At 35.6% G+C, this 288,358-nt stretch overlaps 6 protein-coding genes across 7 annotated transcripts; 2 read left to right on the top strand and 4 right to left on the bottom strand.

The window, feature by feature from the left end:
- Positions 1 to 83,655: 83,655 nt before the first annotated feature.
- Positions 83,656 to 111,255, bottom strand: LOC129753932 (uncharacterized). Its single transcript, XM_055749785.1, has 6 exons — positions 110,920 to 111,255; positions 105,740 to 105,759; positions 84,725 to 84,952; positions 84,196 to 84,463; positions 84,010 to 84,147; positions 83,656 to 83,949 (listed from the first exon to the last, which is right to left on the bottom strand). The coding sequence occupies exons 1-6, from the start codon at positions 111,253 to 111,255 to the stop codon at positions 83,656 to 83,658; spliced, it is 1,284 nt and encodes a 427-aa protein (XP_055605760.1).
- LOC129754971 (interference hedgehog-like) lies at positions 90,759 to 140,655 on the top strand. Its single transcript, XM_055751245.1, has 8 exons — positions 90,759 to 91,033; positions 112,304 to 112,932; positions 112,999 to 113,171; positions 113,228 to 113,401; positions 117,160 to 117,989; positions 118,558 to 119,373; positions 128,196 to 128,356; positions 138,610 to 140,655. The coding sequence occupies exons 2-8, from the start codon at positions 112,315 to 112,317 to the stop codon at positions 139,468 to 139,470; spliced, it is 3,633 nt and encodes a 1,210-aa protein (XP_055607220.1). The 5' UTR covers positions 90,759 to 91,033; positions 112,304 to 112,314; the 3' UTR covers positions 139,471 to 140,655.
- Positions 117,922 to 118,489, bottom strand: LOC129754970 (selenoprotein H-like). Its single transcript, XM_055751243.1, has one exon. It carries the CDS (start codon positions 118,477 to 118,479, stop codon positions 118,000 to 118,002), a length of 480 nt encoding a protein of 159 aa, XP_055607218.1. The 5' UTR covers positions 118,480 to 118,489; the 3' UTR covers positions 117,922 to 117,999.
- A 13,444-nt stretch (positions 140,656 to 154,099) lies between the features above and the next one.
- On the bottom strand, positions 154,100 to 287,832 carry LOC129755748 (uncharacterized protein DDB_G0284459-like). Of its 2 annotated transcripts, none has more exons than XM_055752377.1 (5): positions 287,744 to 287,832; positions 286,253 to 286,434; positions 188,172 to 188,572; positions 154,900 to 156,780; positions 154,100 to 154,834 (listed from the first exon to the last, which is right to left on the bottom strand). In XM_055752377.1, exons 2-4 carry the CDS (start codon positions 286,253 to 286,255, stop codon positions 154,962 to 154,964), a joined length of 2,223 nt encoding a protein of 740 aa, XP_055608352.1. In that variant the 5' UTR covers positions 286,256 to 286,434; positions 287,744 to 287,832; the 3' UTR covers positions 154,100 to 154,834; positions 154,900 to 154,961. The 2 variants fall into 2 exon arrangements, with proteins under 2 accessions (XP_055608352.1, XP_055608351.1); XM_055752376.1 differs by having other exon boundaries at positions 287,628 to 287,823.
- LOC129755751 (carbonic anhydrase 2-like) lies at positions 238,592 to 263,486 on the top strand. Its single transcript, XM_055752379.1, has 7 exons — positions 238,592 to 239,366; positions 244,430 to 244,539; positions 244,793 to 244,883; positions 245,026 to 245,179; positions 262,266 to 262,371; positions 262,441 to 262,689; positions 262,798 to 263,486. Exons 1-7 carry the CDS (start codon positions 239,300 to 239,302, stop codon positions 262,957 to 262,959), a joined length of 939 nt encoding a protein of 312 aa, XP_055608354.1. The 5' UTR covers positions 238,592 to 239,299; the 3' UTR covers positions 262,960 to 263,486.
- LOC129755750 (uncharacterized) lies at positions 271,021 to 276,380 on the bottom strand. Its single transcript, XM_055752378.1, has 3 exons — positions 275,480 to 276,380; positions 271,313 to 272,021; positions 271,021 to 271,238 (listed from the first exon to the last, which is right to left on the bottom strand). The coding sequence occupies exons 1-3, from the start codon at positions 276,302 to 276,304 to the stop codon at positions 271,156 to 271,158; spliced, it is 1,617 nt and encodes a 538-aa protein (XP_055608353.1). The 5' UTR covers positions 276,305 to 276,380; the 3' UTR covers positions 271,021 to 271,155.
- Positions 287,833 to 288,358: the final 526 nt, after the last annotated feature.

Below are 288,358 nucleotides of genomic sequence, written 5' to 3'. Positions count from 1 at the left end.
TAACGGAGGCTCCTGAGTACATTTCTCTCTCCTCAATGGTCGATCTCTGTTTTTGATATCCAGATACATTATTTTTGGAATGGAAATCGAGCAACGGCATTGAAGAGCGCTCAGGTGTTCTCGACACCTTTCTATGGCGACCGTCAAAATCGGATTCACAGTCATAATAGTCATAAAAGCATGGCATATTGGGGTAGACTGAGTCGATTTGGAGTCATTTTCAAATTTCTCAAACCCTCTGGTTCTAATACCAACTTATAAATTCCCTCTAGGAAGTTCAATAAATTTATGGACTTCGACAAAGTTGTTCTGGAGACAATTTTCTTGAGAGAATTCGAAAATTCACAAAATTCATAAGCTCAGTTTAACAGAATAAACAAAAAGAGTGTTGATTTTTCAGAATTTGACAATTTTGACAATTTTGACAATTTTGACAATTTTGACAATTTTGACAATTTTGACAATTTTGACAATTTTGACAATTTTGACAATTTTGACAATTTTGACAATTTTGACAATTTTGACAATTTTGACAATTTTGACAATTTTGACAATTTTGACAATTTTGACAATTTTGACAATTTTGACAATTTTGACAATTTTGACAATTTTGACAATTTTGACAATTGATACAATTCCCATAATTTTTCTAAAAAGATCTAGAGGGTTTTTATTGGATGCAATATTGTGTGCAGGAAGGTGTTTGGGATTGATTGAGAATAATTTTTTTTTAGAATTTGCAAATCTGAAGATATAACAGCGATTTTCCAAAAACTGCTTTTTTAAAGATTAATTTGAGATGTTTGTTTGATATCTCACTTATACATTGAAATATCGTGATAAAAATACCATGGACTTATTTCTTTTAATCTCTAGTATATATTTTTTGAAAACATCGCTGGAAAATATCCTCGCGTTTTCGAGTTATTTGGATCTTGATTATTGTTTCTTTAAAACAACACTATGCATTAATATACTGAGTCGATTTGGGTTAATTTTTGAATTTCTCAAACCCTAGGGTCTGAAAAGCATCGTCTTGGTCCAAAACGCATCCATGATTTTTTGTAGAATTTTTAAGTAACGTTTTCATGAGTAAATTTGAACTTTTAGGTTTGTATGGGAAAATTGAATATTTTGTACTGCAGAATCAACTTCATTTTTGTTTCTTCTATAGAACCGAGCCAGCTGACAGTTTTTGTGGCAATTTATAAAATCTCTCAAGGAAATTTTCCACTGAACAACTTGATGATGTAACTGTTTAAATTGTTTCCTCATAGAAAAACTTACATTTAAACGGATTACATTCACTCCATCACACCCATGGTAGATTATCAACATACATACAGTTCAAATATCCTCTAATCCATTCGGAAACTCGAGACGGCTCCCAGCCGTCCAAAGGTCTCCCTCACTTGTTTTGCTTGTTCGGGACGAAAGGTTTCAAGCGAAGTCTTCAAAGGGGAATTCACTCTGATTATTTTGTAATTTCACGAGGAAAATTCCAACAATAATTTTGAATAAATAGAATATCATGTTGATCCAATTGGAGCGGAACACCGATTGAAATCGTTATCTTTGCTCCAGAATCTACACCAATCAATCGTAGCCTCTGGCAGAAATTCCGCTAATCTAACTACCACTATTTTTTCAACCTGTCTGTTCAAAGAAACAGGTGATCATTCAGGTACAAATCGTGCAGGCTATGATTAATGAGTTTAAAAGAAAACGACATGCTCGCGGATCCTGTCCCTCGATCTTCGCATGTTTGATGCTGTTTGATAAAAATTGCGATCACTCACTGGTGTCGTCGTACTCCGGATTTGTGCCGAGGCGGATTTTGGAGTCAGATTTAAATTCCTTGAGACCTCAGAAACCGTAAAACCGACCGGGCTCAACCGGAGTCATTGAAGCACAAATCTGAGGGAAGTCCGAAAGAAGTTCAGAGACGCAGGGGACTTGAAGAGAGATGGAAGACTAATCGAACTGCATTCTTGGCCGCCGGTTTGTTTCTTTCTTTCTTGTAGTGTTTTTTTATGCTTCACCTCCTTCTTCATGCTAACTAAGAGGAGATTGCACATACACAAACAGTCGCACACAAATCGAATATTGATCGTCTTATTCGAAACCCCCGTACCATATGTATGAGCACAGGTATGCGATCTCGGGAACGATCTTGACTGAACCGCCTCTTTTTTTTTTGCTTGACTTCTTTCTTGTTTCAGCAGGGTAAGTGAACTCGCAAATGGACCTTTTATTGCCATGTAAAATCGAGTTCAGTTGCAGTTAGCGGCACTGCTAAGTTATGGAAAGGGAATTCGAAGGAAAAACAGTCCCATGAAAAGAGGAAATGAAAAGTGCGAACCTCAGAAAGCTTGAACTTCCAAAGAAGTGTCTGGATTTTCCGGCCGAACAGGACAGGTGATAACGACGACGACGACGCATTTTCATTATCCAGGCGTTGCACTGGAATGTGCCTCGGTTATTTCTGGTCCGAACCATATCTAATCTAAGTTTCAAAACAGCCACCTTTTTATGTTTTTTCCCTCTTAGACACGGTCGAGTTGAGTCTCTGAAGGAGGTGGGACATAAAAGTTTCGAAGTCCGCTCTTTGTTGAGATAAGTCCTTTGGACGATGCGACACATTTGACGGGTTTTGAACCAGACAAAAAATATTGTACAACTGCTTTGTTCTCTACCTGATCCAAATGGTGGTGATTTGTTTACCTGAAATGTTCTGACGGTCCTCAGGAGCTTTCAGAAGGTGTAACTTTTCGATAGACTATTCTCGACCACGCGAAGCCACTTGCGTTAAGATCATTGAATTAGATTTGGAAGCAGAGCCACCGTCAAACACACGGCCAATTCTGATGACATTTGGATGCTACTCGAATCAGATTTCTGAATCTAAATATTGACTCAATGATCAACTTTCCCAAAGACCACGAGTAATTTTGAATAATGAAAAAATGTTATGGAAGTTTTCTTTTTTATATTTTTAAAAAATCTGCAAAAAACGGAAATTTTCACGAAATTTTGAAGAAAAATTAAATTTATAATTTTTTTTAAAACCGTTAGTCAAATCAATTCGCAGACTTCAACAAAGTTTTTGAATGAACTAAAATTTTTAATATTCAATATTCAATAACTTTCTTTAATGATGACAGAAGAAGTAGTAATCTTATTGGTGGAATTTCTATAAATTGTAGAAATCAATTTTTGGAAAGAGTTTGTATCTCCGATACAAGAATATCTTGGCAATATCCGAGTCCTTGATTGAATGAAGGGGTAGTAAATTGATTGAAAATCAGTTTTTGGTTTTCATGTAGGTTTATTGATTTATCAGTTATGAAAGAACCGTTTTTACTATAAACTGATCAATTTAAAAAAAATCTACACACCAGATCACCGAAACTAGAAGTGATATACGAAATCTGTAAAAGGTTTTGTATTCAAGACGACAAAATCTTACAAAATCAGTTATTGAAACATAGGCACCAAAAAGCTGTTAACCTGCGTAATCGTTACAAGCCTTTTGGGTTTAACCCTTCATTTCATGATTTTTTATTTTTTCTCGAAAAAATTCTCAATAGTGCGCAATGATGAATACATGAAGGGAAAAATAAGGAAAAAATATTATTTTTACATATTTCGGTTATTTAGCAAAAATATTAATTGTTGCAAATTTGCAACAACATGAAACGGTTACACCTTTTTTTTCTTCACACTCGACAACTGGAAATAAATGCTTATTCCTAATTTCTTTTGCACTAATCATAGTTTTCGCACAGGAACTTCGCAAATCTAGATTTCTGGACACCGGAAAGTTAAGAATTTATCTGGGAGTAGTTATGTATGTTGGTTTTCCACCATGGGTGCACGGATTCACCGCAGTTTCTGCCTAAGTATGTGCTCACATGCATTCTTTGACCGACCCCATGGCTTCGTATGTAGGTATATTTTGGAAGAACGAGTGAATCAGGTTACTTAGAGGTATTCCGGCATCCGTGCATATACCTGGCCAGCTGGCAGCTGGTTAAACATTCATATAATCAGTTATAAGAGGAAACACATCTTACCTGTCGGCTTCTTATGGGATTCGAACCCAAAAGTTGTCTCGCCGATACCGGGAATCGAACCCAGCCTGGCACATCGGAACCAGACTCGCACCAGCTTATCCACTAGACTACAAAGACTCTCGAGAAATTAGCTAGGAGTAGTTATGCGATAATATACCACCTACTGAGGAAATTATTCCTTACGTTTGCTTGAAGGTGCTAAAAAAACGAACACACACATATAGTATCTCAGTGAAACTTCATGTTTCTTTGAAGAGATCTAATTTACTCAACTCTAAGGCGTACATCTTTCAAGGATTTTATGGCTAGCATCTTACCACCAGACCACGGAAAGAGCACTATATGTGCCGTGATCGGGATTCGATCTCATGGACTCTGGCTTGGATGGCTGGAACGCTATCCTCTAGGCCACGACCGGCGGCAAAATGGAAAGCTTCTTACCTATACAACTTTTCTGAACATAACCTTGAACAAATCAACACAAATCAATTCCGAAAACGTATTTAAATTGGTTCTGATAAAGATTCTTAATCTTAAATCATACCATAACTATATGCCAGTTTTAATAAACAAACTTGATATTGAAGAGCAAAGTCTCAATTTAGTTTTGAAGGAATGATCCAATTACAAATTACATTAAACTATTAAATATCATTTGTGAGCAAAATTAAAAGAACAATAAAGATTTTTTCGGAATGAGCATTAGAATTTGGAACATGATTCTAAAATTAGAATTCAAACTTGAAATCAGTTTAAGAATAAAAAAGAAATAAAAATAAAACTAAATTCGAGAACAAAAAGTTTCAATTTAAAATCAACTTCCAGAGCTTCCAGGAAAAGGTTGATTAGTATAAATAAAGAGCATTTTTCGTCGATTGATAATAAGAAACGGCTCATACTTTAGTAAAAAATAATGAGCATTGTAATTTTCAATCAAATCATTCATTCATCTCTAAGAAAAAAAAAAGCAAAACAATACTTCAAACCTCGTTTATCGAATGTTGGCAGATAGTACTGAATTTTCAAGTGGAAAAATAAAAAAGCGTATTCGTTGTTTGTTTTTAGATTTTTAAACTCTCTGGATAAAGCCCCGTACTTGAGTTTGAATCACGTTGAATAATATAGAACTTTTGAAAATTGGTGTATGCTTATTTTGCAAGTTATGAAGGCATCCGACATTTTTTTTTATTCAAAATATGTATTTGTTATACCAATGGGCCGCGGGAAAAAAAATCAAAATAATGTGTTTTACATACGCTGAATTACAAATCCTAAATAAGTTAATTATTCGGACCCGTCCTAGTTTAAAGTTTGATAAATTTTGAACTTTTTATAATATTTTTCTAGTTTTGATAACGGTTTAGAGCAAAACTTTTATTTTTTTCACCTCGGGGGCCCTCTTTATTCAGGGGGGGGGGGGGGGGGGGGGCAATTTTTCTCATCCCCCCCTCTTAATACGGCCTGAACATGATAATAAATCATAAATAACGAAAACATTGTCATCGAGAAACAAATACACTGTTTAACGATGCAAGTTTCGAAAACACACTATGGAACCCATATAACTAGCTAGGGTACTACCGTTGCATGGTGTTGCATATTTGCAACAGTTATTGAAAACCCATTATATCCGAGAAAAAACAAAAAAAAAAATCTCAAATTTTGTTTATTATGTAAATTACTTTAGTGAGAATACGAAAATATTTTTTTTGAGTCGAAAAAAAATTCTCAATATGAATTACACTAGGCCAAAAATTTGAAAAATTAGGCTCTTTCCACATTCCATATTTTTCAGATTCAAGTGGGTTTTTTTGGTTCCTATAAACACTAAAAATATTTTTTTTTAATTGAACGTGATCTTGAAATTATAAATATTATTCCCATCGAAAAAAAAATTTACTTTTTAGCTAAATGTGAAGTTTAGAACAGTTTTAATTAATTGTTGCATATTTGTAACTTTATGAAACGAAGGGTTAATCACAGAATAACAGATATTGTCGAGACATCAGAATTTCGCTGAGTCACGTCGATAAGAAACCCAAGCAACCAAAAGTCGCGTTTTTACTTAAAGATGGAACTCCGAAGTTCACATTTGGCTGAAAAAATGTTTTACGGGAACTTCAGGTGACACTTGTCGCGTAAAATTTACTCAGGAACTTCCATCGCCCTTTGAAAGGTTAAACTATCGATAACGGAACTTCTAAGCGCTTTTAATGGAACTTCTTTCAAGAAGGTCGATAACGTTCGCGTAACATTCCAAAACGCACCAATAAGATACTTGAAGGTGTTTTAAATAACCTATATGGGAAATCTAAGCGACATGTCAAAAATGTTTTTCAAGAAGGTCGATAACGTTCGCGTAACATTCTAAAACGCACCATTAAGATACTTGAAGGTGTTTTAAAGAACCTATATGGGATTTCTAAGCGACATGTCAAAAATGTCTGTCAATTTCTTGTCATGGTATTTGTTTTGTTTATATCTGTACTGATATTTACAAATGGAATTCAAGATTTTTTTCGAATTTTTCTTATAAATGTTAAGATATTCGAATAAATTTTTGATGATGCGAATTTTTGTTATGATTCATATTGTGTACTGAAAGTCCTTTGAACGAAATAAGGTACCTTCTATTGACCAACCCACTCAATCATCCCAAATGACATGAAGTTTAAATACTAATCATTACAGTGGCAATTAACTGTTGCTGGATTGGTCGAGAGGCTGGTGAGTTTCATTGCAACCTAGAGAGCAGCGGTTCAATTCTCTAGGCGTGTAAGCTGCTTTTGTAATCAAAACAGTATAATTAAAATCAATGAGATAGACCATGATATACCGGCAACCTAGCAATCTGACATGTGGTTGTCAGAGCAACCTGTCAATCGGATTTTTTTTTTCAGCGCGTAGAAGTTTCTTGACATTCTCTTAGAAGCTGAATAGCGTTCTCTACAGCCACCTAAACGAACTTGAAAGTAGCTTTAAGAACTTAAATTTTGGGCTGATTAGCATTCTCTTCAGACACAAACGAGAGCTGATTAAGCTTCTATGGAACCTTTTTAAGGGAATTCTGGTTGCTTGGGAATCTATAATTGTTCACCCAGTCTTTATTATAAAACTTTCCTGTTTTATGTCATTAATCATTCGATCATAATATATGTATGTATGTATGTATGGTTCCCCCATCGGTAGCAAGGTCCAGCCTATGTCTGTGTAGCTTGGCCTTCGAATTGCTTCTAGGGCTTCCACGGCCGATGGTTCGTCGAAGGAAGGCATCCAACCTTCAGAGACCTACAATGGTTGGCAATCCACTCCGCTTGCAATAGTCTCTTCAGATTAACCCCAGATGCATTCTCTCTGAATTATTTAGCGCATTTAGTTATTTATACAACTAAACACATCTTACCTGTCGGCAACTTATGGGATTCGAACCCAAAAGTTTTCTTGCCGATACCGGGAATCGAACCCAGTACGCCTGGGTTACCAGACTCGCGCCAGCCTATCCACTAGACCACATCAGCGCTCATTAATCATTCGATCATAATATATGATCAAAAATTCGATCCAAACTGTCGACTTATAAGAAGGTAGTGACTGCTAATCGCAATGAAAAGCAAAACCTTACGGCAAAAACAAGATCACGGAAGCTGTATACGACGTTGTTGACAAAGTTTGATGGCGTAGTAATGGACGACGAAACCCAAGCCAAGGCAGACTTCAGACCAGACAGCTTCCGGGACAAGCGTTTTGTACAGCAACCTGATGGGGGAAGGTGGCAAACATTTTCAAGCATATTAAACTATCAAAGTTTTCCAAGAAATATCTCGTTTGGGAAGCTATCTGTACCTGAGGCTTGTAAAGTGACACTTTCGTTGCAGCCGGGACCGTCAACCAGGAAATTTACGTGAAAGAATGTCTTAAAAAGCGTTTGCTGGCTTTCCTGAAGGAACATGACTTGTCTGTGCTGTCGGATTTGGCATGGTCATTTGTCCTGTAGACACTGTAAGTCTAAAACTCATAGTTTCAGCAGAAATCACCCAAGTAACCGTTAAGCCGTAAAAATGGCTTTACTTCAGCTCAATAGTCGAATAAAATACAGTGGATGAATCTAAATGGAAACAATTGTATCATTAGACTGTGTCGATTTGGGGTAATTTTTGAATTTTTCAACCCTGGGGTCTAAAAAGTTTCGTTTTGGTTCTAAACTCATCCATGATTTATGCAGAATTGTTAAGTAACGATAACATGAGTAAATCTGAACTTTTAGGTTTGTATGGAAAAATAGAATATTTTATACTGAAAGATCAATTTCGTTTTTGTATTTATTTTTCTGTAGAACCAAACCTGATTACGGATTATCTCCCAATTTATAAATTCTAAAAAGATTAATTTCCGCCTAACACACGGTGTGTTTATAGAAGATTTTTTTTTGTTTCGATTATAGTCGTTTTACCATCTTTATGGCATTCACGACTTTATCAACGTTGCAATTGGCGGATCGTTATTGAAAAACTTATCCGGTACAACTGCGTTCGATGTTTACTCTCGGGCTCGAACTCGCGGACATCGGCTCAGGAGACAACAGACTTGCCAACTGAGCTATATCACAAGCCCAAAGTTTATAGAAGATGTTTAAAAGAAAAAGAAATGGGAAATTTAGCCTTTTCTGAATCATTTTCAGGCAAAATTAAAATATTTGGTCGGTGAGTCCCCATACTTTTTATTTTTTTGAAGATTTGTAGCCCATATTTCGGAATTTTTATCTGTAAGATTAATCCAGTGCAATGGAATAGTAACTTTTTTCATTGAAAATATTTTTTTTTTAATTTTTTTTCAAGTTTTTGTCATTTTGAAACAATAAATAAATGTCAACGCCTGGAAAGATAAGCGATTTGGATTTTCTAAAAAACTTATTTTTATATTTTATTTAAAATTTTATAATTTGGAATATCCTTGTTATAATTGGTGTTATCCAAATGTAACATGAATGTATATTCATATAAGTATATTTTGAAAAACTAGTTCTGGTTAAAAAAAAATTAATGATACATGAATAAAAACAGTCCAACACCATTCGATTGGTTCTTAAAAATCTTTTCTTTTTTTTCAAAATTGTTCTTTGAAAAAATTCCACAACATTTGCATTCTCTGATGCATATGGATACGCGCTTTAGAAAACAAAAATAAAATTTTTGATGATACCACTCATTTATGGCATTTTTGAATTTTGTTCACCTCAGATTAAACTTAAACATATCCAAGCAGACCAGTTTATAAAAAATATTAAATATAAATTTTAGTGCAAAGTTAAATTACTTGAACTGAAATCCGTTTATCTTCCGCTACATAACATATATTTTAAATTTCTTTTTCTCATGTTGAAGGTGAATAAATTTTTTTATCATTCATTTGAACTTCATTTTTGCTTTAGAATTGAAGTACTGTTGATATTTGGAATGATGGAATGATAAAAAAAGATTTTTTTTCAATAGAATTTCAATTTCATCGACAGTTTTAGACCAGACGTATGCGTTTTATTTTTTTTGTTTTTATGGATTTCTATTGTTTATTCAAACCAATGATTTCTGTAGTTTTTACCATAATTGGTATAAAATTGTAGAAGTTATGATTGTTTTACTGTGACATTAATGCTTCATAAAGGTTAAATTTAATAATAAAGAAGAGCTTCAGGGTACAGTAGAATAACTAAAATAAGTAAGGGATGAACAAAATATGATTAATTTTACGCGATCCAGGCTAGCTTGCTATCGATCATTTGCAATTCATTTTTGTCAACTATACTGCTGATTTTTGTAAAGATCGACAAAAAGATTGAAATGCATTTTTTTAGAAAAAAATTCAAATTAATCAGAGACTAGATTCATCCATTAAATAAAATTATTTAAAATAAAAACTATAAAGTTCAATTCCAAACAAAGAATTCAAGAGACAATTTAAATAATACAGTGATTTGGAAAATACAGTAATACTCTTTGAATAAAATGGAAGAATCACAGAGGACAGTAGGGTTACAAAAAATGGGCTAGAGAGTGCTTAAAATAAAAAAGTTGAAGGAAACTCCAGGCTTATGATGATCATTGTATCAAACGACAGTAACAAGTAAAATTTAAACTAGATTCAACTGCTGTAGCGATAAGCATTGAGTCTGAAGTGCAAATGGAATATTGAGACATTTATATCAGGAGAAGTATAAAAGCTTATTTTTCATCAAAAATTGTTTTTAACGGATCGTTTACACATTCCCGCTTTTTGTCCAAACTACTCTTCGGTGGTAAATTGAATCGAACTTTGCTTTCCGACGAAAACATGGGCTGGAATGGACACTTAAAGACTCTGTGGAAGTTCCGGAACAACCGTGGCTTAAAACCCAAAACAAAACAATTCAAAACAAATCTTTGAGCTTCCCGGTTTCACTCAAATCACCTCAGAATGGTCTACCTGGTTGGGAATGATCGATTTACATTCCAAGTTGGCCACTTTACTCAAAATGAGCGATGACTTTTGCCGGTTGTTCCGAACTTTTTTTAAACGATTTCTTTTTTTGCACGAACACAATAATCGTTTAAAAAAAGAATCCAGTGTACTTTTGATTACTGATTTTCTTAATTTTTGAAGTTTCTACTTCAGATCGCATCACGATAAGCGTTATCACAAAAAAGTAATAGCGCTTCCTAGTGTTAACTGATGTTCTTAATCATTGAGCTTTTTTTATAAAATTTCCTCCAGTGTTGCCACAATCAGAAAATCTAAAGACAATGGATTCGAATGGATTCATATATGGATTCATATTATTCCAGATAATTCTAATTATTTTAGATAATTTGAACCTTTAAGACTGCTGACAGGATTTGCCAGCCAATATCTAAATTTTAGGATTAAAAGATACTTTTTAAGCATTTTTTCCGTTTAAACAGCTCTGTAACTAGTTTGAAAAATAGTTGAAGATTTTTCAAAGTTTTTGATGACATTATTGAGTTATATGTTCAATTTAAGAGTATTGAAAGTTATAATTAAGATAATTAGCACCTCTGAAATTATAAAAAAACACTTAAAATATATTTATTTTTTGAAGAATACAAATAGAAAATTAAAAAAAAAACTTTGCATGGGGGGTCACCGACAAAATATTTTAATTTTTGGTGAAAGTGAACCAGAAAAAGCTCTACTTTCAGCCAAGCAAAAATTAGCGTTACTGTATTTTTTTTTCTTCAAGTCCTTCTACGAAACACACCGTGAACAACTTTATCGAATGCTGTGACTTTGTTTCTTATTAGGCACAACAGTTATCAGCAATTGGATAGCAAACAATCAATTAAACTAATGTTGGCACATAAATCATAAGTAAGTTAGGATCCACTTGGATCAACAAAAAACATAAGGTTGATTTTTCAGAACAAAATATTAAATTTTCCGATACAAATATAAAAGATCAAGTTTAGTCATTTATGAATGAGTTTTTAACCAATACGAAGCTTCCTAGTCCCCAGGGTTTGAAAAATTCAAAAAAGACCCCAAATCGACTCAGTCTTATGAAACATGATTTTTTTATCTTATACTTTAATATGCTGATAAATAATCCCCCAAACTGTAAATTCTAGACCTTGTTGCCCATATTTTTTTAAATAAAAATTCGCAATGACAATCCTAAATTGAAATCGTTCTTTGCAAGTTCTATAAAGAGAACTTTGGAATTGTGATATTAAATCAATGTTTGATATTCTTTTTCTAAAAAAACTCATTTCATAAGGAATTAAAAAATTAAAAAAGCTTTATTGAATTAAAAAAAAAAAATTTTAACTCGGGTTGAAAACAGAAGACAAGTTTGTCGGAAAATGGTAGGGTCAACTTGGGTGATTATAATCAAAATTACTCTGATTTCTTGTTAGGTAACAACTTTAAGTGTTGGAAATATTTCGAGAGGATTCTAAACACTGCGTCTAGACGATCTTTTAAAATGGGGTATTTTAGTTTTGACATTTCATATGGTATGTATGTAGAACGGCTCATTCAAGATGCCGTTCAAATAACTATACAATGCCTTAAAACAAGTGTTCATAACTACTATTATTTTACTAAAGTTTGAAATTTTGAAAAATATGATGTAATTATGGACAATCCTCTGGGAATCTGTGTGATCAATTTTAGCAAAAAATTATTACATTGGAAATTGCATCTTTTACTGAATTTGCAACAGTTGAAATCAAGATTTTAATTGAATGTACTGTGACGAGAGAATTATAAGATTGAATGCACTTCAGAAAAATTTGAAATTTCCGTAAACATGAATTTTGGGTTCTTTGGGCTGATTGTTTTTTTCTCATTATTTAACAAACCATTGTTACTTTTTGTTAACATGATTTAAAACCAACCATCAATAATATGTTTGAATGTATGGAAGTGTCGTCAACTTCAGCTTTTCTACACTCATCTTTCGAAACGGTGCTAAAAACCTAAAAATAGAATCGAGTTCGTCAAAATGTTCAATGATATGAATGTGAAGAAACATCCAAATCAATGAAATAAGTTGAAAATTTCCGTTCATCAAAGCCTGGAAAACCTTGTATTTATGACTGGGAGTACCTACCAGGGAAAAACCGGGAATTTCAAAATGAAAATGTTGTGGTCACCCTGTTAAAGGCTGAAGACACATGAATTAGTGCATTTTGGAGGGTTTCTTTCAGGCAGATTGCTGATTGAAAATTTAATCACGATATTTTTTTAGCGTTTTTTCAGCAAGAATGTATTTGTAAGGTTTGCAATCAATAGGTTACAACTCTTACTCGAAATTTAATGCGCAAGCCAATTCTGGATTTTCCTCCTGATAGGTTGCTAATGGCAAAAGTTTAACCATGCGATCGCATTAACACTCTCCCGCCAATGAAACATTGAAAATTACCGTATTTTTTCGAACACCCCGCTGAAGAACAAACAAAACAAATTCATGGGTACACGAAAAACCTTCACTTCACCTGCTTATACCTGTTCACAATTACCATCTTTCCCAAAAACTTTAAGCACATCTTACTTGCCATAGAATTTATTCCTGACACTAGAATCACTTCTTTACTGTTGAAATAATCTCAAGTTTCTGAGCACAGTTTCCTACGATACCCAAATTTGCAGTATATCTTATCGAAGCCTGCTGCTAGATGTAGTGCTCTAACAAAGTCTTCGTCCAGCCGCAAAGTAGGCCTGGGCCATTTTATGGATAGAGTTCTCTTTAAGTGCGATATTTCCACGATGCACGAGGCCTTCCGCATGGTTCGATGTTCTCTTCACTTATCGATGGCTATCATCCTACCTTTTCATATGCATTCCATCGGGTCGTATCTTGTAGTGTATTTTTTTGTTTGCTGTTTCTGTGTTAAACTTAACCATGTTCCTCTTTTCTCCCCCACAAACCTGGATTGTTTTACCCTCGAAACTGCACCTTGCCTGGCACTAAACTCTTGAAAAAGTAAAAAAAACAACAGGGTTACGGTTGCCGCCCTTCGCCAAGCTTCCATCGCGATCGGAATCCCAGGCCGGGATCAGGAACAGCCACAAGTAAAAACAAAACAACAAAAGTCGTTTTTGTGGTCGTTGGCCATGAGATGGGTAGGTTTTCTGGCTGGGCGCGATTGTAAGTTGTAATGGGAAAAAGTAAAGATCGGAAAGTTCCCGCGAGGAGGGGGCGGATATCAAGTTTAATGAGCTAAGAAAACAGTTGTAGAGGTATGCCGGGCGCGATTCGACAACGACGTCCGACGAAGACGACCGTGACCAAGAGTTCAGGAATGTGAACTATATGGGGGTTTGGGATCAGCCAGCACTCCTATGGGTCAAACCAATGTAGTGAAGCAATTTTTGCGCTCCAAGGATCCATCCCACCTGGTGGTAGGAATAATTTTTGTCCCTTGTCGAAAACTTTACGGGCAAATTTGTCGACGCGCAAGCAGGCCATGAGAAAACAAACAAACACACCTTCCTTGCTAATGGCGCCACCATTCTGCGACGGCTTTGCTTTTCACAAAAGCAAATCAATGGTTCCTTGGATCGAGAAGTGAACATACTTAGTTAGAAATAGCCATCGTTTGAATATGAATATGTGAATGAATGGAGGTCGTCCCGTCGTCGGGGCCCCAAAATTTATTTCGCAAGCATCCGCTCGACGAGAAGTGACGCGCCTAACGATCGATCGATACATTGGCGGCGGCGTCTTCGTTTCGTTGATGGCACCGGAAACAAACGTCTCGCGATCACACCGCTCGCTTTGGGCGTGAGTAGGAATTAGAATTTTCCTCAATCAAGAGGCCGTCTCAACCACTATTGACACGCGTCTGTCCGCGGTTTCGGTCATAAAATTATCCAATGGCAGTCAGGCAGTGTGTTAGATGACGTTCGTGTTCAGGCGTCGGAGGAAGTGGAGGAAAGATTCCCGGATATTTTCTGCTTTTCCACTGACACCGGCAAACTCGTAAAACCCCACGCGTCACTGACGGGACAGTTACCTAATCCATGACATTCCGATGGGCAAATTTTACAAGGAAAATATGACGGGAGATTTCAATCAAGCTCGGTTATTGTTGAAAAAAAAATTAATAAAACAATCCGAGTTAAAATATGTGATATAAAAAACTTTGAAATGAGTCAATAGTCAAAAGTCCAAAGTTTGAAATCAAAATTTTATAGTAAAAGGCTAGTTTCTGTCGAAATTTTATAGTTGAAAGTTTGACCTTTACTAATGAGTTAAAAATCGAAGGAATAAAGCCGAAAGTAGAAAGTCAAAATTCACAATCATAAGTTGATAATCGAAAGTCAAAAATTTAAAATCGAAAGACGAAAGACGAAAGACGAAAGACGAAAGACGAAAGACGAAAGACGAAAGACGAAAGACGAAAGACGAAAGACGAAAGACGAAAGACGAAAGACGAAAGACGAAAGACGAAAGACGAAAGACGAAAGACGAAAGACGAAAGACGAAAGACGAAAGACGAAAGACGAAAGACGAAAGACGAAAGACGAAAGACGAAAGACGAAAGACGAAAGACGAAAGACGAAAGACGAAAGACGAAAGACGAAAGACGAAAGACGAAAGACGAAAGACGAAAGACGAAAGACGAAAGACAAAAGTCGGAAGGCGTTGGTCGAAAGTGGAAAGTCGAAAGTCGAAAGTCGAAAGTAGAAAGCCGAAAGTCGAATGTCGAAAATCGAAAATCGGAAATCGAAAATCGAAAATCGAAAATCAAAAATCGAAAATCAAAAATCGAAAATCGAAAATCGAAAATCGAAAATCGAAAATCGAAAATCGAAAATCGAAAATCGAAAATTGAAAATCGAAAATCGAAAATCGAAAATCGAAAATCGAAAATCGAAAATCGAAAATCGAAAATCGAAAATCGAAAATCGAAAATCGAAAATCTAAAATCGAAAATCGAAAATCGAAAATCGAAAATCGAAAATCGAAAATCGAAAATCGAAAATCGAAAATCGAAAATCGAAAATCGAAAATCGAAAATCTAAAATCTAAAATCTAAAATCTAAAATCGAAAATCGAAAATCGAAAATCGAAAATCTAAAATCGAAAATCGAAAATTGAAAATCGAAAATCTAAAATCGAAAATCGAAAATTGAAAGTCAAAATGCGAAAATCGGAAATCGAAAATTGAAAGTTGAAAGTTGACAGACGAAAATCAAAAGGTGAAAATCGAAATTCGGAAGTTATAAATCAAAAATTGGAAGCCGAAAGTTGCAAATCACATGTCAAAAGTCGACAGTCGAAAATCTAAAGTTGAAAGACTTAAGCCGAAAATCGAAAGTCGGAAGACAGTCGAAAATTAACAGTTGAAAGTTGAAAGTCAAAATACGACAGTTGAAAGTCGAAAATTGAAAGGCAAAAGTCGAAAGTGGAAAGTGAAATGTCGAAAGTCGAAAGTTGAAAGTTGGGAGCCGAAAGTTGAAAGACGAAAACCGAGAGTCGGAAGTCGAAAATCGATAGTAGAAAGTCGATAATTGAAAGTCGAAAGTCTATACATAGAAGAAAGTTTAAAGTTGAAAGTCAAACTTTAGGAAAGGTCAACAGTCGAAAGTCGAAAAACAAAATTCGAAAGTCGAAAGTCGATAGTACAAAGTCAAAAGTCGAAAGACGAAAGTCGGAAGTCAAAAGTCGAAAGTCGACATTTGAAAGTCGAAAATCGACGGTTGAATCGATAGTCGATAGTTGAAAGTCGTAAGTCTTTAGTTGAAAGCCGATGGTTGAAAATCAAAAGGGGAAAGTAGAAAGTCGAAAGTTGAAAGTCGAATATCGAGAGTAAAAGTCTAAGTCGAAAGTTGATAGTCGATTGTTGAAAATCAAAAGTCGGAAGTGGCAAATCAAAAGACGAAAGTTGAAAAATGAAAATCGAAAGTCGATTTTCATAAGGTCGAAAGTCGATAGGCGAAAATCTTAAATCGAACATCGGAAGTCGTAAGACAAAAGTAGAAAATCTAGAGCTGAAAGTCAAAAGCCAAAAATCGATAGTCAAAAGTCGAATATCGTAAGTCGATAGTTGAAAATTGAAAGTCGAAAATCAAAAAACGAAAGTGAAAATACGAAAAACGAAAGTCAGATATCGTAAGTCGAAAGTTGAAAATAGAAAATGGAAATTTGAAAAACGAAAGTCAAAAGAGGAATCCTTAAAGTCGAATGAGGAATCCTGAATGTCGAAAGTCGAAGGTCCAAGATCGAAAGTCTAAAATCGGAGGTCGAATGTCGAAAGCCGAAAGTCGAGAGTTGAAAATCAAAATTCGAAAGTCGAAAATCAAAAGTCGAAAATCAAAAGTCGAAAGTCGAAATTCGAGAGTAAAGTTCATAGTCGAAAGTCGAAAGACGAAAATCGAATGTTGAATGTCGAAAGTCTAAAGACGAAAGTCGACAGTTCAAAGTTAAAAGTCGAAAGTCTCAAAAATTGAATGTCGAAATTCGAAAGTCCAAAGACAAAAGTCGAAAGACGAAAATCGAAAAAGGAAAGATGAAAGTCGTAAATCGTTAGTCAAAAGTCGATAGTCCAAAGAAAAAATCATAAGACGAAAGTCGAAAGATGAAAGTCGAAAGGCGAAAATCAAAAGTCGATAGTTAAAAATCGAAAAATTGAAAAGTCACAAGTCGAAAGTCAAAAGTTGAAAGTCAAATGTCGAATGCCGAAAGTCGAAAATCAAAAATCAAAATTCGAAATTCGAAAATTGAAAGTGGAAAGTCGAAAGTCTACAGTTGAAAGTCGAAAGTTGAAAGTAAAAAGTCGAAAGTTGATAGTAAAACATCGAAAGTGGAAAATCGAATGCTGAAGTTGAAAATAGAAAGTTGAAAATCGAAAGTCAAAAGTCGATAGGGAAGAATCGAAAAATTGAAAATTGAAAATCCAAAATCGAACCTCCAAAGTCGAAAGTTGAAAATCAAATGTCGAAGAGTGAAAGCCGATAGTCAAAATTCGAAAGTAGAACGTCGAAAGTCGATAGTCGAAAGTTGAAAGTTGAAAGTTGAAACGCGAATGTCGAAAATCGAAAATCTAAAATTGAAAATCGAAAATCGAACAGTAGAAAAGTAGAAAATCAAAAGGCAAAGGATTAAAGTCGAAAGTCGAAGATTAAATTCGCTTATTTTAAATCGAAAATTTGAGTCTATAACCAAATATGGAAAATAAAAAAAGGAAATCGATGCTGAAAATATCTTGTCGAAAGTTGCAAAAATCAAATCTTAAATTGTTTGAATCCAAAAATGGTAGAATCGTTTTCATTTATTTTTGAAACTTTTTTTTCATCAACTTTTTGTTTTATTTTAAAAATTTCCGTAAGCTAGATCGAATCCGTTTTTCCGTATATTAAAAGTTTAATAAAATATCGTTCAACGAAACGTTTTAGCCCCTTTTTTGACACAAATAATCGTCAATCTGATTTTAATGATCCTGCGGGAACACACTGATTCCATTGAGCCGGTGCCATGAGGTTCAGGAATTCCGTGCCGAATTCCCAGAAATCGCATCAATGGGGCGCTCCATTTAATCCGAAACTTACGAGGCACCAGCAGAAGAACGAAGAAAAAAGATTATCTCCAGACGGTGTTCGATAGCGATTTGCCTAATTTGGTTTCCACCCTTGTTCAGATGGAGGGGGTAAATAAAAAGAAAAAAAAAGCATAAGAATAATTTGAAATTAGAAGTGGAAAAATCTGACAAGTCATCGTTTGACTGCTCAGCTGGATGGCAGCTCGCGGCGAACGTTTAAGGCAGTGAGCGAGAGATCCGGTTCACATTTCGGGTTGATCACGATCTTTCAAGTGTGTTCAAGTTTACCTTCTTGTTGGAGCCTAAACGGTTTGGATTGACGATATTTTTTGGTGATGAACAACTACACATTTTTGAGAGATTAAGAGTTCTTGAAAACTTTTGTTAAAACATTCTTGGGTGCCTCGAATAAGTGTCCCATGAGCACGAACCAAAACGGTGAGACCGTAATAAAAAAAAAGAAATGATCAAGAGTTGGCAAACCGTCCGGCATTCTTGGCACGTAATGTGAGCTTAATGTGGTTGGCGCATACGAAATGAAGTTCGCACAAGCCCCGTTTGATGACTCACACTCGCAAGTCGGTTGGTTGGTTCAAAAAGCATCAGATTTCCAGGCCCACCTTCTTCGGTTCTTTCGTTTGTTTAGTCTCCCGGTTTTATGGTTCTCGAAAAGCTCCCAATCTCGGAAACCGCAATCGCACTCGTGCCTCCTACCAGAAATTGCGCGTAATCTGCGACTCTGTGTCAAATTCATCCCCCCTTGCTGGAGGATTCTGGAAGTTGCGATATTTGTTGCGGCAGATTGCCATAAAATTTTAATTTATGCCAAAAGAATATCACGGGACCGGGTGCTGCTTAAATGTGCAGTTCCAATCGCTGTTTCAATCGTGTCACACCTCTCCCCCACCGTTAGGGGAATGATGTTCTGCGCGAATCATTTACTGGATTATGTTATTTTCGTGGTTTTTATTCCTTCTTTTGGGTCCATTTGATTTGCTGCTTCGTTGCAACTTATCGAGAGAAAAATTGATATCAAGATAAGTTGCCCGTCTATTGATCCTGCCGCCGAGTGTCGTTCGTTTGAAAATATAAACAAAATCAAAGGAAATCAGATTTAACAATGAATTTAAAAATAAAATCAAATATGGCATGAATATCAATGTATATAAAAAACAATTTCTTTTTGTTTATTTGTCTTCAATAGGCTCAGACGCCTTAAGACCTAGAGAGACAAAATTTGGCATGGGTACTGTTTTGTACGATTTTAATGGTATAATTCAACGGATTGAAATGAAAATTTGCACTTGAGAATTTAAATAAAAAATGATCAATTGATCAATTATTTAACTTTGAGTTAGGGTTCGGTAAATTGGATCGTCCATAATTATTGTTCGCTGTTTTTTGCGATATTGAGGTTGTTATATATCGGATTGAGATGAAATTTTACACATGAAAGTTTTTAAGGATGAAAAATTGCATTAAATTTGCCAATTTCAGATTAGCGATTGTCTTTATTTGTTTATTAATTGATTGTATTGTGAATTTTTTGATGATCTTTTAAAGTTGAACTACACAAAAAACCATCCCAACTTACCCCGGTGTACCTTATTCAAAATGATTTAAGATTATTTGTTTATCTAAAGATGTTTTAACACTTAAAAGCTGGTCCTCCAAACGTTAACAGTTGTAAGGTTGTAACATTCAATTTCCTGAGCCGAATTTCACCAAATGGGAAATTATAGTTCAAATTTGTTGACCATTTATCGACTATACATTTCAGAATTTGTAGAAAAAGTAGATGCATCTGGTTTTTGAAAATTGACACTACTTGGCCCTCGACACTTCTGTTGCCACTTTGATAGAAGCGCGCTCCCTGCATAAGCCAGGGCAGTTGTTCAACCATTGTTTGTTTTCGATGCAAAAAAAATGATTTATTGTCGTTATTTCTCTCATAACTCTTAAAGGAGCTGATGGCATGAAAAGCTGATAACACTTTAATGTGTTTTGTTGTGCTATTTTGTGATCTCCGTTGAAAAATGACAGAGTTATGTAGCTTTTGGATATGATTTTATTTTATTTCCAAAAAATAAAACCAGACCTAACTCAAAAAAGTTTTTTTAAGCTTAAAAAATTCATGTTTTTGTATGTTGATAAAATACATAAACCATATTTCAAATTATGGGGAAGATCTAAAAAACCTCGGCGCAAATTGGTGGATAATATTTAAAACTCCACCGTTCTCAATCATTTTTTTTTATTAAAACAATTGATTTTTCGAAATAACTGACTCAATAAAAATCCAACAAAAATTTTATCCAACATTATTATTTGACATTTAACATCTACTGTTCTGACTAATTTTTGTTTACATCTTATGAATCATAGGAAAATAATATTTCTTTATTTTTTTTATTTACAGGTACGATTACATTTCACAACCGCATCGTGTCGTAAGTAAGGTTCCAAGAACATTTTGGGCTGTTTACATATTTGAAATGATATTCTAGAAAATCAATGATTAATGAATACCCTCTAAAGGATTTCAACTTCAAACTTTATATTGGTTTTATCATACCAGTGGTAGGCAACTTTAAGAGCCAGAAGTGCAGAGCAGAGTTGCAATGCAATGTTCGTCTAAAACTTCTTAATTTTTCCATTCCCAATTTCGATGAAAAATCCAAAATAAGACAAGTTCAAAGTCTCCAGCAGCTGTAGTTTTTGAAAACCAAGGATTGATTCAAAAGAGAACTTTAAAAATTTATTTAACTTTTTTTCTGCATACTGTTAAATTTTATTCTATTTTTCAAAGTGACACCTTGTGAATCTCGTTTCCAAAAACTGGAATATGATTGTTTTGAATCGCGCGTATGTTAATCTCAAAATTTCATCCATCCAAACATTTGTGTTTAATATCTCAGCTAGTATACTTTTTTGTAGTATTTTTACCCCTAAACATATGCAGTACCCCCTTTCTTTTTCTCATAACAGCCTATTGACAGAAAATGTAAACTTGAGTTCTAACAAAACCAAAAATTATTTGATATTTCTATGTGATATGGTAAAATTTATCAAAAACTTTAAATTATCATACATTCTCATGAAATTTTGCTTTAAAAACAAAGTTTGTAGTTAGTTACCCCCTTTTCTAAGTAGGGTGAAAATCGAATGTTTTTAGAAAATTAAAAATTAGGTGAGAATGAGAATACTTAACCCTTGAGGATACTACATTCCTCAGATAGATCTTGAAACTGAAATATCATGCATAGATCAAATGTTTTAGAAAAAATTGCCAAATAGAACAAAACAACAAACCTGTTATCTCAAAAAATTGTTTTTTTTTTAGTTATTGCTCTTTGTTTGATAAATCTAACAAAATATGACTTGATGATCTTTTTTATCACTTTAAAATGTTTCTCATATGAAAATCTATATACATAAAAAGCAATTATCTGTATGTTTGTTTGTTTGTTTGTCCTCTATAGACTCAGCCGTCTTAAGAGCTAGAGAGCTGAAATTTGGCATGGATACTCATTAGGTCCAGGAAGGATAAAAAATGTTTTCAGATTTTTGGATGACCCCTTCTGAAGGGGGTCGTCCATACAACACAAATATGGTTTTCGCGATATTGACGTTATTTTTTGTCGGATCGTGTTGAAAATTTGCACTTGAGTACAGTATTGTTCCGATTTTGTCAGCCCCATCTCGAATTTAGGGCGGACAAAACAGGGTACCTGACAAAATCGGGAAATTTTTTTTTCATGAAAATAATTCCAATTTTGTTTTGATGATTGTCCGTTTACTTTTTATTTCAATATTTTATGTCAATACCGTAATAAGGGGTGACATTGACCCCTTTTCTTTATTTTTTACCCTTCTTACAAAGAAGGGTTTACATGTCGCTTGAAAACCCAACATTCGATCCGAGGCTCGGAGGGCCAATTGTCATATACCATTCGACTCAGTTCGTCGAGATCGGAACATATCTGTATGTGTGTATGTGTGTGTGTATGTTACAAAATAATGTCACACACGTTTCTCGGTGACCGCTTGACCGATTTGAGTTCTTGAGGCGTAAAATGAAAGTTCTTACAAATAGCAAAATGGAGGACCTGTTCAAGAACTCAACCCTCAGTGATTGTTTACAAACACCCTTCATACAATGGATTGTTTACATGCCATTTGAAAAACCGTTGGTGCGGAGCTGCAGGATTGATATGCAATTGCAAAACAGCTGAGCCAAATAATAACAATTTTTAAACGTTTCGGCCTACTGGACAACTTCAGCCATCTTAAAAAAAACTATATTCAGGTAAAAAATAAATGAAATTTTAAATTAACACACTTAATTTACACAATATTTCTTAAAATCACTCCACTTTTATGCACTTACAAATTGTATCCCCGCGTGCTTCCGTTACGGCTGCTTTATTTGATTTGAATCCAAAATTTTAACCGCTTCTAACAGCTGGTGTCCAGCGTTCTCGGTGTCAGTGTCATCGTCGTCGTGATGTCAGCTGGAACCCTCGTATTTGAGGTCGTGGTGATTAATTAACAGTTTTTATTTGAAGAAACCAAAAACTTTCCTCTACGGAGACAACATGGCTGTTTGATGAAGAACTCATCTCCAGTTCTTTAACACGTTTAGAATGTTTTGTTTTCTCTGGGATAGCATTCGAAAAAAAATCGAATCATAGGGCCAACCCGAGAAAAATTGCCCCGGGCCCCCGATAGCTTAAGAGGGGGGGGGGGAGAGCGGGGGGGCGGTATTGTCTACCGGGTAAAAAAAAAACCATTTTCACGATTTTTTTCTAGAGCTATCGTTCAAACAAATGTATTCAAATTTTTTGCATTATACAAAGCATTGTTAAAAGAACATTTAGTAATTTTTTCGTAGAAAAATATTGAAAAATGAGCCGGTGACGGAGTACTTTCGAGGATGCCTTTTAGAAAACAGGATTTGCGGTGGACACTGTATCTCAGCACAGAATCATCTGATGTCAAAAAATCAGAGCAAAATATTTTTAATAGATATTTTTCTGGGCCCCAACGTTTTTATTTAATTTTAAAAAAAATTATGAAATATTAGTGGCTGTTTGAAGTAAAAACTACGATTTTTCACGAAAAAATCCGCAATATTTTATCTGTAGAATCTCCCCAAAGTAAAAAAAAAGAAAAACGTTGGGGTCTGGTATTTTATATGTAGAAAATATGTTCCAAATTTGAAAAGAATCGGATCAGTAGTTTTCAAATGACGATGTCCACGGACTTTAAAAATGTGCTTTCGAGAAAAACGCGTTTGAAGTTTCTGCTCTTGCTTTCTTGCAGTATTAGATAGGAGGAGATATAGACCTATAATTTCTGCAGTTTTGCTTCAATTGACTTGAAAATTTGACACAACATTCTTGAAATGTTTTACAATAAGAAAATAAAAAAATAAAAAATCGATTTTTTTAAAAGTGTTAGACCCCCCCCCCCCCCCCTTAATCCAACCCTGCTTAAAATACCAAGTGGTTAATGGGTGGTCCTCTACGAGGGTCAGGACAACCCCCAAAAAACATACAGTGTTAAATGACTGGGAATTTTAGTTCAAAAGCAGAAAATTTCAACTAAATTTAAAGGCTGACAAAATCGGGATAAAATGCTGACAAAATCGGGGATAGACAAAATCGGGGGTAGACAAAATCGGGAGCTGACAAAATCGGAACAATACTGTATTTTGATAGACGAGAAATCGATTGCAGTTATCAAATTTAGGGTTAGCGGTCGGCAACAGGGGTCGTCCATATCCACTGATTAATGTTTTTGCGATATTGGCGTTATTATAGTTCGTATTGTGATGAAAATTTGCACATGAGTGTTTTGAGGGACGAACAATCGATTACAGTTATCAAATTTAGGGTCAGGGGTCGGCCAAAGGGGTCGTCCATATTGACTGATTAATGTTTTTGCGATTTTGACGTTATTCTACATTGGATTGAGATGAAAATTTCCGCATAGGAGTTTTGAGGGACACTCTGTTGCTTTCAGGTTTCAAATCTTGACTCAGGGGTCGGCAAAAGGGGTTATTATCTGTTCACTGATTTTACGATATTCTCTTGATTGAGCATAGAATTGTAATGAAAATTGACACATGGAAGTTTAACAGAAAAGATAATTGATTTCAGGTGTCAAGTTTTGAATCGTGGTCAAAAAAAGGCCGTCCATGTCAGTTGCTCACTGTTTTCGCGATATTGTCGTGATCATGCATCGGATTGAGATGAAAATGTTCAGATGAGGGTTATAAACTATGAGCAATTGACTCCAGGTAGCATGTTCCGTGTCAAGGGTCGGCGAAAAGGGCGTCTATATTCACTGTTCACTGTTTTCAAATTCCTGACGTTATTTTACACATAATTTGAAAAGAAAAAATGGCACAAGGGAGTTTTGAGGAACGTAAAGTTGGTTTAAATTATCGAATTTCGGGCCATGGGACAGAAAAATAGGGTTTTATTGGAAGTTCAATGTTTTGTGCAATAACTTTGTTGGAAGCAGTTAATTGATACCAATTAAAGTGTGAAGGTCAAGCAAAAGAGTCGTGCACATAAAGAAATAGTACATGTTTCTGCCATAATGTCTAGATTTTGCAACCGATCGAGAAGAAAACACTCTCACATAAATTTTAATAAAAAGCCAATCAACCGTTTAATTTGAATTTCAAGTAATAGTAATAGTAGCAAATTTAAACACTGTTGAATTTTTCCCCCAAAATTGTCGAAAGAATGTTTCGAATTCATTTTCTAAACTCATTTTGACGTGTCAAGATTTAAAGCGAAACGAAGTTCGTACGGGATCAGCTAGTATTAATATAAAAATATTGATTCCAATTTGTCAATCATTAGAGTTTACTTTGAACTTTTTAAAGTTATATTTAGCCTAACACTTTCAAAAAATCGATTTTTTTATTTTTTTATTTTCTTATTGTAAAACATTTCAAGAATGTTGTGTCAAATTTTCAAGTAAATTGAAGCAAAACTGTAGAAATTATAGGCCTTTATCTCCTCCTATCCAATACTGCAAGAAAGCAAGAGCAGAAACTTCAAACGCGTTTTTCTGGAAAGCACATTTTTAAAGTCCGTGGACATCGTCATTTGAAAACTACTTATCCGATTCTTTTCAAATTTGGAACATATTTTCTAAATATAAAAAACCAGACCCCAACGTTTTTCTTTTTCTTTTTTTTACTTTGGGGAGATTTTACAGATAAAAAATGGAGGATTTTTTCGTGAAAAATCGTAGTTTTTACTTCAAACAGCCACAAAAATTTCATAAAAATTTTTTTAAGTTAAATAAAAACGTTGGGGTCCAGAAAAACATCTATTAAAAATATTTTGCTCTGATTTTTTTACTTCAGATGATTCTGTGCTGAGATACAGTGTTCACCGCAAATCCTGTTTTCTAAAAGGCATCCTCGAAAGTGCTCCGTCACCGGCTCATTTTTCAATATTTTTCTACGAAAAAATTACTAAATGTTCTTTTAACAATGCTTTGTATAATGCAAAAAATTTGAATACATTTGTTTGAACGATAGTCGTATGCACACCTTCATTGGAAAGAACTGAAAAAATGCAAATTTCAAGTACATCATCATGTTCTGCGTTCTGTTTGACATAAAATTTCGCATTTGCAGGCGTATTTGACCAGCGATCATAAAAAAAAGAATTAAAAAGGTGTTTCAGAATTTTAACATCGATTTTCTTAAAACATGCCAAGTGGTTCTTACGACCTAATCTAAACAAACTCTAAAGTTTATCCAAAAATATCCTACGTAAGTCACTCACGTTCACTCATAATTCATCGCCAATCATTATTTTCCCATAAGCACTCACCACACTCTAAAATGGGGCAACCATTTATGACCAACTTTTTAATCAATTAATACACTGTTATAAAAAACCATTTGCCTTTTGGTTAATATCTGTTCTGAATAATATTTAAATTATTTTACTTAATCTGTTTCAATTCAGTTTTTAATAAATCTTTTTAGATGATAAAATTCTCAATAAGTTTATTTAAGATCATAATTTATATCAAACAAGGTGACCCGGTAAACTTCGTTTTACCCATTACTTCATAAATCGTTGGAAAAAGTTTCCAGTTCTTTAACTTCTTCGTGCTCGTGAATCAGTTTTCATGAAAATCGTCTTCAAGTTGTTCGAGTTTTGTCCCGTTTCTAGTTGATTTTGTATAGGAGCCCCCCCTTCCATAAAAAGTAATAATCTCAAAACTATTATACAAACCATCTCTGCCCCGAAAAACCCTCGTATACCAAATTTGACTTCATTTCGACCTACCATTCATACGTGTGGTGTTACAAAGAAAACGCCTTCATTTTTATATATGAGGCCCTCAGAGCCAAAGGGGTATAAGTGACAAAATGGTCGATTTTGCCAAACGATTCTTCATATTTCAAACTATATTTGGTGATTTTTCGAGTTTTATCTACATACTTTTATGTTCGAGAGCGAAATACAAATTTTCGAAAAATATATGGAAAATAGCAAACACAACAACTTTAAAGCGTGTTTTCTCGAAATAAACTTTTATGCACTTATACTAAGGTTGCCAGATTGCCCGGTTTTATCCGGGTTTGCCCGGATATTTAATACGTAATCTAGGCATAGTCCGGCCCGGCCCGGTTGCCCGGATTTCATTGAAAATTCCCCCACTTTTGCCCGGATTTTTTTCACTTTATTTGGCAAATTAAAAAAAAAAAATCAACAAACACCTCCAAAACGATTTTTTTGAGCAAGTTTTATAAAAATAATCATGAAAGGTTTTTTGGAAGCCTAAAAGACGGCTCAAAATCAATCGATAATTTTTGATAAAAGAAATATTTTTTTTCATATTTTTTTCTTGATTTTTGTTGAGGAATTTCTGAGTTTTCACAAAATTTGCCCGGATATTGCCCGGATTTATGGCCATCAACTTGAAATCGAATGCCCGGATTTTGCCAGGTTTTTATAAAAAAATGCCTGGTTTGTCCGGCCCGGATACGTGCTGAAAAAATTCTGGCAATCTTAACTTATACCCCTTTGGCTCCAAGGGCCTCATATATGATCTTTTTTTTCTGACGCATCTACCACAGGTGCGATTTTACGTCGTTCAACGAAAGTCCACTATTCCTTTAAGAAAATGCACCATCAACGTTCCACAGGTAACCTCAAATAGGCCCTTTTCCATCATGATGCAGAAAAAAATTCTCATCCATCAGAGTATGATTTTCTGTGTCTTTTTTTATGTTTTCAAATGCGGCAACACGGAATGAATGTTTATTTCCTCCTCTATGCTTAACTCCTGCCTACACACGCGCTTGCACAAGTTCCATTTTTTTTGCTGCTCCTGTCTTTTTGTATTCGCTTGCACTCGATGATTTAAATTTGAAAGCATCGGTTGTAAGCTGAGAAAAAAAAACAGAAAAAGTTCAAACATAACCTGATACAGTTCTAGGAATTCCGCCTAATGATGAATTGCACTCGGAAGAACACAAAAGAAATGGAGAGTCCCTCAACGAAAGAGAAAAGGTTGCCCCTCTTTTTCCATTGGCAGGCGAACCTGAGAAAAAATGGTGTTCCCTCAGGTGAATCAGAGCATATTTGCTTCTGTTTTTATTTTTATTTTTTGTAAAAGTTGGAGTTGGTAGCAAACTGAAATAGAACGAATGACTGCCTTCGACATCCCGAACAAATGAACCATTCATGGGAAAAACATGTTGAGGTCATCGTTTGTGTCAAATTTTCCGGAGGCATTTCACCGAAATGGGTTATTGCAATCTACATTTGCAGTTTGATAGCATAGAGGTAAAGCCTTGAGAATTTTCTAAAATGTAAACAATTTTTGTTTCAAATTGAAAAGAAACTTAACTCAAACTTAACCTTTTATGTAAATCGAAACAAAATCAGAAAGATACTTTAAAGAACAGTGTTGTTAACATTCCAACATAAAAAGTTCTTAACCAAAAGATGCTTTTAATCGGATTATTTCACCTCGTTTTAGTATGTTAAAGGACCAAACAGTCCAAAGTGAGATCATGATGTCCAACACTGTTTTCGCTTTTTGTTTTTGATGTGTTGTTGCGAAATAGCTCACTTTTTTTACGATTCCTGGAGTGATCGTCAGCGACCGCAAAAAGGAAATAAAATGAGAGGGTACAAGGGGTACAAGAGATCGCCGCCGACAGGAATTTGAATGTTCCATTGTTCGGGATCTCGTTTTTTACGACTCGGAAAGAAAATAATAAAAATGTGTTTGGTCAGGTTTTTGTTATGGTTGTTCTTCGAAACGGATTTATGGGTAACAGTTTCATAAATTCTGTGAATGACGATCGTACAGAGTATTTAGAGGTGATTTTTTATGTGAAAAAGCTCCTATCGATAAGTTAGGTTTTTATGTACGAATCTTAAACATATAATAAAGTGTGATTTCTTGCGACCTCGTGCTTGACGCTCAAGAGTTTTTTCTTAATTTTCCTTTTATTAGAAAGAAATCTGTATTGAAAAGATTTCGAATCGAAAATGGATTAAGAGCTTTCCGTTAAATGGTGACAAGACTACTTTTAAAAAGTTCATCTATCCATTCAGAGTGTCTAAAGAAAGTCACTTCGGGTTTCATATTTTGATCTTTCTTCAGATATGTTTCGTACTTACAGGAAGTTCAGTTTTCAACCTAAAGATCAGAGCTTTTGGCATTAGCGAGAGTTTGACGTGTCTTTGTTATTTTCTGCAAATAATATTTTTTTTTTGTATGATTTTTGTGTAATTTTGGTGTTATTTTAAGATCATTTTGTGATCACTGTTTTTAGCCTTTTTGTTCATTTTGCTATTGTTTTGGTTTCACTTTTGTATTTTTTTTACTTTTAATTTTTATTTAGCTTTAAAGACATTTATCTGTAAATTTTGTTTTATTCTGCTCTGCATGTAGTTTAATTTCTGTATCTTTTCGAAAAAAAATGTGCCATTAAAATGTTCAATCATTTATGTGCCATTTGTTAGTCATTCTGATAGCATTAACAAGCACAAAATGCTATTAAATATTGTTCAAATTTTGGGAAATTTTTTAATAATTAGAATACATTTAGGTATGATTTGAGTGCCACTTTTGTGTCAATTTGGATCACATGTTTGGATGATTTTTGGAGTCAATGTTGAAATATTTTATTATTGTTGTTGTTGAATTCACGTTTAGTGTAAATTTGGCATGAATTTTACATGTTTGCTATTTTGTTCACATTTTATCACAATTTTAATATAATTCTGGTGTAATAATAAATGGAATTGTGATTAAAGTAACCAAATTTGGTTTTTTAATGTAATTGTTTGTGTCATTTTGAAATCTTTATGCTGAGTGTTTGTGTTATTTTTGGTGTAAGTTTTTAATTATTTCCAGTATAAGTCATTTCTATTGTCATTTTGGTGGTGATTTCGTTATATTTCGAGTCATTTTGTGGTCATTTTATCGTGTTTGCTGTTTTTTTTAAAAGTGTAATTTGTTGTTCTGCCCACGTTTTGGTACGTCTTTTTTGGAATTCTTTAATATAACTTTAAGTGCCCATGTGGATCAGATGTTGTCCTTCCTATTATCATTTTTGGAGACTCATCGTAACATTATTTCATCAAAGCTTCTGCATGATTTCAGATTTTTTTGTTATTTTTATTGTCATGTATGAAATGTCGGAAAAACCTTAGTTGTCAAAAATGGCAGAATTTTCAAAACTGTCAAAATTATAAAAACTTACAAAAATTGGCATTTATGTCAAATTTGTCAAATTTGTCAATTTTGTCAATTTTGTCAATTTTGTCAATTTTGTCAATTTTGTCAATTTTGTCAATTTTGTCAATTTTGTCAATTTTGTCAATTTTGTCAATTTTGTCAATTTTGTCAATTTTGTCAATTTTGTCAATTTTGTCAATTTTGTCAATTTTGTCAATTTTGTCAATTTTGTCAATTTTGTCAATTTTGTCAATTTTGTCAATTTTGTCAATTTTGTCAATTTTGTCAATTTTGTCAATTTTGTCAATTTTGTCAATTTGTCAATTTTGTCAATTTTGTCAATTTTGTCAATTTTGTCAATTTTGTCAATTTTGTCAATTTTGTCAATTTTGTCAATTTTGTCAATTTTGTCAATTTTGTCAATTTTGTCAATTTTGTCAATTTTGTCAATTTTGTCAATTTTGTCAATTTTGTCAATTTTGTCAATTTTGTCAATTTGTCAATTTTGTCAATTTTGTCAATTTTGTCAATTTTGTCAATTTTGTCAATTTTGTCAATTTTGTCAATTTTGTCAATTTTGTCAATTTTGTCAATTTTGTCAATTTTGTCAATTTTGTCAATTTTGTCAATTTTGTCAATTTTGTCAATTTTGTCAATTTTGTCAATTTTGTCAATTTTGTCAATTTTGTCAATTTTGTCAATTTTGTCAATTTTGTCAATTTTGTCAATTTTGTCAATTTTGTCAATTTTGTCAATTTTGTCAATTTTGTCAATTTTGTCAATTTTGTCAATTTTGTCAATTTTGTCAATTTTGTCAATTTTGTCAATTTTGTCAATTTTGTCAATTTTGTCAATTTTGTCAATTTTGTCAATTTTGTCAATTTTGTCAATTTTGTCAATTTTGTCAATTTTGTAAATTTTGTAAATTTTGTCAATTTTGTCAATTTTGTCAATTTTGTCAATTTTGTCAATTTTGTCAATTTTGTCAATTTTGTCAATTTTGTCAATTTTGTCAATTTTGTCAATTTTGTCAATTTTGTCAATTTTGTCAATTTTGTCAATTTTGTCAATTTTGTCAATTTTGTCAATTTTGTCAATTTTGTCAATTTTGTCAATTTTGTCAATTTTGTCAATTTTGTCAATTTTGTCAATTTTGTCAATTTTGTCAATTTTGTCAATTTTGTCAATTTTGTCAATTTTGTCAATTTTGTCAATTTTGTCAATTTTGTCAATTTTGTCAATTTTGTCAATTTTGTCAATTTTGTCAATTTTGTCAATTTGGTCAATTTTGTCAATTTTGTCAATTTTGTCAATTTTGTCAATTTTGTCAATTTTGTCAATTTTGTCAATTTTGTCAATTTTGTCAATTTTGTCAATTTTGTCAATTTTGTCAATTTAGTCAATTTTGTCAATTTTGTCAATTTTGTCAACTTTGACAATTTAAACAATTTTGACAATTTTGACAATTTTGACAATTTTGACAATTTTGACAATTTTGACAATTTTGACAATTTTGACAATTCTGATTTTTGTGATAATTTGAAATCATTTCCTGGGAAATATGTTTGATAAAGTTGGCTTCTATTCAAGGGATATAGATGTAGAATTTTTTTCAGACTTACAAGGCTTCGAAGCATATACAATTAATTCATCAAATTAATTATCAATTCACCGCTAAACGTATCATTAATTCTTGGTTATGACTTCCTTTGTCATCATTTTTCTCTCGAAAATTACACCCAAAAATCAAAACATCCTCATATTTTGTTTTCCTAAACCAATGGGAAGGAGAAAAAAAAACACTCTCGTCTTGTTTCGTGCGTTTGTGTGGAAAGTTGCGTGGGGGCCTCCTATCCAAAAATATAAAATTTATCGACACCGGTGCCCCGTTTTGACAGGTCGGTTTCAAAACATTTCAACTGTGTTCTAGTTTTTCGCACCCCAAAACGTGCAAGACACCACGAAGAAAAACGAGACACAGACAAGTGGATGTGAAAAATTGAATCCATATCCAGGAAACCGAAAAATGGGAGAAGAAAAATGGACATCGGATTAGAAAAAAGAAATATCTGCATATCCGCATCGCATGATGGCTTAAGTTGTGCGTAACATAAGCAACTTTATGCTTATGCTAGCATGTTTTTTTTCCTCTAGCCTACTCCTATGCTTACTTTCTGGTCTATGTGGGTGGATTTATGACACTTTTGTGTCCGGTTTCTCTGAAAGAAGGAGAAAGACGGAGGAAAAAAAATGTTGTGTTTGGCAGAAAGTTTCAAACGTGTGTTTATGGAAAATTAGTTCGACAAGCAATAAATTTGCGCCATTCGTTTAGGATTTACATTTAGGGCTGTCTGTAAGCTTCAATTGCTGGATCTCATCTTGAAGGTACAAAAATTGTTCGTTAACAAATCTAATCTTAACAAAATAAACTCTAAATTGAAGTCTTCTTCTTCCAGTGGTGCTACTGATTGAGTTAAACACGCACAGAGATAATTTGAGAAGTAAACAAAAACATTCGTTCTTGAGACCGCAGAAAACGTCTCTGTCAATAAACGCTTGAAATACTGTTTGTTTGTGTTACTTCTTGATCTTCCAGCTCTGCCAGAAGATCTCTATTTGGATTTATTTTTTCGATGATAACCAGCCAAAAACGTACAAACTATCCAACAGTACTTTGATCCAGGATTTGGAAGCATGCTAATGAGTTTTGCTAATAGAATTTTAAATTTGGAATGATTAATTGACATCGATGTGCTAAAAACCAGCCATTTCTAAAGCTGAAAAATAAACTCAATTATCAGAATACTCAATCTGACAAAGACACTGATGAACACACAAATTGACAAAATTGACAAAATTGACAAAATTGATAAAATTGACAAAATTTACAAAATTGACAAAAATGACAAAATTGACAAAATTGACAAACTGACTACATTGTCAAAATTTCAAGGTTATTTTAGGTCTTTGGAATTAATTCTTATCAAAGTTCAACCAATACTCATTGATTTTGACTAGAAAATTTTGAACATAAATAAACCTATGTTGTGTCATTTTTTTTGAGGAATCAAATGAAGGCTGTTTGAGCCAACGCACGCATGGGAAAATGGATTTATGATCGTTTTACCCCCAATTTTCCAACATTTTTTATAGAGTTCAGAAAAAGCTGTTTGGATTGGAACATTTTGGAGCAAATGAGACTTATCTTATGTGATTTTTCAGATATTTTTTAATAAATTATGAAATCTAAATACTTTTTAGATAATCGAATGAAAATTATAGGGGAAACGAGAGTAAAATCAGCCATAACTCCATTATACGAAGCATGTTGTAACTTCAACAGCTTGCGTTTGATTTATCCGGCGTCCGAAAGACACCTCCTGCCAAATTTCACGCAAATCAGCTCAGTAGTTTCCGAGTCTATAGGGTACAGACCAGCGATGGAAATGAAATGAATATGATGCGATAAAGGTTTTATCCTGAACTGTACACTTAGCGATCTGTACAAGGAGCGAACAAACTTGGTTCCTCTCAATCCATAACAAAATGTTGGTACGGTTGTCACTCGGAGATAACGAATACATTGTTAGACAACATATAGCTCTGACCAGTGAGTAACTTTCTTTGCTCGATGTGTGCTCAAATCGCAAGCTGAAATGCTGCACGGAGAATGAGTGTCGATAACATTTTTGACTTGTGACAGTCGAAGATTCTGTTGGTCCTCTGACTGTCGGAATGACATTTTTGAATTTTTGATTCCGTGACTGTCATGGAAAAATTTAAAAAATGTCATGATGCGACACATGAATAGAAATCTCTTGACCTGTACATGATGGGAATTGATAGGAAAAGTGGTTCGGGGCCATCTTGTCCTGGCCACGGCCAATCTGGCCAGTTCCGGAATCTGAAAAATTAAAATGATCAGATTTTAGCTTGCGACACATGAATAGAAAGCTCTTGATCTGTACATGATGGGAATTGATAGGAAAAGTGGTTTGGGGCCATCTGGTCCTGGCCACGGCCAATCTGGCCGGTTCCGGAATCCGAAAAATCAAAATCAGATTTTCACTTGCGACACATGAATAGAAATGGAACAATGATTAGGGGAGAATGAGGATACTTGATCCCTGGGGATACTTGATTCCTTAGCTATATCTCGAAACTGGAATGTCTTACAAAGATCAAATGTTCTAGAAAAATGTGCCAAAATGAGTAAAATAACAAAGTTTGTAGTTTAAAAATTTTTAACAAAATAATTGTTTGAGTAATTGAACTTTGTTTGAAAAATTTCACAAAATGTTACTTGAAGATCTTTTTTCATCACTTTAAAATGTTCATTACATGAGAAAATTATGAAAAAAATATTTGTTCCAATGTATCAATCGTTCGAGCGTAAAATGAACTTCATAATGCCATATTTTCAAAGCAATGGAAAACCCTCAACTTTTTTCAGAAAAAGTTTTCTAAAATGTTGATTATGGGTATAATTGATCCCCTAGAGTTGGGTACAATTGATCCCCCTTCCAAACGGCATATTCTTCTTCTGAAAATTGATCGTTATGATTGCTGAACACTAAATTACTAATATTTATCCAAATACTAATATTTATCAAACAATTGTCTGAAGAAAAGAGCAAAAATAATTAATTTTCTCTAATTGAGACAACGTTATAGAATTTTCTTCTTATGTCTGCTATATGTTGTGAAATGAGAACAAACATGACCAAAATAGTCAATTAACATTCTATCTTGGGGTTTTGTTTGATTTTTATACAAGGATTAAGGCTTCCTGAATAAAAGATCAAGTCTTCTTCAATAAGGGATCAAGTCTCCCCTAACTTCAGAAAAATCGCAATTTTTTTACTCCCACGAAAATGCTTCTCGTTCATCAAGGGGTTCAAGTATCGTTCAAATTTTTGGAGCATAGAAACTTGAAGTTACAAGCTGTCAGAAAATGTCAAAGACGGCGAGTTTCTAAATTTCTCCAAAAAGATATGGTGAAAATAAGAAAAGGGGATCAAGTATCCCCACTCTCCCCTATATGGAAAGTTAAAATTGAAACATCAAATGTTTTATTACATGTTCATTGTGTTTTAATAAACTAAATATATTTTGGAAAAAAAATTACTATTGCAAACCTTATCGAAAATTTCGCTTTTTAAAATACACTTTTTTATATCCTTTTATGTAAAACGCCTTCATGTAGGCAACGAAATTCAATTTCTTGAATTTTTCGAATCAATTATTTGTGCACCTTTTAAACTTGGAAAAGGACGAAATTCAATAGAATTATGCATTCTTATTGTAATTTGGGAACCAGAAACTTTTCTCAAAGGGTAACAGCATTCTAAATTTGAGCGAAAAACACGTGGTCTGGCAGGCATTCTGCCTCAATTTGGAATTATTTTAGTTTAAATTTGGGGGAAGTTAATAAAATACATTGAAACATACATTGAAATATTTATAAAAAACGCTAATCTGTAGTTTCATTAGACTTCGCAGGCAGGTTTACCATATATTACCATATATATATTAACCATGCAAAACTCAAGAGCTTTCTATTCATGTGTCGCAAGATAAAATCTGATCATTAAGATTTTTTGGATACCGGAACGCGCCACATTGGCCGTGGCCAGGACCAGATGGCCCTGAACCACTATTCCTATCAATTCCCATCATGTACAGGTCAAGAGCTTTCAATTGATGTGTCGCAAGTTAAATTTGATCATTTTGATTTTTCGGATTCCGGAACCGGCAAGATTGGTAGTGGCCAGGACCAGATGGCTCCGAACCACTTTTCCCATAAATTCCCATCATGTACAGGGCAAGAGCTTTCTATTAATGTGTCGCAAGTTAAAATCTGATCATTTTGACAGTCGTTTTCGTACTGATAAATGTCGCTCTAGGCATCCCTGCTTATTAGTAAGAAAATCATTATCTTTGACGAAACGATTATGATAGGATGGCTTCTGTTCGTCAGATGTACATTTTCCGATAAACTCTTTATACCCAGTTGTGCACTTTGAGATCCACATCTTGTGGTCAGCGCACACTACAAGAGAAATATGGTAAGAAGGAGAGCGTAAAGTCTGAACCAACACGGATAGTATTTAGATGGTGCTCTTTTGAGATACTCGTAACTCGTATCTCACAGAGGTCTGTTTGCAATTGTGAGAGGAGTATGTGAGTGTCGTCGACAGGCAACGATGTCAATACATCGTAGACGAGGTTTGTATGTATTCAATTATCGCTAGAAGCGATTTTCTTCCATCGCTGGTACAGACAGACAGATGGAAATTCTATTTTAAATGTATAGATAAATCCATTACTTTTTAAATTATTTTTGATCATTTCAGACCAGAAAAATCAATATTTTTTCAGTTCCGCCAAATTCACGCCAGAATTTAATTCGATCGTAATAAAATAAAAGATTGGACCTACTCATATCAACACAAAAAACCCTTGACAAAATATAGCGCAATTAGACACACCCACCCTACCCACCCTAAAACATTTTGGTCAGTTTTGTCATTTATGTGATTTTTGTAATTTTTGTAATTTTTTGCAATTTTTGTCATTTTTGTATTTTTCGTAATTTTTCTCATTTTGATAGTTTTTTAATTTCTGTATTTTTTGTTATTCTTGTTATTCATTATTTATGTTGAAAATTTTGTATTTTTTGTAAATTATGTAATTTTTGTAATTTCTGTAATTTAAGTAAATTTTGTAATTTTTGTAATATTTGTAATTTTTTGTAAATTTTGTAATTTTTGTAATTTTTTGTCATTTATGTCATTTTTGGCCATTTTGGTAATATTTGTCATATTTGTCATTTTTGTCATTTTTGTCATTTTTGTCATTTTTGTCATTTTTGTAATTTTTGTCATTTTTGTCATTTTTGTCATTTTTGTCATTTCTGTCATTTTTGTCATTTTCGTCATTTTTGTCATTTTTGTCATTTTTGTCATTTTTGTCATTTTTGTCATTTTTGTCGTTTTTGTCATTTTTGTCATTTTTGTCATTTTTGTCATTTTTATCATTTTTGTCGTTTTTGTCATTTTTGTCATTTTTGTCATTTTTGTCATTTTTGTCATTTTTGTCATTTTTGTCATTTTTGTCATTTTTGTCATTTTTGTCATTTTTGTCATTTTTGTCATTTTTGTCATTTTTGTCATTTTTGTCATTTTTGTCATTTTTGTCATTTTTGTAATTTTTGTAATTTTTGTAATTTTTGTAATTTTTGATATTTTTGTAATTTTTGTAATTTTTGTAATTTTTGTAATTTTTGTAATTTTTGTAATTTTTGTAATTTTTGTAATTTTTGTAATTTTTGTCTTTTTTGTCTTTTTTGTCATTTTTGCCATTTTTGTCATTTTTGTCATTTTTGTCATTTTTGTCATTTTTGTCATTTTTGTCATTTTTGTCATTTTTGTCATTTTTGTCATTTTTGTCATTTTTGTCATTTTTGTCATTTTTGTCATTTTTGTCATTTTTGTCATTTTTGTCATTTTTGTCATTTTTGTCATTTTTGTCATTTTTGTCATTTTTGTCATTTTTGTCATTTTTGTCATTTTTGTCATTTTTGTCATTTTTGTCATTTTTGTCATTTTTGTCATTTTTGTCATTTTTGTCATTTTTGTCATTTTTGTCATTTTTGTCATTTTTGTCATTTTTGTCATTTTTGTCATTTTTGTCATTTTTGTCATTTTTGTCATTTTTGTCATTTTTGTCATTTTTGTCATTTTTGTCATTTTTGTCATTTTTGTCATTTTTGTCATTTTTGTCATTTTTGTCATTTTTGTCATTTTTGTCATTTTTGTCATTTTTGTCATTTTTGTCATTTTTGTCATTTTTGTCATTTTTGTCATTTTTGTCATTTTTGTCATTTTTGTCATTTTTGTCATTTTTGTCATTTTTGTCATTTTTGTCATTTTTGTCAGTTTTGTCATTTTTGTCATTTTTGTCATTTTTGTCATTTTTGTCATTTTTGTCATTTTTGTCATTTTTGTCATTTTTGTCATTTTTGTCATTTTTGTCATTTTTGTCATTTTTGTCATTTTTGTCATTTTTGTCATTTTTGTCATTTTTGTCATTTTTGTCATTTTTGTCATTTTTGTCATTTTTGTCATTTTTGTCATTTTTGTCATTTTTGTCATTTTTGTCATTTTTGTCATTTTTGTCATTTTTGTCATTTTTGTCATTTTTGTCATTTTTGTCATTTTTGTCATTTTTGTCATTTTTGTCATTTTTGTCATTTTTGTCATTTTTGTCATTTTTGTCATTTTTGTCATTTTTGTCATTTTTGTCATTTTTGTCATTTTTGTCATTTTTGTCATTTTTGTCATTTTTGTCATTTTTGTCATTTTTGTCATTTTTGTCATTTTTGTCATTTTTGTCATTTTTGTCATTTTTGTCATTTTTGTCATTTTTGTCATTTTTGTCATTTTTGTCATTTTTGTCATTTTTGTCATTTTTGTCATTTTTGTCATTTTTGTCATTTTTGTCATTTTTGTCATTTTTGTCATTTTTGTCATTTTTGTCATTTTTGTCATTTTTGTCATTTTTGTCATTTGTGTCATTTGTGTCATTTTTGTCATTTTTGTCATTTTTGTCATTTTTGTCATTTTTGTCATTTTTGTCATTTTTGTCATTTTTGTCATTTTTGTCATTTTTGTCATTTTTGTCATTTTTGTCATTTTTGTCATTTTTGTCATTTTTGTCATTTTTGTCATTTTTGTCATTTTTGTCATTTTTGTCATTTTTGTCATTTTTGTCATTTTTGTCATTTTTGTCATTTTTGTCATTTTTGTCATTTTTGTCATTTTTGTCATTTTTGTCATTTTTGTCATTTTTGTCATTTTTGTCATTTTTGTCATTTTTGTCATTTTTGTCATTTTTGTCATTTTTGTCATTTTTGTCATTTTTGTCATTTTTGTCATTTTTGTCATTTTTGTCATTTTTGTCATTTTTGTCATTTTTGTCATTTTTGTCATTTTTGTCATTTTTGTCATTTTTGTCATTTTTGTCATTTTTGTCATTTTTGTCATTTTTGTCATTTTTGTCATTTTTGTCATTTTTGTCATTTTTGTCATTTTTGTCATTTTTGTCATTTTTGTCATTTTTGTCATTTTTGTCATTTTTGTCATTTTTGTCATTTTTGTCATTTTTGTCATTTTTGTCATTTTTGTCATTTTTGTCATTTTTGTCATTTTTGTCATTTTTGTCATTTTTGTCATTTTTGTCATTTTTGTCATTTTTGTCATTTTTGTCATTTTTGTCATTTTTGTCATTTTTGTCATTTTTGTCATTTTTGTCATTTTTGTCATTTTTGTCATTTTTGTCATTTTTGTCATTTGTGTCATTTGTGTCATTTGTGTCATTTGTGTCATTTTTGTCATTTTTGTCATTTTTGTCATTTTTGTCATTTTTGTCATTTTTGTCATTTTTGTCATTTTTGTCATTTTTGTCATTTTTGTCATTTTTGTAATTTTTGTAATTTTTGTCATTTTTGTCATTTTTGTCATTTTTGTCATTTTTGTCATTTTTGTCATTTTTGTCATTTTTGTCATTTTTGTCATTTTTGTCATTTTTGTCATTTTTGTCATTTTTGTCATTTTTGTCATTTTTGTCATTTTTGTCATTTTTGTCATTTTTGTCATTTTTGTCATTTTTGTCATTTTTGTCATTTTTGTCATTTTTGTCATTTTTGTCATTTTTTGTCATTTTTGTCATTTTTGTCATTTTTGTCATTTTTGTCATTTTTGTCATTTTTGTCATTTTTGTCATTTTTGTCATTTTTGTCATTTTTGTCATTTTTGTCATTTTTGTCATTTTTGTCATTTTTGTCATTTTTGTCATTTTTGTCATTTTTGTCATTTTTGTCATTTTTGTCATTTTTGTCATTTTTGTCATTTTTGTCATTTTTGTCATTTTTGTCATTTTTGTCATTTTTGTCATTTTTGTCATTTTTGTCATTTTTGTCATTTTTGTCATTTTTGTCATTTTTGTCATTTTTGTCATTTTTGTCAGTTTTGTCATTTTTGTCATTTTTGTCATTTTTGTCATTTTTGTCATTTTTGTCATTTTTGTCATTTTTGTCATTTTTGTCATTTTTGTCATTTTTGTCATTTTTGTCATTTTTGTCATTTTTGTCATTTTTGTCATTTTTGTCATTTTTGTCATTTTTGTCATTTTTGTCATTTTTGTCATTTTTGTCATTTTTGTCATTTTTGTCATTTTTGTCATTTTTGTCATTTTTGTCATTTTTGTCATTTTTGTCATTTTTGTCATTTTTGTCATTTTTGTCATTTTTGTCATTTTTGTCATTTTTGTCATTTTTGTCATTTTTGTCATTTTTGTCATTTTTGTCATTTTTGTCATTTTTGTCATTTTTGTCATTTTTGTCATTTTTGTCATTTTTGTCATTTTTGTCATTTTTGTCATTTTTGTCATTTTTGTCATTTTTGTCATTTTTGTCATTTTTGTCATTTTTGTCATTTTTGTCATTTTTGTCATTTTTGTCATTTTTGTCATTTTTGTCATTTCTGTCATTTTTGTCATTTTTGTAATTTTTGTCATTTTTGTCATTTTTGTCATTTTTGTCATTTTTGTCATTTTTGTCATTTTTGTCATTTTTGTCATTTTTGTCATTTTTGTCATTTTTGTCATTTTTGTCATTTTTGTCATTTTTGTCATTTTTGTCATTTTTGTCATTTTTGTCATTTTTGTCATTTTTGTCATTTTTGTCATTTTTGTCATTTTTGTCATTTTTGTCATTTTTGTCATTTTTGTCATTTTTGTCATTTTTGTCATTTTTGTCATTTGTGTCATTTGTGTCATTTTTGTCATTTTTGTCATTTTTGTCATTTTTGTCATTTTTGTCATTTTTGTCATTTTTGTCATTTTTGTCATTTTTGTCATTTTTGTCATTTTTGTCATTTTTGTCATTTTTGTCATTTTTGTCATTTTTGTCATTTTTGTCATTTTTGTCATTTTTGTCATTTTTGTCATTTTTGTCATTTTTGTCATTTGTGTCATTTGTGTCATTTTTGTCATTTTTGTCATTTTTGTCATTTTTGTCATTTTTGTCATTTTTGTCATTTTTGTCATTTTTGTCATTTTTGTCATTTTTGTCATTTTTGTCATTTTTGTCATTTTTGTCATTTTTGTCATTTTTGTCATTTTTGTCATTTTTGTCATTTTTGTCATTTTTGTCATTTTTGTCATTTTTGTCATTTTTGTCATTTTTGTCATTTTTGTCATTTTTGTCATTTTTGTCATTTTTGTCATTTTTGTCATTTTTGTCATTTTTGTCATTTTTGTCATTTTTGTCATTTTTGTCATTTTTGTCATTTTTGTCATTTTTGTCGTTTTTGTCGTTTTTGTCATTTTTGTCAATTTTTCATTTTTGTCATTTTTGTCAATTTTGTCATTTTTTGTCATTTTTTGTCATTTTTGTCTTCAAAATTTTTGTTTTTTTTTTGCTTTATTTTATGACTTTTAAAGAACGTAAATACATATTTATGGTGTTTGTCTAAATTATTTTGGTTTTCTATGTAAAAATTCGATGTTTGATTGATTGAACCTCAAACCTACTATTGCTGCATGCAATTAATCTCAATAGCGAAAAATTTGCAATGCAACCGTAATAATGCACATGAGGGCAAAATCTCAAATTGCACCACGACGACGACGGTCAAATTTCATCAATCATTGACGACGCGACGCCCTCGGAAGTGGGTTGGTTGAATTGAGACCGATGTTATGAACATTTATTTACTGTTTGCGAGGGGGTTGCCCACATGCCATTGATGATGCAATTCGGAATCGGTCGTTGGGATTGGGACCACAACAAGAAACCACACACAGACTTGTTAGATGAGTTAGATGATTTTCCGAGCTTAGACACTACCGCATGCAGTTTGAAGCCGAAAGCAGAGATTTACAGTTTCAAGTCTGTGAAGTTGTTGGGGGGACGCATCAAAAAGACGCACGATTGACGCCATGTCGTCGTCGGCGTCGTCCTCGTCTCAAGTGGTTGCACTTATTTTCGTTTGATGGGAATTAGATGGGTGGGATGGGAGAAGTGCATATTTACATGTATGTAATGTGCTCTTAATAAAGAAGAAAACACAAAACCCGAAGCTGTTGAGGTGATCTATTCTACTTATGTGCGCTTTATGAGTTTCATCGGTTGGTTTTTCTTCGTTTTTTTCTGGGCTTAATTTCCCGAAGATGGAGGGAAAATTATCAGAAGGAAAATTTATTACCATGATAATTGAATTTTAAATAGGGTAGCAGCAGTTCTTTTTTAATCTTCGTGGGAGGTCCATCAACAAAATTAATTGATATTAATTGTGTCCAAGTACCTACAATTTCAATTCCAAATTTTTTGGGACAGTTTACATGACTCCGAGCAGTTTTGTAACCTGATGTTGTAACATCAACAATCAGGGCTCTTATCAGACGTCAAACCTGAAGTGGGTCATCAATCATCAGACCTGTCCAATCCGTAAATCTCTTCCAGTGGGGCAGGAAATGATATCAGGGGGCGCCGGCTTTTTTCCTCAGAATATTTGGATCCGCAGTCCCGCAGGAACTGATAAGAACACGCACTAACTCGTTCAGTTCATGGTGTTCATAATGAGTCAAATATTTCCAACCAACTTTCCTCCACCTTCAAGCTTCTTCTAAAAAAACACTAATTGGTTATTGTCAAGCCAGGTTGTCGAACATTATCGCGATGCGTTATCTTCGGGAAGGGTAATTTGGATTTTTTTCCTCAACCAAATATTTATAGACACACTGTGCGTATCGATAAGTCCGGACATCAAACAAACGAGCCGATAACCAATTTGGGTTCTTCAAACTTTGAAAAAAAAAATTGAAAACGAAAAAATATATCAATAAACAAACAGTTGTCTCGTCGACTGGAAGTTGCTTGGACTTTTCCTCTCAAAACTCAACCATAAATCAACACTTATGGTGTTCCAAATCTTAAGCCAAGTGCCGTTAAATGATATCAGTTTTCCATTTTTCCCTCCCAAAGCATGACTGAATAAATCAATTAGGAGAACATTTTAGCACCGGACAACAACAACCAATTCAACCAAACGACTGACTGGCTGACCGGGGAAAGGAAAACATGTAAACAACCACAATTTTTTCTTCTCAGTTTTATTTGTATCATTTTTTGGTGGGTCATTTCGCGAGCTACTGCTGGTATAAATCATTCGAATGCGACCATTAATTGTTAGCGGCTGCCGGCCGCCGCCGCGAAGCATCTTTTGAAAGTTGTTTTGGTTTCGTTTTCGTCAGGCCATTCTTTAAACAAAACCAATGAAAAAAAAAAAACAAAGTTTTGACTGCGAAAACAGGAAAGCAAAAACCGAAATTTAAATTAAAATTTATTGTAAAAAAATCCAACGGTTGAAGTTTATTATCACAAAATCTCTAATAATAAAAAAAAAAAAACATAATAACCTTGTATGGAAAATTAAGTTGAAATTATAAAAATCTTCATGAGACTCCATAAAGATGGTGTGGAGATGAGATATAGAATGTACTGAATAAAAATAAAAGTTTAAAAAAAAATTTAAAAAAAAATTGGCAACGCTGAAATTTAAGCTTCAAAGTGTAAACGAAAACACAAATAAGTTATTGGTATAATCTAGTGAGAGATGGACGTGTTAACGCGAGATTCAGATCAATTGTCAGTTCACGACAAGGTTGGTCATTTTTGACATTTTTGACATTTTTGACATTTTTGACATTTTTGACATTTTTGACATTTTTGACATTTTTGACATTTTTGATATTTTTGACATTTTTGACATTTTTGTCATTTCTGACATTTTTTGACATTTTTGACATTTTTGACATTTTTGATATTTTAGAAATTTTAGAAATTTTTGACATTTTTGACTTTTTTTAACTTTGACATTTTTGACTATTTTGACACTTTCAACATTTTTGACATTTTTTGACATTTATTCAGTAACCCTCTCGAGCTAACCCTTTTCTTCAACCCATACGTGTGTAAGCCCTACGCAGAGATGCCAGGCTTCCTGATTAATCGGGATTTGTCCTGATTTTCGAGAGATCGTCCTGATTTACAAAAAACATCTTACTTATCAGTCAAAATATGAGAACTTCGAAAAAAAATCTGTAAAAAAATAGCTGAAAACGTTAAACCGATAGTAATCGTTTTCGTAAATGTAGGCCAGACGAAAAGCTTTTCACGTCTGTTGCATAAATTTAGGCCTTTTGAGCACATGTTTTTTATCTTTCTTTATGCAATATTTGCAGAGTTGCATATGTTGCATGAATTCCTGTCCTGAAAAATCCTCATTTTTTTCGCGGTGTTTTGATTTTTTACAAAACCACCTGGCACCCCTGGCCCTTAGACTGTTTAGAGGTTTCAGTGGTGCAATAGCCATGAGCTAGATGTAGAGGTGTGGATGAACTCGGTTTGCCGTGGTATAGGTGATCGAAAAAACGTAAACATTGTGTGTATTACAGTGATGACGTCATAACATCATCGGGACTGCAGTGCGTAATACAGTTCACTAGAAAAGTTGTCAAATTAACATGATTAAAGTACTATAATACTAATAATAATAGTTCAAATACCTCGCTGTTTCCACCGTACGCAGGATTTAGATTTGGAATGACTTCTTCCGGCCAATCAGAGTTGGTTTTCAACGGATCGCTTATCGCCTCACAAATCATCAGTTTGGTCTGGTAGCCCTTGGTCCTTGACGTTAGTGCTGTTCTGTAGAGACTCGATTGAACTATTGTTTCCCACCCTGGACAAGTTTGCATTTCTCTGTAGAAGTTCTTTTCTTTTCTGCTTCCGGTTCCTCACTTTAGCTCTGATGGATCGAGCAGACTCAGTTGGAGGGCAACGAATGGATGGCAAAGCTGAGAGAAAAAACGAAACATAAAGAATATTGCGATAATGGCCTAAGTCAGAAATACTTACCAGATTTTATAAGAGCCCTCCTTGCGTTTTCCATATAAACATTGACAAACTCCGTCAATTCGAAATGCTGGGAGCACACGTATATGCCGGATCCATCTATACGGCCACAGAACGCGAGCCATTTTTTGCGTACCGCGGGTTCCTTCGTTAGCTGATGAAAACTCACTGCTCTATTTTACTTCTTAGCGTCGACCTGCGAAATTTTTGCGGAAAAAACCAAGAGGAGAAAGAAGTAAAAGAAGAGTTCATTTTAGTAGGAAGAAAAAAAGCGCTTGGTTGAGAGTTCGGAAGAGGAAAATAAATTAGTAGAATGAAAATTTAAAAAGAAAGTTTGAAAGTTGATAGATAGGCAGATTGAAAAGTGAAGGTTTAGTGGCCGCTGATAGAGAGCTCGCATCGAGGTGCGTAGATATATCCGGAAGGTACTCAATCCACCGGTCTGCAATATTTGTACGAACCGTAAGTTCAGATTGATTTATTACTTTTGATTAAATATGTATTGTAACACTAAACTTAAAATTATAGGGCAAAATAGGCTTGCAGAGTCGGGCCAGTATAGATTCCTTTGTGGATCCGACCGAACAGTTTCGGTAAAGTTGTATTTTTCATATGAAAGCGGCATCGCACTTAACCTATATTTTCCCATAGGCATTCCAATCTGCAATTAGCAGTAGCACAGAGTTGTGCTTAGGTTAGTGAGGAGGTCAGCCAAAGTACAGGCCGGTTGACTGAATGTGAGTAGTCGTATAGTTTGCAGAAAGAATTTTGGTTTATTTCCTCTTCCACCTTTTAGATTTGAAGTTTGTTCATAATAAAGAAGTTACTGTCAAATATAGTTCGCCCCGGCGGTTTTGACTCTCGCTAACAAGTATGTATGAGTTTTCAGAATTATGAAAACATAAAAAAAATTGTAAAGAACACTATATAAGGATTACACCTATAAGGAATCATGTGTTGATCGATAACATGAAGAAATTTAATGATTGAGAATATCACAAAGAAGCTTCAGGATTTTTTTAAATAGAGAATTCCACAAAAACTTTTTAATTTGCGATTTTTTTCAATTAGGGCCCACAGAGCCAAAAGTGTAAAAGAGCAAATGATCATTGAGTTAATAATACGGAACAATTTTTCATGTTTCAAACTATATTTCGTGATTTCTTCAGATTTTTAGAAATTTATGGTATGAACTTTATGTGCGGAAGAAAAATACAAATTATTTAAAAACTTATGGAAAATTGCCAAACACAATAGCTTTATAGCGTTTTTCTCGAAATTTGCTCTTATGCACTCATACACCTTTCTGGCATCAATACAGTAGTTAAAGTTTGTAAAAATTCTCTAAAAATTATAATAGAGAAGAAAGAACAGTTTAAACCTTCTAAGAACTCTTAAAAACGAATAAAAATGAATAAAAACAAAAAAAACGAGCACACAAAATACTGTAAGGCATTTATTGGAAAAAGTATCAAATATCAGACTTCAGAAGCACTACCGAAAATTTTTTAATCGCCATAAAATACCGATTTTCATACCGATTTTTCGGATTTCCATACCGAAAAAAGATTTTTTTGGGTTCAAAAATACCGATTTAAATGTGGCATCACTGCTCATGGGTGCAATAGAGCTATCGTTTTTTATATCTACACGCTAGAAATTATTAACCTATTCATGATTAAAAATACTCCATGTTGATATTCTATTGTTAGCACTGTGATTTTCTTACGTAACTTACCAGTTAAATTCGGACGTTATAAAGTTAATCGCTGTTCTATTTTTTATGCTAATCGAAAGCATTTGTGACCGCGGTTTTGGATTCAGTGAAGATTAGTGAAACTATCCAGCTGGTTCTGTAATAATCGCCTCCGCAAATTCCGTACACCAACCGTTGTTTACCATTGTTATTATCGCTGAGTCACTACTCGAATCGCCAAACATCGTATTCGAGCAGTTCCATCGCAGATTCCTTCGTAAGCACTTCATCGCCATCTACCTCTGGAAAACTCAACTACGTTATCGTCGCCACCTACCTGTTCAGTTGAGTAACTTGAAATACAGTAGATATCGGATTTTGTTGCCACCATGAAACCTCGCTGCGGAAAGTGCGATAAAGATATTTTGAATATCGAACCCGCGCAATGTTCCTGCTGTGAGAAATATTTTCACGTGCAACAAGAGTGCTGTGACGCGAACCGTAGCAGCATACAACAGCTGTTCAGCACTAATAAAGCACTTTGGCTCTGTGTTGACTGCAGAAAGCTGTTTGCTAACCGAACATTGCATGCCTTCCTAGAAGATACCATTCGACGGCCGCCTGACGAGATTTGTGAGCTTCGTAAGAAAGTTGAAGAATTGACCGATCTAGTAGCTGGATTGCAGAAACAAGTTGGAGCAAATCACGAAGCGATAATGGCCAAACTTGATCGTCCACCGAAAGTAGCTTGGCCACAACTTCCTGAAGGAACTCCTACTAATTCTGACAAACGCAGCCGTTCCATACGTTCTCGCAAAAGACGTTGTAGTCCCAATGGAGAGCCGGTCGAAGTTGAGATCGTTCCGCGTTCTTCAATTTCCAACGGAACAAGTGATATCGACCTTAGTGATCTACTGCTGACATGTCCCATCGCTGCTGCAGTACCACCCCCTCGATTTTGGGTATACCTAAGTGGTTTTAACCCAAAAATTACCAATGATGATGTGGTGAAAATTGTCAAACGATGCTTGAACACTACAAACGACATTGAGGCTTTTCGACTCGTTCCAAAAAACTTCGACGATTCAAATTATTCGTTTGTTTGTCTTACATTTCGGTCGATCAACACGGATTTTTTCCTGGGCGTTCGATAAACACGAACCTATTGGAGTTTACTTCATTATGCATCCGCACTATGGAAAAAGGGGGTCAAGTTGATACAGTGTACACTGATCTCAAAGTCGCATTCGATAGAATTGACCACCGTTTGCTCCTAGCGAAACTTCAATATCTTGGGCTTGATGAAGGCCTTGGTCGTTGGTTCGAATCATTCCTGATTGATCGTTCTCTCACTGTTCGGCTGGGCAATGAAGAGTCTTTCGTGTTCCAGAATAACTCCGGAGTGCCCCAAGGAAGCAATATCGGACCGCTCCTGTTCTGCATTTATTTCAACGACGTCACATATTCTCTTCCATCGGGCTGCAGAATGCGTTACGCTGATGACCTGAAAATTTATCGAAAGATTGAAAGCTTTAGCGATTGCTTGGAGTTGCAGCACTTGTTGAGCAAATTCATGGTGTGGTGCGATCTGAATTGCTTAACAGTCAGTGTGGAGAAATGTAACGGAGATTTGGAATTACACACTCCAAGGTTCCCCACTTGAACGAGTTCCTGTAATAAAGGATCTAGGTGTAATACTGGACTCCAAAATGACATTTGAACATCACTTGAGCCATGTAGTAGCTAAGGCGAACCGGAATTTGGGTTTTATTTTGCGAACTACCAGAGAATTTACCAAATTACGCTGCCTACGGACTTTGTATTGTGCCTTGGTTCGCCCGCATCTTGAGTCAGCAGCAGTCATCTGGAGCCCTAGTCACGCCAACTGGATTCACAGAATCGAATCCGTTCAATCTAAGTTTACCCGCTCAGTACTACGGCTTCGCCCGTGGCTAATTCCGGAACAATCTCCCTCATATACGCAACGATGCTCTTGGTTGGAACTGGATACCCTTGCTGATCGACGAGAATACATGAAAGCGGCCTTCGTTGGAAAATTGCTGCTCGGAAGCATTGATGCACCAAACATTCTTGAGAGGATCGACTTCAACGTGATGCCTAGACAACTAAGAAGTCGCGAATTCCTTCGGCTTGGTTTTCATCGTACACTTTACGGCCAGAACGAGCCTATCCGTGCAATGTGTGTAGTGTTTAATGATAAATTTAGCGAATTTAATTTTAATATGACCCCGGATCTGTTTGTGAACCGCTTACGGGCTTCAATGTTAAGATGATATCGTTTTATTGTAGTACTTGATGTTAGATCTTATCGTTACTTTTATTTTCTGATCCACTATATTTAATGTGTTATGTAAAATCCCTAAAACTAGTTTTAAATATCCTGACAAACTATTGTATCGTTCATGTATTGTATTTGCTACATTCATCGATGGGTTTTTATGCCTTGTGCTTTTCCCATCCCATCCATTTAGACTAGTCGTTCGATGGATTAAAAATAAATAAACAAATAAACAAATAACAATTTTTTGACGTTTTCCCGGGAAATGCCATTTTATGAGTTCTACATGAGAAGGCATGAAATGACTTCTAGGGGAGGAGTTTGAATATTTGTGGTTATTTTTCTACTGAAAGGGATCCTGGAGGAGAAGTTGAAAAATGGTTATTTTAAAAGCGAAATTCAAATGAGCTGTTTTTTGAGATTCATGAATAAAAAACAGAATTTTTCAATTGAGTGTTCTTGTTTATTTATAATTCGCAAAAACTTTCAAATTAGATCGAATTATTGAAATTGCCTCCTACCTTTAAGCAAACACCAGCAGCAGCTGTATCAGCTACCAGGTGAGAAGTAATGTTCCTCCGCGAGCGCTACCGAAACCTGATAAGAAAACGAGTTCTTACGGGATGGCCAATAACATTATCACTAGACTGCTTTTTCAAACTTTCCGGCCCATTCCAGCTCCTTCCGGATGGTGTGAAAAACGATTCCTTTTGTACTTCCATTAGCTGCGGCTGCAAACGATGGACCAGTGAGTGAGGCCTCGTCCTTCTCAAGGTTGTTGGAGTATCAAACGGAATTGAACCAAAGTCATCCAATCGGTACCCTGATTTTTTTTTCGTTTATGATGTTGGGATCGACAAATAATTGAAATAAATCACTTACCTTTCTCCATCCCCTACAAATCCGAAGTTTCCCCGATTTCCACGATTTTTCAGAAAACTGGATGCAGTTCCGCAGAAGAAAAAAAATTGCTTCGTGGGCGTCTGGCTGCAATTTGAACCTCTTTCAAAATGTCGATATAGGGAACAACAAATTATTCAACCATTTTTTGGTTTATACTCGAAAATTACCAAAATGGTTAACTTTCTAAAAAAATTGTTGAAAAATAGCCAAATTGGCGGTTTTGATGTAAACATCGTAAAATGGTTATTTAAGAACCATAAATGGTTGTAAACAAACGAGCGTGTAGTGCCATCTACAATCCTCAATTCGCTAGTTGCCCTATTATGCCCACCACTGAAACCTGCGTTGATTCCTTTATTTAAAAAAAATGTTGTATCTTAAAATCTTTTTTTTTCTTTTTCCTTCCAGGTATGAATTAAAGACCTCTTTTGTAGCGAACGTAAGTAAACTCTGAATATTCGTCTTGAAAGGAATGTTTGAAGAAGATTTTTTTTAAATTCATTAATAATTTAAAAAAAAACCAGCCACCTAAATCTTATTCACGAAATCACGAGAGTCATTCAGGCTACCCTTCATGGATCATAGTTACGCTCACTTTTATCGGTGTTTTCAAAATCAACTGTGCACTCAAAATAACTGCAACGATAGAGAGAAAAAAAAATGCAACAGGAAGACGCCATTCGCAAAAATTATTTACATAGCCGCAATTCGTCGTACCCAATTGGCGAAAGTGCAGCTATCATCTGTCTTCGAGGAACCAAATCAAACGCTGCAAACCAAATAGCGTGGCAAGAAGGTTTAATTTTTTTTAATTCTTTTTAAATAATGATATTGTAAAATTATAAACTACTTATATTTTTCCTTAATTTTGTTTTCAAATTAAAGTGAGACATTCTCAGATTCTCAACGTTGTTGTTTGGATTATTTGAAATTTAAGCCACTCTAGCTCTTGCTCAGATGAACAAATATTTCTCATGCATCAACCAGAAGCACCAGAATAATGTCAAAATAAAGATATAACAAAAATTGCAGTGGCAAGCATAATTTTCGCGGTCAAATGCAACCGTTGGGATCGGACTTTTGGGTCGAAAATGTTGAATGTTCGTTTAAAAGAGACATAGCGATATAGAAGTTTTCGACCTCAAACGACATTCGGTCTTTCGACAAAACCCTTGAAAATCTCAAGTAGGAAGAACGATCAGTTTCACACTCCGTTAGAATCATCATCAGCTACGACGAACGAAGATAAGTAAGGAAGCAAAAAAAATGTGAACCAAGTACTGAAAGTGAATAAGTGACTTGACTGTCGTTTGGCAGCAACTTAAGCGCGTGAAATTATGCCAACCTTCTGCTTCTCAACAACCACCCACTAGTGTTTGATTTTTCGCGAGAAGAGGAGGTGACAAATTTCGTAACATTTTTACGCCGCGTAAGCATAAACATGTGAGTCAGAAACTTTTTCAGAATTGAATGCTGGGTCAAAAATTATCGATTTAAGTCATCTTCTTTCTATTTCATCTATTTTTTTTAAACTAATCATTGAAATTTTTAGAATTTCGGAATTTTCTAAAGTGTCCTTAATTTTGGTAATTTTGTTGAGTTTCATTTTCCAATTTCGACGTTTTTGACAACTTTGACAATTTTGACAATTTTGACAATTTTGACAATTTTGACAATTTTGACAATTTTGACAATTTGGACAATTTGGACAATTTTGAAAATTTTGACAATTTTGACAATTTTGACAATTTTTACAATTTTGACAATTTTGACAATTTTGACAATTTTGTCAATTTTGTCAATTTTGACAATTTTGACAATTTTGACAATTTTGACAATTTTGACAATTTTGACAATTTTGACAATTTTGACAATTTTGACAATTGTCACCATTTTCATCTGGAAATTATCGAAATGAAACAAACAAAATTTCCACTCGCCAGCCGATTCTTATTTCTGTACAGGAAATTGCTTCCAGACTTGTGTGAAAACAGTGGAATTGCACTTCCTTCCTAATTCAGGTGACAACTGTAGCGGCGAGGCATGGCATCATGTGGATTTCAGTAAGACATTCCTGCTCGGTACTTCGAGACGACAGAAATTTTACTTCGAAGAAAAGAGGGGGTGTAGATCGTCTAGTCTGCTGATAGAAACTAGCTAACTTATGTGAGGTGAAATGGGGAAAAACTGAATCCAACTTTATGATGCAATAAAAATAGTCGCGAGACCAAACCCAGGTTATAAAATCAGTAAGTAAGGAGGTTAGTTCTAGCAAATGTATGTATGTAAGAATGCATATATTTTAACGAAACGCCCTCTCCAGGTTTGATCTGGTGGTCGGAGTATTTTGTTTTTTTTTCGAGTCTGCTGTTCTCAGATTTGCGTGTGTAGGTATATGAGTTTGTTTATTTTTTCATTTCTAATTTCGTTTGCATGAATGAATGGAGAATCGCGTGGATGGAACTCTTGCAAAAACTAAACGTATGAGAGTCAAAAGTTTATCTATGGCACAGAGAGAGAGAGCATTAACGTGATTGGAAAGTAAACTAACTATTTGGCTGCGGTTTATTTCCTAAGCACATACTCTCCTAGAAGACTCATACGGCTTCCGCTCGCTGGATTTGTCCGGGGGATTTAACGGCCCTGGCCTGATCTAGCTTGACTTATAGCTATGTTTGGCCCGGGTGGGCTGCTTCGCATGATTGAAGATTATTTTTGCATTAAGCAGCAAGAGTATGAGGGAGATCATTGAGTGCCCACGATGACGGTGATCGTAAATCTGGGGAATCAATAATTTTTACTCACGCTGATGATGCAATTATTTAGGGACTTGATCGGATTATTAATTATTGCTAAGCACTATAAATAGATTTACTGCCTAATTATCGATAAACCTTGATCTTAAAAAAATAAACACTTGCCACAAACAAAATATAAAACAATATCAATACTGCTACAATTGATCAAAATTGTCAAAATTGTCAAAATGGTCAAAATTGTCAAAATTGTCAAAATTGTCAAAATTGTCAAAATTGTTGAAAACAGTGTGCTGGTCTTCCCGTTGAAATAATTCAAAAACTCGGAATTCAAAAGTCGGATTGAATGACTTGTACATTATTCTGAAATTAAAACTTAAACATTTTAACATGCTTCAAGCACATGTCTGCATTATTGATGAAGGCAGTACGTGACGAATTGTCGAAAGCCTTTTCAAGTTTTTTCATGTTCCATTTGTCAAATATTTTCTACAGTTTTTTTTTGTCATTTCCATTGTTGTCAGTTCAGCAAGTACTCCAACTTAGTTTGTCCAGTAGCTGTCCAGCTCAATGACGCAGACAAAAACTCAGGAAGGAAAAAAATAACATCCTGACCAACTACAGAAGAAGTAAACAACAACAACAACGAGACAGACAATCGGTCAAAGGTGTGCTCTTAACGCCACCATCATTCGTCGTGGTCGTCGTCGCACATTTTGTGTCTTGTTAATGCGAAAATTTTCTCACGAATTTCGCAAGAACCGTGATGGCGAGGACACGGTAAAAATGCCCATGGATCCAGACATATTTCAGGTTCTGGTTAGTTCTGTTTAAATTCGGTTGGTACTTGTTATCTGGTTTGGTGGAGTCTTTTGTTTGTTTGGTTCCCCTTTTTCTTGTTTTTTTTTTGGGACTTCACAACATGGTACGGAAGCTCATTTTGAAACCCGAGGAACCACAATGGAATGTCTGCTACGAGATGGTGCAGCACTAAATGAATGACCAGGCACAAGACCGAGGATAATAGGTGTGCCGAGCTGTCCCTGATGAAATTCGATCTGTCGCGTTTTTAGAGCTGAATATCGATCAATTCTCCTTTTTACTGGAAAAAATCGGCTTATTTTTTGGAAGAAATCGTGAGAATTGAAGTTTAATTTCAAAATTCACATTCGTAGCTACAGACTCACATTTCAGACTCAAATAAAGGCTCTAATTCCTTATTCAATAATTATCTCTGATTTCTCATCTCTCATCTCTCATCTCTCATCTCTCATCTCTCATCTCTTATCTCTTATCTCACATCTCTCATCTCTCATCTCTCATCTCTCATCTCTCATCTCTCATCTCTCATCTCTCATCTCTCATCTCTCATCTCTCATCTCTCATCTCTCATCTCTCATCTCTCATCTCTCATCTCTCATCTCTCATCTCTCATCTCTCATCTCTCATCTCTCATCTCTCATCTCTCATTTCTCATCTCTCATCTCTCATCTCTCATCTCTCATCTCTCATCTCTCATCTCTCATCTCTCATCTCTCATCTCTCATCTCTCATCTCTCATCTCTCATCTCTCATCTCTCATCTCTCATCTCTCATCTCTCATCTCTCATCTCTCATCTCTCATCTCTCATCTCTCATCTCTCATCTCTCATCTCTCATCTCTCATCTCTCATCTCTCATCTCTCATCTCTCATCTCTCATCTCTCATCTCTCATCTCTCATCTCTCATCTCTCATTGCTCATCTCTCATTGCTCATCTCTCATTGCTCATCTCTCATCTCTCATCTCTCATCTCTCATCTCTCATCTCTCATCTCTCATCTCTCATCTCTCATCTCTCATCTCTCATCTCTCATCTCTCATCTCTCATCTCTCATCTCTCATCTCTCATCTCTCATCTCTCATCTCTCATCTCTCATCTCTCATCTCTCATCTCTCATCTCTCATCTCTCATCTCTCATCTCTCATCTCTCATCTCTCATCTCTCATCTCTCATCTCTCATCTCTCATCTCTCATCTCTCATCTCTCATCTCTCATCTCTCATCTCTCATCTCTCATCTCTCATCTCTCATCTCTCATCTCTCATCTCTCATCTCTCATCTCTCATCTCTCATCTCTCATCTCTCATCTCTCATCTCTCATCTCTCATTGCTCATCTCTCATTGCTCATCTCTCATTGCTCATCTCTCATCTCTCATCTCTCATCTCTCATCTCTCATCTCTCATCTCTCATCTCTCATCTCTCATCTCTCATCTCTCATCTCTCATCTCTCATCTCTCATCTCTCATCTCTCATCTCTCATCTCTCATCTCTCATCTCTCATCTCTCATCTCTCATCTCTCATCTCTCATCTCTCATCTCTCATCTCTCATCTCTCATCTCTCATCTCTCATCTCTCATCTCTCATCTCTCATCTCTCATCTCTCATCTCTCATCTCTCATCTCTCATCTCTCATCTCTCATCTCTCATCTCTCATCTCTCATCTCTCATCTCTCATCTCTCATCTCTCATCTCTCATCTCTCATCTCTCATCTCTCATTTCTCATCTCTCATCTCTCATCTCTCATCTCTCATCTCTCATCTCTCATCTCTCATCTCTCATCTCTCATGTCTCATCTCTCATCTCTCATCTCTCATCTCTCATCTCTCATCTCTCATCTCTCATCTCTCATCTCTCATCTCTCATCTCTCATCTTTCATCTTTCATCTTTCATCTCTCATCTCTCATCTCTAATCGCTCATCTCTCATCTCTCATTGCTCATCGCTAATCACTCATCGCCCATCACTCATCTCTCATCTCTCATCTCTCATCTCTCATCTCTCATCTCCCATCTTCATCTCTCATCTCTAATGTCTATTCTTTATCTATTTCTATTATTTTCTATTTTGTTTGTTTAGAGAAGGTTTTAACCAACATGGTCATTCTTCCTCTTGTAAAAATTCTATATCTTATCGTCCATATCTTGTATCCCTTATCACGTTGCTAAGCAGTTTATGTTTACAAAAACTTTTACAAATTAATAGTAAGATTTGCATCGTTTCCAATGTTGTTTGACTCATTCTTCGGAGTTGATTTTTTTCATTGCTGTCTTTCACACACTTGAGTGGCACATCACACAATTGCAAAAACTAAATTACCTTCGCAATTGTGATATTTCCTGAAGGGAAATTTTTCCTCGGCAATTGGAAGCAAATTATACGAAATGCGCCCTCGGTGTAAACCAATATTGCTGCCTTTTACCGGCGTGTTGATCGCCGCAAAAGTGCTTCCCTAATCATGTGATGAAAGGTAATCTCCATCAGTGGTTCTCCCATTTCAGTTTATCCGTAAGGTACCTGACCGGATTGTGAAAGGTGTCCCGGAGTGGAAAACCCTTCAGGGCCTCCGGGAAAGCGAAGTGATCTCAGGAAATTACGATCGGAGACGACGAAAACATGTAGGATTGCTTTCAGCATTCAGCATCGTCGTCGCCGCAGCACAAATCTCCCACGAGTTTGATGTCGACTTTTACTTACATATCACTCTGTTCTCTGGCCAAGTCCGCGCACTGATGATGACGGGTCCGGATAATGAAGAATCCCACTCACTTCCACTCTTGACTCAGTCCATTTGCTTGAGATTCTTCGTTCAATTTGATACCTGACTTGAGCTCCATCCGGTTGACCACGCGCTCATATTTTCAACATCAACTCAAAACCTACTTCGATCAATGATCTTTGAGGTGCCAAACTAGAATAACGACACCACAACCTCAAAAAATGCAAACAGAGTGCACATGGCCAACTACTTTTGCAAAAAACTAAAGCAATCTGGTGGGATGGAAAATGTTTTAGCATATTTCGATCGTAACTTTCCGATGTCCGTCACCATCAGTGACTTCCTCTTGTGGTACACGCGCCGCATTCCATTGGACCGCGTCGATTTCTGGCCCACCAGGTGTCACCTTCTGCGGAACGATGCAAAGATGACCATCGTAAACGAATATGCATGCGATTAAGACCTGTCGCTCCATGGCTTTCTTCGGTTGGAAGCTTCTAATGACAGTTTAGACAGGTGTGAAGCGAAGAAAAATTTCCCAATCAATCAATATTACCCTATTGAATTTTTAGTTTCCCTAAACTGAATTTGCCAAGCGATACAATATTTTCAAGAATTTTGACAATTTTGACAATTTTGTCAATTTTGACAATTTTGACAATTTTGTCAATTTTGACAATTTTGACAATTTTGACAATTTTGACAATTTTGACAATTTTGACAATTTTGACAATTTTGACAATTTTGACAATTTTGACAATTTTGACAATTTTGACAATTTTGACAATTTTGACAATTTTGACAATTTTGACAATTTTGACAATTTTGACAATTTTGACAATTTTGACAATTTTGACAATTTTGACAATTTTGACAATTTTGACAATTTTGACAATTTTGACAATTTTGACAATTTTGACAATTTTGACAATTTTGACAATTTTGACAATTTTGACAATTTTGACAATTTTGACAATTTTGACAATTTTGACAATTTCGACAATTTTGACAATTTTGACAATTTTGACAATTTTGACAATTTTGACAATTTTGACAATTTTGACAATTTTGACAATTTTGACAATTTTGACAATTTTGACAATTTTGACAATTTTGACAATTTTGACAATTTTGACAATTTTGACAATTTTGACAATTTTGACAATTTTGACAATTTTGACAATTTTGACAATTTTGACAATTTTGACAATTTTGTTAATTTTGACAATTTCGACAATTTTGACAATTTTGACAATTTTGACAATTTTGACAATTTTGACAATTTTGACAATTTTGACAATTTTGACAATTTTGACAATTTTGACAATTTTGACAATTTTGACAATTTTGACAATTTTGACAATTTTGACAATTTTGACAATTTTGACAATTTTGACAATTTTGACAATTTTGACAATTTTGACAATTTTGACAATTTTGACAATTTTGACAATTTTGACAATTTTGACAATTTTGACAATTTTGACAATTTTGACAATTTTGACAATTTTGACAATTTTGACAATTTTGACAATTTTGACAATTTTGACAATTTTGACAATTTTGACAATTTTGACAATTTTGACAATTTTGACAATTTTGACAATTTTGACAATTTTGACAATTTTGATAATTTTGACAATTTTGACAATTTTGACAATTTTGACAATTTTGACAATTTTGACAATTTTGACAATTTTGACAATTTTGACAATTTTGACAATTTCGACAATTTTGACAATTTTTACAATTTTGACAATTTTGACAATTTTGACAATTTTGACAATTTTGACAATTTTGACAATTTTGACAATTTTGACAATTTTGACAATTTTGACAATTTTGACAATTTTGACAATTTTGACAATTTTGACAATTTTGACAATTTTGACAATTTTGACAATTTTGACAATTTTGACAATTTTGACAATTTTGACAATTTTGACAATTTTGACAATTTTGACAATTTTGACAATTTTGACAATTTTGTTAATTTTGACAATTTTGACAATTTTGACAATTTTGACAATTTTGACAATTTTGACAATTTTGACAATTTTGACAATTTTGACAATTTTGACAATTTTGACAATTTTGACAATTTTGACAATTTTGACAATTTTTACAATTTTGACAATTTTGACAATTTTGACAATTTTGACAATTTTGACAATTTTGACAATTTTGACAATTTTGACAATTTTGACAATTTTGACAATTTTGACAATTTTGACAATTTTGACAATTTTGACAATTTTGACAATTTTGACAATTTTGACAATTTTGACAATTTTGACAATTTTGACAATTTTGACAATTTTGACAATTTTGACAATTTTGACAATTTTGACAATTTTGACAATTTTGACAATTTTGACAATTTTGACAATTTTGACAATTTTGACAATTTTGACAATTTTGACAATTTTGACAATTTTGACAATTTTGACAATTTTGACAATTTTGACAATTTTGACAATTTTGACAATTTTGACAATTTTGACAATTTTGACAATTTTGACAATTTTGACAATTTTGACAATTTTGACAATTTTGACAATTTTGACAATTTTGACAATTTTGACAATTTTGACAATTTTGACAATTTTGACAATTTTGACAATTTTGACAATTTTGACCATTTTGTCAATTTTGACCATTTTGACAATTTTGACAATTTTGACAATTTTGACAATTTTGACAATTTTGACAATTTTGACAATTTTGACAATTTTGACAATTTTGACAATTTTGACAATTTTGACAATTTTGACAATTTTGACAATTTTGACAATTTTGACAATTTTGACAATTTTGACAATTTTGACAATTTTGACAATTTTGACAATTTTGACAATTTTGACAATTTTGACAATTTTGACAATTTTGACAATTTTGACAATTTTGACAATTTTGACAATTTTGACAATTTTGACAATTTTGACAATTTTGACAATTTTGACAATTTCGACAATTTTGACAATTTTGACAAACTATTTTTTATATGTTCTATAAAACCACGAAGTGCTTGATTTCAAAGTTAGGTGATAGCTTTCGATGAAGATGTCAAAACAGGACACGCTCAGGCTAGATTGCACACATTTGGATTGGAACTCCCATTTTTACACATTTTTGATATGTTATGTGTATCATTTTTTGCGCTAAATAAAAAATATATAAAATTTGAGGAATACTTCAATTCACCGGAAGTGGAACTAGTAGAAGGGTCCAACTAGTAAGAGAAAAGATTTGATGCATGACGCCATCATGCATCCAAAATGGCGGTTTCCGCTTTTCTTTTCAAAGCTTTAAATTATCTTATTTTAATCGCTGCTGAGATATTTTCTTATTTAATTTTTGGCATTTCGGCGAGTTGTGAAAATTCAAAGTAGAATATTTAGAAAGAATATGAAAGTATTATAGGTGGAAAGACAAAGCTGAAGCGCTTTGGGTAGAAGAAATAGAATAGTTGGTGAAAATGTGAGCAGGGCTTTTGTTTTGAGAACAGCTTTTGAACTACTTGCGTGATTCTTTGCCGCTCGCCGTTTCAAGCGAAACCCATCGCATTCCTTCCTTGAAGAAATCCGTCGCATTCCTTCCCACATTTTCATCGCTTCCTATCAACATTGAAACGGCGAGCGGCAAAGAATCACGCAAGTAGTTCAAAAGCTGTTCACAAAACAAAAGCCCTGCTCACATTTTCACCAACTATGTATTCAATTTCTTTTACCCAAAGCGCTCTAGCTTTGATCTTTCCACCTATAATACTTTCATATTCTTTCTAAATCTTTTACCTTGAATTTTCACAACTCGCCGAAATGCTAAAAATTAAATAAGGAAGCTTTAAATTACTGACAAGCTCATAAAATATCAACAATATGGGTATTGGTTGAAAGGGTTAAACTAGAAAAAGTCGAATTTCTCTTTATGACGTCATCTTGAAATCAAAGATGGCGGCTTCCACTTAGCTTGAGAATGTTGTAGATGACTGAAAATCGCATGAAATTTAAATGAGGTTTTCGACCATTCTATGGAGTCAGCTAGCAAAATTTGACTTCTACTCGTTTAGCCCTTTCACCCAATATCCATATTGTGGAAGTTTCATGCGATTTTTAATCATTAATAGCGTTTTAAAGTTCAGCGGAAGCCGCCATCTTGGATTTCCAGACGGCACCAGACAACTAATATGAACTTCAACTCATGGTTTAACTCCACCGGACATTCACAACTAATCCTTTATTGGTTTCATTTAAAAGTCTGTCCTCATATACTGTAGTTAACAACTCAGAAATGAAGAACTTATCTTACGCTTGTAATTGATTGGCTTTCGAGAGAAACGTCCAATTTTAGCTATTAATATGGCATTTATAAATACCTTTATAATTTACCATTTTCCTGACCACGATAAAGCTATTAAGAATTGACTTGACTAAAGTCATGTTGGTTGCAAAATCGAAGAGCACATAATGACGCCCTGTTGATTGATTCACTATTTCAAGTATTTAAAAATATATGTTTAGGCCTATTTTCAATCAATTCCATTATTTTTGCGATTTTATTATGTCATGTTTTACAATTATATTTATTGTTTTATAAAAGCTCTATAAAAGCTTTGTTGATCAAAGTTTTACTGCAGAATGATTTCATCGAAGATTAAAAAGTTAGTTATGATGACATTCTAGAACAGGGCCGTTAGCTTCATTAGAGTTTTGTTGATGTATAGAATGCTTTTTAGCTTTTTAGGGAACATCCATAAATGACGTAGCATTTGAGGGGGAGAGGGGAAGTTTGACTTTGTGTGACGATGTGTAGGGGTTCAAGTAAAGCTACGTAGCTTTAATTAAATATAGAAAAAAAAAACAAAATTAAGCAAAATTATGCCTAATTCAATCCAGTCTGAACATCTAGCTTTTGACTCCTACTGCCCGACTGTTTTCAGGCGTATCAAGGAGCGTACATGCAAGAAATGCAATTTATATTTTGCTTCAAATGTACTCCAAAAGGAGCATAGCAAAATCCACAAGGCCCCAGCCTCGGATAGAAAGATTCGTCCAAAGCGAATTGTAGGCAAAAGAGGACAAGAGGTGCTGATCATCACTCCGGAGGTCGATAGAGAGTGAGTGGAGGCAGCTGACATCGCAGATGCAATTATTCCAGCCGAACAGATGATGGAGGAAAGCTGCCCAACGATTTCATTGGAATCCCGAATGGAGATAATTTGGACCGACGCAACTGATTGAATACTTACTAGCTATCCTGTTTGTTGAAAGGTAGCTTGATTTTTTTTGACTGATTGATATGCTTTTTTTAAACATCCATTTATAACTTCTTTCCCTTTTTTTGTTATTTTTTGTATTATTCTTGCAAAATTCTGATAAAATTAAAGGTAAAAATTAAAAACCGACTTTTAAAAAAAGGGGGGGGGGGTGGTTATTAAAGCTACGTTATTATCTAGGGGGGTCTATGACTTTGTGACGAAATGCTACGAGGGGGGAGGGGGGGTATAAAAACTCAAAAAATAAAGCTACGTCATTTATGGATGTTCCCTTATGAAGATTAATGCTATAGCTCTAACGAAATATGGGATGAATAAACCCAAGAGGCTTAAAATCCCAAATAAAACAACAAAACAAACAAAGCTCTAACGAAATGGTGCTGACCATAATAAAGCTAAAATTGTTACTTAGAAATTTTCACAATTTTGTCAATTTTGTTAATTATGAATATTGATAAAAAGATTTAAATCACCACCAACACACATAATCCAAACTTTTTTCTTTCTTATCTTTACAGGTAAACACAATAATGGACTAATTTTCTGCATAAGTAAGGGATCAAATTTCGAATTTAATAGGAATGGTTATTTTGTGTTTTTGCTCAAACATTCGAACTGTTTTTTTCAATCATCGAAAGCGTTTTGGCATAAATTATCAATTTTCAGAGAATGCTGAAAAAACTTTCAAAAAATTACACACTTCAAATGATCGGGATAGAACTGGAAGAAAATTCTCATACAAAAAGTACTGTAGCTAGTTTTAAGTTTCATTGAAAATTGGATTTCGTACAATGTTTTGCAGTCGCAGTTATCCGTACAAAGGTTGACTGAAAAGAGGTTAGCGTGTAGAACTCCGACAGATTTTACACTGATTTGACAGGTCGCACGAATGTACAAGTTCGTACAAATGTGCGAAATAACTGTTAAAAATTACGGTTTCCTAACGGCATCCGAAACAGCAGCAAACGATTTCTACTGCCACGAGTAGAACCAAAACATTGTTTGTTTTGGTTCCTCTGGCTATGTCCAATTCGCAATCGAGAACAATAGATCAATGGAATATGAGTAGTGGACAGCGACAAATAGCGAACGCTAATGTTTAAGGAGCGGTGGTTGTTTAAGGACTTGACGAACCAACCTGAATAAAGATAACTCTATTCCACCACTGAAACCTGCGTTTAAACTCGAATTGAAATTTATTGCTCTTTCAGACTTATTATGGATTTTATCAACTCTTCCTGAAGAAGAAGAAGCACTACCGCAAACGTCAAACATGGAAACCGAACTTTGAAACTGAAATATATTTTCAGAACACTTTCATGCGTTTTCTACTAGGATAAACATCATGTTTCAGAATCAATCATGATATTTCAGCAACATTTCAAATCATTTAAAATGATTACTGCACATGGTAACGTTCTGATTGGAACATTGTTTACCTTTTTAAAGAACTTTGGTGAACTTGATTTAAAACTTTAATCAGAAGGAAGAAGAAGAAATAATGCAGAGCTTATTTCGAATTGTTTTTTTCTCCATATTTCTATACATAAAGTCTGCTTCATTTAATATTGGAACACAAACAATTGCGTTTAGTTCAGTCATTTATTAACGAATTCATAATTTGTTTTTCTTTTTAACGAATAGTCACCGTTGGTAAATTATTTATATGCTAGTTTAATGGCAATGCGGTGAACGTTAGATGATAAATTCTTGATAGAAGAATTAAAGATCGGAAAGAAATGACGGATAGATAAAGCAGACGCTTAGTAGAAGAAAATTTACAGGTGTTGAAATTGAGCCAAGAGCATATTTTATGGAAAGTTTCAAAGGTGCGTTCTAGACCCTTTGTCCCACATCAGTTGAATGGCTGAGAGAAGTAACAGCGAGAGGCGCAATTACGTTCACCCATACATCCAACCCGATGGATTGGTAAAGCACGTGCTTCCCAATCGGACAAAAAGTCTAGAACGCATGGCTCTGGTGAAGCTTTCCTATTGCTGAACCAGTTCAAGCGATGTGTTGTCTGTTTTTCGGATTCCGTTTTTATCGGCAGCGCTACTTATTGTTTTCACGCAAGTACCGTAAACGTCCCTACTTTTGACAACTTTTTTTTTATTTTTTTTTTTTTATTTTTTTTTTTTTTTATTTTTTTTCCGGAATCCGATCTTTAATTCTTCTATCAAGAATTTATCATCTAACGTTCACCGCATTGCCATTAAACTAGCATATAAATAATTTGTTTTTCATACAAATGTAGCATTTTCTTTACTCTTTCATAAAAAAAAATTAAAAAAATTATTCATTGCTGTTTCGAAGAAATTCTCAAACTTTTCCCGTAATACGGCACATTAGGCGGCGCACACCCTTTTCGTCCACCGTTTTGGCGATTTGATTCCACCAGTTCTTCATTTGAGTCATGTTCCTAACAAGTTTTCCCTTTGCCTTAAGCCTCCGCTTCGTGATTGCCCAGTATTTCTCTATCGGCCGGAACTGGGGGCAGTTTGGGGGGTTGAAGTCCTTCGGTATTACGCTGACTCCGTTCGTTGCGTACCATTCCATAACCGTTTTGCTGTAATGGCAGCTTGCGAGGTCCGGCCAAAACATTACTGGACGGTCGTGGGCACGAATAAACGGCAGAATCCGTTTCTGTAGGCACTCTTTTTTGTAGACTTCTGATGTCATTGTCTTGACAGTGAGAAAGACTTTGGTTTTCTGTCCACAACTGCATACCCCCTGCCAAATCATGTACTTGCGGGCGAATTTATCCGCAAACACGAACTTAAATTTTGCAGGTACATCCCCCCGAGCCGTCGCCAAATAAAATTTTTGACCTGGGATTTGCCCAAAGTCTGCCTTCACGTAAGTCTCATCGTCCATCAGAATACATCCGTCAAACTTGGTCAGCACTTGGTCGTACAGCTTTCGAGCACGGATTCTGGCCACATTGTTCTGCTTCAGCGTCCGATTTAGCTGTTTGCTGGCTCGGAATGACCTTATTCCTTCCCGGAGACGAATTCGTCGCACCGTACTGTGAGCGGCCTGGAACTTATTGGCCAAATCGCGGTCTGAAAGATTGGGATTCCTCTTGACGGCCTTGATGACTTTCCCACGCAGTTTCCGGTCGACAGTTCCACTCCGACGCTTCGAATGCGGCTTCCGAGCCGTCGTCAATGTTTCCTTGTACTGCTTGATAACACGCCATACGCTATTTCTGGGCATTTTAAGCTGTTTAGCAAGCTTCGATGCCGACAACAATGGATTTTCAAGAAAACTGTGCACAATTTGATCTCTCCGTTCAGCTTCCATGGCGGTTGTTTACAAAATGCTATCGTTTGGTGTTATGACATAAATACATGGTGAAAGGTAATGAATTTCCCGACACGTGGGTGAAAAAAGTTTCCAAATCCGTCCACTAGGAGCGCCACAATGAGCAAAAGAATTTGTTCCAATATTAAATGAAGCAGACTTTAGAACTTAACTTACACAAATGTGGCATCGAACCATGCTGTTGTATGATGCTCTATTTGACTGTACTTATTTGTATCCATTACGATGAATTTTCTACTTTTCGAAATATAATATATGTATTCATTGGAAAAGTAAAAGTTTGAATTTCAAAAAGCTCAACATCCACTAATTTTTTCAAAACTAGCGTAAAGGAATGTTGTGTAGGATTTAAATAGTCGTTATTTCTCTATTCATATTCCAAAAACGTTGTAAAATTTATAAAAGGTGAGTTTTGAAATTTTTCTCATTAAAGTATTTAAAAAAACAGACCCATATGCAAAATCAGGAACAAATAGTGTAATGTTGGGTACGCTGATACATTTTTCCTCATATGTTAACATTAGGAACAATTAGTGCCCTATTAGGAACATCGACACACTTTATAAAACATGATATTTTTCGCAAATAAAGGCTTGAAATGATTATTTCAGACCAAATCAGAGTTCAGAAAAATATTTGGAACTTAGTTATCAAAAAATTGTATATCTAAGTATTAATGATTCGGCGTAATAATATCAAATCTTAAAACCTCTGACAAAATATAGCGAAATTAGGCTCACTTACCCTAGTATTTTTTTTAATCATGTTTATTAAAAAATTGTTCTATGAAAAAAGATCCTGAAACCGCGATTAAATATTTAATTGTTAAGTAAAAACCAATAACTTCAAACAGCTTTGTTGCAAATCGCCAGTCGACTAAATCAAACAATTATTGTGCATCGTTTGGGAACTGACAACACAAATTTTTCCGACAATCTAGTACAAACATATTTTTTCTTCGTCGGAAGTTGGAAGTCCAACTTTAGTGCTAGCGCGATAGAAATACAGAATAGAAACTAAACTTGAAATAGTAAATTTGAATGAATTGAGTCAACACAAACATTCAACATTATCACTTAATATACAGTACAACGAATGTTTCAAATAAGTCATAGATGTTTTAATGTAACCGACTCTTATCGATGTCTAGTAATTTACTAATCTCGCCGAGAAGTCGATTTATTCATTTAAATTCAAATAATAATTTAGCGCATCTAAAAAAAACGATTTACATATCATCTGATGTTTTGCTTTAGTGTTTCTCGGCTACACTGACGAAAATGCAACCCATCAGCAGAGGTGTCAAATTACGGTTGTCAAATTTCGGGTCTAACCACCTTTGCGTAAATCCAATTTTTCTCTGAATATGCAATAACAATAGTTCGCAAATTCCACCAGTTTTTTTTGTTACCTTCCTTGACTGTGTATGTTCACCTTTTTTTGTGCTTTTGGAATAGACCATGGTGATCCATAAAACTTATGTTGTCTTTCGCTGTCGGTTGACAGCACAGTCGATGTAAGTGAAGTGAAGTGAAAAGTAAGAAAGTTTTTGCTATTGGGAAGATGTGAAAGTGAAATAGTGGTGTAATTCCTCAGAAATATTCTGAATTCGCCTTTTCCTCAAATTCTTTTTGGACATCGGGGGATTGATTTGTTGTTTTTTCTTTGCTTTCGCAAAAGAAGTCAAAATTTAGACTATTTCCGACAATTTGTTAGGGTGGTTCTTTAAAAATAAAAATTGAAACTCGTGTTTAAGACGTACCTACATTACAATTTGAAATTTTATGGGAAAATTATTTGATCCAAACGGTCCCTCCAAAATGACCCACATTTAAAGACTGATCCCAAATGGCTCAACTGCAGAACGGCTTGACGAAATTAGCATGTCAGCAGATGTCAAAAAGAACCAAATTTTATGGTGCGTGATGTGTGTTTCTTCGATTTTTTTTGCTTGTATCTTAGAAGCAGGGGAAAGACCCCCGAAAAGTTACTGCCGGCAGATATTGGCCATTAGGTAGTTGGGATTTTCTGTGCTCCTATTAGTCGTGTGCTTCTCGTTTTTCCTATCTGTTTTCTGGCGCTCATTATGGCGTGTTTGTTTGTATAGCAAATACGCGCGAGGGGCCAGTGTGCTATGTGGATTAATTTTTATGGAAATGATAATGTCGTCGCCCTTCGTTTTTTTTTAATCCGGCTTAAGTTGCCGGTTTGAGATTTTTTTTTTCGAGTTGTCTCGGGACGTCGAATGTTGAGATAGTTTTGTCTTTTATCACTGTTGGATGCTCAGAATGAAAAGAAGGGGGAAGGAAAAATATTGATAAATAAATACAAGCAAACTCTTCCAAGAAGAGGTAGCCAAGCTTCGACCTGCTTGTAGATCCAAGATTGAAATTCAATCACCCTAGATCTGAACCGATGTCGATCAAATCGATCGCGACACCAGCACGTGGTTCCACCATCAGCTCATAGAAAAACCGCCTCTGCCTTCATTGACATTTCCTTCCCATTGATCGAGGCCAGTTCGAAGAACTGGCACGTAGGTCGAAATTGCAAGATCAAAGCAAATTTCCGCCTCCCAGAAGTAGTAGCAGTAGAAGTACGCAAAATTGCATATGGGCATCAACATCAGCTTGAACTCCTCTGTGTGTCCATATTTATCTCGAGCGCGTGGCTAGCTCTCTCATCTATTTGAATGATCAAAGGGAGCAGCATCAATCGAAACATCGGACACAAAGTTGTGCCTCGGGAGCTCAAACTGAACTGCAATTATCATATCGGGAGTTGAAGCCGAATGATTCGAATGACTTACTCATTGTTGTGATAGGTGAACTATGAACTTTTTTTAAATTTAGAATTCAGATCTTAAATTTAGATTTAGTGTTTTATTTTCAAGTCCTCAATGGTGGGAACTTATCTCGCACCTGTCTTACTCATAGTCTCAAAATAATGGAACCTCAGATAAGCAAAAGAAAATTCTCAGGACAATACCGACTAATTAATTTACTTGCCATTTTAGCCACCAGATTTTATCGCACCTTTTTGGTCTCTCATCCCAAAGTTCTTCTCTCCATATAAATTGTATGGAGGAAAAAGCTTTATAGTAGCAGTAAATTCACAATTGGTTTTTTTTTGTTTCCATCCAAGCTGATATGTCTAATCACTCAACCATTCTCGCCAATTGCCCGGATCGTAAAACGATCCACTAGGAAGGTTTCCTACTTTGCATTCTTCTCGTAGGGAAGTAAAAAAATAATTTCGCTAAACCGACTTAAGGAATTTTCTAAAACGTCCCAAACAGCATAAAAAAAAAACAAGCTCGTTGAGTCACTGTTTCGATTTCGGAACAATCACCTTACGGAAGATTCCTGTGGATCAACCAACAACCTGTTCTCGTCCCTCTTCGGTGTTTTGGGTTTAAGAAAATGATAATAAAATTTTATTGGTTATAAACTTCATTGGCAGCAAACTAACGGCTTTCGGATTTGCCAGAGCGAAAAGGTGAGTGAGTGAGATGGACCGAGTGAGCTTAAGTGGAAGCTTACTGTCTTAAGAGATATTTTTAGATTCACTGGTGGAAATAATAGTGATTTTTTTCTCAATAATATTTTATTGCGATAATCGCTTCCAAGGTGACTCAAAACATCCGATTTAGTTTTGAACTTTTTCTGAGATCTGCCAGTTGTGCGAAGCAGCGAAAAAAATGAAACAAAACTGAGAGAAGAATGAAACATAAATGCGAAAAAAGAAACAAAGATGTGACAGAAAAGAGTTAAAAAATGATTTAGAAGTAAAAAAATAAGATTTAAATTACTCAAACATGAGACAAAAATTGGAGGAATAAACAAAACTAGGTAGAAATCGATAAATTTTTCAACAAAATTGAAACAAAAACAAAACGAAAATGAGACAAAAATTATCCAAATAAGAGATAAAAATGAGACAAAAATAAGACAAAAATGAGACAAAAATAACACAAAAATGGAACAAAAATGAAACAAAAATGAGACAAAAATGAGATAAAAATGCGACAAAAATGAGACAAAAAATTAAACAAAAATTAGACAAAAATGAAACAAAAAAAACGAGACAAAAATTAGACAAAAATGAGACAAAATTGATACAAAAATGAGACAAAAGTGAGACAAAAATGAAACAAATATGAGAAAAAAATTAAACAAAAATTAAACCAAAATGAAACAAAAATGAGACAAAAAAAAGAAAAAAATATGACAAATATAAAAAAAATGGGAACAAAAATAAGAGAAAATTGAGACAAATATGAGACAAAAAATGGGACAAAAATGAGACAAAAATGAGACAAAAATGAGAAAAAAATGAGACTAAAATGAGACAAAAATGAAACAAAAATGAGACAAAAATGAGACAAAAATGAGACAAAAATGACACTAAAATGAGACAAATATGAGACAAGAATGAGATCAAACTGAGACAAATATGATACAAAAATAAGACTAAAACGGCACAAAAATGAAACAAAAATGAGACAAAAATGAGTCAAAAATGAGATAAAAATGCGACAAAAATGAGACAAAAATGAGACAAAAATTAGACGAAAATGAAACAAAAATAAGACAAAAACGAGACAAAAATAAGACAAAAATAAGACAAAAATAAGACAAAAATGAGACAAAAGTGAGACAAAAAGGAAACAAATTTGAGAAAAAAATTAAACAAAAATGAGACAAAAAAGAGAAAAAGGGACAAATATGAAAGAAAATTGAAACAAAAATAAGAGAAACTTGAGACAAAAAATAGGACAAAAATGAGACAAAACTGAGACAAAAATGAGACAAAAATCAGACAAAAATGAGACAAAAATGAGACAAAAATGAGACAAAAATGAGACAAAAATAAGACAAAAATGAGAAAAAATTGAGACTAAAATGAGACAAAAATGAAACAAAAATGAGAAAAAAATGAGGCAAAAATAAGACAAAAATGAGACAAAATGAGACAAAAATGAGACAAAAATGAGACAAAAATGAGACAAAAATGCGACAAAAATGCGACAAAAATGAGCCAAAAATGTCACCAAAACGAGACAAAAAAAAACAAAAGTGAGACAAAAATTAAAAAAAAAAATGAGACAAAAATGAGACATAAATGAAACAAAAATAAGAGAAAATTGAGACAAAAATGTCACCAAAACGAGACATAAGTGATACAAAAATAGAGAAAAATTAGACAAAAGTAAGACAAAAATTAATTAAAAAATGAGACAAAAATGAGACAAAATTGTGACATAAATGAGACAAAAATTACCCTAAAAGGAGACAAAAATGAGACAAAACTGAGACAAATACGATACAAAAAAAAGACAAAAATGGCACAAAAATGAAACAAAAGTGAGTCAGAAATGAGAAAAAAATCAGACAAAAATGAGACAAAAATGAGACAAAAATTGAGACAAAAATGAGATAGAAATGAGACAAAAATGCAACAATAATGAGACAAAAATGAGATCAAAATGAGACAAAAATTAGACAAAATTAGACAAAATTGAAACAAAAATGAGACAAAAATGAGACAAACATGAGACAAAAAAAAAGACAAACATAAGACAGAAATGAAACAAAACGAAGATAACAATAAGACTAAACTAAGACAAAAATTAGATAAAAATTAGACAAAACGAACCAAAAATAGTACAAAATGAGACAAAACGAGAAAGAAAACAATAAAAGGGAAAAAATGAAAACAAGACAAAATGTGAAAATTTAAGGCACGAGTAAGACATCAATATGAAAACATATAACAAAAAAAACGAAACAAAAATGAGTCAGGAAGGGGACGAAAATGAAACAAAAGTTAGAATAAATTAAGACTAGAAAAAGTTATAACAATGGTTAAGGAAATAACCAAAATAAGACAAAAAAGCGAAAAAAAAAAGAAAAAGAAAATCGAACTAAATTAGAACTAATTTGAGAAAAAAAATTCAGAGTAAGTTCAAAATGGATCAAAAATTGGCCAAAAATGTGACAAAATAGATACAAAAATGACAAAAAGAACAAAAAAATGAATAAAATTGTAAAATAAAGACAAACGGGAGAAAAAAAAAATGAGACATTTGCAATTATTGAAAACATGATTAAAAACGAGATAAGATGAAAAAAATGAAGTAAGCAGACAATAATGACAAAAATGACAAAGAAAAAAATGAAGTAAGCAGACAATGTGACAAAAATGAGAAAAATATAAGACACGTACAAGACAAAAATGAAAGAAAAATGGGACAAAAAAAAATAAAATGAAACAAAAATGAGACAAAAAAAAAGACAAAAATGAGACAAAAATGTCGCAAAGGTGAGACAAAAATAAGATAAAAATGAGACAAAAACGAGGCAAAAATGAAAAAAATGAGACAAAAATGAGACAAAAATGAGACAAAAATAAGACAAAAAAGAGACAAAAAATTAAATAAAAATAAGACCAAAATGTCGCAAAAGTGAGACAAAAATAAGATAAAAGTGAGACAAAAATAAGACAAAAATGAGACAAAAATGAGATAAAAATGAGGTAAAAATGGGACAAAAATGCGACAAAAATGCGACAAAAATGCGACAAAAATGAGACAAAAATGAGACAAAAATGAGACAAATATGAGACAAAAATGAGACAGAAATAAAAACAAAAATGAGACAAAAATAAAACAAATAGAGGAAAAAATGAGACAAAAATGAGACAATAATGAGACAAAAATAAGACAAAAATGAGACAAAAATGAGACAAAAATGAGACAAAAAAGAGACAAAAAATTAAATAAAAATAAGACCAAAATGTCGCAAAAGTGAGACAAAAATAAGATAAAAGTGAGACAAAAATAAGACAAAAATGAGACAAAAATGAGACAAAAATGAGATAAAAATGAGGTAAAAATGGGACAAAAATGCGACAAAAATGCGACAAAAATGCGACAAAAATGAGACAAAAATGAGACAAAAATGAGACAAATATGAGACAAAAATGAGACAGAAATAAAAACAAAAATGAGACAAAAATAAAACAAATAGAGGAAAAAATGAGACAAAAATGAGACAATAATGATACAAAAATGAAATAAAAATAAAACAAAAATGAGACAAAAATGAGACAAATATAAGACAAAAATGAAACAAAACTGGGACAAAAATGAGACAAAAATGAGACCAAAATGATACAAAAATGAGACAAAAATGAGACAAAAATGAGACAAAAATGAGTCAAAATTGAGACAAAAATTAGACAAAATAAGACAAAAATTAGGCAAACTGAGACAAAAATGAAACAAAAATGAGACAAAAGGGACACAAAAATGAAACAAAATTATTCAAAAATGAGACAAAAAAGAAACATATTCGAGACAAAAATGAGCCAAAAATAAGACAAAAATGAGACATAAATGAGACAAAAATGAGACATACATGAGAACATGAGACATAAATGAGAACATGAGACAAAAATGAGAGACAAAAATGACACAAAAATGAGAAAAAATTTGACAAATATGACAAAAATGACAAAAATTACAAAAATGACAAAAATTACCAAAATGACAAAAATGACAAAAATGACAAAAATGACAAAAATGACAAAAATGACAAAAATGACAAAAATGACAAAAATGACAAAAATGACAAAAATGACAAAAATGACAAAAATGACAAAAATGACAAAAATGACAAAAATGACAAAAATGACAAAAATGACAAAAATGACAAAAATGACAAAAATGACAAAAATGACAAAAATGACAAAAATGACAAAAATGACAAAAATGACAAAAATGACAAAAATGACAAAAATGACAAAAATGACAAAAATGACAAAAATGACAAAAATGACAAAAATGACAAAAATGACAAAAATGACAAAAATGACAAAAATGACAAAAATGACAAAAATGACAAAAATGACAAAAATGACAAAAATGACAAAAATGACAAAAATGACAAAAATGACAAAAATGACAAAAATGACAAAAATGACAAAAATGACAAAAATGACAAAAATGACAAAAATGACAAAAATGACAAAAATGACAAAAAGGACAAAAATGACAAAAATGACAAAAATGACAAAAATGACAAAAATGACAAAAATGACAAAAAGGACAAAAATGACAAAAATGACAAAAATGACAAAAATGACAAAAATGACAAAAATGACAAAAATGACAAAAATGACAAAAATGACAAAAATGACAAAAATGACAAAAATGACAAAAATGACAAAAATGACAAAAATGACAAAAATGACAAAAATGACAAAAATGACAAAAATGACAAAAATGACAAAAATGACAAAAATGACAAAAATGACAAAAATGACAAAAATGACAAAAATGACAAAAATGACAAAAATGACAAAAATGACAAAAATGATAAAAATGACAAAAATGACAAAAATGACAAAAATGACAAAAATGAGACAAAAATGACAAAAATGACAAAAATGACAAAAATGACAAAAATGACAAAAATGACAAAAATGACAAAAATGACAAAAATGATAAAAATGACAAAAATGACAAAAATGACAAAAATGACAAAAATGACAAAAATGACAAAAATGACAAAAATGACAAAAATGACAAAAATGACAAAAATGACAAAAATGACAAAAATGACAAAAATGACAAAAATGACAAAATTGACAAAAATGACAAAAATGACAAAAATGACAAAAATGACAAAAATGACAAAAATGACAAAAATGACAAAAATGACAAAAATGACAAAAATGACAAAAATGACAAAAATGACAAAAATGACAAAAATGACAAAAATGACAAAAATGACAAAAATGACAAAAATGACAAAAATGACAAAAATGACAAAAATGACAAAAATGACAAAAATGACAAAAATGAGACAAAAATGACAAAAATGACAAAAATGACAAAAATGACAAAAATGACAAAAATGACAAAAATGACAAAAATGACAAAAATGACAAAAATGACAAAAATGACAAAAATGACAAAAATGACAAAAATGACAAAAATGACAAAAATGACAAAAATGACAAAAATGGCAAAAATGACAAAAATGACAAAAATGACAAAAATGACAAAAATGACAAAAATGACAAAAATGACAAAAATGACAAAAATGACAAAAATGACAAAAATGACAAAAATGACAAAAATGACAAAAATGACAAAAAGGACAAAAATGACAAAAATGACAAAAATGACAAAAATGACAAAAATGACAAAAATGACAAAAATGACAAAAATGACAAAATTGACAAAAATGACAAAAATGACAAAAAAGACAAAAATGACAAAAATGACAAAAATGACAAAAATGACAAAAATGACAAAAATGACAAAAATGACAAAAATGACAAAAATTACAAAAATTACAAAAATGACAAAAATGACAAAAATGACAAAAATTACCAAAATTACCAAAATTACCAAAATTACAAAAATTACAAAAATTACAAAAATGACAAAAATGACAAAAAATTACAAAAATTACAAAAATTACAAAAATTACAAAAATATCAAAAATTACAAAAATTACAAAAATTACAAAAATTACAAAAATTACAAAAATTACAAAAATTACAAAAATTACAAAAATTACAAAAATTACAAAAATTACAAAAATTACAAAAATTACAAAAATTACAAAAATTACAAAAATTACAAAAATTACAAAAATTACAAAAATAACAAATATACAAAAATTACAAAAAAAATACAAAAATTACTAAAATTTTAAAAATTGGTTTATTTCTCGATTCAAAAAATTTAAAAATGACAAAAATGTCCATAACAATAACTAAAGGCGGGAATTTTCAATGAAATAATTTTTGGCTGGTTCATTAAGTTTCCTAGTTATGAAAATTATTGTGCAACTGTGGTTAGACAGAAGCCTACATTGCTCTACAATATTGTAGAACCTAATAATTCATGAAACTTTGTCGAAGTCAAACATCTATCTCTTGAAATAAAAGTTGTATCGCAATTTGTTTTCATAATGTGGTCCTTTAAGAAACAGTATTCTCATTATATCTTTCCAGGGTGATATGTTATCAAAAATATTTGTTTGGCAAGATTTAAGATAATTATCATGCGCATCTTTTGTGGAAAACGGATTTCCAAAATTTGATTATTTGGTATTATAGCCTATGAAAAAATATTCTGGTTCAGTGGGTTAAAGTTTTAAGACATTGATCTTGAATTTTGCTCAAATTTTAAAATACTTATCTAAACACCTGATCGTCAGTGGCCTTATAACTGGCCTGTAGTACAATATCTTTGAATACCTATCCTACAGCCAGCCTGCATCTCTAGGAAGCTTGGGGGGTCTTGTTAAATTTTATTCCTCAACAAGCGCGCATAACTTAAAAAATTTCTCTCCTATTTTGACCATATGGAGATCGTGGCCCCTCTCCAGAGCCCTATCTTTTCGTGATCAATAACTGAGGAAAGAAGATGCCGAAGAAGACAAGCGAACAAGCATAATTCCGGGCAGTTTAAGCTGGCGCTCAAGATATTTACTTTTAAATTTGTGTAAAGCATGTTAACGGTGTTTCTTTCACCTTCCTCCCTCCCGCAAACTCCTCCTCCCTTGAACTTGTAAGCACAACAAAAACAGAAAACGAGCTCGCGGTTGATTGATCTTTCGAGGAGCGGCGACCGCATGGCAATTTCGCCAGCATGACTAAGCGCCTCTCTTGGGGCCGCCAGCCGCCAAGCCGAGAGATGAGAGCTAATCGATCCTGCAGATATGGACTCAGACGAATGATGGAGATGGGCCTTCCTTCTTTTCGACGGACGGGGCTTAATAAGGTCAATCTTAAAAGAGCGAACAGAAAACCGCCAAACGATGATGACGATTATCATCACCAGCAAAACAGCCAGCCAAGGTGAAAATCCGTTATGGCCGCCGAGACACACTCTCGTTTGGATCAAGCCAACAGCCTCCGGGGTCTCTCTGATTCGGAAGGGTGAAAGCCAATAATGCAGGCCAACTAAAAACGGAGCAAAAAAAACAAACACAAACAATGACCACTTCCATCGACAATTACCGTAAAAGGATCTCGCATCATTATCGCCACCGATTCCGAGACCCGGATCTAGGTTCCCCGATGGCTCCTGATATGGATCAAGAAGAAAACCGGTTCCCCATCCCCATTTATTGGATTCCCGCTCCAGAAGATGGAACATCGAGTTCTGCTTTTTGCTACTAAATGGAGCATTTTTCCACGAGCGGACCATCTTCCCCCCTTCTCCGGATTGGAAATGGGCATGAAGTCCGGATTGCTATGGCCATTTTGGGTCGGGTGACTTACTCCTTGCCTGCTCTCTGCTGTTAGTAGTCTGGCTGAATAAGGTGCATGGCGCCCAAGAAGGTCAAATCGGTCGCGGGCAAGTTCCAGTGCTGGAGCAGTTGTTTTTTTTTCTATCTATCTTCTCCTAATGTGGACGGAACGTTTACCCGGTCCAGTCTTTGTTTTGAAAATTGCTTCCACCCTAAAAAGGGTTTATTTTTCTCAAATCAAAGCAAATGAAACAAAAATTTCACAAAATCTATTCTACTTCGAGTGCAGCTTCATCCAAATTTTGATTCTGATTCCTAAAACTAAAAATTCGAATATTGATATGAAAATGCAGAACCAATTCCGATTAGATGGAGCCGAAAGGCTCCGAAACGTTCCGGCCTTCCTTCAGCCTCTTCAGACGATTTGATTCCCCCTCTCTCGGTTTAAAAGTTTACGATTCGAAATGAAATGATGTTAATTACTTTTGCAGTTTCGTATCTTGGCGACATGGCGAGAAGTGCAGCAAAACAGCAACAAAAAAAGTGTCACTGATGGATGGTCCATTTGCACGGACTGCACTCGTTTAAGTGTTGTTGCCGTTTTTTTCCTCATCGGTCCCTTCTTCATTTTTTTTTGTACTTTATATTGCACAATTTAACATTGCTCTCCACTTCTTTTAAGCATCGGAGCCAGAGATTGTGGGCGGTCACTTTTCCGCGAGTGATTTCGCAGATTTAACATGTCCCCACCCCGTGTCGTAAGATTTGAAAAAAGAGGCTGAGAACGATGATTGGATGCTGCCTGGAACATATAGCCTTACATTAGCTGGATGACAGATTCTATAAATAATTTGAAAGTTGTAGTACAGGATTCAGCATGCCTAATGGGAATATATAATTCAATTAACGACGCGTCCGAAAGAATGGAGTACCGTGTTCGAGAAATATAATTTTAAAAATAACATAAGCCAAAAGAAGAAAATCTCATTTTATAGCAATTTTTTTTTTCGGTGAAGAACCAAGCCAGATTGAATTAAACTGCACCTTTTTAACAAATGTTTTATTAATTTTTCTTCAAGAGTTTTGACAAGCTAGCAGGAATCATGTCCTCGGGAACCTGCACCTAAACGTTTTACGCTTCATACTATGCAATGATCTTTTTCGACCATTAAAGGGTGCTCGGGTCAAAAAGCGGTCAACTTAAATTCGCCGTATTTTTTCTAATCATTCATAGAAAATCTGAACGCCCCTCATTTTGCAGGTGTGGGTTAGGGTGTGTTTAAATTGATGCTTCTAAATATTTGGCTTTCGACATTAGGTCTTTAGTTTTCAAAACAGCGCCCAAGAAAGAGATGCTACGAATCAGATCTTTGTACATGCGTCATCAGAAGCCAAACTAAACACACGCAGAAATAGCTGCATCCTTGAATATGGCGAAATTAACTGTCACCAAAGTAATAAAAGTGTTCGGGGAACGTATTTTGACAACTAGGAAGCCGGGATCTGGAGGAAATCGAAATCCGAGACCCGCAGTGACGAACAGAAGAGAGCGAAACTCCAATCTCTTCGTTCGACATGTCGTCAATAAGTCGGAAACATCCTCTACAACCCTGCATGAAGCTTAAAAACGATCCGTACTATCTACTTATAAGAAGGTAGTGACTGCTAATAGCAATGAAAAGCTAAACCTTACGGCAAAAACAAGATCTCGAAAGCTGTATACGACATTGTTGACGAAGTTTGATTGCGTGGTAATGGACGGCGAAACTCATGCCAAAGCAGACTTCAGACAGCTTCCGGAACAAGAGTTTTATACAGCAACCGGAAGGGGAAAGGTGGCAGACATTTTCAAGCATGTTAAACTATCAAAGTTTGCCAAGAAATATCTCGTTTGGGAAGCTATTGTAGGATACAGAGGAACTATATCGGAACTGAATAAAAAAAAATAATGGTTTAACATTTTGATGAATAATGTCATCAAATTGATTATTATTTGTTCAGTGTGTAAAAGGCCTTTTTAGAAAGAGTAAAAAGATAAAAAAGAAAAAGAAAGATGAAAAACGAATGTTCGTGAGAGATTCAGTCGATTAACGCATTTTGGCGGTAACGGTTGCATTTAAGTGAAGTTTTTAAAATAACTGTCCGAAAGCGGATCAAAGAATCCGACAATGGCACATTCGGTAGGACGCAGCTTCCGGATTAGGTAAGCATTTCCCGGATTGAAAGGAAAACTTGGATAGACGGGCAAAGTGAATGTGAAGAACAAATTGAAATCCAAGTAGTTTTACTTACGGATAAAAAAAAATAGAAAGTGCACGTAAATTTTGATGGATAGGAAAGAAATCTTAGAAGCTCATCCCTCAATAGAAAGAAACAGTAAATTATATTAAATGAAAGAAATGTTTATTTCAAAACCAGGACTTCGATGGGAAGGCGAAGATCCTAATGAATGATGAATAAAAATAAAAAGACAATTAAATAGTTATGAAACTTCGATGGGAAGGCGAAGTTTCTAAATGAAAAATAATTTCACTTAAAAAAAAAAGAAATATGAAAAATAAAATTGAAAAAAAAAGATTGAACGGACTTCGATGGGAAGGCGAAGTTCATATTAAACAATATTTGACTTCGATGGGAAGGCGAAGTTGAAAAATTTTTCACTGTAGAATTTCGATGAGAAGGCGAAGTTCTAAAAAATGATAAATGAATAAATAAATGCGAATTAAAAAAAAGGAAGGAAAGCTTCTAAGGTTTCTAACAACTATTCAGAAAAAAAATCAATCTTTGGTTAAAAAATGGTACTGTACATACAAAAATTGAATAAAAAGTAAAGGAATTCAAGAAATAGGCTTCAATGGAGAAATTTAATTGATTTTGAAACAGGAATGGTAAAATGCTACGAAAGAAAAAAAAAATAAAAAGGGACAAAATAACAGAAAAACGGAAGCGTTTGAAAAACCACTAATACGATGATTTGATAGTCGGTATTTATTTAGTCTAAAGTTTCAAAATTTGGGCTGCCAGAAGGAGATTAGAAAGAGGAATTTAGGAAGTATAAAAGGAAACGAAAACAAATGAAAGAAAGAATTTATCAAGCAAAAAAAGAATGAATTGAAGACAATGAAGATAAGGGCAAACGAGAAATTGAAAGCTTAGGAAAAAAAAACTAAAAAAAGAAATTTAAAATTATTTTAAATAAAAAAAAATCATGCAATGGAAAAATTCTGGACAAAATAATAGAAACTTAATTGAGTTGAAATTTAAAAAATTGAGGCTTCAAGAAAATGATTGGAAGAACAAATAATGAAGACATGATATCGTTAAATACTGCATCCACATTCTAGAGTTTAATGATTGCGGTATGAATCAATGATGAAGATGATATGGCAAAAAAACTTATAACAAAATATTCGTGAAGGCTTAGAAAAATTTGAAAAAAAAAATTCAATTAATATAAGAAATTGTTAAAATAAAATGAAAGAAACTCCAATTTAAAAAAAAAACTAAAATGCTTGTTAAGTATAAAAAATAGCTCTAAGTCATAAAAGCAAATGGAAACAAATTGAGAAATATTACGAGGATCAAGAAAATAAAACGAATGAATTGAAGATGTTGAAGGCAATATCAAAAGTAAAAGGGGAAAATAAACAAAAACAAAAAAAAATAAATGAAAAAAATGTGTGCTTCAAAGAGAAATTTTATTGATTTCAAATCTTAAAAAGAAAAGGTGCTACGAAAACAGTTGTTACAAAAAAAAATAATTTAGTAACATAGTTACATAAAAAAAACGAAGATTATAACGAAGATTTCATAATATTTATTGATTGAGTTAAGTTTGTTAAATTCAGGCAACAAGATGGAGATTGCAACAGAAATAATTAGGAATGAATGAATGATGGAGATGATATGGCAAAAAGTAACAAAAATTGCGCAGGTTTTAGAAATTTCGATCTGAAAAAAAGTGAATTTTAAAGAAAAATTCAACTGATAGCTTAATAAAAACAAAACTCTGAAAAAATTGATTTTTTTCTTAACGTTAAAATTTTTTTTATAAATTTCAAATCCCGTGAAGGATACGTTCTATGAAAAAAAAAGGTTGAAAAAAATAGAAATAGAAACTCAATTGAGATGAAATTTTAAAATTTAGGCTTCAAGAAGAAGATTGGAAAAAGAAATAGATTCGATGTCGTAAAATTCATATGGCAATTACAAAAACGTTTCATGAAGGTTTTAAATTATGAAAGCAAATGAAAAAAATATGAGAAATATATAACGAGGAACAAATTATAAAAAGCTAAACGAGTGATTTGAGGACGATGAAGGCAATGTTAAAAGAGAAATGGAAAGGTTATCAAGAATACAAATTTTTTTTTTGAGATTTAAAAATAAATGGAATTTGAACTTACAAAAAAAAAGTTGTTTAGGAGTCACTTCCTCAAAACAAAAATTGGGTAAAAATAATAATTTATTACTTGTATAATTTCGATGGGTAGACGAAGCTCTAAAAAAATTTTTAACTTTATGATTAGGAATCAGAAACGAACAATAGATAAAGGCGAGAAGTAAACACAGAATGTATATTTGCCTAGTATATAGAAGTTTATTATTAGAATTTAAAAAAAAGTGGAAACAAAATTTAAGAGATTCATCACATTCACAATATGACATAAAAATATTTATGGTGTATGTACGGCAATGTTAAATTCATATAGTGAAGATTCAATATTTCTGATATCGTTCTAGAAAATTCTTAAAAACAATTTTTAAACTTACTGAACACTATGTTTATTTTTTTAAACATAAACTCATATAAAAAAATTTCAAAATTCTTATAAGCAGTCTTAATATCATCAAAGTCGAAGAGAAGGGGCGAAGGAGATTGTAGGATACAGAGGAACTATATCGGAATTGAATAAAAAAAAATAATGGTTTAACATTTTGATGAATAATGTCATCAAATTGATTATTATTTGTTCAGTGTGTAAAAGGCCTTTTTAGAAAGAGTAAAAAAGATAAAAAAAAAGAAAGACGAAAAACGAATGTTCGTGAGAGATTCAGTGGATTAACGCATTTTGGCGGTAACGGTTGCATTTAAGTGAAGTTTTTAAAATAACTGTCCGAAAGCGAATCAAAGAATCCGACAGCTATCTGTACCTGATGCTTGTAAGCGACATTTTCCTTGCAGCCGGGACCATTAGCTAAGAAATTCACGTAAAAGAGTGTCTTCAAAAGCGTTTGCTGCCTATCCTGAAGAAACATGACTTTGCTGTGTAATTTTGGCCGGATTTGACATCCTGCCATTATAAAAAAGGCCATGGAGTGGTATGCCCCTAACAACATACAGATTGTGCCCAAGAATAGGAGCCCTCCCAAAACGCCAGAACTTTTCCCAATCGAATAATATTGGACGATATTTGAGAAACTTAATTGAGTATTTTTTTCCGTGTTTTATACAGACTGAACTTCAAAAGGAAATATACTTTGATTTTTTTTTTAATAAACAAAAATCGATTTACACGCAATTTATTTTGATCATTTTTTAATCCAAACACCATTTAGGCAAAAAGAAGGTAAAAATATTTACTTTAAAATGGAATTAGGGCAAAATTAGTGACTACATCAAGCAAAAATTACATCAATAGAGACGTCTAAAATTTCAACCAACAGATTAAATCTCGCGTGAGCTTTCATTACGTCGTATGAAACAAATGTTAACAAAGAGTTTTAAAAGCCGGACTTGATTCTGCGTTCCCTGCGTTTAACTTTATTTTGGGAGATCTTACGGATAAACAAACTACATCACCTTGTGGAGAATAACAATTATCAGCAATCTTGCTCGAATAATTGCTCCTAGTGGAGTTTGAACATCCGTTACTTCGCCAGAAATCTCGTGAGAAAATAAATTTGTCAGCAAAAAAGTAGCGGACTAATTAGCGATTAGCGTTTTAACACCAGACACCTGAAAAAAGCTTGTATCAGCATTTTTTCTTGACTGATTGCTTTTGGTGGAGTTTGTTTATCAGCTAGCATAAAATTTTGGTGAAAAAATATATGAAAACGAAAATTATTTAACAAAAACGGAACAGGCAAATTAGATTTCCATTGCAGACAAAACTGGACTCTTTTGAAAATTACACCTATACTTCCGTGTTTGTGTCAATACATAAAATATCGGCGCCTGGAAGAAATGGTAATCATAAATGGGTGACGATCAGTACATTCAATAATGCTGATGGTTCGTCAAGCTTCCGCTAATGAAGTTCAACTAAGAAAAACGTCCAAAATGCGTCGATGACTCGTAAATTCTTTTAAGTTTTTTTTTAAGATGTTTGTTCACTAGATCACAACTTTTGTTGACGGTAAGCTCCCGATACAAGCGTCTAAGTATTATTGGACAACTGTTCAGCCCACTGTAAAAATGAAGATCCTCAAACTGTCGATAATTCAATTTGAACATCTTTGTTGCCCATGGATCATACGTTATTTAGATGATCTAGTTATTGGTAGAAACTGATGCAAAATTTTATGAATCGTCCTGGAGAACATACTAATTTTGACGTAGTTTTAATGACTTTTGCAGCCGTTTTCTGTGAATTCTTAGGATGTTTCATACGACGTAATGAAAGCTCACGCGAGATCCATTTGCCAATTCTGTATATTTCATACTTTTACTGCATACGAGCCCATATATGTCCCCTAAGTTGTTTCACCTTTTCTGGCATAATTCAGTACTGTAAAAGAATTCCAACAATTTTCATGCATCAAAAATTCAATTAGCAACTAAGCAACCATAAACACTATTTAAAGAAAAAAACTATTGAAAAAAAAACTGTCAATAGTAGAGAAAAAATACAGTTCATCCCATGGCACCAGACTGAGTTAATTTTGAACCTTTTTTTCAATTTCTCAAGTCCTGAGTTCTGTAAAGTTTCGTTTTGGTTTAAAACACATCCATTCTTGTTTTGCAGAATTAAAATGTTGTTCTGAAAAACAAACATAATCTGCTTTGTACTCTGGAACCGAGCTGGCTAAACGATTTTGTGCAAATTAAAAAAAAAATCTTTAAATGAAATTTTCTGCTGGACGACTTATCGAAATTTTTGAAACATTCAAATTTCAGTTGATTTTAAATTGAATTGAGAATTTGATATAAGTTTTTTTATTAATACATAAAAATGTTGAAACACATTCTAAATATATTGTGAATTTTACGATGCAAATACAGATGAAATATTTAAAAAACCTATTGAAAAAATTGACTATTCAAAAAAGGTTATAAAATTTTGAATGAAAAAAATTATATGTACTGTTATATTCACGAATATTAAGACCCTTTAAGTGCTCATAAATATAAATTTGAAATTATATTAAAAAGAATTATCTATTTGAACAAAAAGCTAAAAAAAGGCGAAACTTACTCTAAAATTAAATTTAAAAAAGGATTATGAAATTTTAAATAATACTCTTTAGAATAAGACGAAATTTAAACGTAGACGAAAACACGTTTCGCATGCATAAATTGGTCTTCAAAACAAATAATTGAGTCACGGATATTCGCGTCAACGGATATTATGAGGGCTGATCGTGGTCGGTGCCAATAATGAATAAAATCAATTTATACCTAATAAATTTTGTGTGTATTGGGCAACATTTCACACTCGTACCTGCCATATTCCCCAATATTGCGGGTTACTTACAGGCTTTCACAACTTTACTATGCAGCTCTTACTTCCTCGATTGCTCGTTCACATCGTCGGATGACCAGCCGAATTCTTCTGGGCGCCTGATGACCGCGGACGACAAACACGGGCCACCAGGATTTTGACACAGGTGCGGCGATCTGACGCAGCCTGAAGCGGCCGGAATTCGATGCTTTTCCACTGGGATTTTCGCAGCTGGTGCTTCGATTGGACGTGCTTGGATTCGGCCCTGAACCACCGAGAGTTTTCACCACTGATGCTGCGATCGGATGCCTCGAATTCAGCGGCTATTCCACCGGGATATTCGCCACTGGTGAGGCGATCGGATTCGGCACCTGTCTAACGGGATTTTGCCTCTGATTCGACAATCGGATGCCTCGGATTCGGCGGCTGTTTCACCGCGATTTTCGCCCCTGGTGCGGTGATACGGCGCAGCCTGAAGCGGCCGGAGTTCGGTGCTAATCCACCGAGATTTTTCGCCACTGATGCGGCGATCGGATCCCTTGGATTAAGCGGCTGTTCCCCGGATTTTCCCCACTGGTGCAGCGATCGAATGTAGCAATCTTATACAGCCAAATTCGGCACCAGTTCACCGGGGTTTTGCCATTGGTTCGGCGATCCCTCGCATTCGGCGGCTGAACCGCCGAGATTTTCGCCATTGATGCGGTGATCGGATACACTTGGATTTAGTGACTGTTCCCCGGGATTTTCGCCACTGGGATGGCGATCTGATTCGGGGGCTGATCCACCGGATATTCGCCACTGGTGCGGCAATCGGACGCGCTCGGATTCGGCACCCGGAGCTGCGGCTGATTGGAAGAGCCGAGTTGATGTTTGCCGACTCTGGGAAAGTCTCCGACGAAACCAGAGAGATGTGGGCGTTAAAATAAAAATAAAAAAGGCCGCCTTAGCGACCTTTTCTCGGTACTTTTTCTTCGCCTCGAACTCTTCTCAGGTTGAATTTTCCGGCTGAATCTGCCCTTTTGCAGACACAGAGCCTAATTTGTTGTCGGATGCATGGTCAGGTGCGAAGATGCGCGTGGTGCGGTCTGGCTGTTTGCCGAGTTAAGGCTTTATTTTTCGGAGCTTTATGGCACGCTTCTCAGCCTCTCACTCGCGAATTTTTCCCCCGAATTCCTCCTCCTGGCCGACCTGAGTGTTGAAATACCCGATAACGATCTTGATATCATGTTTTGGGCAGCAATCGTATTCAAGTTCCAGCTGCGCGTAGAATTCGTCTTTGTCGTCACCGGCGCTTCCGAGGTGCACGTTGTACACGTTGATGGTGCTGATGTTGAAGAAGCGGCCCTTGATTCTCAACCAACTCAAATTAGTGGAAATGCTGAATAAAACCCATTTAAAACAAATTTGTAACAAAACATACCCTTTCATTCCATTTCCATCTTTTACTTCAATCAATTGCTTAGTTTTTCGGTCTAAACCTATTTTTTTTTAATTTTCCATTTTCCATGCTTGAAAAGGCTTTTAAGAGGTGCATAAATCGGGATCATTGGGACAAAACCAAACTTTTTTCTTGGATGTCAGTTTAAATTGAGATCCAGTACCTTCAATAGTCAATCGCTAAAACATTTTGAAATATCTGAATTGTTATGCTGACTAAATGATGGTCTTTTTCGTCTATCGAAACTTGAGACATTTTGCGCAGCGTCGATCACATACAATCCAAACTCAAAGTCGGTAGCGATCGGTTTTAATCTGTTCAACCTAAATTTCTTTTCCAATTACTTCTCACACATTTCCCTTCCTTTGTTTTCAGCAGTCTATCACCGCCGATTTTTTCCGAATAAAACAAATAAATTGTGCTAAATGTTCGCTTTTGATCTTCTCAGCCAGCAGACAAGAGCACCAATCCCACACTAATTAGTAGCTCCAAATTCCCGGACAAGTTCAAAGACGTAAATCTTTCCCATACTCATTCTCTAATTTGCCTACTGACGAAAACGACTATGAACGAACATGACAACATCCAACCAACAACAAAACAACAACCAGGGGCCTAAACTATGCCACTGTTCGAGAGTCAAGAGATCTAAAGAAATCCAAAAAAAGCAATTCTAGACGAAGGGTAGAGTAGGTGGGCAAACTATTTTGGAAACAAATTTTGAACGCGTAGCGCACAAAAGTATCGTGGCGCGTCGCGCCATACGCCTGGAAGAGTCAAGTGCGTTGAACTTTTTTCGGGTTGGACCGGCCGGCACAGCACCACTATTTGACTTTTCATGAGATCATGTGTGTGCTTCTTTTCTTGGAGATGGTGACGGGGTAAGGGGGGATGATTGTTAGCAGAAGATACACACAGCAGCACACATTTGGTGTCTTTGTTTTACCTTCCTCCCGGTATTTAACCGCAGCACAGCATCCGAAGTCAAACATCGAGGATGCAGTTTCAATATTGAACGTAAATAGTGCTGCTGTCATGTTGTTACTGTTGCGAAGGAAACAAGCCTAGGAAAGGGGGGATGATCATTGCGAGCTATTGAAAAAGCCTGCCGGGTATAAATCGGAACAGAGCGCAGGTTCCTCCCGGATGATTGCTTACCGGTTCAGGAATGTTTGGTCGCCTAAGGTAGGAGGAACAAACAGGGATTATGCAAATTTTTGCGTATTTCTTCGTTTCAGCTCTGCGCGAAACATGTACATACCTGTAACTTTTGCCTCACTAGTTGCGGAGATAAAACGAATATGTGGCACGGCAGTTGCCTTTTAGCACGATACGCTGCTACCTGTAACTACTTATTTTGTAGCGGTTCCTCACGATAGGATTACCCGGGCTAAGCTAAGCTAAGCTGCTTCCAGGTCGTTGCGGGAAGCTAGTCACTTTACGATCTTCCAGTCAATATTTGCCAGTGACAAACTGTTATTGATATCGTTATTGGCTGCCTGTTAGGTGCTGCTGTTTGGAATTGCTAAAACCGCTTTCCGTTACAAAGTTTCAAATAACCTGGCCGAGTTCGATTAAAACAACAGGTTGTCTGCACGTGGTAGCGTGAGAAGAAGAAACTTTCCTGTAAAACAGGAGTTCATCTTATGAGAAAGCTGGACTCTGAAATAATGTCAACAAAGGCATGAAATTTTAAGATATTTAATGCACCCATTTGGGCATGATTTAGTGCTGAAACTTAAAATATCAGAATTCAATTTTTGTGATTGCATTATGTCTTATTTTTTTAGAACTGGAGACAGTTTAAGAAAATCATTTGGTACACCCTACAAAACAAACGTAAAATTTTACACAACTCGAACATTTTTAAGAGAATTGCTTTGATATTTCGAAATACTTACTCCTTCCACGTACCTGGCTTTTTAACAGATCACTCGCAAAGTAGGTAAAAAAAGTGCCGAAGAGTGAGGAAAAATAAACAATAAGGCTAGGCAAAATATTAGAAAAAAATATCGCAGTAGCTCAGATAAAGAGAGCGTAAAAGAAAAGAGAGAAATACGAAATAAAAGAGAAAAAAGTTTTTGGACTCTTTCATAAAATGGAAGGAAAATAAAGAAAGATCTTTCAAGCCCTAGAAAAAGAAAGTGAGAAAAAAAATTACAAAATATAAAACAAAATGCACAAAAGAAGGACAAATAGAAGGAAATAAGAAATGGAAACAAAACAAGAGGAATACAACAAGAAAACTTATTATTTAAAAAAACAGTTGTTTAGAACAAATACAAGAAGAATAATTCATAAAAGGGGAGAGAGACAAAAATTGTATACTTTTGGAAGAGATTGAAAAAAAAAATGCAAGTGTTCTGGAAAATATAGAATAGAAAAAAAAGTAGAAATGATCAAAAAGAAACATCGAAGCCAAGAAGGAAAGAAAAGAAAAATAAATATAAACAGTCGAAAATAAGACAAAGAAAGAATGAAACTGACAAAAAAATTTGAGATCGATAAATTGTTTCTCATAACAAAATATGACAAAAAAGTAAAAAATTATTATGAAAAAGACAAAAAATACTGTAAATGCTTTGGAAGCTAACATTAACAAAAACTAATAAAAACTTAAACAAAACTACACAAAACAACAAAAAAATGATAAAAAAAAAATTTAAAATATTAAAAAATGAAAAAATAGCCAACAAATGACACAAAATGACAGATTAATAATCATAAAAATAACAAAAAATCAAAAAAAATCAAAAAAGAATGCCAAAGAATGACAAAAAAATAATGGAAAATGACAAAAACGTCAAAAAACTGAAAATAAGTTAAAAAAAATTACAAAAATAGTGACAAAAATGACAAAAACGACCAAAAATGACTTAAAATTGATTTTAAACAAAATTGATTTAAAGTAACAAAAAAGGCAAAAAATTATCAAAAAATTTCAAAAAAGACCAAACAAGACAAAACCACAAAGATGACAAAAATACAGAAAATTTCAAAAAATAACACTAAAAAATTATAAAAAAAAATACAAAGAATTACTGGAAAATTACAAAAAAAGAAAACTGGTTTAAAAACATCATAAAACAGAAAGATCATGACAAAAAAAAATTACTAATACTGACAAAAAAAACAAAAACTTCAAAAGAAATGACAAAAAATTGCGAAAATGTCAACAAAGGCAAAAAATTACAAAAGATGACAAGAAATGGCAAAAAGGCAGAAAATGACAATAAAAAACAAAAAATTACCAAACATAACCAAAAATGACAATAAATGACAAAAATAACAAAAACTGTCAAAAAATAACAAAAACTGACAAAAAATTACCACAAATGACCAAAATTGACAAAAAATAACAAAAAACGAAATGAAAATGACAACAAATAACACAAAAATCACAAAAAAAATGACACATAAAGACAAAATACAAACAAAAAATGACAGCAAATGAGAAAAGGATGGAAAAGGATAGAAAAAAATAAAAAAGTACTGATAAAAATCATAAAAAATGACAAAAAATGACGGAAATCGGCAACAAATAAATTAAAGTAACAATAGGTCAAAAAATGACAAAAGAGTGAAAAATTGAAAAGAAACGAAAAAAAAGTTACAAAAGACTATAAGAATTACAAATAAATTTAAACAAATGTTTAAAAAAGGAAAAAAAAAAAGACATAAGCCTTCCAAAAAAGACAAAATAAAAATTACAAAAAATGACAAAAAATGGCAAAAAATACCAAAATTCACAAAAACTGACAAAAGTGACAAGGAATGACGAAAAATGACAAGACCGCAAAAACCGACCAGAACGTAAAAAAAATGACTATGAATGAAAAAAACAATAACAACAACAAAAAAAAATTAAAAAAAATGACCATAATGACAAAAATGATACAAAATGACAAAGAATGATAAATAAAATATACAAAAAAATTACAAAAAATGACAAGAATGAAAAAAAAGCTACAAAATGAGAAAAAATGATCCATAAAATATATTAAAAAATTACAAAAAATGACAAAAAAAATGACAAAAAAAAAACGAAAAAGACATAACATTACAAAAAAAAACAGAAAAATGACAAAAAACGACAAAAATTCCAAAAAAATTAAAAAAAAAAAAAACTACAAAAAATGACCAAAACGTCAAAAAATGACAATTATTGAAAAACCTTTACAACATCAAAATTACACAAAATGTTAAAAAAACGACAAAAATGACGAGAACGATACTAAATGACAAAAAATAATGAATAAAATATACAAAAAAAATTACAAAAAAATGACAAAAAATATCAAAAAGAACGTAAATTACACAAAAAAAAGAAAAAATAACAAAAAATCCAGAAAATACCAAAAAATGAAAAGAAAATTATAAAGTGGAAAATAAATTTAAAAAAAATTGCATTGAAAGACAAAAAGCTTCAAAAACGACAAAAATTACAAAAATTACAAAAAGACATATAATGACAAAAAAATGACAGAGAAATTGAAAAAAAAAACAAAAAATGACAGAAAAAAAACAAAGAATGACAAAAAATTTCAAAAAAGAGAACAAAAACGACAAAACCACATTAAATGACATAAAAATACAAAAACTAAAAAAAAAAATATCACAAAAAATACAAAGAATTTCTGAAAAATTACGAAATAGACAACAAATTAAAAAAACATGATAAAACAGACAGATGATGAAAAAAATGATAAAAACTGACAATAAAAAACAAAAAAAAATATGTTAAAAAATTTAAGAAAATGTACAAAATTTCACAAAAATTGCAAAAAATTAAACAAAATCTCTAAAACACACGACAAAAAAAAACAAATCCGACAATAAATGACAAAAAAGACATAAAATACCAATACTGGCAAAAAATACAAAAATTATATTCTTAGAATAACAAAAGATTACAAAAAAAAATTAACAATTTAAAAATTTTACAAAATTTTACAAAAAATTAAAAAAATAAGACAAAAACATATTAACAACAACATTAAAATTTAAATAAATTTAAAAATATATAATAGATTACAAAAAAAAAATGAATAATTTCATAAAATGACAAAAAATAAATCAAACAATTAAAAAAAAAACAAGAAATGACAAAAAAATGGATTAAATTTAAAAAAGAAAAGAAAGACAAAAAATGACATTATTGACGAAATAAATTGCAAAAAATGCAAATAAGCCAAAAAAATCATAAAAAATGTCAAAAAAATGCTAAAAAATAACAAAAAGAAGACAAAAAAAAAGTCAAAACATGACAAAGACAAAATGACGAATAGTTACAAAATATGAAATAAAATGACAAAACATTATAAAAAAAGGTCAAAAACTGACAAGAAATGTTTAAAATATTTAAAATCTTATAAATTAAACAAAAATGACAAAAAAGTACAAAAAAGGCAAAAAATGACAAAAAATCCTAAAAACTTTAAAAAAAAATTACAAACCAATTCAAAAATTTGTAACAAAAAAAAATTACAGAAATTATTTCAAAATTTAAAAAAAACATAAAACAACAAATCCAATAAAAAAACTAAAAAACATCATAAATATTTCGAAAAATTTCAAAAATTCAAAAATTACAAAATGGCAGAGAATTACAATTAAACAAGCGAAAAATATCAAAAAGTGACAAATTTTACAGCTTATTTCACAAGACAGAAAAACGCAAATAATATTATAGTAGGAAAATAATGACTGTACAATATATAAAAAAGTAAGACAGAATGATTAAAAAAAAATTAATTTAATAAATGAAAAATTTTAGAAGAATTCCGATTCTACATCTGGATCCTTGGTACAGATGCAGATGGAAAAAAATGATGGATCCAATATTCTTCTTGATGAATTCAAAAAATTAAAAAACTATTCTAAGCTATCAGTCAATTTCACTTCGTGTTCATACCTCCACTTCTCGAAATTAATTTTTTTTTCTCTTCCTTACAGATGGATGGCTGACTTTTTATGTTATTTACCGTAAGCCTCAACAGCGAAATTCAACAAAAGCAACAGGTAAGCATGGCGAATTAAATTAAGTACACTTTAAATGTATGAACTTTGAAAATACAACTCAAATTAGTAGCGCACATTAAAATTCAAAAACTAATTAATGAAGTCCCCTTTGCAACGTTGTAACGTTGCCACGTTTCCTGACAAAATTGTATCAATCCGACTAAGAATACCGATTTTTTGTCACTTAAATTCCAAACCCAAAAATCACACGAAAAAATGAGAAGTGACTCACCGAGTCGTACGTTTTGCAAACCCGTTCGTTCGTTCCTTTCGCCCTCGTGTATGTCGGTGATACGGGCCAAAAAGAAAACCTGTTCCCGCACCCGTTTGCCACTCTCAACTATTCTGGCATCCGTTCAAGGTATTTTAACGTCCGGCAAAACGCCACCATGAATCGCCCAACGCAGGTTACATTTTGGGGTCTGTTTTGATCTTGGTTGAATCAAATTTATGAAATTTCTTTTAAACTTTTTTGAACTTTGATGCTATATGAAGTCAATTTTTCGAAAAATTTTTTTTTAGGAAAACAAGCAAATTTCTTCCAGTGTGATAAACGAAAGATCTTCGGATTTAAAGAAATATTTCCATCGGGCAAAGTGACCGAGCATTAAAGACTAATGGGCAAAATATCAGCTTTTGTTGCGATGTTGTCATTTTAGGCGGGAGCTAATTTCCGCGAATTTGTGAAGCGAAGGAGCGGAATCCTTCTTCCATATGATAATAATTTATGGAAATTTGATACCCGCGCATGCCGTCGTCGTCGTGGCTCAAGCTGAGCTGTGGAGGGAAGCTGCATCGAAGCGATTGGATAGTTGATGTTGTTTGAGTTGTTTTTTTTTGTTTTTTCGATCGACTGTTTTTTATTTCTTTGTCTCTCTCTTCATGAAATTGGTCGAATTTCCAGTTCTGACTGTGCAGCAGCGACAATGTGGAAATAAATTTTCTCTCCGTCTCTTTCCTGTCTGTCTGTCTGTCCCCAAGAAAGCCCCCGAAGCTGTCCGCCGAAAGTTTGTGTATAAACTTCTGGGGGTCATAAAAACCGGTTAGACATTTTTGCACAAATACCTGATGAGCTTGGAAGTAGATTGGCCCTTTCGATGCCGAAGAATCAACAGTCGTTAGGCGACCTGAACTCCTAAACTAATTCTTACATTTGAAACAGAGTTTAATGGATAAGAACTCATTGAGTCTTAGAAACATTTATTTTATGAGCAGCAGACCTAAAACTTTTGCCACTGGGACCGAAAGGGTTCTGACCTGATAGATTTCGCACAAAAGGACTCCGGGAGGCCTTTTACTGGGTCCATAAATTCCATCGTCCCTGGATCGTCGTCGACGTTGACTCGAATTTGTTGGCTGGAGGCCGTTTCACCACAATGATGCGAAACAACCTGTACCCCTGAAGAGTCCCCCCTGCAGGCAGGGTGCTGCTGCTACACCTCTCCCCCTTCCCTAGGGAATGATCATCAGAGTGCCTCAGATTTCGTGTTTGCCGATCGCCTTTTTTTCTCTCTCAAATTCCTTCTTCCTCCTGCGCCGGCTGCTCCCTCTAAACGGTTCCGGCAACTCGGAACAACAGGCAAGTGGCTGTCAATTTAATTTGATTTATTGCAGTCGTGTGATGGGATTTCGGGCAGCGACCATGCTGTGGACTCTTCTCCCTCGGGGGCCAAGTCAGCCGCGTCGATCGATCGATTTCGAATCGATCGGGGCAGGTTGATTCGATAACCAAGCTGCTGTTACTCCTGGTTGGCTCTGAAGAATGGCCCCGAAGGTCTTAACGGGTTTTGAAAGAACACAAATCGATTGCTGATACCATGTAGTTTAAACTTGCTTTAGTTTTAATTACAAATTGAAATTCTTGAAGCAATCAACCGAGCACGAGAGCCAGATGAAATGGAGAAAGGATCCCAGAATTTTAAATTGAAACATAACTAAATTTTCAATGAGAACATAACATTAACAAATTTCAGAGTACCAATAGCTTTTTTTTTAAGTCGTGCCTACGTTCATTTCTTAAAACAACCAACACACTTTGGAGAAAAACACACAAAAATAGATAAAGGTGTTCATCAGAAAGGTATATCAATAATTAATTCAAAATTTACTAAATTTGCAGAATCTCAGACTTCTTTAAGAATTTCTTCAAAAACTTTAAACTTCATCGGTAAATTATGAGCTGTCTGATCCAAGTTACAATTTTGGTGTTTTTTAAAAGATAAACGTTGAGTTCCCTCAGGAAACTCGTTGAGTTCCCTTAGGAAATTCGTTGAGTTCCCTCAGGAAACTCGTTGAGTTCCCTCAGGAAACTCGTTGAGTTCCCTCAGGATACTCGTTAAGTTCCCTCAGGAAACTCGTTAAGTTCCCTCAGGAAACTCGTTAAGTTCCCTCAGGAAACTCGTTGAGTTCCCTCAGGAAACTCGTTGAGTTCCTTCAGGAAACTCGTTGAGTTCCCTCAGGAAACTCGTTGAGTTCCCTCAGGAAACTCGTTGAGTTCCCTCAGGAAACTCGTTGAGTTCCCTCAGGAAACTCGTTGAGTTCCCTCAGGAAACTCGTTGAGTTCCCTCAGGAAACTCGTTGAGTTCCCTCAGGAAACTCGTTGAGTTCCCTCAGGAAACTCGTTGAGTTCCCTCAGGAAACTCGTTGAGTTCCCTCAGGAAACTCGTTGAGTTCCCTCAGGAAACTCGTTGAGTTCCCTCAGGAAACTCGTTGAGTTCCCTCAGGAAACTCGTTGAGTTCCCTCAGGAAACTCGTTGAGTTCCCTCAGGAAACTCGTTGAGTTCCCTCGGGAAACTCGTTGAGTTCCCTCAGGAAACTCGTTGAGTTCCCTCAGGAAACTCGTTGAGTTCCCTCAGGAAACTCGTTGAGTTCCCTCAGGAAACTCGTTGAGTTCCCTCAGGAAACTCGTTGAGTTCCCTCAGGAAACTCGTTGAGTTCCCTCAGGAAACTCGTTGAGTTCCCTCAGGAAACTCGTTGAGTTCCCTCAGGAAACTCGTTGAATTCCCTCAGGAAACTCGTTGAGTTCCCTCAGGAAACTCGTTGAGTTCCCTCAGGAAACTCGTTGAGTTCCCTCAGGAAACTCGTTGAGTTCCCTCAGGAAACTCGTTGAGTTCCCTCAGGAAACTCGTTGAGTTCCCTCAGGAAACTCGTTGAGTTCCCTCAGGAAACTCGTTGAGTTCCCTCAGGAAACTCGTTGAGTTCCCTCAGGAAACTCGTTGAGTTCCCTCAGGAAACTCGTTGAGTTCCCTCAGGAAACTCGTTGAGTTCCCTCAGGAAACTCGTTGAGTTCCCTCAGGAAACTCGTTGAGTTCCCTCAGGAAACTCGTTGAGTTCCCTCAGGAAACTCGTTGAGTTCCCTCAGGAAACTCGTTGAGTTCCCTCAGGAAACTCGTTGAGTTCCCTCAGGAAACTCGTTGAGTTCCCTCAGGAAACTCGTTGAGTTCCCTCAGGAAACTCGTTGAGTTCCCTCAGGAAACTCGTTGAGTTCCCTCAGGAAACTCGTTGAGTTCCCTCAGGAAACTCGTTGAGTTCCCTCAGGAAACTCGTTGAGTTCCCTCAGGAAACTCGTTGAGTTCCTTCAGGAAACTCGTTGAGATTTCCCTCAGAAACTCGTTGAGTTTCCTAATTGACCAATGATTATCCTCAGGAAACTCGTTGAGTTCCCTCAGGAAACTCGTTGAGTTCCCTCAGGAAACTCGTTGAGTTCCCTCAGGAAACTCGTTGAGTTCCCTCAGGAAACTCGTTGAGTTCCCTCAGGAAACTCGTTGAGTTCCCTCAGGAAACTCGTTGAGTTCCCTCAGGAAACTCGTTGAGTTCCCTCAGGAAACTCGTTGAGTTCCCTCAGGAAACTCGTTGAGTTCCCTCAGGAAACTCGTTGAGTTCCCTCAGGAAACTCGTTGAGTTCCCTCAGGAAACTCGTTGAGTTCCCTCAGGAAACTCGTTGAGTTCCCTCAGGAAACTCGTTGAGTTCCCTCAGGAAACTCGTTGAGTTCCCTCAGGAAACTCGTTGAGTTCCCTCAGGAAACTCGTTGAGTTCCCTCAGGAAACTCGTTGAGTTCCCTCAGGAAACTCGTTGAGTTCCCTCAGGAAACTCGTTGAGTTCCCTCAGGAAACTCGTTGAGTTCCCTCAGGAAACTCGTTGAGTTCCCTCAGGAAACTCGTTGAGTTCCCTCAGGAAACTCGTTGAGTTCCCTCAGGAAACTCGTTGATTTCCCTCAGGAAACTCGTTGATTTCCCTCAGGAAACTCGTTGAGTTCCCTCAGGAAACTCGTTGAGTTCCCTTAGGAAACTCGTTGACTTCCCTCAGGAAACTCGTTGACTTCCCTCAGGAAACTCATTGAGTTCCCTCAGGAAACTCGTTTAATTCCCTCAGGAAACTCGTTTAATTCCCTCAAGAAACACATCTGAGTTTTCTCAGGAAACTCGACAAAGTTCCTTCAGGAAACTCGACAAAGTTTCTTCAGGAAACTTGACTGAGTCTCCTCAGAAAACTCGACTGAGTGTCTTCAGGAAACTCGACAAAAATTGCCTCAGGAACAAGAAGGAAACTCAGAAAGTCTTCTTGTAAATTTAACTCATCTCCACAGGAAACTCGATGAGTCTTGAAGAGTCTCTACAGTAAATTTGGAAAGTCTCCTTTGGAAATTCAACAAGTCTCCGTTGGAATTAGTTCTTGAGGAAACTCATTAGTTCCTCAAGCTCAGGAACTAATAAGTTCCCTCAAGCTAATGAGTGCCTCCAGGAACTAATGAGTTTCCTAATGAGCTAATGAGTTTCCTCAGGCTGGACCTAATGAGTTCCCTCAGAAACTAATGACTTCCTTCGGAACTAATGAGTTCCATAAAGCTAATGAGTTCCATTAGGAACTATTGAGTTCCATCAATGAATAATGTTTCCCTCAGGAACTAGTGAGTTCCCTAAGGTACTAACGAGTTCGCTCAGGAACTAATAAGTTCCCTCAGGAACTAATAAGTTCCCTCAGGAACTTTTAAATTCTCTCAGGAACTTATGACTTCCTTCAGGAACTAATGAGTTTCCTATGTAAGTAATGAGTTCTCTCATGAACTCATGCGTCTGGAACTAATGAGTTCCCTCAGAAACTAATGAGTTTTCCCTCAGGAACTAATGATTTCCTTTAGAAACTTTAAAGTTCCCTAAACAACTTATGAATTCCCCTAGGCACTATTGAGTTCCTACCTACCTACCTAAGGGTCCACTATTGAGTTCCATCAGGAATTAATAAGTTCCCTCAGGAACTTATGAGTTCCCTTCAGAATTTTTAGATTCCTTCAGGAACTAATGAATTTCCTCAGAAACTAATCACCTTCCCCAAGAACTAATGAGTTCCCATTAGGAACTTATCAATTCCCTTAAAGATTTCATGGGTTCCCCAAGAAATTAACAAGTTTTCTCAGGAACTGATGTAATCTCTTAGTATCTGATGAATTTCTTTAGCAACTGATGAATCCCGACATAAAAAAAAATCTTACAAATTATTCCAATCACCAATACCACCTCGTCGAGCAGGCGTTAACTAGTACTTCACAACTGTCAGTTACTAGTTAATAGCGTAAAAAAATAAATATTCACGGCATGCTTGTTTTGTATTTTCCCATCGCCACACTGATAGCAACGCAGAAGCCTGAAAAGTAGGTACTCTCCATAAAATATGACGCGTGACGAGTTCAGCCAAAAGAAAGACACTTAAAAAAAGAAAGAGAATTAAAAAAAACGATTCCCAGATTGCAAGGCGACTAGGCGACGAAAAAAATCATACCAAACAAACCCAAAAACAGTGAATCTTTTTTCCGCTCGTTAACTTCCTGCGAGCTAATTTATGTTCTGGTGGATTGGATTGGACTCGTGCCCTCTCTGCTGATATCATCTATTGGCCGGTTTTGAAAATTTCTCTAATGAACGAGCTATAAAGAGTGCTAGTGAATTTAATTTGAAAAAATAAGTCAAACTTCAACCAGATGACACACAAAAAGAGAACCCGCCAATCGTCCGTCATTCGCGAGCAAATGTAAACAACCTCTAAAATTTGACTTAATTTTATTTTTATTTATCTCTATCGTAGTCGGCCAGGCTTTGAGAGAAAATTCGCGTCTAGCGAGATTGCTCTTATTGTGTGTTTTACTTCCGTTGTCTTCGGCCGAATAAGTGACTTTTTAGTGTTATGAATATTATTGCTGCCGTTATCATTAATCTGGTATTGTGTGTCGGTTGTTAGTTTTTTTATACGAGTGCTGTGAATTAATGCTTCTTGATTAGTGTGAATAACTGTCAAAATAGGTGGCTACTATCGCAATTGACGGCGGGGGAACTCAGATTAAGGAACAATTAGTTGCCGAGCAGAAGTGTTCAGTAAGCTGTGTTTTTTTGTTGTTGTTCAGTTTTATAAGGTCGTTAAAACATCAACATAAATTATGTTTTGTTCGTTGTAATTGTGTAATAAAAATTAAATACTCAATTCTGTTTCAAACCTGAATTCTCTGTGAACTACTTTATTGCTATATTTCAACAGCAATCACAGCATTTGATTGCCTTTCCAAAACTCCCTATTTGGCTTAGGTACTTTCAAGTTTTTTCCTGAGGAGACGCAACGAGATTTTTGAGATTTCATCAAGTTTTCTGACGAGACTTGATTTATTTCCAAAAGAGTATTTCCGGATTCCTAAAGAAATTTTTCGAGTTTCCTTAGCAAAATAATCTAATTTTCTTAGGCACTCAACGAGATTTCATAGTAGACTTGTTGAATTTCCAAAGGAGACTTTCCAAGTTTACTGAAGAGACTCTTCAAAACTCATCGAGTTTCCTGTAGAGATGTGTTGAATTCCCAAAGAAGACTTTCTGAGTTTCCTTCTTGTTCCTGAGGCAATTTTTGTCGAGTTTCCTGAGGACACTCAGTCGAGTTTTCTGAGAAGACGAGAAAAACGAGTTTCCTGAGGGAACTCAACGAGTTTCCTGAGGATAATCATTGGTCAATTAGGAAACTCAACGAGTTTCTGAGGGAAATCTCAACGAGTTTCCTGAAGGAACTCAACGAGTTTCCTGAGGGAACTCAACGAGTTTCCTGAGGGAACTCAACGAGTTTCCTGAGGGAACTCAACGAGTTTCCTGAGGGAACTCAACGAGTTTCCTGAGGGAACTCAACGAGTTTCCTGAGGGAACTCAACGAGTTTCCTGAGGGAACTCAACGAGTTTCCTGAGGGAACTCAACGAGTTTCCTGAGGGAACTCAACGAGTTTCCTGAGGGAACTCAACGAGTTTCCTGAGGGAACTCAACGAGTTTCCTGAGGGAACTCAACGAGTTTCCTGAGGGAACTCAACGAGTTTCCTGAGGGAACTCAACGAGTTTCCTGAGGGAACTCAACGAGTTTCCTGAGGGAACTCAACGAGTTTCCTGAGGGAACTCAACGAGTTTCCTGAGGGAACTCAACGAGTTTCCTGAGGGAACTCAACGAGTTTCCTGAGGGAACTCAACGAGTTTCCTGAGGGAACTCAACGAGTTTCCTGAGGGAACTCAACGAGTTTCCTGAGGGAACTCAATGAGTTTCCTGAGGGAACTCAATGAGTTTCCTGAGGGAACTCAATGAGTTTCCTGAGGGAACTCAACGAGTTTCCTGAGGGAACTCAACGAGTTTCCTGAGGGAACTCAACGAGTTTCCTGAGGGAACTCAACGAGTTTCCTGAGGGAACTCAACGAGTTTCCTGAGGGAACTCAACGAGTTTCCTGAGAAAACTCAACGAGTTTCCTTAGAGAACTCAACGAGTTTCCTTAGAGAACTCAACGAGTTTCTTAATGAGTTTGCTGAGGGAACTCAACGAGTTTCCTTAGGGAACGCAACAAGTTTCCTGAGGGAACTCTACGAGTTTTTTGGGGACAACTCAATCAAGTTTCCTGAGGACAACTCAATCGATATTTCAGAATTTCAGTTATGCCTCCTCAGGAATTCAGTTGAATTCTCCTTGCGAACTTAGGTGAATCCATTTAAGATCTTTGTTAGATCCATATAAGAATGTAATAGAGAGACCCTAGGAGCTCAGTTGAATATCTTTAGGAACTTAGCTGGGTCCTCTAAGGAAATCAGTTGAGTTCCCTTAGGAACTTTTTTGAGTTTCCTTGGAAACTCAGGTGAGTCCACGAAGGAATAACGTTGGATTTATATAAGATTGCAATTCAGAGACCCTAGGAGCTCAGTTGGGTCTATATACGAACCCATTAGAATTTAGTGGTCTCCCTCAAGAAAATAAGTTCAGTCTCTTCCTGAACCCAGTCTAGAATTCAGTGTATTTCCGCATTTTAGTCCCTTCTGAGTTTTTGTGATCCCCTTAGGAAATTTTGAGCTTTCTGCAGTAAGCTTGCTGAAAAAAATCATGCCTTATTATGTAGGCAAAGCTGATCGATACCGGTCAACATAATGCAGACATTTCCTGAAAAAGTTTTTTGTTCTTATTATTATTGAATTATCACACTAGCTGCCAAAAAAAATGGTGGCTGATGCATTATCCCATGAATGAAACAAATTCAATACCATTGATTATCGACGTTGCACAACAAGCACAGTTTTGAAGGGAAACAAAAAAAAACCGAAAAGAGAACACAGACCCCCATATTAATTACAAACCTGGTACCTACCTGAGGTCGCATCTGCCTGGTTAAACGCATAAAGGAAGACAGTCGTTTCTTCCCTGTTTTTTTTATACTGCGCCAATTTTACCCATCCTTTGGATCTGGTTTTTGTTGCTGTCGCATTCTGCACAAGAAAGGAAAAAAACCGCCAACGCTTTTCTTTTTATCGAAAACTTTTCCCGCCAGTCAGCCGAAGCAGTCAAGAAAAAGGGGGTTAATTTTCTTAATTTGAAATTTTATGGTTTCTGGCGATAAATTGGAACCGATGTGATGGTTGAGCGTTTGCATTCTCTGCCCACGATTGTCTTCGTTCTTGAGTTAATGAACTCTGGATTTTTAGTAAAAAAAAACAAACACGAATATGAGACTCGTATCAAATTGCATACCGCAAAAAGTTGAACTGACGTTCAAAGAATTTAAATAAAAATCAGATAAATTTTAGTACAAATACTTAAAAATCCACTATTTGATTAATTTTATGAATCAAAAAAGCACCTGCTAGTTTCGCGATTCTAAGAGTTCGTCATCGGTTACCTTTTTTTTTCGTTTTTTGTTGGTCAATCAATGACACCAATCGACAAGATATCAAATGACATCCACTGATGACGGCTTTCGGGGCAATCCAGTCCTCTATGATAGATATTTGAATAGATTTGGCTTTCCACTACCCTCCTGTGCCGCTGAATGGGGTTTCTTCATCATTTTGATAAATCTCAACCGAAATTCCGACTCGTATACATGTAGGTGTCTTAGTTGTTGGTTTTTTTTCTACTTAAAGTTTCTAAACAATCCCGCTCGGATTTAAGCGCGGCATTAAATAAATAGGCGGTAATTCGCAACGGGGGATCCTCCGCTGGAAGCTTGATTCTGTGGGAACCGAATCTTTGCTTTGGGGTTGGCCCAAACACCCTCTACCGAATGTCGGATTTTGAAGATGAAGACACAGAGTAGCGGATGTGCTTGTTTGAGCTTTTCTTAAAACTGCTTTAGTAGATTTCAGATGACCACATATCGAAAGTCATCCCACTGTCTGTGGTTACTCAAACCAAAAAGTCGAGCTGATCGAGCTAAGTTTTCGAAAAACTTTCAAACAAACAACAACGCAGTCCACCCGCTTGCCATATATGGCAGCTCCACTACCAGTCACCAGCAGTGGGGTATCCATTTTGGATGAGTTAATTGATTTCTGGGGTCTGCAAAATTAGCATCGGAAAGCGATAAGATTGTTGACATTCCAGCCGAACGATTGCGCGTTGGCACTTAGAGAGAAGACAAAAAAAAAGTAGCAACTAAGTCAGTCGAGTGAGTAACCTTAGGAATCAAGGGGGGATAATTTTCGCAAAAATATGTATCCTGCTCGGAAAGGGGAGAGGGGGTATTATAATATGACTCCAGAAGATTCTTCCAAGGCGACATTGAAAAGTTGGGAAGTTTATACGTTTTATTTGAGATTTTGCCACTTCCATAAGAAGGAGGAGGGTAAATTGTAAACTGAGAAGGTGGAATCGCGAATGATCTTAAGCTTAAGCCGACGATGATTTATTGCCTCTTATACCGAGCTGTTGAAGAATAACTCTTTTGTATATCATATGAATAAATTACTGCAACAGAATGGCTTGAACTGATTTGAAAAGCAATTTAACCATATTCAATGAAAAAAAAAAAGAAACTCAACTGAGTGTCCTCAGAAAGCTCGACTGAATGTCCTCAGGAAACTCAACTGAGTCTCCTCAGGAAACTCAACTGAGTCTCCTCAGGAAACTCAACTGAGTCTCCTCAGGAAACTCAACTGAGTCTCCTCAGGAAACTCAACTGAGTCTCCTCAGGAAACTCAACTGAGTCTACTCAGGAAACTCAACTGAGTCTACTCAGGAAACTCAACTGAGTCTACTCAGGAAACTCAACTGAGTCTCCTCAGGAAACTCAACTGAGTCTCCTCAGGAAACTCAACTGAGTCTCCTCAGGAAACTCAACTGAGTCTCCTCAGGAAACTCAACTGAGTCTCCTCAGGAAACTCAACTGAGTCTCCTCAGGAAACTCAACTGAATCTCCTCAGGAAACTCGATTGAGTCTCCTCAGGAAACTCGATTGAGTCTCCTCAGGAAACTCGATTGAGTCTCCTCAGAAAACTCAATTGAGTCTCCTCAGGAAACTCGATTGAGTCTCCTCAGGAAACTCGATTGAGTCTCCTCAGGAAACTCGATTGAGTCTCCTCAGGAAACTCGATTGAGTCTCCTCAGGAAACTCGATTGAGTCTCCTCAGGAAACTCGATTGAGTCTCCTCAGGAAACTCGATTGAGTCTCCTCAGGAAACTCGATTGAGTCTCCTCAGGAAACTAGATTGAGTCTCCTCAGGAAACTCGATTGAGTCTCCTCAGGAAACTCGATTGAGTCTCCTCAGGAAACTCGATTGAGTCTCCTCAGGAAACTCGATTGAGTCTCCTCAGGAACTCGATTGAGTCTCCTCAGGAAACTCGATTGAGTCTCCTCAGGAAACTCGATTGAGTCTCCTCAGGAAACTCGATTGAGTCTCCTCAGGAAACTCGATTGAGTCTCCTCAGGAAACTCGATTGAGTCTCCTCAGGAAACTCGATTGAGTCTCCTCAGGAAACTCGATTGAGTCTCCTCAGGAAACTCGATTGAGTCTCCTCAGGAAACTCGATTGAGTCTCCTCAGGAAACTCGATTGAGTCTCCTCAGGAAGCTTAACTGTGTGTTTTCAGGAAACTCGAATAAGTGTCCTCAGAAAACTCGACTGAGTTTCCTCAGAAAACTTGACTGAGTTTCCTCAGAAAACTTGACTGAGTTTCCTCAGAAAACTCGACTGGGTCTCCTCAGAACACTCGACTGAGTCTCCTCAGGAAACTCGACTGAGTGTCTTCAGGAAACTCAACTGAGTGGCCTCAGGAATCTTAACTGTGTGTTTTCAGGAAACTCGACTGAGTTTCCTCAGGAAACTCGACTGAGTCTCCTCAGGAAATCAGAATGAGTGTCTTCAGAAAGCTCGACTGAGTGTCCTCTGAAAACTCGACTGTGTTTCCTCAAGAAATTTGATTTAGTCTCCTCAGGAAACATGAGTTAGTTTTCTCTGAAAATTAGACTGAGTCTCCTCAGAAAATTAGACTGAGTCTCCTCATAAAACGTGACTGAGTCTCCTCAGGAAACTCGACTCAGTGTTCTCAGAACACTCGACTGAGTGTTCTCATGAAATTCGATTGAGTTTCCTCAGGAAACCTAACAGAGTCTCCTCAAGAAACTCGACAGAGTCTCCTCAGGAAACTTGATTGCGTCTCCTCAAGAAAATCGACTTGGTGTCCTCAGGAAAATCGACTGAGTCTACTCAAGAAACTCTGGAAACTGTACGGATTTCCCTCAGGAAAATCGACTTAGTCTTTCCAGGAAACTTGACTGAGTCTCCTCGAAAAACTCGACTGAGTCTCTTCAGGAAACACGATGAGTCTCCTCAGTAATCTCGACTGAATCTCCTCAGACATTCTGTTAGCTACCCTCCAAAACTCGGTTGTTCACTCAGGACCAGAGTTGAGTCCTTTCAGGATTTAAGTTGTTTTGCTCAAGAAGTCAGTTGATTTTCCTCAGAAACTTGGTTGAGTTCCCTCAGGGACTGATTTTAGTCCTCTCTAGAAATTCAGTTGAATCTCTTCAGAAATTTATTTAAGTCCCCTAGGTACTCAGTAGAGCATCCTCTGGAACTCAACGCATTTCCGGGAACTTCCAAGAAAGTCATTTGAGTCCCCTCAGGAACTCAGTTTCGTCTCTTCAGGAACTCAGTTGAGTCTTTTCAGGAAATCTATTGAGTCCCTTCAGGAACTCAGTGGACCTCTCTCTTAACACATTTTCATCGTAAAGTCAGTTGACTCTTTTCAGAAAGTCAGTCGAGTCTTCTCAGGAACTCAGTTTAGCCTTCTCAGGAATTCAGTTGAGCTCCCTCAGGATTTTTGAATATAGTCCTCTGAGTAAACTTAGTTGAGTATCCTCAGAAGTTCAGTTGAGTCTCTTTAAAAACTAATTCGAGTCCCCTCAGGAACTCAGTGGACCTTCTTCTGGAATTTAACTCATTTCCATCGGAAACTCGGGGTACTATTCTCAGAAAGCCAGTCGAGCTCCCTTAGGAATTCAGCTGAGTCGCCGCCGGAATTCAGTTAAATATCCTTCAAAAATCAGTTGAGTTCCCCCTTCAGGAACTGTTAAGCCACTCAGGAACTTAGTTGAGTCCTTTCAGGATTTTAAATGAGATTCCTTAGGAAATGAGTTGAGTTTCCTAAGGAATTCAGTTGAGTTCTTCCTGAGACTGATTTAAATTTTCTCACAATTTTTTTGTGTTTCCTCAGAAACTTAGTTTAGTCTCTTCGGGAACTCAAATGAGCTCCTTCAGGGACTAGCTTACGTCCCCTTCGAAACTCAGTTGAGTTTCCACTGGTCATAAATTGAGATTTTCATCTTTTTTTTCAAGATGAATTAAAATATTTGTTTTTGTGTTTCTAAACAATCTAGGTATATTTGAAGAAAATAAATTACAAAACCGTCAAATTTAACGCTCCGAACTCAATTAACATCGTTAGGGCTACAACCAGAGAAAAAAAACCCTCAAATTATATTGAAAAAAGCCCGAGTGAAATCTTGTAATTTGAGTCCCGTTATCAAACCGGGCACGTTTTCGTACTCTTCTGTTTTCTTTCTTTCTGTTTATTTGAGGAATCCCTATCAGAAACCTCCGGCGCTGTGCCCGTCCTTTGCAGGGACCCAGTATTTGCATCAATGAATGCAGGAAAAGCATCATCCCACTTACTACAATACTGCCCTCACTCATTTACGTACCTACATATGTATATTATAAGGGTATGATTACCGGGAATCAGAGGGCAAAGTAAAAAAAATACAAAAACAGCGAAGAAAGAGACCTGAAAGGAAATTGTCGGCGGTTTGTGTTTCACCCTTCAATTACCCAATAAGCCGGGAGAGAGCGCTCGCCAATCATCGTCGTCCCTCGGCCCCCATTTTTTGCCCTCGCAATTTCTTTTCGTTGTGAAAGATATACATATTTAGAATTGAAAATTAGCGTAGGGAATCGCCGATACTTTTCCGAAGTGATGAATTGATCAAATACATTGTTTTGAATGAAAAGCAAAACTACCTTCAATCATTAAGTTCTCAATGACGCTGTGAGGAAAAATTGTAATCAAGTTTTAAGCGTTGCAATCTTATCGTGTAGAGTTGACAGTTCTCACGTCTGACTAGAAGTAAGCATGCGAGGAGTTTAAATTAATCTTAAATCAGATGTTGATCGATTTGATGCACAGTATGGAGAATATCAATGTGACGTTAATGAATCTTAAATAGAAATAAAAAAAACTTTCAAACAAATACACAAATCAGAACGTTGACTGCTTAACTAGCGTTCATAAGGTGAAACAGCAAATTAAGATAACACTTCCAGTCTCAAAGGAAGTTTTCTTTAGCAGCAGTATTTATATTTTCTCAAGATTTTCTTTCACCATCCTCCCCTGGTGTTGTTGTTTACTCGATCTCGTTGTCGGAACGGGATGAAGGTCTTTCATTCCGTTGGAATCGCTGACAGCTTTGGCTAATTAACTCGAATCTTTATGAACACGTAATCTTTTGCGGTGATGGTTGCTGCTGTTTGTTTATGGATCCAAAACAAACCAGATACAACTGCCTTTGAGATTGCATCCAGGTCGATAAATGTCTGTATTTTAATCGGCTATAGGCTGTTCCGAAAGTTATAAATACAATTTTTTTTCTAAAATAACAGAACAATGATTTTCAACATTTTATTCTCAAACATACTTTAAATTGGTGTTTACATTTTTTGATTGCTGCTTTGCTTTGTGTGTTTCTCGCCGTTTAGGCTCGTTCGAATTGAACGAGTTTAAACCGATCAAGTATCCTATCATCAATTCTAACATTCAATTTCTTTTTTTACCTTCTATTTTTTACCGGACCGAGAAATGCATAAAATGTTAACATGAAAAAATTAGCTGATCGTTTGGCAAATGGAGGAATAGCTAATTGTCATGCCAGTTTGCGACTTACTTTGGATCAGGAGGACCAACCTGGAGAGTTTTTTTGAAGAGTCACTTTAACAATTTACGTTGGATTGAGAGGACCAACACGAAAAGTTCTGAAGGTTGACTTTAAGAATTTACGTTTAATCGGGAGGACCAACATAAAGAGTGTTATGAAGGTTCACTTTAGAAAACGTTGGATTGGGAAGACCAACCTCAAGAGAGTTCTGAAGGTTCGGTTTAGGAATTTACTTTGGATCGGGAGGAACAACATGAAGAGAGTTCTGAAGGTTCACTTCAAAAATTTACGTTCGATCGAGAGGACCAACACAAAAAGTGTTTGGAAGGTTCACTTTATGTATTAACGTTGGATCGGGAGGACCAACATAAAGAGTATTTTGAAGGTTTACTTGAAGAATTTGCGTTGGATCTGGAGGACTAACATGAAGAGTATTCTGAAGGATCGCTTTAAAAATTTTCGTTGGATCGGGAGAACCAACCTGAAGAGTATTCTGAAGGTTTTCTTGAAGAATTTGCGTTGGATCGGGAGCACCAACATGAAGAGTGTTCTGAAGGTTCACTTTATGTATTTATGTTGGATCGGGAGGACCAACCTGGAGAGTTTTTGAAGAGTCACTTTAACAATTTACTTTGGATCGAGGGGACCAACACGAAAAGTTCTGAAGGTTCACTTTAAAAATTTACGTTTGATCGAGAGGACCAACATGAAGAGTGTTGTGAAGGTTCACTTTATGTATTTACGTTGGAACGGGAGGACCAAAATGAAGTATGTATTTAATTTGGATCAAGAGGATCAATCCGAAGAGTTTTTTGATGAGTCCTTTTACAAATTTACGTTGGATCGAGAGGACCAACACGAAGAATGTTCTGAAGGTTCATTTTATGCATTTACGTTGGATCGGGAGGACCAACATGAATAGAATTCTGATGGTTTACTTTATACATTTACATTGGATCGGGAGGACCAACATGAAGAGTATTCTGAAGGTTTACTTTAAGAATTCACGGTGGATTGGTGGACTAACATGAAGAGTGTTCTGAAGGTGCACTTCATGTATAAACGTTGCATCGGGAGTACCAACATGAAGGTTGTTCTGAAGGTTCACACCATGAATTTACGTTGGATTGAGAGGAAGAGAATTCTGAATATTTAGTTCATGTATTTACGTTGGATCGGGAGGACCATCATGAAGAGTGTTCTGAAGGTGCACTCCATGATTTTACGTTGGATCGGGAGGACCAAAATGAAAAGTGTTTTGAAGCTTTACTTTATGTTTTTACGTTGGATCGGGAGGACCAACATGAAGAGAGTTCTGAAGTTTCACTCCATGAATTTACGTTGGATTGGGACGACCAGCACGAAAGGTATTCTTAAGGTTCAGTTTGAGAATTTACGTTGAATCGGGAAGACCAACATGAAGAGTGTTCTTAAGGATCACTTTAAGAATTCGCGTTGAATTGGGAGGCTCAATATGAAGAGTATTCTGAAGGTTCACTCCATGAATTTGAATTAATAGTTTTTCCTGTTATGACAAAGATCTAACCGAAGTTTGATTCTGATGAAAATGATTATCAAAAACTGCGTTGGAGTCTAGGATTTCGAGATGAAAATGCCAAAAACACATTCGGAGGTACTTGGTACTATTGTTAGTGAAAGATGCTCTCATATGGAACATACGGTAATGTTGAAATTGGAATAATTGTGGCGAAATATAAGAATTCAGATTGGTTGCCGAATAAATGTTTCTTGAATTCAGGTTCAATGTCCTTATCCAGGGCTGGAAAATGAAAAAAAAATGCAGAAAAATCTCTCAAATGTCGATCTGGTCTGATTTAATCACCGATCAGTTTGTAAGTAACAAATTTTTTTTTTCTTGAAAATTTCCATTACAAAAACTTTTTTTAAGTCTTAAAGAAAGTTTTAAATTGTACAGGTTTGAAAATTTTATCAAACTGAGCATGCCTCATCCAAAAAAAAACAATAGTTTTGTTGATTTTGTTTGGTTCCGACATGAATTTTTATCTTAAACGATTACAACTCTTTTCGAAAACTGCTCAGTTTTTTGTCGAAAAGTAAAAAAATGCTGCAGCGAATTTCTAATGCCTCTCCCAGGTTCTTATAACATTCCATGTTGTGTAATTTTAAGAAATTTCTTCAGTGCTTTTAAGAAACTTGAGTTGCCAGAAAAATTTGTAACATAACATTTCATATGATGTGACGAAAAAGAAGCATCACATCCAATATTTCGAACCCCTCAACTCGCTTAATTTTTTCGAAGCAATTTTCTGTGAACAAATTTTTCATCATTTTTCCTTCTCTACTTGCTTGAACTCTTATTATATTTATTTTTCCTAAAAGCTGTTCTTTCAACTTGCTTTGTTTAGAGAGCTGTCCTCTCAACATGCTTGAATTTGTTTTCAACAGTAGATCTAAGCTGCCTAAGCTGCCCTAAACACGTTTTTTTTATCTTTTTATCAAACAGTCCTCTAAACTCACTGGAATTGTTGTGTTTGTGTCCTCTCAACTCGCTTGAACTTCTCATTTACTTTCTCTCGCACAATTTGTTTATCATTTCTAGCTGTCCTCCCGAAAAACTTAAATCGGCTATTTCTCTATTTTTCCGAAGCTATCCTCTCAGTTCATTTTGAGATGAAAACAGTAGCTGTCCTCTCAACTCACTTGGTTTACTCTTCTTAACTTATTATTTCAGCCGTCCTCTCAACACGCTTCTGTCCTAATTTCAATTGTTTAAATTCGAACTTTGACATGAAGATTCCAGCTGTCCTCTCAATGTGCTTGAATTTTTCTTTTCGGTTAGTTTATTTGTCTTCTCCACGCGGCTTTTTTATCATTTCAAGCAGTCCTCTCAATTCGCTTGAATTGGAACGTTCCTTTAATTTCTCCAAAGCTGTCATCTCAACATGCTTGATTTTTTTCTTTTTGATTAATCACGCTGTTCTCTCAATACGATTTTTTCATGATATTTCAACAGGCTTGAAATCATTTTTTTTTATGTCTCAAAGCTGTCCTCTCTACTTTTTTTGACAGGAAAATTCCAGCTATTCTACCAATTCGCTTGAACAAGTCTTTTTGGTTATTTTAGTTATCGGTTCAAGGCCCTTTTATTCTTCATTTCAAGCAGTCCTCTCAACTAGTTGAATATTTTCCCAAAGCTGTCCTCTCAACTCGCTAAGAAATAACAGTTGAAGCTGTCCTCTCAACTCGCATGAATTTTTCTTTTTTTTTATTTCTTAAGCTTTCCTCCCTTAATTCTTTTTTAAATCTTTTCAATCTGTCCCTTTTTATGTATTTTCCCCAAGCGGTCCTCTCAACTTGCTTGGAATGTAAATTCAAGCTTTTCTTATAAATTGCTTGAATGTCAACTCATTTGAATTATTTTAAATATATCTGTGAAACACGCATATACTCAACTACAAATATGGTTATCTGGTTCTTATCTAATAATTCAGTCAAATCCGGCTGAAAGTGATGATTTAAACTAAAAGTATGGAGCTAGTTTAGCGCTCCATAGTTAACCATTTCAAACTTATTTTCAGACTGATTCAACCATGCGCTGGTTTTTTCTGAGCATGGGTATTGAAGATTTATAACATTTTAGATTTAGATCTTACGTCTTGAAAGGAATTGTTCGAGTCGAAGTTTAGCTAGAAAAAATTATGTCAAATTTCCATACAAACTTGAACTTTGTTTAGCAACCCCTTAAAGTTGACCAATTGATCTGAAATTTAGCATGAGTCCTACTGGCAGGACATGGAAAGGTTTCAGACCCAAGGTTTTGTTTCTGGAACATACCCTCTTTCGGGAACATCCATAAATGACGTAGCTTTTTTTTTAGTTTTTATAAACCCCCTCCCCCCTCGTAGCATTTCGTCACAAAGTCATAGACCCCCCTTAGATAATAACGTAGCTTTAATAACACCCCCCCCCCCCCCACCCATTACCAAAAAGCGGTTTTTAATTTTTACTTTCATTATCAGCATTTTGCAAGAATAATACAAAAAATAACAAAAAAAAAAAGGGAAACAAGTTATAAATGGAAGTTTAAAAAAGCTTATCAATCAGTCAAAAAAAATCAAGCTACCTTACAACAAACAGGATAGATAGTAAGTATTCAATCAGTTGCGTCGGTCCAAATTATCTCCATTCTGGATTCCAATGAAATCGTTGGGCAGCTTTCCTTCATCATCTGTTCGGCAGGAATAATTGAATCTGCGATGTCAGCTGCCTCCACCCACTCTCTATCATCCTCCGGAGTGATGACCAGCACTTCGTGTCCTTTTTTGCCTACAATTCGCTTTGGACGAATCTTTCTATCCGAGGCTGGGGCCTTGTGGATTTTGCTATGCTCCTTTTGGAGAACATTTGAAGCAAAATATAAATTGCATTTCTTGCATGTACGCTCCTTGATACGCTTGAAAACAGTCGGGCAGTAGGAGTCAAAAGCTACATGTTCAGACTGGCTTGAATTAGGCATAATTTTGCTCAATTTTGATTTTTTTTTTTTCGATATTTAATTAAAGCTACGTAGCTTTACTTGAACCCCTACCCCCTCAACTCTCTCGTTACACATCGTCACACAAAGTCAAACCCCTCCCCTCCCCCCCAAATGCTACGTCATTTATGGATGTTCCCTTTATGATTTGAATTGAAATCATCACTGTGCTTCAGCAGTTTGAAGTTTTGATCCTTACTTTCGATTGAAAATAAACTGACTAAAAAACTTTTCAGAATTAATTATTTCCACCTGAATCAAAGCAATCAAAAGATTCCTTTCAATTCAACCACGGTAAATGAAAAGTTCAGATACCGGTATTTCGATAGCAACTTACTATCTTCTTTAGTGAGCATTTTCGATTGATTGATTTCAATCGAAAAAGGTCACTGAAGAAGATAGTAAGTTGCTATCGAAATACCGGTATCTGAACTTTTCATTTTTTTTTTTTTTTTTTATCTTTATTAGTAAATCTATGTTTTAAGGCATTTTACTCATAAAAGTATTTTTGTGCCGGGGAGTTCCACTTAATAATTATTGAATAAAAAGGAGGGAAAGGAAATGGGAAGTAGGAAAGGGTAGGAAGAGAAGATCACTTATTTGTGTCGATGCGTGATCGACTTCGTGTTGATCGAGCTCCTCCTGGAGGAATAGAATTTGGCGCAGTATATACCTCAGCATCACTCGCTCCTTCACGGTTTGAAGGCGCGGGAGGTGAGGTCTGAGCTAAGACGGGGTTTCGTTTCCTGGGGGGTGATTCGAGATCCAAACTTTGTTTCTGCTTTGGTGCTTCGGCTGACGGTCGTTGAGGTGGTGTATTGTTGTCCAATCTCGTGCGTTTCTGTTGGCTGGTCTGCTGTTGGTTTACTTGTTGTTGTTGCTGCTGCTGCTGTTGGTTCGGTTGTTGCGGTGGTAAATTTTCGTTTTGTGTTTTTTGATTATGCTGTTGAGTGGTATTCTGTTTCGCTACGTTCGCGTAGCTCGTGCTGCTGCTGTTAGTCTGAACCATTCTTCGTGCTGTTGCTATTGGTAAATTTTGATCGGTACTTATTTTCAGCGCTGCTGTTTCTGCTATCCACAAAGGACAGCATCTATCGATGGGTCCATGCTTTCCTGAACAATTGTGGCAATAACTGGGAGATGTACAATTGTCTTCTTCATTCTCGTGCGATTTCGAACAATTTTTGCATGTTCGTGTCTGTTGCTGACATTTTATTTTCGGATGTCCATACTTCAAACATTGGCGACAAAGAAGGGGCTGGGAATAATACGGACGGGTACGGACTCTCAAAAAGCCAAAGTTTAAAAATTCAGGAACAACTGTGCTGTTAATAGTAAGAACTAAAGTAGATGTACCTACAACTCCCGTAGCCGTTTTTTTTTGGTGATACGTCTGACATCAATGATTTTTTGCGGAGTTAGTTCTTTTAAAAGTTCCTCATCTGACATGCCTTCTACGTCTCTACATGTAACGACAAATTTCCTTTGGTTTAATTGAGGATGACGGCCAACCGAAATTGGGGTGCCGTTTCCGAGTTGAGTTAATTTGGCAAGCAATTTAATCTGATCTTTATTTCTGATCTTCAGCACGTACCAGTTATTCCTGCGTTCTATAAATCCTCCTTCAATGGTCCCTACATGATCTGCAATAAATCGCGAGATCACAAAGGGATTTTTTGGTAGCTCGTATCCGTTTCCAGCTTTCAGGGTCAGATAGTATAAACGGCCGTGTAGATTCTCGTGGTCCAACCATTCCGGAACAGTTCTACCGGGATAATCCCCGGGCGATGGGCTCATCGCGAGCACTACGGTTATTTATCACTACTATAGAAAAAACTAATCATTGCCTTTTGTCACAATATCGAGGGAGAAAACACATCCGATCGCGACGAAGGCAGAGGACAAACTCCGAACTTTTCATTTGACGTGGTTGAATTAAAAGGAATCTTTCGATTGCTTTGATTCAGTTGAATCATTCAACCAAGTAGGCTCACAACATAATATTTAGAGTATTTCCACTCCTAACGTATGATTTTTCTTATTTTTTATAATTCCAGGCTCAAACAAAATGATCAACAGTGAAATCGATAACCGCCTAGGCAGCGGTGAAGACCTTCAACAGTACGAAAACAACTCCTCCGCCGAGGATAACTCCAACCGCTCAAGACTTCCAACAACAACCTCACCTGCCCACCGATCGTCGACCGCAATGGATTCGACATCCTGCCATCAGAGTATTAGCTGTTGTAGCTGCTGTAGAACAAGTAGCTGTAGCTGCGGCTGTAGTCGACACAATTTCCTCAGGCGGCAACGATGGCACTGTTCAAGCAGCAGCAGCTTAGCCAATCGGTGTTCCTTGCTCATAGCTCTCGTAGCGACTTCTCTAGTGTTAAGTTGTTCGATGGCCCTGCCACATTCTTCGCATCATTCTTCGACGACGACGTTTGGATCGTCCGGAAGTAGTAGCAGTAGTAGTAATAGCAGATCTTCGACTGGTAGCAGCAGTAGTAGTACAAAAAGTTTAGGGGTCTACATGATCCGATCACCGGAATCGACGACGGCTCCGGCCGGTGATGAGGTACTGTTTGAGTGTGAACTAAATCTAATACCGGAGCGTCTGGAGTGGCGGTTTCGGCCTCAAGATCGACCCGGGAACCGGGAGGACTACAGCTATCTCAATAAACATGTGAGTCTCCAAGCTTTTTCTTAAGCAAACTTTCCCTAGAACTAATCGACTTTTTCTTAAACACAGGAACACAACGTGAGTACAAGCGAAGGCACCTACAAACTTCACGTTTACGTCAACTCGAAAACGATCGGCGAGTATCAGTGCGTGGCGTGGTTTGGTGCCTCAGCAATCGCCTCGATCCCAGCCCGGCTAACCCTAGCCTCGATCAGCCTGGACAGTAATAGTATTAACAGTGGGTCCAGTGGCTACAGCAATCCCTATGGGCCACAACGAAGCACCGGCCACAACGAAGCACCAGCACCAGCAGTATTAGCGATTATGGAAGACGACCTGATCAAGTGCCGACCATGATGCGCAGGGTCTTCTCCCAGCCTCAGCAGCGACTACGAATCTCTCCGGGAAATAGTATTATCATCAAGTGTGGTGAAGTGGCGTCCAATCCACCGGCCATCTGGAGCTATTACAAGTAAATTTTGTGGAGATCATTTATACTACGAGAAATCCGGCACACCAAACGCCTGGAAGCAGCCAAAAACTGAAAACACTTGAAAAAAACTCAATCTCAAATTTAGCAAAACAAGCTGATAAATGACAAAAATGACAAAAATGACAAAAATGACAAAAATGACAAAAATGACACAAATGACAAAAATGACAAAAATGACAAAAATGACAAAAATGACAAAAATGACAAAAATGACAAAAATGACAAAAATGGCAAAAATGACAAAAATGACAAAAATGACAAAAATGACAAAAATGACAAAAATGACAAAAATGACAAAAATGACAAAAATGACAAAAATGACAAAAATGACAAAAATGACAAAAATGACAAAAATGACAAAAATGACAAAAATGACAAAAATGACAAAAATGACAAAAATGACAAAAATGACAAAAATGACAAAAATGACAAAAATGACAAAAATGACAAAAATGACAAAAATGACAAAAATGACAAAAATGACAAAAATGACAAAAATGACAAAAATGACAAAAATGACAAAAATGACAAAAATGACAAAAATGACAAAAATGACAAAAATGACAAAAATGACAAAAATGACAAAAATGACAAAAATGACAAAAATGACAAAAATGACAAAAATGACAAAAATGACAAAAATGACAAAAATGACAAAAATGACAAAAATGACAAAAATGACAAAAATGACAAAAATGACAAAAATGACAAAAATGACAAAAATGACAAAAATGACAAAAATGACAAAAATGACAAAAATGACAAAAATGACAAAAATGACAAAAATGACAAAAATGACAAAAATGACAAAAATGACAAAAATGACAAAAATGACAAAAATGACAAAAATGACAAAAATGACAAAAATGACAAAAATGACAAAAATGACAAAAATGACAAAAATGACAAAAATGACAAAAATGACAAAAATGACAAAAATGACAAAAATGACAAAAATGACAAAAATGACAAAAATGACAAAAATGACAAAAATGACAAAAATGACAAAAATGACAAAAATGACAAAAATGACAAAAATGACAAAAATGACAAAAATGACAAAAATGACAAAAATGACAAAAATGACACAAATGACAAAAATGACAAAAATGACAAAAATGACAAAAATGACAAAAATGACAAAAATGACAAAAATGACAAAAATGACAAAAATGACAAAAATGACAAAAATGACAAAAATGACAAAAATGACAAAAATGACAAAACTGACAAAAATGACAAAAATGACAAAAATGACAAAAATGACAAAAATGACAAAAATGACAAAAATGACAAAAATGACAAAAATGACAAAAATGACAAAAATGACAAAAATGACAAAAATGACAAAAATGACAAAAATGACAAAAATGACAAAAATGACAAAAATGACAAAAATGACAAAAATGACAAAAATGACAAAAATGACAAAAATGACAAAAATGACAAAAATGACAAAAATGACAAAAATGACAAAAATGACAAAAATGACAAAAATGACAAAAATGACAAAAATGACAAAAATGACAAAATGACAAAAATGACAAAAATGACAAAAATGACAAAAATGACAAAAATGACAAAAATGACCAAAATGACAAAAATGACAAAAATGACAAAATGACAAAAATGACAAAAATGACAAAAATGACAAAAATGACAAAAATGACAAAAATGACAAAAATGACAAAAATGACAAAAATGACAAAAATGACAAAAATGACAAAAATGACAAAAATGACAAAAATGACAAAAATGACAAAAATGACAAAAATGACAAAAATGACAAAAATGACAAAAATGACAAAAATGACAAAAATGACAAAAATGACAAAAATGACAAAAATGACAAAAATGACAAAAATGACAAAATGACCAAAATGACAAAAATGACAAAAATGACAAAAATGACACAAATGACAAAAATGACAAAAATGACAAAAATGACAAAAATGACAAAAATGACAAAAATGACAAAAATGACAAAAATGACAAAAATGACAAAAATGACAAAAATGACAAAAATGACAAAAATGACAAAAATGACAAAAATGACAAAAATGACAAAAAATGACAAAAATGACAAAAATGACAAAAATGACAAAAATGACAAAATGACAAAATGACAAAAATGACAAAAATGACAAAAATGACAAAAATGACAAAAATGACAAAAATGACAAAAATGACAAAAATGACAAAAATGACAAAAATGACAAAAATGACAAAAATAACAAAAATGACAAAAATGACAAAAATGACAAAAATGACAAAAATGACAAAAATGACAAAAATGACAAAAATGACAAAAATGACAAAAATGACAAAAATGACAAAAATGACAAAAATGACAAAAATGACAAAAATGACAAAAATGACAAAAATGACAAAAATGACAAAAATGACAAAATGACAAAAATGACAAAAATGACAAAAATGACAAAAATGACAAAAATGACAAAAATGACAAAAATGACAAAAATGACAAAAATGACAAAAATGACAAAAATGACAAAAATGACAAAAATGACAAAAATGACAAAAATGACAAAAATGACAAAAATGACAAAAATGACAAAAATGACAAAAATGACAAAAATGACAAAAATGACAAAAATGACAAAAATGACAAAAATGACAAAAATGACAAAAATGACAAAAATGACAAAAATGACAAAAATGACAAAAATGACAAAATGACTAAAATGACAAAAATGACAAAAATGACAAAAATGACAAAAATGACAAAAATGACAAAAATGACAAAAATGACAAAAATGACAAAAATGACAAAAATGACAAAAATGACAAAAATGACAAAAATGACAAAAATGACAAAAATGACAAAAATGACAAAAATGACAAAAATGACAAAATGACAAAAATGACAAAAATGACAAAAATGACAAAAATGACAAAAATGACAAAATGACAAAAATGACAAAAATGACAAAAATGACAAAAATGACAAAAATGACAAAAATGACACAAATGACAAAAATGACAAAAATGACAAAAATGACAAAAATGACAAAAATGACAAAAATGACAAAAATGACAAAAATGACAAAAATGACAAAAATGACAAAAATGACAAAAATGACAAGATGACAAAAATGACACAAATGACAAAAATGACAAAAATGACAAAAAGGACAAAAATGACAAAAATGATAAAAATGACAAAAGTGACAAAAATGACAAAAATGACAAAAATGACAAAAATGACAAAAATGACAAAAATGACAAAAATGATAAAATTGAACAAATTGTCAAAATTGACAAAAATGACAAAATTGACAAAATGACCAAAATTAACAAAATTGACAAATAGACATGAATTGATGAAATTGACTAAATTCTGAATCTGAAATCTGAAATCTGAATCTGAAATCTGAATCTGAAATCTGAATCTGAAATCTGAATCTGAAATCTGAATCTGAAATCTGAATCTGAAATCTGAAATCTGAAATCTGAAATCTGAAATCTGAAATCTGAAATCGGAAATCTGAAATCTGAAATCTGAAATCTGAAATCTGAAATCTGAAATCTGAAATCTGAAATCTGAAATCGGAAATCTGAAATCTGAAATCTGAATCTGAAATCTGAATCCGAATCTGAATCTGAAATCTGAAATCTGAATCGGAAATCTGGATGTTAAATTTAATATTTATCAGTGTTATTTCGTTTTCTCTCAACATTAAAGTTTCATTTTTCTATTAAATTTCTTCCTTCAGAGACGAAAAGGCCATCCCAGCTGATGCTCATCAGCTACCATCCGGTGGTCTGATTTTATCCCAGCTAAATCCATCGGATTCAGGAACATACCGTTGTTCTGCCGTCAACACAATCACCGGGACCGAATTAAAACTTCCCCAGAAGACAACTATTATGATCGAGTACACACCTCGAGCGCCACCGATGGCGATCTACAAGCCGCAGAACGTGTCCGCTACTCCGGGATCGGTGGCTTTGCTGGAATGTCCAGGCATTGCGAATCCGATTCCCCATCCTTCGTGGTTCAGGAGAGATGGATTGGCCATCAGCGATCACTCCCAAATACTACCCTTTGGGTTGCAGATTGATGACGTCAGTCCTGCGGATCAGGGCGAGTACATGTGCCGGATGGATAACGGAGTGGAGCCGGCCCTGGTTCATGTGATCAAGTTGACTGTGCTGGAACCTCCGAAGATCGTTGAACCTCCGAAGCCGACGCTTACGAATGAGAGCGATAGCTTAGAGCTAGAGTGTATAGCCAAGGGTTCACCAGCTCCGGACATTTACTGGATGATCAATGGGGATTATACCAAGTGGGATCCGCTGATAAAGGCTAATGGATCGAAGCTGCTGATCAAGTCAGTTGAGAAGAAGCATGCCGGTATTGTTCAGTGTTTCGCGAGGAATGAAGTGGGTGAGACTAGCGAGGGAAATTTGCTGCAGGTCAATCCCAAACAGATCCCCGGGGGTGTTGAATCATCTCCTCTTGGGTCGGTACCTTCTGGGAAGCAATCCGGAGGAGAGCATGGCGGAAAACGAGGAGGAAAAGGTGGAAAGAAACACAAACATTGTAAGTAGTGCTACGTGAATTTTATAATTGGTTTTTCATGAACGTTAATTTCCTTGTCAATTTTCTCTATCATCGGGGTATAATCAACCGGGAATTTTTCACGTCTTGGGGGCCCGAGGTCGATTCCACTCCACAACGGGATAGCCGGAGAGCGACAGTTCTTGGAAAACGATAGCTCGAACGCACCCTCCCGTGCTTCCAGTCTATCGAAGTCGTTCTGAATCAGCTTGAACTTCCGATCCGGGAAGGCCTCACAAACTACTTTGAAGAATTTCTCGGACTGCTCCCGATAAACGAAACACTTGATGCAATGCTCCACCGTAATCACCACCAAATTTGGATCGAAATGCTTATCGTCGCAGTAGATCAAGTTCTTGTCGACCTTCTTTTTGCCCTTCTTGCCACCACCTTTAGGTTTCTTCGGTTTATCTTCTGACTTTGCATCACCATTTTTACCTTTCGTTTTATCTTTCCCCTTTTTTTTCGGCATAACACCTTAAATTTTGTCACTCGGAAACAAATAAACAGTGAGCCTACTTTAACTAAAACTTTTTCTATTTTTTTACAGTGGTTATGATCCCACCTTCAAGGCCAAATATCACCCGGCTCTCGGACGAATCGGTGATGGTGCGGTGGCTGGTCCCTTCGAGTGACGGCCTTCCGATTCAGTTCTTCAAGGTTCAGTACCGGATGCTGGGAGACCCCTCGAAAAACATCGCCCGGACCCAGTGGATGACCGAAAACGAAGACATCCCACCGTACACCCGATCCTACGAGGTCAACGGACTCAAATCGGACCACTTCTATCGGTTCCGGATAGTGGCCGTCTACTCGAACAACGACAACAAGGAAGGTGCCGCCTCCGGAAAGTTCCACCTCCAAAAGGAATCTCAGCTGGGTCACCCCAAGAACCATCTCCTCGCTCCAACGCTCACTCGGATTGAACCGGTCTCTCAACATGCGATCGTCCTCCATTGGCAGTTTCCGCAACATCTGCCACATCCCATCGATGGGTTCTACGCGTACTACCGACCCGCTACCACGGCCGGGGAGTACTCGAAGGCTACCGTGGATTCAGCAACCTCTCGCCATTTCAAGATCGATCATCTGGAACCGGGAACGGCGTACGAGTTCAAGCTGCAGTCATTCACGGCGGCAGCGGCTTCTGATTTTAGTGCCATCCTTACCGGGAAAACGCTTAAGCCACCGACGCCGGCTACGCTGGCCCCGACGGTTCTTTCTCCGTCGGAAGTTGGAGACGGGACTAGTGAGGTTCCGAACTACGTTTACATGGGTGTCGGAGGTTTTGTGTTGGTGCTTGGCGGAATTATTCTGTGCTGCTGCTGCTGTGTGGCATGCAAGAAAAAGCGGGGACCCGGTGTTGGTAAGTTGGCCCCAATTTGAACATCCTTAACCCGAACGCTTCGAGTTTCTCGAAAAACACTAGCTCGTAGCTGCACGATCATTTTCGAGGGACCCCTCGCAAAAGTCAAGTTTGATTCCATAGAAACAAGCCCAAAATAAATGCTTTTGGTACTCTAGCTGGTCTGGAGCTACAATTCAAGAAATAAGTTCAGAGGTATTCCTGAAGCTTAAAGATTGCAAAAAAATACAAAAAAAAACTCCTTGGGAAACTTGAACAGTTTATTGGGCCATTTTTCAGGTACTCCTTCTTTAATTTCTACTATGAACATTCTTTTGTCAGGGTTTCTAGTTACTTTATACAATAGCCTCCACTTCGACCCATGATGACTGCTATATTTACCATTGATACAAATTATAAGATAATCTTGATGGGAAATAGCTTCAGAATAGGATTCTGTTAGGATGTCCTCCTCGTTTAGAGTGAACACCAGACCCAGTATCTTGGTTTTTAGCTCGTCATGTTATGTAGCTAGAGGTCTAACAAAATTATCTCTAATATTTTACAGAGGTAGAATGAGATCCCCAAGAACCATGTAACTCCCAAGGAGAACAACTCGTAAGAAAAAGTCTTATGGTGGTGGGTTCCTACACCAGGTCGTATAGACTTCATACCAGATTGAAGGTTATTAAGCCTAAATCAAGGATGTTAGATTAGGCAAATTGCTGTTAGGCTAGGTAAAGTATTTATGTCAAGCTGGGTTTTTTAAAGCCAAATGCTGGCAAAATGCTCCAAGATTAGGTTTTCACGTCTGACCTAAAGTGACTCAGTTTTTAAAACGGTATTTACGTAAGGTTAAGGGTTTTCTAGAGGATTTTTATGCTTGACTTACCATTGGTAAGCCCGGTTTAAGTTTTTCAGATCCCAAAGTTGAACTGGGGAATTTTGACCAAAACTATAGGCTTAGGCTAATCCGATGGTAAAGTAAAGAGTTTTCATACCGATGTGACAGATACCATGATGAGGTCGACGGTTCTGAGACTGGGGAAAATGTATTGAAGCCAGTTAGAGAGTCTCAAGAACAGGTCAAATATTGTTCGGCCCGCAAGCAAATATCATATCCAAAATTTGGCCCACCTGTTGAAAATGTTGGCCACCCATGGGCTAGACCGAAAACTCAATTCAGACCGAGGGTTTTGAGGCTACGACGAGGATTTAGCATGCATGTTTTTGGTATTCAGGTTTTTACTACTCACGATACTCAATGATACATTAACCAAGCTGAGTTTGTTTAGGTCATCTCACAGTTCTTAAGCAATTGTTAAGGGTATCTCTACTGGGCAAAAGTCTCAGGGCAAGACTAATTTTTCTAGGCTAGGCCAATGCCAAAGGTTTATGAGCAAACCAAGATCAAGCTTGGAGTATTTAGCAAGACTGAAGATGTTTAGGTTTAGGTTAAGGGTAACTAAAACTAAGGCTAAGACAAAACCTACTGCTCTGAGAGGAAAAATTGAACCATCAGGGCTTTGTGTAATTTCACAATAAGACACTACGCGAAACTAGTTCTTATTTCACTTTCCGGATTTTGACTTCGACCCGTGATGACCATATCATCTAAACACGAGTGCAAAAGGAGGCAGTTGGGGCGTGGGACTAATCTGGGAGCTAAGCAGATGATTTATATGCGGCACTCCGAAGAGATCATTGATCGCCCCACCGTTCCTCGACCTGTTGACCCTCAAACAAAATCCCCCAACCAACTCGTAAGAAATTATCCTAAAAAAAGATAAGTTCTACGGTTGGCTACAAAATCACGAACTTACTAAGAAAGAAGATTCTCTCATGAACTCATCTCAGGGTCCACTTTCCCCGACCAAAATTCTCCAGATTTGCTTAGGATATTAGAAAAGGGGCTGAAATCAAAAAGTCAAAAAATGGAAATCAACCCAAACTTCCAACCAAAGGCTGTTTGGCCGAAAGGACGCAAAGTTGAAAGAATTTTAAGCCGAATGGTCGATAGGCCGAAAGATCGTAATGAATGGTTACTAGGCCGATAAGACATCTTTTAACTTGTCTGCATGTTAGATCAAATGGTCATCAAGCCGATTGGTCGATAGGTCGAATAGACAATAGGCCGAATGGCTGTTAGGCCAAATTTTCGTAAGGCCGAATGGTTTTCAGGCCGAATGGGCATAAGGTCGAATGGACGATAGGCTGAATGATCGTAAAGTCGAATGGATGTTAGGCCGTATGGACGTCAAGCCGGCCTAGCATCCATTATAAAAACTACAAAAATGATCATTCGATCTAACGACTATTCGGCCTAACGACCATTCGGCCTAATGATCGCCCTAACATGCAGACAAGCGTACTATTTTTTTATCGGCCTAGCATGTATTCAGTTCGGCCTTACGACTATTCGACCTTACGACCATTCAGCCTTAAAACCATTCGGACTTACGACCATGCGGCCTAACATTCACTCGGCCAAATAACCTTTCCATTCGGCCTTTTGTCCTAAATATTCGGCCGAACTTCCTTCGGCCTGTAACCCATTCGGGCTAGCGACCTTCGGCCTAATCTTTCGGCCTATCGGCCTTCGGCTGAATGTCCGAACCCCAACCAAACGCACTTTTATGTTTAAATAAAAAAATATCAGCTACCGTTTTTCGGAACTAGGTATAATCGCACTCGTGAAACAATTTGCACTCTGACTTGCACTCGGAGGAAAGACTGGAGGAAAATGCAACTTTCATAAAATCGTTAAAGACCACGTTAAATTTTTTGTATTACCTTTGTGTACTATTTAACGTGCGAAATACAAATTTTTACCGATCTGGCCTACTTCACAGTTAAAAAAAAAAGTGAACGAGAAAAAGCATTAGCCCTCAAAATAAAAAAGTTATTGGTTTTCGTTACCGGAATTTCGTAATTATAAGCGAACTGATCACGAAGTATCGCGAAGAAAATTTCTTCTCCGAGATTTTTTATCTCATCCGAGGGTTTGATGCCCGATTTTAGGTCTATGTTTGGGTGGAGCGAAATCAGCAACCCGGTTACCATTACATTTCTACTAGTCTAATGATGGGGTTAAAAACCGGATGCATATCAACCAGTTGGTGACGATAAACTTCATGTAAACCAAACGCTGAGCTGCAGTTGCAATCATATCTCATTTAAATCTCTTCGTGGCGTCATATTTAGAGTGCTCCTGGGCAGTTTCGACGTCAGTATGAGAGTATGGGAGTAATACCCCTGATTGGCTATGGGTTTGATGCCAGCGAATGGTCTGAGAAGTGGCATTCTAAAATATCTTTTAGGGGTACACAAGCAAAATAGTTTTGGCAATCTCTATACTGTTACACGAGCCAAAACTTTCCCAGGGAAAAAAGTGAAGCAGAACAGCTTCTTCGTGCAGAAGATGATTACCTGTCAAAGAGAGTTTGGCTCTCTCGGTTGGTCAATTTTCATCCTGCGTTGGTACTAATTTGTCTTTTATTTGAAGTCAAATAACTTATGATCAGGATTTTCATCTGGCCTAAAGTATTAAACCCAATCCCTGCAATGATTTTTATGTCAGGCTAAGGGTATTCAAGGGGACTTTTACACCTTACAGCCCAGTTAATGGTCTTCAGGTCAAAACGATGGTCTTAAAATGAAGTTGAATTTTTTTTTAATTGAGGGTAAAGCCCATCATAAAGTCAAAGGGTTGCTAACCGATTGAAAGATGTTAAGATCAAAACCATGACCTGGCCGAGGATGCTGAAACTAGGAAAAGGGTTTTGAAGTCAGCTCGAGTTTCTACGGAACAAGTTAAGAGCCTATATGGTAGACCGCTGTATTTCAGGTCACGCCTCGAGTCTTCATGAAAAGAGGTTTGTGTGGTCAACACTGAGTCTTTAGGATATGAGGTCGGATCTCGAGTCGCAAGAAGAGAGATCGGGCCTTCAGTCGTACAAAGGAGAGATTTGTGTACGTGAACCTCAAGTCGATGCGAGGAGCGGTCGGATCTCGAATCGGAAGAGGACAGATAAGGCCTCGAGTCGCGAAGAGGGGAAATTAATGGGGTTTGGGACGAAAATGACGAGTCGGCATAGAGGTGATGTCAAGTTCAGACTACGCCCAAGCTAAAAGTTTAAGCCCAAGCTGGATTTATACACCATGCTGTGTGGCATGCAGAAAGAAAACCCCGTGTTGGTGAGTAAAATTTCCGTCAGGATGTCCGAGACCTAACATCAACCTTTCGCAAGAGAATGTTCCGTGACCAAAAAAAAAACAGTTTATTTGGTTAGGAATTTCAATCCCAAGCCACCAAAAGTCACATATTTACTTGAATGAAGCCATTGGAAGCTGCATATTGGCTGACAAAGAGAATCAACTGCCTAATTCCCTTTAGTGAACTTTATGTACTCATTAATGAACTTAAAAGTTGCAAAAGTGATCAATATGTACGTTGTATGTGACTTATTTTGCCCAATTCCCATGAGTGAACAATATGTACTCATTAATGAACCTGAAAGTTGCAAAAGTGACTGATACGTACGTTTTACGGGACTTAAGTCACATAAAGGGCACAAAAGTGCTCAAAACGGGATTTGGTAAGTCACATAAAGGGCACAAAAGTGCGCAAAACGGAATTTCGTAAGTCACAAAAAGTACATTGAGGTGCTCTCAAAATCAAATCACCACTTCGAGTTTTAGTTTCAGTTAGAAAAACATCTAGGCGTGGTCTAGTGGTAGCGTGTTCGATTCTCATCACAAAGGTCGGGGTTCGATCTCCATTCCGGGCAAGTTTTTTTCAATAAGTAATTTGGTAATTGAGTGACCATTCTGATGCGATATATGTAGGAAATGTAAGAAAGAAGCAATTGAGCAATTTGTCGAGTTTGGAATCCGGCGCGTGGCATCATGGCGGCTCCATGTACAGAACATAGTAAATAATCAAGAGAAAGTTATATGAACCAAAGGTTGAGATAGAAAGAGATTTTTTGCTCTTTTTACGATTTTTTGGAAGCTGAATGTAAAGGCCGCTGGAAGCTGAATAGAAGATCATTAAGACTTGTTTTGGAACTTGAAAGCATCAATAAGAACTTAAATTTTGAGCTGCATAGAACGTACTTCATATCAATGATGGGGCTGAGTAAGCGTTTTTGTACCTGTTTTATGGGACTTTTGGTTGCTTGAGATTTCAATGCCCAAATCAACAGTAAATCTATTCGGCTACGAATCCCGAATATTGTGACAATTCACTTTCCAAATAATCCTAATGCGATTGACAGATTTCACGATTTTGGTATTGTTCCGAGCGAGAAAAAAACCTAACTCTCTCAAACATTTTTCCCTAGAACGAACAAAGCCAGCGGACTGCCTTTTCTTATAAGAATTTGAAAAAACAAAAATAATCGAAACCGATTTAAAGCATCCACTTAGATTTTAAGTGAAATTCAAGAGGCAATTATGTGGAAGTAAAGTAGTTACTACCAGAGCGCATTTGAAAAACTTTGGTTACTACGAGATTCACTTATGTGGAATCGATATGAAGCAAAATTTCAGTTTACGTGAAGAATCCCATAACAAAATTTCTAAATTATTTTGGGCGAATCATCTCTGAAGCACAATCTCTTCCGATTCAACGGATTCATTGATCAAAGTAGCAATATTATTCCTCGTTTCACATATTATGTAGCCAGGTAAATGCTTCTAGATCATGCCGAGGATTCATACGAAGATCTTTGAATCCGGTTGCGGGTCTGAAGATGAAGCTGAGACCTGAGCACCTCAGGTAAGCCGATCATTTTTTCACCCTGATTGAAGGTTTTCGATAAAGGCCGAAGGTCTTCAGGGCGTGAGGTTTATCATAGTCCATGTGTAGTTTTTATCAGGTCATATGGTCCCCGGTAGAGCCGAGAGTTTAGATCAAACCAAAAAGGTGTAAAGAGTCAAGTCAAGGGCTCTTAAATTCGGGAGCACTCATATCAAGTCGAGACACTCAGATAAAATCAATGGAGAGGTTAAGAGTTTTCTAACCAACTGGTTAGTTTGAAGGACATAATTAAAAATGATTTCTTTTAATAAAATTTTTGACGGCTGTTTCTAATGCCAGACATTAGATCAGGTCGAAGGTGTCTAAACTAAAACGGGAACTTCTCGGCCCAGCTGAGGATCTCCAGGACAGGACAAAGGTCCTGAACTCTTCGTTTCATGACCTTTAATATTTTATTTAAAATCAATTTAATCAGTTATAAGTTATGTTTATAAAGAAAAATAATGAAAAAAACGAAGGGCTAGAACCAAGACCTTTCACATCAAACCGTTCCATTTTCAAGTCGACTCAAGGGTTTCTAGACAGACCAAGAGTGTTAATTGAAGATTGGCTTATTTCAGTCCAGATTGGTAATTCGTTGTCATTTATACCACCAGTTTATGGATTTTCCGATCATGGCACAGATCGTCAGGCCAAAACGTGACTTCAGGCCAAGCCAGAGGCTTTACACGGGTATGAGGTTTGAGACCACGTTGATGGTCTTTTGAACAGGCAAGAAGTATTCGAAACAAATGACGCTGTCTTTAGCCCGGTCTTTAAGTTATTCTGTTGTGCAGCACTTTATGCAGATGAATGGAGAGACTTTACTATTTGTAGGTATAACTTGGAATGCTTTATTTCTAATAATTCACTACCTTATATACTAAACAGTTTCTATTGTTAATCAACACTCCTCCTCAACATACACATCCGCAATCTTCTAACGACCTCCGGCGGCTCCCCCTGAAGATGGGAGTTGTCTTCTCCAACGCACACACGGGACCTCTTTCGTCGCATTCATTGCACGACGCTCTCGAGTCTTGCCCCTACTGCAGCTCGATGATCTTACTTCTGACTTCCGCCTCGACGATCTACCAGTGGCTCCAGCCTGTCGATCTTCCATGATTCCTGGCTCGGCGACTTCCAACTGGCCCCCAGGTATGACGACTTTCCAGTTGAATTTTAGTTTTGACTCCCTTGATGCGGCTCGAAGCTTTCTCCTGCGTCTCGATGCCTCTCTTAGCCTTGCGCCTCCCAGGTAGGAAGACCTTCCAATTGGCTCCTGGTCCGAAGACCTTCCATGATTCATGATTCGACGACCTACATCAGACTCTGATCCTACGATCTTCCGGCTGACTACTGGTGCTCGAAGCTATTTCTTGCGTCTCGACGCCTTTCCTGAGCCCTGCGCCTCCCAGGTACGACGACTTTTTAATTCGCTACTGGTCCGATGACCTCCCATGATCCCTGATTCTACCACCTCCATCTGACTCCGATCCAACGACTTTCCAGCTGACTACTGGTCTCGACTCTCTTGCTGCGGTTCGAAGCTACCTCCCTTTCAATTGGCTACTGGTCCTATGACCTTCCATGATCTCTGATTCGACGATCTCCATCTGGCTCCGATCTGACGAACTCCCAGCTGACTTCTGGTCTCGTCTCTCTTTTGCGGCTAGCTGCGCCTCCCAGTGGTTCCAGTCCGACGACCTCCAATTAGTTTCCCGGTTCGACGACCTTTCAGTGGTTCTGGTCCGACGATCTTGTTTGGTTCCAGCTCGACTCGCCTCTTTTGGCCCGACGCCTCACCAATGGCACGACGACCTTCCTCTGGCTTCCAGCTCGCCAACCTTCCAATGGAATCCGGTCCGCCGACGACTTCCCGTGTTTCCTGTCTTGTTGACCTTCCTCTGGCTTCTTGGGCCGGCGACCTTCCAGTTGACTTCTGGTCCGGCAACTTTCCACGATTCCCGGCTCACCAACCTTTCAGTGGTCCCAGCTCAACGACCTCCAAATGGCTCTGCACGGACGATCTTCCAGTGGCTCTGGTTTCTGTCTCGAGGACTTCTTGCCACTGTTGATTCCGCTTGTCCCCCTTTCCACTAGTGCTGAGCCCTTACCTGTGAAGGTACCAGGGATCACATTCGGAGTGCAAAGGCAAGTCTTTCTAGCTAGATCAAAGCTTTCAGGTCGAGAGTCTTCTAGACAGTTTTCTAGGCCGCGAGTATTCTCAAACTCCAAAAATTCCTTTGTCTCTAAATTTTAAGGTTTTCTGAGCCGAGACACATTGGTTAAGATCGAGGGTCTCTAAATAGGTCAGGTCAGGTCAGGCCGAGAGTCTTCCGGAAGATCACTTTGTGTGTCCGAGGGTCTTGTAGGCTGAATGTTTTTAGTTTAGGCTAAGAGCCTGGAGAGGATGGTTAAAGCCGGTAAGAGTTTTTATTTCAATTCTGGTCTTCATGGCAAATTGATTGCTAGACCGAGGGTATTCAGGCCAAACCAACGAATTAAAGAGAATAATCACTACACAGCAGTTTTGAGAGTTATATAAGAGGAGGAGGTTTCCCTAAGCCGATGATCCTTAGACCCAAACCGGGAGTCTTATAAAAGTCAATAATTTTTCAAGCATATAGGGTCTTCCTAAAGGCAAGGCTCATTTTGAGACCAATGTCAAAACATGTTCAACTATAAGAAAATGTTTTCTGAGGGACGAGGCTCCTCTGAAGAATGAAAGTAATTTTTGGGTCAAAGGTCCAACAGTCTCCACAAGATCAAGGATTTTCTGAAGGTTAAGGATCTTTCAATTGACGAGGAACTTCTTAAGAAAGTAGATCTTTTTAAAACGGAAGGTCCTTTGATGACCGATGTTTTGTGCTAAAGCCTGGAGCTCTCCGCCTAAAACGAGAGTGTTCTAAAGATCAAAGGACTTCTCAAAGACTACGACTTTTAATCCACATGAACCTCCTAAAAAAATAATGATACAATTTTTTTAGGAGGTTCATCAATTCAAACACTCTAATTTACGAATCAATCATCTTTTTAGACGAACCGGACACCAAATCGCACATCCAGGTCGAACAGAACGGCTATCCGGGATCCGGAATGACGAACGGTGGACCCCGATCGCACCACCACAAGGCCCGAAACGGAATCACAACCCGGATGAACATCACGCCCAACCCGTTGGCCCAGGATGGTGATAAGGTAAGCCGCAGGCTGTACCATTATTGAATCATTTCATCCCGCAAAGAATTCAACTAAGCAAAAAAAAATCAGTACTAAAGCTAAGCCTAACCATAGTTAGTTCTGTAACGTCTCCATAGTGTGAATACTTGAGCTTTCGTACCTTATCATACTTTGAGCCAATGAAACAAAATGGTAGTCGTTAGGATTTGTTTTTTTTTTTTGTCTGAAATTCACCTTACTAACACCCTTTCCTTTCTCTATCTATTTTTGTATTTACGATTGTACGTTCAGATCCCTCTTTGCTAAGCCTAGCAGCAGAAAAATTGTAGTTGTAGGTTTTGATCAAGCTTGAATTTCGGAAACTAGTTTAGTGTAAGTTCTAGTCAGCTCTCGGATACAAGGGAAGTATTTAGAAAAAAAAACTAACCGTTTATCGTTTAGCCAGTAGATGGTCAGAATAGAAGTAGCTTATCCCGTTTACATAAAATAACAGAAACACACGCGTCATTTCAATGTAGGAATGCTGGCCAGGACAAGCGATCGTGGATATCTTATAAGAGTTTCTCGCAAACATACATACACATTTGAATGCGGAATGCCAAATCATTTGCTGTCATAGCTTTGGTCGAGCAAATATTTAAATTTTTGATTGAACATTGACGTGTATAAAAGCGTACCATTTGGTTGGAATGTTGTCCCAGATACCTTCCAACGTATGATTATTTATCATAACACTTTGAAAAATGTTTGGAGCAATATTCAAACCGAACGGTATACTTTCATTGCAAAATTTGGTTGAAATTTTAAAACTTTTCAATATATTTGCTCTATCAATTAAAATATGAAATCATGTCGCATCGTCAGCTTCATTTGAAAAAAACAAGTCATTTTACATGTTGCTTAAAATTTGCAATTTTTCCATAAATGCTGTGATGTCCAATGTTAAAATTTTCTTTCTCTAAATAAAGCTAAACGATTTAAATTTATATTCGTGGAATTGTACCGCCATCGCTGGTCCTTCAAAAAACAAAATATTGAATAGCAACAGACCACCCCAAACTCTTGTAAGTTACCTCCCTCTAAACTGAACTGCCAGCAAACCAGATACCCAAAAAAATGAAGACATCAATTTAAAATAAACAAACTAGCAAGTAGTTGTACCGAAACCGAATCACACACTGTCCTCTAGCCCCAAACGTTATTCTTTTCTTTGTTTATTTTTTCTTTTCTTTCATACACACTTTTATCCTTCTGTGGCTGATTTATTTATCTCACTATATTTTTTTACTCAACTTAACTTCACTTCTGACACTATCCCTCAATTCCCTACATTTCTAAAATCTTTATTCTAAATTTTCCCCCTGAAAACATTTAAAACTTTTGTTGGTTTTACATATTTGGTTGTTCGATAACCCTCTGATAATCCCCTGTTTAGCTAGACCATCACACTCACTGCTACTAGTGGTAGAACACTGTTAGACTAAATTAAGGGTTTTTTTCTCCTTTAAACTTTATGTACAAAATTGTATAATCCCTATCAACAAACATACCCACATAAGTACAGAAATTGTTTTCGTTTGGCTTAACCGTTGTGTAGTGTAGTTCTATTTTGTTGTTGTTAATAGGTAAATTTGTTTTTCGGCCTCCCTTTGTCCAGAAAACTGAAAGTTCTACGGCAGAGATTCTTCTTACTAAAACTTAATAAGTTAAAAGAAACCTACTTTGAGTTTAAATGTTTTTATCAGTTATCAGCGTGATTTTTTTTTACGAACGCAGTTCACATTAGTAGCCAGCGTCCTTGATTTGAGAGTTAGCGCGTTAGTCTTCGTCTTCTAAGCCAGAGGTCATGATATCGAATCTCGGTTATGGTATACATAGTACATCTTCTGGAGATTGGCAGTTTTAGCATTGTAGCATGCTAGCAACCGTCCCATGTAACGTTACACGTTTACTCAAGAAAACGTGTGACCAACGTTTATTTGCAAAGTATTTGTGAATCTCTCTTTAAAGTTTTTATTTTTTTCACAGATTTAAGCTTTTTTTGCTTTGAGATCATTGGAGATGAAAGCTTAAGCCTGAGAAAAAAAAGCTTAAATCTAATGCCATATTCGTTTTCATCTGGTGGAAAGATGGTTGTGCACCAACTGCTGTCAACTTCATATAAAAAAAACGCTTTGACAGCACTTGGTGCACTACCGGTGCACCACCAGAATGAAAACGAATATGGCATAAGAAAAAAAAAGCTTAAATCTGTGAGATGTGCTCCACAAGGGTTCAATAGTCTGGCTAACAGCCACTTCTGGTAGTTTGTACGCTTGAATACATTGCTGATGTGGATGAAGCTTTCAAGAGAACTTAGGATCTCTTATGTGTGAACTAAGGTAACGTTACACTTAGGTTCTAACATTTGTATGTGCTCAACAAATGCTCAAACAGTGATCACCGGGCAGTGACAGTGTATTTAGAGGCACATAGTAAAAAGAAATATCGCGGAAAAGATCTAACTTCAACAAAAAATCCACATTCATCATTTCTTGAAATGACGCCGGAGCGTTTGTTGAACCAAAAGTCATTCGAATGAACTCAAATTTGTATGTTGGCTGAAACAGGGTTTTGAGACCATTGTTAGGACCGTTATTTCGATTCGGAATTTACATTTCACGCCAATGGAGATAAATTTGAATTCATTCGAATACCTTTTGGAATGAGAAACGCTCCCGCGGCGTTTCAACGATAAAGTGATCCCGGTTAACTGGAAGCACTCAGAAAAACATTCAACTTTGATAAAATAGTGGGACATCCCAGAATTGGAATGAAATAACTCATTACAGGTCGACAAATGCTTTATTAAAATAACTTTGATCAAAAGTTGACCAGTTGAGTAAAACATTTCGTTAATTTGACGGAAACCTATAGTTGGAGCCAGGTACACCTCTGAAGCTAAGGACGAACTCATTGTTTCACGTGATGCCGAACAAGTTAATGGTTGAGTTACTCGTGTAGAAGTCACCAAGGTGTTTAACGTACAAAGGGCAGGATATTTAAAACAAATTTTTGAATTCTGAGCACACGATGATAAATTTTGCCTAGGTTCTCTGACATGAATCCTTTTTAACTTGGAGGAAAGATCATCCACCCTGAGACCATTTTCACATACATGATATGATCGTAAGCTGGTTTGCTGTAAGCTTACAAAGGAATATGGTCTACGATAGTGATATATCTCTATATACAAAGATTTTTTGAAATTCACTTCTACGAAGATGCCTTCCCAACGGTAATTATACGAGAGTTGATCTATCATCCTATAGATATCCAGATATGCCAACTGGAGAGACGTGCCCTGAGTGCAATTCGTAGAAAAAATTTACCACCTAAGCTACGCCTGTTAATCCTCCTGGGCCCTAGATCTTTATGTTTCTCTTCGTGTCTGGCAACAGTTTTCAAGGGGAAATCCTGACGTTTCCGAAAGTCAGAGCAACCAGGTCGTTAAGGTATCCTTATTACTCAATTCCTTCTCCAGCGTATTCACGCGCCGTTTTCTCGTTGTTCGCAAGAACGTCTGAGATGACCACCAACTCGCATGAGGTTCCCTACTTCGCCATGGTCTTCCCTTTGTGAGCGCCGAGAGATGATGAATTCTGCTTCTCTTAGCTTTTGCTTCTGAATTGGTTTCATATGTCTTGGCAAAAACGCAGCTATCTTTATAATGTCGCTGAACGCTGAAAACTGCTTAACGTACCGCCTTCCAAACGTTTTTTTCAGCACTGAATACTGTACCGCATCGCGTCACAACTCTTTAGTTACCTCGTCTTCATCAAATGTTACCGGTGGATTAGGCGCCAAGCGCTTTTTCGTGATTCAACCGTTGTGGACCTTCCCACCACAGCACAGCTCGTTGTTAAAAACGATCCACGATGAAACAGATCAGATGAATACCATGGGTTCAAACTTGACTCTCCTAAAGTACGCGCAGGCACCATACGCGCGTTCTTAGGCATCTGTGATTATTAGGAAGTGGAAGCTTTTCGTAAACATTGTGCAGGTCATCTGCCATCTGGTGTGACAAAATTATTAATTTTGTTTATTTACCTGGTTTCCCAACTCACGACATAACCTAATGAACCATGTTCTCCAATAAACTTAGCCCATGGCAACCGTTTTCCAATTTCTCGGGCATCCCACATGCACCAGATCAAGCTCCACTTGATCTTATCACATTGCTCGTTGCGTCCATGCTCGTCTCAGTCCTACCGGATTCGCAAGACAGTCGTCTGGCATTCTCCCAACACGTCTTGTCCAAATTATCCGTCTAGTTTTCTCCACACTCCTTTCTCATGCACGCCGCCTATGTTATCTTTTTTTATTAGTTGATCACCCAGGTGGTAAATCCTTTTTACGGATTGCATTCCAAGGCACGGCGAGCCACCGCCTCCCCACAGTTTGCTACTCTGGGTCCATGGGTGCAATTGGATGACTCATGATACTATGTACCCCTACGCCATAAAGCCCACCTGGGGCCTCTGGCCATAATTCCCATCCGGACCTGCAACGATGGCTATACCCGACATGGGAGACCGAAACCCGCTCGAACATTTGGTCGTCCCGCATATCAGGGTCGCGACTACCCGATACACGTTTCGACCCTCCCTCTTGCAACTGAGCACTGGTACCAAGGTGCCCAGTCGCACCACGCTTTTGCCACACTCGGCACGCAGCTCGGCACCAAGTGTGACGTGTAGTTCTCTCGGCCGTACGCCTACAGGTGACAAGTTTGTAAATACGTTTCCACTCTGCACCACGGGAAGGTGGAACTACTTCGCTGAGCAAGTGCCTATGTTATCTCGAATACTTTGCAGGTACACAGGTCCTTCTCGAGCAATCGCCACGTCTCGTGACCGTTGAGGACAACCGGTCCAACGAGCGTCATGTGCAGGTTACACTTTGTGCGAGGGCTAAGTTCTCTCGACCGCAGTTGCTTGTGGAGTCCATAGTATTTAGGTACGGCTTCCGCTGATCATTGGCCGCCAAATCCTATAGCTGGTATCATTGACTGCGGGCACCAGTGAGCCGAGATAGACAAAGTCTACTACTATCTCCAGCTCGTCGCCGTCGACCGTGACCTTGTTATTACTGGACAAGCAGTGGTGTGACAAAAGTTGATCCCCATCTCTGCTCTTATCGTCGGCCACCTTAAGACTCCAAATCTTCTACATGAATATCTTAGCGGACATCACTACAGCTCCGATAAAACCTAGTTGATCTAAAAGAACAGCTATGAACGACCATACCTTCGCTTGGGTATGTTTTCAACGTATTCCAAATCAGCTATGTTATGGTGTAGCTTGAGTACATCTTTCCCTGGTAGCAATTAAAACCAGGCTTCATTTTGCTCATCTTGCTCAAAAGGAGACAGTGAACTTTTTCGCTCCTAATAATTGTGAGGAGATTTTAAATGAGCATTTTATCATCTGCTGCTGAGAGAGCCAAGAGAATTTTTTTCTCTAACGAATGATAACTCTTCTACTGTCAGAGCACTGTTGGTTTGTGACTCTGAAAACACCTTATCAGCGCTACGTGTGATCAGTGAAATGAATTGCTCAGTGAAGGCAAAAGCACAGTTTTACTATTCTCATCGCTCCTAAGAGAAAAAAAAATGCAAATCGCATATGAAATTTGGCCGTTTCACCAAATCACGTGGACAGCTTTAATATGCGATTGAACCGTCCTCTTTCTATATGAAATTATGAAACATTGGCCCCAGCAAGTGCTGAAATAAACCACAACCGAAGCGTCCATCTCTGTTCGGTCGTTGATTTCTCAGCCAGTAACTGAGAAACTGATGAACATTTCTCCCTTCGAGAATGAGTTGGGTGACTGCGTTTTTGAAATGCTCTGCGACAAAACGTGGGCTTCTTGATCAGTTTAAGTGTGAGAAAGCATGTTTCTCTTAGGCGTTTAACAAGCAAATGAGAAAAAGTGAGCAAAAATCAAGAGAATCGAAGAAGCCTGATTAAAACCCTAGCCTAGGATATGGATCTAACGTAAAAACAATGTCTCCTTCTAAATACAAATATTCAAAGTTATTGCCGCTTCAGGAATATATTTATGTTCATCCATCGCCAGCTGCCAGTCCAGGATAACCCCTGATGCAATGGATCGATAGCATCACCTTTTTAGAACTTCTGACAAACATTGACTTTGGCCTCTCTAGCCCTCAGGCACTGGCTACTCAGGCTCCCTAAACACATTATGATTCAATAGTGAGAGGTCTATTCGCGATAGTGCGCTCCATAGCAATACTTATATACGAGACCACTTTCAGCAAAACCTCTCATCCTTACGACTCGACGTCAGAACTCTCCTTTAGCGACTTGAGAGCCGACATCTTCTCGCAATGATTCGAGATTCTCATACAAAACTCTCCTCTTACGACTCGCGATCCGATCTCTCCTCGCATCGACTCGAGATGGACGTACACATACCACTCCTCTGCAGAACTCAAGGCCCGATCTCTCCTCTAGCGACTCGAGATCTGACCTCTCCTCGTAATGACTCGAGGTAACCACTACAGGTATCAGCTATCAGAAGAGGGTTTTTCTAAATAGCGGAATGTTATCCAAACATACGGGAAAATTGTGCCTGGCCTTTTTTGGATATAGATTTTATCATTTACCTGAGGAAACCTAGATCCCATGAGGAGGATTTAAATTCTTGAAGCTTTAAAGCTTTTTTCCACAAAGTATGAGGAAAGGCAGTATGTCTTTGAGGTTTAATTTCTTAAAATCGGATTAAAACGTGTTGTCCTAAAATACGAAAACGTAATTGAGCAAACGAGGGGCAATTACATATCAGGTGGAATGAATTTTCCACATCTGATTCACAGCTACCACAAACAGCAGATTCAACAGGCTGAATATTGTGGATGTGATAATGGAGCTTACAATGACCAGAGAATGCTCTGACCAGGATATTAAAATGAGATTTATCTACACAGAGTTAACAAGTATTTTGATACCACATGAGAGGGTTTTTCTAAAAATAGTTTGGTTTGACGACAAGTTATCCACTTCTTCCAATATTGTTCATATTGGACAGAAGACAAAGAATTAATTTGGTTTCTGACCCAGCATGTCGCGAGTAGGACAGCCGGTTCTGGTCCGCAAAAAGCTTTTTCCGATCCTGCTCTGGCGAATTCGTCATTTGTTCTCAAAAATTCCCGTATGTCCGAGTACCCATACAAGGTTAATCCGTTACTTTCAGCAAGTTCTACGACTGCATTTCGGCACGCGGTTACCAATTTTGATATGGAGTTTGAGGCGTTAAGTGTTTTTATTGCAACTTGGCTGCCTGAACAAAAATAAATTGTTTTGAACACAATTTTCTTTTGCAGAGCAACACCATACTTGATTGCATACAATTCAGTCTGGAAAACAGTACAGTATCTACTTAGAGGTTGAGAATGTTCTATGTTCAACTCGGGATAGAAGATTCCTGCACCTGAACGGCCGTTTAATAGCGAACCGTCGTTGTAGAATACTATATGAGAGGACATTTGTAACTCCATGAAGCCTGATGTCCATTCTTGAAATAGAGGAAAACTTATGCTAAAGTTTTTGTATCAACAGCAATTTGCAAGTGTTAAATCATTGGGTGCAATACATAACAAATGAGTTTGGAGAAATTCGGGGCACACAATCGTGTGGCTTGAAAGTTGCGCAGCATGATCTGGCTGCCAAAAACCAACCGCCTGTAAACGAAAAGCACATGAAAGGGCTTCTTGCTTATGGAACACGTGTAAAGGTTTTATTGAAAAGAGGGCTTGCTGCAATAGGGGTTGTTGTGAACGATACGGACATCCCTAAGAGGCACATGCTTTGAATATGGTTTAGTTTTGTCCGAACTGTTGCAACATCACATTTTTGCCACCATACTAAACTAAAGTTGCCTAAATCCAGGCAACCGGGCCGGGCCGGACTTTTGTCAAATTTTGTATTAAATATCCGGGCAAACCCGGATAAAACCGGGCAATCTGGCAACCTTATACTAAACATTCGTAAGCCAAAATTGGTCGTACTGTTGTAGAATATATCCAATGAATATGTTTGGGTTTGAGTCCCTAATTGTTTCCAATTGCGCGTCGACACTGTCTGAAAGCCATGCAGGATTTTTTTAATTCTGAATTCAATATGAGCAGACCAAGTTAACTTGGAGAACTCTGCAGGACTCAAGGCCCGATCTCTCCTCTAGCGACTCGAGATCTGACATCTCCTCGTAATGACTCGAGGTAACCACTTACGCCCCTTTTCTTGTTGATTTAAGGCCTGTTCGTTTCTCTTGCGACTCGAAACCCGACCTTTTACCGCAAAGACTCGCAGATGACCACACAAACCTCTCCTCCTGAAGGCCCGAGGCCTCAAACCCTGACCTCGTACCCGTCGTGTGCCGATCGAGAGCAGCTTATCCTAGACTCGCTCCTGTAACGGCACACATTCAAGACTTTGAACGCTACGACTCGGATGTTTCCCGACAGTGACGACATCCTACACCGACTCGAGAGGCTCGCCAAGCATCGAGAACCCCTCACTCGTGGTTTTCTCCCTACAGTGGTTTAACCCCTTCCTACGAGGTCAGAAAGTTATTGTCTTATCCCTGCAATAGGGAGCGGCACTACTCAGATGCTCCCCGGCGATGGAGTCATCCAACATCGTTCGCGGACTGCCATTGACTCCAGCTCCTCTGCAGGGCAGTAATGATCTGGGTGAACCCATCGCTGACCACATGCCAAGTGTTGGAGTCCGTTCAAATCCTCTGCACCACGTTGTCTACTGTCGTGTCGGGTCTCCAGACGGCTACCTCATGTGCCTGCTTCCGTTAGGAATCGGAAATATCACGACCGATTTGCTAGGGTGGGTTCGGTTAGCCTGGAATAGTTTGTGGCCTTAGGTCGCAAATCCGTGTCTCCGGCACTTAGGTAGCTTTCAGCGGTGTCATACGGTGCTGATGGGTGGTACGCGGCAAGTCAGTAACTTTGTGGTGATAAATTACTACGCCCTCGTGTAGGAGTCAGTGGGTCGTCCACGTTATGGATAGAAGCTGAAATCGGCGTTCAGGTGAGCTGTCTCGGGAACCGTTACCGGAACTTAACTGATAGAGGGAACAAAATGGCAGCAAGGCATTAGATCGGGCCACGAATGGTGTTCCGGATCTTGGGTTACCTGGTAGATCCCTTCACACACGCAAACGAACTTGTTGCACTTTTTCCCGTAGTTGACCGTAGTTTACGTCGGGCTTTTCTCACGGGTTTTACACTGTTTCTGCAATGCGGAACGAATTTTGCTCCATAGTTTGCCATAGTACGCGCTCAGAAATCCAACTTAAAAATGACCATTTTGTTGAAGGTCGATGGTCGACCCTTCTTGCCCATCTATCCCTTTCTCCGCAACTCGGCCTCCATGATCTGCTGGCGTGTTCAACCCTGGCTACTAAGGCGTGTCAGGTGCTGCCATCTGATGATGTGTGCCTTTTTTCGGGTTGAAGGCAGGTCCGCTCCAGTCTACACTCAATCACCAGGACTTCCTTGACATTTACATTTACGCGACGAATCTTAACAATCTTGGCTAGAAACCTTTTCACGGTTACATTATGGCGATATCCACCAGGTAATAGTCCAATTCGTTTTTAGGGCACTCACGCTCAGACTTTGACATTTGTAATGTCTCTCTTTTTTGAACTTCACCTGTAATCTCGAAGGATAGCCATCGTTCTCTATTATCGGCCCAAAAGTCAGATAACTGTCCACTAATGTCATTGAAAAAAGAATCTCACTCTGGCTAATCTCCAAAAAACAGGTCTACTACTCTTACTTTTGTCCCGTTTGCCAAATAGAGCCTAAAAATAAAAACAATTCTAGGTATTATTGGGCCATGTTATCAAGGTTAACGATTAGAAATCAATCCTTGATATTGAGTTGGTAAGTTGATTACTTGTCAAATGAAAAGTTGAGTTTAACTAAAATTTACACTGTAAGCAATTTTAACCTCAAATTGTATAAATGTTTACCCACACCATGAATCTCCAACCGTAGAACTTTTGGTTACAACCCACCTAGTAGTAGTAGTAGTAGTTTAAAATAGTTCAGGCTCTAGACCCCTCTTCCCGCTTTCCAAAGCCTAGTTTTTGTCGCCGGTCTCTGTCTCGTCTTTTCGAGATTTGAGCCAACCCAAAATTCTTAAGCCATCCTAGCTCAGAAATCAGCGTGACTGTTCTAGAATCGCAATGTGATGGAGCTGCGCTTCCTGCCTCCCTCCTCGATGATGATGGTGACGTCGTCGGCAGGTCCACCCGCCGATTGTGGCAGCCTGTCCTCATCCGTCGGGAGTCTCCCCGGTGGTCCAATTGGTGTTGGTGGTGGTGGTGGTGGTATTGGTGTTGGTGGGGGTAGCTTTTCCACATCCTCCTGTGGCAGCGGCGGTGGCGGTACAATGACCATGACCAACAACAACAACAACAACGGATCTTACCCTAATACTAATAACAACAATCACCATCACAACAACTCTCCGCATCATCCCGCACATCACCATCATCCGCATCATTACAACCATCATCAACAGCATCAGATCCAGCATCATCAGCTGACGAATCAGACGGTGATCAATGGGAATGGGCCGATGGCAGTTGGAGTGGTTGGAGTGGCCGGTCCGGAACATCTGATGCTGGCCTCGATGCCCCACCGGAGAACTTTGGAGCGGAGCATGCGCAATCTACACCATGGGCATGGACACGGGCAGCATGGCGTAGGCATGAACGGGGGAGGTTCGGTCGTTCCGCTGGACCAGCAGAAGATGATGCTGGATGCGGGGGATTGCGGCGTCACCACTACAGTAGGGGCCGGAGTTGGAATCGTCCTCGGGCCGTCTCGAAACAACTCGTCCATCCGAAGGACTCGGCGAGGGTCCGGATCGGTTCCGGGAAGTCCGCGGGTAGGTCGCGGTCCCAGTGCCGAACTGCTGCAGCACAATCGATCGCCGATGCCAATTCGGGCGGCGGCCAGCGGTGTCAAGCGGGCGGCTCGACTAGGCCGTGCCGAAAATATGTCCTCGGGCAGTTTGAACAGTATTGAAGTTTGAAAATGGGAGAGGGACGACGGAAGGTAGCTATCAATCGAGGTAAGAAATTTGTACGCTTTTATCTTTGGTTCAAATCTACAAACTTCATTTTTCAAAATAACGAATTAAGAAGAAAGAGAGAAAAAAAATCATATTTTTGATGCAATAAGAGAATCCTTCTACAGGATCCACCTACTGAATCTATCTCCTATCTAAGCATACAAAAAAAAATCTTCTATCTACTTAACTGAGATTTAAAGTTCAGAATGCAAATTCAGGATTAACAACCCAGCAATACGGACACAACTCAGAAGTAAGAACTTAGATTGAAGAATTCAGAAATTGAAAACAAAAAGTATTGAGACTAAAGAGCTCAGAACAAAGGCTTCACAATTTCAAAATTAATAAAAAAAAAAAACAAATCAATAACCTCGAAATGAAAAAATAAAAATCCAAGGTAAAAATTGACAAATTAAAATTGTAAAATGCGAACTCAGAATTGCGAATTTTGTATTGAGAGTTTGAAAAAGGAATGCAAAATTGAGAGTAAGGAATCCAGAATAGATCTCAGAAACCGAAGTTAGGAATTAAGAATACAGAAAAAAAAATGAACAGAACTGTAAAGTTCAGAATTGAGAATTCAGAATTGAGAGAATTCAGAATTGTGAAAATTCAGAATTGAGAATTGAAAAATCAGAATAAAAAATATCAGAATTGAGAGAATTAAGGATTGAGAATCGAGAGTTCGGAATTGAGAATTGGGAATTCAGAGTTGAGAATTTAGAACTCAGAATTGAAAATTCTGATATTAAATTGATAGTTCAGAAATGAAAATAAAGAATTGAGAAGCAAAATTTGAAAAATTCTGGATAAAGAATTCAGCATTCAGAATTTAGAATTCCAAACAATTCAGAATTGAGAAATCAGATTTTAAAATTCCAAATTAAGAACTCAGAATTGAGAACTCAGAATTGAGAACTCAGAATTGAGAATTCAGAATTGAAATTCAGGATTGGGAATCAAAATTTAGAATTTTGAATTTAGCATTCAGAATTGAAAATTCAGAATTGAGAATTCAGAACTGAAAATTCCAAATAGATAATTCCAAATTGAAAAATCTGAATTGAGGATTCAGAATTGAGAATTTGAAATGGAGAATCCAAAGTTAAGAATTCCAAATTGAGAATTCAGAATTGAGAATTCAGAATTGAGAAATCAGAATTGAGAATTCAGAATTGAGAATTCAGAATTGAGAATTCAGAGTTGAGAATTCAGAATTGAGAATTCAGAATTGAGAATTCAAGAATTCAGATTCAGAATTCAGATTCAGAATTCAGATTCAGAATTCAGATTCAGAATTCAGATTCAGAATTCAGATTCAGAATTCAGATTCAGAATTCAGATTCAGAATTCAGATTCAGAATTCAGATTCAGAATTCAGATTCAGAATTCAGATTCAGAATTCAGATTCAGAATTCAGATTCAGAATTCAGATTCAGAATTCAGATTCAGAATTCAGATTCAGAATTCAGATTCAGAATTCAGATTCAGAATTCAGAATTCAGAATTCAGATTCAGAATTTAGATTTTTTGTTCTTAGTATGAAATCAGAATCAGAATTCATATTTTGAATTCAGAATTGTAATCAACATTCGGAAGTCAAAATTCAGGGTTTTTTAAATTTTCCAAGCGCAATTTTTTTTTTTTTTATTATTTCTAAAAGAAGACAAAAGCGTACGAAATTTCTAACTTACAAATTTGAACTGGAATGTGATAAGCTTTACTTAAAATTGTTTTAAAAAATATCTCGAGAATGAAGAAAGTTTCGAAAAAGTACAGGGAAAAACCCGGAAAATTCCACCAAGATTGTATAAAATATTAAAACAAAAAAAGAAATTAGGAACAAAAGACAAACGCCTCGAACAAAATAGAAATCAGCTCTAGATTTCCAGAAAAGTTTTATCGTTAGTGAAAAATTTTACAAATGTTGCAACCGAAATAGCTATCAATTTATCAAAAATATTATCGAATATGTATCGGTAAATAGAACATTGATGAACGAATCAGTTTTTTCTAGAATAAATCTTAGAATGAATAGAAAAAAATACGAAAATTAGAGTTTAATGATAAGATTATAGATTTTAAACTAGCGATCCGTCCCTTGAACGAGATGAGTCAATGGAGAAATAATATCACCGATAGGTGGAAAGATAAAAAAAAAATCTATCATTCAGTCAGTTCTTGTAAAATTATTTCGGACAAAATAAAACTAGACATATAAGAAAAGGTTTTGGAGTATTGATTTGAAAAAAAACACGCTTATAAAACCTTCCGAGAACTCGATACAGATCTAAGTAGATAAACCAACTGTCTTTGTACTTACTCATATCATTTTCCTACTGAATGGGTTTTTCGTTTAAAATCTCAATCGAATGTTTTTTTTAGGATGTGAAAGTGTAAATATAGGTTTAAAACGAATTTTAACATAATTTCCATCTCGATTTAAGAAGAATTTTCGAGTAAAATAATACCATTTATTTTAACAAAATGCTTATTTTATGACAATCGAGATAGAATTTGACTGATCAACCCCCCTTTTACATTTCTTCTATAAGCTCGCTTTCTTTCTTAGTTTACTAGATGTTAGTAATTCAGAGTAATAATTCAAGATGCGTAAACTAGACTTAAATCAAACTAAACCGAGCTTAAAAGAAAACTGGAATCAAAAGAGTTGAGAATATAATTGTAGAAAACGAGTTAATGATAATAGAAGAACGTTGAGTGTTAAATTATTTACAAAAACAAAACTAAACTAGCTTCTTAGCTGAACCGTGTAAACTCTCGTTCGAATAATAGAGTTTATCTAACATAATAAAATAGAAAAAAGTAAAATTGATTAATGCGACCGAGGATGAAAAGAGAAACAAACAATATCATTAACCACCACAAAAAGAAGTGAGAGTTTTTGAGTTATGTATATATTGTCACACGAAAAACAAATTTAAAAAAAATGTGTATAAATCGAGGATGCACAAATATATTTAAAAAAAAAAACAAATTATCATGTATTAAACACAAACAAATGCCAATTGTGAAAAAGTGACAAACAAAACGAAAACAAACAAATAGTGCAAGCAAAATTAAACTAAATTTTTAGACATCAATTTATGTAGTAGTTGAAGTGAAAAAAAAAACAAAATTTAAAACAATAACAAAATGATTTGTTAAAATCTGTGTATTTTTTTTTATTAGAGAGTAGATGATGATGATGGAATAAAAACTTTTGAATCGTTACTTTTGACTGGGTTGCATTCATCCGAAAATTCCATTTAGTCTTGAAAGAAAATATCACTCAAATGTTAATTAAAGTTAAAAAATTGTACTAAAATTATTAGCTGAGTCCATAAGTTAGACTATATCGATCACAAAATCCATCAGGATATTAGATCGCTGCAAGCTTTGTATGGGAATTTCAAATTTATACATTTTTACACCTCCCATAACTTTTTTCGGTTGTTTTTACTGCCACAAATAGCAATAAAAATTATGGAAGCGATTCACTTAGTCCTGAATAAGTGCAACGAGTTGTTATTGTGTATGGAAATTTGTATGGAATAACAAATTGTTTCATTCAAAAAACATCTGAGATGTTCTGAAAGTTAAAAAAAACATATTTTTTGAATTTAAATATTCCTTGATTCATGCAGTACATTTCATGAAAACAAACCTTAAACCTAACTTTACCCTAGGAAAGATATTCGATGTTATGAAATTAAAAATTGCAAAATAATTTTTTTTTAATTGTATGGGAGAGTGGGGAATCATGGGCCACTTTTTTTCGTTGTTCCATAACTTCTTTATTATAAAAGATAAAATGAAAATAAAAAATGGCATGGTTTTCTACATTTTCAAGGTATCATAATGTATTTTTTTTTTTAAATTGAATAAGTTATTTTCCCCAAATTCTGACTGTTTGAAAAAAAGCAATATTTTTTGGATTTAAAAAAATGGTGGGGAATCGTGGACCACCAAATCCAAATTGACTAAATAACATGAAAAGTTCATGAGTTGACCATAAACTGTGATTTCCTAATTCATTTCGTTATTTAAAAGTAATTTCAGATGAAGAAATAAGAAAGAGAGCTGTGAATGATCGCATAGATTCTAAAACCTGGCTCTCGGACGTTTTGGCAAAATTTCTTCTATAGGATGGGCAAAATATTTTTCATATCTCTTCATTTGGCATAAGAAAACTTTGCAGATAGGTAAAACGTATTTAAAGTTCTGAATGTGTATAAAAACATAAAAAATATAGGTGATTCAAGATTTGTGCCCCACGATTCCCCACAAGCTATGATTTGCAAATTGTTTGCGTTTGTGTGACTTATTGATGTTTCATCAAAAATTCCTTTTCCAAGTGAAAGATCATGACAAAACTAAGATCATTAGCGTGTGAGCATATTTTTGTTATGCACTTTAGGTTCCCCATCGATGAAATTAGCAGGTGTTTTTTTAATTATGTAAGTAAATTTTTCTAACTTTTTTTAGCTTGATAAATTAAGGAAGCATATGATGCGTTTTTCAGTCAACAACATATACGAATATATGCTCACGCAAAGCGACGACGATGACAGTTGGTTTAAGATTTTTATCTCAACACACATCTGAGATATTAAAAGTGGCCCACGTTTCCCCATGGCCCATGATACCCCACTCTCCCCTAGTATTTTTGACCGTGTATTTAAAAGCTGTTTAAGCGTAGGATAAAAATAAAAAAAATCGCAAAAAACTTCTTTGCATAGCCAATGTATTTGTTGACTTATTTAAGCTTGACAAAAACATTTCTTGAAATTTAAGAAAGCTGTAGCCAGATTTTTTATTTTGAAATGGTTATAATTTTTTTCATGAAAGACTTAGCTACTTCTCATGTTGCCAAAAAAAATGAAGCTTAAGAAAACATAAAGTTGCCATACTTTTGGATTGTCAATTATAACAATGGAATCAAAACCCAACGTTTTCGACGTGATTCTCGACATATTGGAAAGATTTTTTTTTTTTTTTTTGAGCACAAAGGAAATTTGTGTATTGATCTTTTGGAATGTATATGGGGCGTTCTTGAAGCCGAAGGGCGTTCGTAAGAATTCATAATTTCCATGATTTACGTAACAGGCTTTGTGAGAATATCGTAAGTATACATGTATGAACAGAGGAAGGAGCCGATGAGAAATATCAAACTTAACTTTATTGACTTTACTGTTTTTTCGAACGCTAGATACGTGTGTTTCAGTCGAAAGTAGTGATTAGAACGTGATTGTAACGTCTCGATTTCCTTCGAAAGTCGAAGCTGGAACAAGACGACAAAACTCTCAAAAACCAATAGCCACTGATTCTAATCAGGACTGAATCCCACTTCGTGCTAAAGGAAAGTTAAAATTTTATTAGCAAAATTGCGTAGCTCAATTTAACAGCACTTAAGCGCCAACAACTAAAAAAAGTTGATGTGCTGAAGTCTCTTAAAACCCGGACTTTTTTCCCAGGGGTGGGCTTCCAAAGAAATTTGTTGTTCGTTATTCGTTGCTTATGTTTTTTTAGTAGTCACAGGCTCGCAAGGCCCGCAGCTAACCCCACTATCTCTCGTCGTGATGTTGCTGTTTTGGGTCCCGAACACCACCAGGACGTTGTTGCACTCCGCACGCCGCCCCTAACATGGAGAACAGACGCGTACGAAGCCCCCTAACTCATTCTGCATGCGACCAAAGCATCCACCGCACAGTGGTCCAGAAATGAAATTTAGCGGGAAACAATTATTTGCGCTCCCGCCTTAGGTTTAAGACATTTGGTGTCCAAGACAAAGTTATACAACTTTACAAAGCGCTACTTTTGGATGAAACAACTTTAGGGTGGTTCATAAAACTCCTTAGATACGGAAATTAATTTTTGACTGTAATGAGATAGTGCTGTATAATGTTTAGCAATTGTGTAGAACAACTTATTTGATGGAACTTTGTAGAAGATTTTGAATGTCTATCTATCACCGTTTAGGTTTTATGATGATTTTTCGTGTACAAGTTAGGGTGGTCCTATAAAAACAAGTTTTTTTGTTATAACTTTGTTGGGTAGGAACTTATTAAAATTATGTGTTCGGCAAGTATTTAGCGAATTATTGTGCGCATCTTTTGCAGAAAACAGATATTGAAAATCTGTTTTTGATTCGCAGTTATCACGAATTTTGTGTTCAAAAATGGCCGTTTTGTATGAGCCATAACTTCAAATGGAGCAAACTAAAAAACTCAAACTTTGTTTAGTTTGAAAGAACGTGTTAAAATATACATTATATTAAAAAATTGGAGAGGTGTTTTTTGTTTAAAGCTTTTTATTTTCATTTGAACTTGACCAAAATTTACATTTTTCATATAACAAAATAAAATACTTATGTGCTGCGTCATGAAATTGCCTTCTTTGCGTTCGCAACCTTAGTCAACAAAACTAAATTTTTCACCACTACAAAAGCAGAGTTGCCTATTCAATGGCTTTTGTAAACATTTTGAATGACTAACATAGTAAAAGGGACACAAATAAAAAAAATAAGGATTTTTGAATATTAATGTATAAAACCATAAACTAAAAAAAAATGAATGACAAACTACCAAACAAGAAAATTTTGATAATAATAATAATAAGGTACAATCACAATTGTATTTTATCATGATTGATGCGAAAGTTGTCAACGATTTAACTTGCACAAGTTCACAAGCGTGCTATATTTGCAACGGATCAGGAAAGGATTTAAATTTACCAGGCAAATCGCAAGACTTCGCTGAGCCCGAAAATTACAAATTCGAATTGTCACCGTTGCATGCACGCATACGAACGATGGGAATGTTCATGAAGGTTGCAGATCGTCTTTGTAAGAAAAACTCCACTTGAGAGTAAGGAAAACCACAGCACTGAATGTTCAGCTTTTGGAAAAGTTTTTCGCGTTTTTGACTCTTATCAACAGTAGCTCCGTTATAAACATAGAATCGTTTGAAGTATATGCTGATGAAACTCTGGTGCTTTATAACAATTTATATAGCTGGTATCCTGTTTTTCCAACCGTACACAAATTGTTAGTGCAGCAGTAATGAAATATCATATTTTACCCATAGGCATGTATTCGGAAGAAGCTGGAGAAACAAGAAACAAAAGTTTACGAAGATTTCGAGAAAACCACTCCAGAAAGTTCGACCGTGTGGTTGGTCTGGAAGATCTCACTATCCAATAGAAAATGTATAACATATTCAAAAACCAGTCTTCCTGAATGCATCCATCATTTGATCCGTGACCCCTCATGCGTTTTTTTATTAGTTCCATTACATTCTAGCAATAAGTGTTTTTTTTGTTTTCTATGAATTTGATGATTGTTTTCTCAAAATAATTTTTTTTATTTTTAAAAAAGTTGTTCAGATTTGTTAACTATCGTGATATGATATAAATGTAACGATGTGTACGGTAATTCCTCACACAGTCGAACATAGTCGAAAATAATATAGAAACGTTATATGAAAAATGTAAATTATGGTCAAGTTCAAATGAAAATAAAAAGCTTTAAACAAAAAGCATCTCTCCAATTTTTTGATATAATGTAGATTTTTACACGTTCTTACAAACTAAACAAAGTTTGATTTTTTTGGTTTGCTCCATTTGAAGTTATGGCTCATACAAAACGGCCATTTTTGAACACAAAATTCATGATAACTGCGAATCAAAAACAGATTTTTAATATCTGTTTCCTGCAAAAGATGCGCACAATAATTTGCTAAATACTTGCCGAACACATAATTTTAATAAGTTCATACCCAACAAAGTTATAACAAAAAAACTTGTTTTTATAGGACCACCCTAACCTGTACACGAAAAATCACCATTAAACCTAAACGGTAATAGATAGACATTCAAAGTCTTCTACAAAGTTCCATCAAATAAGTTGTTCTACATAATTGCTGAACATTGTACAGCACTATCTCATTACAGTCAAAAATTAATTTTCGTATCTAAGGAGTTTTATGAACCACCCTAAAATTGTTTCATCCAAAAGTAGCGCTTTGTGAAGTTGTAAAACTTTGTTTTGGACACCAAATGTCTTAAACCTAAGGCGGGAGCGCAAATAATTGTTTCCCGCTAAATTTCATTTCTGGACCACTGTGCACCGGGGTTGGGTACCCGATCTCCGCTAAGGTTGCTCGCACCCCAGCTAGTACCACGGGGAGGTAGAGAATCGGAGTTGCAGACAAGAGGTGATATGACCACTACCCGAGGGTTGGGTGTATGGGGTCTCGAGTTGCACATTGTCTACTTCACTAGCCGGGGGCTTCCAAAGAAAACTAACCAAAATGGTGTTGGCGAAATGAGGAAAGTTTGTGTAGGTTCACGAACTTAGTCGCCGCCCAATATCCGTAGTTCTCCGCAGCATCAAATGACCAAACACAATGCTTAAAAAGAGGTTCACAAAGGTAACTAAAATGCAAACTTATCGATAAAATTGTCCTTGCACCTGCACACAAGCTACCGCCAGAGAACTTCCCGGGCTGGGTTTGGATGCCAAAACGTATAGCTAGGCCGTTAACTCCCAAGATCGTCGTAGGCTCGAATCACAACTTGCGCGGCACGTACTATTAGGGCAGATTTATTGGGGAAAATACTTAAAAGCAGTAGGGTAATAACCGCCTTACTCAGATTTACTCAAAACGCAGCTTATTTTACAAACCGACCGAACAACTCCAGGATCAAAATGATAAGACCTCCAGGTTTTCTTTTTGGTCTCCAAGAAAACTTCATTTTCAATCCTCCCATAGAAAAGCCACCTTTGGTAGCTCGTGATGACTGTCAGAATAACGATAAGTTATTCCGTAGTCCTTATGGGTGGAATTTCCATTTTACCGAAATTTCACATTTCAGCACACAAAGATCCACTCCCAATAAGACTGACATGATACATGTTCAAATTATGCATTGGAGATAATACGGATATTCCCACTTTGCCTACTACGGGCCGTTACAAACTGTTTTATCTTCTTTTCACACGGCCTTTCCTGACTTCACTTCCGCCTCGTAAGTGTCCACGGCTTTAGGTAGTCTCCGGATGTCGTCGTCCAATTTAGCCCTTTTACTTCGGCGTTCAACTTGCGTACCTCGTAACGATCGTTTGGCATCACTGTTACGGTTTCGTAAGGTTCGTCGTAGATTATGGTACCTACTTTCTATTTTCTTCTTGGATTTGTAGGATGTTCTGGTGAGCTTGCTGTCGTGCTTCGTTTCTTGGCTGTTGGAACTAATCCTAAAGCTCCTTCTCCAGAATCTCCTTCAACACTTCGTCGCCTTTCGTTCGCATCTTGACGCAAATCAGTAGTTCTCACGGAGTCGTTCGAATTGCGCACTGCCAACTGCTGTTTGAACACTTCTGGACATTGACAACGTAATTGAACCATCCTCCAGGATTCTCGATTGACAACTTCATCAGCATCGGGATAATGATACGATGGTTTCGTTCCACCTGTGCATTGCCACGAGGAACATCAGTGACAATCGTATGCAAATCAATGCCATCGCCTGAACAAAATTTAGTATACAAGCCGGACGTAAACGCTAAGCTACGGTCGCAGATTATTCTTCGGGGATTGCCAAACATATCAAAAATAATTCGCAGCTTCTTTAACATTTTTTCCGCTCCGGTGGAAACAACCAAACGAACTTTGTAATCACGTCAAAATGTAGTTGTACGACTTTTAGATTGATGGCATTGGGGCAAAGTGATCCACTTGCAAAGTGTCCAAAGTCGCGTCACCCTTCGAAATCGACTTAAGCTCCCTTTCAGCTTTCCACGTCTCTCCTCTCTGACGATACACGGAACACATGTAGCGATATACTTACTTACTTACTTATTTACTTACTTACTTACTTACTTACTTACTTAATCTTCCCGCGCCGATCCTCCGGTTCATAAAGGGTGTCCACGATGAAATTTCCATACACAACATAAATTCGCAAAGTTCGAATTTTCATCCGATTGCCATCAAATATTCTGGGATTGAAAAATAACTATTAAACTTCATTTTACCGTTTTCTCGTATTTTATTTATAGTCCATACGCAAATGCCCGCACCTTGGCCTTAACCCTGGCCATAAGATTCTGCACAACACGTGAATCAACCGTTTTATGCATGTAAACCAATACTTTCTTCAGTTCCTCGACCGTCTTCACTACCTTAGGTCGTTTAAGAAGGTGCTGCTTCATAATCGCCCAGTACTTCTCGATGGGGTGGAGCTCCGGAGTGTCGGGAGGGTTGAACATTTTCGGCACGAAATTGACCTTTTTGACCGCCTACCTTGGAGTAGTGACATGAAGAAAAATCCGGCCAGAAGATTATTGAGACGTTGTGGGCTTTCAGGAGAAGAAGCAGCCGCTTCTGGAGGCACTCTTTCATGTACACCTGTCCGTTCATCGTGTCCTGGGTCACTTCGCTTCCAGCACGTGCAGATGGCTTGCCAAACCAGGAATTTATTCGCAAATTTGGACATCTTCTGAGTGCGGACATGCCCCGGCATGCTGAACTTATCTTTGGCCGTGAAAAACAGGTTGCCGGGGAACTGTTTGAAGTCGGCCTTCACAAATGTTTCGTCGTCCATGATGCAGTATTCAACTTTTGTGACGGGTTTTGATGAACTTGTTCTGCTTCTCGTCGCGCTTTTTGTACCTTGAACGTTCGAAGCCCAGCCTTAGTTTTGGGCTTCTGGACAAAACTTCGGCTTAGGTGCAGCTTCTTAGCCACATCCCGAACGGAGGCTTTCGGTTTTCGGTTGAAGGTCCCAACTACGTGTTTGTGATTTTTGGTGTTATACAGAATACTTTTTCCTTCACTTCTGGACTTCCGATCGATGGTTAATCGTTCCTCGAACCGCTTAATAACTCGCGACATCGCGATTCCCAACTTTTTAGCGATAGAACGACGCGAGAGATCCTTATTCTCGTGATGAATGCGCAAGATTTTATCACGCACGAGCAGTTCTTTCGACTTCATTTCCGCGAGTTTTGATCACAGGACTTTTAAACTTGCAGAATGTAAACAATGCACTATGAACTAAATCCACCCAAATTTTCATTAGATTCTACCCAACGCACAATGGGAAATAAAGGGTATAAACCGCGAAGAAATTCAATATCTCCCCTCTTACTCGAAATAAATCCATGAAAAAGTACCTTCGTTTAGTGAAAATTTCCAGAGAAGCGATTGGACATAGTTTCAGACGCCGTTCGAGCTTTCGAACGGAGTTATAGTCCCTTTTAAACCCCTAATTGCTCTATATTTTGTAAACAATTCAAAAAACACTTATTTAGACTTGAAAACTTAGAACCAAAATATACCTTTTCTGTGCTTTTTTTTTTTGAGAAATCGAATGGAGTTTGTTTGAGCTACCGCACGCTTCGAAAAATGGAGTTATGCCTGTTTTTACCCTCACTTCCTCTGTATTTTTCAACTATTTTGGAAAAAAGCATGTTTCGCCTTCCATATTTTGAACCAAATGGGGCGAATCATGCGGGATTTTTTTTTCGAGGAATCCAATGAAGGTTGCTTGAGCCACCGCAAGCTTCGTAAAATGAAGTTATGGCCGTTTTATCCTCAATTCCCCTACATTTTTAAAATAGTTAAGAAAACACATGTTCGGACTTGAAAAATGAAAAATTTTCATGTCCGAAAATGCCTTTTTCTTAAATAATTGAAAAATGTAGGGGAATTGAGGGTAAAAACAGCCATAACTCCATTTTTCGAAGCGTGCGGTAGCTCAAAAAACCTTCATTCGATTTCTCAAAAAAAAAAAAATGCCCAAAATACTTCTATTTTTGTTCAAAGTTTTCAAGTCCAAAAAAGTTTTTTCTGAATTGTTTACAAAATATAGGGAAATTAGGGGTAAAAAGGCACTATAACTCTGTTCGTAAGCTCGTACGGCGTCTGAAACTATGTCTGTGCGGACGCAGGATTCCGTTGTTAGTGTCCCATGAATTGGGGTTAGCAGGAAACAACAATGGTCATCAACTTGACCAGCGATGGCGGAGCGAACAAGCAATGGCCGAGAAACAAATCGATATTTCAGGAGAAAAGAGAACGTCCATTCGGGCAAAAAGGTTTTTAAAAGTGATTTTATTGTTGCAAATAAATATTTGACATGTCACTTAAATTATAGCGTTTCACTTCACGTATCACTTTTTCGTCAAGGTTTTCTCACTACTTATTCAATATTTTGAGTGTGCAGTGTTGTTAATTCATTTTCGTTTTGTAATGTGTGTTGTGTGAAGTAGTGTAAGGTGGAATTTATGTTTGTGTATGATAATTACATCGTATTTCTTCTCTTACGGACTATTTCATTTAACATTCGTAATTAGTTAATTTCATTTCTTCGTCCAATTTTGTGTATTTCATTTTGTGTCGATGCCGAATCGCTGCGATGTGACTGCGTCGGAACAATGTCCAATCGCTTCTCTGGAAATTTTCTCTTCAAGAAAGTACTTCTTCATGGATTTATTTCGAGTATGAGGGAAGATATTGAATTTCTTCGCGGTTTATACACTTTTTTCCCCATTGTGCAATGGTTAAAAAGTTAGAGCAATTTCATAATGTGGCAATTTCATCGTGGACACCCTTAGGGGCATAATGAGATCCCCCACTGGGGCAGTATAAGCACCATTAATCGGGGCACGACCGTAGAATCTAGCAGAGAGTTCAACTCGATGAAGTCAACTAAATTATCCTTGATCGATTATTCTGATTGTTGCATTATACGGATAGTAGCATCATCCGCTAAACAAGGCACCATAAACATAATGTCAGGGTTAAATTCCTTCATTTCATGATTTTTTATTTTTCCTTAAAAATCATTTTTAACAGTTGGAAATGTTAGTACATCAAGAAAAAAAATTGAAATAAAATACAATTTTTCACTTTCTCCATACATTAATTGTTGTAAATTTGTCACTTTATGAAAAATAATAATTGAAGAACAACAGGAAAATTTCTTGGAGTCTGCTACAAACCAGGAAAATCGGAATTTGTAACATGTAGGTAATGGGCGATGATAGTCCAAGCTTCTCAATTCGTCCTCAAATCGAAGACCAATTTGAGAAATCTCCACGCGATATAAAAGCACTCAAAGGCGATTCTTTTATCCAAGCAAATAAATTAATTCGGTATTAATTTTTATTTTATTTAATCATTGAACATGTAACAAACTTACAAAGCAGATATTTTTTCGCAGCTCTTGAAGTTACCTCAAACACCACAAAGGAAGGAGCTACAGAAAAAATGGAAGCAATGGATGCAAACAGGTAGTTTGAAGAGGAAAAACAAAGGATTGAAGAAAGACTCAAACATATTAGAAAGGTAAACCATCAAGTTACAGAGAGCTTCTAAACAAGAACAGAATCAAAATGGAAAATTGAAAAAAGTCTGAATAAAATACGCTACAAATTTGTCTACATATTCAAATTTAATTTTCTACATACTCAAATATAATAAATGTTAAATGAAAAAAAATGTTGAAAAAAAACAAGTTTCAATAATCTCCATTGAAAAATGAAAAATTTGATTTATTCTAAGCTTAACGTCCACTACTTTCTTCAAAACTGGCATAAACGAATTTAAAAAAATATTATAAAAGTTATGAAAAAAAGTATGTTTAAGAATTTTCTCATTAAACTAATAAGAAACAATCGTATACAGGATCAGGAACAAATTATGTAATATTGGGTGCGCTTATGCACTTTTTCTTTACATATATTTCCATAATTAGGAACACATATGATAACAATTAGGAACAATTGGTGCCACATTAGGAACATCGACACACATTAGTATTCGAAAATTAAAGCCTAAATGATTATTTCAAACTTCAACCGAGTGCATACAAGAACTTACAATTGAAGATTTGGCTAACTCTTATCAAATCTAAAAGCCCCTTACAAAATATAGCGAAATTAGGCACACTCACCCTATCAGGACTTATTGGATTCATTAGGTTTTTGCTTGCTTGAGTAAGCAAATAAAACAAATCTGTAGCAGAAACGGTATGCGTGCCGGCTTGTATCGAACAAAGTCAAAAACAAAGCAATTAAGTCAGACGAATTGAGGTGATGAGAAGAATAAAGATGGATGCCGAGAAACCGTCAGCACCACATGGGTTGGTGGTTACTGAAGTAAGAGAGCACATTAGTTATGCTGAATAAGCTGTGTTTGAACTTTTTAACGAGACTTTTGGTTGCTCATCACTCTTTGGAATATAGAGGGAGCATTATTGAGACCAAACGGCATTCTCAATAATCCATAGTAATCGCTAGCTTTTACTCTAAAGTACTTAACGTGCTCTTCAATCTAATCGATAGTGGGAAAAAGGAATACCTAAAGATAAACAGGAAGAGATCATTATTTTCCTCTGAATCTAGTGTTTAGATATCTTATCTTTTAGATTAATGCTATCGCTAAACATCTTCGATATGGGTATAATGTTCGAAATCACTGGACTCAGCACTTTACCTTACGGTACCTCAAATGACTTTCTCAACTTTTTTCCTGTATTTAAACACTCATCTCTATTTATTTATTTCACTTTTTACTTACTGACTCCACATTGTTGATATTGCATCACCCTAATTCGCCTAGCACAAAATGTACAAATAAATATGTGTCTCTCCTACAGATAAGTTACGTGTCTATGTACAGAAAGGTTTTTGCTTTTATTGTAGTTGCTGTGAATTGTTCAACAGGATTGCGCAACATGTTTCTAGCACCATCAATTGGTGTGTTGTTCCTATCCACGTTTGTTTAATTTCTAACATTTGAGCAATTATTGATTCGTTTTTTTTGTTGCGTTTTTTTGGGTTTTTTTAAACTAAACTTGTTCTGATTTCTAACAGATGGAAACGGCACACAAACTAACTTGATTTCTAACAGGAAAAAATGCTTGATTCTTACATTTTACTAGGAAATGTGTTAAATTAAAAAGTTTACAGAGATAGAGTTTCCCTAAACCCACCTTAAGATCATCAGATTCCTTCTTTTAACCTATCGAAACCTGGTAAAGAATAAAATTTGGATTTATTTTTACCATTTTTGAATTCGTGATAGGTCTGGACGACGAAAAAAAGTTATGTAGAGTTTGTCTTAGATACATGATTGAAAATTTAGAATCCTTTAAAGATATAATTTAAAACAAATGATTCCTCTTAAGTTTGGATTACTGCTAAAGGATCTTCTTCAAACTACGACCGCCAACTTTATAGTTGTCACTTGTCATTTAAAATATTTCTCACACACCAGCTCGATTTTTTCAATGAACCTTCCACCTTACCCCGATTACACTGAAAAAAAAAACATAGAATGGTTTAGGGTGATTTTAACAAAAAAAAATTTCACAGATATTTACCTCCTCAAATGTTTCTACACTCCAACGACTTTTCAAAGTGTGTCTCCAATGTTTCAAACAGCTTACGGCACATTCACGGGCAAAAACCGACTGGGATCGCCGGCCTGCGGCCTGAAATTGATGACCACTTTGTTCGGATCTTCACCGACCTCCAGGAACGAGTTCCAATCGGCCAGGAAGTAGAACCCATTTCTCCGAGGCTGCGGCAACGGTTCCTGGGCAACCGGATCAACCGATCCCCCACCGAAGGATTCCTCCAGAGCCGTGAAGCGGGCCGCCGAATCCGAGGCAGCATCGTCGTCATCAGTGCTGCTGCCACTACTACTGCTACTGCTACTAGAGGTTTCTGTTGTACTTGAAGACGGGGTTATTGTTGTTGGATCAGCGTCTGAAGCCACGTCTACGATGTCCACCGATCGAGGTTGATCATTCTTCGTGTCGGAGGAGTTTGTTGGAGTCTCGTTTATGTCCAGGGAGATTCTTATGGGTGAGTCCTCTTTTTTGGCGTCTCCACTGGGTTCCTGTCGCTTTTTGATCTCGTTGATTCGAGTAACTTCTAAATTTTCTAGCGGGTTGGGTCCTTGAGATAGCAGTGACTCACTGAGGTTGAAGTTTCGCAGGTCCAAGGCTTCCAATTTATCTTCGGTTAGATTTGTGTTCAGTTTCTCCAACTCCCTGATGGTTTCCCAAAGCTGTTCCAGCTTTCGGTAGTCCTCGTTGTCCTCCTTTTTCTTCGTATTTCCAGAGCTCTTGGGCTTCTCGTCGATGCCGTTGGAATCTTTCTTGGAATCACTGAACTTTCTTCCATTGCGTTCTTTCTTCATCATCGGAATACCCAAGGTATCCAGGATGGGCATCATTTGAGGAATGACCAAATCTTTGTCGATCATCGGCATTCCATCCATGTCTTCGACGCTTTGAACACTTGACTCCGAATTCTTCATCGATTTCTTATCTCTACCCGTTACGTCCAACAAGCCAAACGACTTCAGCAGCTCACTCAAATCCCCACTCAATTTCGGAACCGTATCACTCGGAAGAGGTTTAAAGGCCACAAAATCATCCGGCTTGATATCCGGTTTGGCCATAGTCGGAACGTCCGGTTCCTTTTCATCAACAACTAACTGAGACTGCTGAGTCTGATCCAAATTCTCCGGCAACTCCAAGGGAGGAAGAGGAGAAATTCCCAAGGAATCTTCATTCTCACCCAACAAACCAAAAGACCTCAGCAACGACCTCAATTCCTCGCTAACTTTCGGATCACCCTGACCTGGATCCTCGCTCGGCTTTCGCTCCGTAGTCGTCGTGGTTAAGGTGGTCGTCTCAACCGGGAGCGGCTTAAAGGTAGGAATGTCCCCAACGAAACCCAGCGAAGACAGTATCTCATTGACCGCCTCATTGACTCCTGGAGAACTGCCCGAAGAAGTCGAGGCCATCGTCGTCGTCGGCACCGGATCAGTAAACGGAACCGGATCTTCCGTCGCTTCCGTGGATTCTTCTAACAAACCTGACGAAGGCTTGGTTTCCTCCCTTATCGCATTCGGCAGTGCTGGATGAAACGTTGTGGCCTTCGGGGTCGTAAACCTTATGGTGGTTATCGGAACGGAACTCGTTGGATTCGGTCGGAACAATGGAGCGGGTCGCATTGTTGTCACCGGTGGAAGTTCGGTGGTAGTCGTGGCTTCACCACCCGGAACGACTCGGGTCACCGGTGGAAGCGTGTAGATGCTCTGGAGGTTCTCCTGGGCCAGGTTGTTGGTGTGATACGGGAGCACCAGCATCAGGGCGCGCATGTGCTGGGCACGGGCGTGGTCACCTTCACGAAGGGATTTGGCCAGTTCTTCGCGTGTTACGTTTTCGAACAGCTCCTCGATTTCTCCCCTGGAATGATAGGTTTTGAAAGAAGAGAAATTGGTTAATACATTATTGACATATGTGTGTATATGGTTATTAAAAACAACATTAAATAGCCGATTTCACTAACTTTACACTGTTCCCGAGGACACATCACTGTGCTCCAACATTTTTTAGAGCTCGATTGCAAAATCATCAAGCGATTCTCCGTCTAACTGTGAAAACGTTATTATTCACTACGAATATTCAAATTTATTCACAATCTCTTCATACCTTTTGAAAACTCTTTTATTCTGGCTTAAAACTGCCAATCAGTCGGTCTGCCGTTTCCTGGCCAACACTTGTCCAACGGTTTTTAGCTTTTTTTCAGAAAGGTATAGTTATTGGTCGATTTGGGGAATCATGGGTCTTACCTTCATAGGAACCCATCTAATCAGCTCGACAAGTTCTGACGATGTATGTGTATTTGTGTGTATTAGTGTAAATTTTTGTACCTTTGGTCTCGTCATTTTTGCGAAACTGGACTGCGCAATTAAAATGAAGTTTATCTCTAAAAAATGATTTTTTTTCCTCTATAATCTAAAGGAAAAAAACAAAGTTATTTAAAAAAAAATCACAGTAAATATCATGAAATGATCGCTTGCTAGGAAAATCCAGCAATCACTAATAAAGATGATCAAAAACAGGACGTCAAATTTTACATGGCGTCAATGACACGATAGAAGTGCCTATCTGCTAACAAAAACTAAAAAAAATGAAAAAAAAAACAAATATTATAAAAACGTCAAAAATTCCAAAAAAGATAAAAATGAAAAAAATGACAAAAATTATAAAATGACACCAAAGACAAAATGACAAAAGTTATATAAATTACAAAAATTACAAAAATTATAAAATGACAAAATTGACAAAATTGACAAAATTGACAAAATTGAAAAAATTGACAAAATTGACAAAATTGACAAAATTGACAAAATTGACAAAATTGACAAAATTGACAAAATTGACAAAATTGACAAAATTGACAAAATTGACCAAATTGACAAAATTGAAAAAATTGAAAAAATTGACAAAATTGACAAAATTGACAAAATTGACAAAATTGACAAAATTGACAAAATTGACAAAATTGACAAAATTGACAAAATTGACAAAAATGACAAAATTGACAAAATTGACAAAATTGACAAAATTGACAACATTGACAAAATTGACCGAATTGACAAAATTGACAAAATTGACCGAATTGACAAAATTGACAAAATTGACAAAATTGACAAAATTGACAAAATTGAAAAAATTGACAAAATTAACAAAATTGGCATAATTGACAAAATTGACAAAATTGACAAAATTGACAAAATTGACAAAATTGACAAAATTGACAAAATTGACAAAATTGACAAAATTGACAAAATTGACAAAATTGACCAAATTGACAAAATTGACAAAATTGAAAAAATTGACAAAATTGACAAAATTGACAAAATTGACAAAATTGACAAAATTGACAAAATTGACAAAATTGACAAAATTGACAAAATTGACAAAATTGACAAAATTGACAAAATTGACAAAATTGACAAAATTGACAAAATTGACAAAATTGACAAAATTGACAAAATTGACAAAATTGACAAAATTGACAAAATTGACAAAATTGACAAAATTGACAAAATTGTCAAAATTGACAAAATTGACAAAATTGACAAAATTGACAAAATTGACAAAATTGACAAAATTGACAAAATTGACAAAATTGACAAAATTGACAAAATTGGCAAAAATGACAAAAAGGACAAAAACGACAAAATTGACAGAATTGACAAAATTGACAAAATTGACAAAATTGACAAAATTGACAAAATTGACAAAATTGACAAAATTGACAAAATTGACAAAATTGACAAAATTGACAAAATTGACAAAATTGACAAAATTGACAAAATTGACAAAATTGACAAAATTGACAAAATTGACAAAATTGACAAAATTGACAAAATTGACAAAATTGACAAAATTGACCGAATTGACAAAATTGACAAAATTGACAAAATTGACAAAATTGAAAAAATTGACAAAATTAACAAAATTGGCATAATTGACAAAATTGACAAAATTGACAAAATTGACAAAATTGACAAAATTGACAAAATTGACAAAATTGACAAAATTGACAAAATTGACAAAATTGACAAAATTGACAAAATTGACCAAATTGACAAAATTGACAAAATTGAAAAAATTGAAAAAATTGACAAAATTGACAAAATTGACAAAATTGACAAAATTGACAAAATTGACAAAATTGACAAAATTGACAAAATTGACAAAATTGACAAAATTGACAAAATTGACAAAATTGACAAAATTGACAAAATTGACAAAATTGACAAAATTGACAAAATTGACAAAATTGACAAAATTGTCAAAATTGACAAAATTGACAAAATTGACAAAATTGACAAAATTGACAAAATTGACAAAATTGACAAAATTGACAAAATTGACAAAATTGACAAAATTGACGAAATTGACAAAATTGACAAAATTGACAAAATTGACAAAATTGACAAAATTGACAAAATTGACAAAATTGACAAAATTGACAAAATTGACAAAATTGACAAAATTGACAAAATTGACAAAATTGACAAAATTGACAAAATTGACAAAATTGACAAAATTGACAAAATTGACAAAATTGACAAAATTGACAAAATTGACAAAATTGACAAAATTGACAAAATTGACAAAATTGACAAAATTGACAAAATTGACAAAATTGACAAAATTGACAAAATTGACAAAATTGACAAAATTGACAAAATTGACAAAATTGACAAAATTGACAAAATTGACAAAATTGACAAAATTGACAAAATTGACAAAATTGACAAAATTGACAAAATTGACAAAATTGACAAAATTGACAAAATTGACAAAATTGACAAAATTGACAAAATTGACAAAATTGACAAAATTGACAAAATTGACAAAATTGACAAAATTGACAAAATTGACAAAATTGACAAAATTGACAAAATTGACAAAATTGACCAAATTGACAAAATTGACAAAATTGACAAAATTGACAAAATTGACAAAATTGACAAAATTGACAAAATTGACAAAATTGACAAAATTGACAAAATTGACAAAATTGACAAAATTGACAAAATTGACAAAATTGACAAAATTGACAAAATTGACAAAATTGACAAAATTGACAAAATTGACAAAATTGACAAAAATGACAAAAATGACAAAAATGACAAAAACGACAAAAATGACAAAATTGACAAAATTGACAAAATTGACCAAATTGACCAAATTGACAAAATTGACAAAATTGACAAAATTGACAAAATTGACAAAATTGACAAAATTGACAAAATTGACAAAATTGACAAAATTGACAAAATTGACAAAATTGACAAAATTGACAAAATTGACAAAATTGACAAAATTGACAAAATTGACAAAATTAACAAAATTGACAAAATTGACAAAATTGACAAAATTGACAAAATATGCGAAATTGACAAAATTGACAAAATTGACAAAATATGCGAAATTGACAAAATTGACAAAATTGACAAAATTGACAAAATTGACCAAATTGACAAAATTGACAAAATTGACAAAATTGACAAAATTGACAAAATTGACAAAATTGACAAAATTGACAAAATTGACAAAATTGACAAAATTGACAAAATGGACAAAATTGACAAAATTGACAAAATTGACAAAATTGACAAAATTGACAAAATTGACAAAATTGACAAAATTGACAAAATTGACAAAATTGACAAAATTGACAAAATTGACAAAATTGACAAAATTGACAAAATTGACAAAATTGACAAAATTGACAAAATTGACAAAATTGACAAAATTGACAAAATTGACAAAATTGACAAAATTGACAAAATTGACAAAATTGACAAAATTGACAAAATTGAAAAAATTGACAAAATTGACAAAATTGACAAAATGGACAAAATTGACAAAATTGACAAAATTGACAAAATTGACAAAATTGACAAAATTGACAAAATTGACAAAATTGACAAAATTGACAAAATTGACAAAATTGACAAAATTGACAAAATTGACAAAATTGACAAAATTGACAAAATTGACAAAATTGACAAAATTGACAAAATTGACAAAATTGACAAAATTGACAAAATTGACAAAATTGACAAAATTGACAAAATTGACAAAATTGACAAAATTGACAAAATTGACAAAATTGACAAAATTGACAAAATTGACAAAATTGACAAAATTGACAAAATTGACAAAATTGACAAAATTGACAAAATTGACAAAATTGACATAATTGACAAAATTGACAAAATTGACAAAATTGACAAAATTGAAAAAATTGAAAAAATTGACTAAATTGACAAAATTGACAAAATGGACAAAATTGACAAAATTGACAAAATTGACAAAATTGACAAAATTGACAAAATTGACAAAATTGACCAAATTGACAAAATTGACAAAATTGACAAAATTGACAAAATTGACAAAATTGACAAAATTGACAAAATATGCGAAATTGACAAAATTGACAAAATTGACAAAATATGCGAAATTGACAAAATTGGCAAATCTGAAAAAATGACACTATGGTCAAAATTGACAAAATTGACAAAAATGACAAAAATGACAAAAATGACAAAAATGACAAAAATGACAAAAATGACAAAAATGACAAAAAAGACAAAAATGACAAAAATGACAAAAAAGACAAAAATGACAAAAATCACAAAAATTACCAAAATTACAAAAATGATAAGAATGACAGGAATGGCGAAAATAAAAAAAATTCAAAAATTACTAAAGTGACTAAATATATCAAACTTACAGAAATCAGTATAGAGTTAGTTGCCCTACTTTGTACCCGGTGGTTTTCGTAAATAGGCGAAAGTCGAGAGAAACAGGGAGGAGATTGATTCCATGATTCGTTGGCAACGGACGTGTTTTATTTTCACTCCGACATCAGCGCGTAGAAAAACTTGGTCTTATAGATTCTTGAGTGTTTTTTTCAAAACAAGAAATCTTAAAAATGTTATGCAGTGCAATAAGCAGACGTACCCCACATGCTTGATTGTCACCATAAGAGTGTAAAGTTTAATTACGCATTTTTTTTCATCGGAAGGGTTAATTAGATGAACGAGATCTGAACTTCAACCCTCTAATGGTAACAACCAAGCATGTTGACACTAAGCCACGTATGCTTATTAGTGAGGCTGTAACTGAACCTCTTTTTGATGATAAATTAGGAAATTAGACTTCACGAAAACATGTACTTTGGTACATCTCCCGCGTACTACGTATTTGCCCATTTTGGCTTCTTTTTCTTAATACCATAAGCCGCCGGTGCTATTTTTAACACGTCTCGAAACTACTTTATTGGGCTAGCTACCTACAATTATGGTATTGAAGTAGAATGTATTCTGAATATGTTAATTTCTACATCTGTGTGTGTGTTATGTTTCAATTTAACAACTTCCACGAAAGTTGTTGTCCTTCTCAAATCAGTTTTCTATGCAAACACACTTCACTATGTGTAAACAACAAGTACAACACACCCCACAACAGTTTGAAAACTCGCACTCAAGTTCAAGGAATTCAAGCTATCGAATTCTCTCTTAGTAAAAAGATTTGAAGCTCGCTACAAGCCTCGAACCTCGATCTTCGTAGTGCCGTCGAAGCACTTTTCCCCGAAGCCACGTCTACTCGCTTTTTGACCCGCTGCCAAACCTCAATGTGGTGAAAAATTTTTCGTCATAGGTGCATCTGGCTTAAATGGAAAAGAATACCTACAGATCAATTAAATATCGGTCAACATCATTCGCATCATGTCAATTTCGGCAAATGAGATGACTCATTTGGATTAATTTTTTTTTCTGCGGTGACAATTTTTTTTTATAATGAAGCGAAGGATCGGAACGGGTTTTATGTGAGACGGGAAGGCCTTTTTTGGAATTGATAAACGTATCGTTTTTTTTCTCTGGTTGTTGGTCATCTTCTCTTCACCTAAGAGTCTATGAGGCTAAGACAATTGGCGAAGCTTGAGGGGTGGGTTGCGGGGCGACGATCTTCTATGTTGCGCGATGATATTTATGCGTTTTGGTAACTCACGTTGACATTCGGTTCAGTCGGTGTTTTGCGTTACACTTTTATCGGCTGCTGGCGGCTGGATTCGGTGTTTATTTTTAGAAATGCTTTTTCCTCTGCACACACGGGATTTTTGCAATTTCTAGCGAGCACAGTGTTGTTCTCATACACAAAAATGGAATTTGGCTATGCAAGTGAGAGGTGCCAGTGAACTTATGGTGATTTTACAACTTGATTGTCATGAGCCTGGTTAGCGGAAGGCTTGATGCAGTAAGAGCGGGATCAGAACAGAATACATGCTAGAATAGGTTTGGCCGCTTCGAAATTCAGAGCACTTTTATCGATTCCGCAAAACAAATTTACCCTTGAACGGCAAATAAACTAGTTAAGCGGGAAATATAACCGACCTCAATGATGGTGTAATTTATAGGCGGGAAACCAGAGGGACCACACAAAATTGTGGCCAGCATTGTGAATACCACTCCCGATCAGAAGAGAAAAACTAAATTATATCTAAATGAGATATTTTGATATTCAATTTTTTCCTATCTGGACGAGTTATAATTTAGTAGGTACTCGTAGGATGTTAAAATATTTCATATTATATCAAAATGTCTTTGCAACCATAACTAAATCATATAAACCGTTGTTATGATGATGATGATGATGATGATGATGATGATGATGATGATGATGATGATGATGATGGTCCCACCTCATTCCCCTACACAGGTTTGAGCTGGTCGAGTTTAACTTTAAGATAATTTAGGTATTGTTGTTCCAGAATCAGTATGCAAATAAGACGGACTGATTTCTGTTTTATGCTTGCAATGCACATTTAGTACAAAAAATTAATGACAATCTATCTCTACCTATTAATTAATCAATTAATTAATTAATTAATTAATTAATTAATTAATTAATGACTCCTATCTCTACCTCCCCGCGGTGCCGACTGGGATGCTAGTAACCTAAGCGGAGATCGGGTACCCAACCCCGGTGGATGCTTTGATCGCATGCAGACTGAGAAGGTGGCCGCACGCGTATGTTCCCCAGGTCAGGGGCGGCTCAAACAGCGTCTGTCTTGCAGCGAACGGCTGAATTTATGAAATGCGGCTCCCGCCAGCTAAGTCCAAGATGGCAGCCCCATCGCGGGATAGGGACTTTAGGCTAACAACCTACTGCTCCCGATTCATAAAATTGTTACGGAATCCGAAAGAAATGACCGACCTGGAACTTTGGCGACGACTTTTAGCATGAAAACACGGACACGAATTGGAACTTGGAATGTTTTAACCCTTGCCCAACAAGGCAAGCTGGCTCAACTTGCTAGAGAAGCTAGCCGCCTCAAGCTTGAAATTCTGGGACTGAGCGAAGTCCGTTGGCCTAACACTGGAGAACACAAGACACAGTCCGGGCAAGTACTGCTTTACTCTGGCATAGGAGGAGAACATGCTACTCGGGAACGAGGAGTTGGTTTCCTGTTAAGCCCGCAGGCCTACGCGGCCCTCATTAGATGGGAACCGATAGGCGCAGCGGTTCCTATTTCGCAGCTCACCCGAAGAAACGCCCCAGATCTACGTAATGGATGTTGCCACATTTGGAGCCTCTTGCTCTCCGTGTATCGCCCAATACATCAAAAACAGAAACGCCCAAGAACATGCTGCACAATTCCCTCGGGCTGTTGATGCTATTGTGAACGGGCACTATGTCGACGACTACCTGGCGAGTGTGGACACAAGCTACGAAGCGGTACAACAGATCCTGGAAGTCAGACACGTACATTCACTGGGAGGCTTTGAAATACGAAACTTTCTTTCGAACTCTTCAGAAGTGCTGAAGAGAATAGGAGTCACTTGCCTGGATAGTGATAAGCATCTCAATTTGGAACCAGGTTTGGAGTATCCGGAAAAAGCTGAAAGAGTTTTGGGAATGATGTGGAAGCCCCGTCCAGATCTGTTCACTTTTAGCGCAAATATGCAGCCAGCTATCGAGCGGATCCTGAACAGTGAACGCACACCAACCAAACGAGAAGTGCTCCGTACGGTTATGAGCATTTTTGATCCACTCGGCTTAATAGCACACTACGTAGTGCACGGTAAAGTGTTAATGCAAGAGGTGTGGAAATACGGCTCGGGTTGGGATGATATCCTACCCGAAGATTTGCGAGCTGATTGGCACCGCTGGAGTCGACTGTTAGCTCAGTTAAATCAAGTTACTGTTCCTCGTTATTTTTTCCCTGGAATTCCTAGTTCTAATCTCAGCGGTCTTCAACTACATGTGTTCGTTGACGCAAGCGAATCTGCCTTTGCCTGCGTAGCCTATTTACGCATGGTGTACCGTGAAAATGCACACTGTGCCTTGCTTTCTGCGAAGATCAAGGTAGCACCCTTGAAGCCAATATCGATGCCCAGGTCTGAATTGCAAGCTGCTTTGATGGGGGCTCGTTTGGTAGAGACACTGTCGGAAATATTAGAACTCTCTATTGAACGAAAATATCTGTGGACGGACTCTCTTACGGTTCTCTCATGGCTGCGGTCAGACAGTCGACGTTACCATCAGTTTGTCACTTACCGTATCGGAGAAATTTTATCAAAAACATCGATTTCTGAATGGCACTATGTGCCCTCTAAACTGAACGTGGCTGACGATGCTACTAAATGGGGAAATGGACCTAGTCTGGATTCGTCTAGTCGTTGGTTTACTGGACCTGATTTCCTTAAAAAGTCAGAAGAATTTTGGCCTGCAGCTCGAAAAATTGGATCCTTACCTGAAGAAGAACTCAGGTCCGCATTCCTGCATCATCATGAATATCAGCCGACCCTCATCGACGTAACACGATTCCCTCGCTGGACCAAATTATTACGAGCTACAACGTATTTCCTTCGAGCGGTTAAAAAGTTTAGGAAAGAATTTGTTTCCGGCCCACTAAGTTCAGTCGAGCTTTCAGAAGCCGAGACATTTCTTTGGAGACAAACTCAAATCGAAGTCTATCCGGACGAGTACTATCTGTTGGCAAGTAACTTGAATCGAACAGAATGCGAAACAGTTCCTAAATCTAGTTCGCTTTATCACCTATCCCCCTTCATGGATAGTGCGGGAATTATTAGGATGGACAGTCGATTAGGAGCAGCTCCGAACACTTCATTCGAAACAAAGTACCCAATCATTTTACCAAAAAACCATCCCCTCACTGAGCTGTTGATTCTAAAATACCATCATCAACTCTTGCATCAAAATAATGAAACGGTTTGTAATGAAATCCATCAAAGGTTTCGCATCCCAAACCTGCGTGTAGTAGTTAGAAGAGTTGCAAAAAATTGTATGCTTTGTAGGATCCGCAAGGCCCGCCCACAACCGCCTAGAATGGCTCCTTTACCAGCAGTACGCTTGACTCCCCACATCAAATCGGTCTCCCACACAGGAGTTGACTATTTTGGACCGCTTATGGTCAAGCAGGGACGAAGCCTAGTAAAACGATGGGTGTGTCTCTTCACGTGTTTAACGATCCGAGCCGTGTACGTTGAAATTGTCTATAGCCTCTCCACAAGTTCTTGCATACTAGCGATACGAAGGTTCATAGCACGCCGTGGCTCACCTGCTTCCTTCCATTCCGACAACGGAACTAACTTTCGGGGTGCCTGTAACGTCCTGCGGGAAACAATCCAAAACATCAACGAAGAATGCGCAGCAACCTTCACGAACACCGACACCCAATGGCATTTTAATCCACCGCTCTCTCCTCACATGGGAGGTGTGTGGGAGCGGATGGTCCGGTCTATAAAGACAGCAATGGAAGCGATAGGTAATCATCCGCAACACCCGAATGACGAAGTCTTAGAAACAGTTGCACTGGAGGCAGAGGCAATCGTTAATTCTCGTCCCTTGACTTATGTTCCACTAGACCACACTGATGCGGAAGCCCTGACACCCAACCACTTTCTATTATATGGGGAAAAAGGCATCACCCAGCCTTCCAGCATCATCGAATCTAATCCACGTGTGCTACGCGACAGTTGGCGCTTGACACGGACATTAACCGATCTATTCTGGACCAGATGGATCAAAGAATACTTGCCAACGATAGCGCGCAGAACAAAATGGTTTGAAACAGTTAAACCACTGGAAGCCGGAGATTTGGTAATCTTGGTCAACAAAAGTAATCGCAATGGATAGGAACGTGGACGTATTTTGGAGGTCTTCAAGGGTACCGATGGCCAAGTACGGCAGGCGTTAGTGCGTACAAACAACGGAATCGTTCGACGCCCAGCAACCGTTTTAGCTTTGCTCGACATTCAGACATCCACTGCCGAAAAAGACCGGATTTCTCCGAGACTACACGGAGGGGGGGATGTTGACGAGCCCACTGTGCCAACGTCTGCTGAGAAGTGAGTCCCGGCGACATCTGTGATCTTATCACTCACGGAGAAGAGCAGAATGATAACAAGTGATAAACGTCAATTGGAGATAAGGCTAAATAAAACGTGCTCGCCCTCCGTTGATAGAAGTGATCCATCCGATTAATTATTTACCAATTATTCTACGCCTATGTTACACAGTTCCTCAGTGAGAGTTATCATCAGTAGGAAACCCTTATATTGTATCCTCATCTTCTCGGTAAGAACACAGACTTATCTTTATATACAACAGTAGTTTCATATTTACAATGTAGACAGGAACTGGAAAATCAGCAAAGTATTTTGAAGTCAGTGTTTGGAAATCCGTATAATCCGTATACACTTGAATTGTAAGCTCCCTTTTCGATATTCATTCATTCCTACCTATTTAATAAAAACGAAATTAATTGCAGTTTGAAGCATCTGCTATCAGAAAACAGTGTTTTCCTCCAACGGTATCGACAACAGAAAGAATTAACGTAGCCAGATTCAGAACACGGGTTAGAAACCTTACAATGGTCCAGTGTTATGCGCCAACTGACGTTGCCGACTTGCAGGAGAAAGAGCAGTTTTACAGTCAACTGAACAGCGTGGTAGAGAGAATTCCGAAGGGTGATATTCAAATCTATTTGGGCAACTTCAACGCAAAGCGATGAGATGAGCGAAAACAGAGAGAATTTGGTGGCAACAACAACATGGTGATCGGTGGATCGCTCTTCCTGCATCGACCAGCACATAAGGTCACCTGGGTATCCCGAGATGGCCGAACAGACAATCAAATTGACCACATCTAAATCAGCCGAAAGTGGAGAAGGAGCCTTCTTGATGTCCGCAACAAACGATGCGCAGACATTGCATCTGACCATCACCTCGTCCTTGGGGAGATACGACTGAGAGTTGCGCGTGCCCCCTACGGCGCGAGGAGAAAGTCGGGTGTCGATACGACGTCCGCCGGTTGGAGAATCCAGAAGTGAAAAGAGCATACGTTGAACAGCTAGAATCCCGAGCCTCGGAGCTGCCGACAGACGGAACGGTCGAAGAACAGTGGTGTGGAATCAAGAATGCCTTTATCACGACGAGCCATGGTACTCTCGGTAAAGTTTGTGGAAGACGAAGTGAATGGATGTCGGATGAAACCTGGAGGATGATCGATGATCGGAGAAAGGCGAAAGTCGGAATTGAGCAGGCATGTACCGGGTCAGCCAAAGCAGCCGCCCGCTTACGATATGCGGAGCTGGAAAAGGCAGTTAAACGAGCTTGTAGACGAGACAAGAGAGCCTGGACAAACTCCCTAGCCGAAGAGGGGGAAAGAGCCGCCGCCAATGGAGATATCCGATTACTTTATGACATTTCTCGCCGCCTCAGTGGTGCAAGGACTAATGCAAGAATGCCGCTAAAAGACCGAGCAGGTCAGTTATTGTCCGATCGAACAGATCAGCTCAAACGATGGACTGAGCACTTCGAAGAACTCTTCCGAGTCACGAATAGCAATGGCCAACAGAACCCGCAGCTTGAAGCGCGAACAGTAAGTCGCATAAATGGCGTCAACTCGGAAGCGCCCTCGCTGGCTGAAATAGAAGCGGCAATCAAAAACATGAAATCCAACAAAGCACCTGGGATCGATTGCATCCCTGCTGAAATGCTGAAAGCCGACCCTGCCCTGTCAGCACAAATGTTGCACCGTCTTTTCGCTGACATCTGGGATACTGCAACATTCCCGGCCGACTGGAAGAAAGGAGACCTGACAGAGTGCGGTAACTGGCGAGGCATAACGTTGATCTGTACAACCCTCAAAGTACTCTGCAAAGTGATCCTGAACAGGATCCAGGAGAAAATCGACGCTACACTCCGACGGCAACAAACTGGATTCCGATCCGGACGATCATGTGTGGATCACATCACAACGCTACGAATCATACTGGAACAAATCAACGGATTCCAGGACTCTCTTCTGCTGAACCACGAAAACATCTGGGCTGCTCTTAGACGACGAGGGGTCCCAGAGAAACTAGGCCATCTCATCGAAGCCCAGTACGAGGCATTTTCGTGCAAGATCTTGCACGACGGTTTCCTGTCCGAACCAATCCCGGTAACTGCTGGAGTGAGACAAGGATGTATCTTGTCACCGCTACTTTTTGGATGTAGCGTATCGTAATCGTAATGGATGAGATCCTGACTGGATCGATTGACTGTGCACTGAACCGAGGATTGCCGTGGAATCCTTTAACAATGGAGCAACTGAACGACCTTGATCTGGTTGACGATATTGTTTTGCTCGCCCAAACACAACCGGACTTGCAGAGCAAACTCGACGACCTCACCGAAAGCTCCAAGGCACCTGGTCTAAAAATCAATGTCGGAAAGACCATGTTGATGGAGGTCAACACAGAAAATCGTTCTAATTTCGTGGTAGCTGGACAACAGGTTGAGACAATGGAGTGCTTTCAGTATTTTGGTAGCCAGATAACGCCTGATGGTGGTACCAAGAAAGACATCGAAACCCGGATCAGAAAAGCCCGATTGGCGTTTGCGAGTCACCGAAACAGCTGGCGCTCATGTCAGATCTCTCTACGAACAAAGATCCGAATCTTCAATTCAAACGTCAAATCCGTATTGCTGTACGGGTGTGAAACTTGGTGCACATATGCGGTGACGACGCGAAAACTGCAAGTATTTGTAAACCGCTGCCTGCGGAATATCATCCGCGCTTGATGGCCTGGCAACTGGATCTCGAATGAGGAACTACATCGCCGGTGTCACAAAGTCAATTGTTAGATCATTTTGATCCTTAAGTATCTCAATGAATTTTTCGGGCGAATATTTTTCACTCATTCTCATAATTTTAACCCTTGGTCTTGCTGGAGGGGGAATTAAAAGCGCTGTATTCATTTCCAAGATCCTTGTCTGTTCCATCTTTAACTGATTCAATATTTTCATTTGTTGTACACTCTACAATAATAGAGCCATCTTTCCCATTTCTGAAATTTTTAACTTTGTGAATTTTGGGGTTCAACTTTTGTTTAAAAAACTCACGTGTATCCTCACACTGCTGAGAAGATTGCGTAGGTTTTATCACAATAATCGGACGAGCTTTACGATTACTTGTTCTTGATTTATTCCTATAGGATAATTTTCTTTTAACTACTGCCGCGTACGATAAAGTTGAATTTTTACTGAAAACTTCATCATCCAACTCATTATTATCAGCATCAATTTGCAAAGGTTCATCATTTTTATCATTCAATACAAATGTTTTCTTTTTTGGATTGAGACCCGATTCGGAATTAGTATTCCTGGTAGAAAACTCTTTTTCTGTTTCCTGGCCCCAAATTATCGCTTTTTTCAAACCAAGATTTTATTTGGTCATCAATAACATAAATAAAAAAGGAAAAAAAAATAAATCATCGACTTTTTGTTCCAACATTTTTTGCATGTCGTTTCTTATCTGTGTTACAACAATATCCATCTTAGGATTAATTTGGTTAGGAATGTCGTTCTGAATCTTTTCATTCAATAACGATGTGTTTGCTAACGCATCTACATCGCTTCCGATCGAACCGATATTTGGAACCTTTTTCTTATCCGAAATACAACATCACATTTAAATTGAAAATTAACGTTATGATTGACCAGCTTCGAACCCGACCTTTGCAAGTTAGTGCAAGTGGCGTGAAAACCCGATCCACACCAACAGGTCAATGGTTGGTCCGAGCACTACAGTTGCAATCCACATTTTTAGCACACACTCATTGTTTCTACCTACGAACGACCGACCCGGAGGACGCGTTAGTTCGCTTGGCTCAGCCAAGTTGGCTGAGTTCAATTGTGTGTGGAGAATAAAACAAAGCAAGAAAAAAAAAATGCGCCAGCAGCTTAAGCTCTGAATAGATTCCCGATCAGGAGAGCATATCAAAATAATAACTCAAACGTATCTCACCAAGATATTTGCATCTGATTCAGTTATAACTAAGTACTCCAAATTTTCGATTTTAAGTTTCTCCAATCTGAATTATATCTTATTCTGATTGACAAACTTGAATGGGGTTGAGCTCATATTCAATGATAATGATTTTTTTCGGATTGTCCTAAAATAAAATGATTATATCTTATTTTGATATACGTACAACATTTTCTGAAACACGGACATCGAATTCAACGGCTCAAACCTTACATTAACGAGTTTCGCTCAACAGATTCATGAAATTGAGTCGAATATTTGGGAAACCAAAAATGGGGCATAGTTTTATCAAATAATGTGGTTTATTGACCTTCCACTAGAAAATTTTCTCGAAGCACTCATATCTTGATGAGTTATAATTTTGATATAATTTGTTCTGTCCAATATCAAACTATGCTATCTGAACGAGATATAATCTTGATAGGAGCATATCAAAAACTGATATAATTTAGCTATGACCGTATAGATTTTTTGATATAATTTGAGATATTTTAACATCCTACGAGTACTGAATTATAACTCATTTAGATAGAAAAAAAATTAGTATCAAAATATCTCATCTTGATATAATTTTGTTTTTCCCTCCTGATCGGGTTAGCATAAATTCTCGCTTGATACTGCTGTTAATTAGCTCTCGAAAGGAACATAAAATATTTCAAATTGATTAAATACTTCTACTTATCCTGATCCTACGGAAACTCCTCTAAGTTTTAACTCTATTTTTATAGATTTCCAACACTATTTCACACCTTATTTATGCATTAAATATTCACAAATAAAAAAGCGCAAATCACTGTTTTCGCCATCTATCTACCTCAACAAAATTATAACTTATCCAGATAGGATAGATAAAGTAAAAATGTTATTGGATTTGTATGCAAAAAGAGATAGCCATAAAAAATGGGAATCGAACTCAACAATTTTCCAATCCCATCCCATCCTACCAGTTGAGTATCCTTGCTTTCTACTCTCCCAGAGCTTCATAGAAGACAGTTGTTTATTTTCATACTGATTCTGCCATAAAAAATGGGAATCGAACTCAACAATTTTCCATTCCCAGTTGAGTGTCCTTGCATACTACTCTACCAGAGCTTCTTAGAAGAGAGTTGTTTATTTTCATACTGATTCAGCAAAGCTCGATCCTGGCTGCTTGTTTATCGGGACGGCGCACAAAGACAGACAGCCGTTTGCGTTCCATAGACAGTTGGAATTCTCAAAGGGGATCGTGCGCACAAGAATCAGCAGTCGTTTGTGTGGATTCAAACAGGACAATGAAAATTTCTATACGTTTACTTGAAGAATTTAAATAGGACTATTGAAATTTTAAAAGGGATGCGTGCGGACGGGCAAATGAGGTACTACATCACCGGTGTCATCAAAGGGCGCTAGAAATCGAGATTCGGGAACGTAAGTGGAGATGGATTGGGCACACGCTGCGAAGAGATGAAAACGAGATTTGCAGAGAGGCGCTAGATTGGAACCCAGAAGGTCATCGAAGAAGAGGCGGCGAAGCCTAGCCGTTGAAATCAGAACTGTCGACGAGAATGTTGACTGGGACCAAGTGAAGACGCTGGCTCCGGATCGTCAACAGTGGAGGTCTTTTACCACGGCCCTATGCATCGGAGGATCGGCGCGGGATCATTAAGTAAGTAAGTAAGTGCGGATGCGGGCAGGCAGTCGACTTCGAGTGGAATACATCGAAAGTTTACCTGCTGCATTGAAATTAGAATTGATGAATTGGAATACATTTATCAGGATTTGAGAAGAAATACTAGATGTATGTACCTACTGAAATGAAGGTTTCGAAAATCCAATAGCCGCTTTTAAAGCAGGCAGATCAAAACAGAGAAGAACAACAGTCCCCGGTCTTTTTCTTTCGACTCATACTGCTTAATAAAAGTAAACAGGTTGATTATAGTACTTGATTGAATATAAATACTTAAGCTTAAGCACACACGAGCTTGGAACAGCTTTTATAGTGATGGGAAAGATGCAAAAGCGCGTTATCGGTTGGTGGCCGATCAACTCACGAATGTGCCGGTTGAGAATCAAGGGCCGGTTCTTCAACATCAGCATCATCAACGTGCACAGCCCACACCTCGGAAGTACCGGTGACGACAAAGACGAATTTTACGCGCAGCTGGAGCGTGAATACGACCGTTGCCCAAAACATGATATCAAGATCGTCATCGGGGATTTCAATGCTCAGGTCGGCCAGGAGAAGGAATTTAAACCGACAATTGGAAGGTTCAGTGCACACCAGCTGACCAACGAAAACGGCCTCAGACTGATAGATTTCGCCGCCTCCAAACGAATGGCCGTACGTAGTACCTTTTTCCAGCACCGCCTCCCACACAAGTACACCTGGAGATCACCGTACCAAACTCAATCACAGATCGACCACGTTTTGATCGACAGCCGGCACTTTTCGGACATCATCGACGTCAGATCCTGTCGGGGCGCCAACATCGAGTCGGACCATTATCTGGTGATGGTGAAGATGCGCCCAAAACTCTCCGTAGTGAACAACACGCGAAACCGGCGCCCGCCTCGGTTAAATATTGCGCGACTGAAGCAACCTGAGGTCGCGGCAGACTACGCGCAATCGGTCGAAGCAGCGCTGCCGGCAGAGGGCGAGCTTGATGAAGCCCCTCTCGAGGACTGTTGGGATACCATCAAAACAGCCATCAACAGTGCTGCGGAGAACGTCATCGGTTATGTGGAGCGATCTCGACGGAACGACTGGTTCGACGAGGAGTGTAGGAGGGTGATGGACGAAGAGAATGCCGCGCGGGCGGCAGTAGTGCAGAGAGGCACCCGTCGAAATGTGGAAAATCACCGACAGCGGAAGAGGCAGCGAGTCCGACTTTTCCAGGAGAAAAAGCGCCGCCTGGAGGAGGAGGAGCTCGAGGAGCTGGAGCAGCTGCATCGTTCCCAAGAAACACGAAAGTTCTATCAGAAACTCAACGCATCCCGCAAAGGCTTCGTGCCGCAAGCCGAAATGTGCCGGGATAAGGACGGGGGTATCCTGACGGACAATCGTGAGGTGATCAAAAGGTGGAAGCAGCACTTCGATGAACACCTGAACGGCGCACATGCAGGAGATCAAGACGGCGGGGGAAGGTACATCGCCGGCGTAGCCAACGACGAAGAGGAGCCACTCCCAACGATGAGTGAAGTTAAGGAAGCCATTCGCCAGCTGAATAGAAACAAGTCGGCTGGGAAGGATGGCATCGCAGCTGAACTCATCAAAATGGGCCCGGACAGGTTGGCCGATTGCCTACACCGGTTGATAATCCGGATCTGGGACATAGAACAGCTACCGGAGGAGTGGAAGGAGGGGGTAATATGCCCCATCTACAAGAAGGACGACAAATTGGACTGTGAGAACTACCGAGCGATCACTGTCCTCAATGCCGCCTACAAAGTGCTGTCCCGAATCCTACTCCGCCGCCTAACGCCACAAGCAAACAGATTCGTGGGAAGTCATCAGGCCGGCTTCATGGAAGGACGGTCAACGACGGACCAGATATTCACATTACGGCAAATCCTCCAAAAATGCCGCGAACACCAAGTCCCTACGCATCATTTATTCATCGACTTTAAAGCCGTATACGACACGATCGACCGTAACGAGCTATGGAAAATCATGGACGAGAACGGCTTTTCCGGGAAGCTGATCAGACTGATCAAGGCGACGATGGATGGAACGCAGTGCTGTGTGCGGATTTCGGGTGAATTGTCGAGTTCATTCGAATCGCGCAGGGGGCTTCGACAAGGTGATGGTCTATCCTGCATGATGTTCAACGTGGCGCTAGAAGGTGTTATTCGACGAGCGGTGGGTGAAATGCGGGGAACGATTTTCAACAGATCCAGTCAACTTATCTGCTTTGCCGATGACATTGATATAGTCGGCAGATCAACTGCGGCGGTGGAAGGGATTTACCGCAAACTGAAACGCGAAGCAGGAAGGATTGGGTTGATGATTAATACGTCCAAGACGAAGTACATGCTGGCCTGCGGATCCGAGACCGACCGAACCCGCTTGTCCAGTAATAACAAGGTCACGATCGACGGCGACGAGCTGGAGATAGTCGAAGACTTTGTCTATCTCGGCTCACTGGTGACCGCAGACAATGACACCAGCCGTGAGATCCGGAGGCGAATTATCAGCGGAAGTCGTGCCTACTATGGACTCCACAAGCAACTGCGGTCGAGAAGACTTAGCCCTCGCACGAAGTGTAACCTGTATATGACGCTTATTAGACCGGTTGTTCTCTACGGGCACGAGACATGGATATTGCTCGAGGAGGACCTGCGTACACTCGGAGTATTCGAGCGACGAGTGTTAAGAACCATCTTTGGCGGCGTACAGGAGAACGGAGTGTGGAGGCGAAGGATGAACCACGAGCTCGCGCGACTCTACGGCGAACCCAGTATCCAGAAGGTAGTGAAAGCTGGCCGGATACGCTGGGCAGGACATGTTGCGAGAATGCCGGACGACTGTCCTGCAAAACAGGTGTTCGCTACGAATCCGGTAGGAACAAGACGAGCGGGGGCGCAACGAGCGAGGTGGTTAGACCAAGTGGAGCGTGATCTGGCGAACGTGGGGTGCCCGAGAAATTGGAGAACGGTTGCCATGGACCGAGTGAATTATAGGAATTATGTTCGTCAAGTTATGTCGTGAGACGGAATACTATGTAAATAAAAAATAAATAAATAACTTAAGCTTTGAAAATATTAATGAAACGACGCCTCAAAAATTATTATTTTCTATATGAATGACATCGAATAATTTCAACTTAAAGCTTCCAAAAGTGCATTTGAAAAAAATGTTTTAATCAAAAGTAGATATAATTCTGTTTTAGAAAAAACAAACAACAAATCTCATTCCAAAACTATAACTGAATCAGATATAAATATCTCGCTGAGATAGGTTTGAGTAACGATTTTGATATGCTCTTCTGATTAGTGGGATACCTACAACACGCAAATAAAACATTCACACGCTTGTACCGCTCACAAGTGATTTTTAACCGTGTTCAAATCAAAATATCTCAAAATCAGGAATAGAAAAGGTGAAATACCTCCCATCTTCCAAAATTTATTTTTTGGTCTTGTAATCTTACGGATATTTGAATTATTTTTCGAAATTTATATAAAATACTTCCAACTTTGACATTTTCTGGGGGGAATTTCTTAGCGATGACATTCACAAAATCCAAAAAGTGCATGACTGCGACAGTGAATGTTGCTCTAGGCTTTAGAAAAATGTAACATGACATTCGGACAGTTATCATCTCTGGACACCACCGAAAAATTCCAATTTTCTCTCTTTTGTGTAGTGAGCCTACTTGGTAGAATAATTCAACTGAATCAATACAACCAAAAGATTCCTTTTAATTCAACCACGGTAAATGAAAAGTTCAGATACCGGTATTTCGATAGCAACTTATTATCACTTTCGTTGAAAATTGGATTTCGTGCAATGTTTTGCTGTCGCAGGTTGTCTGAAAAGAGGTTAGCGTGTAGAACTCCGACAGATTTTACACTGATTTGACAGGCCGCACTAATGTACAAGTTCGCACAAATGTCGCAGTCATGAGTGCGCAGTCCAATTTAGTGCGCTGCGATTAATACTATCTTCTTCAGTGAATGTTTTCGAAAACGTTCACTTAAGAAGACAGTAAGTTGCTTTCGAAATACCGGCATCTGAACTATTCATTTACCGTGGTCGAATTAAAAGGAATCTTTCGATTTTATAATCTTGATGTTGTGAATTTTATGTCGACCAGATTTACGTTCCTTCATGCTCATGGTGTGGTGACTGAAAAAAGATTAGGTTTTGAATACTTTTGTCATTAGTAGAGAGTACTTATGAAATTCTGATTGATTTTCTGGAAACAAAAGGAGCACCAGTAACGACACCTAGTGGCTCTTAGCTGAGTTGGAAAAAATGGCATCAAATCGTTTGAATTCACAGTTGGTTCTTACACACGCTTTGAGCTCCAGTCCGAACTCTGTAAATTAAATTGACAACCCTATTATTGTGTTTAACCTGAATGAATTCACATCACAGCTTTCAAGAGGCATAACTTCGTTTGCTGTTGTTCAATCAGAACCCGAGCAGACTTTTATGGCAAAATTATGCTATCACGCCCTGAGAGCCAAATTTCCTCTCATTTTGCTTGACATAAGGTGGTACACAGCAAAAATGAGAGCACAAATTTTCATACTTGGTTAGCAAAGTGATACCAAATTTTGCTAAAATTGAGACCCTAACTACAGCTCGTTTTCTGAAAGCTTGAAGAGCACAATGATGCTAATATAAGGCATCACATAATTTCTTATGAAAGCAAAATTTAGCATCATTAAGCTTTCAAAACGATCTTAAAACGAGGCATCATTTGGATCTCCAAAAAAGCAAAATTCGGCATCGCTTTGCTAGCCTCGTAAGAAAATTAATGCTCTCATTTTTGCTGTGTATCACCTTAAATCAAACAAAATGAAAGCAATTTTGAATTTCAAGGCGTGATAGCAAAATTTCATTTAAATTTTCTCTAGGAATAGTGCTCGCGACACCTTCCAAGTTATTTAAAACCGAGTTGGATGATAAGCGCCTTTGTGTAGGCAGCGTGTTAGACTCTGAAAGTATAAAAAAAACTAAATTAAATTTTGTTCTAATCGTTGCCTACACAAAGGCGTTTAAACTGCGGCCTCCAACATTTCGAGTCATATTTCACTCTCTTTTCGGAAATTTGTATTCCTAGAAATAGAGCAGTACAACGAAATTGACCCTTTCAATATTTTGCTCCACAATTTCAACAAAGAAAAGTCCGGTTACCTTGAACTTAGAATTTTAATGGTTTTGGGATCCTTCTGGAACAACTATGCTACCGCTGGAGGCATAATTGTCACATGTTACATTCTGAAATTTTCTACTTTTTGGTGTCTAGAGGACTACTTTCAAAATTTTTGTTTGCCGTTTTTTGATAGAATAGAAACATCAAGTTCAATCTAAAAAAGATGTTTTTATTAAATAAAATAAAAATATTCATCGCTACAAGGCGGTAGACACCAAAATAGCTCACATATCAAAATGTAACATGTGACAATTATGCTTCCAGCCGCAGTATGCAGGTTTCAAGTTTTCTGAAATTTGAATTGAGTTGTAGAAAAAAAAATGTATAGACTAATATCAATGTAATATCAAATCAGCTTGTCAACTTGAATGGGAACTTGTATTACAAAACTTAAAATTACCAAATTGCAGGTATTCCCGATTCGCTAGCAACCTGAACTAACGATACTCACTCACCCGAAGCATTGTATAGCAGTATGACAATAGCATTACTAAAGGCGATATTCATATCATAAAAAATGTATGTATTAGAATTTGTGTAAAAAATATCGCCTTCAGTTATGCAATTCATTCAGCATAACGTCTGCTTATGATTTTATATATATGATCATTTAATTGTATCAATTTTCATTTATCCATTACTACGACATGGAATTTGACGGCTTCAAAATTAAATTCCCTAAGGCAACGATTGTTCTATTTTGCTGCTGCTTCAACGATTGGTAGGTTTTCCGAACATGGGACACCAGCGACTCGTTCGGCAACCAAAGCATATCGCATCGGCGTCTTGTGTAAACTAAAGTGTAATTCTAAAAACCTAATCGATGACGTGTTGCAATTATAGGAACTTTTTACGTTTTACAACTTTTTACAACTTACTGGTAAAAGCCAAAAGAAACCAGCAATGCAACGGTTGAAAAGCGATCGCACAATTGTCCACAATTTCGTTTTCCGGGAATCGGTTGTCGCACCCTACCTTGCAGGTTGTAACACCGACGTGATAACTCAGGATGCTCCTGATCGAATCGTTGTAGGTACTCCGATAGAAGCACACATTATCGGAACATCCTTGTTAATAAAACAAAGTTTCCTCTAAAAATCTTCAAAATTCAAATTCAATCGTAAATTTACCTGTATTCCGTTTCTGGGTTCTCACCATCATATTAGTTTTCTTCAGGACAGTCGTTTCATTACACACCGATCCGCTTTGCTTCGGCCCAGACGCAATGGATCAACTCGAAATCGTGACCATTCTCGGCCAACACTCGCCGATGAATCACCGCCTAATCCATGTAAAAATGTTGATAAAAGCCTTTAACTTAGTGGATTCATTAAATGGTTTACAGTAATCCCACCTGTGCATAACTGTACCTAATAGATGGATGCCTCGAATGAGAAAACACTGACTGAAGTGAATTCCTGTAGGTTCAGAATTAGGTATCTTCTACCCGTTCATATCGATAATTCCGCAAGTAATCAGGGAGGCCAGCTTACACAGAACGGTGCACACTTTGGTATGCTCGGTTTCGGTGGTAGATCGAGATCCGAGCTACGGAGTAAGAGCCGTTGTCACCTCACCGGTAACGGCATACACATTTGAAGCCGTGAAATTATTTACCTCCAATGATCGGCACTTATAATGGCGTCCCGTTGCTTATTTCCTTCCTCGTCGGTGGGCTTACAGGTTTTCCTTCCGAAGTCCTTTCATCGGTGCAGTTGATCAACTATTCCGTCCGGAATTGGTTCCCTTCATTTGTCAGCCATCGGGTGATTTGATACCCCAGCCGGGCCCGGTAGGCCGCGTTCCCTTCGAAACCATCCTTGGTTTCCGATTCAACCAGCACCATTTCGACAGCTGCCGGATCGATGGATTTGGTGCACTTGCCCTCGGCTGCTGATATTTTTTGTTTGTTTATGCGTTTTTTGGTTTGTTTTGTTGTGAGTGACAGCAAAACGGCACACACGATGAAAGCGCTGTAGCGCAATCTGGCTGGAAAAAACTCTAGTCTGAACTGATAAATTGAGATTCAGCTTCCTCAAAATTGTTCACAATCCTCCGGAATATCTTTTTATAAGCTTTAATGTTAAATCGATAAATACAAGCGAAGATTCACATAAAACAAGATTTGAAATGTAGATTTACAATACATAATCAAGTAAAAAGTGAACTGAGATTTACATAAAACAAACTTAAGAATAACATGAAAACTCCGGATTCCTTTCTAACCATGCTCTTACAAAGTTACATGGATTTTTTAAACTGTGAATATTTGTTTAAACAAGTGGGTGTTTGTTTGTTTTTGTTTTGTTTGTTTTTCAACACTGTGCTAAATCTGAAAATTGTTTTAAAACCCAAATTCAGTGAAATTGAAGATTTTTGTACGACACGTTATTTTCTGTAGCGATTTTATATAAACAGTATTATTTTCTTATCGATTTCTAAAATTTAGATTTCTGTATCTTTTAGCGAAATCAACTTATAGATAATGATTTTTTGTATAAATATTCTTTTCAAGATAATCATTTTGCTTCTAAAAGCCAGAAAATGGTTTTGTTTTTAAAGTTGTGATCTCAAATTAGTATTTCATTTTTATATGTGTTGGTCAACTTTTGTTGAATTTTATTTTAAATGCAAAAATTTACTCTGGTAATTTTTTACACGGGTACAAAATAGGTATCTACAAATTTTTTAAACAAAAAAAATCAAATCATGGTTTTAGACTACCAAAAAAGACGTTTATATAAAAAAAAAACCATTTAAATTTGTTCTGTGGTGTAGATGACGCACAAAAATTTACATAAGCTGCGTTTATTAATTAAAGTAAATGAAAGTAAAATCAAATACAAATCCTAAAAATGCAAAATCTGTTGTGAATTGTGAAAAATATTATTTATTTACATTTTGATAACGTGAATAAGTCTTATATATTTTAATTTTCAAAGAAACCATTTTCGTCATGTTTATCTAATGTTGAAAACCACCCTGCACCACAGTAAGAGATGCACTAGCTACGACAAACATTGATCGAAATAAACCATGATCATTTCATTTTCATACTTCCCTAACTATTTTCTGTTCTTTTCACTAAGTGACGATCTAGACCTCCAAGCAAACAATTGTAAACATACAAAACGAGTTTGGCTTCTTAATGCCTCAAGGTATGAGCTGTTTCAAATAAGTTATGCCCAATTTTGCATTTGTTGTCGGTTGAAGATATGCGTCAAAAGTAATCTTTCCATAATGGAAAACACAACACCAAATTATGCTATTATTGTGGTATCAAAAGCTCAATTTTGGCTCAGTTTGCTATCATTTTAAATTTTAACTTCATATGTATTTTTTTCGAAATTAAATATATTTTTTTGGATACCTAAATGATGTCTGGTTTTGCTCTCAAAATAAATGCTACATCACATTTGGCTTGCAGTTGGCTGTTGACCCCTTATTTTGGTCTCACCTTGCTATCAATTAAATATTTTTTAAACCTCAGCTATGCCTTATTTTGCTATCGTGGAAATTTCAACAGCAAATGATGCTCTCATTTTGCTATTTACACCTCATTTTAGTATCAATATGCTATCGATTTTGGCATCAAAGTCTGCTCGGGAAAGCTTCGTATATCATAATGTGGGTAATTAATTCGTTAACAAACGAAACTAAAAAATGATCAATTCTAGCGTGGATTCACGTCACAAAAGTAATCGAGCACAGCACAAAAATAAAAGGTTTTTAATGACCAAATCATACTCAATTCAAATTAAATTTAATTTACTACCGTTTTCTACAATTTTTTTTTGTTCATTCTCATAAAAGGGGAGATGAGGGCATAATGGCCACCTTAAGGAAAACGCTTATTTAACCATATAGAGAACAGTTGTAATATGTGAATTACATCATTGTTTCGTGTTCAGACACTCAAATAGTCTATGGCATAATTGGATGAAACTTGAAAAAGTAGATAAAAACGTTTTAAAATGCATTTTGAAAAATTTTGCCGAAAGCTGAAAACCAGTCACTGTAGAGTGTAGAGGCATAATGAGAAACCCCCCCGAGGCAGTATGAGCACCATTAATGAAGGCATAATGAGCGTTTTCTGCCAGGGAATCTAGCAGCGAATTCGACTCGATGAAGTCACCTGAATAATAGAGCTACAGCTTAACTTGTATCGTCTGACGATTTGGCCTATTGGTTGGATGTCGGAGAGGTAATCAGTAGGCTCGGGTTCGATTCCTGGTCGAGGTGATTTTTGACGTAGAATTACGTCTTACGGCAACACTATAGGGGGGTAAATTGAAATCCGCGAACGGATCTCGCGTCACGAAAAACGCCTCTTTCAGAGACATCTTTCTTAAAAGACATACCAAGCCTGCTTAACGTTGATTGGCTATTCGAAAATGAAAAAAAACTAGGACGCCCCGCCCCTTGATGATTTTTGTTTTTTCCAGCCAACGAAAGTTATAAAAGAAGGAGTCGACTTACTGTTTGGTTCATTTGTTAAGAGAAACTCAAACTGGACACATGTGCAGCAGAGATGGACAACAGCGCGCCGGAAAAAATTAAGACAGCTGAGATGATATCACACACTCACACACACACACACACACACACACACACACACACACACACACACACACACACACACACACACACACACACACACACACACACACACACACACACACACACACACACACACACACACACACGCACACACACGCACACATATACACAGACAACATACGCGCACACCTCCCATCACATGCCATCACAACCTCCCATGGAACATCACCCACCAGCCGCCGCCCTCTTCCCACATCACCCATCGTACTCCCCATCCCCATCCTTCGCTCACAATCCACCGATCGCATACCACCCACCCATCGCAAACCATCAACCCATCGCACACTACCGCCCACCCAACCTCACCACCCATCGCACATTACCACCCACCCAACCTCATCACCCATCGCACACGTCCACACACACATCGCACACCTCCACAGACCCATCTCACACCACCCAGCCGTCACATGCCACCCACCCATCGCACACCACCCCACACCCATCCATACCGCCCACTCAACGCACACGACTAACAAAAATTTAAAAAGCTCAAGAACAACTCTTTGAAAGTTTATGGCCCTGAAAAGGGCCGTTTATAATTTTTGGATGAAATGAAAACATGGTTAATCTAACGCTTTCTCCGGAATCCTAGGTAGGAAATCAACATTTTAAGTTAGTGATTGCAATGTGATCTGAAGGGAAATGAAAACATAATACTGATTCCAACGAGACGCATGAGGCTAAACAGTTCGAGAGCTTTTGCACTGAGTCAAGCGTTTAGATCAAAGCAGTCATTGAAAGCTATTCTCGCAAGCGTTTGATACAAAACTCGTGTGTTGATAACATTATTTGCATAACTACCGGGCGCAATCATTTCGACGACATCGGCTTTGTTTCTGCTTATACTTATATTTAATTAGCCTTTTGTTATGCAGTTAAACAAGCTGCATACTATCTATATGGGTCGTTTTAGACCATTAATATGTATTAAAACGACAATTTAGGGAAGACAGACTTTTCTTGAAGATCATTTCCTTCAAAAAATTCGACATACTTTATTCTAGGATGCTAATTTAAGACGAAAAACACATTGACACAGGACAGGCTGTCGTAATTCTACGTGAACTTATCGGTCGTTTCTTATATACAACCTCTGTAACTTTTTTTTTTTCATTTATCATTCATGATCATGATTGCACTAAACGGTGAGGCGTTGATTCATCAAACAAAGCAATAACAAAATAATCTAGGTCTGTTTGTAGAATTTAAAGAATTAACACATGCTCATACATGATGGTTCTGGTGTTTTGTGTGACGGAGGATGCTTTGATGCTATTAGCCGTAAAATGTAACAATCAAAAAAATCAATCATGAATGGTATGTGCAAAACAAAATCCCTCGAACAGGAATCGAACTCGAGTCTACTGATTACCTTTCCGACATCCAATCAATAGGCCAAATCGACAGACGAAACGAGTCAAGCTGTAGCTCTATTATTCAGTTGACTTTATCGAGCTGAATTCGCTGCTAGTTTATACGGCAGAAAATGCTCATCTTGCCTTCATTAATAGTGCTCTGTTCGCCTCCAGTGAACAAATTAAAGTAAAACGCGTTTTAAAATTGATTAAAGTGAAAAATCAAAAAATGTATGATGATGAAAATTGAGAAACAATGTGTAGATCATGTTGCAGTGCGTACATTTCAGATCAAGATGATTTAAAGGTCATCAAAGCTTATTTGGTGGTGCTCAAAATTATAATATTTTCGTCACTTGAGAACCTAGCTGGAAAGGATATTTCTTTTTTGGTGAAAAATTAATACTATAGGTAGTACGAAACAAGTCCTTATGAAAATTTGTTTAAGAAAATACGTTCTTATGTAGAAAAAAAGAGTGCTCGTTATGCCCTTATCTCCCCTAAAAGTTCCAAAAATTCCGCAAAAGTGACTTCACGTCACGGTGGAATGTGTCAAACCGATTCGTATCTGAAGGGAAATATTTTCCCCGACTCAGTCCCCTTTTTTAATTACCATTTGCTTTCGCACAAGCCCGAAACATATCTTCCGGGAAGCCATCCCGCTTAATTTGAGTAAACCACTTCCTGTGGCGGTTTCGAAACTAAACTTGGATTTGCTTTTACACAAGAAGCTTGGAAAATTAAAATTGCAGTCTCAAGATTGTCATGATGTCCACTGCAGGTTGTAAATGTAAGATCCGTTAAGCTTTCTACGTGTTCCATGATCTGTCATTACTAACTTTTAGCAGCGGTGAATTCAGGGTCGGTCCTAGAGCTCGCTCTTGGGGGTGGTCGATTTCACAAATTTACCAATAAAAACAACTTTGATATCTAGGGAATAAAAGTTCATTCTGAACGAGTGATGGAGGGGGAAGGATGCTGCAAACTGCCCTTTTTCCTCCAATTTGATCTCATTGAACTAAATTTGAGGTATTTTGAAATTTTTCAAAATAAGAGATGAAATTTATAATTTCTTAACCCATTTCTTACTTAAACTTTTTTCGATATTCTTTGATACAACTTCAATCTGCGAATCAATAATTTTCCAAGCGAGTAAATGTTAATGAAAGATTATTTTCGTATTTCAAAAACCTGGAAGTTGAAAAAATCAACTATGGTCTCATTTCATAAACGAAAATAATTCGCTTGTTGTTGAATGAAACAAAATTTAAATTTTTTTTTTTTAAACTTTCTATTTTTCATGAGTTTCTTCATATCAGTGCAAAGTAATCTTATCAAAATTTTAATGATTCTAATTTTTAAATATTTTTTAAAAAAATATTTGAGTTAAGTTTTTGGTTATAATTGCTATGAACTTAAACTTAAACCCTGATGTACTGTTATATTATTCAGAATACTGATTCGAAAATATAGTGTTGTCGTTATTAATTCTGAAATCAATTTCTCATTGTAAATTGTGGTCCAAAAGCTTTATTTAAAAATCTTATTCAATTCTGAAATAAAAAAAAGAAAATATCATATTTTAAAACTTTATTTAATTCGAAACGAATGGATTTAATTTTATCGTTTGTTCAGAATAGTAACAAATTGGCAATAAGAATGAATAAAATATTAATTGTTATTTATTCTTCGATGAGAACAATATTCAAAATTTTTTCAAACGATTTTCTAGATATAATTATAAAAAATTGAAAAGAAGGATCATTTTCTGATAGCATAACGCAACAAAATTAATATTGGTGCGGAAAAAGATTAAGAACTGATTTTGACTTATTTAGGAGTGTTGAAAAGTTTGTGTATTTTTCGAAAAAAAAAACTGCAAAATTTTGCAATGACATTGAAAGGTTTTGATTAATTGATCAACTTTCTCGATAAATGCGAATAATTTTGACAATCAAGAAAAAGTTACATAAGTTTTCTCTATGATTTTTCTACAGTTATACGGAAATACAGGAGTTTAAATATAAATTTAAACCAAAAAAATCTCATATATTTTCGAAAACAAATCGTTTTGCAGTCTTCTACCTAGATTAAGGTTGCCAGATTGCGTTGAAGAAATTTTTTGAACAATTTTAATGAAAATAATCATAAAGGTGAAAGCCTAAAATACGATTTTTAATCTGCTGATAAGTTTTGATAAAAAAAAACTGTTTTCAAGCTTTTTTTTCTTGATTTTTATAAAAAAATTGTTTGGTTTTGTCCAAATTTACCCGGATATGGTCGGGATTTTTGGTCAAAATTTTATAAATAAAATGCCCTTATTTTTCCAGGTTTTTGCCTGGATTTGTCTGGTCCGGTTATGTGCCGAAAAATCTTTGGCAACCTCTTAACATAGGTTTTAAATAAAATAAGATGTTTAAGATCAAAAAGTTTTAAACGACCTTTCGTGATGTCAGATATAAAAAAAATCATTTTCAATTGAATTTTCAGAAACAATCCGAAAGACATTTTTTTCCAACTGAAGCATTGTATCTCTGAAATTAGAAAATCTTTCAAAATCTTAATCCTTCATGAAATAAAGGACATTGAAAAGATTTAAAATCAGTTTTTCGGTTTTTTATGAGCTGCAATTCAATAAAAATTGCTATTTTTTTTTTTATTTTGCGAGCCATACGACAAAAGAAGAAGTGATAAACAAAACCTGATGGATTATTCGATTCGAATTCATGACGCCAAAATCTTTCGAGTCAGTTATTAAAACATATGTACCAAAACAGATGTTCTCTTATGTATGTAGTTGATAATATTCTCAATAAATTGCAATTGCAATAATCAACTTTTTTGTCAAATCAAAAACACGATTTTAACTTTAAATTTAAATTATCATGGTGTGAATGGTCTGGAAACAATATTGACGATATGATTCGTGTGGATCTTGAAAATCAGCTGAGTTAAAAATCAAAATTCAAAATATGATTTTTGAATTATGATTAATGACATTACAATATGTAATGTAAATAAAAATAGACATTACAATATTCAAATTTAAAATCATCACACGCATACAAATTTCATGATTTTATTCATTTTCGAGTTTCATAACTAATTGTTCAATAATGTCTAATAATAAATTTAAAATCTCAGTGGTAATGGTAGTGACAAGAAAAAAAATTATTTCCTTTTTCACAAACTTTTTTATTTTTAATTTAAATCTTGTTTTAATTGGAATTTATTGAAAAAAAAATCGTTTGCCTTTCTATGTCCGTTTTTAATTTTTCCGTGTTCAGTTTGTTACTTTATGAAAAGATAATCAAAAATTAAATATAATCAACCCTTTAAAACAGTTGACAGTTAGGTCTTAAACTTCCCACTATTCTGGATTTTCTTTAACAACAATCAAGATCCTTTGGTTGAAAATATAAAATATATAACACGTCTAAGGGCGGGTTTTAGAAATAGAACAATAAATCGACAAATAGCTGAAATGGTTGCGACCGAAAATGTTCTGGAATTAAGATTTTTAACCCGTAGGTTTTGCTATTTTTGAAAAAAAAAAAAAACTAATTGTTTACTAAACGATAAAGATATCCGTAAAAATTAAGTGGTATTTAGATAATCATAAGAATAAAGCTCTGTGACTTTGGGTTTGAGAGGCTTAAATATTAATGCTTATAGTGTTAAAAGAAAGATAAGAAAGTTAGACTGTCATTCCAGTAGAAATCCTGCGCATCTGAGGACCGCGCCTGGGTGAGTTAGAAACATTGTACGATGTGGAGAAATTAGAATGCTTTCAGAAAATTTAAAGTCGACAAAACTGACAGCTGTTTTTTGTCAACGGCATTGTGAATATCTTCGAGGATTTAGTCCTGACCTGACTCGGCAAAGGCAGTGTGCATGACTTCACAAATTTCGAAATATGAGACTTTTAAACATCATTTAAAAATTCAATTTGTGAAATTGTTTTTTTTTTCGCGATTTTAAGCTCAAATGGGTTTATTCATCCCAACTACAAATTTGTGAAATTGTACTCAAAGTTTTTCATTTTACACTAACCGGTAGAAAGATCAACTGCAACACTTACTTGGTCAATCGCGGGAGCGACGGATCGGCAGCCAGCAGCCGCTGTACCTCGGCGATGGTTTGCTGCACATCGACCATTGCCTTCCGGGCCATTTGACCGTCCACCAGCTGCCGGTTGATGTCCCGGGGGCTGATCGTCTTGTGGATGTTGTACGCCAGATAGTCGTTATCACCACGTCGGGCATATCGGGGCCGCACCGGAAGTGGAATCGGGTGATAGACCATGTGCACAGGTGAAGGTCCGAGTATCATCCGGCGCTGGGCTACATTTACATATTGTGCCGTCGATTCGTGGCAGTCCAGAACGCAGATCAGGAACGTTACAGCGAGTAGGAGAAACTTGTGCGGCCAACCGTCTGCCACGAAGAAAGCCTTTGGAGGCATTTTGAACCGGTCGATTGTCTGTTTGGGAAAAGAAAATAAGGGAAAGGTATACATTTAGGCGTTTTTCGAACCGGTTGAAGAGCAGCTATACTGATGTTCGTGGTTCGTTAGCATTTATTCATAAGAAAAGTTAAGTGAAAGTGAATGTTTTTTGGCGGAAGGAAATTAACAAAGCGGAAGACGAAAAGTGACCGTCCTTGACTTGGGCGTGGCCCTAAGCCGGTTAAAAAACTAGATAGTCTCTCACGCGTAAACAAAACTGGGCCGGAGAGACGTCTCGGCGACGCGTCGCTACCGATCGAAAGAAGATAAAGAGGTAAAACAAATTATATCAATGAAAAAGAAAACCAAACAACGTGAACGATGATCGGTATGCAAGCAAGACGTTGCATAATCGAAAACAGGTCCACTTTGCATTGAGTCAGACTTGTCGTCATCGTCGTCGTCTGTGTTGTGTAGGTATTTAAGTCATTCATGATGAGCGAAGACGGAAAAAAATGTGACAATTGCAAAATAAACCTGCTGCTGTTGGATGCATTTTGCAAATTCGGTTTAGGTGTGTGGTGGTAGGCATGTGACGTTGGTTTTTTAAGTTTAGGACGAGCTTTGTGGAAACTGACAGTTGAAAATTTAGGCATCCTATTTCTGAAACTGATATTTCACCAAATGTTTCGATCTAAGTTGGCTTCGACCAACCCAAAAAAAAAGAAGGACAATAAATCACTGACCAGCTATAAAAGGTAGCATCTGGTAGTCTAGTAAAAAAAAGTTGGCAGAAGGCAGTAGGCGTAAATATTATCTGAGGGGTGTTCACGTTAGCGTGAAGCTTCGAGTTCGTGGCCTACTCTTTAGATGCCGGACCCCGTGATAAATTAAGATGTTTGGTTGATTTTTTTTTATTTCGGGTGATCCCGCTTGTTCAATTTATTAATCATTAACGGGATTACCTCTACCCCTTTTTATCGGATTTGTTGAAGTTATTGGAGCAAAAGCAGAAATGAGGTGCAGGGGTCTTCAAATTTAGTATGAGCGCTTTTTAAGACATACAACACAAAAGCAACTTTGTGCCGAAATTCAATAGATCAATTCGGTATCGATTTTTGAATACGGTGAATGCGCCGAGACCGTTGTTTTGAGAAAAACGCATTCCAAGTTTCAGAACATAAAATCAATTTCCTATTTAGCTGCGTACAATCATTTTCCTAAATAAGTTGCTTAAAAGCTTTCAAATTGATTTAATTTCATCAACCGATCAATCAATATAGCTTTTCCGTACTAATTACTTCAAAAATTTTAGAAATGTACATAACTGTGGGCCCTTTTACCACAGACTGGTGCTCTCATTTTGTTCATTCGCCAAATTGGAGCGCCCTTTTGAATTGCAGAATGACTGTTCGCCTTTTCGATCACTCATTAAAGAAGCAATATTCAAGCAAATTTCGGCTTGAAAGCGGGTCCAAATGATCACATTAACACATTAGCACATTATACGATCTTATAAATGCTGATTTGTGCTTCTCTTTGTCCTGGGAAAACAAGTTTCAAAAACTTCAATGCACTTTTTCCATCTCGAAATAACTATAGGCCCTTTTGTTCGCGACGAAAATTTGAGGGGAAATGGGCGAATGAACTGTGGGATTACACACTCATAAAAAAGCTATTCGCCTTATTTAAAAAATAAAATTTAACTTCACTAAAATAAGAAAAATTAAAAGGAGATCATATTTTCGGATGTAAAATAAAGAGTTTAACGCATTTATGTGATTATCTGGATTTGTTTACAGTTGCCGCATTCGCCGTATTCAAAATTCGATACCGATTTTGAAATTTCTATTATAATCAGAAATGAAAACACTAAGTAGCTTAAATATAAGTGATACTGTTTGTTCGCAATTGGCATATATTCTGGACGAGCTCAAAATTATTTGAAACATTTAAAAAAAATCTATGTTTAAACTAGGCTTACCAGATACTTTCAGAAAAAAAGCGGAACATTTCACGAAAAAAGCGGGACATCGCAGAAAAAAGCGGGACATTTTAGAAACTCTAAAAAACATAATTTTCATAATCATTCCTAAACATATTTATATGTTTCTTCAGCTAAAATAGTACTTAGAAAGTAATAAAATATGGATAACTGAAATTTGTTTAGGAAATTGAATTCTCAAGAAAACTTTCATCTTTGTATACTGCGAAACGTTAAGTCGAAAATGTTATAGTTCAGAGAGATTAAAAATCGGAAATTTGAAGAAAGTTTTATATTTTCAAACAGCCGTTTTGGATCATCTACATTGGATTGGAAATTGTTATTTTTTTCTCTCGGTTGTCATCTGGTGCCATCATCATTTGGAAGCAACTCACATAATATTAAAAAAAAAAATTAATATCGCTAGAACGTGCTCAAAGAACGCTGAACTAAACCAGATTGTTATGGTAATGCTAAGATAAGCTTACCAGATTGCCCGGTTTTACTCGGACTTGACTCAAAATTTAGAAAAAGTTCGGTCCGGCCCGGTTGCCCGGATTACGTGGAATAAAGCTTGGATTTTGCACATTCGTATTATTTCCACATCTCAGAAAAAACTTAAATTGAGTTAAAAACAAATTTTCAACCTTTTTTTGAACAATTTTAATATAAATAATCATGAACATTTTTTTGGAGGCCTACAATACAATTTAAAACCTGCTGATGTGTTTTGATGTTAAAATATATTTTGAAATGTAATCTTTTTTAATTTTCAATAAATAATTCCGTGGTTTTGACCAAACTTGCTCGGATATTGCCCGGATTTTGGGTTGAAAATTTTGAAATTTGGTGCCCGGGTTTTGCCAATTTTTTTGATAAAATTACCCGGATTTTTCCGGTCCGGACTTGTCGGGTAAATATTCTGGCAACCTTAAATGCTAAGAACTAAACGAGTTATTTACTCTTGTTTTATTTAAAAAATATGCAGCTAATGTTGAGAAAATAAAAACAAAAAAAAAACATTATGTTTGAATGATTTGTTGTGTTGAACTAATGAATTTAAATTGAAGCTAAGGTTTTTCCAGTGTAAGTCAGTGAAACTACAAAAAGTGTTACCAATTTAATTTTTGCAACCTTATCGGTGAATGTCATGATCTTTGAATAGAATTATTTCCAGTTTTCAAAAGAATAGAAAAAAAAATGACAGAAGTTGAATATGATCGAAGAGAGATTTTCTAAGAAGCGTTTTCATCAAGCACGAACCAACTATTTTAAAGTGGTAATCCGAAGAGGGTTGGATTCCCAACAAAACTTTTCTCAGAAAAAAGCGGGACATTTTGAGAAAAAAGCGGGACGGCGGGACATTCTCTAGAAAAGCGGAACATGTCCCGCTTTTGCGGGACGGATGGCAACCCTAGTATAAACAGATATAATATAAAAACATGTAATTTGTTTAGCCCTCATCCGTTCCGAATTTTTTTACCCGTTCTAGCCCCTGGTCCTGACTAAAACCAATATTGCTTGCTTGTTTCCCAACCGGTTTTTACAAAATTTATAGTTTTAGAAACCTCATAACGTTGCTCAAATACGTTAGAAGCTAAGTTCTAAGATCATGATCACGAAAAAATGTAGAAAAGTATTGTGAAAACCATAGTTTCCAATCAATGAACCAAAGATTGTCAAAATACGAATGATATTAAATTATCCGCAATAAATGTATATTCAACAGAAGGCCAATTTCATACCGTTTCTAGTGGTGTAATTATAAAAGCACTGTGCCATATTACGTCAACTTTTCAATCCTCTTTTCAAAATTTATCTGGTGTGACATAAACAATTTTGACGGTTGTTTTACCGTGAAAAGTAAGATTTTACACCACTTATTTCCATTTTTTTGTTGTCATGATATTATAAAAATAAAAAAATATATCCTTATGTTCAACGTGTAGCTTTTAACTCCAGCTTTCATGGAAACTAAGTGAAATTTTGTTTGAGCATTCCGTTGGTGATCTCGAGTCTTTTATCCGAAGCTATTTTTGAATTTTTCTTTTTAGACTATGAATAATGGAAAATTTAAGTGGTTTAGGTGAATCTTGTCTGAACAACAGATTTACCTCCAACTCCCCATGAAGATTTTTTCCAAGTAAAATTTTCAGATCTAGAAATGAATTTACTATAGTATTCGGAAATGTTTTGATTCCAAAAGGTGTTCAAAAATGTGTTTAAACAAACATGCCAGAAAGTTGGCTCGCCTCCGGCGGAAGTTTTTCCACAATCAATCCAAGCTAAGGTTGCCAGATTTTTTTTCAGCACGTATCCAGGCCGGAAAAATCCAGGAAATTTTATATAAAAACCTGGCAAAATCCAGGCATTAGGTATCAAAATTGACCACCAAAGGTCCGGGCAATATCCTGGCTAATTTTGTCGAATACCAGAAATTACTCAACGAAAATCAAGAAATAAAATTAAAAAAAAAATTTCGTCTATATTCATTGGCAGTTTTAAAACGTATATTAGACTTCCAAAAAACATTTCATGATTATTTTTATAAAACTAGCTCAAAAAATTTCGTTTTGAAGGCATACATATAAAGAATAATTCCAACAAAATATGTTTTTTTGTTCGATTTGAATAAATCTGGGCAACATCCGGGCATTTTTCAATGAAATCCGGGCAACCGGGCAGAATTGTTCCCAAATTTTGTTTTAAATATCCAAGCAAATCCGGCAACCGTACTATAGGCCAAGGGGATAATTGATCCCCTTTTTCTTATTTTCACCATATCTTTTTGGAAAAATTTAGCAACTCGCACTCTTTTACATTTTCTGACAGCGTGTAACTTCAAGTTTCTATGCTCCAAAAATTAGAACGATACTTGAACCGTAGATGAACTAGAAGCATTTTCGTGGGAGTAAAAATATTGCGATATTTTTGAAGTTAAGGGAGACTTGATCCTTTATTCAGGAAGCCCTAATCCATGGAAAAAATCAAACAAAACCCCAAGTTAGAATGTTAATTGACTATTTTGATGATGTTTGTTCTCATTTCACAATCTATAATTGTCAGAAAAAAAAATCTATAGCTTATTCTCAACCCTTATTACATTGCATACTTACGGGCGCAATTTTTTATAAACAAGAGAGAATCAATTATTTTAGCCCATTTCTTCAGATAATTTATGGATGAATATTAGCTATTGGATAAATATTAGTAATCAGCAATGACCACGACCCATTGAGAAGAAGAATATACCGGGATCATTTGTACCCATATATTAGGGATCAATTGTACCCAAAATCAACATTTTAGAAAACTTTTTCTGAAAAAAGTTGGGAGTTTTCCATCGCTTTGAAAATATTGTATTTTGAAGATCATTTTACACTCGAAAGATTGATGTATTGGAATAAATATTTTTGTTATAATATTTCCATGTTAGGAACATTTTAAAATGATGAAAAAAGATCTTCAAGTCATATTTTGTGAAATTTTTCATAAAAAGTTCAATAACCTTAAAACTTAATTTGTTAAACATTTTTGAGCTTCAACCATTGCTGTTTTGTTCCATTTTTCACATTTTTCTAGAACATTTGATCTTTGTTCGACATTCCAGTTTGGAGATATAGCTAAGGAATCAAGTATCCCAGGGATCAAATATCCTCATTCTCCCCTATATTTAGAGTAGCGATTCAAAAAACCTTTTGTATTGAAACTCAAATCTTGACACACAAATGTCCTATCTTAAGAATGTATTTTTATAACGAAGTGAAACAAAATGAGTTCAGAATTTGAAACCAACCATTTTTTACTGCAAAATTCATGCATTGAATAATAATTTAACACATCAACAACTCAGTAAGCCATGTGACAGATGCTCATTACTCACAATGGTCATTCATTAGAGTTAGCGGAAAAATAATCAAAAAAAAACTAGCATCCATTACTTTATTTCTAGTCTCTTTAATTATTTAAAAATAGTTTATGTCATAACAAATTTAATGCTAAAATGAAATATTTTTCATGAAACAAATTTCAGATGCAATTGAATATTTTTTCCTGATCTTCTCAATGCTCAACTTCACATTCAAAATGGTTTTGAAAAATTACAGGTGTCCTTGTGTATTCACATTTTTCCAAGATGTAAAGAATTTAAGAACTTATTATGATTAATATGGCTGCCTTTAATTCAAATATTCAACCGGTTTTTTTTTCTATCAGCTTTTATTTTTTAAATTATTTGGAAAAGAAGAAGGAAAAGGTAAAAATCATTTTTGGACAAAACCTTAAAGTTAAAAAGTAAAGGTTTAAACTAATTATCAACTTTCCTCAAGTCCGCAAGTACTTTTAACTTCTGCGAAAACAGTTATAGAGAATATCTATTTGTTTGCTTGACCCCATTTTGTGAAATGCGGAAGTTTTGACGATTTTTTTTTTCAAAAGTGTTAAACTAAATTGGATTTTAGAAGCAAAAATCAAATCGTTTTGCAAGATTTAACAAATAGGTTGGATGCAATAATTTTGTTTTTTAATTCTTCACTTATGTCAGTCATACGAGTGATGATAGTTTTAAAATTTTTTGAAACTGTACAATTGGAATATTTAGATCTATTTTCATTATACTCATCAATATATTATTCCCTAATTAAATAAGTGTAATAAACAAATTCACAATCAGTTTTTATTATTTCATGTAGATTCGTTAGTTCATCGGTTTTCAATTATTAATTTCACTCAAAATTCAACTCAACTTCATTTTAAAACTCATTAACATCATATCACTAACACTAGAGGTGACAGACTATCTGAAATCTGACAAAAGGTAAGAGCTCAAAACGCTTAAATCTACCGAATTTTCTGAATTTGATTTTCTTACCTTGAGTAATCAATTAAATTCTTTAAAAAAGTTTCTAAAAAGTCAAGATGTATTAATTGAAAAATTCCCTTCTCAATTGGTAAAAAACTTATGTTTTTCGTTTTCACACATTATTATTATGTCCAAATAGAGTAACCAAATTCTTTAAAATCTCTTTTTTAGGTCTACCGATTTTTTAAGTCAGACTTTTTAAATTTTTTGTAACATTTTTAATAACTATATCTCTGTTTTTTAATCCTGAATGTTTGTGTTTTGAAAAAATAATCTTCTTGGAAGCCTTGGAAATCGAAATTTTTGATAAGAAAAACATTATTTCTACATTTTGTTCTAGGACCTAATATTCCAAAAGACGAGGGCAAAATATTCAGAGCTTAAAATTGTAAACTACAAAACTCGCGTTAAAAAATAAAAAATGTTTGATGTTATTGAAAATCATCTGTTTTTAATCGATATTTTTTTAGCAATTTTATTTTTAAGCAAATTTATAGTTTAGAGTAATTATCATCTTTTTGAATAATTTATGAATCGGAAATCGCAATAATTTAAACATTGATTCTGATTGATTCAATCACTACTCTGATCAGTTAATCTTATATTTTTTTCTAGCATTTTTGATGGTCTTACATGCGTAAGAAAATAGTAATATTTATGTTTGAAGCGACTTTTAAGGTTGATTTTTTTAAAAGGATTTTTAACTACCAGTCTCGGATTTGTTTATGTAAAAATGACTGTTTTTTAGTACAGTCGTTTGAACTTAACAAAATCTGAGATTGATAGTTAAAAATCCTTAAAAAATGGTTTTAGAAATCAATTTGCTGTTGTAAGTACATACATGAAAATTAGAAACATAAAATCAGATTACATTGAGGATCTCATTTCACAATCAGAAGCAAATTCCTATTACAAATTGATCCAGGGAAAACCCAGTTCGAACCAGTATTTTACAATCGGAGTTCGAAATAAGAACTCTTTTTTACAGCTATGACGTATTCCCTAAGTAGTTGTTATTTCCTACAAATTTCAGGAAAAATTTAAACATTCATTAAACTTAAACCCTTATGTGTACTCCTAAATGGGTTTCCGTACTTTATAAAAATATAAGATTCTAATTTTCAAAATTAGGTATATTTAGACAACAACTATATATGTAAATTTGTAAATTAACCAATTAATTATTTTAATGTTAATTAATTTATTTTGTCTTCATTATTTAGAATCTCCTTTTAGAAATTATTGTTGAATTTTGTCGATGTTTCGAGGCGATTTATCAACATTCATCAATTTTAGAAGTTTTCAAATATTTCTGTTGAGAAAAGTGGGAACAATGAAATGAGAAGAATCTAAACTAGAATACTCAAAAATGATTCGGTTCGGTTCAGAATCATTGGCGAGCTCAAGAGTGAAAATTTAGACATTGACATTCAAAACTGAAAATTGAAATTTTGAACTATTTTTTTTAACAATGAGACCCTGTAGCGTAGAGGATAACCTTCAAATCTTCTAAGCCAACGTTATCATAAGATCAAATCCTAGTCACGGCCTAGAGAGCACACTTTCTGTGGGTTGGTGGTTTGGTTATCCTTTCGAGGAAACAATAAATTTCAAAGATCCTGTATGTGTTTGTGTTCGAGTCTGTCCAATCTGGTATCGAAGAGCAGAATAAAGTCTTTATCCAAAAGACGAGAATCCTGATAACATCTTCAGATCTCTCAAACTAGAGTTTCCAGACTTATAAACTTAATAATTGATTTGTAAGCTTTTTTAATATCTGGAGAAAAAAAAACATTATATTTGTAGTTTAGTTTTGTTTGTAGATTTTTTAATACAAATATTGGTAGGAACCCACTTCAGAGTTTATCTTGAACAAAACGCCTAAATGTTCTCTTCATACTTGAAAGGTTCGTCACTAACCTATTGTTGAAGTCTTTTGTTCCCAAATATTAGACTTCAATGCAATGGTAGAATTACCTACTTGTATGCAATCTAGAGTACAGTTCAGTTACAGAAAACACTATCTTCACGAAACATTTATTACTTATCAATTGAATTGATATGAATATTTGTAAATTCACGCGTGTAAATCTACCGAAAAACTTGAAAACGAGCCTCGATCAAACGAGTTCAATCATCACGGTGCACTCGAAAGCTTAGTGAATGAAAACCGTTTTTCCAACACTCCGCTTTGTGTTTTTTTTTTCTTTTCCTTTCGATAACATCTATTGAAAAATATGGGTAATGGGGTGAGTATTCAAGTGTGAGCACCAACAATCGAACACAACCGGCAACTTTGGAATCAATCGCGGTGGCGCCCGGCATGGCATGTCCCCATTACCACACATCAATAAAATGCTACAGTATTTAACGGGTCTTATCAAACAAATTGGTTTTGATTCATAGTTTGGGATACAGTATGATAGAAGCAGATTTGAACATTATATTTAGTATCACCTGAGTTTATGTGTGAGTAATCTAAACGATTCATAAAATTTTTAAAAACGAATACACACACAAATAGGATCTCAGTTAAATTTCATGTTTCTTTGAAGAGATCTATATTCAACTTAAGACTAAAGAGTACTATTTATGCCGTGACCGAGACTCGATCTCATGACCTCTGGCTTAGAAGACTTAAACACTATCTAGGCCACGGACGGCGGCAGTAGATTCATGAAATTAACTGGTGTTACAATCTAGCGGAAAAATCACACTAGAATCCAAACGCTTGTGTCACCAACCAACAATAATCACGGAATCGAGTAAATTTCACCGAATCAGTTGTTACAGATTTTTGTTCAGCTCAGTGAATCACCGTCGTACCTTTAACTTAAGGTTTTTCTTAAATAAAAATCACTTATTTCTCCCAATATATGATTCTCTACGTAGGTGATCTTCTACAATCGAAACACCAAACGAAATAAATCATTCAACTGATAAAAAAAAATAAAGAAACAAAACACTTTGCTCCGGAACTCTACTTCAACAGTGGCAAAAAAGTGCATTTTACTAGATTTTTCAAGTGGAAAAATAAGTGGGTGCCTTTTTTTCATTTCCGAATTCATCGCTCTCATTCAGGAGGTCTAGAAGTTACCTTCTTTCAGCCGAGGCCGAGGCGCCTTGGCTGGCGCTAAACTCGGTTGAGTGCTTGCGTTGATTGGGCCACACGCGAGAGCGTGGGCCGCCTTAGAAGTCAGACGGGTAGCGCCACGAATTTTCCAGACCACGGGTTGTGAGAAATGCAGCACTCGGTAGAAATTCGAGTATTGATTAAGGGTCAAACATCTATGTTGAATTTGTTCTTTAGTTTAAATGTCGATTTGAAACTTTAAAAAATGTTGATTGTTACATCTATATCTATTTGAAAGTAGGTACCGTTTTCCTTAATTTTGAATCCTTGATCGACCCTGAAATAAACACATTTACCTCATGATTGTTATACTCAAGGTCAGGGGTGAGAAACCTTTTGAACCAACGGGCCAATTCAAATTTGAAATTTTGTCGGCGGGCTGCACTTATTATAACTTTTCTCTTCAATAATATGCAGAGCTTCGTGGCATTTTTATAACCGAAAGTTTTTGGGAAAAACAAATCTGAAAAAGGAAAGATAAATCGAATTCACTTGATATTGAGAAGGTGCATGATTAAATCTTTGTCATTTTTCAATTCTCTCCATTTTTTTAAAGTACTGCTTGGTAAACATTCATAACGTTTATAAAACATTCTTGTTAAAACCGATGGTACTATTATTCGTCCTCACTTCCATTTAAAAATTTCCTTGAACCTTCCACAATGATAAATAAGAGTGTGAAAAATATGTATTCAAAGAAATCGCCGTCTTCTTAACGTTGGACGTTGAATCGCTAATTGACTTTGTGGAATTTTTTGCCACAATTAAAACTTGTCCTCAAAGCCTAGATTTTTTCTTCAAACGGTAAAACCCCCGTTTCTTAAATTGAAATTGAACAAGGTGGTTGAAATCACAGAAAAAATTTCAATTTCACATATTTTTAAGCAATTATCAACAAAACTAGTCTTAATTCTAGAATTTTTATGCAGATTTTTAATTTTTTTTATCTTATTTAGTTATTATTGGGATATAATCAGTTGGATGATTACCATGCGGCATGATTTCTTCATAAAGATAGACGCGGTTTTTGATTTTAAGCCCGCTCCTTTTAATTCAACCGAACCGAAACAGTAAAAAGTGCTGAATTTTGTTTGTTTACTCGAGCGGCTAACATACTAGACTAGGGCAGGAGTCAGCTTTTTTGGATTGGAAAGCTAGAAAAAAAAGATTTTGAATTTTTTTTTAGTTTTAAAGGGTCACATTATATTTTCTTGACTAAACATTTCTCGCATACATTATTTTTAAATTAACTATTCTTACTTTTTACTGACTTACACAAACAACATCTCTACGAAGTGTGTGCTGTTTTATCCTGAACAAAAGATAAAAATATTTTCGTCAACATGAAATAAACTTAAATAACACATTGACACTGAAAAGAAAACGTTTTGTATAAAATAGAAATTACAAACAACACTAATTTGGAAACAAATCCTGATGAACAAAGCGCTGCACACATGAGATTTTTGAACTTTAAAGGTTCCTACACAGTAAACGAAAATTACCGAGTTCGGTAATTTTTTTACCGAAATCCTAACATGTGTAAATCGTTAAACTGATCGGTGATTTTTTTCGGTAAAAAATAAACGAACATCGATAAATGAAAAATCGATTTACCGATGTTCGTTCATTTTTTACCGAAAAAATCACCGATCAGTTTAACGATTTACACATGTTAGGATTTCGTAAAAAAAATTACCGAACTCGGTAATTTTCGTTTACTGTGTACTTCGTTTTCAACAACCCCTGTTGAATTCCTGAAAACCATCTCGTCTTCTGTAAAAAATGCGAGGAATCGAAAATCGAAACCGTGTTTTAATCAAATCATCCTGAAACCATCATCTTATCCCATTTTCTCTACGTTTATGTAGTTTGCTGGATTATTTTAGAAGAATTCATCAAAGTTGACAGAAAAGAAAAGAAAATATATCATATTTGTTAACACGAAAATGTCTGCTGAATTGATGTCGTCCATTGGTGATTTTTTCTCTGTCGATTGTGATTATTGCTATAAGCATTATCAAGTTATTTTTGTGAACCAAGAGACAATCGGGTGAAATGAGACTTTCGGAGTAATTATATCTTGCTAAATGATCCGGTGTTCTTTGCTACACTCTTCAAAAATGAATGAATTTTTTAAAAATTTATTCAAATTTAGAGTTTTTGGGAGCATTTTTAAATAAAATTACAACATACATACATTGAAAGCAACCGCTATAAAATTAGAGATGCAGCTGTAGTCTTGAATTGCAAAACAAAGAAAACTTGAACAAATTGTTACGGAATCCGAAAAAAATGATCGACCTGGAACTTTGGCAACGACTTTTAGCATGAAAACACGGATTAGAATTGGAACTTGTAATGTTTTGACTCTTACCCAGCCAGGTAAGCTGGCTCAACTGGCTAGAGAAGCTAGCCGCCTCAAGCTAGAGATATTGGGACTGAGCGAAGTCCGTTGGCCTAACACTGGAGGACACAAGACACAGTCTGGGCAAGTACTGCTTTACTCTGGCATACGAGGAGACTACGCTACTTGGGAACAAGAAGTTGATTTCCTATTAAGCCCGCAGGCCCATGCGGCCCTCATAAGATGGGAACCGATAAACGAAAGAATAATCGTAGCCAGATTCAGAACACGGGTTAGAAACCTTACAACGCACACAGGGGAAAACGATGTAAAAAGGTGATCAAAATTGTTTACGCCAAAACGGAGCGTTTTAGACCCACAGTGTCTTCGGGACATTTTACCTACATTTAAAGCACTTTAAAATGAGCTTTTGATAAAAATGATTGAACCACCTAGCAGTGAGATAGGAAAATTATTTTTTGTGTTTTTCATTTTAGAGCACTTATGTCTTTAGCAAGTTTTTAGATTGTTTATGTTATTTACTGTTGATTTTCCTTAGCCCATCAGACGCATACTTCAAGTCTCCTTGGAAACTCGCAATACGTCGTTATGATTTTCGACGTCGCGACGTATGCGCCGTGTCGCTAGTAGGCAAAGCTGCTATGATTATTAGCGCTCATATTTTGGTTTATATCTGCATGTATAATATTGTTATTAAAGTAAATTAAGTGTTCAGATCAATTATGATCAGCTCAACTGTTTGATTTAGTAAATTCTAAACATAGTTCATTTGATTTAAATTTGCTATAGCAACAAAATTATTTGATATATAGAAGATTATCCTGTAGAGCAAAAAAGAATGTATAAACTTAATCCTAAATCCTTAAAAAAAATAATTTAATTGTGAAGAGAACGAATCTCTGCGAAGACTGCATCGATTTGCCTCGGAAATTAGAGATGATTTTGTTGGCCATCTCTTCGATCGATTCAATGCCCGCAATCCGTTGAAGATCTTCGGTACTGTGCCAAGGTGGAAGCCGCAAATCATTTTCAGAACCTTATTCTGAATCCTCTGGATGGCTTTCTTCCTCGTCGCGCAGCAGCTAGACCAAATCGGAACTGCATACATGATCGCTGGTCGGAACACCTGTTTGTAGATAAGCATCTTATTTCGCACACACAACTTAGATTTCCTGTCGATGAGAGAGTAAAGAGATTTTATTTATTACATTTAGATTGAATATCTTCAATGCGATTTTTAAAAATCGATACTAAATGTATTCAAATCCAAGGCCAAAACTTTTCGAGCGATGCGATAATGCTCGGAATGCAAACGATTGGAAACTTTGATAGAAAGTCAAAATATAAATATTTATATCAATACCCAAAGCCAGTTTGTTTACAGCAAAGGAAAATCAACAAATAACAAACTTTGACTGACGTACGTTGGATTTTTTGTTTGTTTACGATATCACTTTGTTGAGCAAAATGTTCAACACAAACACTCAAACGATCTAATAAACATGTTTATCACTTACAGGAAAAAATGTCTCAATAAATCCTAATGAAACAACTCAACTCCACAGAAGGGCCAGATTATTTACATTTCTGTTTAGCAAAAATTTTTCATCATTTAAACTCGCTCTGATCTAAATGGAAAGTCAAATAAAAGGGTAAGCTGTTTACGCATCTTCTTCAAAGAACTCTGCAAAACTTAAACAGATCCATCGGATTACCGCAGTTGGGTGGCTGGGAACTGTGTCATGAATTTATTCCTTCTGGAAAAATAAATACAGATATTTTCAAGTTTTGTTTATGTTACATTTTACAGTCAGTGTTTTCTCCTTAAGTTGGCTTGTTACTAAATGAATATCTTCACTTTACATGTAATAAACTCATTACCGTAAGAAAGTGCTTGTAAACCTGTTAGTTTCATACGTTTGGAATACAGAATTTCTGCCAAATCTTCCGGGAAATGAAAACTCAATAAAATCTAAAAGCTTTCTTGTAGATCGTGCTTTTAAACCCATTTTAAGACGTCGATGACGTCGCGTATGTTATAGTCAAGGCGAGACGAAAGACAATCCTCAGTCCAAACCACCAGTCATTTAAGGTGAGATAATTTCTGAAACTCGTTTCAAGATCCACACTCCCCGACATCTTCTTGCTGCTGCAATCGTGTGTTGATAATAAAAAACTGCAATGATGCAATTTTAGAGCGCAATGATAGCTAGGTACCGGCACACGAGGGGCTTGCTTTCTCCATAAAACGTGTGCTAGTGAGTAGATAAACAACACAAGCGCTCGTATCTACTTCCTTTGGCAATTTTTCATTCATAGCTAGCCGCCAGCTGACTGACTGGCTGAGGGCACTGCCTTCCTCTATGTCAGGTTCAAGTGCCATCAAGCGAAAGATAAAGATGGTTGCACATCGGATTTGGAATCACCGTAAAGGTTACAATTTCTATAATTTTTTCTTTGACGAAGAAAATTTCTGAAATGTTAAACATTTTAATATAAAAAAAAAATCTGAATCTAGAAATTTCATCGATTTTGACCATATTTTGATTAAATTGTTCCCAGTGTAGAGGAAAATTAATAGTTACTACGAATGTTTTAACTCCGGCTTATCTAGTTCAACAACTATCAGTTACATAACTACTTAAACCATGTTGCAGATCAATGTTAGTTTGCGAAGCAACAAAGCGTGGGGGCAAGAACATGCCCTTGAAATCGAATTTAAAATAATGCATTTTTTTTTGGGTACACTTGTATTCGTTAAAGAAGTTGCAGAAACTTAAAAAAGGAACTATATATTAAGCAATATCTTCCAATCATTTGGCATCATTAACTAGAAATGAATCGTTGTTTGACTTTATACCCCTTTATTCTGAAAAAACTTTAGAGTGAATTGTCTGTAGTCTAAAGATTTTATTTTATCAAAACAAAAGAGAGAATTTTTGTAGATTTTTAAAATGTTATTAAGGCACCCAGATATTGAATTGAAGATTTAAATGTAAAGACACGAAAATTTGTTCGGAGAATGTCACTTTTTTTTTATTATCTTGAAAATTTTGTTCTCAGGAGATGCTAATGAAATTCCAACATCTGGAGCTGACTGGAAAATTGTCGAGGACTGGAAAGTGGTGAAAAAAAATAATTATAGCGTTCTAAACATAGAAATTTTTAATTCCTGAAAAGAATCTGGCAACACTGTAATATTGTCCGTTTAATTTAAGATGTATCATTTTGAAAAAAAAGTTTTTAATTTTAGACTCTTGAAACGTTCTGATGAAATGTTTTAAATTGAACTCTCTATCATTTGCAAGAAGAAAAAAAAAGTTTACCAGCTAATTTTAATTCACCAGATCCAAAGTTTTTAAAAATTTTGAAATTAAATCAGGTTTGATTGCCCGTAATTTTTCCAAACCCATTGAATATGAACTTCCAGTTCATTGTACAAATTGCATTTTGAAAAAAATTTAATCATTTCCCATCGAGAAAAAACGTTTTCTCAGCAATGGCATGATATTTTTTGCCACTTTTTCGTCATTCTTTTCATTTTTGTCATTTTTGTCATTTTTGTCATTTTTGTCATTTTTGTCATTTTTGTCATTTTTGTCATTTTTGTCATTTTTGTCATTTTTGTCATTTTTGTCATTTTTGTCATTTTTGTCATTTTTGTCATTTTTGTCATTTTTGTCATTTTAGTCATTTTTGTCATTTTTTTCAAAATATAATTTTATATTATTTTTTTCTTTTTTTTTTTGTCATTTTAATCACTTTTGTCATTTTTGTCATTTTTTAAAATTTTGTTATACGTATCATTTTTGTCATTTTTGTCATTTTTGTCGTTTTTGTCATTTTTGTCATTTTTGTCATTTTTGTTATTTTTGTCATTTTTGTCATTTTTGTCATTTTTGTCATTTTTGTCATTTTTGTCGTTTTTGTCATTTTTGTCATTTTTGTCATTTTTGTCATTTTTGTCATTTTTGTCATTTTTGTCATTTTTGTCATTTTTGTCATTTTTGTCATTTTTGTCATTTTTGTCATTTTTGTCATTTTTGTCATTTTTGTCATTTTTGTCATTTTTGTCATTTTTGTCATTTTTGTCATTTTTGTCATTTTTGTCATTTTTGTCATTTTTGTCATTTTTGTCATTTTTGTCATTTTTGTCATTTTTGTCATTTTTGTCATTTTTGTCATTTTTGTCATTTTTGTCATTTTTGTCATTTTTGTCATTTTTGTCATTTTTGTCATTTTTGTCATTTTTGTCATTTTTGTCAAAATATAATTTTATATTATTTTTTTCTTTTTTTTTTGTCATTTTAATCACTTTTGTCATTTTTGTCATTTTTTAAAATTTTGTTATACGTATCATTTTTGTCATTTTTGTCATTTTTGTCGTTTTTGTCGTTTTTGTCATTTTTGTCATTTTTGTCATTTTTGTCATTTTTGTCATTTTTGTCATTTTTGTCATTTTTGTCATTTTTGTCATTTTTGTCATTTTTGTCATTTTTGTCATTTTTGTCATTTTTGTCATTTTTGTCATTTTTGTCATTTTTGTCATTTTTGTCATTTTTGTCATTTTTGTCATTTTTGTCATTTTTGTCATTTTTGTCATTTTTGTCATTTTTGTCATTTTTGTCATTTTTGTCATTTTTGTCATTTTTGTCATTTTTGTCATTTTTGTCATTTTTGTCATTTTTGTCATTTTTGTCATTTTTGTCATTTTTGTCATTTTTGTCATTTTTGTCATTTTTGTCATTTTTGTCATTTTTGTCATTTTTGTCATTTTTGTCATGTTTGTCATTTTTGTCATTTTTGTCATTTTTGTCATTTTTGTCATTTTTGTCATTTTTGTCATTTTTGTCATTTTTGTCATTTTTGTCATTTTTGTCATTTTTGTCATTTTTGTCATTTTTGTCATTTTTGTCATTTTTGTCATTTTTGTCATTTTTGTCATTTTTGTCATTTTTGTCATTTTTGTCATTTTTGTCATTTTTGTCATTTTTATCATTTTTTATCATTTTTGTCATTTTTGTCATTTTTGTCATTTTTGTCATTTTTGTCATTTTTGTCATTTTTGTCATTTTTGTCATTTTTGTCATTTTTGTCATTTTTGTCATTTTTGTCATTTTTGTCATTTTTGTCATTTTTGTCATTTTTGTCATTTTTGTCATTTTTGTCATTTTTGTCATTTTTGTCATTTTTGTCATTTTTGTTGTTTTTGTCATTTTTGTCATTTTTGTCATTTTTGTCATTTTTGTCATTTTTGTCATTTTTGTCATTTTTGTCATTTTTGTCATTTTTGTCATTTTTGTCATTTTTGTCATTTTTGTCATTTTTGTCATTTTTGTCATTTTTGTCATTTTTGTCATTTTTGTCATTTTTGTCATTTTTGTCATTTTTGTCATTTTTGTCATTTTTGTCATTTTTGTCATTTTTGTCATTTTTGTCATTTTTGTCATTTTTGTCATTTTTGTCATTTTTGTCATTTTTGTCATTTTTGTCATTTTTGTCATTTTTGTCATTTTTGTCATTTTTGTCATTTTTGTCATTTTTGTCATTTTTGTCATTTTTGTCATTTTTGTCATTTTTGTCATTTTTGTCATTTTTGTCATTTTTGTCATTTTTGTCATTTTTGTCATTTTTGTCATTTTTGTCATTTTTGTCATTTTTGTCATTTTTGTCATTTTTGTCATTTTTGTCATTTTTGTCATTTTTGTCATTTTTGTCATTTTTGTCATTTTTGTCATTTTTGTCATTTTTGTCATTTTTGTCATTTTTGTCATTTTTGTCATTTTTGTCATTTTTGTCATTTTTGTCATTTTTGTCATTTTTGTCATTTTTGTCATTTTTGTCATTTTAGTCATTTTTGTCATTTTTTTCAAAATATAATTTTATATTATTTTTTTCTTTTTTTTTTTGTCATTTTAATCACTTTTGTCATTTTTGTCATTTTTTAAAATTTTGTTATACGTATCATTTTTGTCATTTTTGTCATTTTTGTCGTTTTTGTCATTTTTGTCATTTTTGTCATTTTTGTTATTTTTGTCATTTTTGTCATTTTTGTCATTTTTGTCATTTTTGTCATTTTTGTCGTTTTTGTCATTTTTGTCATTTTTGTCATTTTTGTCATTTTTGTCATTTTTGTCATTTTTGTCATTTTTGTCATTTTTGTCATTTTTGTCATTTTTGTCATTTTTGTCATTTTTGTCATTTTTGTCATTTTTGTCATTTTTGTCATTTTTGTCATTTTTGTCATTTTTGTCATTTTTGTCATTTTTGTCATTTTTGTCATTTTTGTCATTTTTGTCATTTTTGTCATTTTTGTCATTTTTGTCATTTTTGTCATTTTTGTCATTTTTGTCATTTTTGTCATTTTTGTCATTTTTGTCATTTTTGTCATTTTTGTCAAAATATAATTTTATATTATTTTTTTCTTTTTTTTTTGTCATTTTAATCACTTTTGTCATTTTTGTCATTTTTTAAAATTTTGTTATACGTATCATTTTTGTCATTTTTGTCATTTTTGTCGTTTTTGTCGTTTTTGTCATTTTTGTCATTTTTGTCATTTTTGTCATTTTTGTCATTTTTGTCATTTTTGTCATTTTTGTCATTTTTGTCATTTTTGTCATTTTTGTCATTTTTGTCATTTTTGTCATTTTTGTCATTTTTGTCATTTTTGTCATTTTTGTCATTTTTGTCATTTTTGTCATTTTTGTCATTTTTGTCATTTTTGTCATTTTTGTCATTTTTGTCATTTTTGTCATTTTTGTCATTTTTGTCATTTTTGTCATTTTTGTCATTTTTGTCATTTTTGTCATTTTTGTCATTTTTGTCATTTTTGTCATTTTTGTCATTTTTGTCATTTTTGTCATTTTTGTCATTTTTGTCATTTTTGTCATTTTTGTCATTTTTGTCATGTTTGTCATTTTTGTCATTTTTGTCATTTTTGTCATTTTTGTCATTTTTGTCATTTTTGTCATTTTTGTCATTTTTGTCATTTTTGTCATTTTTGTCATTTTTGTCATTTTTGTCATTTTTGTCATTTTTGTCATTTTTGTCATTTTTGTCATTTTTGTCATTTTTGTCATTTTTGTCATTTTTGTCATTTTTGTCATTTTTGTCATTTTTATCATTTTTTATCATTTTTGTCATTTTTGTCATTTTTGTCATTTTTGTCATTTTTGTCATTTTTGTCATTTTTGTCATTTTTGTCATTTTTGTCATTTTTGTCATTTTTGTCATTTTTGTCATTTTTGTCATTTTTGTCATTTTTGTCATTTTTGTCATTTTTGTCATTTTTGTCATTTTTGTCATTTTTGTCATTTTTGTCATTTTTGTCATTTTTGTTGTTTTTGTCATTTTTGTCATTTTTGTCATTTTTGTCATTTTTGTCATTTTTGTCATTTTTGTCATTTTTGTCATTTTTGTCATTTTTGTCATTTTTGTCATTTTTGTCATTTTTGTCATTTTTGTCATTTTTGTCATTTTTGTCATTTTTGTCATTTTTGTCATTTTTGTCATTTTTGTCATTTTTGTCATTTTTGTCATTTTTGTCATTTTTGTCATTTTTGTCATTTTTGTCATTTTTGTCATTTTTGTCATTTTTGTCATTTTTGTCATTTTTGTCATTTTTGTCATTTTTGTCATTTTTGTCATTTTTGTCATTTTTGTCATTTTTGTCATTTTTGTCATTTTTGTCATTTTTGTCATTTTTGTCATTTTTGTCATTTTTGTCATTTTTGTCATTTTTGTCATTTTTGTCATTTTTGTCATTTTTGTCATTTTTGTCATTTTTGTCATTTTTGTCATTTTTGTCATTTTTGTCATTTTTGTCATTTTTGTCATTTTTGTCATTTTTGTCATTTTTGTCATTTTTGTCATTTTTGTCATTTTTGTCATTTTTGTCATTTTTGTCATTTTTGTCATTTTTGTCATTTTTGTCATTTTTGTCATTTTTGTCATTTTTGTCATTTTTGTCATTTTTGTCATTTTTGTCATTTTTGTCATTTTTGTCATTTTTGTCATTTTTGTCATTTTTGTCATTTTTGTCATTTTTGTCATTTTGTCATTTTTGTCATTTTTGTCATTTTTGTCATTTTTGTCATTTTTGTCATTTTTGTCATTTTTGTCATTTTTGTCATTTTTGTCATTTTTGTCATTTTTGTCATTTTTGTCATTTTTGTCATTTTTGTCATTTTTGTCATTTCTGTCATTTTTGTCATTTTTTTCATTTTTGTAATTTTTTATCATTTTTGTCATTTTTGTCATTTTTGTCATTTTTGTCATTTTTGTCATTTTTGTCATTTTTGTCATTTTTGTCATTTTTGTCATTTTTGTCATTTTTGTCATTTTTGTCATTTTTGTCATTTTTGTCATTTTTGTCATTTTTGTCATTTTTGTCATTTTTGTCATTTTTGTCATTTTTGTCATTTTTGTCATTTTTGTCATTTTTGTCATTTTTGTCATTTTTGTCATTTTTGTCATTTTTGTCATTTTTGTGTCATTTTTGTCATTTTTGTCATTTTTGTCATGTTTATCATTTTGGTCATTTTTGTAATTTTTGTAATTTTTGTCATTTTTGTCATGTTTGTCATTTTTGTCCTGTTTGTCATTTTTGTCATTTTTGTCATTTTTGTCATTTTTGTCATTTTTGTCATTTTTGTCATTTTTGTCATTTTTGTCATTTTTGTCATTTTTGTCATTTTTGTCATTTTTGTCATTTTTGTCATTTTTGTCATTTTTGTCATTTTTGTCATTTTTGTCATTTTTGTCATTTTTGTCATTTTTGTCATTTTTGTCATTTTTGTCATTTTTGTCATTTTTGTCATTTTTATCATTTTTTATCATTTTTGTCATTTTTGTCATTTTTGTCATTTTTGTCATTTTTGTCATTTTTGTCATTTTTGTCATTTTTGTCATTTTTGTCATTTTTGTCATTTTTGTCATTTTTGTCATTTTTGTCATTTTTGTCATTTTTGTCATTTTTGTCATTTTTGTCATTTTTGTCATTTTTGTCATTTTTGTCATTTTTGTCATTTTTGTCATTTTTGTCATTTTTGTCATTTTTGTCATTTTTGTCATTTTTGTCATTTTTGTCATTTTTGTCATTTTTGTCATTTTTGTCATTTTTGTCATTTTTGTCATTTTTGTCATTTTTGTCATTTTTGTCATTTTTGTCATTTTTGTCATTTTTGTCATTTTTGTCATTTTTGTCATTTTTGTCATTTTTGTCATTTTTGTCATTTTTGTCATTTTTGTCATTTTTGTCATTTTTGTCATTTTTGTCATTTTTGTCATTTTTGTCATTTTTGTCATTTTTGTCATTTTTGTCATTTTTGTCATTTTTGTCATTTTTGTCATTTTTGTCATTTTTGTCATTTTTGTCATTTTTGTCATTTTTGTCATTTTTGTCATTTTTGTCATTTTTGTCATTTTTGTCATTTTTGTCATTTTTGTCATTTTTGTCATTTTTGTCATTTTTGTCATTTTTGTCATTTTTGTCATTTTGTCATTTTTGTCATTTTTGTCATTTTTGTCATTTTTGTCATTTTTGTCATTTTTGTCATTTTTGTCATTTTTGTCATTTTTGTCATTTTTGTCATTTTTGTCATTTTTGTCATTTTTGTCATTTTTGTCATTTTTGTCATTTTTGTCATTTTTGTCATTTCTGTCATTTTTGTCATTTTTTTCATTTTTGTAATTTTTTATCATTTTTGTCATTTTTGTCATTTTTGTCATTTTTGTCATTTTTGTCATTTTTGTCATTTTTGTCATTTTTGTCATTTTTGTCATTTTTGTCATTTTTGTCATTTTTGTCATTTTTGTCATTTTTGTCATTTTTGTCATTTTTGTCATTTTTGTCATTTTTGTCATTTTTGTCATTTTTGTCATTTTTGTCATTTTTGTCATTTTTGTCATTTTTGTCATTTTTGTCATTTTTGTGTCATTTTTGTCATTTTTGTCATTTTTGTCATGTTTATCATTTTGGTCATTTTTGTAATTTTTGTAATTTTTGTCATTTTTGTCATGTTTGTCATTTTTGTCATGTTTGTCATTTTTGTCATTTTTGTCATTTTTGTCATTTTTGTCATTTTTGTCATTTTTGTCATTTTTGTCATTTTTGTCATTTTTGTCATTTTTGTCATTTTTGTCATTTTTGTCATTTTTGTCATTTTTGTCATTTTTGTCATTTTTGTCATTTTTGTCATTTTTGTCATTTTTGTCATTTTTGTCATTTTTATCATTTTTTATCATTTTTGTCATTTTTGTCATTTTTGTCATTTTTGTCATTTTTGTCATTTTTGTCATTTTTGTCATTTTTGTCATTTTTGTCATTTTTGTCATTTTTGTCATTTTTGTCATTTTTGTCATTTTTGTCATTTTTGTCATTTTTGTCATTTTTGTCATTTTTGTCATTTTTGTCATTTTTGTCATTTTTGTCATTTTTGTCATTTTTGTCATTTTTGTCATTTTTGTCATTTTTGTCATTTTTGTCATTTTTGTCATTTTTGTCATTTTTGTCATTTTTGTCATTTTTGTCATTTTTGTCATTTTTGTCATTTTTGTCATTTTTGTCATTTTTGTCATTTTTGTCATTTTTGTCATTTTTGTCATTTTTGTCATTTTTGTCATTTTTGTCATTTTTGTCATTTTTGTCATTTTTGTCATTTTTGTCATTTTTGTCATTTTTGTCATTTTTGTCATTTTTGTCATTTTTGTCATTTTTGTCATTTTTGTCATTTTTGTCATTTTTGTCATTTTTGTCATTTTTGTCATTTTTGTCATTTTTGTCATTTTTGTCATTTTTGTCATTTTTTGTCATTTTTGTCATTCTTGTTAATTTTGTCATTTTTTGTCATTTTTTGTCATTTTTGTCATTTTTGTCATTTTTTGTCATTTTTGTCATTTTTGTCATCTTTGTCATTTTTGTCATTTTTGTCATATTTGTCATTTTTGTCATTTTTGTCATTTTTGTCATTTTTGTCATTTTTTGTCATTTTTGTCTTTTTTGTCTTTTTTGTCATTTTTGTCATTTTTGTCATTTTTGTCATTTTTGTCATTTTTGTCATTTTTGTCATTTTTGTCATTTTTGTCATTTTTGTCATTTTTGTCATTTTTGTCATTTTTGTCATTTTTGTCATTTTTGTCATTTTTGTCATTTTTGTCATTTTTGTCATTTTTGTCATTTTTGTCATTTTTGTCATTTTTGTCATTTTTGTCATTTTTGTCATTTTTGTCATTTTTGTCATTTTTGTCATTTTTGTCATTTTTGTCATTTTTGTCATTTTTGTCATTTTTGTCATTTTTGTCATTTTTGTCATTTTTGTCATTTTTGTCATTTTTGTCATTTTTGTCATTTTTGTCATTCTTGTTAATTTTGTCATTTTTTGTCATTTTTGTCATTTTTGTCATTTTTTGTCATTTTTGTCATTTTTGTCATCTTTGTCATTTTTGTCATTTTTGTCATATTTGTCATTTTTGTCATTTTTGTCATTTTTGTCATTTTTGTCATTTTTTTTCATTTTTGTCATTTTTGTCATTTTTGTCATTTTTGTCATTTTTGTCATTTTTGTCATTTTTGTCATTTTTGTCATTTTTGTCATTTTTGTCATTTTTGTCATTTTTGTCATTTTTGTCATTTTTGTCATTTTTGTCATTTTTGTCATTTTTGTCATTTTTGTCATTTTTGTCATTTTTGTCATTTTTGTCATTTTTGTCATTTTTGTCATTTTTGTCATTTTTGTCATTTTTGTCATTTTTGTCATTTTTGTCATTTTTGTCATTTTTGTCATTTTTGTCATTTTTGTCATTTTTGTCATTTTTGTCATTTTTGTCATTTTTGTCATTTTTGTCATTTTTGTCATTTTTGTCATTTTTGTCATTTTTGTCATTTTTGTCATTTTTGTCATTTTTGTCATTTTTGTCATTTTTATCATTTTTGTCATTTTTGTCATTTTTTGTCATTTTTGTTTTTTTTGTCATTTTTGTCATTTTTGTCATTTTTGTCATTTTTGTCATTTTTGTCATTTTTGTCATTTTTGTCATTTTTGTCATTTTTGTCATTTTTGTCATTTTTGTCATTTTTGTCATTTTTGTCATTTTTGTCATTTTTGTCATTTTTGTCATTTTTGTCATTTTTGTCATTTTTGTCATTTTTGTCATTTTTGTCATTTTTGTCATTTTTGTCATTTTTGTCATTTTTGTCATTTTTGTCATTTTTGTCATTTTTGTCATTTTTGTCATTTTTGTCATTTTTGTCATTTTTGTCATTTTTGTCATTTTTGTCATTTTTGTCATTTTTGTCATTTTCGTCATTTTCGTCATTTTTGTCATTTTTGTCATTTTTGTCATTTTTGTCATTTTTGTCATTTTTGTCATTTTTGTCATTTTTGTCATTTTTGTCATTTTTGTCATTTTTGTCATTTTTGTCATTTTTGTCATTTTTGTCATTTTTGTCATTTTTGTCATTTTTGTCATTTTTGTCATTTTTGTCATTTTTGTCATTTTTGTCATTTTTGTCATTTTTGTCATTTTTGTCATTTTTGTCATTTTTGTCATTTTTGTCATTTTTGTCATTTTTGTCATTTTTGTCATTTTTGTCATTTTTGTCATTTTTGTCATTTTTGTCATTTTTGTCATTTTTGTCATTTTTGTCATTTTTGTCATTTTTGTCATTTTTGTCATTTTTGTCATTTTTGTCATTTTTGTCATTTTTGTCATTTTTGTCATTTTTGTCATTTTTGTCATTTTTGTCATTTTTGTCATTTTTGTCATTTTTGTCATAATTGTCATTTTTGTCATTTTTGTCATTTTTGTCATTTTTGTCATTTTTGTCATTTTTGTCATTTTTGTCATTTTTGTCATTTTTGTCATTTTTGTCATTTTTGTCATTTTTGTCATTTTTGTCATTTTTGTCATTTTTGTCATTTTTGTCATTTTTGTCATTTTTGTCATTTTTGTCATTTTTGTCATTTTTGTCATTTTTGTCATTTTTGTCATTTTTGTCATTTTTGTCATTTTTGTCATTTTTGTCATTTTTGTCATTTTTGTCATTTTTGTCATTTTTGTCATTTTTGTCATTTTTGTCATTTTTGTCATTTTTGTCATTTTTGTCATTTTTGTCATTTTTGTCATTTTTGTCATTTTTGTCATTTTTGTCATTTTTGTCATTTTTGTCATTTTTGTCATTTTTGTCATTTTTGTCATTTTTGTCATTTTTGTCATTTTTGTCATTTTTGTCATTTTTGTCATTTTTGTCATTTTTGTCATTTTTGTCATTTTTGTCATTTTTGTCATTTTTGTCATTTTTGTTATTTTTGTCATTTTTTGTAACTTTTTATGATAATTGTTCATATAAATTGACTTTAGATTATCACAATGACAATAACAAATGACTTTTCACACAAAAAAGAATGAGCACTCAGTGTTTAAAAAGTCTCTAATAAAAAAAAAAAAAACTATAACGTTGGACTGAAAACTTTCATTGATGAAGCAGTTCAACTTCTCGGATCACTTGAAACTCGATCAATCGGAAACCTTCCATTGAAAGGAAGGCAATAATGTGTCTTTCATCAAGTTGCGTCGCACAGTGCGCAGTAGGCCTAGAAATCTAACGCAAACGCCTGACCAGCAGGCCATGACCAAATAAAAACAAAACTCGCCCCTTTCGATTGGCAAGCGAGTAAGGGTCGTCTACCGGTGACTACTGAAAGACCTTTCCCAGAGGCCAACGCTCTGTACTGTCCAGTTTCAATTGCATGGCTCAGCGGAAAATGATAAAAAAAAACTGAATCAACTCTCATTATTTTGTCATGGAAACCAGGCTTTCGGGGGTAATTTCGTAGAGGCATGCGGGCTACCTTCCCTGCCGTAGATCACTCTACTTAGCTGAGACAGTAATGCGTGAAGTAGCAATGAAAAGTTTCACCCCTAAGCCGGATGATCAGAGCTTTTTTCGATGGACTTCCGTTGCCGATAAAATCATTTGAAAAAAAAACTTAATATTTACTTAATATTAGGGCATCCGCAGCAATCGCGAGTATAGTGAAAATGCTCACGAGTTTAATCACTTCCATACCGCACCGGGGGTTAGTATGAAGGTGAGCAAAATAGGGCCGTTGCCGTCGGGACCGACAAAATCACCAAATTTGCTCACTAGAAAGGGGCGAGATCAAACATGCACTGAAAAAATTCTACCGTTTTAAGCAGAATTAAACAAACGAACGGAAAGCGGAAACTTTTTTAATTGCGCAAAAACTAATTCCATGACATATTTCCGAAAAGCCCTTCAAGTTCGACGATTGCTTTCTGAAATTTTTTTTAAAAGACATACACCGTCTTAGCCGATTTAGGCTCACAGACTGAATAAACGTGGACAACATTTTACTGACTCCCACAACCTTGAGTGAAGCTTCGAGGATTTTTCTCGGAGTAATAATAATCGAGACCAGTGTGCTGTGCAGGATTTTTGTATCCAACCGTATGGGTGGCATTCCATTACTGTCCCTACCGAATTCGGCTTTCGAAACGAGGTCTCTCAATAAGTTTGGAACTAATGGGACCCAGTTTTTCGGAGCAGCAACTATTTCAGTCAGCACGTTGGATAGAAAAAGGAGTTGAAGATTTAAGCAGAATTAAACAAACGACGTCGCGTGGATGTTTGTTGATATTCATTTTAAGAAAAAAATCGTATGAGATTAAAATTGTGGATGGATTTTTTTTTTGAATAACCAGTTGAATTCGCAATTTCGATACATTTTTCGGGTTTATCCAGGAATTGAACGAGAAAGTGCAATTGCTGGTTCTGATGGTGAGTTATTTATTTTGTATTTTATATTGTTTATGACTTTTTTCTATCTATAAATTTTGATAACATTTTTTCCTTTCTCACTCAATTTCAGATAAACAAACTCGAAGCATCGTATTTTATGACAAAAAATGATCATGTAACTAAGAAGAGCCGTTTGGTGGACGACTCCGAAAATTTACTCGGTCCGTATTAATTTAAGATTAAGATTTTCTTCAAAAGTTTTCTCAGTGCAATGCTAAATTTAAAAATAATTATGCTACCGCCCGGTGCGCGAAAGAGTGTGTATCCCAAAACCGGTCCGCTGAAATGAGCAAAACCGGGCCGCGTATACTCACTTATTGGTGCGTTTGCTAGTGCTAGTGCGTACTAGTTTAAATAATTTCAGAATCAACATACCAAACCAGAACCTGTTCATTCGGTCATAGCTTAAACCTTACCTGAAAATAAAGAAAAAAAAATTTTAGTTAACTGCGGAAAATTTACAAATTTCACATTCTCTTCTTGTTTAAATTTTGTAAACGTCTGTCATTCTTGGGTATTTGTTTTTTAAATGAATTCCTCAGAGTTATAAAAAGGAAGCTATATAGGATTGACTCCCTAAAATAATGTTCTCGGTTCCGATATCGAAAGTATAGACTCCATTAATTATGCGGTGGTAAATTTTTAACGATCAAAACCTGATTTGGGAAGCTTTAATGGGACAATCCGAAGAAGTTAAATAGTTTCAGCTATCGTCCATAAAAAAGTACTCTACGTGACCCAAAGGGACTAAATATCATTAGGACGCATGGGTGAAATCATTCAAGCATTTCTACCTGGAACAGTGGTTCAAATAATGGAAAAATATGATTTTTTTCAACAGCTATGTAAAGAAATTTTGACATTTATCGTTTCGATTTAGGGATGAATCTTCCAAAAGGATTAAAATTTCAAGAGGAAAAAAGTTTTCTTTTGTTCATTTTTTAAGAGTGACTGTATGGTAGGGTGGCCCTTAGCCATACGGAGATATTTAAAAGCCCATATTTGGACTTCTCTTATTCTCTTATACTAATTCTAAAGGGCGGACACGAAATTATCGTGACACCGAAAATGTCATGCCAATTTTCTTATAATTTTTAGAATCAAACCAAAATTTTAGAGTAGTTTTATACATATATATTTACTTCAAAAATCAAAAGAAAAGTTAATTGATGGAGCCTTGAGGGTAAAATTGAACGCATTTTCGGTTGATGCCCTCCATCAAAGTCTTAACAGTGTTATCCGGGACAAGTTTCTCAGTTTTTTTCCATTTTCTTAACATGTCCTTCTCGTCTTAGACTGTCTTCTTGTTCTTCCGAAGTTCCCGCTTCATTATTGCCCAGTACTGCTCACCCGGGCACAGCTCCGGGAAGTTTGGCGGGTTCATATCCGTTGGAACATATTGAACAGAATTGGCCTCATACCCCTCCAGGAGACTTTTATAATAGTGGCATGATGCCAAATCTGGCCAAAAATGCGGAACATCGTCGTGCTGCTGCTAGAACGGCAAATGGCGCTTCTCGAGGCACTCAGATTTGTAGATCTCGCCATTTACTGTGCCCGCAAGTGTAGATGGCCTGCCAAACGAGATTTTGGAGGCGAAATTCGATGTTTTCTTCCTTTTAAAATTTTTGGGAAATTCTGTACCTTGTATCTATGTAGTCCAGCTCTCTTCTTTGCATTCTGGACGTATCACTGTGACATGCAGATCTTTATTTGCCAAATCACGGCTTGAGACGTTGGGATTTGCTTTAACCAGTCACGGTTTTCTTCCAGCTCCTTTGCCGTGGTCCAACGTCAATCGCTCCTGGAACAGCTTCAACACTCTGGAGACGGTTGAATGGTGAATTTTCAACACTTTTCCTAACTTCCGGTGCGAAAAGTCAGGAAATTTCAGGTGTTTGGGAAGAATTTGGTATCCCGACTCGCGTTGGTTTACCTCCATTTTCGTTGAATCGAAAAACACGACTTCGAGTTTGACAGCATGTAAACAATACACATCAATGAGAAAGTGTGCAAAATTTGGTTGATTTTTACCCAATGGTAAAAAAGTTATGGATTCTTATGTACAATTATTTTGAAATTTTTCATATTGAAGTAAATATCCTAAATTCATCATTACATTTTCCAATTGATAACTCTTAAATTCTTTCCAACATAAAAAGAAATTCAATTTATTGACATTTTGAAGTTTTGTGTCGTTTTTAAGCTTCATGGTTTTCTTAGTTTTGGAAATTCGAGATGTTTGTTGAAACTCCAAAATTCATTTGATTTTTATTATTGACGACTAGCTTACCCGGTGTGCTTTGCTGCACCTTTTAAAATCAATAAATTGTAATAAAATTTTTTTCGATATCTTTACAATGAGAACTTTCACATCACATGTTTTTCAATGATTGTTTCGAAATCTGATATTAACTACTCGATTTTATTTGCTTTTCTCCTCAGCAATGTGAGGAGGGTCTACGAACTGCAATAACAACATTTTTCGTAATCAAATAACATCACGTTTCACATATGACTCTTTTTGCTGGATAAGTATTCAAGCTTAACATAATTTTCTTTTTCCCGTTTCTCCTCTGAAAAAAGGAGGGGCATGAATCTTAAAAAAAAAACCTCTCATGTAAAATATGGTTTCTATTGCTGGAAAGGTTTTTAAAACTATGCGATAAAAGCTCCCCCATTTCTGGCTCTGTACTGTATGAAATTTTTCTTTAAGAAAATAGAAACAATTTTTTACTCGATTTTTTTTCTTTCAAATTTGGTTCTATTTGTTTGATAAGTTCTCAAGGAGTACAAAAAATTGTGCGGAACTATTTTCCTATATCTTAACCCCCTCTGGAAGGTGAAAGGGTTTTTTAATAACCATAGAATCATTTCTCGTATTTTTATACTTTCCCCTGCAAAATTTGGTTAAATTAATTTGATGAGCTCTGGAATTTGTCAAAACAAATGTACGTCACCTCTCTTCTCTTTCCATCCCTTGAGAGGAACCAAATCATCAAGAATTCATCATCTTGAATTTAAATTCTCTTCCCAATTTGTTACCGTTTGCTAGATTAGCAATCGAGTTATTAAAAAATGTATGAGAGCTCCCCTTTTTCCACATCTTATCCCCCAGTGAAAGGACAGATGGGCCTCAAACATAGTAGAAACCAAGGTTCTTAGATACACTAGGTTCTCCGACTTTCACAGTAAGTAGGCGAGAAGTGAGCGGGGCTCTCAATGAGTTTGTTTATTTTTTGCTCAGCTTTTCTGGGGTTTGTTGGTAAACAAACTTCATGAGTTCCGTATAGTTGCATAGCCTACATAGCCAAAATGGCTGAATCGGGAATTCCTCCACCTCCTGAATATATACCCACCTTGGTCTAACCAATATCAAGAGTTTTATTAAATCACCAGTATCCTGCAGATTCGGAAGTGGGATGGTTGTAACTAGAGACCATTCGAGAAACTCCACAGTCAGGAAAAGTTTTTTGGAGGATCTACCAGCCTTTTCAAATTCGGATCCAGTAGAAACTCTCGTCCTTGATCAAATTCGAAACGTTCCGGAAATGACGATAGAAGCTGTAGGATCTGTCTATCCAGGCACTGGCGCTCTCCATACGTCAGGTAATGATGGGGTCCAAACCGGAAGATCGATATTTCTTCACCCGGATGATGTGAGGAGTGTGCTGCCTGAGATTAATCCTGACTCGGTGGATACGAAAAATCGAAAGGTTTCAAATTTTATACTACTGCCACTGGCGATCGGCAGAAACACTCCACAATGCCACAATGCGTTTAGGAAAAATAGCGAAACTCTGGTTTGAACGTATTGAGAAGCGAATCGAAAATTTTGAAGATTTCAAAAATGAAGTGATTTCCGCTTTGCCGAACCATCAAGATGAAGTCACCCAACGGTTTGTTTCTGGTGTGGAAATCCGGGCCATGTAACTAGAGGGTGCCCCCAGACGGACTCTAGAAATGGTAATTATCGAAAAATAGCTTATCAAGATCCAAGTCAAGTCGGAGGAAGCAGAATGTTACAAAGATCAGAATTTCCAAGGACCAATCGTGAACAAAGCATCGTAATATGGTCCAATAATCCAGGTGATACAGGTTCCAGAGGTGATACCAGGATGGATTTTGTTTCTGCAGTGAGAGAAGAAGACGAAATGGTTGGTTCCGATGGTTCTCAAGCGCAGCAGAGTACGTCTCGAGGTAGATTAGAACAACAGGGCACAGTTAGTATACAAAATTTATAATTTAATGTTTTAGTTTAGATTAAATAAAAAAAAATTAAGATTGTTCAGCATTTTTTTATATAGGTCTTACTACGCGCAGTTTAGTTCCAGAATCGTTTGATTTTCTTTCTAGTATTAGTTATAATTTTTCAGGCTTAAATCATTCAAAATTATCTATTCTAGGTGAATTTACAACTAAGATTGTAATCAAAAGTTTTATTTATATTTCACAGCTTAAAAAAGAACCTAGGTGTATCCTCGGATCAGATTTTATTGAAAAGAACGAGAGGTGCGCAGGTTACAATGCCAAAACCATTTTAAAAATTCAGTTTTTAAAAATCAGGAATTGGAAAGAAATTTGGAAGAAATTCGAAACAAAGCTAACGCGGTAAATGAAGCAATACAACTTTATAATACGAAACAATATGATGCAAAATGTAAAATTCAGTCAGTGTATAAAGAAGGAGATCTGGTGTACATTCCAAAAGGCGGAGTTCCAGGAGAATCATCTAAGCTAATCGCGTCAGAATAACTCGAGACGTCCAACAATAAACACGTCAAACCAATATCACGTCAACCAATATGTTATTTTCCAATCGTCATGAGGGAAAAATACTTATCATGCTCTCGATGAAGTGCATACCAAGCTATCAACGATGAAATCAAAACCTTTTTCATATTTATCTTTGACTAGCTTATTTTACCCGGCCTAGCTCGGGTTCACAAAAAATATAAATCAAAATGAGTCGTTTGATTTTTCGAAATGTTGGAAGCTTTATATTCATCATTTTAAGAAATTTGGCTCATGTTTGGCCACGTATGTTTTGTAAGTCTTTTGAAAGATTTTATTGAGATTATTCACTGTGTTTATCGAATTATTATTATGTTTTTTTTTTTTTTTTGAAGAAGTATATAGTTTTGAAGATTATCAATAGCATTTCAAAATAATTTGCTTTCCCTTTCCCTATCACGAAAAACTTTTTTTAACCCACCTTTTTTCAAAGTAGCTCGAATAGATTTGGCTATTAATTTTTTAAATGCAAATGATAAAATAATTTTCTATCTTTCCCATCCTCCATTCGATGAAAATCTCTTTTGGAGATTATCCCACTTTTCAAGATGATTGATCTACTTGTACAATAGTTTATTTAAGTTTTATTCACTTAATAATTTCCAGAAAACACTTCCGAACCTTGTTGAACTATTTTTAAGACTCATTTTGCATGTTTTTAATTGTATGTGTGCTTTTTTCACTTTTTAATTGAACACTGTTTTATGATTAGTTTTTCTCAAATATAGAAAGTTTTGATAAAAGTTTCTTGAAGTTATAAAATAAAATCATCTCTAAACCGAAATTACCATTTAAGGGAGGGGTAGGGTCTAACACTTTCAAAAAATCGATTTTTTTATTTTTTTATTTTCTTATCGTAAAACATTTCAAGAATGTTATCAGTTCGCGTCGGGCCGTCATTGGAATCGGGTCGTATGTTTTGTCCCGCTGCTGTACTGAGATAGTTGAAGTTTGGTTGCTATCGAAGTTTGGCTTCTATCGTGCAGAAAATCAAATTGCTTTCAAAGCTTAATGGGTGCTAGTTTTGTGAGGGCAGTAAATGTTTGAAATGTTCGAATTCGAAAATGATTAGTGCTTGATGGCTTGTGTGCTGTGAGTTATGGTTATGAGTTTGGGTTAGTGGAGGTTGGGCCCGGTTGAATTTCAACGGTGGTTCGGCAATCTGGAGAATCCGGTGGAATTTGTGCAAAGCTTGGTTCAAGAGAAATGATAATGAGATGGGATTCAAAAGATTTTTTTCGAAATCATGAAAAATGGTGGCGTTCCCATGCTGAAGGAAGCCTGCGAGTGTATGTGTAAAGGCGTTATTCCGGCACTAATACATTTGGAGCGGGTTCGATGGAAAGGAGAAGTTTACACTTCGATCAAATGCTGACTGGAAACGGAGGACTCGGAAATTTGGTGAATACGTTCTATGTTATATATTTTTTCTATTCCTTCGCTATAATCTAGTTTCTTTTCATTCTTTTCTCGTTTACCTGTTTCCTACCTATCTCATTCCTACTTATTAAAATTTGCGGGTCATCCTATGTATTGGAAGTTTGTCAACGCTTGCACAAGTCACAGACACATTCAGTGAGAGGTGAGAACTTTTCATGCGTGGTGGATTCGCGCGTAGGTGCCTCTACTGTGACATGATTTTATTGTAGGCAGAGATGCCAATATGCCTGATTTTTCAGGGATTGCCTGATTTTTCGAGGCTCTGCCTGACAACCTGAAAAGCCATTGAATTTCCCTGATTTTTCAAAAAATGCCAGATTTTGCCTGATTTTTGCGAATGTGATGAAAAATGGGTAGTAAGGAACTAAATTAGGTACCATTGCTGAAGTTAAAAAGCAAAAATTTGGCTGAATGAAACCAATCGAAAGATTCCCATTAATTCATATCTTAAAAAGGGAATGAAAAGGAATCGTTCGGCTTTGATTCAGTAGAATTATGCAATATAGGCCCACAATACAGTAAAAATGTAGAGTGATGACCAAAAAAAAAAAAAAAGGTCATCACTTTTAGAGGAATTTCCGTTACTTATGTAGCCTGATTTTGCCTGATTTTTATTTCACCAGTTCCCTGATTATTGAAAATATATGTTGGCAACCCTGATTGTAGGTATAAATCTAAGTTCTTTAAGAAATGGGACAGTCACGAATGCGTGTATCTCAAAAACCTTTCGTTTGATCTTAATACTTTCTATGACGGAAATGTAGGTAATCTTATGATTGTAGGGTTCTATCTTTTATAAAGCGTGCATTGTCTGCGGTATAACATACCTTAGTATTTGACATACCTTGGACGTACAATATGAAGAGGGAGAGACTGACAGCACGGGAGGAGGACGAGATAGTCACGGACAGTCGAAGTGTGTATTATTTCAACGGTGTGAAAATACTAAATAAAGTGTGTTGGACGGACACAACAATTGGCGACGAGCGGGAGTACGAACCAGGAATAGTTGAGGTACGTTTTCCTTATAATTTTGAGCTGGTTGTCCAAAGAATTTGGTTGTACTTCGAAGAATTGGTTCTCAAAAAAAAAAAAACGAAAGCAAAAATGGCTGCCGAAACGATGTGAATGTTCTGTAGCTAGAGAAGGGGGTAAAATGATAAAGAGAAAGAGAAATTAGTAGAGGATTGAGCGATAGTATGGTTATGTTCATGTTGACAATGTTTTTGTTTATCATATTGTTGTATTTTGTTTTCAATTGGCCTGAGGGGGACGATGCCTCAGATCGCCGGGCGGTATCATGAGTTACTATTGCAGGCGGTTGCCCAGTGGGTGGATATGCCGAAAACTCGTAACGTTTTTCCAGGTTGGTTTGGGGAGTGTAATGCAGGATATATAGCATCAAACCGTGTAGCATGGCTCGGACTAGGTTTTGTTTACTAGTAAAGTTTGTGGTTGTTCGTTGTTTTGTTGTTGTTTTTGTCTCCGCTAGAGAACGCATCTTGTTTCTCCTGATCCTCCAGGCAGATCGGCGATGTTCTGTTATTTTCTCCAATTGATTAGCTGTTTAGGAGACTATAGCGCTTATATTTTGATTTTCTTCCTGTATTTTTTTTTGTGGAACTACAGAGGGGCGTGTTTTAAATCTGATCAATTCTGAACCTTGTTTTCATTTGCGTTACTTGCCCAAGACGTAGCATGATTTGTATAATTGGTGTTTACTTGGTTAATGCAACAGGAATGAGAGTTAATTAACATGTTTTTAGTTTTATTTTATCAAAATGGAGTGATTACTTCAGCTAAGTGATACGGAACGTTTAGTTTGGAGATTTTATGTGGAACGGTACTAAAGACAATATTCTGGGTTAGTTTGACGGATCTCGCGAAGCTATGAGATATCATAAAAAGCAGAAGCATAAATTAAATTATTCAAAAGGGCCCGATGATTTAATAATCGTTTCTTTGTAAAAAGCATCAAATCAGTTGAGTGTGTTAAAAAGGAGGAAACTACCAAATATATGATTTCAATATTTTTAAAATGAATTTTCAAGTTGCTGATAGCAGATCGATTTCTTTAAGAGAAGTTGGAATGATTGGTTTGTATTTGGTCTTGGTACTTCGGTAGAAACACCTGAACGTGTTATTTCGCCTAAAAGTTGGATACGGCTTATTTTGGTAAGATTAAGGCCTTTTTGTTTGAAGAAGCAATATAAGTGAAGGAGGTGCTCTGCAAACAGAAAATGAGGTAGTTGATATAAGAAGGAAGTGCAACTCTAGTGCTGGGTGCCTAGAGTGGAGAGTCTGAACATTAGCAGGAGGCTATGTTCAACTCTAGTGCTGGGAGCCTAGAGTGGAGTGATAGAACATTAGCACGAGGCTATGTTCAACTCTAGTGCTGGGAGCCTAGAGTGGAGTGATCGAACATTAGCTGGAGGCTATGTTCAACTCTAGTGCTGGGAGCCTAGAGTGGAGTGATAGAACCTGGGTTGCCAGGTGCCCAGATTTGTCTGTAAAACCAAGACTTTTGACCCTTCGTCCAGATATTGGTCAGACACAGATTTTTCCCAGATTTTTGCTCAGAGTGCCCAGATTTTACAGACTTTTGAAATTGAGTGATGAAATCAATATTAATGTATCGGATTTGATCCGTAAGTGCCAGATTTGACTGTAAATCTCGCTTGTATTCATGGGTATTTGACCAATCATTCATTAACTTTTTTTTCGGCATGGTACGTGGTAGGAAACAGTGTTAGTTATATAGTTCTCAATTCGAAAATAACCTGAATACAAGAAACCTCCCCCCCATCCCCCCCGCTCACACGCATCGAAAAAAATCTTGTTCAGTACCAAATTTGTGATCTTCCTAGTGCACAGACACACACAGACTTTTTTCCAAAATTGCCCAGATTTTTTATCCTCAACACCTGGCATCCCTGGATAGAACATTAGCACGAGGCTATGTTCAACTCTAGTGCTGGGAGCCTAGAGTGGAGTGATCGAACATTAGCTGGAGGCTATGTTCAATTCTAGTGCTGGGAGCCTAGAGTGGAGTGATGGAACATAAGCAGGAGGCTATGTTCAACTCTAGTGCTGCGAACCTAGAGAGGAGTGATGGAACATTAGCAGGAGGCTATGTTCGACTCTAGTGATGAGAGCCTAGAGTGGAGTGTTGAAACATTAGCAGGTTATGCACAGCTCTAGTGCAGTGTGCCTAGAGTGGAGTGTTAGAACATCGGCAAGGAGCTATGTTTAAACTCTAGTACAGGGAGCCTAGAGTGGAGTGTTAAAACTTAGTAGGGAGCTAAGTATGATAATTCTAGAGCAGTGCGCCTAGAGATTAGGCAAACTTGACAGTGAGCTTAGTAGGGTTTATACAATGCATGACAGACATAACTTTTAAAGTTGCAGTCAGCTACGGATGGCTCTAGCGGAGGGAGCACAGATATGAGAGTTAGACTAAGCAGAGAGCCCAGCTAAGTAGTTTTGAAGCAGGTGTGACGATAGCATTGAGCTTTATCTCTGGGAATGGGAACAAAGAGATGAATGTAAGACTTAGAAAGGAGCTAAATAGAGCTTGGTTTTAAATTACTAAAACTAGGAAAGTTTGTAAAATGTAGAGTTTGAGAACTATTATTTAGTCGAATTGGCCCGAAGTGAAGCAGAAAATAAAATCAAAAAAAAAAAAAAGATTTGTAAAATGTTGCACAGAAATGCTCCAAAACGAAGTATTTGATAATTACAACAAAATAAGTAAAGCGCTGTACCGAGCAGTGCTACCTAGCGTTGTGTGCATTATATTTGATTCGTGGGGTCCAACATTGGACCCGGAGAAGAAAATAAAGAAAGTAGTGAAAGATGCTGTGATGGAAGTTAGATTGTTAATTAGGCGAATGATCAGATCAAAGAGGCGATAAAATTAATGAAAATATTTAATAACAATGTACAATTCTTCATCTTTTGAAACGTCCTGTCCTATTGTAAATTATAGGTTGTTGCTAGTGGGTATATGTTACGAAGATCTAAAAAAAAAATTGAGAAAATAGAAATGTCAAGTTCCCATACTTCAAATATGAAATGTGGAGTTATAGTTGAATGAAATTGAGTTTAATTTTGTCATTAATAGAAATGTTATTGTGAAATATTTGCTATATTTCAGCTATCAGGATTTCAAGAAACGGGAGAGAAACTTCATTCATTAAATTTAATTTAATATATAAATCCCCATGGATGATATTTATGACTGAATTCTATGGAATATCTGACCAATAAGTTAAGTTAATGACAGTGAATTTGTAGTTTAATAAGAATATGATCAGAATGGCGGTAGGGAATGAGCTGTAGAATCAAAAGATCGTTCATTGTTAACCTGTATCTGATCAAATGTCGAATCAATGAACACCTTTTTTACGGTTTTGAAAAGAAATTTAAAGATAAACATATTAGGAGAATGTTAAGGATAAAATAATAAGATAAATTTTGGAAACGAATGAGCAAGATAGACTTCTCAACTTATTATTTCTATGGGTAAACAAAATGTTTTCAACGTTGATTTTTATTTAACAAATGAAGGTTTTTGAATTATGAAAAAGGGGAGAGGTAGCAAGAGATAGTACGTTGATCATTAAAGGATAGATAGTTGTAGCAGTAAGGTGGATGTTGAAAGATGTTGTAGGTCATGTGAAACGTCTAGGAGGACTCACGGTAATCTCTACTCGAAACAAGTCATCAAGGATGCGTATCAATGTAACCATAAGGTTTTTAGAATTTGAATAGAGCTCTGGATTTCCCGAATTCAGGAATATGAACAGAATCAGTTAACGAAGTAGCGATCAAGTTAAAAAACTGATTTGTACAAGTTTGTGTGTAAGGTCAAACTGATTGACTTGCTGATGTATTTATTCCGCTTTTTATTTTTTATTTAATGAAAAGTAGGGATGTAGGGTTCTATCTTTTATAAAGCGTGCATTGTCTGCGGTATAACATACCTTAGTATTTGACATACCTTGGACGTACAATATGAAGAGGGAGAGACTGACAGCACGGGAGGAGGACGAGATAGTCACGGACAGTCGAAGTGTGTATTATTTCAACGGTGTGAAAATACTAAATAAAGTGTGTTGGACGGACACAACAATGATAATTCATGTAAAAATTTTACAAAAATTATTTATAGTTTTTTTGTAAGAATAAATTCTACTTTATTCTTGGTACCTCCCATCGGCCAGCGCACACTTTTTTTCATTTATGATAATGAACAGTTTTTCAAACTAATACTTCATCTAATCTGTATTTTAGGTAGCTACATCTTCCTCCTTCAATTTCTGCTACTTTTTGGACCAAAACTTCTCTTTTAAAAGAAACTGAGAGTAATTTAGTGGATAGAGCTATTTCGAAATTAACAAATTTGATTATTTTTGAGACACTTTTTGAGCGTTTTTCATGAAATTTCTGCTGGGAAAATCTGGCAATAATGAAGTAAAACCATCATGAGATTGAACTTAAAGTATAATCGGTTAGTAAAGATAGTAGGTTGCGAAGGTTACATAAAAGATTTATCTTTTTAGGCTTTTAAAAACAGCGAAAACCATAGTTTTCGTTTTTAAAATTATTGTTTTTTCCACAGGAGCAGAATTTTGGCAAATCATAGTGTTTTATACAAAATCACCAGCAAATACATACTTTAATATACTCGGGGCATTGCCACGAGCAGACATGGTTGTGGTATATGAGAGTTGTATGAATTGAATAAATAAATACATTAAAAAGAAAATCAATTTCAGGATATAAAATGCAGATTATGAAATAAGTTAATTTAAGGTTGAGTGTAGTGTAATTTAAACACATCGTTTCAATCGTGTAACTGAACGAAATCGAGTAGATAGCTTCGTTGATTCTCTTTGCGAATTTGTTTAGGTATTCTCTCTTCTGCAAAACGGTTTGACTTCGTGTTGAATAGCAGTGTGAAAGAGAAGCATGATAAATCTCTTTCTCGCACTTGTTGAAAGATCTCGTCGCGTAGGCTAGCTCTTCGGCAGTTTGGTAAAGCAATTCTAGGCGAATGGATCTGCACCGTTCAGATTCTGCCCATTTTGCGTCGGACAGGTTGACGGAAAAATTGGGTTCCGCCACCGGTTACGACAATGGTATAGGATTCAAACTTGTTTTATAGGATTCAAACTTGTTTGAATGTGTTTGAAATAGGGTATTTCATAAGTTTTGTCGTTCATCATAAATCATCTGTCCCATAGCTTCGGAACTGGCTATAGAGCTTACGAGCTGTGGCACTTGCAAAAATTTATTGTTTGAGGTTAGTTTTGAATTAATCATTACCAGGCAACACTTTCAGCTGATCGGAGAAAAAAAAATTGGAAATTTCAGCGATCTACCCTTAGTTTTTCGCTTAATGAAAATCAAAAATGCTAGTATGAGACTTGACTTCCCTGATGACCCTTGGCCAAAGTTGCCGATCATATACTTCACTCCAATGCTTGATTTAAACTTTGTGGACATTTTTGACAGTATTTGCATACTTTTCCACCACTCACACACAGTAATTCTTCGAATAATCAACGGTTTTGTCAGCTATTAATTTGAAAATGATGGAATTTGAATGAAACTGTGCAAAATTATTTTTTCCTTTTTCTCTTGCATCGTAAATATCTCAAAAACGCGTTAATTTAAAATTCCGAAAAAAATAGGTCGGATAGTACTTTTTACAGGCAACAAAATGCTGTAAAAATTTCGAATGTCCGAATACTAGTAAACAAGATATAAGCAAAAGAAAGTGTCCCATTTCTAAAAGAACTAAGCTTTAGATGTGCAGCGCGGGAGGGGAAGTAATCGGTTGTATCGGTCGATTATAACTTTTTGTTCATTCATAACTGGCATGGTTGAATTGCATGCGTCTATGATTAATAGGAGCGAAGGACATTACTGCTCGTCTGGCGATCAATGAATGGAACTCTTTAATAGAGAATAGGTTCAAGAAGATATCGAGCAGGTACCTTTTGTTAGGAAATAAGATTGAAAGTAATCGTTGTAATAAACACGCGCACTGAACTTGAAGTTCAATAAAAAGTGTTGAGTAATTTTCAACATTACCGGTCAACTAAAGATTGATTGTTTTTAACGAAATATTAATTTAAATTGTCTAGTTTTCATGAAAACTATTGAAAAGAAAGATAACTGTATTTCTGTTTGTTCATTTATTTCCATTTTTTTTTCTTTCATAACCATCTCCTTCTTGTCAATCAAAAGTTTTTTTCTCCTAGCGAACATTACGGTAACTTTCATCCATCACATAGTTTTACATATATATTCTGATAGTTTATTCTGATATTTATTCATTGGAAAAAAAAACAAATCATCTTGTTTCCAAACATGTTTTATCGAATGTTAAATAATCTAGATAATTTAAACTTTCATTTTATTTCATTTCATTCCAACAATTTTTCATTATCATAAATTCCTTTTCAAATTTAACAGAGGCATGATATGTAATTAAAAAACAATGCAACCTGTAATGAGTACTCTAGTTTTCAGTTTTAACAAATAACCGTTTTTGCAGGAATTTAACCATCATTGATAGTAATCATGAATATGCCACTTAATTTCCATTAATTAACCTTTAAAATTAGGATTTTAAGAGGGTAATTTAAGATGGCGATAATTAAACTTAAGTTATTTTATGCTGATTTTCAACTCGATTTTTGTTTAATATAATTCAATTTTATTTTGGCAATATTACTTCTGTAGTGTTTTGAATGATTTTAAAATTTTTCGACCTTTTAGTTTTATTTATATTCATCAATTTTTCGTTTATCATATCATATTGAGTATGTTGCATATATATATTATATTTTTATTTACCATTATTCTTATATATCATACAACTAAATGCTTATTCATTGTACTTATATATTAACCAGAGGGAATGCATCTGGGGATAACCCAAAGCAATTATTGCAAGCGGAGTGGAGTGCCAACCATTGTAGGTTTCTGAGGGTTGGATGCCTTTCCTCGACGAACCATCGGCCGTGGAAGCCCTAGAAGTCAATTCGAAAGGCCAAGCCACACAGACATAGGCAGGACCTTGCTACCGATGGGGGAACCATACATACATACATACATACATACAAAACATTTCAAGAATGTTATGTCAAATTTTCAAGTCAATTGAAGCAAAACTGTCGAAATTATAGGCCTTTATCTCCTCCTCTCTAATACTGCAAGAAAGCAAGAGCAGAAACTTCAAACGCGTTTTTCTCGAAAGCACATTTTTAAAGTCCGTGGACATCGTCATTTGAAAACTACTTATCCGATTCTTTTCAAATTTGGAACATATTTTCTACATATAAAATACCAGACCCCAACGTTTTTCTTTTTTGATTTTTTTTACTTTGGGGAGATTTTACAGGTGAAAAATGGCGGATTTTTTCGTGAAAAAACGTTATTTTTACTTCAAACAGCCACAAAAATTTCTTAAATTTTTTTTTAAGTTAAATAAAAACGTTGGGGTCCAGAAAAACATCTATTAAAAATATTTTGCTCTGATTTTTTGACTTCAGATGATTCTGTGCTGAGATACAGTGTCCACCGCAAATCCTGTTTTTAAAAAGGCATCCTCGAAAGTGCTCCGTCACCGGCTCATTTTTCAATATTTTTCTACGAAAAAATTACTAAATGTTCTTTTAACAATGCTTTGTATAATGCAAAAGATTGGAATACATTTGTTTGAACGATAGCTCTAGAAAAAAAAACGTGAAAATGGTGTTTTTTTTATACCCGTTAGACTCTACCCCCCCCCTTAAATGTTATGGAAATGGTCTTATTTGAGTTCTATTTAAGTTTTTTTTTATCCTCGGACACAATCATTCTATTTATTATTTTGAAGAGTAATCAATGTTAAAATTCTTCGATATAATTTGTTTGAACTCGCATTACCAAACGATTTTTTTTCCAAATTGGATGGTAGAATTGAACACATTGATGGCCAAAAATAAATCAAAAGTTAAAATAGGTCAATGAAATAGAATTGTATGAAGCTTAAAACCTCAGATTTAATCATCTAATAAAATTTCTACTTCCACGTTTAAATTTCCCGGCGGCTATCAAAGCATTGAAATTGCAGCCTTCAATGTATAACTCTGAATCTTATTAATTTTCCTTTCTTTATAAGGAATCCTAAAAATATGAAAATGGTTGGTTCTTAAAAGCTGGGATCTATGAAAACGCTGTTCATTAGTTTTTCAGCCTCCAGTCCAAATAGTTATTCACTGTTCACTTTTCAGTTCACTGTGTATCCTTGTAGACTCTCAAAGCCCCCGGGCGGCGGTAGGGAACACTTGAAAACCACTGAAATTCTAGTCAATATATTCCTAAAAGGGTAATTGTATTTTTCAATCCTTAATTAAGGCTCATTATTGCAATCAAATACCTTGTACCAGTACCACGTGCTTAGAACAGTAGAAGGAAAAAACCCGCCAAAAACTTCGCTATGAATTTTTAATTCTGAGCAAGCTTTGATTTGCTGTCCAGTGCACATGAACTGCTGGATGGTTGCTGCTAATGTCCAGCCCATGGTAATGGTGAATGTGGGGCCGCTCCGGAGTCTATCGGAGAACCCGCACGACGGTCCGGATTTCTTTTGTCCGATCCACCGTATTTTGGTTGTTTGCGGCGTGGTAAAAGCGCACGACGGACGATCCGACTGACGAGCCGACCGGGCCTGTGACCATCCCCGTTGGAGGGAATGAGAGGATGGGAGTGAGAAAGATATAATTCATGACAGATCAACAATGCTGGCAAATACTGGTGCCAGTTGTATTGTTTGACCTAAACTAACATTTGACACATGATTCCTTTTCTCATATCCCACATCTTCCCTCTTCTCCATAAAAAAAACAAACAAAATAATTATTTTGCATTATGATAAAAGCATTCAATATACAATAATGTTTCGAAAATCCAGGAAATCTAGGTTATCACAAACATTGTGATGATAGAACTTCAAATACGAGGACTTAGAACGAATATTACTGTATTTGAGAAAATCTTAAAATGATTAGCTCTCGCGTGTGTTTTCATTACATTATGTGTCATCTATTACAGTAATTAAACCTTTTGAATCGGTAATCAAATTCTTTGAATGACTCTCCTGTAGCTCTCTTCTTTTCATTATTTTATTTTATTTTTATTAAGAGATGTGTACTATTATTTCACATTCACTTTGAAGGTTAGAGTTTACAACTCGGGTTTTCACCTCAGACACGTCTCATCTTTTTTTTTTTTACCTCAAATCTCAACTCCCAAACCGCAATTTTCATCATTATCAAAGCTGACGACATTCACATTCATGTTGACCAGACCTTTCAAACATCCCTCAAGTGTCGTAATCAGTACACCAGAAAAGGATGCGATAGACGAGGTTTTGCTGAATTTATATGACGTTTTTCATTACCGTTGGTTGGCTAGGGTGCAGGCCATCAGCGCGAAAACTTCGGATTTCGACAGCATCTGCCTTATCAGATTAATTTCATAGTTCAGACTTCATTCTTTGATAACAGATTTTAGACATTACATGAGGAAATTATTCTCAAGTATCTTATTTGAATGTCTTGTTTCTATCTCAAACTAAATTTAACTCAGTCTCAGGGTGAATGCAATTTTAAATGCAGACATCAGACGACCGCATGCTCAATTTTATGATTATATTTTCTAGCTTGAAGACTTCAACTCCATTAAACGTCAAACTAGTATTTTATTTATATATACTCTGCTGATGTTACAGCGCTTCATTCATTGTCTGAAAGACCCGGAAGTTCATGAAATCATCTATTTTTCTATAAATTTTGAGCATTCAACAGATTCATAAGCTACCATTTCTTACAAATGATGATATTTATGAATAAGGTTTTTTCCATTATTCTTCACAAACAAATGTTCTCGAGGCAAATAAGAAGATTCCAATTCATACGTGTATCACGTTGAAATCAACTCGATGAAAAGGTTTTCATTCAGCATTCCATCATCAACATTCAACCATTTCAATTTAAAATCGTCATCTCTTTTACCCGAATTGATTTCAGCAACTTTCATATCCAATCGCAGTTTTGAAGGTCATCCATAAACTTACTGAAGATTTTGCGGTCAAATTATTTGACCAGAACAGGATCCATTCGTTACTAACCGAACTATGGATTATCAAATTTTCTTTTTAATTTTTTCTTTTTTTCGGTTTACACCATATAGCTTACAGAGCTTATTTATAAAACATTGTTCAACTGGTTTCTGCCGGAATTCGAAATCTGTTGCTTTACACTGACTTACCGATTACCCGGTGTACGTGGAGTTTTTAAATCAATTATTGGGAAGCAATGTATTCAACTATGTCCTAACTTAGACAACTTGTCTTTTCCAATTGGTTCAGAACTATTCGAAATAGTTTTTTTCTTCATACGATCGTAAATCACGAGACTGGTCATTTGATTCATCTTTCTTTACTCTTTATTATACTTCTTAGGATTTTTTCGTTAAATGATCGTGAATCATGAAACTTGTCATTTGATTCCTTTCTTTTTTCACTCTTCTAGGATTTTCATAACCCTGAGTCGGAGTCCACCGAACTATCAAAACTCAATATTTAGGTTTTACCGGATTTTTAAATCCTTTTTCGGTATCCGCCGATTAATTACAACAAACTTCAAAGCATCAGTAATTTTTTGTGTATCCAATACAAAGCCGGTATCCGCCGAACATTCAGAAATCATTCACCGATATCCACTGATTTTTTCCATCCAAAGTCGGTATCCGCCGAACTATTGGGCCTCATTAACTCGTATCTACCTGTTTTTTCGAAGTTGGTATCCGCCAAACTTTCGGGTCTCATTTATAGGTATCCGCCGTTTTTTCACAGTCCATAGTCTGTATCCGCCAACTACGGAAATTTGTATACCGGTATCCGCCGGATTTTCGAATTTATATACCGGTATCCGCCGGTTTTCGCACTCACAGTCGGTATCCGCCGAACTGTGATAATTTGTATACCGGTATCCGCCGGATTTTTCAAATTTATATACCGGTATCCGCCGGTTTTCGAACCTACAGTCGGTTTCCGCCGAACTGTGAAAATTTATATACCGGTATCCGCCGGATTTTTCAAATTTATATACCGGTATCCGCCGGTTTTCGAACCAACAGTCGGTATCCGCCGAACTGTGGTAATTTATATACCGGTATCCGCCGGTTTTTACTAGCCAAAGCAATCTCACCACTTGCACTGTTTTTGTTCACTTCGCCGACCGCCATTTTTCGAAAAATACATTTCGTTAGCGTGGCGACGTTTACTCTCTTCACTTTCACAAAAAGGGGGAATCAACCTTGTGATGTCCCGTCCTGTCACGGTCGCCAAAATGTGGGGCCGCTCCGGAGTCTATCGGAGAACCCGCACGACGGTCCGGATTTCTTTTATCCGATCCACCGTATTTTGGTTGTTTGCGGCGTGGTAAAAGCGCACGACGGACGAAACGACTGACGAGCCGACCGGGCCTGTGACCATCCCCGTTGGAGGGAATGAGAGGATGGGAGTGAGAAAGATATAATTCATGACAGATCAACAATGCTGGCAAATACTGGTGCCAGTTGTATTGTTTGACCTAAACTAACATTTGACACATGATTCCTTTTCTCATATCCCACAGTGAAAACAACCCGCCAAGGAAAAAAAGTCGGTTGATAAAATGGGTGCCATGACTTTTGATTTGTGGAAATAAAAACGAAAGTTGTATGGGAGGGTCCCTTTTCTTAGGTGGGAGGGTCTCAGAACTATTACTAAAACCTTACCCTGGTCCGAATACATCTCTGTACCAAATTTCAGGCTGATCGGTTAAGCGGTGTCGATTTGTATAAGGTGCATACAAACAAACAAACATATATAGTCCAACTCATCTTTATATATTAGATTATGTCTTAACTAGAAAATTTTAGTTGCTGAAAGAGTGATTGAATAAATTACGAATCGAATTTCGAAATTAACAGCTCTTATAAGAGTTTTCATATTCGATTAGTAGGCATATAAAAAAAATATTCGTAGGGGCATAAAAATTTGCCCCGGTCCCCCCGATGACTTTATTTAATAAATATTTCAGAAGAAATGCATCTGGGATTAATCTGAAGAGAGTATTGCAAGCGGAGTGCATTGCCAACCATTGTAGGTCTCTGAAGATTGGATGCCTTCCCTAGACTAACCATCGGCGTGGAAGCCCTAGAAGCAATTCGGAAGCCAAGCCACAAAGACATAGGCTGAGCCTTGCTAAATACTGATGGGGAAACCATACATACATACATACATACATACATACATACATACATACATACATACATACATACATACATAATACATACATACATACAAACATACATACATACATTAACAGTTTTAAATTAAAGCTTCAGTTCTACAGAGCTGCAAGTTCAAACTACTTAGATTTGAAAACAACGACAACATAAATGAAATAACAGAATGGTATAAGAAAGTTGTATTCTTTCTAAAATTCTTACTAAAATAACTAAAACCTTCTTGGAAATACTATAATATGAGTTGTGAGCCTACTTGGTAAAGTAATTCTACTGATTCAAAGCAATCGAAAGATTCCCTTTAATTCTATAAGACAAGTTCAGATACCGTATTTTTCAATAGCAACTTACGATATTCTTCAGTGAGCGTTTTCGATTCCGATAACGCTCACGCTTACGATTCAAAAACGCTCACTGAAGAAGATAGTAAGTTGCTATCGTCTTACCGATATCTGAACTTTTCTTATACCGTGGTTAAATTAAAGGGAATCTTTCGATTGCTTTGATTCAGTCTTGGAAATACTTTTCAATAGTTTTGAATATTTCATGATTAAGATTTTAAATTAGGGAGAAAGTTTTTCGAAGAAGAAAATAAAAATAAGATAGAAAAGTTCCAGGTATTTTGTTTTTTTTTATATCTCATATATCCTCATACAAAATGTATCTATGCGAAAGTTATTGATGTGCTTGTGATATAGCTCAGTTGGCATGTCAGTTGCTTTCTGAGCCGATGTCCGTCAGTTCGAACCCAAGAGTAAACATCGATCACAGTTCTACCGGATAAGTTTTTTAATGACTGTCCGCCAACTGCATCGTTGATATAAGTCGCGGATGTCTTAAAGATGTTTTAACGACTATATTCTAAACAAAATAAAAGTTATTGGTATAATGAAACACATCTCAGCAGTCGGTAACTTATGGGATTCGAACCCATAAGTTTCCTTGCCGATACCGGGAATCGAACCCAGTATATGCCTGGGTTACCAGACTCGTGCCAGCCTATTCATTAGACCACATCAGCGCTCTTAATGAAAATGTTCTCTTTTTCCATAGAAAATTCCATACAAATTTGAAGGTCCTTGAGGGTCGCCTTAGAGTTATCTGAATGAACTAAAATTTTGCCAGTATTTTTTTATCATTGATAGGATTAAGATTATAGGGTGGGAGCTGTTTTAATGAAGTTAGGAGATAAGGGCCATCCTACTGTAGTATTTATTACGTGAACACGTGTTCTCTTGATTCACGTTCAGAAAAGGGGTAGGATATCCAATAGACTGGTCAGAATCGGGTTTTATCAAACGGTTTTGGGTTCTATTTGGGTCCAAAAATAACCTGTGCAAAAGTCAGTGACTCTAGGATTTGAAATGGGCTGTAGCGAAACATTCAAAGTTTGTATGGACATTCGTATGGAAAAAGTGTTTTTTTTTGTTCAAAAAAACCTACTGTCTCACTGTGGCACTCAAATTCTTCAAGCTGCATCTTATTGCTGAAGATTCAAAGAACAACTTTGCCGAAGACCGGGTACCTCTACGATCCAAATCAAAAGTTAACTCTTCTTTGATATATTTTATTTTAGTAATATCCCATAATTTCAAATGGCAACCCTGGCGTGAATGTGTGGTAAGAGCCATTATACGTTGGAAGCTAGCTGGCGTGTTTGCCCATTTTCAAAAGTTTTTTTTTGTTTCGATTATAGTCGTTTTACCATCTTACCATCTTTGTGGCATTTAACTAAATCAACGTTGCAATTGGCGGAAAATTATTGAAAAACTTATCCGGTACAACTGTGTTCGATGTTTACTCTTGGGGCTCGAACTCAAGAACATCTGCTCAGGAAACATCTGACTAGCCAACTGAGCTATATCCCAAACCCATTTTCAAAAGTGTTTTCGTATTTTGGTTTTCGATTGTCGTTGAAGTTGGCAAAACAGGTTTTTGGGCCGGAAATTGTTCCTGATAAGATACAAACCGCTTCCACCTTGAAAAAAAGGGGAGAGGGGGATGATCCTTTATCAATTCGACGTAAAACATGAAACAAATCGATCAGTTTACACGTGATGTTTATCAAATTTGGAACACATGATTTTTTCACAGCATTTCTTATTAGGTAGGACTAGCAAAGGGGGTAAATAGGAGGTGATTCGATCTGTCAAATTTCAGAATCAACAATTTTAAGTGTTTCGTTACGGTTGATTACCTTTAATCCATATAGAACAGCTGAAACTTCAGCTTGCCTTTTCATTTTAGAACATTGCTAGTTTGTAAAAAAAGATAACGAGCATCAACCCACTTCACCGCGCTCTCTTCGCCTACTGACTGCAGAAGTCTGAGAACCTAGTATTTTAATGACCTTGGTACTCAGTCGTCATGCAGATTTTAGTAAATCATCTTCGTTTTTTAAGTGAAATTGTAGTCGGGGGAAAATTTGACCGGATCATCGGTAAATTTCGCTGCCATTCCGCATTCAATCATCTTCAATAAATTATAAAAACATTCTTTTTATTTTACAGCTGATCTTTCTTGTCTGTTTGATAGTTAATAAACTATTCAATCTAGGTAGGTTAAAATACTTTAAAATAAAAAGGTTACAATTCACAGGAGGAATTCGTTTCTAGCTTACAGAAAAATTTCAAAACTACCGCAAATAACAGAAGAGACCTTTTTCGTCCCTAAAGGCGGATTTGACAATTGTTTTTCTGAAATAATCCCACAGTGCTTGACGCAGCTACACGAGGCGTCCACCGTATTCTATCTATTTAGCACGCAAAACTTCACACCCGCCGGTAAAACACCCGGCAGCAAAATTTGGTATTTGGGTGTCACCCGGCATAGTTTTAATTGCTGCTGGCTGCGCAAAAAGGCATTTTAACGACTGTCCGAAAAAATTCTTTCGATACGCGTGAGGCGGGCGAGAATTAATCGCCAAATTTCCAATCATTCACGCCACGCCATGGGTGGATGTCTGAATGACGATCATCGATGGATGTATGGATGGATGGCTCCAGTCTGATCGGATTATCCCTGTGCCCATATAATGACTTTTTTGACGACGACGTCGACGTCGAAGACGGCGTTCTCGGGAGAACCCGGGACGGTTTTAATGCGCAAACGACGGAGACAAATCCGTCGTGACTTTTTTCTTGCTTCCCCTTCATACCTGTAGGTTTTTTTTACAGCTTTCCAGTAGCTAGCAACTAGTTTTTTACCCCGTTTACTTTTGTCTGACTGGAACCGGTGGCCCCAAACGGGCAATTATATAAAACACTATCAAAGCTCGATTTGCAAAGTCAGTTATCAAACGGTAATCAGCCAAGGAACATCCCTTGAGAAAAAGGGGCTCACGGGGAATTACCACCCGCATCTCGAGATCCGATCGAAGTGCCATCACCCGGATTAAGTGGCCGCTATTTTTAAGCAGAACAGAACAGAAGTCGATCCCCGACGAGGCGCTGTGTGCTTTTTTTGCTCTAGTCACTCTCAACCCAAGATTTGCGCCACACGCGTGGGTGTTTCGAAATTCTAAGTCAATTCGTCTTTAAACTGTAATCGGTGCAGTGCTCCGGGAAAGCTGGAATTCACTTTCACGTGCAGCAGCTCAGCAATAACTACTACCTGCTGTTGACTTGCTGGCTTGTGAAGAACGCGGGATTATCTGCGGACCACAATTCAGTTCTGTGCTTACGCCTAGTGGCAGTGTTTCGTCGTTCAAGTGCCAAGTGGTTCTGTAAACGGGATTGCGATAACGTGATTATAGACGTGTTGTGCATCCAGTCACCGGATAGGTGTCAATTTGTGATTCGCGTTCAAGGGTTCAGAACAAGTGGTAGAACGCGGAAATTTTCCCCTGCCGAAAGTTGCGTTCTGGAACATTGTCAGTAGTAGAACGTAGAAAGTGTAGACAGCTGGTCGCGATCCGGGATTGTTCCTTGGCCTAAAAACGGGGGAGAACGACTTTAAGTGATAACTTTACTGATAGTACAAAGAAGGATAACACAACAGAAAACACAAAATGAAGCGGTTCTGTTCGAAGGATCTAGTTGGAGTGATAGTGATTACGGTTTTGGTGCTATCGGAAGGTTTGTCTATTGTTAAAGCCTCAGTTTACAGCTACCAGAGACTTAAAACCAATAACTAGAGCCTAGAAAATTAGTGTCGATCTGGTTATCTCGGAAAATTATTTCCATAAAAGAAGTGATCATTATTTTACAAAATCACAAAAAAAAAGTTGGATTGTTGTGATATACAATTGGTAATCTTGTGTAACTTTAACGTCACAATCGAGGAAATGTTCTGAAAGTAAGCCTTGACGGCTCTGAGTGAATTCATCGACTCGACTGAAAGTTTAGCGTCATTTTATCTGGAATCAACGTAGGACAGTTCGACATGAAGCATCACCTTTGAATGTTCAGTGTTAACAAGCAGGAGAAGGATTTTTTTCAAACAATTTTTTAACAGTTTTTTTAACTATTAAGGACTAACTCAAATGTAGCATGAAAATACTTTAGAATAAGGTTGCCAGATTGCCTGGTTTTATCCGGGTTTGCCCGGATATTGAATAGGTACTAAATTTAAGAACAGCCTGGCCCGGCCCGGTTGCCCGGATTTTATTGAAAAATGCCCGGATTTTGGCCGGATTTATTCACTTTATTTGGGAAATCAAACAAAATAAAACAACAAACACCTCCAAAACGAAATTTTTTAAGCATGTTATATAAAAATAACCATGAAAGGTTTTTTGGAAGCTTAAAATACGGTTCAAAATCTATCGATGAGTTTTGAAAAAAAAATTTTTTTCTTGATTTTTGTTGAGGAATTTCTGAGTTTTGACAAAATTTGCCCGGATATTGTCCGGATTTATGGTCGTCAATTTGTAATCAAATGCCCGGATTTTGCCAGGTTTTTAAATAAAATTTGCCCGGTTTGTCCGGCCCGGATACGTGGTGAAAAAATTCTGGCAACCTTACTTTAGAAACGTATGAACGACATCCACTTTCGGACGCTTAGACTGACAATAGAATGTATTTCGGTATTAGTAACAATTTCATAAAATGATCAAATTACTCGTTATTGATTCCAGTATTGAAGAGCTTTGGAATTCGAAAAATAACAATTTTAAGAGAGAGAATCGACACTATCATATCAAATTGTTTCTATGCAATTTCTTCATTGAAAACGGCGCAAACCTTTGGGTTTCAAGGAGCTAAACTATTTCCGTTTGTTTTTAAAATTGTTTACTCAGCTTAACGTTTTTTTTAAAGAAGAGAAAAGGAGGATCGAAAGATAAAATGAAAATAAAAATAATTAAAGACGTAGATCAATAGCTAGACACATTAACATTGTACAATGGGAAACTTCAGACCCGAAATCCAAAAAAAAATCGAAGCAAAATTTAAGATTTTATTGCAATTTTCAAGTTTTATAGTAGAAGCTCGGTAGAAGGCTATGAAGTTTTTCAATGAGACCACCAAAAATTAATACGGATGCTTGAAGAATTGAACTTGAGCCTTCCAGATGATAGTTAAATACGCTACCTTTGACCTGTGGCTGAATTGATGGTTTCAAAAACACCAGCGTAAATAAAAATATGTAGACTGTTCAAAATTAGCATTTCACCAAGTGAACTGACTTAAAATGGTTGAATTGTTTTAATTAGCCAAGTTACAATGTTTTTAATTTGAATTTGAAAGTATGTTTTATGAAGAAATGCATATATTTATTTTGTTTTTGATATGTCATAAATAAACACTCAACCAATGTCATGAAAAGTAAAACATTCTGAGGATGAATTTAAAAACATATATTTTCTATTTGATTTTCCAAATTATGAGCTTTCTTGTCTTTTTCCACTTTTAACTTTAGCATAAAGAAGCCCTCAGACAGCAACCCTCTAAATCTAAATAATATATCTGAAAAATGGACGGAAAATCTGTCAGTGTTACTAGTTTATTTTCATGAAAAAATAATGCTCTTTTTGGGGTATAACTAGGTATTTTCTCGCTACTCCTACCTACTAGTTTTAATTAGAGAATTTTGCAGTAAGCTCCATATATTGGAATTGCGTGAGAACAAAATATTCAAGAGAAACAAAAAAAGTGACGTTCTCCAAACAAATTTTTACGTTTTTCCATTTGCAAAGCATATGCTGGAAAAAACTTGTCAAAGCAGATTGAGATTCGTGTTTGTGAAAATCTTACGAGATTAAGACTTCTGTTGCAAAACAATATCGAGGCTGGTCAAGACTGTTACTTACTCAAATTTCAAAGTAGATTTGGATTTCTGTTAGTGCAAAAATAAGGTTTAAAAACTGGAAAAACATAAAAGCGAATTGAGACTTCTGGTGCAAAGAGGATAACAATGTTCTAAGTAAAACTGATTGAGACTTCTGCTGCCGGAAAAAGTAGAAAATTATTTCGCACATTACAACTACTGTTGGAAGGGTAGGTGTTCCTAATTTGGCATGTGTACCTAATGTTAACATGCCGTTCCATTTGACTGTTTTTGACGTTTTTTTTCATTTATCAAAATTATAAAAAAAAATGATAATGTAACGGATTATGTGAACTGTCATTTGACAAACAAATTAGTTTTCTAACTCACAGGATTTTTCGTAAAATTCGGATTGCTTCAAAGTATGTCCAAATATAATGGAATTGTTAGCAAATTTCTTAAAAAAAAACACCTGTTTAGAAATGGAAGATTAAAGCTGATTTTATCAACCGATTTTTTTGAAATTTTTTGTCGACTTGTTTTTTATCATGATTTAGGTAATAAGTATGTTAAAACCATGTTTTTTCGTGTAAAAACTAAAAAAAGCATATGTCCACAATTAAGGACACTATTTTCGATGTGTTCCTAATTATGGACATAATCAAAGTTTTCCAAACTATATCAAAGTCATAGAATGTATTTGAAATAAATTTTATTGATTGAACTGTGTTTTAATTTAAATATCAACGATCTGTTAAAATAAAGTGTTTTGAGCTAATAAAACATGATTTTTCGTTTACTTCAGTGTATCTCAAAGCTAAAATTATTTTAAAAAATTGTTGCGGTTGTGGTTGTAAAGAACGCACCCTTCGCGACATAGAAGGAAACCATCAAGTTACAGAGAGCTGCTCAACAAGAACAGAATCGAAAGGAAAAAGTTAAAATAAATACACCGTATACCGTCATCTGGGGCATCTTGCAACACTTTTTAACTTCAATGGCGTCTAAAAACCTAATGTCCACAGATAATCCTACCGTTTATACATCAAAAGTTTTAAGGTTAATGGGACATCAAATTAACGTAGTCAGAAAAATAATTGATTTCACCAGTTATTTTTAAATTTACAAAACATGCAACAGCGGGGTTAGATGCAAGATTTGTATAAATAGCACAGTACTTATTCAATTTTTATTAATGATAAAAAAAATGATGATGACACAGTTTTTCACATCTTAAGCTAGTTTCTTGAATATTATTGATTCTCGAAGAAAATTTATAAAATCAAGCAACAAATGAACAAATTTTAACACTTTTCGAAGCCGTTAAAAAACTTTACCCATTATGACGGATCGGCTTAATGACTTTGGCCTACAAACTTTATATTGGGTTTATGATCCTATTTGGATTGGTCGATCTTGGATCAACCTTTGGAAGATCTATCTTTTCAACTCAGATTTTCCATTTTTTTTATCGATTCTTTAGCATGGAAAAATCTATTAGATCGGTTTATTTTCGATTCAATTTTTCGATCTTTTAGATTCCTTTTCTCTCTGAACCGAGATATTGAGATTTAATCTATAGATTGCCAATTTAATATCAAACAGTGCCAACTATTGAGCATCTAGCCTAAGCTTGCCAGATTGTTGCTCAAATTTTCCTATAACAAATTTGGAAATGGTCCGGTCTGGCCTGGTTGCGCGAATTTCCTTGAAAAAAGCCCGGGTTTTCCCGAATTTATTCATCTTATTTGCAGAACCAAACCAAAATTGAACTTCTCTAATGTTTCATTTTTGCGCCTAAGAAACGAAATTTTTAATTCTGAAGTACGATTCAAAATATCTACTGATGGATTTCGATAAAAAATGTTTTTTTAATGGTATCTGGGATTTACAAAAATTTGCTTTGATGTGTCCCCGGATTTTGGGTAGAGAATTTTGAATTTACATGCCAGGATTCGGTCAGGTTTTCATATGAAATAGCCCGTCCCGGATACACGTGGGGAAAATTCTGGCAACCTTAATCAATTCGATATTGGAGTTTGATTAGCTTTTGTGGAGTTTTTGTATGCAGATCTTGATACATCGTGAGAACCTAAATTGAAACGTTCATAAAAGTAGCTCTTCCTGCCTTGGTAACACTGGAAAAGATCGATCTATCAGAGATCGATCCTCCAGCTCTGATTTTTTAGGTGGATCGCATGGAACGTTCAAAAGGAAGGTTTGAAGAACCTTCTGACTGAATTAAACTATGATTTGAAATGGTAGTGGATGCATGCCACAGTATTTCAAAACCCCAATTATGCAACTACTAGTATTTCAAAAGAAACTTGCTAGCATCCTTAGTGGATTATCAATATGGGGATATGGGTAAGTCGATAGCCCACTGAGGATGTAAGTAGCTAGAGAAATACTAGTATTTTGGTGTTTCAAATACTGTGGCTGAATTTAAAGGAATTCATCGACTTCCTTCTGGAATCATTAGTTTTTATTATTGTTTGAACATTTTTAAAGCGTTAGGAAGGAAAAAAAAACATAATTGGAAAACGGTGAGTTATAGCGGTAATACCAAAACACTTGTGTTCCAAGTCTGATTGCTAACTACCTCTGCCTAAGTATGTATTAAATGAATGACTTTAGTCAATTAGAATTGCAAAGCATAGCTTAGGAACCCCATCAGCTAATTGATTGTCTCGCGAAGACATGCTAAAATGCCAGATGGAGAAGAGGATGAATAAGCATCGTTGAAAGACACAGTTTGATAGAGATAATTCTTGATGGAGGTTCAATGACTTCTGAATCTGAAACACTCATGTTCAGATTGTTTTTGCATATGTTTGCGGATTTAAGAATTTATTAATGTTCTGTAGTAAATAGTGTAAACTAAAGTAACAATAAGTCCAATAATTCTCATTTTTGTTTCTTCCACCATCAGCTTCCGGTCACAGGTTCGGTTACAGTAAACCCGACCAAAGGCGATGGTCCAAGGCACACGAAAGCTGTGCCGGAAAGCACCAATCACCGATTGCCATCAGCAGTAGTAAGGTAAGTGAAATTATGAGGCTCTTCTATCAGTATATAAATCTCTAAACAATATTTCTTTTTATTGAGAATTCTGTTTCCTTCAACCTCGATGGATCAGCACCACGTGGTCATCGGCGTTGATCAGATGTTACCTAACCTCCAAAGGTCATTCTATCGACCGAGCAACAACCATACGGTTGAACTTTGCAAAACCCCCATCCGTAGCTTATCCGTTAAACTGATCTCTGTGTTTTTCCACGCCGTTTTTCCTCAGGCAATTCCGCTAAACATGCCCGCCATCGAGTTGGTCGGTTACAACAATTTGCTCCCGGGACCGATCACTCTGCACAACAATGGCCACTCGGGTAAGTACTCCCACCTGGTGGTATTGGAACTGGAGACGTGGGAACTTTCTTGTTTTCTTAGTCATTCAACCAACTAGTTAGGTAGAAAAAGAAAAGATGGCATTCAGCTTGACGGTAATCGATGTTTTCTTCGACTTTTCAGTGTCTCTCGGAATACCGAAAACCGATCCGGCCAAGGGAAAACATCCGTACATCTTCGGAGGGAAGTTGCAGAACGAGTACGAGCTGGAGGGCCTTCATTTCCACTGGGGGGACAAAAACAACCGAGGCTCGGAACATGTTCTTAATGATATCAGGTAAGTTAAATATAATCGATAGTAAAAAAAGTCCAACCATTGACAGGTTTCGAAGTAGATACATATGATTAGCCATTCAAGAACAGTGCCGAGTGGAGGTGATTTTATGGGGATTTAAAAGTCGTAAAGTATAGATAGAACTTATAGTGGCGGTACGTGACTGGCAGCAGCCTCTCATTCATTGCCAGCTACCTAGCATTTAGTTAGTTATTGGCTTGGGTCGGTCCATTCACGTGGGGAATTCACTCTGTATTGATCTGATTGCGTTGGGTTTTCTGAACTTGGATAAATTTTCTTCCACTTCTGGGAGTTTTCGTACCTATTTGTTGTTTCATGTCAAATGTACTTAAATTTTTCTTTTTCTGTTAACTAGACATTGTACATAGAGACAGTTCAAGTATTTAAAATACAAAAATAGGAAACTGGAAAATAGCTGTTAAGAGCAAGTTCACTGGTGTCGGGAAAAAGTGGTAGAAATTTTGGAATATTGAAAATTTTACCATGCAAAAATGTTTCAAGATCTTTGGGCGTTGTATTTTTTTTTTACAGCACTGTTTCTATTTCAGCCGTATGTGATAGAAATATTGCTATTTTTGCATCACAGCATGCGAAACTACAACACGTGTTGTTAAAAAAACTTGAAGGCCACAGATCTTGCTGAAATGCTCAATTTTAATAAGATTGCCAGAACTTTTCTCTCACATATACGGGCCGAGCAAATCCGGACTATTTTATTTAGAAAACTGGCCAATTCCAGTCATTTTTCAAAGTTTTCAACAAAAAACAAGAAAAAAAGCTATTGAAATAGTAGATTTATATCGCGTATTTTAGTCTTCCAAAATACCGTTCATGATTATTTTGATAAAACTTGCGCAAAAACAAACATTTTTGGTTGCAAAATCAAAACTTATAATAATTCCTACTCAATTTGAGTTTTTTTTTATTTTTCAAATAACGTAAACAAATCTGAGGAAATCCGGCCTATTAAATATATTCGGGCATCCGGGCCGGACCGGTGAAACAAGTTGAGCATAACTGACTTTCAGTGTGTGCTGCACGGCTAACTACACCCCAAAACACAAACACTCAAACCCAAAACTTGTAGCAATTATAATTATTTACTTACACACGATATTTTAAAAACTTAAGCTAACTTACATTATTACTCACGGGCCCGTTCCTACCATAACATCAAAACAATAACAACAATCATATCACAGCTCGGACGGCACAGTTTTATCACAGCTGAATATCACGGATTTTCTGGCAACCCTGCCTGGCTTCACTGCTTCGACGGGCGTACCTCAGCTGCCCGGAGCACCTCCAACTACTTCCGGCTCGATTCGGTTGGCTCTCTCCACGTTTGCAGCTTACTTTCGCTAAAAACGGGACCCGCAAAACGAAGATGGTGAAAATCGAGTCCCGAAAAGCGATTGGCTCAGCTCCCAAAAACGACCCCAATGGAGGAGAGGGGTTTTATTTTAGGTTAGACTCACCCTTTGCCTTGCCTCTAGGCTGCGAAGCTTTCTTTCTCCTTCTTTTGCCTTTTATTTGTTTTCTGCAAGTCCTGAGCAATCTGAGTCGCTTTAACTGAAATCGAGTTGCTGCTTCGTTCGCTCGGTTTCTTTCGCTGCTGGACACACTCGGGGAGCACTTATTTTTCCGCTATCTTTTCATCAAACAGCTCCGGAATGTTCTCCTTTTCCGATGACAACAGCTCTACGACACCAAACGATAGCGGACACTTTTGGTTTAACGCGCGATGCGAATGTTACCGCCTAATCGTTTTCTTACGTTGATAATTTTTGTTGTTTGTTGCTCTTTGTTTTTGCTGTTTTTTTCCACGTGCGCGTTTGACAGCTATACTCTTAATACTAAATACTCATTCTTTAGTATATTTTTACTCAATCACTACACGCTCAGAACAAAATAGCTAGACAAACTTTATTATAATGCTACACCGGACCTTTCCCAAATTTTGTATCCCGGGCAAGTCCGGGTAAAACCGGAAAATCTGACAAGCTTACTTATGTAAGTATGAGTACGAAGTTTGCAAATTTAGGATAGCTTTTCAATCACTTTTGAAATTTGCGTCGGTTTTACACTCTTTTTCTGAGATTCAATTATGAAAAAAACACGAGCTGCCTAATGTAGACCAATCGGCAAAACTGAGATTCTCTATTGAATTTCCATTTCAAATTAAGTTTTAGATTTGAATTCGAATAAAAAAATTTCCAACGGATTTTACCGAAGTTAGGTACTATTTATTCTGAGGTACTTCTTGTCGTGATTTTAAGATTCTTATGAATCTTAAGATTCATAGATTCACTCAGACACGTCTGTCACTTACAAGAATAGATCAATGAATGGCTTTGTTTTATTTGTTTTGTCTAGTGTTTCCAAAATAACAAACGTTGCCATAGCAATTTATTTTATTTATCTTCAGTGTTGCCGCATACAACTATCATTTTATTTATTTTTTTTATTAAATATGATTTATTTTCTGCATATCCTTCTTCTCATCTCGTCGACACGAATGCCATAAGGATAGTAAGGTGTCACTAACAAAACTTAAAAAAAAATTAAAAAAAAACTTCTTCTCATCTCTAAACTTCTATTTTAAAAATATCCTCTACTGAATAAAATATCCTGAATTCAACATATCAGTTAGCCTCCTCAAGTACTAGACATTGAATTTTTCCATGTTTTATCCGTGTTTATCTTCGGAAATACAGGCGAGACTTGTCAACGAAAAGTTCGTTTTGCTCCCAGGGGTGGAAAACAGAAGAAAAAAACAAAAAAAAAGCGCTCAAATGTCAAATTGATCTGTTTAAATCTCCGACTAGTGAGCTGGTACCAAATTTTGTTAAGTTAGAATGATCAGTCTTAAAACTTTTTTTAAGTCTTTGAGAGAGTTTTGAATTGGATAAGTTTACAAGTTCCACCAAACTGACCATACCTCATCTATGAAACAATAGCTTTTGTTGATTTTGTTTGGTACAGGCATGAATTTTTATCATAAACGAATACAAATCTTTTCAAAAAGTGCTCATTTTTCTGTCGTAAGTAAAAAAATGCTGCAGCGAATTTCTATTTTCTTGACCTGCATAGGTTTTGCTGTTCATTTAACGACATTTTTTAAAGTATCTCTCCACAAGCAGTCCAAACATTATGCACACGATTTTACCACCGTAATTTGTTTGTTTTACCGATGGGCAGCTTTTCTACCTTGTAGAAATGCAGTCAAGCCAATCTATAAGTCAACTAGACGAATCAGTCAGAATAAATTGACTTTTTTATTACTTCCTCATTCATTTTTTTCGGATTGAGCTTGGAAACACTTCTCACATTTCTCTTACCTCATAGAATCAACAAACTTCACTTTTATTCAAATTTTAGCTCACTATTGGGTCCTCCAGGACTTCTTAAACGGTTTACCATGTGAACTTTGGTCGAATAGTTTATTTCCAGCTTTTTTTGAATCTCTTATTGGGAATGTTCTCGATCCTGCTTAAAAAATTTTGGACGCTATTTTGTGCACATACACATAATACTACTAGGTAGCATCACTAAAAATTTCATCAATCTCCATCCATGCATTCAAAAGTTTTTCACGAAACAAAGTGTTGCATTTTTTTTTCGAATACACTCCTTAGAAATCAATTCATTGAGATTTTCAAGTCTTGAATTGTTTCTTCAGTTTTATGATTTGTTTTGCTTTCATATTTTCAAATGTAATTTTTGCACATTTTACAAAAGTTTCTGTTTTTAATGTTTGATCTGCTGAGAATCTTATTTTTAATTTAATATTGTCCTAAAATTTTATCACTTTACAAGAAATCGATTAGTTTATGTGTTTGAACCTTCATCGATCCCTTAAATTTTGACCCGTTACAGTCCCTGGAATGTCATTTTGACACTCCTGACCTAAACCTCTGGGATGATTCATCCCTACAAAACCGCTTTATCTCTCTTCTTTCTCAACACATTTTTACAAAATTTATAATTTTGGAACCCTTGTAATGTAACTCGTAATTACGTCAACTTTCCAATCCTCTTCCCAAAATTTATCTGGTGTGACTTGAACCATTTTGACGGTTCATTGATTGAAAAGTGCGGTTTTTACACCACTTCTTAACATTTGTTGTGGTCATGATCGCAATAAATTTCAAAAAAATATTTATACTTATATGCAACTTATAGCTTCTAATTTCAGCTTTTTTGGACGCTAAGTGAAATTTTTCTTGGGCATTCCGTAGCAAATCTACAGTCTTTTTTCCGAAGCATGTTTTTACGATTTTTTTTTATTCACAAAAATTCCAAAACTTTAAATTTAGTAAAAATAAGTTGAGAAACAAGAAAGATATAGCGGTTTGAAGCGAGAAGTGTCAAATTGACACTCAAGGTCTGATGAGGGAGCTTTTTTCCTGGGCCTTAAGGGTGCCCCCATAAAAAAGCAATTATGCAAAATAAAAGAGCTTAAGAATTCATAAGGTGAAATTTACCAAAAATCTTGAAATTGTCATTCATCAAAAGCTAAACTTTGTTGATTAGAGAATCCAGATTACAAATTTCAATTTAGTTTTTAAAATGTAAGTTTTTTTCAACTATTTTTCTCTTGAAAAGCCCATTATAATTCCCAAATTCCTCAAAAAAAAAATCCGAAAAACTCGAAGGAGGGAATAAATAAAGTGTTACAGTATTTAGAAACACCCTATGTTAGCTACAACAAACTCTCACGCTCTATCCTTACAACTACGAGCATCAGTTTTATACTGTCCGTCACCGATGTAAGATCGTTCAATAAAGTACTGTTACACCAGTGATGCCACATTTCTATCGGTATTTTGAAACCCAAAAAAATCTTTTATCGGTATGTAAATCCTAAAAATCGGTATGAAAATCGGTATTTGAGGTGGATATTCAAAATGCTTACATTTTCAACTTCCTAACGTATTTTTTTTTAAATAGATGCTTGCAATAAACAGCAAGTCTAAGAACTCTTATGAATGTTCATTTTTAGTTCAAAACTAGCTGACTAAATGTGTTTTAGCATATATTATTGATTTTTTTCCGTAATTTGGGTCTAGATAACACTAATTTACACAAAATGACGGTTTTGAAATTTCAATAGAATTTTATGTTTGTTATGACTTGTACTTTTTTTTAATTTTTAAACTATCTGCTTTTGCTGACGAAAGCAAAAATCACAAATGAAAATTCAGCAGAAAATCCGAAATACGTGTTTCTTTCCAGTACTCATAACTGAATTGAAATTTATTTTAAAAATTTCCGTTTGGTAAGAAAAAAGGGGCATGGCGAGCACCTTCAGGTTACACGTTGGTTGGGCATATAAATGAAGTAAAAACTTGAGACTTTGATGGGGCTTGAGATATAGCTCAGTTGGCAAGTCAGTTGCTTCCTGAGCAGATGTCCGTGAGTTCGAGCCCAAGAGTAAACATCGAACACAGTTGTACCGGATAAGTTTTTCAATAGCTTTCCGCCAACTGTAACGTTGATAAAGTCGCGAATGCCACAAAGATGGTAAAACGACTATAATCGAAACAAAAAAAAAAAAAAAAAGAGACTTTGATGTTTGGCTAAAGTGGGATGTAAATTTGATAAATTCGAAAAGGCAATAATAGAACCAGGTCAACCTAAAGGAAATTTTAATTTAGTAAGCACTTACAAATCCAATGGCTTTTTGACGTTCGAGGTAAGTATGGGCCCAAGTTGATGATATTCGTTTTATTGATGGATTTTCGCCAATCTGGCCAATTCAGCTTTTAGTATTAGATATGAGTTCTAGCGATTAGAAAAAGAAATGATTCCAGAAAGTTGAGAGAGTTGTTGCTTCAATTTTTCTATAGCCAATAAAAAATTAATCTTATTTTATGAAAAATCATGCATTAGTCATATGAAAATCCAAGAACTTTATGCGAAAATAAATGAGAGATGTGCTCTAAAAGAAGGTGTTCTTCCGAAAAAGATTAAAAAACCCATTGTTTTACTATGTTTTGCCTGGCGTGGTCTTTAATTCTGCGATCTCTGCAGTTTAGGTACTTATGATTTAATTTATTTGGCTAACAAGATGCAGAAGTTTTGAAGATTATACCGATGATATTACATACCGTGTATCTGATTGCACTTCAAATCTCGACGTACCCCATCTGGCGACGAGTTGAACAAGGTTTATGATTATATTCAAACGGTGTATGTATTTCCTTGAAAAGTTAGCATCTCACGAGACAAGAGCTTTAATGCGATCGAGATTGACTTTAGGAAACTTCTATTGGCAGTCGCAGAAGGTCAAATATCAGCCTTGAGCTTAGTCCATTGGCTTCGAGGCTGAGTACCATAATAGTGCATCATTTGACAGAAAAAGGAAGAAAAAAACAGCACGAACAACTGAACGAATTATGAGAGTGAGCCGTGGGGAATACTTTAAAAGTTGTACAGATCAAAGTTACGCCACGCCAGCTACCGTCAACTGGGGCAACATGCAACAATTTTCAACTTCAATGGCTTCTAAAAAACTTATGTTCATAATAAATCCTACCCCTAATGCATCAAAAGTTTTAAGGATGATAGGACATCAAATTGGCGTAGTTAGAAAAATTATTGGTTTCTTTACTTATTTTTAATATTTTTAAAAGATGTGATTTTCACCCTCCTTAGAAAATGGGGTAACTTGCAACAAACTTTGGTTTTAATGAAAAATCTTATGAACACGTATAAATATTTAAAGTTTTTAATATATTTGCGATGCCTTAAAGACCATTACGCATGAAAACACCAATTGCAGTAATTTTTTGGTCTGTAAAAACTAATTTTCACATTTTTTCTGAAACTAAGGATGCTACATACATTTAGGGGTTAAGTAATACTACGAAAAATTCTAAAAGCTGAAATCATAAAAATAAATGTTTGGATGAATGAAATTTCAATGTTTACAAACGCGTGATGCAAAATTTTCATATTCCAGCACATAGAAATGAGAATTACAAGGTGTTTCTTTGATTTGCATTTTGTTGCATTTTACCCCACACACCAAACTGAATTATAGAAATATTTTTTTCAAAAAATTGGGTGATTTTTCGAAAAATATTTGTACACCAACAATGCTGGTATAGCATTAGGAAACCAGTGAAAAGTTTGTAGGTAATATTATCAAGACAATCCGTCATACTGGATAAAGTTTTTTACGGCTTCAAAAAATGTGAAAATTTGTACATTTATTGCTCGATTTTTCAAATTTTATAAAAAAAATAAAAAACTTCAAAAAACTAGCTTAAGATGCGAGAAATTACGTCATCATCATTTTAAAACCATTAAAAGATAACTTGTTTACAATACATTAAATTAAAAATTGATTCAGTGTAGTGTTATGTAAATGTTGCATCTAACCCCGCTGTTGCATGATGCCCCGTTTGACGGTACCGAACTTTGTCTCCTTTCTACGGGACCTTTACGAGGATAGCTTGAATCAAGTGAAAATGTTGAAGTGGAAAGAATTTTGAGTCAAAATCTTAAAAATCGGTATAAAATCGGTATGTTTTGCCAAAAATCGGTAATCGGTATATACCGATTCTTGGTCAAAATTTTGCCCAAAAATCGGTATAAATACCGGAAAATCGGTATGTGTGGCATCGCTGTGTTACACCATAGTTTGTCGTATTACGTTATTACTTCGAGATAATAAAACATGGTGTCAGAAGTCATCGTGTGCTTCTGAAAACAATTTCTTGGCGTCATTGTGAAATCGCGAGAAAAGTGCTTAAGGACAGTTCGTTCGTTGTCGGTAGCCATTTGTAATTTTCGCCGCGCAGTGAAAGAATATTTTCGAGAAAGTTCTCAATAAAGACATTTCTGGAATTTGCGCGTAGTGAAGAATCGGCTAGTTGCTGATAAGACATTTGGTGTACATTTCGAAACAGTTTGTGCGTTTTAAAACGTCGTTTGCAATTTTTGTCGCGTAGTGAAAAAGTTGTTTTGAGAAAATTTTGTGGCTACGGCAGCCATTTTGGATTATTCGATCGTCGCAATGGATCCAAATCAATTCGCTCAACTTTTGGAGCACCAGACCAAGCTGTTTGTTCAAATGATGGTCGGCATACAAAAGTCCAATGCTGCGGCTCAGTTTGCTGCACCTGTGGGACCCTCTCTGGGAGGCAATATTTCGGTCCCACAACCAGCAGCTCTAACCCTGGAAGGCGATATGGAGCAGAATTTCGATTTCTTCGAAAAAAGTTGGACTAGCTACGTTAAAGCTGTCGGAATGGACCGATGGCCTGGAGTGACCGAGGAACAAAAAGTGAGCTTCCTCATGTCTGTTATTGGAGAGCCGGCAAGGAAGAAATACTTTAATTTCGAGCTAACAACAGCAGAACAAGCAACGGTGGAAAACGCTCTGGCAGCAATAAAGGAAAAAGTCATAGCAAAGCGCAACGTCATCATAGATCGTTTGGACTTTTTCTCAGCTTCGCAGTTGTCTGGAGAATGCATCGACGATTATACGACTCGCCTGAAGGTTCTAGCCAAATCTGCCAGGCTGGGAGTATTGGAAACAGAACTGATCACTTATAAAGTCGTTACTGCCAATAAGTGGTCACAACTCCGTACTAAAATGTTAACAATCACCGATATAACTTTGGCAAAAGCTGTTGACATGTGCAGAGCGGAGGAGATAGCAGCAAAGAGATCTGTGGAGTTGGCGATTCCAAGTACCAGTGATGTAAAAAAAGTTTCAAGACCGGTGAAGAAAACTCCCATCTGCAAATTTTGTGGTGACCGACATGAGTTCTTCAAAGGCTCGTGCCCAGCTTTGGGGAAAAGGTGCCGTCTCTGTAAAGGAAAAAACCATTACGAGAAAGTCTGCAGCAAACGCCAGAGTTCCAGCTATAAAAAACCGAAGAAAGTGAAGGAAATAATAAAAGAAAATAGCGCAAGTGAATCGGAGGACGAATCATCAAACCACACTTCAAGTGAAAGTGATGAAGAATATGTAATTGGAAAAATAGTGGATAACTCTGAAAGTGGTGGTAGCGTATCTGCGGATCTCGCTCTAAAGTTCGGTAGTGTTTGGAAATCAGTGAAATGCGAATTGGATACAGGAGCTAGCACGAGTCTAGTTGGTCAACAATGTTTAGCCAAACTGTCTGGGCAGTCAAATCCGTCATTGTTTCCGTCAAGATACCGTCTGCAAAGTTTCGGAGGCAATCCAATTAAAGTTCTTGGAGAAGTAAAGATACCATGTCGCCGCAGAAATAAGAAATACAAGTTGGTACTTCAAGTTGTAGAGGGTGACCACTGTCCGTTGCTATCGGCGAAAGCGTGTCGTATTCTGGGTTTCGTGAGATTTTGTAAAGAAGTATCGTTCATCGCACCCAAGTCGACCGACACTTCCCGGAAGCTGTTAAATGTCTACAGAGTCCAAGCATCCAGAATTATTGAGGCTCATAATGATATTTTCAATGGGTATGGGAAATTAGCTGGAACCGTTTCCCTAGAAGTGGATAGGATAGGAGCATTGCACCTTCAATTCAACCACCCCGTAGAGTGCCAATTGCTATGCGAGACAAGCTGAAGAAGGAGTTGGAATCTCTCGAGAAGGATGGCCTGATAGTGAAAGAGCTGAAACACACAGAATGGGTAAGCAACATAGTTATTCACCCTTATTCTTGTTTTCGTTCGAATGGCATTCGTTCGAAAGTTTCCTCAATTCGTATTCTTGTTTTCGTTCGAACGTATAAGTACAGTTCGATCTTTCGAACATAGTTCGTTCGAACGAATGAATGCATTCTCGTTTTCGATCGAACGTATCTCTGCTACCGCCTGACAAACGCAAGTCTAATGCTGCGAACTGCGGACGTTTGATTGAAAAACTCACATTCAAGGCAAACATATCATGAATCAATAAAAAACAAATAGGGAAAAACACAAGAAAATTCCGATTTTAAACTAATTGGGCCAAGATATGCAAAAATATGTGGTTCAAAATTATTAGATTTGATCGAATTGACCCGATTGTTACAGACATGTTTGCCAGTACATGAGATATGTGGTGGATTAAAAAGGAGGATAAAATTAGGAAATTTTTCTTGAGCAATTTTTCATAACAAAAATGTAAGATTCGAAGAAGTCATTTTTATTTAATCTAATTTAATCTAAATATTAATCTAATTTAAAAAAAATATCGGAATTTTGCCATTAGATCTGAAACTTGTCTCCTTCGTCGGGGCAGCTCTTCATTAGCAGCCCGAATCTCGACCGGTCACGGCTGCTGTTGGATTTTTTTTATTTCACCAGACCTGCTTGTTGTCCCAGTTTATCCGATTCGGTCCAGTCCGCCAGGCGCTTGTCAGCTCCGCATCATTCCGAATGGCACACTTCAGTTGACAACTGACAATTCTGGATTTTATGTGGTCACGTACGGCGTCTCCGATCAACTCCAGCGCTTCAGCCGACAGACAGGGCACCGGCTCCAACTCGTTCACTGACCGGAACTTGAAGACCAGCCCAACGTTGCCTAGAACTTTCCCCCTGATTCGGCCAAAACTTCACCACATTACAAAGAAAAACAGTTGTTTACATGCTTGATACGTGATTTTGACAGATATCTGGGCTTCGAAATTTCTTACACCCTTATTCTGGTTTACGGCGTATCTGACTTTCGTTCGAACGGATACTTCCGATCGAATTCGAAATAGCTATTCTTGTTTTCGTTCGAACGCGATACGTTTTGAGTTGGTGTTACCAGATCATGTTCGAAAAATCGAAGCACCCGGATTGGACAAAATGACGTTTCTCGTCAGAAAATATATTGTAAACAATTGTTTTGGTTATTGTAAAATGTTATCGATCTTAATCGGTCGTAACGGAAAACAGAATTTTCGTGTGTTTTTTGTAATTTTCCTATGTGCGCGGTTTTTTTTATGTCGAGATCCACGAGTGTCAGGGTGGAGGGTGTCAGAAAAGAGGAGCCGATGTAGCTGATTCGTTTTCATCATCGTTAACAGCAGCAAGCTGGATCCTAAAAACATTTCAATCTCCAGGTGCAGTGGACAACAATGCTATTTCCTAGATGCCCTTCCAGAAGCTGGTTGAATCTGGACGCAAGAAGCTGTTCGAAATGCCCGCCGGTGATGGTTGTGATACCAAATGCTGCTGCGGTTTGAAATCTCACCCGCCGAGAGGAAGAGAGAAGATTTGGAAGATAATGAACTTTCAAATAAAAGTGTGCTTCAAATTGTTTAATAAAAAAAATATTTATTCACCTAACTTTAAAAAACAACTATTTCGAACCACATCAATTCCATAACCGTCCAATTTCACAAACTTTTACCTCAAATGCCCAGGATTTGCAGCATCAGATTCGCATTTGACAGTCCAGTGAAAGAATGACAACCGAGGATTTAGATTAAAAAGAAATTTAAAACTTGGAATAAAAATTTCTTTGGTCTTTAAAATTTTGTTATTTTAAAGAACTTTCAGTTTCGTGGTTTAAACTCGCAAAAGTTTCGTTATTAGGAACACCCCAATCGGAAATAAATTTCATTGATTGCTTTAAACGGTCATGATTCGCAGTATCAGAGTCGCGTTTGTCGGCCCATAGAAGAAATACGTTCGAACGAAAACGGGAATGCAAAGTTTCGTTCGTTCGAACGATGTTCGAAAGATCGAACTGTTCTCATTCGTTCGAACGAAAACAAGAATTCAAAATTGCAAAACTTCCGAACGTATGTCATTCGATCGAAAACGAGAATAAGGGTGTTATTCATCTGGTAACACCAACACCGAAAGTATCGCATTCGAACGAAAACAAGAATACCTTTTTCGAATTCGATCGAAAGTATCCGTTCGAACGAATGTCAGATACGCCGTAAACAAGAATAAGGGTGATTGTACAGCGTGGTAGCCCCGAAAACCCTAGTATCAGAATATGTTTGGAACCCATTCCGTTGAATAAGGCTTTGAAGCGTCCAAATCTACAATTTGTTACGCTGGACGAAATACTTCCAGAATTGGGGAAGGCGAAAATATTTTCGACTGTCGACGCTAAAAAAGGTTTTTGGCATGTGGTATTAGATGAGCCCAGCAGCAAACTTACCACGTTCTGGACCCCGTTCGGTCGCTATCGCTGGACCCGCCTACCATTTGGAATAGCACCCGCTCCTGAAATATTTCAAATGCGTCTACAGGAAGTAATTCAAGGACTAAATGGAGTTGAGTGCATAGCGGATGACTTGCTTGTCTATGGAACCGGCGACACATTGGAAGAGGCTCTGATCAACCATAACCGCTGTTTGGAAACACTTTTAGATCGTTTGGCAGAGCACAATGTGAAATTGAACAAATCCAAGCTCAAACTCTGTCAGACGTCAGTTAAGTTCTACGGTCATGTGCTGACGGATGAAGGAATAAAGCCAGACGAAAGTAAGATAGCTACGATCCAAAACTTTCCCACACCAACAAATCGCAAGGAGGTCCACCGCTTCATAGGTATGGTCAATTACCTGAGCCGTTTCTTGAAAAATCTTAGTGCTAATCTCACCAATCTCCGCAAGTTAATCCTAGAATCGGTGCCATGGCAATGGACATCGACCGAAGAAGAAGAGTTTCGTCGAGTGAAGGCGCTTGTTGCAGATGTGGGCACTCTTCGGTACTACAACATGAACGAGCCACTTACCATTGAGTGCGATGCCAGTTGTTTTGGTTTGGGTGCAGTTGTTTACCAGATGGATGGAATACTGGCGTATGCATCGAGAACGCTTACCCAAACGGAACGGAACTACGCACAGATTGAGAAGAAGCTGCTGGCAATTTTATTTACGTGCACTCGATTCGACCAATTGATCGTTGGCAATCCCAAGACCGTTATCAAAACAGACCACAAGCCGCTTATTAATTTGTTCCAAAAGCCTCTACTCTCTGCTCCGCGACGTCTTCAACATATGCTGCTCAATCTCCAGCGCTACAGACTGTCCATAGAGTTTGTAACCGGCAAGGAGAACGTCGTTGCTGACGCTCTGTCTCGCGCACCGCTTAATGAGCAGAACCCCGAAGAGTTCTTCGAAAAACGTGAAATCTACAAAGTATCCAACGAAGTTGAACAACTGCAGTTGAGTAAGTTTCTAGGAGTTTCGGATAGTCGCTTGGAGGAAATAAAAACCGAGACCAACAAGGACCAGTCAATGCAACTGATCATTGGATACGTACAGCACGGTTGGCCTGTGACGGCCGATCGTGTACCCGACAGCGTTAAGATTTATTTCAATTTCCGTGACGAGCTATCTACTCAAGATGGTTTAGTGTTTCGCGGAGACCGAATAGTGATACCACATGTACTACGACGTAAACTTGTAGACTGCTGTCACATAAGCCACAATGGAATCGAATCAACACTCAAGCTGGCTAGAGCAAACATCTTCTGGCCGGGTATGTCATCGCAGATCAAAGATGTCGTCAAGCAGTGCGTCACCTGTGCCAAATATGCCGCCTCGCAACCGAATCCTACGATGATGACCCACTGCATACCAGTGTATCCTTTCCAGCTAGTGTCCATGGATGTGTTCCAAGCAGAATATAATGGAATCAAACGTAAGTTCCTAGTCACCGTAGACCATTACTCTGACTTTTTTGAACTGGATCTACTGAAAGACTTGACTCCTGAATCAGTAATCAGCATCTGCAAGCAAAATTTTGCTCGTCATGGTAAACCGCAACGAGTCCTTAGTGATAACGTCACAAACTTTTCGAACGTGAAAATGGTCCAGTTTTCTAAAGAATGGGATTTCGAGTTGGTAACTTCAGCACCACATCACCAACAAGCGAATGGTAAATCAGAAGCGGCTGTGAAAATAGCAAAACGTTTGCTCAAGAAAGCGGAAGAAACTGGCACTGACTACTGGTACGCACTTCTTCATTGGAGGAACATTCCGAATAAGATTGGTTCCAGTCCTGCATCTCGCTTATTTTCACGCTCAACCCGATCTGGAGTACCAACATCGACCGCAAAATTGCTCCCAAAGGTGGTAGAAAAGGTACCTGAAGCTATAGAAGAAAACCGTAAATCATACAAACGACATTATGATAGAAAAACTCGGAAATTACCTGATCTCCAAGTTGGTTCGCCAGTATACACCCAGTTGCATCCAGAAACTTCTAAGCAATGGTCCGCTGGAACAATTGCCAATCGTTTGAGTGAGCGGTCCTATGTAGTCAACGTTGATGGAGTGGATTATCGTCGTAGCCTCGTACATCTTAAGCCACGTAATGAACCCGATACCTCGAACCTCGATCAAACTTTGGCCATTCCTGAAACAAGTTCTTCAAGCCCGAATCAAGTAGACGTCCGAGAAACTGAACAACCGAACAATTGGCAGGAGGAAAACACAACAACACAGCTTGCTTCGATCGATTCCAATCCGTCGACATCAACATCAGCAGCGTCGCGCACCCGGCCGACGCCCACTTCAAAACATACACGATCAACACAACAAACTCAAAAGCAGGTTCCGAATGAAGCAGGTGTAGGAAGACCGAAACGTGAAATACGCATTCCGGATAGATTCAAGGACTTTGAAGTAACATTTGAATAACAATTTTCTTAGAGTAGGGAGTATGTTACAGTATTTAGAAACACCCTATGTTAGCTACAACAAACTCTCACGCTCTATCCTTACAACTACGAGCATCAGTTTTATACTGTCCGTCACCGATGTAAGATCGTTCAATAAAGTACTGTTACACCATAGTTTGTCGTATTACGTTATTACTTCGAGATAATAAAACATAAAGTTTGAAGTATTCTATGTAAATTTCGATAAAAAGAAATTAAAAACCCGAAAGATTACAAGACCTAAATTACTTATTGTGGAAGATGGGAGTTATTTCGCATTTTATCTTCTTGATTTTACTGAAATTTACGATAAAAATTACTTGATTAATAGGTTATGTGCTATTAAAATTTTCAAATGACCTTATTTTGTTCATATTTGGCAGGACTTTTTAATAAGATAGAATCGCCACCGATTTTTAAGCTCAAGCCATCAAACCACTTTTTTGGAGCTTCTTAGACCCCAGATTGACACAAGTTCTTAGCTCACGTCCTCTAAAATGGCTACTCAAAAACTACAAAGTTTCAAGTTTTTGAAATTCAACGCAACAAAAATGGTTACAATCGGTAAATCTGATTTCGATCGCAATTTCCCATTTCTTCAATTTATACTTAAGAATTTTGTACCATCTTCGAATCGCATTGACTTAGTACTTTTTTCATCAATATTAGGTCTTCGTGTGCTAAATCTTTTGTACAGGCCTAAATACATAATTTAAGTTGTAACAAAGCTAAATCCAGAAGAAATCGTTCGACTTTGATGAAAATATCTCTTATCAAGCTTCTTCGAAACAAATCTAAAAAAAACTGGATGGAAGTGTATCGCAAATTCAGTTTTCGGGTTTGTAGCTTAAAATGTTGCCCAGCTGTTTAGGTCTTTTGATTTATGGCCAACAGGCCCACGGTTCAAGAAAAACCCCCGAAAGTATGCAAATATTTTTCATTTCTTTCAATGTTCCTACACAAATAGCCCACAGGCGGGTCCACGATGCAAAATTTTCATAAAAGAATACATTTTCTGCTATCCGCTATAGCCGAAAAAGAAGCCTAATTCGATGAAAATCTGTTTTAAAAGATTTGATAGGAGTTAAGATAAATAGCATCACCTCAAGAATTGTAGCTTACCATGGCCAAGAATTTTTCTTTATCGTTGAGAATTTTATCGACAAATATCTATCTGTAGTTCTGAACTGTTTACCGACTTTTTTTATTTCTATGGAATTGCCTTGTTTTTTTATGTTATATCTAACTGTGATAAGCATTGTTTTTTTTACAATTTTAGTCTAACTCTCGGATTAAACCAGAATAAATTACAAAGTAAGACAGCATCGAAAGTTTTTCAAATCGTTTGAAATTGAAGATATTTAACGGTTAACCATCCATCCAGGATCGCTCGAATTTCTAGTTTGACAAAAATTTACCTTTTTGAGCAGTTCCATAAATCCTGAATATCTTACCATAACCTTCTCATAAGGCTATGATCATTTAGTATCCGGGCACTTTATTTAGGTGATATCTACGTTAATAGAGCTCGGATATGCAAAACTTTAGTAGCCTTGTGTTGGTTATAAAAAGGACTATCTTGCCTATTTTTGATAGATTTTTAAGTTATCGTGTGTTTGAGATATTCACGATGCAAAAAGACATGGTAAAAATAATTTTGCACAAATTTGCTCCTTTTACGCATTTTGCGCCTCGAAAATTCTTCATTGTTGACTTGAAAGCTCATGAACTGTTGATTTTTTCTGATTTTTGTTTTCGGACCAAATGGTTAAGAAGTATAAGGAGCCACTCTAGGATCCACAAGAAGTTCGAATTAAGCATCGGAGTGGAACCTTTGAGTTTAAATATGGTAAAAAATCTATGGTTATTGAGGATAACTGAATGCAGACTCCTTAAATAATGCAAAACATCCATTTCCGGCAGGCAAAAAGTGTTGCCTGACTAGTAGACACCAAGTAAATAACTAATAATGATCAGTTCCAAAAATCGCAATCTGTGCATCCGGGTTTTACGCAATATGACAGATGTGTTCTGATGGACAAAAAAATTTATGTTAAAACCGGATCTAAGAGATCAAATTCTTCGAGATGCCTACTCATGAAAAGGTTCCAACACGATTCCAATTGGTTTTTCCAGGTGAATTTGTGTAAAATAGCATGATTTTGCAAAGGTTTTGCTTCTGTGCTAAAAAAAAAACAAATCAATACATGACTGAAAAAAGTGTGCAAAGATAAAAAAGAGATGTTATGAAAAAGTTATATTAAATGTCATATTAACACCTTCATTTCCTCTTTAGAAAGTTTTTCGATAAAATGAATAGTTTTTAAAATACACACGTTTGTAACTGCCCGGATACTAAATGATCATAGCCTTATATGCCAGTAATGATGCGATTTTTTCGCAATTACACTAGATAAAACTTAAAAATAAGCATTCATGATTTCTATCCTTTGGTTTTTTTTTCAGATACCCACTAGAAATGCACATCATTCACCGAAATAAAAAGTACAAAAATGTCGCCGAAGCTTTGGGATATTCGGACGGTTTGACCGTACTCGGGTTCTTCTATCAGGTAACAGGATGCCCACCCAAATTCTCAAACATCCACAAGACCAAAAATTTAATTCTGTTCTTCTTCCAGGTCACGGAACACGAGGGCAACGAGATCGGATACCTGTTGCGATCCTTCCCAGCGATCGAGGACTACGACAATCAGGTGCATCTGAACTATACCTTCACACTGAACTCGCTCCTCGGGGACCTGGACCTGACTCGGTTCTACACCTACAAGGGCTCGCTGACGACACCACCCTGCTCCGAGGCCGTCACCTGGGTCGTCTTCCCGGATCTTCTGAACATTTCCATTTCCCAGATCCGTCGCTTCCGTGTGGTTAGTGATTGAAGACATTTAGATAGACGAGCTTATCATCAGCTCGGTCAAGAGCAGAGGGAACTAATCATTTTGCTTCATTTTTTTTTCTTTTTATGCTTCCTTCAGCTGGACACCGGTATGCATGGCTCGCCGATGGTGGACAATTATCGGGCGCTGCAGCCCCTTGGCAATCGACGCATTTTTGTCCGGAAGGTTAATGCACGCAACACGGCACTGGACGTGGTGCGGAACGAGATCGACCACACCAAGTGGGACTGGGTGTACTGAGGAGATGTTGCCGTCCTATAGACCTCGACCTACCACTAGAGAAAAAGATGATGGGCTGTCAACTTGCAGATCACGGAAGCTCAAACCGTTGGCAGCAAACAGGAAGTCATCTGATTTGATTGTAAGCAGGAGGAGGAGGAGTAGGGTTGCACAAACGATTACCAAAAGATGATTGAGAGGGTGCGATCATAAATGCGCGTGTAGGAACTCTTTTTATTTGTGAATATCTTCATCGTTCAACTGTTCATTTGCTTCAGAAATTTACACTCAATAACAAGAAAATCTAATGCAGGATTATACCCCGTTCGGGTTAAGACCAACAATTGGAGAAACATGCATAATTCATAACAACAATGTGTTCTACTAATGGTTCTAAGAATGTCGATTAAGCTTAAGTTATTAACTGAATCTAATTAGAAGTAATTAAAGTATAAATAATTTAAATATGGTTGAATGACCAATGCAATAAACTTCAACAAGTCTAGCCAACGGGCTTATATATAGTTAAGTGCAATCGAGAAGGCGAATCACATATGAAATTTATAGGTAAATATCGAATCATATGTACTGGATACATCTTTTGAGTCAATTTTTCACCGAAAGCCTTAATGAGAATCGTTCTTCTTATACCTTTTTTCATGCGGCAGCTTTATGAAGAATCACACTGACTCTGACTCTAATTACAGCCTATGGAAATCTGCATCTTTTTGCAAGTCAGACTTGATCTCCCTTGTTTCTTTTTATTAGCTTTTTATCAATTGTTTTCAACAATTTTCTTTGTTGTTATTTTTGTAATTTATTTCTTGTTTTTTTGTCATTTTTGTCATTTTTTTCGTTTTCGTCATTTTTGTACATTTTGCCATTTCTGAAATGTTTGTAATTTTTGTACATTTGGGCATTTCTGAAATGTTTGTTATTTTTGACATATTCGTAATTCTGTCATTTTTGTCATTTTCGTATTTCTATTTTTTTTCTTTTGTCATCTTGTCAATTTTGTCGGTTTTCTCAATTTTCTCAATTTTGTCAATTCTGTCAATTTTGTTAATGTTTTCAATGTTAATTGTGTCATTTTTTTGTCATTTATGTAATTTTTGTTTTTATGTCATTTATGTTATTTATGTCATTTTTGTCATTTGTGTCATTTATGGCATTTATTTTATTTATGTCATTCATGTCATTAATGTCATTTATGTCATTAACGTCATTCATGTCATTTATGTCATTTCTGTCATTTATGTCATTTTTGTCATTTTTACAACACAATTTGGTTTTTTTTTGTTTGATTTGCCAAATAAAGTGAATAAATCCGGGCAACATCCGGGCATTTTCCAATGAAATCCGGGCAACCGGGTCGGCCCGCAAATTTTGTATCAAATATCCGGGCAAACCCGGATAAAACCGGGCAATCTGGCAACCTTAACCAAGAAATAGTTTTCTTGGTTGTCGTTGTGAAGGTCGGCTGTGTACAGATTGAATAGGAATGGGGAAAGTGGGCATCCTTGTGGAAGTTCGTTTTCTATTCTTTGTACAACCTCTCCAGCGGTTGTTTGTAGTAGGGGAAAGGTTTCCTAAATGGGCCTATCGGGTTAAATGACCCTACGGCTGTTTGATGAAATGGCTGACTAGACAGCTTATCTAACCAATGCATTTTGAGGGCGATACGCTTAAAACATAAAGCAAGAAAGAATTTTATGAATTTATAAACTCAAAAAAACTTAAAAATTCATTCAAGGTTTTGATACCTTTTGATGTAATATTTTGACTTTTAAAAATTATACGTAGAGAAGCTCAAAATAAAAACTAGGATGTTTTTTGTTTCTTATTTAAATGAACTTAAAAAATAAAACATATTTCAGCTTTTATGGAGGTTTAATAATGATTATATAGTGCAATAAGAGAGTGTTTTCGCATGCCCCCATTATGTTTGTAAAATGCCTCCATCCTAAAATAACAGGTTAAAGAGGATAAGTAAATAAATTTTATCATTGAAACTTCAAATCTAAGCTCTGATCAACATCTTAAGAGAGAATTGAAAATCTATGAACAGATTTGATGAAGTTTTTCTTATGGAAGAACTGCCTCCATAGTATGGCAACCCTAACTTTTTTTTATTCCATAAAATTATATTACACATTGATTTTTTTAAAACTTCAGCTTTATCATACCGAAGTTATTATTTTCTATCAGTTCAATGAAATTATACGGAAATATTGCCCAAAACAGGAATTTTGTTCAAAACATAAATAGGCGCATTTAGCCTGCACGGTTTGAGATTCGGCATTTTTGACAACAGTTATAATAAAATCGTTTTCTCAAAAACGAAAGCAAATTTTAACATAAAAATTACTCCAATGTACAGAAAACGGATGCCTGCACACGTGTATATAGTTTTTGTAGACATATTCGATGTGATATTGGTGTAAATCAGTGTTCTGCTTAATAGGCGCATATAGCCCGCTCCTCCCCTACCATGAATCTTTCCCTAAGGTATATGCACTGACCATACTGACTGGACACTCGATTTCGTTTTCTGGATAATTTTTCCAACAGTACGCAATATCGATTCCAGAGTGCGCATCGATCGATTTGAAGAAATGCTATCCCAGTTAGGAAATGCCACCCAACTTTAAAATAAAAACAGGCAATTTCTACGATAAAATCGGGCTAAACAGGTCCATTTTTTCTATAGGGCATTTTTTGTTAAATTTTTCAGGTTCGCCACCTACCGTCGGTATTGCGAACCTGTAAAATCTGACAACAAAAAATTAGACAGAAAATGGTTGAATTTTTGTTATAAGTGTCATGTCAGTGTGGTCAGTGGTATTTGTGTAGTAGACTAGTTCACTTTTCGGCTTTTTTCGCAGATCAAAGCCGGACTCATATAGATTGTTCCTCATGCATTTTCAAGTATTTCTGTCAAATTTGAGATCTATTGAACTAATTTCTGTTCTGCGCATTGAGTTTTTGTGAAAAAGTCAATTTCTCTTGAAAATTTTCTTATGAGGGCTCTAGCAAGCCCCTGTTAATATTAAATAATAATTTTAGAATGCATGGATATTATTAGCAATTTTATGGATCTGTTTTAGATAATCGTTCAAAACAAACCGAAAAAATTTAAAAAATCATAAACTAGCAACTTGTACAGAAATTTTACTTACAAGTTGAAGGTTTGAAATCTGCAGTAAATCCGTAAATAATATTTTTTTACAAAATATAAAATTTAACTCCTGGCCCAGTCATGGGTACTTCATTGAATACAATATCTTTGCTTGTGCACAAGTTGGTGTGGAAAAAACTTGAATAAAAAATATTTTACCAATTCGAATTTGTTGCAAACATCTGTAAATAACTTGACCGCTATATATTCGATTTGTGTGTTTATTACATCAAATGAAAGGTAATAAAAAGGGCTTTACAAGAAAAGTTTTTGTGAAAAATGATTTTCTCTAATTTACTGCAGATTTTTAACTTTCAACTTGTAATTAAAATTTCTGTTCAAGTTGGTAGTTTATGAGTTTTTAATTTTTTTTCGGTTTCTTTTGCACGATTATCTAAAACAGATCCATACAATAACTGATAATATCAACCATCATGCATTCTAAAATGATGACGTTGATTAGGGATATTGGCGTGGGGTCACAGCCTGGTTTGGGGATCGGTTTCACGATAACCCTTCTCCAAGCATCTGGAATTTGTTCCTCTACAAAGATTCTTCCCAGCATCTATATCACTTTTACCAAGAGTTCAGGTTTCAGGGATTTTAGAATGTTGTAGGAAAGTCCATCTTCCCCGGGTGCTGAATGGTTTTTCTTTTTTCGTAGTTCCCTAAGAAATTCATATTCTGTTAGGGCCATTTCGTATCCTAATAATTCCTCTGTCGTCTTTCCCTTTGGCTTGGGTATGATTTGATCATCTTCATCCCCGAAAAAGTGTTCCATTATTTTACGTCCCATTTCTTCGTCAATAGTGTCTTTGTACTTAGTCGCGCTTTAAAGAGCCGTGTTTATCCCTTTAATTATATTCCACATCTATTTGGGTGGTGTGGATTCATCAATCAGTTCGGACATATTCTATTTATGTTTCCTCTTTTCTTTCCTAGCTAATTTCTTGAATCTCGCCCTTGCCTTCTGCAGTTCTAACTAACAATCATAGTTTCTGTTTTTGTTATAATTTCTTAAGGCTACCTTTTTGAGTTCGTATAGTTCATCCAATTCTTTCGTCCACCAATTTTTCAAGAAGTTGGCTTTTTTTTTATTTTTGATAACATATGAGGTTTTTCCTAAGACGTCGTCGAAAATACTTTGCATTTCGGTGGGATCGTAGATGTACTGTGGTTGAATTTCGTTTAGCAATTGTACGGCTTTTTCTTTATTAACGTTTTTGGTCGATTGTTTGGCTATAGGTATTAAGCTAGAAATTGAAATTTTAATAAGAAGATGCGAGCTATCTTTTTCCTGTTCTTCAACTATCCCTGAAGTTTTTGAAGCTATATTAGAAGTACAAAAACTTAGATCTATTCCTGAATTATTTCTATGTGGGGTAAGGATAGTGGTGTTTTGTCCTAAATTTAGGATTAAAAACTTCGACTGATCAATTTTTTCTACTAAGGTAAGGCCTTTTCTACAAGAGCTTCTGTTGATTTCGTAGTCCCGTAATAGATGATGGGAGTTGAAATCTCCGCATATGACAATATCTCCTACTATCTTTTCAAGCCTATCAAACATAATGTTAAATTTGTTGCAGAACTCATTTCGATGTTCGTGATTTGGTGGAACCGTAAATTGACACTAAAGTTAAGGGTTCGGATCCCTTTTTTTTCTAACGGCTATTGTTTCTATAGGATTTGTAGTTCCTAAATCTAGGAGCTCCCCGACCAGTGTTTCCTGTAGCAAGATCCCAACCCCGTTGTATCCTTCCTTGCGTTGACTCCAGAAACCCTCTTATCTTGACGTTTTCATCCTTTTTGAGCCGGATTTTCTGAAGGGCTACTGCCATTTCAACGACCTTAACTCCTCTAGAAAAAGCTGCAGAATTTTTGAGACAAATCGTTCGAAATCTGTTGCGGTCAGGAGGTTTCAAAAATTCTTGAAGATCTTGGTTCTTTGACGAAATGTTCCGGTTGGGAAGCTGGAGTGAAGCTGTACAGAAGAGTGGAGCAAACGGAGCTACTTGAAGCCTTCGTCCTTAGCAGCAATTTTTACATTGGCGCAAGGGAAATATATAGTTTTCACATTTGATGGTATACCCATAAATTTTGACCATCCGTGGGATTTCATCACTCGAAATGGTAATCCTTAGGTTTTCGTCAGCTCAAGTTGATCGTCCTTTCCCATTCTCTTTAGCCTTTCTACCTGTTCAATTTTCAAATCTGATTCCGTGAATTCTTTTAATTCCTCAATCCCGAATTCAATTGGAACTCCACGCACAAAAGCCATGGCGTTTTGTGTATTATTTGGTACAAATGATTTTATGTGCTTATTTTCCATGTTTAGTTTTTTCAGTGCGTTTGCGGTTGATTTGTTAGTTGTTTCGAAGCGATACCGGAACTTTCAAGTTTCTTGATGCTTTCAAAGTCCTTGAATCCTAGTTCCATGAGCGCTTTACCGACACTGACCTCGTGAGCCGGGAATGTTCCAGCTTGATCAATGTGTTCAATGTAGATTGGTTCCACAGCTTCTTCGGAGGTGTTGTTGTTGCTTTCTGTTGTTTTTCTCGATGGTGTTGTATGTTGTGATCCAATCTTTTCCATCGTAGTTTTCTTCGTTGTTGTTTTTCCGTTTATCGGCAATTGGTATACCGGTTTTACGATCTGGTTGTTGGTGGCATTGTAGAAAAAAAACACTTAATCCACTATCCACTGAAAACTTCTTTCTTCTGCTACCAAATTTTTATACAATGTATTCACTTTACTCCACTTTTTTGAAAAAAATACTACCGAGCGTCTTATGCCATATTCGTTTTCATCCTGGTGGTGCACCGGTAGTGCACCAAGTGCTGTCAAAACGTTTTTTTTTTTATATGAAGATGACAGCAGTTGGTGCACAACCATCTTTCCACCAGATGAAAACGAATATGGCATTAGAAAAATAACTAAACGTCCGCCATATTCGTATTTTCTCCCTTCCTTATTTTTGTCTTCTGTTTATGGTTTTCCCATCTGAGCACGATTTAGAGAGGATTTCGCCTTGACGTACTTTGAGATACATACTCCATTGGACTGATTCAACCGAATTGTTTACACTATTGCCGTATTTTATCAGATATTTATACATTTCTTCTCCAAATCAAACTGCCAGTTTTCTGCGAGTGTGCAAATATTGGTGGAAATGGGTCACCAATTTTAATTTTTTTTTTTTTTGTTGTTTCGATTATAATCGTTTTACCATCTTTATGGCATTCGCGACTTCATCAACGGTGCAGTTGGCGGATTGTTATTGAAAAACTTATCCGGTACAACTGTGTTCGATGTTTGCTCATGGGCTCGAACTCGCGGACATCGGCTCAGGAGACAACAGACTTGCCAACTGAGCTATATCATAAGCCCACCAATTTTAGTGTATTCAAGAAATTTTAAGATATACCTACACCTTTTAGGAGACTTCAACTTTTCCCAAGTTGCGAGCAGTTTTTAATCATTTCCAAAACTTTAAATGGTGGATGAAAGATTCAATTTACAGAAATAAATCTGAACACAAAAGGAATTTTGCTAAAAATCTACTGAAGTTTCTAAATTGTAAAAATACGTTTTCGAAAATCTTACCTTATCAACTTATTCGCACTTTCCAATCGCCTATAGGACTAACAACAAGTCTTCTCATAAGATGCCCATTACACCGTAATATTAGTGGTCATGTTTGGCAACTTTTCTGATATTTTTGCCCTCTTTCGTATGCATTTAATTTATTTAAGTTTAAAAATCGATTACTTCTATCGCTTTTGATATAATCAAGAACAATACGAATGTTGTTTCAGCTAATTGCCGAAAACAGTTTATTTAGTTCAACTTTATGCGAAAACAAATTTAGCATTTTTCCCTCCAAAGATAACAAGGTAGTAAACAAAAGGATAATAATAAAAAATAGTAGGTATCATAAAGGTTTGGAAAGTGTCAAAATTAAAAACGAAATGTACGTGGAAATCAATCCACTTATTTGGTAGACTTCTAGCCTAATTTGGTTCACGCTTGTTTTTGATCTGTAAAAAATACAATTTTCTATAAATAATTTCTAGAATTCTGTGAAAAATATAATTTTCTACAGGAACTTACCGAACGCTTCATCTCCACGCAAACGTGCTTGATCGGTGTCTCATAGAACTTCCGCTTGCAGTACTGACACACGAAGCTCGGTTTGTGGATCTTCTGGTGCATCTGCAGATGTTCGGTGGTGCGAAACGATTTGTTACAGACGCTGCACAGCAGCAAATTTTTAATGGTAAACGTCGATTCGAAACGATTTGTTACAGACGCTGCACAGCAGCAAATTTTTAATGGTAAACGTCGATTCGGGCATGTCTATGGTCAGTTCCGAACGCGTTCGCTTCTTCAAGGATCTACGTTTTTTGTCGTCCGACGAAGTCATGGAGCTTGGTTTGGGTGGATTTTCCTGGTGGTTGTCGCCACTGTTGGATGATGGTTTGTTGTTATTATTGGTGTCCGATGATGTAGATTCCACTTGAGATGAAGAATCGTTTGACGACTTGACCGGTTCTTGTTTAACATCTTCCGGGGGCTTTTGCTGCGGTTTTGATGTCGGCGATGATTTGTTGTTGACGTCTGTCTTTTCTGCCTTATTTGACTTTGCTCGGCTCTGGAATAGGATGGCATCGGCACAATTCGAACCGTGTAGCATCAGCGAGTGTGGCGAAAGGAAAATCTTGCAACAGAATGGACACTGAATGGATTCGGTGTTACCGGGTAGCTTCGGTGTGATCAGAATTTCTTCGTCTTCGTCTTTGGCAACCGGACCAGGGGATGCTGTTTTGCTAGCTGGCTTTTCTGCTGGGTCTTCGTCGGAGCTGTCCAAAATTTCAATCGATTCGATAGTCTGACTCGTCGATCCTCTGTTGATCGAAAGTTTTTCCACCCGATAGTGGGTGGCGATAACGCGCCTCTCGATCGGAACCGTGCGCCGCCTGTAGGCTTCGAGACGGCTGCTTAGTGGAGTGTTCGAGTAGGATGAAGTTGACGGTTTGGGATTAGGCTTCATCTGAAGCGAATCCTGTTGAAGTTTCTTTTTGAGGGCTGGTAAATCTAGAAAAAGAATTGAGATCCTCAAATCCTAAACGATAACGGTAATTTATCAGAATTGATACCCAGTACGTTTCTAGATACAAAGAAAAAACAATTAGATACCTTTCAAAGTAACGGACACATAATCTCCTGCTGGAGACACTCGATTAATCCGATTGGTGCTGATCGATTTCAGCAAACTGGCTGAAACAGTCCTGACACCATCGGGCCCTTCCTTGAAGACTGCCTCACATTGAGTGAGTGATTGCAGTTTTTGTTTGCGTGGTTGCTTGCTTACAGCCAGCTGAGGAGTTGTAACCGGTAGCTGGACCGGAGTTGAATCGATTAAATTGATTTGTTGATTGAAATCGGATGAGGGCCCTGGGACCGGTTCTTCTTGCGGTTCCTGTTTGATATATGGCATCGGCATCGGAACTTCCGAAGGCATTTCCGAATCCAGCATTCCGGTAGCTATGGTACGTTTGGGAGCTTTGATTACGATTGTAGTATTTTGAGCAGCCGGTGACGACGATTCTGGTGACGCAAGCTTGGGGTTACTCCTGACCGGAGTAAGAGTCACGTTCAAATTTCCACTGGCCAGCGACTCAATTTTGCTTCTCATTGCCGGGCTAACATCTTTGAACTGAGTTGTCGAAATCAGTTCCGAGAGCCGACGGTTTGCTATCGGTGCTCCTGCGGCTGCTGCTTGTTGTTTCGAGGTTTTCTTGATAGAAATGTGATCAAAATATTTGGCCGTAAAAATCTTGCCCCGTTCGTCAATCATATTGACACTGCGATAGCCACGGGCGACATCCTGAGGCTTAAGCTCGACCTGAAAGATTTTCAAATATTATACTGTATCTATTCGGATATGCTGATGCACTTGAGATTTTCGGAAAAATTAAAGAAAAATATTTTTGCAATTTTCATGAGAATCTGTTTCATGGTCCTTTCGTAATGCTATCTAAGAATATTAAATTTCGAAGAAAAGAAGTCTTTCTTAAGTTCAATTAGTCCGTTACAGTGTCAAGTCAAAGAGGGTCCACATCAAGCCCATCGTCGTCCTTCCTGAGGTTGCGGTTGCTGATTCGGTATGAAATAGCCGTTGGAACTTTCGTCACCAGTAATTCCTCGTTTTGCCAAGATGTAGTGGGTGACGGCCGGGTCTTGGAACTGGGCCGCCGCGCGGCTCTGAAGTTCCAGTATGATCGGAATGTCTTGTTTGCGGAATTCACAAACCGTACAGCACTGGGAGAGAAATTCGTGAGCGGGAATGCCGATTAGTTAACTACAAGTAACTCATTTGGGACAATATCAGATAAGTATCTAAGTATTCATGTTTCTTCAAGTAGTTTTTCCAAAAGTCTCAATCTGCAATTTACTTAATTTTTTTTTTTCATTTTCCAGCAGCATAAACTTCAATTCGTTTTATAAAAAGGAACGTGTAGAAGTATTGGCTTAGGCTTCAACTTTTTTACTTTTGGATATTACAAAGTGAGAATCTTTGTCCAAAGCAGAAGTTCCAATACGTTAAAACAGTTCATCAGCAGAAATCCTGTGTTGTTCATTAAAAAAAGAAATCTCAATTTTCTGATGCCATATGAGTCTTTCAGAGAATGTTTACACATTTGAGTACAAGTTAACGACTCATTCTCCCGTACCCTGGGTTTCCATGGGTCACGGCGGCGGTGTGCATGCTTGTGATAATGATGGTTTACTATCATTATCCTGACAGTGTCGTTGCACACATCTTATCAAGCATGGATCATAATATGATTCAAATTAGAAGGCGTGATGGACACCTTTATTAAAATTAAATTAGCTGTTACAGTAGGTTCAGTGGTGTCCCAATTTTTCATGATCCATGCTGATAAGATGAATGGGAGTTGAAACACTTGCCCTCCCTTCCGTTGAACAATGGGAAAATTTGGTAGCGAAAATATCACAATTTTCCGTCATAAAGTGATACTTTTCAATAGGGCATAATCTGTTTGATAAGGTAGTTAGCTAGTTTAGTTTCATAGAATTAGGATGTTTCAAGTATTGTTAGGTTAGGTTTAGGTAATGGTATTTGCCTCCCCATGGCTCTCTTAAGAACTAGAGGCTCATTGGACGGAAATGCTGTTTTGACAAATATGATATTTCATTTTGTAATACACTCACGACATTTGTTTTTAACTATTTATTTAATTTTCGTAGATCTATACATTTTTCGGTTAGGATTGAAATTCATAAATCGAAGTTAAAATAGAAAATATAATTTCGATAAGCAAGAATGAGAAGACAGTTCAGATCATTCATTTCGGGCATTTAAAAACAGGCACACGGTTTATTTGAATTGAACCCCTATCGTGTAGATTGAGTGTTATAGTTGGTTAGAGAAGTTGACCACAATTAGAGATGAGGTTTTAAAGAACAGCACTGTTATTTTCCTGTTCTGTTGATAAGTTGACGATTCCAATAAAGCTATTTAAGCTTACAGTTCATCGTTTGATGAGTTTAAGAGATACCTTTTATAGATTCTGTTTTTATGATGTCCTTTTTGAGTTATCGAATAACCGTGTAGTCGCGCAGAATCAATCACTTGAATACACCTTTTACTTAGCAAATCTATGATTATTTTTAAATCAAACTAGCAACAATCCAAATTTATGGAAACGAGTAAGGTTAGGTGACAGGTAGGGAAAATTCAACTACGGTAAGATAGTGAACCCTTCTGACAACGATATCGAGGCGTTAGCATATGGTATCATATTATTTGATACCATACTGCTACTGCTCGGTTGAATTGAAGGTTGGGTTAACTCGAAGTTCATATGGGGCCCACCAACCGTCCTAGTCCGTCGAGCACTATCTTAACGCTTCCCTAAACTGGTGCTTCAGAACCCTCGGGCTCTGTTGCCGCTATCCTTTTCTAAGCTATTCTACTCTCATTTAAAATTTTCCTCTTCTGTCCCCCGTTCTGTTTTTCCTTTCCGGGTCAGCCAGGCGCTCATAAACCCATAAACAAAACAAAACAAAAAGTTAACGACTCATTCTCCGTGTAAAAAAACCGTGCCAGTTCCAAAGTTCTGAAACAATTAGACACTTGAGTCCGTGGATTGGGACCTGAGACACGAAACATTGAAACATCTGGGATCTAATCTGAGACATGAAATCTGATTCATGAGAACTGAGACCTCACACATGAAATCGCCACATTAGAACTCGAGAATCATGGGTTCAGAAACATGAAATTTGAGATACGAGATACAGGAATTGCCATATGAGACATGAGACGAGAGAAGTAAGAAGTGATACGTGCGACGTGGGACGTGAGGCGTAAGAAATGAAAAAGTGAAGTCGCTTGAAGTGAGAAATCAGACATGAGAAGTGCGTAGTGAGACGTAAGACGTAAGACATGAGCAGAAAGACCGTTTCACACCTCACTTCTCATATTTCACATCTCACGTCTCACAACTAACTTTTCCCGTCTTACTTGTCACAGCTCACGTCTCATGTTTCAGGTCTCAAGAGTCAAGATTTCAAGTCTCAGGTCTTGTGGCTCACTTCTCATTTCTCATGTGTCATGTATCAGTTCTCATGTCCCAGATCTTAAGTCCTTTTTTTTTTGTCTGTTTTCTCAGGTTTCAAGGTCTCAGCTCCCAAGTCACGTGTCTTAGGTATCATGTCCCATTTCTCATGTCTCAGGTCTTATGTCTCATGTCATGTCGAAGCTCAAAGCTAACATTCTATCGATTTAAAACATTTCTAAGTGTTTTCCCTTGAAAAGGACCCTTGGGAATAGTTTCTCCTAAACATCGTTTTTATTTCAAAAATCGCGTAAAAACCGTGCTAGTTCCCAAAACCGTGTAGAGGCGAATCTGCCAAACAAGCCTCTCTTATAAAATAAATTAAATTAAATTAAAAACCGGGTAACAAAAGTCATGTAAAAAACCTCTGTGCATATCAGATTTCCTGAATCAATCCAGAATCATAAACCTGATTGAAACTAAATTGTTCAGAACAAACAAAGCTGTCAGTATAGATTATAAAATACGATAAAAATGAAATTCATTCAATTTAATAGATTCAATAATAGGTGGGATTGAATACATCAGTTAAAATTTTTAAAATAAAGACATCATTTTCGTTCAAGCAAGCTTAAAAATCTCATTAAATCGTCTCAGTAAAAACTTTAATATGATTGTCATATTTTTTTGTAGATTTTGTTTGTAGATTGTAATTTGTAGATTTTTGTCCACATCTCAAGTGCACCAGTAAAATAGGAAAAGCCCATCAAAATCTTACCTTATTCGGATCCGGAAAGTGCTGCGGAAACATCAGCCGCATGTAGCACGGATCGTCCACCGTCGGTTCCCGGTTGAACATCTGACAATCGGTAGCCTCGGTTCGACCCAGCAAATTGTACCGGGGCTGCACCTTCGGTTCCGGTCGATGCTTCGGCACCGGAAACAGATCGTTCATCTCCCCGACCAGAGAGACTTTGTAGTGATCGAGATTGTGCAGGTATGGAACCGGAACGTGTTCCAGGAGGGTTTTGCCCTGGGATGCCAGTTCGTCTTCCATTTCGAAGGCATTCTTGAGGACATCCTCTGGTATTCCGTTCTTAGAGACTAAGATGTCCTGTAGCTCGTCGATGAAGTCTACTTCCAGGGGTTCCAGATAGTAGGACGGTTCCGTTTCCATGTAGAGTTCGTGACCGGGCTCGATGATTTGGAACGGCCCATCGAATAGAGGCAGATTGGGATCGGTAACGTAGCTGACACCTGCGGGGAGGTTTTGGGGAGGACGGTTTGGCTGTGACGGCAAAGCGGAAACGGAAGCACTCGTAACGGTGTTCATGGTAACGAAACGGATGTCGTTGCCCGTCGTTGTTTGTTGACTGCTGCTGAAGGCGATTTGTCTCAGCTGTTGAAAATGCTGCGGCTGTGCCGGTTTAATGACGTTAGTCTTCGGGACCGTTGCCCTTACGACACGTTGATTGGACAGCACTGTGACCGAGGCCGATGACGGAATCAAACGCTGCACCGGATGGCTGATGGATGCTGATGTTCTCTGCTCCGATCCATTGACCTTCTGCTTCTGGCTGGTGGGCAAATTGTTTCGAGTCATACTGGGGCTGGTTACCACGGTAACGATTTCACTTAACTTTTGCTAGAGTAAAACAGAAATATGCAGAGCACTTTTGCTATTTTTCGTAAACAAAAACATGCGGTCGAATTCAAACAAAACCAAAACAAAGCGTTTTCAAACCAGAGTTGCCATTTTTTTAAATAAAAATGCATGGATTGAAAATTATACCACTTCCATTCTACACTGAACTGATTCATCATAAGATTTTGATAATAAATTCTCAAAAAAAAAATTTAGCAACAAACACCGCGTTGAAAACGTTGGAAATAAAACAAAAAAAGACAAACCTGTCCAAAAATTAAAAAAATAATTTTAAATAATTAACAAGAATAAAATTGAAAAAATTGACAAATTTGACCAATTTGAAAAAAAAAATGTCAAACATAAAAAAATTGACAAAAATGACAAATCAAAATAACAAAATAGACCGAAACGTCAAAAACAACATGAACATAATTTATTTAAAAATGGCAGAAATGAAAAATGACAACATTTGTGAAATTGATAAAAAAAAAAGACACAAAGTCAGAACATGCTAAAATGAAAAATATTTAAAAAATTTACAGAACATTTCGAAAAAATACAAAAAAAGTTTCATTACAAAAATAATTTAAATAAAAAAATTACACCAAGAATAAAAATAACACACTGAAAAATCAAATCTGAGGAAAATAAAAAAAACGACAGGAATGAAAAAACAACGAAAAAGTCTAAAAGGCAGAAATGACAAAAATATAAAAATAATCAAAATGAAAAATTCTTTGAATTAAAGGAGAGCACTGACTGAAACAAAAAAAAATAAAACTGAAAAACTGAAATAACAAAATGACAAAGTAATAAAAAAGACAGAAAGTAATTTTTGTAGTTTTTGACAAAAAAAAATTACAGTGATAACAAAATGCAAAAGTTTAAAATACTACAAAAATGAAAAAAAAAAACCAAAAACCAAAAAAAAAAAATACTAGACGGTGACAAAAATGACCATAATTACAAAAAATAAAAGAAAAAATGGCAAAATGACAATAATTATTAGAAAAAATCTAAGAGGCAAAAAATAACACAATGGCAAAATTAAAAAAAACCAAAACTGAAAAAATTGAAAAACATTACATAACGCCAAAAACTTGTATTTTTAAAAAAATATAAAAAATAACCGAAATTACAAAAATTGCAAAATGGCAAAAATTACTATCATTAATAGAAAAAATGAAAAAAATATGTAAAAATGATAGAAAAATCTAAAAAAAAAGACAAGAACGACAATTATGTATGACAAAAAAAGCAAAAATAATTAAAATGTAAAAAATAACAGAAATTGCAAAAAATAAGAATAAATTTTAAAAAAATGTCAAAAACTATAAAAATATTTAAAGTACTATGACCATACTGACAAAAAAAAACAATTCTGAAGCTAGTCTGGTGCAAAAAAAAAAACAATCTGTTTCAGCGATTACTCAATGAACCACACGCGGACAAACTAACGAGAGAGTCAAAAGGTCAGTACAAGCCTTCGAAAGATCTTAAAACTACGGAGTGAACTATGCCCAACACAAATTCAGCGTGACCCACTGAACAGCATAATGAAACATGACTGACCGAGTTATGTTTTTTTATCGCTCTTAATCGCGTAGAGCACTGATGTGTCTAAAAGTTGTTAGTTTTCATTGCTTTTATGAAAGAAACAAAAACAACCGACACTCTAACCAATTTTTTCTAAGTAGTTAGTAGGGTCGCCGAGATACTGTTTGTGACCATTCATGGGCTAGCTGATGGTACTTTTCTCACCTATTAAGATTGCGTAAAACGTGACTTTGAACCTTCCCCTCAACCTACTACGCGGAGAAATAAAACCCGAAACAAATTTGAAGAAGCACAAAAACGTACGTACAGTATATGTTTGCAAATTGGGTACACGCGTTCACCGTTTTGTTACAGTAGAGGTCGCCCAATCAAATGGAATCTGCGATCACAAGCGCGCGCACTTACAGCTAGGAGCAAGCAGCAAGGTAGCAAATTTGTAATCCATCAAACCCTACAACAACAACAACAGAATAAGACAGATGGAGGTTTTTGATGGGCGTTCATCCGATCGCGATCGTATGCTTTTACTGGCATTTCAAACCGCAGCCAGGTGCCCGAAAACTGTGCCAGTAGTACGCAGCAAGAGCGTTTGCAATGTATTTATGTTGGTGCCTCGTTTGTTTGGCTTGTTCCAAAAGGCCGCGATGATCCATGCAGTGAAGAAGGTGATAAGTACCTAGATTTTGAAGGAAATTAAAAGTGCGGTTTAAGGGAAACTGCAGAGGAGGTTCGAAAGCAAATGTTTTTCGGCACGGGCTTCATTGGTTTTAGTTGAAGCGTATGCGCGGTGCATTACTCGGCCACCACAACAGAGTGCACCTAACGCTGTAATGATTTTTGAGGTGGTGAAGTGGCTGGTTATGCAACTCGCGCGGTGACCATTATCATTTCTGTCCCGGGTTTGGTTACTTGAGGGGCGCACGCTGTTAAACTTTTTACCAGCCTTGTGCGAAAACCCAGAGACCTAGTTGTTTAGAGGCATTAGGGCCTTGTTTACATCGTCAATTTGTACATTTTTTTTTCATCACCGTTATTACGCTTTTATCTCTTTTTAGGTGGTGATTTTAATTTATATGAAATTGCCTGAGCGTCATTTTACGTAACCTATTTTCTGCGCGATCTTATTTGGTGATCCTCTGAACAACTCAAATTTATCGTAATTAATAACCTTCAGCATCTGATGAAGCTCAGCAATGGTAAAGAAGCATTTGAATGCCATTGACTGATGTATTTATGCCAATCTCGAGCGGATAAAAAAAAAGATGAAAAGAAAAATATTGACCCCGATCAACCGTTCAAAGTGTTTGTTTGCTGAAAGCGTGGTGAGGTTTTTGAGAAGATTGAAAATGGATCTCAGATAGATGAAATTTATGGCAAGTGAGTGGAAACTGATTTGCGCATGAATTTTTTACTTTCTCTTAGGTTATTATTTAAAATTACTTACTCTTCAAAAATAGTTATTACTAAAAAATACCGGATAAACAATGCAAAAGTTCGAAGCCGACGAAATGTCCGTGTATTGATGTACTTTGCAGTTCGACCGATTTTATACCAGTTTTCTAACTGGGATTTTAAATGAAACATCCCAGATAGAAAAATCTGACAAGAATCGGTCCCGATTCGGTACGTCCAATCGGTGAAACGATCCAAAAACGGATCAGGTAACAAACCAAATCCAGACCGATTCCAGGCCCTAGTGACACAACTTTCCTGGCAATAAGTTTTTTTGTGAGTGAGCTTTAAAACAGACCAAAACCGGTCTCTTATCGATTCGAAATTTGATCGGTTTTCAAACACGTGCAGTCGGACCAGATTTATACCAGTTTTCTAACTGGGATTGCTATGCATCGACTGTCATTCGGAACCCTGTTCGAAAAATTGTTAGTTAGCCAGATTTCATGAATTTTGTCCTGTTTTTAGTACGATTGCTTCACACAAATGAAGGGTCCAAAATTAATCTTGAAAATCAACTGATAGAATTGCGTTGTTGTGAAATTCATAAAAAATTCGGATCGTTCATTCGATAAATGAATTGATTTCATATGGAAACTGCTCGACTGCTCGAACATTAGTCATTGTTTACACAAAAAAATCCACTTAAAAGCGACTAATTCAATTCAGTACGCCCCAAAACAAATTTTTCGGAATTTCAATAGCAAAATTGATTGTTCCATTAGCTGCGTGGTGACTCAGAGCATTGAACCTTCACTTCAGGTGAAACCCATTTTAACGATTTTTCTTATTTATGTCTGTCTGTTAAATAGATTGGAATCACAAGATCGAATCGAGCAACCGCAGAATCAGAGCCAGTTTCCGAAAACGACAATTTGGTCTCCTAATGACCTTATTCGATCCAGTCTCCGAACGGCTTTGGAAACGAGATCGATCATTGACTTCCGTCCGAGTTGAACGATTGAGAAACTACTTAAGAGAAAAAACAAATTTAACACAATAATTTAAACTGGCCGAATCTAATTCCCCGCATATTAGTGGATTTTGAGAGCATGAAAACGAGCAATAGGTAATCGGGGCGAAATCGATTATGATGATTGCTTTTTTTCTTCTTTGGATCTCCACTTTGAAAGGTGTTTTTCACTGTATGTGGAATTCGGCTAAGCTATGGGGCGACCTCGTTTATGATCACCACCAATTTTTGTGTGCGATTTTGAGAATTGCGCACGCTCGCTTGCGGCTTAGTGAACAGTAACGCAATTCATAAAATAATTAAGAATCGATCGTACTGAAAAATTGCAACCGCATAAAAAAAAACAATAGACACTCTACCGTCTGCGATGGGCGTTATAAAGTAGTAGCTAGCTATAAATAAAACCTCACCTCACTTCGAAGGACGGAGATAAGGCCGAATGAGGTAACAGCAGCACATTAATTACACCACACCTGAGCACGAACCACGTGGTTCTATGTTTTGATAGAGCGAGCTTAGAGCAGCTCTCGACGGCATGTTTACCCGTATGGTGGTGGCTTCATCCAAGACCTACAAACAAACAACATTAAGCACAGTGCAAAAAGAAGAATTATTAACAAATTCACCGATTAAATTGCAACGGAAGGAAAAGAAAAATGGTTTAGCCGCTTCACAGACGAACGCAAAGCGCACCAGCAAAAGTGCAACGCCATAATGCAAGCAATCATCATTCGTACATATACTAGCCACCATGTGTAAAGATTAAGCCGGTTGAATAGTTGTTTTTTTCCTCCGTTGCCGACTGCAAACTCCCACTTTCGGTTTCATTTGCAACAACTTTACTTATACATATACGGTGCTCGGACTAAGTTAGTTAATTTTGGATGCTGTAGCCTTCAATGGAGACGGGCTTAAAATGGGAATACTCTCGCTCGAACGTCCTCCAAAGTTATCCAACTGAAGGTGATTCGTATTACGAAATTGGAAAGCAATTGCAGTTATCTTGCCCATAACGATTCACCAAGGTTCAAGTACCCAACTCTTTTTCGAAATAAGGCGCTAAAGAAAGTGGCACAATGAACTTTTGAAGTTTCTACAACTGTTTGTTTCATTTTTTTTTGTAAAAGACAAAAAAAACAAAATATCTTCCATTAAAACTTGGAAATTATCGATCTTATTTATCTGAAACAGTTTTTAGTTAAAACTGCTCGAAAAATCTACCCGATTTTATTTGTGTCGAGCACTAATCGGTCAAAATCCGACCGATATTGACCCAACTTTCCTGACTGGGATTTACCCCAGTTAGGAAAACTTTTTGAAAGTGGTCAACTTAACGAATATTGCACGATTTCGGACCACAAACGAACCATTTATTATGGCATTTGAATGAACTCCCCGAAATAGTTGTAAAACATAGAATTTCTCAAAGCATTTTCACTACACAAATGCAGATGACCTTAAGATTTATTTGGATCAAGATCACGTTTCCAAACACTAAATGATGGTACAATCGTTCGTTTAATCTTAACAATTATATATTTCAACTCCCGGCAAACTTAAGCGTTTTTTCTCAGGCCCTTAAAAATTTATCTAAGACCTTCCCCTCAACAATTCGTTGCAACTTAACAATGCATGCATAATTTCGTTAGTTCGTGTGAGAATACCAACTGGAACTATGATTAGCATTGCCGGGTGCCTTTTTCGTCTAGTAAGTCCAACTTTTGATTCCACGGGTTGGTGATCGTGATGTGAAATGGTGAACTAGATTTGGGTCAAGAAAGATTCTGTTTACATACTTGGCAAGCTTTATTGTTAGCAAATGTTGGTATTCTGTTAAAAAAAAATATAAGGTTTTGGTTGTTGAAAAGTGAATTTCATAAAGAAATTTAAAAAAAAAAATATCTCTTAGAAACTCTCAGTTTAATTTTTCTGAAGATACTTTTGTCAATTTTATCATTTTAACTCACTTTTAACCAGTTTTCGTATTTAAAAATTATGTCATGTTTGTCATTTTTGTCATTTTTGTCATTATTGTCATTTTTGTCATTTCTGTCATTTTTGTCATTTTTGTCATTTTTGTCATTTTTGTCATTTTTGTCATTTTTGTCATTTTTGTCATTTTTGTCATTTTTGTCATTTTTGTCATTTTTGTCATTTTTGTCATTTTTGTCATTTTTGTCATTTTTGTCATTTTTGTCATTTTTGTCATTTTTGTCATTTTTGTCATTTTTGTCATTTTTGTCATTTTTGTCATTTTTGTCATTTTTGTCATTGTTGTCATTTTTTATAGTTCTGTCATATTTGCCAGTTTTGTCATTTTTGTCGTTTTTGTCATTTTTGATATTTTTATCATTTTTGTCTTTTTTGTCTTTTTTGTCATTTTTGTCATTTTTGTCATTTTTGAAATTTTTGTCATTTTTATCATTTTTATCATTTTTGTCATTTTTGTCATTTTTGTCATTTTTGTCATTTTTGTAATTTTTGTAATTTTTGTCATTTTTGTCATTTTTGTCATTTTTGTCATTTTTATCATTTTTGATCATTTTTGATCATTTTTGTCATTTTTGTCATTTTGGTAATTTTTTTTCATTTTTGTCATTTTTGTCACTTCTGTCATTTTTGTCATTTTTGTCATTTTTTTTTTCATTTTTTTCATTTTTGTCATTTTTGTCATTTTTGTAATTTTTGCAATTTTTGTAACCAGAGATGCCAATGTGCCTGATTTTTCAGGCATTGCCTGATTTTTCGAGGTTCTGCCTGACAACCTGAAAAGCCATTGAATTTCCCTGATTTTTTAAAATTTGCCTGATTTTGCATGATTTTTGCGAAAGTCATAAAATGGGTAGTAAGGAACAGGAGTAGGTAGCATAGCTGAAAGATTCCCGTTAATTCTCATTTAAAAAGGGATTAAAATGGAATCTTTCGATTGCTTGATGCAGTGACCAAGTAAGCGCACAACACACATTAGAGAAAATGTGGAGCGATGACAAAAAAAGGTCACCACTTTGAGCGAAATTTCCGTTTCTTTAACGTAGCCTGATTTTGCCTGATTTTTATTTCGCCAGTTCCCTGATTTTTTTAAAACAATGTTGGCAACCCTGTTTGTAACTGTTGTCATATTTGTTATTTTTGTCATTTTTGCCATATTTGCCTTTGTTTAATATTTTGTCATATAAGTCCTTTTTCATCTTTTTTTTTGTAATTTTTGTCATTTTTGCCATTTTTTGCCATTTTTGTCATTTATGTCATATTTGCCATTTTTGCCATTTTTGTCATTTCTGTCATTTTTGTCATTTTTGTTGTTTTTTTTATTTTTGTAGTTTATATTAGTTTTATCATTTTTTACATCAGTTCTGTCATTTTTGCATTTGTTGCCATTTTTTAGTCATTTTGTCATTGTTGCCATTTTTGTCATTTGTTTTCTTTCTGTCAACTTTGTCATTGTTGTGATTTTTGTTATTTTTGTCATTTTTATAACTTTTGCCATTTTTGTCATTTTTTTCAGTTTTGTCATTTTTGACATCAGTTTTGTCATTTTTGCATTGTTGCCATTTTTTACATTTTTGTCATTTTTGTTAGTGTTGCCATTTTTGTAATTTTCATCATTTTTGTCATTTTTATCATTTTTTTCATTTTTGTCATTTTTGCCATTTTTGTCATTTTTGTCATTTTTGCCATTTTTGTCATTTTTGTCATTTTTGTCATTTTTGTCATTTTTGTCATTTTTGTCATTTTTTTAATTTTTTTATTTTTTTTAATTTTTGTCATTTTTGTGATTTTCATAATTTTTTTCGCTTTTGTCATCAGTTTTGTCATTTATATCGTTTTTGTCATTTTTGCCATTGTTGCCATTTTTGTCATTTTTGTCATTTTTGTAATTTTTGTAATTTTTATCATTTTTAACATTTTTATCATTTTTGTCATTTTTGTCATTTTTAACATTTTTGTCATTTTTGTGATTTTTGTTATTTTTGTCATTTTCGTAATTTTTGTCATTTTTGTCATTTTTGTCATTTTTGTCATTTTTGTCATTTTTGTCATTTTTGTCATTTTTGTCATTTTTGTCATTTTTGTCATTTTTGTCATTTTTGTTATTTTTGTCATTTTTGTCATTTTTGTCATTTTTGTCATTTTTGTCATTTTTGTCATTTTTGTCATTTTTGTCATTTTTGTCATTTTTGTCATTTTTGTCATTTTTGCCATTTTTGTCATTTTTGTCATTTTTGTCATTTTTGTCATTTTTGCCATTTTTGTCATTTTTGTCATTTTTGTCATTTTTGTCATTTTTGTCATTTTTGTCATTTTTGTCATTTTTGTCATTTTTGTCATTTTTGTCATTTTTGTCATTTTTGTCATTTTTGTCATTTTTGTCATTTTTGTCATTTTTGTCATTTTTGTCATTTTTGTCATTTTTGTCATTTTTGTCATTTTTGTCATTTTTGTCATTTTTGTCATTTTTGTCATTTTTGTCATTTTTGTCATTTTTGTCATTTTTGTCATTTTTGTCATTTTTGTCATTTTTGTCATTTTTGTCATTTTTGTCATTTTTGTCATTTTTGTCATTTTTGTCATTTTTGTCATTTTTGTCATTTTTGTCATTTTTGTCATTTTCGTCATTTTTGTCATTTTTGTCATTTCTATGATTTTTGTCAGTTTTGTCAAATTTGTTATTTTTGTCAATTTCGTCATTTTTGTCAATTGTCATTTTTGTCATTTTTGACTTTTTTTATAATGTTTGGCAGCCCATTTTTGTCATTTTTTTCAATTTTGTCATTTTTTACATCAGTGTTGTCATTTTTGCATTGTTGCCTTTTTTTTCATTTTGTCACTTTTGTCATTTTTGTTATTGTTGTCATTTTTGTGATTTTTATCATTTTAGTCAGTTTTGTCATTTTTGTCTTTATTGTCATTTTTGTCTTTATTGTCATTTTTGTCATTTTTGCCTTTTTTGTAATTTATGTCATTTTTGGCTTATTTCTTTTTTGTCATGTTTGTTTTTTTTTTTTTTAAATGGAAAAAAGTAAAGGAAAATGGCAAAAAATTTTCAAAATGATAATATAAGGCCGATGACATAGTGAGTGCGATGCGATGCGAACCGGCGAATGCGATTCAATGCGGTGAACCACATTCGATGAAAATGTATGTGAATCGCTTAAACCTGACATACTCAACGCGGCGAAGCATATGTCAATTTGTTCCGCCGCACGAGTTCGCGTAGGCTGCGTCCGTAAATTTTCCGCCAATTCGCATCGCATCGCACTCACAATGTCATCGGCCTAAGACAAAAAATCACAAAACTATAAAATTGGCAACCATTTTATTTTTTAATTTTCACAAAAGTTCTAGAGTATGAAACTTTTGGAAATGATTGCAAAAAACCAGAAAAATTACGAAAAATTTTAAATTTATTATTATTATATTTTTTTCATCATTCTAATTTTTGTTATTCATATTTGACGCCTTGAAAATTATATGACATTTAGATGAATTTTAGATATCAAACAAAGCTCATCTGGTGGAATTTACGTTATATATATATATATAAAAAAAACGAATGTGGAAAGTGATTCGTTCTGCTTGAGTGGAACCATTTATATATTTTCTCCGAGATTTTTGATTCTTTTATGCAGTATAGAAAGAAAAATTGGAGCTCAGAACTAAAAGTAACAATCCTGATTTATCCAAGACAATAATTTTCAATTTTATTTATTTGTTAATTGGAACTCGTTCTGGGTAACTTGACAAACACCGAGCGAAACCTTGACGTTCGAATCGGTTGAATAGGATTCCATATTTCAAGTTTGGCTGGCAGTGGGTCATTATTTGACATTTAATTAATTTGGCGACAGATATGTTAATTTGATTTGGGGTCAATTTCCGTTTTCAACTTATGTTATAAAAAATATTTAAAACTGACTCACCATTCAATCATCTGATGAAATCCACACCACAAAAAAAACACAACTGCTTCAACAAGTCCGGCCAGCCAATCGCTCACAAAAGGCCTTTCCTGTGGTGATTAATAAAAAAAACACACAAATCTCGATCCAGCCAAGGTCGTCCACTGTTGAGTTTCCGATGCTGCTGCTGCTGCTACACGCTCCTTTCACATTTAATTAAAGATATGTAGAAGAAATATGAGAGATTTTTCTTTGCTTTGCTTTTTTGAACAATGGAAATGAAAAATGACATTAAGATTCACACGGATAAAAGAGCACTTGAAATGCACGTGATTTGTACTGCAAAATTTTGCTTTGCTAATTTCTACAATCAACTTATTTGCACCATTCTTTTTTATGTATTACAATTGTATAACTTAATCAAACTTCTGTTACACAAAAGTATACAAAACAAACACGAGTAGAATTAGCCGCATACAGACACTCACACCGGCTAGTAGTAACAAACAATATTGATCCAACTTTTTTCCTTTCTCTTTCTCCAATTCTTCAAGGTAGCTGCGCCAGGTAACTTGGCCAGCCTTAGCACCAACTTTAATTCAGCGGCCTTAAACTGGAGCTGATCGCTAGCTCGGCTGAAAACTCACACAAACATAACCTCTCAACAACACCAGTCACAGATTACGCGATCGCGGCCGCGCTTTGATGATGCGGATATTGAACGCAACGGTGCGCGGTCGCGCAATGCACAGCACCTGCAGTAGCGTATCGTATCGAATTAATTGAGGGAGGCCCGGTTCTTCGAGGTGTCTTAGTCTCGATCGAGGCTAGTAAGACTAACTGCTAGAGTAATTTGGCTACGCCTGAAACCAGCTCCATCAACCGCAATCGTCCTAGTCGTGGTCGCGCCTCATTCATAAGACATAAAAGTCTCCACCTTACACATTCTTTCTCGCGATCGATTGCAGTTTGGAGTGACTTATGCGTTCATATGCGCGCGATCGTAATATGACCTAAGCTCCTGGTGGAACGTCGTCGTCGCGATTTTTTGGTCGTCGTCGTCACCTTCTTTGGCTCGATCGGCAGCAACTTTGCTTAAGCGTTAGGTAAACACAATTGAATTTTTGGTGTACACACAAAAAAACCGCAAACACATTGAATCACTCCCTCTGTGGAGACACTTTCTCCACCTTCAGCACACACAGTTCCAAATAAAGATTTCGGAAGAGATCATATACGTGAAGTTATGATAATTGATGTGTCGCGATCAACCGCGAAGAGAAAAAAAAATTAACAAAACCCAAGAAAGCGGAACTATCTGCGAGACCTCATCAGTCAACTTTCTGCAAACGATATCAGTCGAACCCTCCCCAAAAGATAAACACACTCAACACACCTTTTGACCACAAGCAGAAGTCGATCGATCACACAACACTGCCCACAACAAAAGATCGTACGCGTAACCTTCACCGACTAAAGAAGCAACAAAAAAAACTGCAGGTGACACTCCACCTGGGATATCCAAGTTGAATCTGTTAATTTACGAGAAAAGACACTTGCACTAATCCGTCGCGCGAACTGAAACCGTCCGAAGCTCACCGTAGACTGGCGCGCTTGGGGTCTCTCGAGGCGTACGCTAGGTGTATGTACGTAGGTTCCATTCGAGTTTTGCAGCAACCTCAACTCTTCGGGTCGCATTTGAACGTTGATGAAATGCAAGGCCGAGACGCTGACGTCTGACGACGCCTTGTCGACGTCTCTCGGCGGTCGATCGTGGCGCAAACACGTGGTTTTTCTTTTAGTTTTTGTCCGTTGCTTAAGCGTCGTTTTTGGGATCGACGTCCATTTCGCGCTTCGCGCGTTCGATAAAAATCGTAGTTGAGTGTTGCGTCTTCGCGAATGAGATTTTTGGTAAGTTGCTCGTAAAATCCAAAGCCTACCTTCAGGCGTTTAAAATCTGAAGAGGAAAAGGTTACGAAATGTTTTCGTCAGTTATTTGATAAAAGTAGAGGAAATAATAATCAAAATGACAAAAATGACAGACATGACAAAAATGACAAATATGACAAATATGACAAAAATGACGAAAATGACGAAAATGACAAAAATGACGAAAATAACGAAAAT

The sequence above is a fragment of the Uranotaenia lowii genome, chromosome 3 (genome assembly GCF_029784155.1).
Source record: "Uranotaenia lowii strain MFRU-FL chromosome 3, ASM2978415v1, whole genome shotgun sequence".
Lineage (NCBI taxonomy): Eukaryota > Metazoa > Arthropoda > Insecta > Diptera > Culicidae > Uranotaenia > Uranotaenia lowii.
Note: the sequence above shows the minus strand (reverse complement) of the source record. Positions and strands in the feature narration are given on the sequence as shown.

What these genes read in the sequence shown, in the direction of transcription:
- LOC129753932 (XM_055749785.1), bottom strand. Translation starts at nt 111,255, where the DNA reads ATGGTTCAGACTAACAGCAGCAGCACGAGCTACGCGAACGTAGCGAAA. An exon ending in GTTGGTCCTCCTGATCCAAA is followed by an intron (nt 84,953 to 105,739) that starts GTAAGTCGCAAA and finishes GGTTTTATTCAG; the next exon opens with CATTTCCACTAATTTGAGTT. An exon ending in CACCAGGGGCGAAAATCGCG is followed by an intron (nt 83,950 to 84,009) that starts GTGAAACAGCCG and finishes AAATCCCGTTAG; the next exon opens with ACAGGTGCCGAATCCGATCG.
- LOC129754971 (XM_055751245.1), top strand. Translation starts at nt 112,315, where the DNA reads ATGATCAACAGTGAAATCGATAACCGCCTAGGCAGCGGTGAAGACCTT. An exon ending in AGTAATAGTATTAACAGTGG is followed by an intron (nt 113,172 to 113,227) that starts GTCCAGTGGCTA and finishes GCCACAACGAAG; the next exon opens with CACCAGCACCAGCAGTATTA. An exon ending in TGGAAAGAAACACAAACATT is followed by an intron (nt 117,990 to 118,557) that starts GTAAGTAGTGCT and finishes ATTTTTTTACAG; the next exon opens with TGGTTATGATCCCACCTTCA.
- LOC129754970 (XM_055751243.1), bottom strand. Translation starts at nt 118,479, where the DNA reads ATGCCGAAAAAAAAGGGGAAAGATAAAACGAAAGGTAAAAATGGTGAT.
- LOC129755751 (XM_055752379.1), top strand. Translation starts at nt 239,300, where the DNA reads ATGAAGCGGTTCTGTTCGAAGGATCTAGTTGGAGTGATAGTGATTACG. An exon ending in TTGCCATCAGCAGTAGTAAG is followed by an intron (nt 244,540 to 244,792) that starts GTAAGTGAAATT and finishes GTTTTTCCTCAG; the next exon opens with GCAATTCCGCTAAACATGCC. An exon ending in AGATCCGTCGCTTCCGTGTG is followed by an intron (nt 262,690 to 262,797) that starts GTTAGTGATTGA and finishes TGCTTCCTTCAG; the next exon opens with CTGGACACCGGTATGCATGG.
- LOC129755750 (XM_055752378.1), bottom strand. Translation starts at nt 276,304, where the DNA reads ATGACTCGAAACAATTTGCCCACCAGCCAGAAGCAGAAGGTCAATGGA. An exon ending in ACTTTCCGGATCCGAATAAG is followed by an intron (nt 272,022 to 275,479) that starts GTAAGATTTTGA and finishes AAAATCTTTCAG; the next exon opens with GTCGAGCTTAAGCCTCAGGA. An exon ending in TGTGTCCGTTACTTTGAAAG is followed by an intron (nt 271,239 to 271,312) that starts GTATCTAATTGT and finishes GTTATCGTTTAG; the next exon opens with GATTTGAGGATCTCAATTCT.
- LOC129755748 (XM_055752377.1), bottom strand. An exon ending in TCGCTCCCGCGATTGACCAA is followed by an intron (nt 156,781 to 188,171) that starts GTAAGTGTTGCA and finishes CTATCATTCCAG; the next exon opens with GGGAGAAATCGAGGAGCTGT.